Source organism: Lynx canadensis, chromosome B1, assembly GCF_007474595.2.
Source record: "Lynx canadensis isolate LIC74 chromosome B1, mLynCan4.pri.v2, whole genome shotgun sequence".
Lineage (NCBI taxonomy): Eukaryota > Metazoa > Chordata > Mammalia > Carnivora > Felidae > Lynx > Lynx canadensis.
In genome coordinates, this window is record NC_044306.2 from 145,899,955 (window position 1) to 146,188,312 (window position 288,358).

At 39.8% G+C, this 288,358-nt stretch overlaps 5 protein-coding genes and 1 pseudogene across 11 annotated transcripts; 1 reads left to right on the forward strand and 5 right to left on the reverse strand.

Moving 5' to 3' along the window:
* Positions 1-18,289: 18,289 nt before the first annotated feature.
* On the reverse strand, positions 18,290-38,166 carry EREG (epiregulin). Its single transcript, XM_030311930.1, has 5 exons — positions 38,116-38,166; positions 24,122-24,208; positions 21,511-21,634; positions 20,741-20,890; positions 18,290-18,523 (listed from the first exon to the last, which is right to left on the reverse strand). The coding sequence occupies exons 1-5, from the start codon at positions 38,162-38,164 to the stop codon at positions 18,442-18,444; spliced, it is 492 nt and encodes a 163-aa protein (XP_030167790.1). The 5' UTR covers positions 38,165-38,166; the 3' UTR covers positions 18,290-18,441.
* A 36,908-nt stretch (positions 38,167-75,074) lies between these two features.
* On the reverse strand, positions 75,075-81,139 carry EPGN (epithelial mitogen). 5 transcript variants are annotated; one of them, XM_030311934.1, is made up of 5 exons: positions 81,097-81,139; positions 80,463-80,525; positions 77,612-77,732; positions 76,849-76,875; positions 75,075-75,320 (listed from the first exon to the last, which is right to left on the reverse strand). In XM_030311934.1, exons 1-5 carry the CDS (start codon positions 81,137-81,139, stop codon positions 75,266-75,268), a joined length of 309 nt encoding a protein of 102 aa, XP_030167794.1. In that variant the 3' UTR covers positions 75,075-75,265. The 5 variants fall into 5 exon arrangements, with proteins under 5 accessions (XP_030167794.1, XP_030167792.1, XP_030167791.1 ...); XM_030311932.1 differs by having other exon boundaries at positions 80,436-80,525; XM_030311931.1 differs by having other exon boundaries at positions 76,723-76,875; positions 80,436-80,525.
* A 6,339-nt stretch (positions 81,140-87,478) lies between these two features.
* On the reverse strand, positions 87,479-226,617 carry MTHFD2L (methylenetetrahydrofolate dehydrogenase (NADP+ dependent) 2 like). Of its 3 annotated transcripts, XM_030313680.1 has the most exons (9): positions 226,448-226,491; positions 224,578-224,611; positions 209,620-209,804; positions 208,475-208,597; positions 183,549-183,701; positions 182,255-182,362; positions 162,292-162,384; positions 116,272-116,397; positions 87,479-88,236 (listed from the first exon to the last, which is right to left on the reverse strand). In XM_030313680.1, the coding sequence occupies exons 3-9, from the start codon at positions 209,771-209,773 to the stop codon at positions 88,124-88,126; spliced, it is 870 nt and encodes a 289-aa protein (XP_030169540.1). In that variant the 5' UTR covers positions 209,774-209,804; positions 224,578-224,611; positions 226,448-226,491; the 3' UTR covers positions 87,479-88,123. The 3 variants fall into 3 exon arrangements, with proteins under 3 accessions (XP_030169540.1, XP_030169542.1, XP_030169541.1); XM_030313682.1 differs by lacking the exon at positions 224,578-224,611 and having other exon boundaries at positions 226,448-226,617; XM_030313681.1 differs by lacking the exons at positions 87,479-88,236; positions 116,272-116,397; positions 162,292-162,384; ... (2 more) ...; positions 208,475-208,597; positions 209,620-209,804 and having other exon boundaries at positions 224,499-224,611; positions 226,448-226,617.
* LOC116738035 lies at positions 116,723-118,933 on the forward strand (annotated as a pseudogene).
* A 33,742-nt stretch (positions 226,618-260,359) lies between the features above and the next one.
* Positions 260,360-262,530, reverse strand: LOC115512552 (growth-regulated alpha protein-like). The gene is made up of 4 exons (XM_030313687.1): positions 262,309-262,530; positions 262,086-262,209; positions 261,894-261,977; positions 260,360-261,103 (listed from the first exon to the last, which is right to left on the reverse strand). The coding sequence occupies exons 1-4, from the start codon at positions 262,394-262,396 to the stop codon at positions 261,088-261,090; spliced, it is 312 nt and encodes a 103-aa protein (XP_030169547.1). The 5' UTR covers positions 262,397-262,530; the 3' UTR covers positions 260,360-261,087.
* A 10,173-nt stretch (positions 262,531-272,703) lies between these two features.
* On the reverse strand, positions 272,704-274,713 carry LOC115512553 (growth-regulated alpha protein-like). Its single transcript, XM_030313688.1, has 4 exons — positions 274,531-274,713; positions 274,302-274,425; positions 274,110-274,193; positions 272,704-273,336 (listed from the first exon to the last, which is right to left on the reverse strand). Exons 1-4 carry the CDS (start codon positions 274,616-274,618, stop codon positions 273,321-273,323), a joined length of 312 nt encoding a protein of 103 aa, XP_030169548.1. The 5' UTR covers positions 274,619-274,713; the 3' UTR covers positions 272,704-273,320.
* Between the last annotated feature and the right edge of the window lie 13,645 nt (positions 274,714-288,358).

Below are 288,358 nucleotides of genomic sequence, written 5' to 3' on the forward strand. Positions count from 1 at the left end.
CAAAGAAGTTACTGCTTCTGTTCTCTTCTAGGATTTTTATGGTTTCATGTATTAAATTCAATAGTAATGTGCACCCAGGGTTGATTTGCACAGAGTTAGGGAATAACAAAAAATTATACCTAATTGCAGAGAAAACATGGTTTTTGTCACTGGCTATTGTCACTGGTCAACTGTAAGAACTAAGTAATATCCAGTTTAAGAGACTACTCTGTTTAACTAACTTTTCCCAGTTTTAAGTGAACATGACGATGATCAGAGAGGATTTCTATCCCTGAACCTTTGACAGGTTGGGCCTGGGCAGGCAAGAAGACTATCCTGGAATTCTTGGTCCTATGAGCTGGCATGGTCACTCTTAGTCATCCCTCTTTGATGGAAAACGTCCGGGCATGAATAGCGTGCAAGCTTGTGGGATCATTTCAACACAGATGTCACCACCTATACAAACCACCATCTGGGAAGGAAATTTATTTACCCCTCGCACATCTTACATGGATAAGACAAAAAATTGTGTATTTCAACTATCATTTGTTTGTAAATACTCCTGTTGTGTAATTCATGATACAGTTTGGAAATTTCTCGGATTATCAGTTTCTCAGAACTATGGATGTAAGTGGATCCTTCTGATGCATTATATGACCTGTTTATAAAAAGGAAGTATTGCAAAATCGAATGCTCACTGGAAAACTCAGATAACTTCCATAAAAGGCAAAATTACCAATTTTAGGGGTGCCTAAGCTTAGTCGGTTAAGCATCTGACTCTTGGTTTCAGCTCAGGTCATGATCTCATGGTTTGTGAGATCGAGCCCCACGTTGGATTTTATACTGACAGCATGGTGCCTCCTTGGGATTATCTCTCTTCCTCTCTCTCTCTCTCTCTCTCTGTCCCTCTCCTGCTCATTCTCTCTCTCTCCTCTCAAAACAAACAAACAAACAAACAAACAAACATTTTAAAAAATTACCAACTTTAATTTTAAAATTTAAATAATAGTATGCTGGCTTTCCAATCCTGAGAGTCTATGTGACTTAAATGTAGAACAGTGGACTAAATGCAAGGTGAAGGGAAAGGTGGAATAATTATGGAAAGATGATGCTAAATGATATCAGCAGAAATTCTAGTGCTTTTGGAGAAAAGAAGTGACTCAGCCCTTGGCATTTAACTCATTTAATTTGGATCACTTAATATAAGATTTTTCTTATGCCTTCAAATAGTTTCACATTTCCGTTCAAATGAGTCACATGAGGGATAGCCTCGGGCAGTTTATTTTGCTAGAATTTTTTAATTATTTTTATTTTTTTAGTTCAGCTCCACTTGGACAAAATCTGACCACTAATGGTGGATTATGACTACCGAAATCTTCCTTGGAGAACACGATTTTGATGAGAAATGGAATCCAAGGTAGCAGTGCCTTCATTGGGGCTTTTGTTCAACTTTCTTGCATATCTTCTGAGGATAGCCTCAAATACCAGCACTGTTGCTCTGACAGTGACACATTCCAAACCAGCCTGAGAAAAATGAAAGACGGATGTCATGAGTCGGCTCCTCCTGACCAGCTATGGCCTCCCCTGAGAACAGTCTTTCTTTAGGTAGAAGAGAAGATCACACACAGGTACTGGCTATCCCTTGGACGTGTTATCCATATAATTCTCACCACGACCCCAGAAGTTGGGAGAGATAATTATACTGACTTTTAAAGAGTAGAAAACAAAAATTATTTGAAATGACTAATATATATGCTTTTTAAATTTTTCATCACATTAAGTTTATAGATGTGAATATGTAATTTGAAAACAATTTACATCTATATTTTAGACGATTCATCGTACTCAGATCCTCAGATGAGCCCATACCAAGCAAACTACTTGTCAGCTAAGTGAATTACAGGCTTTGGGGGAAAAAAAATTAGGCGTAGGAAAAAAGAAAATCTGTGAAATACTAGACTCAAATACAAATCTACAATGTAAAATCAAACCTACTTGGATAAAGGGATTACAAATCATGTGTCGTATATTCTACTACTTTGAAAAGCTACCTTGCCCATTGATATCCCACCATCTCTCTTCTTGAATGCATTTTTCATTTCCAAAGCTGGGCACAGTTTAGGGTCTTGCTACTCATCCGAGCTGACAATCTAAACCCCTTCATCTGGAAGAAGAGAATAAAGAGATTAGCAATCGAGGTCCTTATTCTAGCTGTTGAGCAGTGGCTCCTATAAAACGTGCTCGTGCGGGAGGACACTGCTGGTGGCGTGGCTTGGCTCTCAGGACAGCACAACATCTTTCACGTGGCCTTAAGGTTCTACTTCATCTGCCCACTTCACCATTCTGATACCCCACCATCTACCTGCCTCCAGTCTAGACTCTGATCGCACAGCCAACCTTTTCAATGTGATGTTGTAGGCCTGTGGGAGATTATGAAGATTATAGGGTGTTCTTTGACTCACTGGGAGAGGTGGGGAGGAAACAGGACTTGCCATTTGACTGTAATACATGTTGATTTAATCCCTTTTTTAAATAGTGCTTAGAGCTCTCATGAGCTCACAGGGAAACATTTAATGAAAACCAGGATTTTTCTTCTAGTTCGTGGAAGAACTATACATAGCTCTTAGACTAGCAAAGGTAGCTGGGAATGTCCGCGGCACAGAGATATTATGTACCTTTCACGCTAATTTCCATGTGAGTTTATGTGAGTTCTTTCTTGGATCAATTTTTTTAGTGTAATATAATATATGCCTATTGTAGAAATCTGTAAACTATGTAAATGACTTTTTACAAAATTCATATTCCCACACTCCAGAGATAATCAATAGCCACCTGATTTTTACTTATTTCCCTCCTTTCTCTCTCTTCCCTTTCCTCTTCCCCCATTTTCTTTTTCTCTCTTTCTCAAAAGTGGCATGGCATCAAATAAGTAGTGAGGAAATAAGCAATCTGATCTCCCTCCAAGAAAGAGTGTCCTGATTAGCTGGAGGGCGTGCAGCCCGCAGACAGAAGCCTCTTTGACATCTGCCACAGTGCTGGACAGGGACACTGTCCACAGGCAGGTCTGGCCAAGGCTATGCACCGCAATGGGTACTAGGGCCTGCCCTTTTGGCCTCATGAGGGACTCCTCTACAAGCAATCTCGGAACCAGAGCCCCTTGTTGGCCTGGCTGAGACTCTCTTGGCATTGAACCACAGGCTGAGGATCTCCTCTTATCTAGTCTTTCTTCCCTCTCGGGAGAGATGCCAGACCCACAGTGCCATCTGAAGTCTCTCCCCAGTTCCCCTAGTCCCTCTCCTTTGTCTTTCAAAGACATTATCCTGCCCCTAAATCTTTTCTTCCCAGAAAACCCAGCCAACACAGTTTTATGCCTTCATTCTCTTGCTTAACATTAAATTGTGAGCCCTTCCCAATGACATTAGAGTATTTTCAGAAACAGCATTTTCATTTTATGGGTTCATTGTATGGATAGATAAAATGTTCCCAACTTTTTGCAATCCTAAATTCAATGATATGATAACCATCCTTGTTCAGATTCTCTACATGAATTTGAGGACTATTTCTTCAGAATGGATTCCTCAAAGTGTAATTACCGGTGTAAGCTTGCTAAGTTGTGCAAAACAGATTTTCAAAAGGACAGCATGAACACACGTTCTGACCAGTGTATTTCCCATTAATTGAAACTTTATGTGGTACCTAAGGTTGTGCTCTTTAAAATAGCATTTCAGTTAATAACTTTATCAGTAACTCTCTGTTCACATTCCTGGTTTTTAATCCCTCCAGCTCCTGTTTTCATGGGTTTTCTTATAACCTTACATGAAGCACTGAACTTCCTCTTGCCAATTCCTGATCTCCAGCCTCTAAAGTGAAAGAACAAGCCCTCTGGGGAGGCACTGAGTCTTTCCTACTCCCACTCGATGACGGGGCACCAGAGAAACAGGTCAATATGATGTTCTGCAAACTCAGGGATTCCAAGGAGACCCAATGCCTCACTAAGAGGAAATGCTTCATCTATCATCTTCCACCAGCTCAGCATGATCTGGAAAAGTTGTGCATTTCTCTGCTTTCTCCTGCTCAGGAGCACTTCTAACAAAAGATTAATGAAGCAATGTTCGGGGCCTGGGTGGCTCAGTCAGTTGAGTGTCTGACTCTTGATTTAGGCTCAGGTTACGATCTCATGGTCATGGGACTGAGCCCCGCATCGGGCTCCATGCTGAGCATGGAACCTGCTTGAGATTCTCTCTCTCTCCCTCTCTCTCTCTGTCCTCCCACTCCCTCTCAAAAGAAAGAAAGACAGAGAGAGAGAGAGAGAGAGAGAGAGAGAGAGAGAGAAAGAAAGAAAGAAAGGCTGAAAATTTACCAGAAACCCAAAGTACAAAAGCACAGCTGACTTAATTATATAGATGAGAAAAACAATTCACCCCAGAGGTACAATTAATCCTTATCGTAGCCTTTTGAGATGGATTACTATAAAGATGAAGAAATGGAGGCACAGAGAGGTTTGGTGACATGGCCAAGTTCACAGGTTAAGTAAGACGCCCAAGGTACCAGAGCCTTGCCTGGATCTCAGTTAGTCTGGATTGTGATCATGTTCCCTTAATCCCTTTACTGAAATGACATGAGAGGACTCTTCCTGTAATTTATAAAACCGGTGATAGAACAAGGATTCATAAATTCATATTGATTAAAAATAAATAAATAAAGCTTTAGGAAAAGCTCTTCCTTACTATGGAATGCCAAATAATAAATGTAGAAGCAATGACAGGTTGGAAAAATCATCAGTGGATGCTAAAACTAGTGGTGAGATTTTGATGAGAAGTAGTGCATTAACATAGCCCAAACGTATCTCCCACAAACTAGTTATTAATTAGGAAGGGAAAAATAGTAACTGCAGTAGAGAAATCTACAGGATAAATGGTACCTTAACTAAGTGATCAAAGTTAATACCACAACCATTGAGATAAGTTAATATCCTGTGGTCCCTAATATAACGTACCACGAGAAACACACTACTGCTTCCGGCATATTCCTTCTAAAGATACGTAACTTGAATTTAATCATGAACCAACACCAGAAAATTCTAAAATGAAGGACATTTTAGAAAATAGCTATACCGTCATCTTTACAAAGTCAAGATCAAGAAGCTGAGGAACTGTTCCAAAATAAAGGGAATTAAAGAGACTTGAAAACAAAATGCAGTATACGATCCTGTATTAAGTTCTGGACCAAAACGACTAAAAAGAAAAAGAAGGAACCATAGGAGGCATTATTAGGACAATTGATAAATCTGAATATGGAAGGAATATTAGGCAATAGTATATAGATATTAAATTTCTTGATTTTGATAACTTGACTGTGGTTATGTAAAGAATATCCTTATTCTTAGGAAATAAATACTGAAATATTTAGAGGCAGAAGCACAAGATATCTGGGACTTTTCTCATGCTGTTCAGAGAGAAGAAACGATGGCAGAAGGGGGATGGAAAGCTTTCAGGTTAACTCATGCCTGAACCACTTGCCAAAGTCTTCTATTGACATTAAGAAATTTCTTTTATCATCTGAAATTAAAAAATAACTGTTGAGGCTTGTATTAAAGGAAAACTTTATAAGTACCTAACTTGATTCCAGTAATCTCACTTTTGCATATTTATTCTAAAGAAATAACCATGGAGAGGCACAATGGCTTTGTCACAGAGATACTCATCAAAATTGGTATAAAATTTTGGAAAATTATAAACAACTTACACATCTAATAATAGCTTTGTTTTAAGATTATACAGTCACTGAAATGCTATTTAATATTTGCTGACTTGTAAAAATGCCATTATTAAGTGGTAAAAACAAGATGCAAGATGGCATACACAGAGTGACTCGATTTCTGCATGTAGATGTACATACACATACACCCACAACCCCAGACCCATAAAAGATTTCAAAACTATAAATTAAAACGCTACCGTGGTCATTTTAAGGTGTAGGGGAAAAGGTAACTTTTAAACTTATTTTTACTTGAATTTTACAGTACTATGAAAATTTGCTAAAAACAAATAAGTTACTTTGTAATTAAAAACAATAATTATAAAAACAAAGAAAGAGTACATCCTTTAAAAAGAGATAACCATAAATTTTAATAAAACCCCTGTTCTTTTCACACACCACCCTACTATATTCCATAGCTTCTTTCCAACCACACGAGGCCCTGCTGCTGAATTTGGTGAGTGACATTCAGAACATGACTCCTAAACTCCTCCTTTAGTGGAACATGAAAGGAGGTCATTGAAAGGAAGTGAGCACTGGTTGACCCATTAACTGAACCCAGACAATCGTAGGTTCCTCACACCCTTCCCTGTCCTGAGAATGTACATTCTGCCCACAATTTACAAGGATGAGAGAACAAGACGTTGTTGAAACCATCCGGACTGGCTATGCAAGTAAACCTATTTAAGACATCTCTATACACATTTTTTTTTAAATTTTTTTAACGTTTTTTTATTTTTATTTTTGAGACAGGGAGAGACAGAGCATGAACAGGGGAGGGTCAGCGAGAGGGAGACACAGAATCCGAAACAGGCTCCAGGCTCTGAGCTGTCAGCACAGAGCCCGACACGGGGCTCGAACTCACGGACTGCGAGATCATGACTTGAGCCGAAGTCGGCCGCTTAACCGACTGAGCCACCCAGGCGCCCCTCTATACACTTTTAAGATTCAGGCAGATGAGGGGCACTTGGGTGGTGGTTGAGCATCCAACTCTTGATTTGGGATCGGGTCATGAGGCCAGTGTCGTGGGATCAAGCCCTATGTGGGACTCCACACTCAGTGTGGAGCCTGTTTAATGTTTAAGATTTCTCTCTCTCTCTCTCTCTCTCTCTCTCTCTCTCTCTCTCCCTCCCTCCTTCTGCCCCTCTCCCCTACTTGTGCTCTCTCTCTCTCTGTCTGAAAAAAAAAAAGAAAAAAAAAGATTCTGGCAGGTGATGGTGGAGAACTACTCAATACATGTCTGCCCAAGATGAGCCCCATATGTAAGTTCCCTTGTCGATTAAACCTGCTACCTACGAGTCTGGAATGGTCTACCTCTCTTCCTTCAGTCTGTCCTTGCCCTTCGTGTATAGGGGCCGGTTTTCAAACCAACATGGGGAAATTCTTTTACCATTGTTGTAAACTGATACAGGTAGGGCTGTTACAAAGGGGGCAATATTGGGGCGCCTGGGTGGCGCAGTCGGTTAAGCGTCCGACCTCAGCCAGGTCACGATCTCGCGGTCCGTGAGTTCGAGCCCCGCGTCAGGCTCTGGGCTGATGGCTTGGAGCCTGGAGCCTGTTTCCGATTCTGTGTCTCCCTCTCTCTCTGCCCCTACCCCATTCATGCTCTGTCTCTCTCTCTGTCCCAAAAATAAATAAAAACGTTGAAAAAAAAAATTAAAAAAAAAAAAAAAAACCAAAGGGGGCAATGTCTATTGAATTTGTTTCCTGATGAAAGAATCGAGCTTGAAACCAAATGTTGCACATTCAGACAAGAAAACGCACTATGACTCATGACGATCTGTGAAAAAGACACACTTTCATTATATGCTAAATTTTTATTTTCTCAATGTCAAGGACTTTTAAAATAATTCAATTGTTTCTCTTGTGATGTGATTTCCAAAGTTAGTTTCTTTCATGTTTCGGAGGACCTAAATTTCAGATGGAATGGACCTAGATTCAGAAAATATATCTGTGATATTTAAGGTTTTGTTTCTTTGTCATTCGACTCTGGATGTATTTATTTGTAATTTTATCTGCACATTGCTACACAAACTATCCACATTTTGTGTATGTGCACACAAGACTGTTACAGTCTTGGTTTGGGGCTGTTTTACAATCTAGGTTGGTCTTAAGAAGGAATCACTCCTTACATTATTATATCAGTGGCACATGTTGAGCCCTTCTACTAAGTACCACAGAATGACAAGTGGCCAGGAAACAAATATACATTAAACATAGGAATACTAGAGATTGGGTCCCAATTTCCGAAATAGTATTATAGAGACAATGGTCAATCAGAGAGCCTGAAGGCAGAAACATGGCATTTTATTTCAACTACAAACCCTTGCCAGGTTTCCCAGTCTGTGACATCAAGGAGAGCAAATTGTTACCTCTGAGAAGTCATCTATGATTTGTAGCCATTAATTCCAAACCTCCTACTTAAGATTCTTCAATTACATGATCCTACCAACAGATCAGGAGCTATCGTGTGCACTGGGGAGGGAATAAACTCTCAATAGAGCTACCGTGCATGTTCTCCAGTTCAACCTTCTGTTCCATAGCCCAACCCATTCTCTAGAAAGAGGCCCTACCCAATGATTAGGGGCTAATTTCTATTCCCACAGCCAGATTCTCCTCCTGTAATCTAGACTTCATCTTATGTAAGCACATGACTCACATGCACGGGTCCGTTTCCTGGAATTTGGGGTGGGAGCCAACTCTCAGTTATCTGCCGTATGAAATCCATCAGTGATTCCCAACTTCCATTTTAACCAGTAATGTTAACTACTTCTATGATCTCCATGTTCTTTTACTACTGATTTTAATGAACACAGAAAAGGCCAGAGAGAAAAGCATAGGGTCTGGTAAATCAAAAGGCCGTATGATCATTGAACAGTTGGGCACTTGTCATTTCCATTCTGTTTCACAGCCCAGATTCTAGATAAGCATTTTCTACCAGCAGCCACGGCCAACTCTTTCCATCTAGTGCAATCTGGCCTCTATCTTCACCATCCTCTGAAAACACTCTTTTAGCCTTCATGACATTCGGAAGTCAAAACCAGTGGCCTTTTCCCTCCTTCTCAGTTTTTTTTCTAGGTTCTTTTGTACTGGACAGTGCTGACTATTGCTGTAAATCTTGGCTTTTTATTCTTCTGATCTTCATGTCATTGTGTCTCTTAGTTTTGCTCTTTTGGTTGTAACCATCAGCAAGTCCTGTTGATACGAAGTACGTTCTAAATACAGCTGGAGGTCAACCACTTCTCATCACCTCCACTACTGCCATCCTTGTCCTAGCCACGCTGTCATTTAAGCAGGTGACAAAAATTACCCTCTACCTTATCTTCCAGGTTTGCCTTGCCTCTCTAGTCTATTTTCCACAGAGCAGACTGACTGGTCTTGTAGACATGCAAATTATATCACCACCCCATCCCTTACCCTTTAATGACTTATTGCATTTTTAACAGAATGCAAACACCTTACCATAGCCTCTACCCTCTAAATGTTCTACTCTTGCCTATCTCTCTGACTTCTCTTGCCACTGTTCATGGAGCGTGCTCCAGCCACACTGGTCTTAAAGTGTGTTTTGAACATTAGAGTCCTTACATCTCCTCTCCAGGTCAAACATACTTTGGCTCCACACGTTTGTATGACTGAGTTTGTTCACCTCATCTGGCTACATCTCTGCTCATATATGACCAAGAGACGTCTCTCCAACCACCCTAGCTAGAGCAGCCCTGAAACCAGAATATACTGTGTATTACCACCATATTTTGTCACTATCCATGAGACTTTGTGCAAGTTACGCTGTGCCCCAGGTTCATGACAGAAGTGAGTTTTACACAACTAGTTACATACATCATAGACTTGTTATCAGGATTTAAACGGTACTATGTTTCAGAAGCTTGACGGCAAATAGTCAGCCCTCTATGTGTTTACCACTATTATTGTTACCAGTATTTATTTGTTTTCTTTCTTTTCCCACTAGAGATACAAATTCCAGGCGTTATCCATTTGCTCATCACTACTGGTCAGGATATAGAATAGTAAAGCACATTCTAAGCTTTCGATAAGTCATTGTTGAGTAAATGAATGCATAAAAATATTTAACCATTTCTTCTATCCTCACTGGCTCCTTTTGCCAATTTCTCGGGTGAAGACATTTCCCTGGAGTCAATCATTGGTTTCCTTGGCATTTTTTCCTCTACCCTCACTCCTTTCTAATTTTTTTTTTCAACGTTTATTTATTTTTGGGACAGAGAGAGACAGAGCATGAACGGGGGAGGGACAGAGGGAGAGGGAGACACAGAGTCGGAAACAGGCTCCAGGCTCCGAGCCATCAGCCCAGAGCCTGACGCGGGGCTCGAACTCCCGGACCGCAAGATCGTGACCTGGCTGAAGTCAGACGCTTAACCGACTGCGCCACCCAGGTGCCCCAACCCTCACTCCTTTCAAGTGCTTAACTTGAAACGTTTCTCTGGCCTCAGCTGTAGTTCCTGTGATGGGAGTCCCTACCGTCGCATCTTTAGCGCAGCCCATACAGCCAAGCTCTCCACTGGGGAGGCAGCTCTCAGTGCCTGGAAATTTGGCCCGAGACTCAGGAGAGCTGGCCTCGAGTGTAAGTTCTGTGACTTCGCTCGCTTTGTGACTCGGAGCAAGCCACAACCTTTCGGGAGACCAAATTCTCTCGTAGGTAATAATTTATTCCTCTCTACCTTCCATCTCAGATAGTGCTTTAAAACGAAGAGTTAGTAAAAGTGAAAGTGTTTTGTCAGTTATAAAACAGTACATACCATTTTGAGGTGCCTTCAAATACTTCAAATATGCCATTTATACATACCCACCCTGCTGTTATCTTAGATTCAACATCAAGTAGATTAATTTCCTATTTCCCAAACTGAATGCTGACTTTGCTTTCTTTCATTGGGCACAGGTATCGCTAAGCACGTCTCGTTCTCCTTCTGTGATGTGTCTACAATTTTCCTCCTGCTCTCTCTTCTCCCAGACATAATCTTACTCGAAGATTTCTTCCGTGTGCATCTAGGTAGGCCATTAGAACACCATTCATTGGTCTCTCTACTTCCAGCCTTTCTCTCAGTCTTCTCAAATAATCTCATTCCAATCTTCCCCAAATTGGATTGGATTTCTATTACTGCTCTCACAAATTGCCGCAAATTTAGCAGCTTAAAGCAATGAAATTTATGGTCTTACGGATCCGTAGATCAGAAGTTCAACATGAGCCTCACCTGTCTCGTGTCAAGGTATTGGCACCAGGTAAATATCAAGGTTTCACCCTGCTAGATTCTTCCCTGGGGTTTCTGGGGGAGCATTCATATCCTTGTCTTTTCAAGTCATCTACATTTCTTGGCTTGCAGCTCCCTTCCTTTGTTTTCAAAGCCAGCAACTGTGGGTCAAGTCCTTCTGAGATCACAGCTCTCTAACCACAGATAGGAAGAGTTCCCAGCTTGTAAGAACTCAGAGAATTAGATTTGGCCCACTGGGCTAATCCAATGTCATCTCCCCTTCTCAGGGTCTATAACCTTAATCACATTGCACTGTTCCTTTTGCCATGTAAAATAATATATTCACAGGTTCTGAGGACTAGGACACATACATCTTTGGGGAATAAGCGGTCTTATTCTGCTCACCACACCAGTTTAATGGTGTCACTCCCCTGACCAAGAGATAATGTAAAGTTTATCTTCCTCGTATGGCTTTGAAGATCCTTCAAATTAAATTCTTAGCAATCCTAAAATAAAGATCCTGTACTACCGTTAGGATATTCTCCCCGACATACCTTAAATGTGCTATGATTTTCCTAGTGTTTTTGCCAATTATTCTTCCATTTGACACGTCCTACAATCCTTCCGTTGCTATCAAAGTCTCGTCAATTTTCCAGCCCAGATAAAGTCCCACCTCCTCAATAAAAGCTCCCCCACTGATGCCACCTTTTTCTAATTGTTTGATATGATACTGTTTAGTTTATGTGGTGGACTTCTGGGTTTGTTCAGAATTCATTCAATCTTCCTCTGGTAGCAGAACGCTGGTTTTCCTTTGGAAGAAAACTTTTTCCTATTAGATTAAAAACTTAGTGGTTTCTCAAGTAAAATGAATGGCCCTCCTGATCAAGGGATGAGCTCATGATCCCAGCTAGGCAATCTGATATATCTCTCTAGACCACAGACACCCAAAAAGTAAAAATGCTTGGAGCTCACACTTTCTAGAAGCAGCACATTGCTCGCAAAATCATCAGAACTTCCTCGGCACTTTGGCTTTTACTTTAATTCCGCCAAATTCCCCACATCCTTCCTATGCATTTTTCCTTGGGTAAGCCAGAATCATTTTCTGTTTCATAAAAATCAAAGAACCCTAACTGCTAAAGCCTTACTGTTCTTTAAATGTACTCATAACTCCAAATTCTCTTTTTCATAAAACTACAGTGTATTTTACATGTCTCTCAAACACTCCCCAATCCCTTGTATATTACTACACACAGAAATTCCTTTCAATAAATATTGGTTGACTATTTCATAAAGTACTGATTTTTTTTTTCAGAATGTGAATTGCTCCTGGTAGCAAGTCGAGAACAAGGAACATGACACGTCTTTCCTTGATATCAATCCTGCCTTTTCCAGAAGGGGAAATGGAAAATCATTTCTCCCTCCTGATAGATGGACTGAAAGGGTCACCACTCCATTGACTGTGTTTTTTATGTATATTTCCTATATCCCCAATGTATTCTATTATGTGGTCACATGGTCTCCACCTATTTAGCATGTAATGACCCATTCCCTAAATGAGCCTAAGCCGTGCTTATTTTTTTAATAGGTACGTTGCACTTCAGGCTCACATGAAGTGTTTGGAAGACCTTTCCCAAATATTTCTCTGAAATTCAGATAAATTGAATGGACTCTCTGTGTTTGGTTTCATATGATGAGTGGTTACCATTAGTTGGAGACCAGACAGGATATTGAAAAGATCCCCATGTTTTATGTCTCCTTCTTAAGAAATCCATGTTAGAACCTAATGAACAGTGCTAATGTTTTATAATTTTCTGTGGCCATTTGGGGAGATATATGTTCTAGACTTGACCAAAGTCAATTTCAGGGACTATAATCTTCTCCTTTTGAAAATTGTGATAATCTAACTCTGGTTCCCTGGAACTTTTTTTTTTTTTTTTTTGCACAATCTCTTCAAAATCAATGATTTTGACATTGTTCTAAAAAGTTTAGAGTAATCCCTCTGAAATCTCTTTCAGCACCTCAGCACCTCCAGAAGATCATACCAGGTTTTTGACCCAAGGTAGGATGTGATTGAATTGAACTGAGATGGGAAAATTTTAGAAGCAACAGTGTTTTAGGGGAATATCAGTTACTAAACATGTTCCTTTTGAATGTCCAATGGATATCCAAGTGGAAATGTTACATAGACAGTTGGATGAAGAAGTCTAAGACTCAGAGGAAGTATCTAGGCTGGGAATAATTACATACAGATGATAATTAAAGACACAGGCTTTATGAAATAAAGTAGTGAGTGGCTGTATACAGAAAAAAAGTTCCAAGATTGAAATCAGGGGGCATGCCAGATCAGTGATGGGGGACAGGAGATATTAAAGAAGATCCAGCCTGAGACTGAGCAGCAGGTGAAAAGCCAGTTGAATGTCGTGTCCTAGAAGCCAAGTGAAAAAAGTATTTCGAGGAGTTCTTTTTCTTAACTCTCTGGGTTCTCAGACTTTGAACAGGGTCAATCTGAGGGGTCGGTGAGATCTCAGACTTTGAACAGGGTCAATCAATGTGCGGGTGCTGTGAGATTCATTTTACAAAAATTTTTGTTTCTCCCAAGAATATTCTAAACTACCTCTGAGACTTCACTCACCTGATGGCTCTGCTGCCTCTGACATGGCCAGAGCTGCTGTGGAATGGGGAATCAGGAGACCTTATTACTCATGCCAACTCTACTTTTTCCTACCACTGTGACTCTGAACAAATTACGTTTTATCTCCCTATGAAATGGTCCTAGCTGTGCCTCCCTACCCTATCCATAGGCCAATGAAATGATCCAAGGAGCTAATAGGGGGGTAGAGTATTCTGTGGGTTGTTGAAGTATGTACAAGGATACCATCACTGTAACTGGGGTCCAGCAGGACCAATATTTCTTGCTCTGAAGGCCCAGGGAAGCCAAGTCTCTTGGTTGGCGGATGCTGAGGGAATCATGAAACACATTCTGGCTCACGTGTCCTTTCATAAATTACTTCTCAGTAGGGTATCTTTTCCTTTTAGAAATACCCTTTTTTAAATAGTCTTTAACTATATTCTTTAAAAAGATAATAACAGCTGGGGCGCCTGGTGTCTCAGTCGGTTGAGCACCTGACTTTGGCTCAGGTCATGATGTCACTGTTCGTGAGTTCAAGCCCCCTCAAAGCCTGCTTCAGATCTACTGTCCCTCAGATCCTCTGTCCCCCTCCCTCTCTGCCCCTCCTCGGCTTGCACTCTCTCTCAAAAAAAAAAAAAAAACTAAAAAAATAATAACCACTAAAATTTTATAATTAATGCAACTCCTTTTATTTCAAAAATCTTCATTGTGGTAGGCCATAAGTGCAATAAATTTATAAGCTGCTTTCCCAAACTAAGACCTTTATCTTTCTATATTTAGAAGTCTCTATATCTAAACACATTGTAGTTCTATCACTGCTTTTAGGCCCTCCAATTTATTATGGAAAAAAAGAAAAGAGAGAGAGAGACGGTATTTATCAGCGAAACTCCTTTGTGCATGATACTTAATGCATTTTTATTTTTCAGTTGTCTTTTTTTCCAGTTCCCAACAAAAATAAATAAACATTAACAATATCTTGTAAAGTAGCTATATTCTCCTTCAATATCTTAAGGTACACAATTATCAAAGCTGATATTGAACACAAACAAATTGATACAATTCAGTACTCTGATAAAATCCATTGTCAAATAAGTTAAACTGCATGCAATACAACTTTATGGTCCATAGCATCTTCAATATAAACTGCATACCAAAATGGCTCTTCAAACTTAAAAAGTGCAATTACAGAGTGCAAAAACAGCAAAGAGGAAAAATACACTATCTTACACTTAACCTCATCCAGTTTGAATAACGGGTATGCTTTAGATAAAATTACTCTTTTGCTAGAACAGTAAAAAAGTACACTGCTTATGCAAGTTGTTACTCCCCTTCTCCCATGTGCATAAGAATAGAAAAAAAATCGGAAAATATTGAGCAGCCAGTTAAACACATTTTTTCCCTCCAAAGTCTACAGAGTGGATATAGGAGCAAAAATGACCACGTGGATCAGACATGAGCTTTTAAAAATCAGATTATTGAATTCAACAGAAATTAGAAACTGATACAAATATCTCTAGCATGAAAATTGGTTTGATGCCTGACAGCACGTATTCTCAGTACTTTGGAGATATATAGAGAAATATGTATTGTGAGAAATCTGTAAAGCAAGAAAGATAGACGAAACATGAGCCCAAATCTTTCCATTGTTGGAAATTTGAGCTGATGACAATCATCGTCGATACCTGCTCAGCATCGTCCTCATTAAAACAATTACTTCTGACATATTGTCACCCGCAAAAAGCAATCTGGGTCGCATCCTTTCATTATTTAATATACATTTATAAACAAAGATTTAACTTTTATAGGGGTTAGTTTTTTAAGCATTCGTAAGCAAAGATTAAAAACACCCCCAAACTACTTACAATTTGTTACTTAGTAAGGACTGAGACGTTTAAGAAAAACCAATATAACCCTCTTTGGTAAGCAAAATAAGTGAATTGCTATTGATATCTTGGTGAGTCAGTACATTTTCTTTGACACCGACAAGATCACTTAGAGTAAGCAGACTTCATTTACATCTAGGAGGCGTCAGTAACAATGTGTAGGACTTAAAATGTGTTCTTACACAGCACTTTTGATTTCAGCTATATTAAAAGGGAAATGGAAATATCCTTTTAGGTCTAAAAGTTTTATTTCTTTTTTTTAATGTTTATGTATTTATTTTGAGAGAAAGAGAGAGAGAGAGTAGGGGAGGGTTGGAGAGAGAAAAAGAGAGAGAAGCCCAAGGCGACTCCAGAGTAAGGCTCAAACTCACAAACCACGAATGAGATCGTGACCCAAGCGGAAGTCAAGAGTCAGACTAACCAACTTAGCACCCCCCCCAGGTGCCCCTTATTTTATTTCTCTTTATCTTGTGTTTAAGTTTTATGTGCTGTTGAATGGGCAACAAATGACTACAATTCTATGAATGAGCTCATGTGTCCATGTGTATTTGCATATGAATGTGTATATTACATAATATGCATATATATATGTTTGCTTATATATATGTTTGCTTATATATATGCATTTTTAAAAATTTTTTTAACACATTTATTTATTTTTGAGACAGAGAGAGACACAGCATGAATGGGGGAGGGGCAGAGAGAGAGAGAAACACAGAATCGGAAGCAGGCTCCAGGCTCTGAGCCATCAGCCCAGAGCCCGACGCGGGCTCGAACTCGCGGACCACGAGATTGTGACCTGAGCCGAAGTCAGACGCTTAACCGACTGAGCCACCCAGGCGCCCCTATATATGCATATTTTATGCACACACGCACGCGCGCGCACACACACACACACACACGTGTTTTTCCTCTAATAGTGAGGGACCAGATCCAACACTTTAGAAAAGAGTCATGTGAGAGCACCATGGTACAAATAAAGGGATACATATGGCGGCAAGTCCTGGCACCTAGCACTTCAGAAGTCAGCTGTTGTTTATTTTGTCTTTGTTGCCCTAGCACCTGCCAGGAAAAAAGGTGGACAAAGAGGAGACCCTCCCTAACAAGGTGTGTGATCCTGAGGGACTCTACCCAAAGGTCTAGTATTCCAAGAGGCAGTGTCCCCTGAGACCTGGAGGTGTTGACAGCTGTGGTTCCTCACGCGGTTGCCCCCAACTACCCTTAGTAACGCGAGACCATGGGCTCAAGCACAGGAGGAATCTTCATCTTTTCCAAAAAAATAAACAAAAGACAGCAAGCAGGGCCCTGGTTTCACCTCAGTGTCCAAAAGAAGGCATGGTTAAGTCTCTAAATTTTAAAAGTTTTCAAATGAATTTGTTCATTTGGGAAAATACACTATGGTCTATATTTCTTATTGTTTTCCACTTCCTACATCAGGATATGATTTTACACATTTAATCTTAAATTCTAGAAGGAGCTACTTACTGCATTGTTTTAAATTAAAACTCTGTTGCATAGATGAAATAACCATATTTTCCATCTTTAAACAATATACAGAATTACTCTTAGACTTTAAAATAATGATTAGTCCATCAAATTTTGGACTACGATTTAATCTTAGAATTCTTGGGGCGCCTGGGTGGCTCAGTCGGTTAGATGCCCGACTTCTTCAGCTCAGGTCATGATCTCGTGGTTTGTGAGTTCAAGCCCCACGTCAGGCTCTGGGCTGACGGCTGGGAGCCTGGAGCCTGCTTCGGATTCTGTGTCTCCCTCTCTCTCTGCCCCTCCCCCACTTATGCTCTGTCTCTCTCTCCTTCAAAACTAAACATTAAAAAAAAAATTAAAAAAAAAATCTTAGAATTCTTAATCAAAGTCCCTATGAAAACAAATACTTTTAAAAAGAAGCCCAAATTTTGGCTTCAAGTGTGGATTTTTTTTTTAATTTTCTCATGAACATGTTTCTCAAGAAACATCGTGACGCTAGGGGCGCCTGGGTGGCACAGTCGTTTAAGCGTCCGACTTCAGCCAGGTCACGATCTCGCGGTCCGTGAGTTCGAGCCCCGCGTGGGGCTCTGGGCTGATGATGGCCCAGAGCCTGGAGCCTGCTTCCGATTCTGTGTCTCCCTCTCTCTTTGCCCCTCCCCCGTTCATGCTCTGTCTCTCTCTGTCCCAAAAATAAATAAACGTTGAAAAAAAAAAACAAAAAAAAACAAAAAAAAAAAACATCGTGAAGCTAGAAAACACCTACTATTTACATAAAAGATGGCATAAAATAAAGTTGTCGATTCCTTTAATGCAAGAAGAATCTGCAGCTGGGTGACTCGTGTCCACAGTTGTGAGCTGGCAGAGGGCACTGTCCACTTGCCCTCCAGGCCAGTCACCATGGAATCAGAGCTGAGGGTAGGGACTGAAGGATACAGCCCTCCTGGGTCTACTTCGTTCCCTGCGTGTAGTGCTTAGCACATGATATAGGCTTGCTTCTCCCCAGTTCCCATTGCATTAGTGTTTTAATACATGACGCAGTGGTGCCACGCCATACATCAAACTGTGATACAGTCAAATCAATTATCGCTCATGTGAGGAGTAGGAAAATATTCACTCGATTTGACCATATATATTTAGGCTTAACAGGAATCTGTCATTTGCTGACCCTTCCTGAGTGATGAACTGGACATCGCTCACTCCTAAGCATTGTGTAGCTGGCAAATGAGCTTTGAAGCTAAAGCATTTGGCCCAGGAAATTATTTCTTACAAAAATAGGACTTCTTTCCATATTATATATTTTGTATACATTATACATTAGCAAATAGTCTGTCAAAAATAAAACAAAAATAAAAAACTTTTCCAAGTATATTAAAAATGCACCATTGTTGACTTAACACATGATCCAACATAAATATTATTAATAAAATAGGAATATTAACATAATCAGGCACGCTGCGCATCCCTGCCCATAGCTGGATGGCAGCATTCAGACTTGTGGCAATGCTGGATCCCCTGACGTCACCCTTTCGTATTCCTTCTTTGGTTCTTTACTCTTTTGATTTCTGTACCTAGAAATATTCAGAAATCGAAACTGTTAGCACTGTAGTTAACAGTAAGAAGAACAAAGTATGCTAACAAAACAAACCAACATATGGACTCAAAAGAAACATCAGCACAGTGTTTCCAAAATGACAAAAGTCAACAGATTTAGGTTGGGCAAGAGAAAAAAAAAAAGAGGGAGAAGGGGTAGTATTCTGTGGTCAAACAATTTGGGGAGGAAATGGTGAAACACAGTTAAAGGACTCCTCAGAGGTTTTAACATGTCCTGAAAATTACAAAATTCCAGGAAAGCATGTGACCATATTTAAGCCTGGGTGTTTTATTCTCTGTCTCTCTTTCTCTTTCTCTCTCATTTGTTTCTTTCCTTTCCCTTCTTTCTCTCAATCTCTCCCTCTCTCTTTCCTTCCTTCTTTTTTCTTCCTTCCTTCCTTCTTTGCTTCCCTCCCTCCCTCCTTTCCCTTTCTTCTTTTTCCCTTCCCTTTCCTTCCCTCCCCTCCCTTCCTTTCTCCTTCCTTCTTTCCTTCCTCCTTGGTTCTTTTGTTCTTTCCTTCCTTCTAGAAAACTAGTATGTGAATACCATACTATATCATTACATTCTATCCATCACATTGATACAATGTTATCACCAAAAGCAATTAGAATAACTTCTTATTATTTACCAAGCACTAATTAGTGGCTGACAATGCCCTAAGTGCTATACATTCATTACTCATTCTATTCTCACATTCTCACATTGCCATTATCATCCTCATTTTATAGATGATGACAGTGAAGTACAAATGGGTTACATAAGGTCAAGTTCTGCCAGCTAGGATTCAGAATCTTCATTCATTCATTCGTTTGTTCAAGCTATTCTCCTAATATTTTGAATTCATTTTCTACCCATTTCGGAGATGAGGCATGTAGCCTTGAGGAAACTGCACGTTTATGCTTAGTGGAAGAATACAATTTGAAAGCTTTTGTTTAGACACAGACACAGTTCTGCCACTTGCCAACTATATGAGCTGAGGCATGTCAAATGACCTCTCTAGGTCTCATTTCCCCAATCTTTATAAAGGAAAGGATTGTAGTCAAAGATCTTTTAGGGGTATTTCAGTTTTAGTAGTGTTCAGTTCTGTGATCATAACTAATTAGGAAGGTGTTTTAATTTGATGAATACTTAGAATCAATCATGGGCAAAATAAATTTAATCTTATAAAAGTAGCACACTTTCCGACCTTCACAAGTAGAAGCACATTGCTTTCAGCAAACAAATAAAATGACATCCACTCAAATCTTCACTGAAAAATTTGTACCAGCTCCAAAATAAGAAGGATTTCATGGAGACAGTTCAAGGCAGCTGTTATTAACTAATTCACACTGTCCCCAGACCCTGGTCTTAAACCCTAAAACACAACCAACAGTCTGATACACTGTCAGTAATTTCAAAACTCAATGTATTTTTTTTTCTCAGTGATCAGCCTCCGTCAGTATAGTATTATACAACAGGGTGGGGTGTCACTGTTCTGGGAGACGGGAAAAAGTAAGCTCTTAACAACTGTCTGGAAAATCCTGTCTACAGGTCTGCCTTAAACTTTAAAATCCTAAGCCTCTAGGGTTATTAATTTACAAAGCACATGCTTTATGAAATACAAAATTTAACCTAATAATTAAATACAAATGGTTAAACATAACATTGACATCATGCCTTATGGTTTCTTTAACATGCATGATAATACTCAATGCTGAAAATGGTCCTGTCATTAATGTAGAAGATTTCTATCTGTATATTATAGAAGAAAGAACTGATACTCTAAGCTTGGCTTGTACAGCTTATAGAGACAATAAATAGCAGAGCTAATATTAGAGTCAAATCCATATGATCTGCCACTGAAACTTCTTTTTTGTAAATATCATCAGTGGGGGCGCCTGAGTGGCTCAGTTGGTTAAGCGGTCGAACTTTGGCTCAGGTCATGATCTCACAGCTTGTGAGTTCTAGACCCACAACGGGCTCTGTGCTGACAGCCCAGAGCCTGAAGCCTGCTTCAAATTCTGTGTCTCCAACTCTCTCCGCCCCTCCCCCCCTTAGAAATAAACGTTTTAAAAAATTAAAAAAATACGTATCATCTGTGCAGAGTCCATCGTATCCCTCTAAATAACACTTTGTCCATAGTCTTACCCAGTTTTTTAGCCTGCATTGTGTAAACATAATACATAGAAGCAGAGTGCAGAAACCACCGGCTTACCATCTGCAGAAGTAGTATATGGAACCGGCAACGATGACGAGAAACAAGAAAACGAGAATCACAGTCAAAGCGACATATTCTTTGCTCAAGGGCTGTTGGACGGTTAAAAAGAAGTGCTCGCAGCGGACCCCAGTGTAACCCACTTCACACCTACAGGAACATGGGAGAGAAAGATCGGTTATTTAAAAAAGAAATTATCATTAAGAATTCGTTTTGTAAGGAGTCGTCTCACACTGTGATACAGGAAACCGACGAGGGTTGCTGACAGCTGTAAAGGGAAATTCCAAGACTGGCCTCAGAGCGGGGCCCACATTGATATCAGAGCTCCACACAGCTCTCAGCTTAACTGTGGTGCTAAGTGACAGGCTGGCCCAGCTGCCAGGGTGGCTGACAACCCACAAGGGGGTTTGGAAAGTTTTCGTAGGGTGGAGGTGCATTTTGTCTTAATCAGTTCAATCAATCCTTAAAACAGGGGCTGATGTAGAAGTCCAGTGGAAAGACTAAAAGCAGAACCACCTTCATGGTCTATGAGAAGGAGGCATCAAAGCCTACCCGACTCTGTACCCTGGAAATATCGGTACAATTTGAGAGCTACTGTTTCTTCCAGAAATTAAAAAAAAAAAACATACTTAATAACGTTACTAATAGCACATATAACTGCATGCTAATAGTATGTATAAACTACAGCCCCTGGAAACACATCAACTTCAAACAATTTAAAAAAAAAAGAGTATATGTCTAAAAAACACTTTTTTTTTTTTGCGTATTACCTGCAATAATTTTCACTCATGTCCACCAGGTAGATGCACTGTCCATGCAAACAGAAGCCATTCATGTCAGAGCCACACTTTGTTATTGACACTTGAGCCACACGTGGATTGTCTTCTGTCTGAACTGTGAAGGAAATGGAAAGTTGGGTATATTCCGCTGCCTCCTTCGAAGCATGAATCACCCTTTCATACAGTCATGGCTGAGCTACTGTAGCAAAGCAGGGCAGGTACTAATCAGTCGAGGAGACTTTTCAGGACTAAGTCCCTCTAGTTATCACAGTTCCTAGGCCAATAAACAAACATTTGACCCCTAAGGAGAAGGACCAACAGACTAAACAAACAAAATAAGACCTAGGCATTTAATTCACAAAGGATAATCTTGAAGGGTAGAAAAGGAAAATTTACGACACACAAAAATCATTACCCTCCAAAGTTATTCACTTAACCCAAATGTGTCTGATGTTTTTCAAATCTCAAAATAATTCTGCAGTTCATTACTCCAAAAGCAACTGCAAACTGAAACCATTAATTAGTTCAAGAGAGCAAAGTTTTATAGTGGGTTTTCTTTATTTTATTTATTAACTAACTCACACTGTTCCCATACCCTGGCCCTAATCCTAAAACACAGCCAACAGGCTGATATACTATCAGTAGTTTCAAAACTCATTGTATTTTTTTTTCTCAGTAATCAGCCTCTGTCAATACAGTATTGTACGACAGGGTGGGGTGTGAGTGTTTTGGGGGACTGCAAAAAAGTCAAAGATCTTTTAGGAAGGCATGTTTTGGTGTATATTTCCAAATTTTTAAGGGTACCATCAAAGAAATCAACCAAAGCCTCCCCAACATCTGTAACCATGAGAACTGAACTAGACAAATTTTGACTTCCAAATGCCCGGGGCTGGGCAAACACAACAGTGAAAATAGAAGCCTTTTTAGAAGTAGTGTTGCAACCTGTATGTAAAATTCATTTTAGGATTTTTAGTTACTGAAATGTGAAGGATGCTTATGAAATAACCAAACAATAGCATCTTGATTGTAATACTCCTGCTGAAAGAAATAAACAAGCAAACAATAACAAAAAAAGGGAGGGAGGCAGACCAAACTTCTAAAGAGTCCAGTGATGAAGGAAGAAAAGAGAACAGAAATACTAATCCAAAGGAATGCATACGTCCCAATGTTGATAGCAGGGCTATCTACAATCACCAAACTATGGAAACAGCCCAAGTGTCCATTGACTGATGAATGGATAAAGATGCAGCATACACACACACACACACACACACACACACACACACACTGGAGTGTTACTCAGCCATAAAAAAGAATGAAATCTTGCCATTTGCAACAGCGTGGACGGAGCTAGAGGCTATCATGCTAAGTGAAGAAAGTCAGTCAGAGAAAGACAAGTACCATATGAATTCACTCATATGTGGGATTTAAGAAACGAAACAAATGAGCAAAGGGAAAAGAGAGAGAGAGAGAGAGAGAGAGAGAGAGAGGCAAACCAAGAAACAGACTCTTTATACAGAACGAACTGATAGGAGGTGGGTGGGGGATGGGCAAAATAGGTGGTGGGGATTAAGGAGGGCACTTGTGATGAGCACTGAGTGTTATAGGGAAGTATTGAATCACTATATTGTACACCTGAAACTGATCTTACACTGTATGTCCACTAACTGAAATTTAAATAGAAACTTAAAAAAAAAAAAAAACCTAAATAGTGGAGGCATAACAAAAAGGAGGGTAAGAGAGAAGGTAAAATTATTGTGGGAAATACCCTGGTTCCTCAGGATAACCTTCGACTCAATATTCAGACTGAGTCTAAAGTAGAGCTCTCTTGAACCACATCCAGAGTCCTCAGGGGTCCCCGAGGAAAATAGACTATGCGTGACTTCTCTCTGTGTTCCTATGCCTATGCACAGTGTTTGGCATGTATTAAGTACTCCATAAATATTTTCTGAATGAACGTTGTAACTGAAAGAAAGGACATCATTTGTTCCTTTTACAAAAAATAACAACAAAATATATTGATTATCTACTGTGTACCAGGTTAAATTTGCCTACTTTGCCTGGGATCTAATCTCTAGCAATGGTTTCACAGCAAAGTTCTAGGGAATGGCCAAAGGGCATCTGAGTTTCCTTGTCCTATCTCTTTAAGATCCACTCATTCCAGAGAACTAGATGCCCATTCCCTCTCCCACCAGTTATTCTTTTATATCGTTTTTCCAGATCTAGTTCATAAATAAGGTGCTAAAAAAATTATCAGTATTATTATTTAAAAGTTTATTTATTTTTGAGAGAGAGAGAGAACACAAGTGAAGGACGGACAGAGAGAGAGGGTGAGAGAGAATCCCAAGCAGGCTCAGTGCTGTCAGCACAGAGCCCGACTCAGGGCTGGATCCCATGAACCAGGAGATCATGACCTGAGCTGAAAGCAAGAGTCAGACGCTCAAGTGACTGAGCCACTCAGCCCCCCCCCCACAATTATTTTGTTAACACAGAAGCTGTTCCTCTCCCCTTTCTCTACACTGTCACATATTCATAGTCTTTGAGTTCATTTCTGTTAAGAATGTGTGACCTTCCGGGGCAGCACTGGCAAAGCCGGGCTCACCTAAAGCTGTACAGTTATCTTCGGATTCTCCTGGGATGCATGAAGGAATCACGGTGGTGCCGAAAACTGCTTGGAGAAGATGGCAACCTAATAACGGGGGGAAACCAAATATATAAACAGTGCTTCAAAAAAAGAAAGCTTGATCAGAGTTTCATGTAACCACACTACTTATAGGGTTGTTTTAATGATTTCAAGAATTTGATCCATTGAAACCATAAAAGAAACTGATTTGTAAAAACAGGAAATAATTGAAAATCAATGAGCCCCCAGCTCTCGGTCTAGGGGTAAAAACCTTGGCATGACATTCCTAATTTCAGATTTGCCCTGTTCCCAGGGTCAAAGACCTGATTTTGAAATTTGATTTCCTAGAAGCTTAGCAACAGAAATTGTAGAGACTTTCCACTATTTTGCTCCATGATGTGTTTGGAGCAATGCTCCAAGATAGAGCTTATTACACACACGCATACACACACACACACACACACACACACACACACACAAAGGCTTAACTGACAATCAGTTTCTATTTACAGTAACAACTAAACAGGACTCTCAACCATCGATATGTTCCTTTGTTGATTTAAGTGCCCAGCTTACTGTTTGCATTGTATTATGCACAAAAGTAGATTTTAATTAATAAAATGTAATCTAAGTAAAGTCAGAATGTATCTTATCTAACGTGGGAGCAAAAAAACACGCTAGATGAAGCACTGAGCCCTAGAATCCAGTTTCTGTCAGCCCAGTAAAAGTTTGAACAAGGCATTTCATCGTGTGTCCCCACTTGATAGGCCAATGTTGGAAAACAGGCTCCGGAGTGACTTAAGTATTTTCTGAATTCCACAGAAAGTGTAAGAAGAGTCCTTTCCATTGCACAGATGTTTACTGAAGAGGGTTTAGCTGCTTCTGTTCGGGAGTCAGGCATTTGCACTTCACCCCTCTTTCTAGGCTAGACGAGTAACTTATATAGTAAATACTAATGGTGGTGATGCAGTTGTGGATAGCAGTTAACATATCTTGAGCATGTACTATATGCAGGCGTGGCTCTTGTCCTCTTTATCTATATTATCTCATTTAATCCACCCAGTGACTCTTTGAAGAAGCTACTACTGTTATCCCCACTAAGCATATGATAAAACTGAGACTTAAGGAGTTTAAGTAACTTTCCCAAGGGTACATAGCAATGTTGTTAATGGGCCACATTATAGAACCTGGAAAGGGGCAATAATACAGACATCACACAGACAAACCAGGGTAAATATGATTGAAGCAGAGTATTTTAATGCTCTAGGGAGGCAACCAAGTGTGATGGAAAGGCAATCCTGGGGGAAAACTTGGGTTATGTGATTTTGGACAAATTAATTAGTTTCTCTGGCTCTAGATTTCCCCCACCTTACAGAGTTTGGGGGCGAATTAAATTAAATGACCTTTTTCCAAAATGCCTAACACACCAGAGACTCTCACAAATGTTCCAGGATACTCAGGGTCTAGCCTCTAGTTTTAGCAGTATGTGTGCATAGTGCCCTCTCCTGGTCTATAACAAGATTACAAATCTCTTTGTAATTTGATATTTTAAAGTATGATTTAATCCAAGTAATAAAAGATTTTATCTTATTTTTTTTCTCGATCAGAGGAGACATGGATATGTTAAACATACTGCATATTATTGCTAAAAACTACATTACACATCTGCATCATAGCTTCTAATTTCATAAGTTTCAAACTAGACCCTTAGAACAATCCTATGAAGTAGTTAGTAGCCCCCCCAAATTTAACATCAGGGAAGTTAAATTAAATGTCTTGTCCAAGACCGATTACATAGTGAGCGTAGAAAATAAGAGTTGGAATCTATGTTTGGACAGCAAGTCTCATAATCTTCCAATGATTTGACAATGCCTTTTTTGAAAAGTTTAGAACTATCTCCTTCCCACCCCATATTTCTCCTACAATATAAATAACTGCTCCAGTTGCTCATAAAGGAAAAAAAATCATCTTTCTTAAATAACAAAAAACTCCTAAAGTCTGGGTTTCATTGTCATTTGAACAGAGATAGAAAAAGATAATTTGTTCCACACAGCTTTTTTTTTTTTTTTAATATTTATTTTTGGGAGAGAGAGAGAGAGCGAGAAAGAGAGAATGCACTCGCAAGGGAGGAGCAGAGAGAGAGGGGGACAGAGGATCCAAATGGGCTCTGTGCTGAGGGGCTGGAACTCAGGATCCCTGAGATCATGACCTGAGCTGAAGTCAGACGTTTAACCGACTGAACCACCCAGGTGCCCCTCTCTATATATCTTTTTAAGAAGAATGAGCCATCATCCAGGCCAGCTTTGTTCCACTTCTCAATATAATTTGGCCATGCATTTTCCTATGGCAGAATTAAACCCTTTAACTTATACAGTCCGCTCAACACAAACAGGAGCTCTAGCTGTGTGTTTTTACATTCTTGGTGCCGGTCTTCCTCCATGCTTCTTCATCTGAGGAAGGCTTTGGAGAAAACGTTACCAGTGCTCCTACCAAGAACTTCGCCCGTCAGCCCCATCCACCGTGCAAACACATTGGAAGCTCATTTCTCTATCCTTTGTGGAAATCAGAAACTAGCCTTTCCTGTTTGGATCTGCTTACACCTGCAATCTGCAATTATTATAGAATTCAGCTAATTGTTTTGGGGTGTTGCTTCTTAGTCTTTTTTTTTTTTTTAAGGTTTTTAGTAGTTGTTAGTTTTTCCACTGTTGGAAACTTTGTTCCACCTGGTCAGGCCACAGGTGACATATTTGTCTTTGTGAATTAAAGAATGTTCAGTGCAGGGTGTGTCTCCACAAAAACTGGGCTCTGGTAACCTGTGACGCTCCCTTGGACATCGTCCATCGCTCGGGATGGTTTCTGCGAGACTAGCTCTCGCTGCATGAATTGAACATCCGGGTCTTTTACAGATGAACTGGTAAATAATTTTAAATGCTTTCCTCAAATGAAAGACTGCAGCTCCATCATGGATGTACATAGCCAATAAAATAGCAAAATTGGTTCTAAAGCTGTGTCCCTCTGCATAGCTCTGTTTCTTTAAAAGAATGATTCTCGAGCTTCTGTCAAGTTCGTCTCTGCTCCAGGCCCTTGCAAACTCGAGTAGGTGGAGCTGATCAAAATATTTAAAAAGGGAACCCATGGAGAATTCTGATATCCACCACCTTGTCACCCTTAGGAAACACTACTCATTAAAGTCAGACAGGGAAGGAATAGACGCTAAAGTCATATACATACATTTCCTTAATCGTACAGGTTTATTCCCTGCCTTTAGTGTTATTTGAACAATGATGGTCTATGATTCTATTGCAAATATGGTATTTGAGTTTTTGATTCTTGACCATGGGTCTCTGCTAAGAAAATAATTCACTAGGATATTAAGGATTTTGGATAGTGTCAGTGTGTCCAGAAAACAGATCTGGTGACAAGCTGTACGTTGGTAACTGAAGTATAGAGGAACTGCGTGCAAGGTGGGATGGGGCAGACTATCTGTAAACTCAAAACGGGCTCTTGGCACTCTGTTTCAAGAAATGCAATAAAAGTCAAATTTCCATCAGAGGCTATTATTTCTGTCAAATTTCCCAAATGAGTTTTAGGAATTTGATGCACACCTGCTCCTCTCTGTACCTTCACCTTTCAGAGATTGTGTTTCAATGAAATCTCGAAGGTGCCAGCAGGAAGTGGTGTAGGTGATTCACAGGATACAAATCACCTCTACTCGGTGAGTCAGGGCCGAGCCCACATCCTTACACAATATTGGGGCACCGTGCGTGGGAGAAGAAGTTTGAGGATCATTATCTGAATGGGGGTAGCACGAAATGCCATGGGCCCTGAGGCGCTAAGAAGTGCTTGCCCAACAGTCAGGAGGAACGCCAGATGTAGAAAATGTCTTTCTTACTGCATGGGGTTTCCTTCACTTTGCTTCCTTACGGCTACACCGAGGGGCTCAATTAGAAGGAGGCTGGGATTTGGGGACTGGCTGACCAAGCCGATACTGCAAAGTCAAGGGCAATTCTCCAGGAGAAAATGGCTTTCCTGAATAGCAATGAAGCAAAGAAAAATGACCCCAAATAAAATGAGGTAGGTTACAGAATGAAAGAAATCATCTTATTTTCCCAATTTAACCTTTCAGAATGTTTAGACCAGAACGGTAAACTCATAATGAATCATGATATTTGCCCATCCCAAGCAGGTATCAAAATCCGCTTTGTTCACGCTTTTGGTGTGGTCACGTGCCTACCCTGCTCACGGACTGTTAGTTTTGTACCTTCTTCCATGGCAGTCTATAATTTTAGAATTTGTAACATAGTAGGCTTGTTAGGTCTTGTATAATTTCAAAGAGTGAATATGCTTTCACCATTTCCAGATGCCTTGTTGTTTAAAATTAAAATTTACGGGGCGCCTGGGTGGCGCAGTCGGTTAAGCGTCCGACTTCAGCCAGGTCACGATCTCGCGGTCCATGAGTTCGAGCCCCGTGTCAGGCTCTGGGCTGATGGCTCAGAGCCTGGAGCCTGTTTCCGATTCTGTGTCTCCCTCTCTCTCTGCCCCTCCCCCGTTCATGCTCTGTCTCTCTCTGTCCCAAAAATAAATAAACGTTGAAAAAAAAATTAAAAAAAAAATAAAATTAAAATTTACTATTAGATAAGGTGTGGCTTCACCTTGGCTAAAATAACTATAAACTCTTTATCATGTCAGATCCCAAAAAGAACTCTGTCAGTATTTTTGAACATAGTCTCCTTCCCAGAGAACTACATGAAAAGAGAGAGAGACAGAGAGAATATAAACCTTGCCTTTTTCCAGAAATCATTCTCTTCCTACAGCTTTTCAGTGCTAACCTCATAACTAAGCTTCATTAAAAAATAAATGTAGGGGTGCCTGGGTGGCTCAATCGGTTGGGCATCCGACTCCAGCTCAGGTCATGATCTCACCATTCATGAGTTCGAGCCCTGCGTTGGGCTCTGTGCTGACAGCTCAGAGCTTGGAGCCTGCTTCAGATCTGTGTCTCCCTCTCTCTCTGCCCCTCCCCTGCTTTCACTCTATCTTTCTCAAAAATAAATAAACATAAAAAAATAATAAATGTAAAAACCAACTATAAGGGGCGCCTGGGTGGCTCAGTCGGTTAAGCGTCCAACTTCGGCTCAGGTCATGATCTCGCGGTCTGTGAGTTCGAGCCCCGCGTTGGGCTCTGTGCTGACAGCTCAGACCCTGGAGCCTGCTTCGGATTCTGTGTCTCCCTCTATCTCTCTGACCCTCCCCCGTTCATGCTCTGTCTCTCTCTGTCTCAAAAATAAATAAAAACGTTAAAAAAATTAAAAAAAAAAAAAACAACTATAACTGTTCAAATAAACAGGATGAAACCAGAAGTTGCTATATAATAACAAGTTACAAATAAGTATTTTTTTAAGTTTATTTATGAGAGAGAGAGAGAGAGAGAGAGAGAGAGAGAGGAGGGGAGAAAGGGAAGAGAGAAAGAATCCTAAGTAGGCTCCATGCTGTCAGCACAGAGCTCAATGTGGGGTTCAATGTCATGAACTGTGAGATCATGACCCAAGCTGAAACCAAGAGTCAGGAACTTAACCGACTGAGCCACCCAGGAGCCCCAAATTAGTATCTCTTTTAATTTTGAGTCTTAAAAGGTCGACATAGGATCTTCCTTGCCAAATGGCAAGAAAAGATTTATTAGGCCATGCTTTTTAATTCATAGGCATGAAATAACACTCTTCAATTCTAGTAGTAATTCCTAAATCATACTTCAATGTACTCATATATTTTAGTCTCATACAATACCGTACTTAAAGCTATTCAATTGAGAAGCAGTGAGTTAAAATGTGAAGGTATAGTTTACTTCACCCTAAAAATGGATTTAAAGACGAATATCTTATTCACAATGGAAGTATTCTCATAATGCAGGAGAATGCATATCAACTCTTGTGGAAAAGGTACAATTTATACTAACCTGGGTGTTTGGAATTTTTTGATGAAGAGCTCTAAATGTGGGACTTGCATTCCTTAAAAGCCAAAGTTTCGGGGTGCCTGGGTGGCTCAGTCGGTTAAGCAGCCAACTTCGGCTCAGGTCACGATCTCGCGGTCCGTGAGTTCGAGCCCCGCGTCGGGCTCTGTGCTGACCGCTCAGAGCCTGGAGCCTGTTTCCGATTCTGTGTCTCCCTCTCTCTCTGACCCTCCCCCGTTCATGCTCTGTCTCTCTCTGTCTCAAAAATAAATAAACGTGAAAAAAAAAAAAAGCCAAAGTTTCATCTCTAGAGTATTTCAAATCTCCTATTGAAACTATTTTTTTTCTTTAAGTTGTTAGGTGGGAAGTATTTTTATGACCCTGTCTGCCTCTACTCCCTTTCATCTTACTTCTCACACCTATCCCTACTGATCCAATTCAGAAATTGAAATTACTATCACATTACTGTCTCAGAAGAAAGACCTCGGAAAGGAACAAGTCTGTACTATAACTGCTCGCCATGAGCCTTCTTTTCATTACGGCCATACTATGGCCTGAAGCTTTGAACGCTTAACGGTGTTTTTAGAAGCACATTGGCTAGCATATCATTCATTCTTTATAGATGCCTACTGCCAAAAATGAATTTGCCAAAACACAGAGTTTTAATAAGTGACCGTCAAGAAAGAAAGGAGAGAACAAATACATAAAAGGTAATTTTTAAAGCCTCAAAGTTAATTATACTTCATGCACAGGAACTGTGTAATGTAAGCAGCACATAGAAGCTGCTAAGAAATTTTATTTTGTGAAAATACATTTTTTTTTTTGTTAACTTGGGGGACTTCAGTGAAAAGCCCATTTTGCATCGGTAGTGTGATAGGAAGGTGGAAAGGGCTTAGTTATACTCTATAAATGGAAAAGCAGGGGGTAGCTTACTTACTTTTAGTAACCATATATGTCAAATTCCATAAATATTGAGATTTTTCTCTATGCAAGAGATTGGACAAAATGCTGACAGGAAAATTAATGCAAAAGACATAGTTTCTGTCCTCAACAGAGTTAATAGGCTAGAGACCTGGCGGGGAGAAGCAAGGAGAGAAGTGAGAGGTGATGCCAAGTTCCTGAAAATACCAAGGATGGTGATGCCATTAAAAGAGTAGAAAACATAGGCAGGGCAACAGTTTGTGGTGGCATTTGCAGCTAGGGGGCATGAAGGGGGGACAGAATGAATAAAGGAATTTGAGATCGTATTTCATATATTACCTGTTTTTATTTATGAGGCATTTGGGAATACAGTTCTTTTTTTAAAGTTTATTTATTTTGAAAGAGAGAGAGAGAGAGGGAGGGAGAGGGAACACGAGCAAGAGAGGGGCAGAGAGAGAGAGAGAGAGATTGAGAATCCAAGCTGGCTCCACACTGTCAGCACAGAGCCCAAACCCATGACCCACAAGATCATGACCTGAGCCAAAGAGTCAGAGTCTGATACTCAACTGACTGAGCCACCCATGTGTCCTGGGAATATAGTTCTTAGATAAAAGAATAAGAATGGATTTGTGGAGTCTATTTGAAAGTCATATGTGGAAATACGACCTTTAAAGGCATAGGAGTGATTCAGACATTCCAAGGCAAATCACATGGAATGGAAAATAATAGCACTTTGGGAAATGGGTGATGAGGAATGGATAGAAATGGCCAAGAAAACTGGAGAAAAAAAATAAGTTCAGTGTTGTGGGATCCAAGAGAGCACTGAGTTTTAAAAGGAGGCATGGGGTGGTCTGCAACACAGTGATTGTAGAAAGTCATTCATTATGATGAATGGCTCCATCGTAAATAAGATTCACCTTTATTCAAGGCAACTGGTGCTAAATCAGCAATAAAAATTGCTAACTGGATTTTTTTTTTTAAAACACTAGCATCGATTTTGTATTTGCACCTACCATTAATATTAATTTTACTTGTCTTGGCAACTCGAGCACTAATTCAAACTGTGAATTATGAGTGGCAATGTGTTATAGCAATGGAAAATACATTAAGCTTGTGGTTCTCAACCTGGAGTAATATTGTCACCTGGGGAACATTTGGCAATGTCTGGAGACATTGTTGTCACAACTGCGTAGGTGCTACTGACATCTAGTGGGTAGAGACCAGAGTTGCTGCTCAACTCCCTGCAATGCACAGGAGAGCCCACAACAAAGAATTAGCTAGTCCATAATGTAAATAGAGCCAAGGCTGAAAAAAACCCCTGCACTAGACCTGTTAGGTATGGAGTCCACCTCTAGCTCAGATAATACTTTTATCCCACTGTAGCTCCTGCAACTGAGTTTCCTTATCTCTGAAAACAGAGACCTAAGGAGTGGAGTGGACTGGGGAGGGGGTGGGGGGAGATGGAACTTTTAGATTACTCTAAGGTTCCTTTCATTTCTAAAACAATACTTCTCTTTCTCTTACTAACTATCCATCATCGAGTCATAGACTGCTCAGTCCCTCTCTCTTGTTCTCCCTCTCTCTCTCTCTCTCTCATACACACACACACACACACACACACACACACACAGTGCAGATATACTTAAATTTTATTAGGTATACCGTCAGTGAACACAGACTATATTAAGTGTTAGAAATGAGAAAAATAGGGAAGAAAAAATACTAAACTTTATTATTAAACACACTGAATTTTCAAAAACTATTGCATAGTCTCCAAATATTTTGCTTCTCAGACACATTTTCAAAAGACAGCTTCGAGTTCGACACACAGTGATGAGAACTTTGAATAAAGTACCTTCCTAATCGTCCATCCAACAAACCTGTACTGAGTGTTGAAAATAAGTCAGTCATGAAGTGGATGGTCAAAGAGGAACACGGTACCAGTAAGGCGACTTGGGGCTGACACAGACTTACAATGGGACTTAAAAAGGGCAGGACCCAGGATGGGTGTGGTGCAAAGGAGGCAGAGGTAGGTTGCACGTTTATTTTGGAATGGTGGGAGAAAGGAGGAGGGGGGTAACTGAGAAGGTTTGATACTTCTCTTCAGTCTTTTTTTTTTTTAAGTTTATTTATTTTGCGAGAGAAAAAGAGAATATGAGCGAGGGAGGGACAGAGAGAGGGGAAGAGAGAGAATTCCAAGCAGACTCCGTGCCACCAGCATGGAGCCCGACATGGCACACGAACCATGAGATCACGACCTGAGCCCAAATCAAGAGCTGGAGGCTTAACGGACTGAGCTATCCAGGTGCCCCACTTCTCTTCAGTATTAAAAGGTGAGTAAAGCTTTTGCCAAAAGGGAAGTGTGAGCTGGGGCACAGTAGAGGGCACAGCATATTCAAGCGTGGAACCTTACACACTGGGTTACTCACTTCTTTTTAAGTCTGTTTTCTCACTTGAAAACTGGGAATATTAATACATTTCCCAGCCTAAAGGGAGTTGTTGTAAGGATGCAACGAGGCTTTTTCTAAGAAAGCACTTGATGATGGTGATAATGGTGATAACAGCTCTAATTTTAAAAGTGCTTTTTATTATTTTATAATATCATCAGAGTAATTAGATTTGTATACAATTACCTGACAACATAGCTGCTATGATCTCCCTTTTACAGATGAGAAAACTGAGGCTCAGAGAGGAATAAATCTTTCTGAAAGTATGAAATAAAGGAACAGGGGTATGGAAACTGTCTTCCATACACAATGTCTCTTGACTCAAAACTATAATGTTTGACATATGTGAACATGTGTGTGTTTATATATAAGTATGAGAGGGGGGCTTTTTCCCCTCCTTGGGGGAAAGTTATATTTATATTCAGGAGATATATATATATATACACATATATATGTGTGTGTGTATATACATATATATATATATCAGAATATATATCAGATATATATATCAGATATATATCATATATATAACATATATATATATTTATATCAGATATATACATATCAGAATATAACTCAGTTATATTCAGGAGGAGTTATATTTAACTCACTGTCATGCCTCAAATTTAAAATTCAGGATTTTGGGGCGCCTGGGTGGCTCAGTCGGTTGAGTGTCTGACTTGGGCTCAGGTCATGATCTCGCAGTCTGTGAGTTCGAGCCCCACGTCAGGCTCTGTGCTGACAGCTCAGAGCCTGGAGCCTGCTTCATTCGGATTCTGTGTCTCCCTCTCTCTCTCTCTGCCCCTCCCCCGCTCATGCTGTCTCTCTCTCTCTCTCTCTCTCTGTCAAAAATAAATAAACATTAAAAAAATTTTTTTTAATTCAGGATTTTGACCTAAGAAATTAAGGGTTAACATTTTTTTTCATGACAATTATCAAAGCATCTTGTATATTGTAAATAGTAGCCTGGTTAACGAAATCATGACTTTAACCTAGAATGTCACTGAATCTTCACTGGCCCTATCATTAGACACCCAATTTTACATAAACCGTATCACCAGAGGACACGCAGTCTGTTATGTTACTTCATTTTTTGCAAAGGTTCCAGAATTGCCATGCCAAGGTGATGGCTGCGAGGATCATTCTCCCTAAGAATCCCTCCTATTACAGCCTTGGGGAATCTTCCCATTCTCGTCCAAAGCAATGGTCCCCATGGCAGTTGCAGCCATATTACTTAGACAATTTGCGTAGGCCAATACCCAGAGTGAAGACTGACAGGTGTGGAAACCACACCTTCACTTCCAGTCTTTGTGAAGGGGATTTCTTACATGTCATTTGCATCTCTCAGCTTATCATGAACTAGGAAATGGAAGATTCTTGGGCAAAAAATGGACAGAAGGCATTCAAGTTCATTTTTTCCAAAACGACTTGGTGCGTATTGTACTTTTTTCTTCCAAGGAAGTATGTTTATTTTCTCACTGTTGGCAGAGATGTGCTATAGATTAGATTAGATTCCATCTTAGTTCCTTATTGGTATTATGTTAAATTCACTATAATATAAAAAGATACCGGGAATGAAAAAAGACATAAGTATGCTTCTCCTTACCTATACGTCTAGGTACATGCAGAAATAAGGCCTCAGTTGATTGGTATAATGACTCCTTGGGAATAAAAGTCATTTCCTAGAAATTGCGTTCATTAAAGATGCTGAATGTAGGGTAAGTAAAAATTCAACATATTTTAGCACCGCTTAAGAAAACAGTGACATGTTTTCTGGGCTTGATTTTGAGTGACACCTTACAGATACCATCTTTGTACATATGCTTGTCCTGATAACGGATTCTAAGCCTTGGGGCAGCCTCCAGACTACTCTGAAACATCTTTATTAGAACCTGTGATTTTTATTATGCTCCTGATGATCCTGAGACCCTCTGGCTCCTCCCACATCGCTCCCGAAAGACTATGCCATTGACTATCATCTCTAAGTCCTTGTAAGGTATTTGACTTCACTTAGGGTTAGTCTCTTCATTTGTCACAGGGCTAATCACACCTACCTCACAGAGTGATTTTAAGGAATAAATGAGATGATTGTGCATAAAGCACTCAACACGCAACGTGGTTAGCTCACAGGTAGCATTTGGTAACTGTCCGTATCTTTCCCAACTCCTGGATTTGGGCCCCGGTGCTGAACCACACACCCCAATTACCCAAATTGTTTATATGGTAAGATGATGGAGGAAGGCAGACAGGTGATGCCAATACTCAGGCAGTTCAGAAACTCTCAGGGTCAACAGGAAAGATCCGAGAGGAGCCAATGTCTCACTGAGACGTGTGCTGCTTATATTTTCAGGAAAGAATGCTTATTCTGCTCAATTCTCTGTCGTTGTGCAGTGAAGTAGGACTAAACTATCTTAGAGATGGCATTCGGGAACATGCTCAAAAGCGCATCTGGGTATCAGTGAAAATGCTGGATTTTAGATTAAGAGCCTTTCTAAACATTAGCTGCAGAACTCAAGATAAAAATTTCTCCTCTTTGTTCTGGGCCAATCACAAGATTAGAAATGATAGTTCAGCTCTAAAACGGCAAATTACTTATAAATGTGTTATCTAGTTTGGGGAATCTCAACCATGTACATAGTATTGAGTAAGCTAAAAGTGCTGACAAATCCAGGTGGGACCTTCCTCAGTTGAGCCCTGCTTTTCTACAGGAACTTGGGTCACACTTTCCCAGTGTATAAAGCAAGAACATCAATATCAAATATTTATAAAATTTAAAAGTAACCAATTGATTGTATGAATGTGCAGCAGTTTAAATCTGCACGTGTTGGAGGCAGAGGATGAAACTGAAGGCATCTATATTTTTTCCACAGTCATACACATACTTTCCACCAAAAAAAGCAGGAACAAAATATTTGCTGAAGTCTGAACTAATCTTTGGAAGAACAGGCATTTGGGAAAAGTATTTCTAGGTAATCTTTCATTGGGGGTGGGAGTCAATTTCAAAAATACCAGGTGGCCTTGTCTTTTGTTACATATGCTTTAGAATAAGACTATGGGACTTGCATACCTGATTAGAGTATAGAGATATGACAGAGAACTTCAAACAGGAACTTTCCTAGTGGCAGAGAAATATCTAAACAAACTGGGAAAACAGAAACTGACCTAGCTCATTTGGAAATGGGCTTGGCGGCTGATGAAATAGGTGAACTATAATTAAGTAATGCAATAAAGGAGTTAAACACTTTCATGACAACAAAAACACACACAACACACTCTCTAGGTGGGTAGTCACCAGGTTATTCATAGGCTCTTGCTGTCTCAAATTAGAATATTCAATGAGTGGCCCAGAACAGACACTTGCATTGTTCCCAGGCAGCCCTACAGGTGGAAAGAAAAAAAAGCACGGAGCCTTTCTGACCTCTAGGTTCATTTCTAGCTCTAGGAAGACAGTCCCCTTTCCAATTGTATTTTTTTCACAGACCCTTCAAAGCAAAGATAGCCAAGCCAAATCATTTACTGAGAATCTTCTAGCAAATCACTCTTAGCACAGTTTTGGCAGAAACCACAGACCCAGTTTCTACTTCAGTTCCTAAACTTGTACAAGTAACTTCCAACTATGCATAGTATGCATGTCATTAGGTCTCCCAAGCCCTGAGATAAGGCGTGTCGAAATAATAATTTAACTGTCACATCCTGCATAGGTAGAGTTAATTTGTTAGGGGAATTTGCCCCATTGCAACCCCAGAAGGAATGTGCGGCTGGCAACTTTTATTTCCTTATTAAGGTTTGCCTATACACCTCCAAATCCCTCTTGAAATTTAAGGAATTAGAGAGAAACGATATTTTTTTTTTCAAACCAGAAAGTTTACAAAGGATCCCCTTCTCCCCCTCCCCCCCCCCCCATCCGCAAGAACTAAATCATCTCAAATAGACAGGCATCCAACTCATCAATTTCAGGCTATGGGGTGCAATAAACAGCAAGAGAAAATTGCCTGACCGGTCTCCCGCGGTGCAGGCTGGGGGGCGTGGGGGTCCAAGGGCTGGAAACAGCTCCAGGACCCGCCCATGTCCCTCCAGCTTCTCTGACGCCAGACCACGTTTTAATTCCGTGGCGCCTGGAGCTCCAGCAAAGCTGCCACCTGCGTGCACCAGCGCCCCCGTGAACAAGCAGACACGACAGAGAAAACCGAGGGCGAGACCGGAGGAAAAGCGCTTCTCTCCAAAAGGTCTCTTTGGCCCGGGTCCGGTCTCTACTCCCGCCCTTTGACCCGGTCCCCACCCGCCCCCCTCCAACAAGAAAGAACAGAACTTGAAATGTTAACAGTGCTTTCCCGGCCTCTGGATTTCCAGAACCGGCAACGTTTCTAAAGAAAGAAACAAAAACTTTGCAACGTAGTCTGTGGCCTGTTAGCGAGCTGCATTAATTCAGGCATAACATTTGTGGCAATGGTTAATTCATCGATGAAAGGCATTTTTAACACCGATACCCCCCTTTCCCATCCCACCCCAATCGGTCCCCGGCTTGAGGACAAGACGGACTCGCGGAACCGCAGACGTCATTTTAAACGGGGTGCACTTCACCCGGGGGGGGGGGGGGAGGGGAGGGGGGAGCTCCGGGCTTCAGCGAGCCCCGCGGAGGGGAGGCGCGGGCAGGGTCTTACCCAGGCACAGCAGCAGCGCGGGGACGCGGCCCGCGCGTCGCGCCTCCATTGTCCTTCCCGCCGGGAGCAGGGAGCGGCGGCGCGGGCGCTCGGGCAGGGCAGCGGGCGGCGGCGCGGGGAGAGCGCGGGGCTGCGGTTGGAGCGCGTCGGGGAGCCCGGAGCGGTCGCGCGCCACGGCCGCGTCCCTCTGCCACCCGGTCTGTCCGGCAAGTGAGCTCAACCGGCCGGCGCTGCCACCTTTATAGTTGTGGGGAGGGCCCTCGGGCCGGAGGACACACTAGCGGGGTGAGGTAGAAAGAGTCCAGAGTTTCATAACAGGTCCGGGGGAGGAGCGGCAGGAGACTGTCCGGATGTCATCCTGTCATCCTCCCTTTCTGAGCACCTGAGAGTGCTTGAGGAATTAAAAAAAAAAAAAAAAAAAAAAAAAAAAAAGCCCTTCTGCTTAGCCGGGGACTACTCCCCAAACTTTTCCATCCCCATCTCCGACCTCTGCGGGAGGAGGTGGGGAGCGTGGACCAGATGGATCGGTTTGCTCGGTGGGGTCACCTGCCCAGGAGCGGGTGGTGTTAGCCGCTTGGGTGACAGGCCTAACTTGAATCAAAGTCAGTCTTCCAGCCAGGGCTGGCGTTGGTCCAGCGTGCGCTTTTGGAGAGCCGCGCGTGCCAGTGAGTGGCTTGTGGTCATCCTTGAGGTTTGTCAGTGGCTCAAGAGTCCTCCTGGCCTGTATTCGCCACTGCCCGGAAGTGCCTTTCGTGTCCCCACTCTCCTTCCCTGCAGCTCCGCTTCCAGCGTGGTGCCGGCATTTACAGCTTCCAAGTCTAGTCATGAACAGAAACCCTAAATTTTCCGATCTCTGTCCAGTTTGCTGTCCATCAGGCTGCCGCTTTTGACTTTGCTTCAGCAGATTGCGCCTTAATCCTCTCACTTCCCTCTACAAACTCTTTGCGTGAGCCACAGACCTGCCGCAGTGTGGACCAAACCAGTCTTTTCAAACTCGGCTTCCCGCTGGTATACCAGACGAATTGTCTCTCAGCTCTGCTGGGCTGCAAAACTCTCCTCCTGCCTCTGCTGATGGGGTCACAGTTTGGGGCAATGACGGCCTTTTACTGGAGCTGGCCAAGTCCTTCTCATCTAGCTGTTTCTCCAGAAGGGCCTGGACTTCTTGAGCCTCCGGGGATCTCTTTTCACTCTGATCTCTTATAGCTTGTATTGTTTTTCTTCCCCCGGAGGTTCATAGAATTCTAGATCTCATACTTGACACGTGGTGAAACTACTTTGTGTTGGGTTTTTGGTTTGTTTTCTTGTTTGTGAGTCTTATGTTTAGATCTGTATGAATACATAAATTGTCTTACTTTTCCTTGTATTTCCCTGTAGGGCATAAGAAGTGAGTCAATTTAGCGGTGATGAAAACATATTCGAATAGAAAATGGAATCTGCTGGATGGTGAGAGCCCCTTACCTTTCTACATTTTTTTTTGTTTTCTTGTTGTTCCTTTCCTTTCCTTTTTTGTTTTGTTTGTTTGTTTGTTTTGACTTTTTTCTCCCTCACCCCAAGGGGTGCCTGGTAAGGTCCAGAACTCTCCTGTTGGCAACAACTACTTCATCCCCCAGGAATGAAGCTCATGGGTCTTGCATTTAGGCTGTCTGCATGTGAATCCCTGGACAAGTTCTTTAATCTCCCTCAGTTTCCTCATATGTAAAACAAGGATAATAATAGTATCTAACTCATAGGAAGATAATGAAAGTGCTTCCCACAGTGCCTAGCACAGAGTTCACATGTGTTAAAAATACTTATGATTGCACGTAAATACTGATGCATAGCATGATAGTACTTGGACAGTATTCATGACTTAAATGAATTAATGAACAGTAGGATAGAGATAAGATTTGGGGTTCCTAAGTCTAGCTTCTGAATCTACCAAGAAACGAGCAGTAAGTGACCTCTCACTTAACTGGTCTTTGGTAAAAGAACTCGTGGAACCAAGAAAAGATGATCCTGGCAATGCGTTAGTTTTATGGAGCGTTGAGAGCGATCCCAAGTTCGGTAAATTAGAATTTGGAAAAGGGACCACTGGCTACATAATGCCTTTTAAAGTTTTCCGCCTGGTCTCTGGAAAAGAAATAGCTCTAGTGTCAAAAAAACTAGAGCAAAACTTGAAAGAATGGGGTGTCACCTGGAAATGTTTCCTTATTCTGCACACAGATGCTGTCAGATACTTGCAAGGAGTGACAGGAAGAGGAATTTTATTAGTCCTGATTAATGTCCTGTTTCATCAAATACAGTGTTGCGCTTTGTGCTCAAAAGAAGGATGGGGTGGGAACGCGTTGGGGAGAATGGGGTCATGCTGCAACAGTCAACTCTGTGGCATTGACATGTGGGGAGGAATTTTTTCACTTTGTAGCTGATGCCTTGCAAGCATGAGATATCATGGTGAAAAAATCCCTGTGCTTATCCCAAAATTTTCCATGGCAGCGTGTGCTCTTCTCTGCGCTGATTTCACACGGCGTGAAGAAATCTCTTCTTTATTGCTTCTATGTTTACTCAATTTTCTAGCCATTAGTTTTTGAGAATGACTCCGTCATGACACATCAGGGAATATCTGCCACTGCCTCCGCAAAACAGTCTTCTTCTTTTTTTTTTTTTAAATAATTGGGAACAATTTTCATTAATCGTTCATTTAAATATATATACATGGTATGAAGTACAATCATGATTCCTCTTAAAGGCACAAGACATATTTGAAGATGGAACAGTTTGGGAAGACAATACTCAAGTCATAGGGAGTTTTTTAGCTAGGAGGTTACTTACAGACATCAGATCAGCAATTCTCAATCTGAGAGTCCTCATGATTGTTTTTCCAAGGGGTTGGTAAATCTAAATAACATCTATAGACTAAATATATAATATATCTATCTAAAGCTGTTTTAATGTATTGAGGTTCTACTGTGATTTTTAAAATACATTCATTTTAAATTGATCCTGAGTTCAAGGTGGCTTGATGCCATATGTTTTTCAGTCGACACATAACAATCATGTAACTGCCATCAGGCAGGGAATATGTTACAATAATAACGTCTGTACATGAGAAGGGGATCCTTTTAGAAGAAGTGAGGACATCTGGACTGGCATATACATACAGGCCCAAACTGGTATTAGGACTACAGACTGCAGCCAGGGCGAGTCCTGGGCCCAAATAGAGAGCCAAACGTCTAGCCTCAGACAAGAACTTGGAATATTCGCAATTCTTTGATCTCTTGCTTTTTCCTTCAAGTTAGGGCTGTCTGGGACTGCAACTGGCACTTGTTTATTATGAGATCACTGCTTTTCAAACTGACAACTGAGGATACCTACTCTGGTGAATTAGCTTTTATATAACACAGGATGTTTAAAGTTGTTTATTAGCTAGTCCTTCGCAAGAGCCACTGGGATGGGACGGTATCGGATTGCTTTTCTACAGGGAAGGCATTGACAAATACAGGAAAGTGTCCAAGATCTGATTGTTAAGTTTAATACTTAAAATTGGAGGCATCGAACATGAATTCTGTTCTGTCAGATGCCAATTTTTGGAAAAACCGATTTTATTCGAAACTTAATCATCTGGGGCCTTTTTAACAAGTTCCATTTAAATGAAGAATTTATGTTTTTTAATGATAAGTATTTAAATATATGTTTAAATTAAATAATATAAAGTACAGAAAAAGCACAAATTTCCGAGCAAAATTCTGGACTCCCTATTTCCCCATAACCTTCACAAGACAGTGACTGCTTTGCTTTTCTCCTTAAACAAAAATCAACGGACTACAGTGCTATTTAGGGATGTGTCTCATTTGTTTTTGTATTCAGCAAATATTTACTGAACGTCTCTGAAATGGTATGATTACATTATTACATGATATAGGTAGATAGAGATATAGAGATATATCCCTAAATCCAAAGAACTTTTAATCGACTTAAGAGATAAAAGAGAGAAAAGGAGGAACATATATTGAATGTAGTGATATTCTTTTTTATTTAAATAGCCTCTATCATAGGATTTTAAAAAAGTGTCTTTTTCCTCTGGATTAATCCATTCTTAATAGAGAAGTAGTGTAAGAATTCAAAATGGAAAGTTCCCTTGTTTATGTTTCATTGTATAATTAAAGAAGTAGAAAAACTTAGATATTAAGGCATTTGGGTGGCTCAGTCAGTTAAGTATCCAACTTCGGCTCAGGTCATGATTTTGCAGTTTGTGAGTTTGAGCCCCATGTCAGGCTCTGTGCTGACAGCTCAGAGCCTGGAACCTGCTTTGGATTCTGTGTGTGTGTCTCTCTCTCTCTGCCCCTCCCCCTCTCAGGTTCTGTCTCTCAAGAATAAATAAACATTAAAAAAAATAGATGTTGGGGCGCCTGGGTGGCTCAGTCAGTTAAGCGTCCGACTTCGGCTCAGGTCATGATCTCACGGTCCGTGAGTTCGAGCCCCGCGTGGGGCTCTGTGCTGACAGCTCAGAGCCTGGAGCCTGCTTCAGATTCTGTGTCTCCCTCTCTCTCTGACCCTCCCTCGTTTATGCTCTGTCTCTCTCTGTCTCAAAAATAAACATTAAAAAAAAAAAAAGAAAATTAAAAAAAATAGAGGTTGAGAACATTTTAAAGTCTACTAAATAGTAAATTATATTTTCTCATTGATTGACCAGATAATTTGAGGTTTTTCTTAAATTAAAAGTGATTTTGCATTTGCAACTACATGGATGGAACTGGAGGGTATTATGCTAAGTGAAATTAGTCAGAGAAAGACAAATATTATGTGACTTCACTCATATGAGGACTTTAAGAGAAAAAACAGATGAACATAAGGGAAGGGAAACAAAAATCATATAAAAACAGGGAGGGGGACAAAACAGAAGAGACTCATAAATATGGAGAACAGAGGGTTACCGGAGGGGGGGGTGGGAGGGGGGATGGGCTAAATGGCTAAGAGGCATTAAAGAATCTACTCCTGAAATAACTGTTGCCCTATATGCTAACTAATTTGGATGTAAATTTAAAAAAATGTAATTAGGGGCGCCTGGGTGGCTCAGTCGGTTGGGCGGCCGACTTCGGCTCAGGTCACGATCTCGCGTTCCGTGAGTTCGAGCCCCGCAGCGGGCTCTGTGCTGACAGCTCAGAGCCTGGAGCCTGTTTCAGATTCTGTGTCTCCCTCTCTCTGACCCTCCCCCGTTCATGCTCTGTCTCTCTCTGTCTCAAAAATAAATAAACGTTAAAAAAAATGTAATTAAAATATTTTTTTAAATGTGAAAAAAAAAGAAAAAAAATTAAAAATGATTCTGGGGCACCTGGCTGGCTCAGTCAGTAGAGCATGTGACTCTCTTGATCTTGGGGTTGTGAGTTCAAGCTCCACGTTGGGTGAAGAGATTACATAAAAATAAAATTTAAAAACAAGTGATTCCAACATATTTGAAAATGTACATGTCTTTTAAATGTTGAATGGATGGTGTGTATGGCTAATTAACTGATTAGGTGAGTAGAGTCACTAAAAACAATGTCTTCTGTTTGTGGTTTAACTTAGATTCAGAACTATAGGTGGAAAGGAACATGAAAGGAGTTCATATTTGCTCTTAAGTCTAAATGAGATGTGCCTAATAATGTTACTAATAATAGCAACAAATATTCATATCTAACATTTTTAATTCACTAGGGAGCTTAAAATACATTTGCTTACTTATTCCTCAAAATAACCCTATATTTTATTTCCATTTTACAGATGAGACTAAGGCAAAAAAAATATTAAGAATTAGTCCAAGGCCCTTCAGCTTATAAACAACAGAGACAGGATTCAAATGAGACTGACTCTAGCCAGCACTAAACTTCACCACACATTACGTTGGTTTTACCTGTAGCTAGTGCACCGAAACTGCAGGGTTTGCTCTATGTGAGATGCTCTCATATATTTTCATTAAAATCGACATTTCTGGAGGGCACCTGGCTGGCTCAGTCGGTTAAGAGTCTGACTTTAGCTCAGGTCATGATCTCGCGGTTCGTGAGTTCAAGCCCCGCATTGGGCTCTGTGCTGACAGCAGAGAGCCTGCTTTGGATCCTCTGTCTCTGTCTCTGTCTCTCTCTCTCTCTTTTGCTCTCTGCCCCTTCCTGACTGCCTCTCTCCCTCTATCTCAAAATAAATAAATAAACTTAATAAAAATCCACATTTCTGGGGTTCTCTAGTCTCAGATTACTTACAAAGAGTATTCATATCCCTTTGTGGATAGTTTTGATACCCCTCCATTAGGAATAACGTTCTAGGGGCGCCTGGGTGGCGCAGTCGGTTAAGCGTCCGACTTCAGCCAGGTCACGATCTTGCCGTCAGTGAGTTCGAGCCCCGCGTCGGGCTCTGGGCTGATGGCTCAGAGCCTGGAGCCTGTTTCCGATTCTGTGTCTCCCTCTCTCTCTGCCCCTCGCCCGTTCATGCTCTGTCTCTCTCAGTCCCAAAAATAAATAAACGTTGAAAAAAAAAAATTTGAAAGGAATAACGTTCTATGTTGTCATTTTCCCGTTGAGAAGAAAATCATGTGTACCAGTCTCCCAGCGTCCAATGCCAAAGCATTTGTTAATCTTACTTTTTTATTGTTCATTGTGCTTATGAAAAACATTTTATTCTAAAAATGTCACATTTGGGGCGCCTGGGTGGCGCAGTCGGTTAAGCGTCCGACTTCAGCCAGGTCACGATCTCGCGGTCCGTGAGTTCGAGCCCCGTGTCAGGCTCTGGGCTGATGGCTCAGAGCCTGGAGCCTGTTTCCGATTCTGTGTCTCCCTCTCTCTCTGCCCCTCCCCCGTTCATGCTCTGTCTCTCTCTGTCCCAAAAATAAATAAACGTTGAAAAAAAAAAAATTAAAAAAAAAAATGCCATCCGGGAATCTCATCAACAGAATCCTCTGAAAAGTCGTTCAATAATCACAGAATGTAAAAAGTTCCAGATACTATTTGATCTTAGGAACCGGCTGTTTCTGAGGCTGCTACTTCTCCTTCTCGTTTTTGCCCCAAGTTGTGCCCTAATAATGGAAGATCTTCCCCTCCCATCACTTATGCATGCCCACAGAGCATTAATTACACACGTAGTGATGATGAATTAGAAATGCAGCCATCCTATTTAAAGCACTGCTGTTTCATGTTTGACTAACACCTAGTTGCAGGGAATGATACGTTGTCTACAGCCAGGCTGCTATTCCCCTTCAACTTTTTAGCGTCAAAATGTTAACTTTCGTAGTCGTTGGTTCAACAATCAGTTTATATTTGGTCATTCAACAAACATTTTATGTCTCTTATGACCACAGATCAGCCTTTGAGGAACTTTGCATTGTACTGCTAAGCCATTTGTGTGATTATTGCATGATTACATACAGATTTACATGGTTTTATGAGTTCTAATGTTAATGTTCATTGCAGATGTGGAAAGAAAGACGAAATATACACAAGAGACATTTTAGCTTGAAACTCTCTTGTCTTTCCATCTCCCAAAGACACCTGAATTACGTTCTAAATTGAAGTCTCCATAAACGTTACCTAGGATGGCCGAATTTATGCAGACCCTGGGGGTAAACATATCTAGGAGGCAGAGTGGAATGCCTCAAAAATCCTGGGAATGTTTTATGATTGGTACTTTTTTCTCTGTTTAGCACTACCACTAACAGACAAGTAAAAATTGCTAGTAAAAGCAATAAAACAATAGCTATTAAAGTCTTTGATTTTATTGTATTGTATGTCACTGGGAATATTTGACTTAGAAAATATCACCAATAAAACTACACATAAATAAGATTATATACTATCTTGCAATGCACCTTTTCTATAAAGAATTATTTATGTAAATCGTTAATATTTTGCCGTTTGGCTGGCTAGACACACATTCTCACCCATGGCTGTACTTGAAAATCACTTGGTCAGGTTCAGAAAAAGTAGATGCTAAGGCCTTATCTTCTCAGAGATTCCGATTCATTTGGTTTTGGAAGGGCCTCAAATAAGTGTATTTTTACAAACAGACAGCCTGATGCTTTAACTAAAACATGGAAAGAGAGAAATAATACCAAAGCACATATTTTAGACCCAAGTTCTCGTCCTGACTGAAAATAAAATGTTGAGTGGTCTTGTATAGGTAATTTCATTCTGGACCAGACTCTTCTCATCCTTAAAATGCAAGTTTGAACTTCAGGATCTCTAATGGAATGGCTTTCTATGACCTCTGAAATACAGTACTAAGATGTAACCACAGTTTTATTATCTCTGGATTATATGTGCCTTTTAGCATTGAGCAATTTTAGGCAAGTGTGCAAAGGCATTGGCTTAAATATCCTAGAGTGATACCAGAGATAATGCCCTCAGGATATGCAAAAGTAGTTCATCTTATAAACAGGCTTCTCCAGTTTTCTAAAATCGTGTCTCAATCTCCCCTGGATCTTTGCTTAGGCCTTGTTTTCCTTTTATTAAAAAAATTTCTTCCTCCCTTTGCTCACAACTTAAGAATCGTGAGCTCCACCAAAACAAAACCAAAACAAAAAAGAGTGGGAATTTAGAAACTAGAAAATCTAGACTATATTCATATAATTTCACTGATATGTGGAATTTAAGAAACAAAACAGATGAACATAGGAGAAGAGGGGAAAAAAGAGAGAAGGAAGCAAACGATAAGAGACTCAACTATAGAGAACAAACTGAGGATTGCTGGAGGGAGGTGGGTAGGGAATGGGCTAAATGGGTGATGGGCATTAAGGAGGACTCTTGTTGGGATGAGCACTGGGTGTTATAAGTTAGTGATGAATCACTAAATTCTACTCCTGAAACCAACCTTATACTATACATTAACTAACTAGAATTCAAATAAAAACTTGAAATAAAAAATTTTGTAAGTAGTTTTCAAAACAATAAAAAATAAAGGGGACTGTATTGTTTTATGACCCAAACCCTATATAAAGAAAGTTTCACCCTTTCTGTTGGAAAAAAAACCCGTAAAACTTGGAGACAGTTCTTCCTGTCTTTCGCTCATCTCAGTATCTTCACGGGACTCAAATGAGATAATGTTGAATAAAATCGTGGTATTAATTGTTAGTTTTAATAAATATCAGATATGTATTTAGTGCCAGGATATATAGCAAAGTCACACGAGCTTAAAGGACGGCCACGTCAGTGCTGCATTCCCAAAGCAGAAGGAAGTGGGAGTTACAGAGACAACGCAGATGCGTGGGTGAGACAGTAGGAATGGAGGAAGAGATTTGGCAATAATGAGGTCACTGGTAACCTTTCAGGAGAAAGTTCAGTAGAATGGCGAGGACAGAAGTCAATACCAAATATTGCTCTCGGAAACGTGTTGTCTGTGAGTCTCAACATGGGAATACTTACAGCCTCTCGTAAGTCGTCAGAGCTAAGCGTAAAAGCCATGCGGTAGAGATGAATCATTCTTCCGTGTGGGCCTTTCTTTAATCCCCACGGTATTCCAATGAACGAGACAGAGAAGCTGCTGCTTCAGAGTGGGTTTCACTCTGACACACATTTCTTATCTTTTCCTTATTGATTTTGGACGGAAACATCCAAGTAATTTTTCTTTCAATATTACGTAGCTCTAAGAAGCTCTCCTAATACATTGCAATAGATTAGGGACAAAGCGATTTTCTGCGATGCTGAGATTCTATACTTATTATCTCACTCACTCCTTATTTAAATTTATGGGTCTCGCTTCTTATTTACTTTTTTCCCCACCTATCCCTATTCCACTATTTGTGTGGGTGTGGGGGAGAAATATACAACGGATATTTTATATACAAATATATTTATATGCATATATAGTATTCTGTTTTATCTTCAGTAGGGGCAATAGTTGCCTCTAGAGAGACAGACATATGTCAACATCCTCAGTCTTTTTATGATGCTGTGGGATATAAACTGATTTGGATTTCAGAATGACATAAGATCAGAAAAATGATGACATGAAAGGAATATCAGTTTTATGACTGTTAGATGATACCCTCAAGTTACTGTGTCTGTTGGGCCATAAATCTAGACTCTGTATCCTTCAGAACTCCTGTCATCTCACCAAGCAACTCTACAAATTCCCTGGAAAAGGATTAATTTTCCTTCCTCTAAAGATACCTCCTAACACATACCTATTTGTGAAATCCAGTTATCTTTCTACCTTTGTACTAGAGGAAATAGTATTTCAGATCTTCTCTTCTTGGCTTAATGCAGCTTCTGTGTGCCTAAGAGTTTATGAAAAATGAGGTTAAATAAAACCCAAAATCTCACCAGAAGAAAACCTGACTTGTGTGGGTTTTTTTTTTTTTTTTAATTTTTAAATTTGTTTTGACGTTTATTTCTGAGAGAGAGAGAGAGCGAGAGAGCACAAACAGGGGGAGGGGCAGAGAAAGAGGGAGACACAGAATCTGAAGCAGGCTCCAGGCTCTGAGCTGTCAGCACAGAGCCTTAGGCGGGGCTTGAACCCACCAACTGTGAGCTCAGCTGAAGTCGGTCACTTAACTGACTGAGCCACCCAGGTGCCCCGAAAACCAGAGTTCTACATGAATCTTGAGCCAATTTCCTAGGGGCCTGCTGTACTCCTCCTAGACGACAGAGTGTGTCTTTGGATTTGGAAAGCGTATCACCCACATAATAGTGAGGTTCCAAAAGGAATGGCTGCAAACAGCCCTTCTCTCTGCAACTACCCTGTGCTGCTAGTCCCCTGGTTGACATTATGGCACCCAAAGATGAAACCTTCTGGTCTTTGTTACAATATGTGTGGTACCACAAACATTGTGGTACATGCATTTGCTTCTTTGCTTCATGCATTTGCTTCTTTGCTTCTCCCACTAAACAATAAATTCTATGAGCAAAGGATCAACAATTATGCTTATTGAGTAATTCACATGCCAGGTCATGCTCTAAACACAAAGTTAAAATTTTTAGAACATTGCCTGGCATGTATAAGTTACTCAGTAAATATTGACTACTGTTATTCTTAGTGGTGATTCAAAAATTGTATTCTCCTTTTTAATTTTATTTATGTATTTTTTAATGTTTATTTATTTATTTATTTATTTTTTTTTTTAAATTTTTTTTCAACGTTTATTTATTTTTTGGGACAGAGAGAGACAGAGCATGAATGGGGGAGGGGCAGAGAGAGAGAGACACACAGAATCGGAAACAGGCTCCGGGCTCCGAGCCATCAGCCCAGAGCCTGACGCGGGGCTCGAACTCACGGACCGCGAGATCGTGACCTGGCTGAAGTCGGACGCTTAACCGACTGCGCCACCCAGGCGCCCCAATGTTTATTTATTTTTGAGCAAGAGAGACAGAGTGAGAGCAGGGGGTGGGGCAGAGAGAGAGGGAGATACAGAATCTGAAGCAGGCTTCAGGCTCTGTGCTGTCAGCACAGAGCCCAATGTAGGGCTCAAACTCATGAACCACGAGATCATGATCTGAGACGAAGTCAGACACTTAACCGACTGAGCCACCCAGGCCTCCCTTTTCTATTTTATTTTTAAGTAATCTCTCCACCCAATGTGGGGCTTAAACCTACAACCCCGAGATCAAGAGTCTCATGCTCTACTGACTGAGCTATCCAAGCCCCCATAAAATGTGTATTCGCAATACCAAATTCTAATACTCCTGAAATCAAAATGATGTCTAAGTTGTGTTTGGATAACTTGTTGTCTCTAGTTTAGTGTCTTGCATACAGTAGGGACCAAATACATACTTGCTGAATGAATTTGTTGATTACCAAAGCTGAATTCCACATTATACATTATAGGAAGAGAAGGAAATTATGTTGGGACTCAGTTGTCCTATATTTGGTAGTGATCAGCCATTACGATGTTAATAATTATTGCCATTGCAATTCCTATTATATTAATGATGGACATATTATCTCAGCTAGCTCCTGGACCAGTTTTGTTAGACACCTGTGAATCAGATTTAGGGCTGATGGTAAGGAAGACCTGACCATTAAACAGGCTTCTTAACAATACCTCTCTGCTTTCATCAGTACACCTCACAATGCCATATGATGGGTTAGGTGTGAACAACCAAAAGCCTATCGATCAGAAGAAATACTGCAAGCAATCTTCAGAGTCTGCTGCCTGTTGAAGACTCTGTGACATCTTGAATCACGCTGAGAACGGGTCAGAAACGAGATGAGCTGTTTTCAGAAAACACTACAGCTTAAGGAGCCAAGGGACCGCTTCTATTGGCACCCCACCAATTAGGAAGTCCACCGACACAAGGTCCTGTGTTCCATATTAAAAAGACCTGTTGACATTTGGATGCCCCCTACTATGAAAATTCACAGAGGAATGATTCTGAGACCAAAAAGATGAACATATCTTTAATGTTATTAAGAGAAGTGGCATCACTAACTCCATGGATTAACCAACTTATTGTTATTGCCACTTTTTACATTTTTCCCTACTTATAACTGGAAGCAATAGGATCACCATGTTTAAAAGATATTGTGGGTCTTCAGTAAGCATGTTTAGAACTGTGCTGGGCTCACTGTAAGAATTCTGTCAAGTTTAGCCACTTGGAGTGTAGCAACTTGGAAACTGTAAAGCGTGCACAGTTCTTATTGTTTTTAAAAAGACCGAGATGGGATAAAAGGCTAATGTGATACAGTAAACCCATGGTATTTGACTGTTTAATAATTTAAGTGTGACTGCTAATGTTCAGTCCCAAAGGTAGGAACTCGGAGTAATTTGTAATTTTACCTATTCATGAATTTCAATTGCTAGTACTGTTGGTCTTGCATGCGAGATTAATCTTTTCTCTAGAGAGTATGCCCCAAAACATTGCCCTCAGCATCTGACACCTCTTGTAATTACATAGTCATTACCTCTTTTTCTAATAAGCACTATAAGGACAAGGATGATGCCTGTCTTATTTCTAGAGTCTAACACAATGTTAAAAATAGCTGGGGCGTCTGGGTGGCTCAATTGGTTGAGCGTCCAACTTGGCTCAGGTCATGATCTCCCGGTTTGTGGGTTCGAGCCCTGCGTCGGGCTCTGTGCTGACAGCTTGGAGCCTGGAGCCTGCTTCAGGTTCTGTGTCTCCCTCTCTCTCTGCCCCTCCCCGGCTCATGCTCTGTCTACTTCTTTCTCAAAAATAAAAACATTTAAAAAAAATTTAAAAATAGCTACAAATTATGGCACATGGCAGCTTCTATGCTAAGAGCTTATATAATTGACATCAATTAGTATCTCATCCAATACGACATCTCTTCAAAGTTGGCACTATTATTGTAACAGATTATTGTTCAAAAATGTTCACTCCCCTACCCCCATTTTCATGTGTAGAAGGTACTTTCATTTTGATTGTGGGTGCAGCCATATGACTTGCTGGGACAAATGGGATGGAAGCAGATGTGACTCAAGCTGAGGCTCGAGAAGCAGGCGCACGGATGTACTTGCTCCCTGGCCATCTCTGCCATTATCATGACAAACAATTCCTGGTCTAGCCACTGGTCCCAGGAGAAGGGTGACAGACATGTGGAACAGAGAGCCAAGTCCCCAGCCAAAACCACTCAGGATCATCCCACCTCCCGACAAATTCCAGATATTAGGAAGCCCATCCCAAATCAATAGAACTTCCCGGCACCCCATAGAGGCACTGTAGCCTACAAATTGTAGTAAGTTTTATTTTTATTTCACTTAGGTCAAAATTGTTTTAATTTTACCTGAGACTTGTTTGACTTGTGTGTCATTTAGAAGTGTGTTATGGGGCACCTGGGTGGCTCAGTTGCTTAAGCATCCATCTTCAGCTCAGGTCATGATCTCATGGTCTGTAAATTCGAGCCCAGCATCAGGTTCTGGGCTGACAGCTCAGAGCCTGGAGCCTGAGATTCTGTGTCTCCCTCACTCTGCTCCTCCCCAGCTCACACTCTGTTTTTCTCTCTCTCAAAAAGAAACATTAAAAAAAATTTTTTTAGAAGTGTGCTATTTAGGGAAGCCTGGGTAGCTCACTTGGTTAAGCGTCAGACTTTGGCACAGGTCATGATCTCACAGTTCCCAAGTTCTAACCCTGCATTGGGCTCTCTGCTGTCAACGCGGAGCCTGCTACCGATCTTCTGTGCCCTTCTCTCTCTCCTCTCCTGCTAGCTCACAAGTGCTCTCTCTCTCTCTCTCTGTCACAAAAATAAAAATAATTAATAACATTTTTTAAAAAGTGTATTATGTAGGGGTGCCTAGGTGGCTCAGTTGGTTAGGCGTCAGACTCTTGATTTTGCCTCAGGCTATGATCTCACAGTCTTGAGATCAAGCTCTGCATGGACTCTGCAGTGCTAAGCATGCAGCCTGATTAAGATTCTCTCTCCCTCTCTCTCTGTGCCTCCCCTATTCATACTCTCTCTCTCTCTCTCTCTCTCAGAAAGAAAAAGTGTGTTCTTCAATTACAAAATATTGGGGATTTTGCAGCTATTTTTGTTACTGATTTTAAGTTTAATTCCACTGTGCTCTGAAATCATTCTTTGTATGATTTCTAGTCTTTCAGATTTGTTGAGGTATGTTATAGGGACCAGTATGTGGTCTACCTTGGTGAATGCTCCATGTGAACTTCAGAATAATGTGTTTTCTGCCTGTGTTGGATGCAATATTTTATAAATGTCATTTATGTCATGTTGATTGATAATGCTCTTCAAGTCAACTATATCTTTCTGCCTGCTTGACCTATTAACTACTGAAAGAGATGTTGAAGTTTCCAACTATAATAGTGTGTTTGTTTCTCTATTTCTTCTATCAATCTTGCCTTACATTTTTAAATACAGTTATTAGGTGCATACATACTTAAGATTGTTTTGTCTTCTTGGAGAATTGAACCCTCTATCATTATATAATACTCTCTCTATCCCAGGCAATTCTCCCTATTCTGTAATCGGCCTTTTCTGACATCAATACAGCTCCTCCTGCTATTTTTCATTAGTATCAACATGGTATGTCTTTCTCTATTTCCATACTTCTAATTTTTTGAGTCTTTATATTTAAAATGAGTCTCTCATAGACAATGTGTACTTGAGTCTCTAACAATGTCCTTTAATTGCTCCATTTAGACAATTCTCATTTAAATTGATTTTGTTTATAGTTAATTTAATATCGACCGTGCTCGTAGCTGTTTTCCATTCATTGCGTTTGTTCCTTGTTTCTATTCTTGGGTTCTACTATTTTTCTGTCACTTGCTTTGTCTGTGTTTTTTCTTGCCTTTGATCATACCTTGTAATTTTTTGTTGAAAGTTGTACATTATGTATCAGGTAACAGAAACTGAAGTGAATAAACCTTTAGTGTGAGGTTTTATGTTACTCTGGCTAGGAGTTGGGCTGTATGTAATGTTTGCTGCAGTGGTAGGAGTAAGAGACTTAAAAATTCTTCTAGAGTTTGTGTGTGTGTGTGTGCGTGCGCGCGCGCGCGTGCGTGTGCGCTCATTACTTTGGGCTTCCCTAAGTACTCTTCCTCAGAGAGTCTGTATATCTTTCAGCTCTTCCAGTTATAATCTTCTCTTTTATACTAGAATCCTATTGCATTGGTATAAGGTGTGTGAGAAGAGACGTGTTCTATAATCTTATGATGACATCTGCTTTTTCATGAGTCTTTGTCTCTGGTCTGTGAGCTTGACAAGTGTTCCTTAGCTTGTTTTTTCCTCCTTCGGATGAGTTAAAAGGACTAGAGGGAACCAGAATGGTTTAAATGCCTTTGCCCCAGGAGGGATAAGGCTCTGGTAAAATATTTCCTATGGAAAATAGGTTTTTGTTATGGAGAATGCTCTATGCATATTTTGTAGGGTTATGCTTCTTGTCCCTAGTCAGAGCCAGGAAGGTCTCTTCCTTAGCTCTTCACCAGGAGAAACCTAAGACTTCCTGAAGATAAAATCCATTGAAGTATGAAGACCTCCACCCCCAAGACTATAGCCCCCAGATGTTTCTCGCTCCCATAGTATTCCACACTCAGCCTCTAACAAGTCATCAAAATTACCATCTATTGACTATTAACATTTGATGAATTACCTGTTCATCAAAATTACCTGTCAGTTTATGGCTCCAGGGTCTTGTGCCTCAGATAGAAGCAGCAGATTTCAACAGTGGTTCTCTAAATTTATTTGTCTTTTCATCTGTTTTTTTAGATTTGGGGGTAGCAGTTGGTCCTGCGACCTCAGTTCTCTGATCAGTCAAGAAAATTTGTTGATTTTTAGTTTGTTTGTCTTTTTCTTATTGTCAGGATGGATGTGATACCTCCTAAGCTCTTTACATGTTGTAGCTGGACCCAGATAACCATCCAATCATTTTTCAAATAGTGAAGATGTTAGTCATCAATTACCTTCTGACTTGAAATAGATTAATCTCATTCTTAAAATTTTTTTTATGTTTATTCATTTTTGAAAGACAGAGAGAGACAGAGCACAAGCAGGGGTGGGGCGGAGAGAGAAGGGACACACAATCTGAAGCAGGCACCAGGCTCCGAGCTGTCAGCGCAGAGCCCGACATGGGGCTCGAACTTACGAACTGGGAGATCATGACCTGAGCTGAAGTTGGATGCCCAACCGACTGAGCCACCCAGGTGCCCCAGATTAATGTCATTCTTAACAGCATCCCTCAAGCCCTACTCGTGTATTTTCCAATTTGTAAAAGACCCATTAAAAAAAATCTGGGACTCAGCAATTTTGCCATTATCAGAAGACTATGTGTATTCAACTTTTATCTGTGAACTTTTTTTCTGCTTGGGTCCTCCCCCCTACCCAAGATAGAACCTGTGAATTTAATTGTGTGATAAAATTGTACAGTGACATCAGAGACCAGATAAAGACAGCATCCAGAGAAGAAGTGCCTATGAATCTACTGTTTGTACCTGGAAACAAAGACAATGTTGGACATTCTAAGAAACCAAGTAAGGGGCGCCTGGTGGCTCAGTCGGTTAAGCATCAGGCTTTGGCTCACGCCATGATCTCATGGTTCATGAGTTCGAGCCCCACATGGTGTTCTCTGCTGTCAGCACAGAGCTCCCGCTTTGGATCCTCTGTCCCCCTCTCTCTCTGCCCTATGCACTCTTCGCTCTCTCAACAATAGAAATTTAAGAAAAGAAACTATGTAAAAACGATTACCATTATCATCACATCAGAATGAACAATAATTATGTCATAGGTATGGTTATAGGAATATCCTGGTAAGGATATAGGTAAAACTCATTGGATTTCTTTCATTGATCTATTTGGGGAAATTTTTATGTGTTTAACCTCATCCTATTATTCCTGTTCATCTCCTTGTTTAAATAGTCAGTCATGCAGGTTTTTGTGATAGGCTGAGTGAGCTCCAAGAGAGCTAGCCCAACTTGGAGTCATTTCCATTGGAAATAAAAGCATGGATTAAGGCTGGCAGTTAGTCTGTTCATGTGAGTACAGATGGACTCCAAGAGTTTGCTGGAACTGTGATTTGACAGCAGGATCACCCAGGGAAGCCATAACAAAACCTGAGAACACACTCAGATCAGTGCCCGCGTGGGAATTTCAGGGCTGAGCAGAAAATCAAGCACAGCCACAGGAATGGGGTGTGTTGAATGGACAGAAAATCTTTACGTTTTGAGTGGTGGTGAACAGACTTTCCCTCAGCTGAAATGAGACAGATTGGGTTGTTCTCAAAGGCTAAGATGTTTCCGGGAGGTACTCAGGCCTGTAAGTGTGGAGACTAGACTAGATCACAAAGGATCGGTGTAGGGTTGTCTTAGAAGACTAAGGTAGGGTGGGGGAGTCAGACTGCTATCTGTGGTTGAGGTGTAATTTTGTCAAACGACAGCAAAATGGATCAGATAACTTCTTGAGGGGATTGACTCTGCTAATAATGATTTTCACTTTTTTTTTAAACTTCATTCTTGAACTCCAGCTCCTACAACTTAGCTTGGGGTTGTTTAATGATTTCGAATCAGTTTTATCCGTAGAATGGAGTTAACAAGTTACAAACACTCATCCCAAACAAGAGCAACATTGTAAGCAACCTGAAATTTATTGGTAATCAATAAATTCTGTAGTTATCCATAAAACTGCAGGTTAAGGGGCGCCTGGGTGGCTCAGTTGGTTGCGTGTCTGACTTCGGCTCAGGTCGTGATCTCGCGGTCCATGGATTTGAGCCCCGCATTGGGCTCTATGCTGACGGCTCAGAGCATGGAGCTTGCTTTGGATTCTGTGTCTCCCTCCTTCTGCTCCTCCCCTGCTCTCTCTCTCTCTCTCTCTCTCTAAGAAATAAATAAACATTAAAAAAAAATCTAAAAAAACCTGCAGGTTAACTAATATTGGCTACAAATACTCTACATTTTTTTCCTTTACATTTAAACCTTAGTCACAGACCACATGATTTTATTGCTGGCTTTAAAATATAACAATTTTTACAGACAATTATTTTACATCTACAGGGTCACTATTTTTGCATACCTTTACCATCTCTGCCAGTTAAACTAATTGTGTTGGTTTTGTCAGTTTTGAGTGAGAACAATTTTTCACTCTCAAGATAAAAAACGATATCATTTGAAACAGAATAGATCATGATGTGTGCCATGGGCTGAATTTTGTCTCTCCAAAATTCATTGCGTTGACATCCTAACCCTCAGGACCCCAGCATGTGACTATTTGGAAATAGAGTCTCTCAAGAGGTGATTAAGATGAGGCCCTTAGGGTGGGCCCCAATCCAATCTGGCTGGAAGCCTTACAGGAAGAGGAAGTTTGGAAACAGGGAGAGACATCAGATATAGCCATGGGCACAGAGAACATGTGAGGACATGGCAGGAAGGCAAGCCCAGGTCAGAGACCTCAGAAGAAACCAAACCTGCCAATACCTTGATCTTGGATCTACAGAACTATGAGAAAGGAAATTTCTTCTGTTCAGCCTACCCAATCTGTGGTATTCTGTTATGGCAGCCTTAACACACAAATACAGATTTGATTCCTACAAACCACTAAGAGGAAGGTACAACTATAATTTTTTATTTATTGTTATTTTATAGAGAAAAGGAAACAAAACAAAACAACTAAAGCACAGGAGCCAGAGTTTGAACACAGCAGGAAAGGATCAGAACCTTGCCTTTGACCTCCAAGCTTTCTTCCCCCTGGTGCACTATGCAATGCTATTAAAATAATATTTATATTATACATATTTATTTTATTGTCTCATTGAGTATATTGTTATGGGAGGAAAAAACATATAAGTTATGGGAGGAAAAAAACCAAGAAAAGCAACAGAGAAAAAAATGCAGCTTTGGAACATCCATAAGAAAAATATTTCCACTGAGCAGATAAAAACCATGACGATACATTGCCATAAACTTGCATTGCTTAGAGTAATAATCAAAGTTCACACAGATAACATGGAAGTCCTCAGGGCCTGTGTGGAGACAACAGAATGACTGGAGGCATGTTGTCAGCACTCAAGAAAAATTACAGAAGATAAGTAAACTTTTGTATGAATGAACACCTTTTTGAAATAGAAAAAAAAGACAATATGCTTAAAACACATGTAGGGGACATAGAGCACAGAATTGAGAAACAAAAGTAAAATAATACTTGTATTATATATATATATATTTATATCTATTATATATTTATATTTAATATCTATTTGGGTATATATATATTTATATATATATAATAATATATATATTATTTTTTATATATATTTATATTTATATGTTTTTATATATATTTATATATTTATATATAATTTATATATATTTATATATATTTATATCTATTATATAATATATATTTATATCTATTATAATATATATATTTATATGTTTATCATCTCTTTATATTTCTATCTTTCTCTCCTCTCTACCTTCTTTTTCTTCTTCTTATTCATCTCTTCCTCTTCTCTATTTCTCTCTTCTATCTCTTTCTCTTTCTCTCTTTCTCTCCTCTCTCTTATACTCTCCTCTCCTTCTCTCTCCCCTCTTCTCTTTCTCTTCTCTCCTCTCTCTCCTCTCTTCTCTTCTCTCCCTTCTATCTTCTCTCCCTCTTCTTCTCCTCTCTTGCTCTCCTCTCTCTTCTCTCTCTTCTCCCGTCCATCTCCTCTCTCTCTCTCTGTCTCCTTGTCTTGTCTACCATCTCTCTCTTGATTGTCTATTTGTATACCATCCATCTCTCTATTGTATTATATATATATATCACCACATATACAATATATATATATGTAATATGTAATACTTGTGTATATAAACAAAATTAAAATAATTACTGAGCAGAAAATCTTCATTTGTTTAAATTTTACATTAATGATAAAGAGTAGAGACACTGTGGTCTTTTGAATTAACCTCTCCACAGAGAATCACTAGAAAAATTGGAGCAAAATGAAAGAAGGCATTTATCTGAAGGCATCAGACAGCTGGCCAGGCAGTAAGGAATTGATCCCCACTTATGAGGGAGGGTGGTGGAGCCCCACTTTGGACTGCTCTTCCCTCTGGATGATTCCCAACACAGAAAGTAGAGGATGAGGGACTGAACGGGGCTATTGACATGCTTACAAGCACAGGAACAAACATTAGACTTTAGAACCAAAACGGAGGTTCCTTGTTACCACATGTCCAGACTTTCATTTGAGACTTGAAGAGTTACATCCTACTAGTAAAGAAAGAACCAGAAATACACCAGGTCTCATATTTTACAGTCAAAGAAACCAGTGCACAGAGAGGTTAAATAATTTGCCAAAGGTCCTACAATTCCTAGTAGCAGAACTGGTATTTGAACCTGGGTAGTTGGGCTCCAGAGGTCATGCTTTTTATTATCATATTACAGAATTAAGTCTGCATAATATTGATACCCAGATCCAACAACGACAGCAGAAATGAAACTTGAGACCAATTTCATATAAAAATTTTGATACAATAATCTCAAAACAACCCAGAAAACAAAATTCAGCAGCACATTGAAAGAATGTTATAAGACTGGGCACCTGGGTGGCTCAGTCGGTTAAGTGTCTGACTTCAGCCCAGGTCATGATCTCACAGTTTGTGAGCTCAAGCCCCGCATCGGGCTCTATGCTGACAGCTCAGAGCCTGGAGCCTGCTCTGGATTCTGTCTCCCTCTCTCTCTGTCCCTCCCCAGCTTTTACGCACTCTCTCTCTCTCTCTCAAAAGTAAACAAATAAATATTAAAACAATTTTAAAAAGAATGCTATAAGAGAAGCAGGTGTGATTCAGACTAACAGTGCAAAGAGGATTTACCATGAAGAAAAGTATTAATTCAATTCAAAATATTAATACAATAAGGGCAAAATCTCAATAATATCCGTAGGTATTGAAAGTTATTTTTATAAAACGTAATATCCATTTTTGATTTGAAAATACTCTTACTAAAACATAAACAAAAAGCTGTTTTAATTATACATAGATGAACTCAAGAGTCCCTATCATGTTAATGGCAAACGCAAGATATATTCATACTAAAGTTGTAAATGAGACAAATTATTACTGGCTAGTATAATTATCAGGATTAGATCAGAGAAAGAAATAAGAGGCAAAATATTTGAATAGTGAGAGGTAAATTATCATTATTAATAGAATAAATTCTTTTATAGTTTTAAAAAACAAGAGAATTGCCTTATAAATTATTGTGATCAAAGAGACATTTTAGTAAGATGGCTGACACAAATATGATATACAAAATTTTATGGCCTTTCTATATAGAATCAACAAACAGAATATGAAATGGGAGAAAATCCAAGTTATAGTAATACCAGTATGATTTTTAATGTTTATGAATAACTTTAACAAGAAATGTGCAAGAGCTCTGTGAACAAAATATGAAAATGCTATTATTAGATATAACAGAAGACTTGAATCAATTGGAAGATGCACCCTAATCTTGGATAGGAATACTCAAGATCATAAATACATAAATTCTCTCTAAAATAAGGCCATGCATTTGATACAATCACAACAAAGTAACAATATTGCAATTTTTAAAAGAGACTAAGTAAATCAATGACAGGAAACAGAATCCAAAGACAGGAAGCACTATGGGAGTAGTCTAGAATATTAAGGTAACATTGCAGATCAGTGCATAAGAACTGAGAAATCCAAAAAGGCATTTAAATAATAAATGACTTTATTTACTTACTCCTTGCACTAAAACAAGTTTTAGATGGATTAAGTTTTAAGCCATAAGAGTCCTAGAGAGCACCAGGGAAGCTTTTCTTTTCTTTTCTTTTTTTCTTTTTCTTTTCCCTGGTTGTTTTGTTTTGTAACCTCCAAGTGAAGGCTGCATCAAGTATGAAAAAAGAAACAGAAATCATAAGATAAAAGATGGATAAATTCAACAACATGTAATGTTACAGGTATCAAAAAGCGCCATAAATATTTTAAAGACAAACGACAAATATTTGCAAGATATGTCTAAAACAAAGGGCTACTTTTCTATAAATGGTGCCTATTACTGACTAATGGTGTGGGCCCTTGGGCTGATAAAGAAATGGAAATACTAATATATTTTAAATATAGGAAGAGATGTGCCTTTGAACTAGCAATCCCGCTTTTAAGAACCAGCAACTTCATTTCCAGGAACTTATCCTTCCATATTTTCCATATGCTTCCATTTCTGTAACCAGGTGTGCATTCAAGGATGGTCCTTGCAGCCCTATCTGTTGTGATGAAACTAGAGGCAATGTAAATATTCATCGAGTAAAGCCTAGTTAATTAATACGGTGAAGCTCTGGAATAAATGATGTAGGCTTAGATGTACTTGCATGAAAAAATCTGCAAAGATACAGTGTTAGATAAAAAACAAAAACTAGTATATATAGTATGGTTTGGTTAACTTGTAACCTAGAGATCCAAAATGTTTGTTTTAAAAACTATACTTGTTAAAATATTTACTGCAGCAAACTATTCACTTATGCTTGTCATAGAAAACTAATGTGAAATAAACCCATTATGTAGGATATCATTGAATTTCTGTAATCTCAGTTATATCCAAGTGGTTTGAGTACACTTTTTAGAAAACATTAACATCTTTTGTGGCTGAGTGTCTTTATTTTGTTCTATTAAATGGGGTAGAGTTCCATGGGAACATTGATTTTACCTAATTTCATTTCATTTCATTCCATTGTATAATAATCTGTTTCTCTGATGGGAAATTTGCTGGAATTCTGATTGACTTCTTTAGGCAATCTATCTTCTTTTCTTGGCAAATTTGAAGAGTTTTTGGTCTTTCATGTTCTGTAGCAATTGTGATTTGTTTAGGTGTGGATTTGTTTTCACTCATTATCTAAAGAGCAGGCATACATCTTCAATGTGAAGGTTCATGTCCTGCTTTGGCTTTGGAAGCCTTTAGCCATTATTTCTTGAATATTTTCTCTGACCTATTCTTTCTTTCTGGAACTCATATTAGACTTATTTTGAAAGTTTTCATGCCTTACACATCTTTTTTTTCTCTGTGTTACATTCTAGATGATTTCTTCCAATCCTCCCTCCATTTCGCTGATTCCCTTTGATGTGCCCAAACTACTGATTACTCTAGCTACAGGATTGTGTTTAATCTCAAAGACTATATTTAAGATTTTCACTTGTCTAATTTTTCAATTCCTGGATCTTATTTTATGATTTCTTTTATTTCTTTGAACAATTTGAGCTACGTATTTTAAAAAGCCTTTTAGATCACACATCCTCTATTTAGGTATTAATTCTACATTTCGTGGTTCTGTGAACTCTCTTCTCTGATATTCTTCATATGTTTTATAGTTTTGGTGCATGAGGTCACCTTATTGGAAAATATGTTCTCTAGAAGGCCATCATATACAACTGGCTATGAGACCTCTTTGTAAGGCATTATGATGAACTCTGCTTAGGTACAATTAGGGCCCTAGGTTTTTAGTCTTTCTCTTTTGTCTTACACTCAATTTCTCGGCTTGGGATTCCCATACCATAGGAGCAATGTGATTTCAGGCCCCTGTACCTTTATTTAGTACATATTCAAGCTCTGTTTTCTTGAAATCGATTCTGTTTCTGCTCACAGCCTAAATTGGGTATTTTTCCATCCACCATGATCCTGGCTGTCTGGTGGAACTTGTCTAGTCCTTGTACATAAATTGAGCAAAGCTTTTCTAGCTCAGGGCTCTAAACATTTACCCAGAAGATCTTAACATCCGAGGCCCTAAAACATATATCTATTATAGATGCTTATCCTTTTCTTCCCATATAGCTTCAACTTCTGCTCCATGGCTCTGAGATCACTCTCTTTTTGATACATAATGATAACCATTTCTTTCTACTGAGTTCAGTGATGCAACAGCAATTTCTGACACTAAACTCATTTTCCAGGTTAAAATACAAGCATGACATGATGCATTTGTGATGATACCGGAAACCAGAGGAAAATAACTTTACAAAGTTATGCTTTGAACCCCAGCGATGGCATCAGATTCTGCCGCTGTGCTAAGTGAGACATATGACAGATCTGTGATGCATACTTTTGTTGTGACAGAGTTGTATTAATGGTAAATGATCATTCTCACTGAGGGGATATTATTGAAGTTCAACTTGTCTCACTTTGTACTTCAAAGTTTTCAAAGTACTTCAAAATAGAACTGATTGTTGAATAGTCACCTGTATTTGTGAAATGATTTGACTTGGATAACATGATATGCAATGAAGGAGAAATTACCAAAATGAATAGGCTGAAAGGCAACAATTCGACACAAAAGAAAGTGTAGAACATTCTCAGTGCCGCACAACAGGATTTGACATCGATTTACATGTCAGCACATTTTCAGATCTATTCTGAAAAGGAAATTTTCCCCTCATTTATTGTGGTGAAAGTGACACTAATCACATTTTATTTGGCCTGACAGTCCCACATTAATAAGAATTAGCATATGAAAAACTTTACATAGATGACACATAGGAAAAGTCATGATACATAATTTTTACCTCAATAAGATTTGTTTCCTGTTTTATTCATGCTGCTGCTCAACAAGTTAGAACAAATGTACTCATGTAATTTTGAAGCCAAAAAAAATAAATCCTGTGGTTAAATTTTACATAAACATCTCTTTCCACATCCTTTGAACAAGAGGTTTTAAAAGCAATCTGTTTGAGGGGTACCTGGGTGGCTTAGTCGGTTAAGCACTTGAGCATCTGACTCTTGACCTCAGCTCAGATCAGGATCTTGTGGTTCATGGGATTGAGTCCTGTGTCGGGCTCTGTGCTGACAGTGTGGAGTTTGATAGGGATTCTCTTTCTCCCTCTCTCTCTCCCCTCCTCCTACAAATAAATTTAAAAAGGAAAACATTAAAAACACTAAAACATTAAAAAAGAGCAACCTGTTTGAAAATCTTTGATGCTAAACCTTTCAAATTTGTTCCTATTTTCTAAGAACATAAAGAAAACATGACGGAGTTAGAAGCAATAGTCTCCTTGCAAAGAAAACGCTTTTATTTTCTGTTTTTCATCTCTGCTATCGAAGATCTCCAGGATGCCTGGGTGGCTCCGTCAGTTAAGTGTCTGACTCTTGATTTCAGCTCAGGTCATGATTTCATGGTTCTTAAGATTGAGTCCCATGTAGGGGCGCCTGGGTGGCTCAGTTGGTTAAGCGGCCGACTTCGGTTCAGGTCATGATCTCACAACTCGTGAGTTCGAGCCCCGTGTCGGGCTCTGTGCTGACAGCTCAGAGCCTGGAGCCTGTTTCAGATTCTGTGTCTCCCTCTCTCTGACCCTCCCCCGTTCATGCTCTGTCTCTCTCTGTCTCAAAAATAAATAAACATTAAAAAAAATTTAAAAAAAAGATTGAGTCCCATGTCAATTGGGATTCTCTCTCTCCCTATCTCTCTGGCCCTCTCCTGCTCTCTTTTTTCTCTATCCGTCTCAAAATCAATAAACTTAAAGAAAAAATATCTCTAACAGTGTGTTTCTATGACTAAGTGGGACTGGGAGGGGTATGTACAGTACCATTAAAAGTATCGATTGCTAGGCACTGCCTCCTGGAATTCTGATTCTCTTAATCTGTGTTGGAGTCCCCAGATCTGCATTTTAATGAATGTCTCTTCCACATGATTCCTGTGCTCACTAAAGTTTGAAACAAAAATACTAATTCGAAGGGATACATGCACCTTAATGTCTATAGCAGCATTATCAATAATAGCCAAATTATGGAAGAGCCCAAATGCCTATAAACTGATGAATGGATAAGGAAGAAGCAGAATACACACACACACACACACACACACACACACACCACACACAATGGAATATGACTCATATAAGAGAATGAAATCTTGCCATTTGCAATGATGTGGTCGGAGCTAGAGTGTAATATGTTAAACAAAATAGAGAAAAACAAATACCATACGATTTCATTCATATGTGGAATTCAAGAAACAAAACAGATAAACATAGTGGGGGGGGGGGGAGAGGCAAACCAGAAAACAAACCCTTAACTGTAGAGAACAAACTGAGGGTTGCTGGAGGGGAGGTGTGCAGGGGAAAGGATTAAATGGGTGATGGATACTAAGGAGGGCACTTATTGTGATGAGCACTGGGTGTTGTATATTGTGCACCTGAAACTAATATTATACTGTATGTTAACTAACCGAATTTAAATAAAAACTTGAAAAAGAAAAAAACAAAAAGACAAAATATATCATCCTGCAATTTAAAACTCATACACTATAGGGGCACCTGGGTGGCTCAGTTGGTCAAGCGTCCACCTTTGGCTTGGGTCGTGATCTTATGGGTTTGTAGTTTCGAGCCCCGGTCGGGGTCTCGGCTGACAGCAGGGAGCCTGCTTTGGATCCTCTGTTTCCCTTTCTTTCTGCCCCTCTCTGCCTCTCTGCTCGTCCCCTGCTCACGCTTGCTCTCTTTATCTCTCAAGAAATAAATAACAATAAATAAATATTTAAAACTAATTAAGTAAATGAATAAATAAAATTTATATGTTCTACGCTAGATCTGCAAAATCGAATCAGGAAAATACCAAGAACATTTTTTTCAGGGGGAAACGGTACCAAGGAAGTGATTAAAATGTGAATGAATATAAAGAAGTATGTGTGAACCACAGGGATTTTGATAATGAATCAACCCTAACATATCTGATGGGAATAATTTATTGATGGATTAGGTAAAAAAAAATACACAAATTACTAGAATTTATAATTTACTTGAATTCAAGTAATATGATTCCTAGAATATTATTGGCAGAAATTAACTCATAAAGTAAATGGTTGAAATTACACAATCAAATTTATTATTCATGAAAGCATTTATATTGGGTGATTGAGGAGTCTTAAAAATTTTATTTGTCAAATAAGCCAGCTTTTAAACTTAATGTTATTAAGATAAGCCATGAATTCACTTCCTCTTTTTAGCTTTTAAAAAAATTCATTGTTGCAATATTATTACTTTTTAATCATTATGGTTAATGGAGAAAGCAAGTATTCAATTTTAGGTTTGAAAATTGATAGGCACCTTTGCTCCTCTGTACTGCATATGAATAGAACAAGTTTTCAGAGTCTTCTTATTTTATTGCTTCTTAATTAATTTTTATTTTCTTACACACTTGTTGAAAACAAAAACATTAAAAGCACTGTAATTTTATTTATTTATTTATTTATTTTCCAAAGGTTATTTATTTTTGAGAGAGACAGAGACACGCAATCGGGGGAGGGGCAGAGAAAGGAGAGAGGGAGAATCCCAAGCAGACTCTGCACTATCAGCACAGAGCCCGATGGGGGACATGAACTCACGAAACTGTGAGATTGTGACCTGAGCCGAAATCAAGAGTTGGACGCTTAATTGACTGAGCCACCCAGGCGCCCCTAAAACTACTGTAATTTTAATAAATGTCAGCATTTATCCGCACCCATCAGTCACATGTAGAGAAGCACAAAGCAAACACTTTAAGACAAGGGGAGTCCAACTACAGTGCACAGTGGCTTTGAGGTGGGACATCCCATCAGAAATTCTGCATCATCATCATTATCCATACATGTAAACATTGCACGTTTTTCCCAATCAACACCAAGGATACCAGAAAACTCTTTAAAATGTCTTCGGTTGCTTCACCATAAAGAGTTCACAAGTGTGTATCTTTACAAACATCATCCACAAATTTCGTAACAATGTGCAGCAATTAAATTCTCTGCTTCCATCCAATCTTAAGATTAAACAAAATTGGATTGAGCTCAATCTTTTAATTGTTTGCTTACTATTAAAATGTGAGCTGTTTTATGAAGTTACCTTCATCGGCTTGGCCTGTTTGTGGCTGCATGAGCAATGCGGGGGCTCCATAAAATATTCTCTGGTTGTATCCGATTTACTGTTCAATGTGGCTCTGAAATTGACTTTGAAGGCAATGTTAAACAATTGTAATTTGGTCCTCTGACTGGGTTTTCTATTCTACCTAGTTAAGACTTCTTTCTTTGAAGCTGCGAAATAAATGGAGGATTTTTTTCAAGTGCGCATCATGGTTTTGAAACACACAGTAAGGGGCACCTGGTGGCCCAGTCAGTGGAGCATCCGACTTGAGCTGGGGTCATGATCTCAAGGTTCAAGAGTTAGAGCCCCACATTGGGTCCTCTGTTGTCACCTCAGAGCCTGCTTGGGATCCTCTGTCCCTTTCTCTCTCTGCCCCTCCCCATTCATGCTCTCTCTCTCAAAAATAAAAAATAAAAATAAAATACACAGCAAGATGGATGATTTTGTGCATTTGTATCTTTTGGGTTTTTTTTTCTTTTTTTTTTTATTTTTTTTTAACTGTTTATTTTTGAGCGAGCGAGAAAGAGAGAGAGAGAGCTGGGGAGGGGCAGAGAGAGAGAGAGAGAGGGAGACACAGAATCCGAAGCAGGCTCCAGGCTCTGAGCTGTCAGCACAGAGCCCGACTCAGGGCTTGAGCCCAGGAACTGTGAGATCTGACCTGAACCAAAGTCAGGTGTTTAACCGACTGAGCCACCCAGGCGCCCCTCTCTTTGGTTTTTCCCACCAAAGAAACACCAATATTTTGGATCATTTGCAGCTTCACGGCAACAAGGCTGACCTTCAGCTGAGCATCTAAGTGCCTCTTACACTTTGTAGATGTGCTGCTCCCACTTGCCACTGTTGGTTCACAGTTTGTGATTGACAGCCTGCTCTCAATGGCTTCACTTTCAAGTTCAATGCAGGAGGCAAACTTTTTTTTTTCTTTCTGCATCATTTGAAGACTTTTGAACAAAAGCAACAGTCTCCTCAGAGGGTGAAAAAAAAAAAAAGAGGAAGAGAATAAATCACTATGAAAGGAAGGAAAATCGGAACTCTTTTCCCATTAGTACTACAGTAAGTCAGTAATGTTTGGGGGAAAGCCATCTTACTGTTACTTTAACATTAGTGTTAATTTAAGAAGAGTCATGAGGTCTTCTATCCATTTAGAGCCCAGCAAAGGAAGGAACAAATGTTGTGATACCAAGTTTGTCTGAGAGAACTTGGATCCACAGTAGCATGGGCCCTTGGAATTATGCCCTTTTTAAAAAAAATTTTTTTAATGTTTATTTATTTTTGAGAGAGAGAGACAGAGTGTGGGTGAGAGTCAGAGAGAGAGACACACACAGAATCTGAAGCAGGTTCCAGACTCCGAGCTGTCAGCACAGAGCCCGATGGAGGGCTCAAACTCGCAAACCACGTATCATGACCTGAGCTGAAGTCGGATGCTTAACTGACTGAGCCACCCAGGCGCCCCTGAATTATGTCCTTGCCACTGCTGTAAAATTTTACTTGGGGAAATGAGGGCTTTCGTAATTCTCCTTTAGTGCCTAAGATAATCAGAATACTTCGCGTGCCTGATAATTATAATTCAGTTTTAGTTTGAGAGACAAAAGTTGTGATATTTCAAGGTAGTTCTGTTTGAAAGTGTATTTTGAAAACATCCATTTGTTCCAACATAAACAGACAATTCGAGCATTATAAGGATTTTGTGTTTGCTCACGCATGATTTCAGCTGATAGAACTGCTAGGTGAGCGGTCCGTGGGTGGCTCAGTCAGTTAAGCGACTGACTTTGGTTTTCGCCCAGGTCGTGATCTTGCCGTTCTTGAGTCCGAGCCCAGAGTCAGGCTCTTTGCTGATAGGGTGGCCCCTGCTTGGGATTCTCTCTCCCTCTCTCTCTGCCCCTCCGCACTCATGCACTCTCACACGCGTGCTCTCTCCCTCTTTCTCTCAAAATAAGTAAACTTGAAAAGAAAAGAAAAGAAAAAAGAAAAGAGAAGAACTGCTAGATGAAGCCACAAAGCCGCTGCACGAGCTGCATGGGCTGCTCAAAATACACACACGTGCCTGGATCGCAAACATCAACCGGCTACCTTGGTTCACGTTTGTGTCACAAGCTATCCTCATCCACATCTGCTGGTAAAATTCTCTGTCCCGTTTGTATAACGCTTCCTCCATCATTTGACAATAATTCACCATCAACTCTCCTGACACCCACTTCCACAAGCAACGGCTTATGTTCTTCGAGATAGAGCGCCCTATATACTGAGGCGTTGATTTCTTAACCATTTAAAATGTAGGAACTGCGCTGTGGTTTTTGGTGGATTTCTTTTTTTTTTTTTTTTTTTAACGTGTCACTGACAGTTTTCGAGCGTCATACCCCTAACCTCAGTTTTCCTGTGAGCACTATGGTTTTTGTTGCTCAATTTTACAGTGTGAGGATTTTTAGGAAGGCATTTGTCCCATTATAATAAAACCAACCGTAATGAGTAACAATACAAGCTTCAACAGAAGTTACAAATATTAAGTAATTATAAGTAATATTTATTGAATGAGCTCTGTGTCCTAGATTTTTACATATATTAGCCATCTAGTTTAACTTAGTCTTAAAATGACCCTAGGGAGGTGTAGTTGTTATCCCCATTTTATAATAAGATTTAGTGCAGTTAAATAATTTATTCCCCATCACAGAACTAATAAGCAGTTGGGATTTAAAGCCCAGCTCTCTTAGGTTGCAGATCCTGCTTCAAACTACAGGGCCAAGCGACAGCCATGGTCTAAGTCGTGTGCCTAAGGAATAAGGCCTTGAAATCGGCCAGCCTTGGGGTCAAATCCAGGTTCACCACTCACTAGCTGCATAGTATTAAACAAGTTACGTCAACTTTCTAAATTCAGTTTTCTAATCTGAAAAATGGAAGGCGATCATAACAAAAGAGCTAATATTTATTGAGCACTTACTATTTCTCCCAAAACACTTAAGGAGATAAATATCATCCCCTTTCTACAAAGGACAAAACTCAGGCTTAGAAAAGTTAAAGAATCTGATCACAGTGGCACAGCTAGTAAGGGGGTGGAGCTGGGGGGGTAAGCCTCAGTCTGTTTTCCCGAACCACTCTTCACCGTAACCCCCAACAAAACCTTCCTCCTGGCTGCTGTCTCTGAGGGTTAAAAGGGAGGCTGTAAATAAATGACTCAACACTGTGCCCAGTCTAAGGCATGAACTTAGTGAATGAAGTCAGTTATTATTACCACTGGCAGTTAGCCAGGAGCAAAAATCATTATAAAACAAGGTAAAATGTAAACGCTGCTTGGTTTGGGACGCGAAAACGTTGGGGGAGGCGGGGTGTAAATATCCAGGGAGTTCAAAGGAGGAAAATGGGGTATCTGTGACTAGGCAGACAGAGATGGAGAGATAATATATGTAAAGCAAACGGCAAAGACCCCAACTAACATAGATAGGAACTGTGAGTCTGTTCAGGGAACAGAGGGCAGCTGAGGGATGGTCTGTGTAAGGAATGCTGGAAGGGTAGATGAGAAAGAGAGACCACCTGAGTGTCCCTAGGGAGGGCCTCCCACTGCCAGGAGAGGAGTCTTGGCCAAACATGGGGCACGCTGGGGAGTCAGTTTGGTCTTTGAGCAGGGAGGTAACATAAGCAGGGTTGAGCTCCGCGGAAACAAATCTGATTAGGATTACAGCAGAGAATGACCGAGGGCGTGGGCAGGGCAGAGTGTCTGAGTCATCAGACGCCTCCCCTGCCAGCTTCCAGGTGAGTGTGGGTTCTCCTGACGAGCACATTCCTGGGCGACCCGGCCTCTCGTGTTCCTTTATGGCTTGTTCAGTGTGCGGTACAACAAGGCCCTCTGCAGGCAGCCTGCCGGCTAGACTCAGAGGAACTGAGATGAGGCAGGATCTTACAACTCATCCAGTCGAAGAACCAAGGTTGCAGACCGTGGAGGCCATAGAAAGCCTGAAGAAGCAGCACTGTGACAGAAGCAGGCTAGGTGTGGAGAGCACACTTCTGACCAAAGCAATGGAAGCGTGGGGGACCAGCGCTCTGCATCCTCTGTTTTCCAAAAGCAGCTTAAAAAGCTAGTTTCTTTTTATAGGAAAATATCTTGTTCTCTAAATGTAATCTTGTTTTAAAGGAAACACCATGAAGGTCAAAGGAAATGAATCTGCAGGCTGAATCTGCCGTAGAGGCTGCGTGTTTTTCACATACCACTTTCAACCAGGGACGCGATGGAGAGATGGTCCTTAGAGTCTAACAGACAAGAATATCATGTGTGGAGGTTCCCAACAGAGTGAAATAAGCACGCAGCTGGACCAGATCACAGGTCGTTCAAGTGTCCATCCCCCGCAGAGGGTTTTTTAGTGGTGCTTCCAATTTTTGCCCCTCGCTTAGACCGCTGCCATTGGCCATCTTTCTTCAAAATGTTTGTGGGACTCGGGGTAGGGTTGTGTGCATGACACGGCGGGAAGGAAGTTGATGATATTTGTCTGTGGATGGGAAAACCTCTCAGTCCCCATCCCCTCACCAAACCTAGCCAGGTGTGCCCCAGTTAGGGGACCGGTGCCAGAGAACTCTTGTTCGCAGCCTGGGGTCAAGTGTTTCCGAGTAACCTCTTCATCCCCTGAGTCCTGAAGATAAACCAGGGTCTATTTACAGTCCACAGTCTCTCCCTGGAACGTACATTCATCTGTCAGCGGGCACTTAAAGGCTGTTCTGGCCCCACCCTCAGGATGGTATGCATATCTTAATAATCAGCAGATGACAGCAGGGAATCTTTGTGGTTGATCCATGACCAAGGTTATTATTTCATACGTTCTAAAGAAAGGAGCTTTTTTCCATTTGCATGCAAACCACTTGGGTATTATCTCTAAGCTCATCAAGAAGCCAACTATTAACATTAATATTTTCCATAACATTTAAGGAAGCATTCTCAGACAGAGTTTAGATGAGGGACTTGAGCGTAAGACCTACCTGGCTCAGTTCTAGGCTCTGCCACCGAAAGGCTAAAGTGACCTTGAAAAAGCAATAGCCTTTTCTCCGAGCCTCAATTCCATACAGGTGTGGATTAATTAAAATAATGCTAATAATGCTTTTCAAGCATTGTAAGTGCTCATAGGTGATCGCCGTGTTACACCATTTAACTTGATTTGTGAGGAGACTTAGTATTGAATCAAAATTTTCGGGCAATTTTAAAGATCTGTAGATGCCATTCTTTCCAGAAAGATGTAAAGCCTAATTACCATCCTCTTAAAGATCAAAAGCACTGCTAGTTTGATACCTGCTTGACTGCGGTCCTAACCAAATTTCAGTCTAAGTGATTTATGCTCCAATAATATCCGAGACACAAAAATTATAAAGAAAGGTCATGAGATATATTAGCGATAAGACCTGACGAAACAATGCGATTCCCCCTCGTTACCATATAATCATATTCCTCATCTTTATGGGATGTTTCTTTGGAGGCTGTGGGTGTTGCCCACAGTTTGGAATATCCATCATGTTTAGTTTTGGCAGAGGAGTGAAGTAGAAGGGTAGTACTCGTTTATTCACATGGATATTCTCCAGGGGGCCTAGCCTTTGAATCCCGAGGAAATGAATGGCTTAGGCTCTCGTAGTCTGAACTGTGCATTCCTGAATTGAATAATTAACAGAAATTTGGAGCTGAATTTGGAAGATCTGCTTCTGACCGTGCTACTGAATAGGGCCGCACCGAGGCTTGGACAGAAATGTGGACTCACCCAGATTAGCAGTGCCAGACTCTGACAAATTAAATTTCAACACCTCCGGTTCATCTTGGCAGATGCTAGTAACCTGATGTCATGCAGCCATGATGTAAGCCAGAAAGAGTGGTATTTTGCAATAGAGAGATTCTGGTAACCCTTCCCATGAATGTGGGTTGCAGGATATCAATATTTACATCACACTACAGAGAGTTTGTTACATTTTGCAACGCAAGAAGTTAGGTGGCTTACTCATGGTCTTCTGCAGAGACAAACTGCCCTTATGTCCAACATCAAAAGCTTAGATTGCTGATGTTTGCCTTGTTATTTTCTGAAGACACTTTCTCAATTACATATAATGAATGGAAATCTCCTTGACATCACCAAAATGGACATTTCTGAATTAAAGGATTAGATTTGTATTGTGGCCAGAAACACTAAAAGATAATCTATGTTATAATTTCATCTACTTCCGGGATTATAAAAAACATAACATACAAAAAAGTAATTTGGGATGGGGCACCTGGCTGGCTGAGACAGGAGAGCACGTGACTCTTGATCTCGGGGTCGTGAGTTCAAACCCCATGTTGGGTATAGAGATTACTTAAAGAAAAAAGTAATTTGGGGAAAGAAGATACAATAACAAGTAATTATAATTTTCTCTGTGAATTTACTGGCTCACATATGTTTGAAATTATGGTGTTTGCCCTCACCCTTATCATGCTCCGAATGTGAATTAATGAAGCACTTATGAATATTGATGACTTAAGGGCGTGTTCTCAGAGACTGAAGGGTAGATATCTAAAGAAGACAAAATGGGAAATGAATGAAATCGGTGAACCCCTTATCCTGCTTGATTTAGTCAAAGGTGCCAGAAACATGTTTTCCTTTCTTTCCTGAATGATCCACACCACCTAATAATTCATGACTGATAGCTGGAAATGTAATCTTGATGCCAAGGGCTTCCCTGGCAGGCTTTTCTCAGGGTCTTGCACAGGAAAAAAACAAGATAAAGAAGTTTGCAGAACATCTTGTATTTATATGCATTGTCTCACTTAAGTCCTACTTACATGTGTAAATATTGCCATAGGAATGCCGGAGATTCCTCTCTGCAAAATGAATTCTAGGCTTCAGGGGACCAGATGATTACTTTGTATGACAGACCACCAACAGATGGCTTCTCATAAGCCACATTCTAAATGTCTGTATGGTCTCACGGCGGGGATTTTATACTGTTAATGCACACTCTTCCACACTGAAAAACTCAGAATCCCTATTGGTTTCTGTTTTTGGTTTGGCAATCTGGACATTTTAATTCTCTGTCTGGTGTTTCTTAAATTTCAATTATATTGTGTTTACAGTTTAGAAATATTTATAGACAGCAGACATTTATAACTTTTTAGGTTATCACCTCTCCAGGCTCCAGCATTAGTTCCTCTTTCCTTTCATCAAGAGGCAGTCCTTAATTAAGCTTTATTGTCTCTTCCTGGACTCTCCCCAGCGTTTTAACACCTTTTTGAAAAGCTCGGGAAGATCATAGCTTTCTAGGTGCGGTCGCTGGAGTCACTGGGAGGAAACTTCACCTCCCCACTTTTTGGTATGATGTAACCTTTGCATACTTTGTGAGGACAAGCAGAAAATGCTGACGTGTAATTCATCAGCATTAAATTCCTTATGAAGGAAAAACAAAGCTGGCGAAATGCCTTCTACTCAAAGGAAAGCAGAATGTAAAGTTTTGTTTAGGAGCGAATGGAAAAGTCATTACAGAAGTGCAAGTCTTGTTACCATTGTAGGCACATTCACGTTTGATCCTCCTTTAACCCATCTTGTGATCAGAATTGTTTTGCTTATCTACATCGCAATGGAGAAAAAATAAGGCCCATAGTTTTAGATTGAATCCAAGAGAAAATTGGTAGATATTATTCTTCTTCAATTCCATGTTTCACTTCCTCTAAAGACAAAATTTTAAACAATTGTTTTGCAAACCAAACACTCAAATAGACACCTAAGATGATATCCGGTGGTGTGTTTTGGGGTTCGATGTGGCGTGGGGGACAGAGGTGGTGTTGAGAATAATTCCACTTGCGGGACAAATATGGAAAACTTTCTCTTGACCCACAGTCAAACTCTAAAAACTAGCAGGGCCTTGTAGAAGATAAAACCAAAGCCTGAAGAAATTAAAGGACCTGCACGAGGATAATTCTACTGATGTGGAAGAAGTATGATTAAAGAGGAAGGGACCCTAATTCCCAAGTGGGGATTTCTGTCATTGTTCCATTTTCTCTCGCTATGTGCAAATCTGCTATCAAGCGTTCAGAAATGGCGGAGAAAGTTTCCACAGGTTGTCGGCTGGTGAAACAATTCCTATGTTCGATTCTTCAGTTTCTATTTCAGGGCCGATGGTAGAATTTTATTTATTAGTAGAATTCTAGAATTTCAGGCCAAATGGATAGTCACCAGGTAATTCCACTAACAATAGGAAGAGGCGATGAACATAAACATTAGGGGACCACTGAGTCCGACACAAGGTTTTATAATCCATGCAGAAACAGAAATGTTTCACCTACTCAGGGCTCAATATCCAGATAGCTTTTAGTCATCAAAAACTCTTCAACTCATTCCACATTTCACAGATACAGGCTACACAGTGTTGTTACGAGCTGGGTATGATTTATGTTTGCCTTGGACATTCCATTTTCTTTTCCCTGGTTTAGGCTTCAGGCACACGCTTGCATCGCTGGAGGCGCCATAACACTGACCTCATCCTAGCATTAGACACCATGAAAGCAGCATGCTTGGGACTAGGTCCGTAGCGCAGTGATCTAACCTGCCGGTGGTAGCCAGCACATGAAGAACCCAAGCTTGGCATTGCTTTGGCTTGCTGCAAGGTTGGTAATTATTCCCATGAAAATTCACATCTGACGTGGTCAGAAGCATGAAGCTCAGTCTTTCTGCAGTAAGAACAATAACCACACAACAGCAACAAACCCAGAGTAGGACTATGAACTTGACTTCTGTCACAGTAGCTTGTTCACTCGATTCCCATGGCACCCTAACGATGGCAAAGTCTGAAGACCAACATTGAAGTTTATTCTCTCATTTCATCACGATCCCAACTTCCTTTATTTTCGAGTCCAGTCAGCTTGGGAAGTTTTGTTGTTTCATTGGAAGATTTTGATTTGGGGCCCACTGATTTTTATACATGCCTCACGAAAATTTCTTACGAAGGCCTCACAGTGGTCTTCCTCCAGAACAGATGTTGTAAGGTGATTTCAATTTTAGACACCTAAAAGAGAACATTGGTTTCCGTGTGAATTGGACAGCTGCTCGTATGGTTTATTGAGAATGATATATATGCTCTGGTACAACAGTTGCTCTTGGTTCTCCACGCAGGTCCCCTTTCCCCACTGGTGGGCCCATCCCCCATTGGCTATGCACATTAACTGGCTCAGAGCAAGATCCTTCTCCAGAGGATTGCCCTTGGCCAACAGAACACCTAGCCTGAAGATCCCTGGGAGATTCCAAGCTCTCACCTCCTTTCCCATGCTACCCGTACCCTTTCCCATACTGCTACCCATGCTTGATGACACAGAGCACTAAAACCAAGATCCCTCACCTTCTTGGGAAAGGTCTACTGTGCCATCCATATCCTAGATCTCCCTGTGGAATCCAGCTGAGGCCACGTCTTTGCTCACTGTCTTCCTCTGCTCTGGTTTTCCTTACTCCATTACAGGGTTCACCTTTAGAGCACTCCCTCAGCCAATGACTTGCACAAGAATCCCCATCTTAGGTTTTGCTTCTAAGGAACTTGACCTCAGACAGCTGTCTTGTTAGCATTAAAAGGCCTGACTTCCTCCCCCCCCCCCCATTCTTGGTCTCTTAGGCAATTGATGTAACAGATTTTATCTCAATTTATCTACAATTGACATAACAGAGGTTATTCTAAGATACAGTTATTAAGCAAGCAAACCTTTTCTTATTTTGCACACTCAGTCTTGGTCATTTTAAAAACGACAACTTACTTAATAGGCTACAACAAAGGAAATGTGTTTGTGCTTTTTCCTTTAATGTATCACATTATTTCTTGACTTTTTCGAAGTTACATGGATTTCAGCAAAAATCACCAGTGTGGATAAAATAGAAATTAGAACACACAAGTAACTTATACTTGTGGATCAAGCTTATTGTCTTAGGTTTTTAGCAGTAGACAGAATCTCCTGTATAAACACTCAGCGGATGTCTGAAAAGAAAGTGGCCCATGTTTGTCATCCATTTTCATTCATTTAATACTCATTTCTAGAATTGTTCGTTCAACACATATTTGCTGGGTGTCTACTGTGTGCCAGACATGGTATTTATCACTGATACATAACTGTGAACAAGATACACTTAATCTCTACTCTTGTGGGGCTTGCTGTCCTCCTTACTCATAACTTCGACGTAGGCAGAGAGACGAGGTTGAAGGGAAACTGTAAATTGGAGCTATTCTATTGCAATTGCAGGTAGATTTTTACTGCTTGTCTATGTTTATAAGAAAAAGCACCAAAACAAATCTATGTAGGAAGTTGCCAAATTTGCCGCCATTTTTCACTAAAAAATTATACATGTCAGTGTTTGGTACGATGTAGGGGCTCCATAAATATTCATTAAGTGAACAAGTGCCCAGTGACTTCATATTTTTTTCATACCTCTTTGTTATGTAGCAGTAAAAAATAGCAAGAAAACCACTTAATAATAATCCAACACCAATCCCAATTGCAATGTATTTTTCATAAGAATCCACAGCATATGAAGTTAAGGTCAAGTGTTCACACCGTTCTCCAGTATAACCAGTAAAACACCTTTAAAGAAAAAAAAAAAGAAAAGAATTATAATTTGAAAACTCAGAGTGATAGAAATTCAAAGAAATGGCCAATTTCAAAGAATGACACATTTCAATAAAAAGTAAGTAATTTAAAGAGGAAAACACCAAATGGAAGCCAACTGCTAAATGTATCGAAGAAGCTATGTATTTTACAATAATCAATTCATTAAAGCCCCGTAGTAATGTAACTCCCCTCATTGGTAGAAGGGAAAGGTAGCTGCTTGCATGAGTTGATCCAGAAAATTATTAACCTACTCTTTCGTAGGAGATTGCCCAGAAACCAATGATCATAAAAATAGTACTTAATTGTTCTAGAACTTTATATTCCTGAAGTGTTTTTGCTATAGCCTATTTCATCTCATCCTGTAATCAACCCCGTGAAAACTCAGAATCCTCTTCGCAGGTTGCTAAAACACACGTTTGCATTCAGGAGTCTTGAGGTAGGGCATAAGCTTCTGCATTTCTGACAAGCTCCCAGGTTACACAGAAGCTGCTAATGTGGGAACTGTATTTTTGAGTAATGTGGGTTAGGTAGTTTGGAAAAAGACTCCTTAGATATTAAATATAGTGAGTCATGTTCAGATGATGTACCCTTTTTGCAAGATAAGAGAGAGGTGTGTGGAAATGTACTAGGTGAAACACATAGAAACACTAGGTGAAACACAAATGCATCTCCTCCCATCTCTAGGACTTGGAAAGCTCTTTGCAATTACCTGCAGATGGCTTTTTCCAGCTCATGGTGGAATGCACAAACACCATTGATGCAGTAACTATTGTGGTCTTCCAGGCAAGGATGTGAGAACTTCAAGGCTATGGGCCCTTCTGTGTAGTCAGCTAGGAGAAGGACATACAATATGAACAGATGAAGGGGGTCACACTTTTATAGTAGGTTTGTTACACACGTGTAAAGAGACCTTTAATTTGAAGAATATTCTTTGGGTGCTCTGCCATTTAAACTATTGGCTGATTCCAACAGCAGGCTATATTCACAAAGGTTAGGTTAATATCATTTGGACACATCACTAATTAATTAGGGGATGGAGGTGGATTGATTGTTCTATTCTCTAGAAGCTACATAATAAGGTAGAGATACAAGGTGGCCAAAAGGTGGCAGCATTGATTCTCATTTTAGCAGGCTGTGTTGAGCAAGTCTCCCCAAAAGTATGCCCAAATACGAATAAACGTAGAAGATCGCACCCAATTTTTTATTCTCCCCTTTACACCCGAGAGTCAGCACTTAGGAAACTTGGATTTACAGAGCTAATGAACTTGATTTCTCTTCATTCCCCCAAAGAAGACGAGAATTGCCTGCTTCTTCTTCTGTGGACTACCACTGAGAAGGTAACTGCAAAGGAAGCACTTCAGTGCCGCATTTCAGAAGAGGCATTGTTATGACCTATACAAGAACCAGAAACAAGTTATGGCTCAAGCTTCACATAGTTGAGACAACATCTTTGAATATTAATTGGCAATTTTACTCAGTTAAAGATACATTACCAGACAGTGGGAAATGCCCTAGAAACAGAATGAGAAAATCTGGGTTTTGACTTCTAACACTGTGCAATTGACCACATCTGGCAAAACTTTTGTGCTCAAGTGTCCAGAAGCCTCTGCATGGGAAGCTTCCTCTTGGGAAGCTGTGTTTTGGCAAAACGAATACATTTCAGGATGTTTACTCCTCATTCCCTGATATACTGAAGACATATACCTATGTCACCCTTGGGGTATATTCAGTGGGGATGACACTTGGTTAAAGCTGCACAATTGGGTCCTTTTTGGTAAAAATTTAATTACCGATCTTTAAATTTGTCCCAGGCAGAATCAGTAGTGTTTTATTTTGTCATTATTATGAATAAACATACCTCCCCGTCTTTAGTTATCATGTTATATCATATTTACCTTTGCTAAGTAGATTCACAGAATCCTACTTATTTGTTTTAAGGGGAAAAAAATCTAAAAAGGCATGTATTTTTTATATTGAAAATACTAAATCTTAGGTACTAAGCCACCAATAAGACACTGTGTCATACAACTCCATGTCGATTAAGAACACACAATATTACCTTAAAATTTGCCTTTATCTTGTTGAGTGTGGTGTTGTGAATCTAGCGTCTCATTTTAATAATTAACTCTCAGCCCGTGAGAATTTCCCATGATAAACTGGGCTAGGTTCTTCCTGCTTCAAGACTAAATTAATTGAATTAGCCAAGCCTGAACCAGGATTTGCTAGGAAATGTGAGAACTGGAAGATACCTCCAAAGAAAGAATGTGCCAGAGAGACTCCTCTTTCCTCTAAAAAGAATAGTAGTTTTAAGTTTATGAAAAATTTCCTAAGATACTGGATGCAGATGTTTGGAGTAAATTTAAAAATGGAAAAACTGAGGTTCTCTATCAAGAAAGCAAAGGACAACTGTAGAGATGATATACTTGATCCCCTGTTTTCCATTATTACTATCTGTAACTTGGAAATCTTGCCTTGTATTTCATTTTTAAGGACGTAAGAAGGTGGTGCTGTGTGCACTGTTCCCAAGTCAATCACTGAGAGGAAAGTCTACTTGAATTTTCTACCGTATTATCTTCCAATGAAGATCTTTTCCTCTTTGCTCAGAGGCTCAGAAGACATGAAGACGTTGGCTAAAAATGATCCTAAAGCTCACACGGAGTTTGTTTTGCAAACGGATGGACATTTAAAACTCAAACTGGCAAAATATTTTAAGTAGATGTTTTAATTTAATTTAAAATTATTGGTAAAATGAGGCATGTTGAAATATTACTATCTTTCATATTCAGAAACAAAGTATCTGACATGATCTTCTTTTATTTGCCTGGCTCTGAGCATAAGCTATGGCGTTTCCTCTGTCCTGTCACATCACCAATCTTCACAAGAGGGGGTGGTGATTTGGGTGAGAATCATAACCACCCGGTACACAGGTCTTGGCAGGTAACAAACCTTCCAAGTTCACCTCTGAGAGTTCAAACAGGTCCGAAAAAAATACTGATGCTCAACAGCAGCCAGAAGCTATTCTAATAATAACAGTAATAGCAATAATACAGGAAAAGAAACACACCATCACCATAACAACAAAAATTGGGTACACGTGATTAGGAAACAGAGCATATGTTAAAACAACAACAAAAACCCCCCAAAACAAAACAAGAAAAATGATCTTTCCAAAGATGGATTAAGTCTTCGCCTTGTCCTAATTTCTTCGGCTGCAAAGTCATAGTCACAGATTAAAATATGATACCAAAATATCAGTCATCAAAAATGCCCAAATGGGGACAAACTGCCTCGGGACACAAATGGATTATTGGGGACCAAGCTGGAGTCAAGCAGAAGGCAATTTTTAAAAGGCATGTCTTTGCTCGCACTTTTACCTGTCACGTCTATTTAACAGCATCCTGCTTAAAGAGTTGAATGTCTAATAATAAAATGCACATTAAAAGATTTCCAGTGTTGCTTTTGATCACAATCCAAATTTCTCTCAAAAGGTTAAAAAAAAAATCACTGAAAATACAAAAGTGTGAAGAAAATACCTTCTGTTTTGTTAACTGTCCAGTTACTTTGCTGGGTTGTGTTTGAAGGTGTTCCAGTCACGGCTGCCTCTTCAGTCAATGCTGTCATTGCTATATGAAGGGGTGGGGGGGGTGGGGGGGGGAGGGAAAGCATGTTTAGCAGGTGAGCCTCCTTCTATGTGCAAGCAACAGATGGAAAGTTATGGACAAGCAACAGATCAAAAGTGATTCTTACTCTGCTTATTCTCACTTTTGTTCTTTTCCCCATCGATGTACATTTGAAAAGCATAACCTGATTAGGACAGTTTCCCGACAGTTTCTCATCCATACCTACTTCCCCGACTACCTTATCATTCCAGAAAATAGAAATACATTCATTTTTCAGAGCACGTGGATTCATTTATATACTAATTCAATCGCAAGGATGCTATGGCATAGTGGTTAAAATGTATCAACTGCTCTTCGGTTACAGAAAGCAAACATACAGGTCTCAAAAAAGGGGGTAGCATAATCTGTTAGGAGTCTGTATTACAGAATAAAACTCAATTAATTCACAGATGGCTTGTGCTGTTCTTTGTCGTGAAGAACGACGGTTAAAAGCCAACTTCTCACTAAAACAGAACAAATCCTATTCATAGTTTACATTGATACAAAATTAACAAGACAAAACCAAACTTCCTACCTTTGAATAAGAGATAGACTGATATTGGCACTCCGAAAGCCATTTCCAGCTGTTGTTAAACAGTATCTTTCTTATCCTCCCAGACTGACGGGTGGAAGGTTTTTATTGAGCTCTCCCGAGTCTTTCTTGCATTTATATTTCATGAAGCGTCACCTGCCGTTCTTACCAATCAAAAAAATATGTACTTTTGGCAGGAGCTGTAGGTAAAGCCCTCGAGGCGCTCACACACTTATTTAGGATACCTGCGTTATCTAGCAATGTGATCAAGTTTTCTTTTGAAACACTGGTTTCCTGTTACCTGTGGGCATAATCGTGTATGTAAAAGTACTTAAAACAACAAAAAAGAATCTAAATTCAGGAAAGGCCCCATTGCTGTGAACAGAATTGTACCGAGCTCCAAAGTTACTAGGAATTTACATAGGATTCCAACAAGGGGGAGTTCTGATAATTTGCAAACCAGGAAACAGCATAACCTGTAAATGAATCAAACATCTCTGAAACTGCAGTCAGTTACACCACCTCTCAGTACAGACTGTGTTCTATCGCAAATCAAGATATTTTGTAATTTAGCCGCGGGGTGGCGGGGGGGGGGGGGATTAAACTTGTGTTAAAAACAGAGGATTAATATTCCATTTTATTTTTTGCTACTCCATGTTGCTATTTTCAAGCTCTGTAAGGACAATTATTTTTAATAGCATAACATTTGCCTTTATGTCATTCTGCCATTTAAGATTTTTCGAATAAATGGAATGTGCTACCCATCTCCTTAGGACTACAATGCTCCAATTTGTGTTCCAATGATTAGGCTAGATAGAGCCAGTAAAGTACCAAGATGATGGTGATGATGATGTCTCCACTAAGATAAACTATTTAGGTTTTGAATTTTTTTTTTAACGTTTATTTATTTTTGAGACAGAGACAGAGCATGAACGGGGGAGGGTCAGAGAGAGTGGGAGACACAGAATCTGAAACAGGCTCCAGGCTCTGAGCCATCAGCACAGATCCTGATGCAGGGCTTGAACTCACGAACCGCGAGATCATGACCTGAGCCAAAGTCGGACACTTAACCGACTGAGCCACCCAGGCGCCCCAAAATATTTAGGTTTTGTATGTCTAGTGAATAAAAATTTTTATTTGTTTTTTTTTATTTTTTAGAGAGAGAGAGAGAAGAGTGTGAGTTGGGGAGAGGAGCAGAGGAAGAGAGAGAGAGAATCCTGAGCAGACTCCACACTCTGTGCAGAGCCCAAGGCGGGGGCTTAATCCCACGACCCTGGGATGGAGACCTGAGCCGAAATCAAAAGTTGGACGCTCAATTGACTGAGCCACCCAGGTGCCCCCAATGAATAGAAAGTGTTAAATTCAACACAACATTCAAATTGTTCTCACTGTTAATCTAGCTGTAATTATGAAAGTGCCATTTTAACGGCCAACACATGTGATTATTGCTATTAGATTTTGTGACTGTAGGAGCTTCCCATAAATTTTCACCTGCCCCAGATTATTATGAAGAACTTATGTAAATGTGTTGTACTGTGGTGTTGTGCTTTTTCGCCAGGAATTTCAATTGCTCATGTTTTCGGTACCTTGAAAACCCGTTTAAGATAGGTTACCACTTGCATCGTGTCCATCCCGCAAATTTGGTTTACCAGAACAGATCTCTTTCGCTATTGAAATATGAATTTGGCTTTAGAAATCACACAAGAATGAGCTTGTTGAACTCATTATAACTTGGGCAATCACCACAGGAGTCATCATTTTAAAGTTAAAAGAAGATACAGCACTTGGCTTACTTTAAATGGGCCTGCATTTTGTATTTCTACTTTTGTGGGGTTTTTTTTTTTTAACGTGATTATTAAGATAATTTCCGGATAAATGTTTTTCCCGGGACAATACTATTTGAGTTATAAATCAAATAATCATGCTCTGCACCTCTGGCGTGAATTTAAGATGAAAACATTTACAAGGGGTTAAAGAAGCCATTAGAACCAATAGCAGTTTTTGGAGGGAGATGCTAGGCCCAATGTGAAATATCTTTATTTGTAAGGTTGGGATATAGGACTACAGCCATGTTGGTTATAACCGTTAACTGGAGTTTGCATAGAGCTTTGTGTTTTGCAGGATTTTCACGCACATCTCGAGTATTTCTTCAGTGGTCCTGGTCCCAACAAATTCAGTGCCTAACATATAGTATGTACCTAATGACTCCATCTTGAGTGAATAAAATAATAAGCAGTAGGCCTTCTATCTAGTCCCTTGTGACAACTGAGGAATGGAGACCCGAAAGAATTAAGTGACTTACCAAAGGACATGTCCTAGAGTCAGGACTGGGATCCATGTTCAGATTCCAGATCACACGTCCTTTCTATTTTCCCAGCCGTGTTCTCTGGTAGGAATCCGTAGACTGATCCCAGAGAAATTCTCTGAATTATGTCCTAAAATCAAGCCTGAAATAAGTTACCTCTATCCTAAGAATCTAAATATGAAATGAACTGTGACTTTCATTCACATTTGGGCTGAGAGGCATGGACCATGCTCTTTCCTGATGTTTCCCCGCTCCGGTGAATCAGGCCATATAACACAGGCCTACCACTTTATTGAAGGCTCATAGCAGAAAATAGCTCTAGTCACCTCACGTGGATCTTTCCTCCAGGACTCCTACTGATGGATCCCACTTACACTCTCTTCAGGAGAGTCTCCTGCCTTGGCTTCTTCAGTCTCCTCACAAAAAGTCCTTTCCCCAATCCTGAAGAATGGGGAGATGGGTATTGTAAGGTGGCCTCACTGATGCCTTCATTCATTCTTGACACACAGTGGATCAGGTTGGAAAGAGAAACGGGAAAGAAGGCTAAGCACTTCAGCACCCCACCGTCAATTTTCCCTCTTTCCATTTTTTCGGTCTTTTTAATTTATTCATCTCTCTCCTCTTGTCGTACCATCTCTGAAAGTGTCTTCTCTTCCCCGCCCTTCCTTTCTTTCCCCTCCCTTCCCCTCCCTTCCTTCCCTACTCCTCCCTTCCCCTCCCTTCCTTTTGTTTCTTTCCCTCTCCTTTCCTTTCCTTTCTTCTTTCTTTCTTTCTTTCTTTCTCTCTCTTTCACTAACTCCACCAAAATCTGTTGCTAGACATTGGCAGGAAATGCTCATCAGGCCATTGTTTTCTCTCTCTCTCAACTCATTCTGTTAATTCTCATGGATGCAGTTGTCATTCATTCAATCATTCATTTATTCATTCATAAAATATTGAATGCCCACAACATCCATGGCCCTGGGCTGGGTATGATGTTAGCAATAAAACTGGACAAATCATTCATGGACTCTCACCTCAAGGACCTAAAGGGAGTTAAGGAAGGCACAGACGTAACTACAGGACTGGGTAAGAACTGATAAGTGCCATGACTGTGTGCAGAAATGGCTATGAGAGTTCAGGGATGGGATTGAGGCAAATTCTCAAGGCAGTTTCATGGACAAGTTTCATGTGAATTTTAAATATCAAGTGAGATTTAGATGTGTAATAAGAGAGAAGATTCCAGGTGGGGGAGGGCACTGACGGAGGCAACATGGTGGAATGAAAAGAGTGAGCTCTGGCTCCCATCATCCCAGACCTTGCTTCGAATTCCAATTCCACATCTACTCTCCATTTAGCCCTGGCCAAGGCTTTTTAATAACTCCAAGGGTCAACTTCCTCATGTATAAAATAGAGATTGTCAATAACAACAACAACAAAAGTAAAGCATTTAGCACATGATGGTGCTCTCTTAAGGAGAGCTTTTATTACCAAACAACAGTAGAAAGACACAAGCTGTGTATAATGGTCAAGAAGATCAGAGTTTAGTGATGAACACACTTCACGAAGTCCTGAATTTTCATCACTAGTCATGAGTTCTTATTCTCTTCCCAGACTGATGTTAAGTCAGGGCTTCTATTTCTGGATTCTGTCATCACCTCACACTCAACGTGTCTTAAAGTGAACATATCTCTTCTCCAGCATCAGCTCCCTTTTACAACTTCCTCGTGTTAACCAAAGAAAACATCTTCCAGGCTCTAATTACAATTCTCCTAACTTATGAAACATGGTCTGAATTATCCAGGCTGTCTCTAATCTATCTCTGCATACTTATCCAGCTGTATTTCCACCACTCTCTAACCTAACACACACTTTTCATTTTAGTCTGACTGTGACTCTTGCTTTCACACACACACACACACACACACACACACACACACACACACATATATATGTATATATCTGCTAAACCCCTTCTCACCTCTATCTTTGTATTACTATTCAACCCCCCTTAATTCTTCAGGGTCCTTTTTACAGATAGTTGCAGAAGGAAGTTACTTCTCCAAAGCTCCTCTACATGGCTAACATATGTCTACCTTTTATGTACCCCAAATATCCATAAATAAGGTCATGGTACAAATGAACCAACTTCATCTCCTTTATGTGTTGACAAAGGCTTCCTTCTTGACTGAACTTGAATCAGTCGCCTGTGAGTCCTCTTCTCAACCAGGCCTGCTGAGCCCAGTTGTAGCAAAGGATCCTGCTAAGTGAGTTTATAGAGACCCCCCCCCAACCCTATATATTATCAAGTTCCCCATGTTCCACCCTTGATATCTGGCCTGCCTTTAGCAAGAATCCTGGTAAGCTAGTTTAGCAAGAATCCCCCCACCCTTGAAATCTAGTCAAGTTTCTCTTATAGTAATTTTGTACCTACTGATCCCTCTGCTCATTGGATATAGACCCATAGCTACCTTTGCTGTATTTGGAGCTCAGTTCAATCTTCTCTGCTGCAATAGTCTTTTTTCTTTCAGTGTTTATTTATTTATTTTGAGGGGTGGGGAGGAAGCACAAGTGGAGGAGAGGCAGGGAGAAGGAGAGGCAGACACAGAGCCTGATGTAGGGCTTGAACTCACGAACCGTGAGATCATGACCTGAGCCGAGATCAAGAGTTGGATGCTTAACTGACTGAGCCACCCAGGCACCCCACAATAGTCTCGATCCCATAACAATAGTCTTAGATAAAGTCTTCCTTACTATTTTTAACAGATGTCAGAATAATTTTTCTTTTACAGTATTTTAGTCTCTAGAAAGTCTCACTCCTGGATTTTAGCCCAGCCAAAGGGTAAAAACCTTCCAAAATTAATTCCTCTTGCACTTTGAGGGTTTGGGGTGGTACTCTCAAAACCACAGACTTCACCTTTTCCCATGTACATGTATTTTGGGTCATTTTGTCTGTTTGGGGGAATTTGGGGTCCATATGAATAAAACAGGCCCTTTCTGAAATGTTTGCTTGGGAGCTTTGAATTTAAACTTCTGTTGGGGTTATCAGGCCAAGACTGGTCTGGACTGATGGTAGAATGGGCTATAGACCCTTTTCTTGCATGTTTAAAAAACTTGTGCATTTCCCCAGCATGCTGCAAAGAAATAGGTAATAATTCTACTCCTGAAACCAATATTACACTGTATGTCAACTAACTGGAATATAAATAAACACTTGAAACTACAAAAAAAAAAAAATAAGTAACAAATATATGAACAAAAAAGCTTATAAATGTCTTAAGGAAAAAGAAGACAGGTATTCTTCAAATCGCTTTTATTATACAGTTGAAATATTAATTATAAGCCTCTAGTCTATTTTCACACAATTGATCAGGAGCACACACTGATAAAGCATGCACTGGGCAAAAATCATGGTTGGTACATTAACACACTGGCATAAGGCATGAAAACAATACAATTATGTGCTTAGGGTAGGTTCAAAATCGCCTTCAACTGACATTCAGTGTATTTCCTAATTTAAATTGTGTTAGAAATATGGTATCTACTTTGAAAACCAAATGCTGTAACAGAAGAGGGAAGAACTGTGGGCAAGAGAGTGGTAGATTTCTAGTTATAGGCTAAGGTTTAGCTTTGGCATATTGTGTCATATTTTCCTATTACTTTCTGAATCTGTGAACAGCCATTTGTTCTTTAATGACGTCCTTGCTCATACTATATCCTATTTTTCTAATATTTGTGGGAGAATACAACCATACTTTTGTTTTCTATGTCTGTTTTGGGATTTTTTCCATTATTCCTCAAGGAAGAGATTATCCAAATATTTTTCTGGAAGGAGAAACAAATTACACCTTAACCTAACTTATTCTTATTAGGCTTTTACTATCGCAAGCAGTCATTTACAGTTTGAAATGATCATTCTTTTTTTAAAAAAAATTTTTTTAAATGTTTATTTATTTTTGAGAGAGACAGAACATGAGCCAGGGAGGGGCAGAGAGAGAGGGAGACACAGAATCTGAAGCAGGCTCCAGGCTCTGAGCTGTCAGCACAGAGCCCGACGCGGGGCTCGAACCCACCGACCATGAGATCGTGACCTGAGCCAAAGTCAGACACTTAGCCAACTAAGCCACCCAGGCACCCCTGATCATTACCTTTCCAAGTAGCACTGCGTATTTTGCTTTCTTCGTTTATTTTTCTTTCCTTGAATAGAGTGTCATTTCTCATTAAGATACCTCATAGGATCCATTTATGAGATATACAAGATCAAGATTTGATTGTTACTGTTTTATCTTTCTTTTACAAGTAAGCTCTTTTTCAGCATATGAGACACATAAAATATATAAAAATTGAGCATGCTTATGTCCAAACCTAAATTACAGTTTATGAGGGCACCCATTTGGCTCACAAGACATTTGTTGAAAACATACTTTGTGTGATATTTGTGTCAAAAATATATTCATTTATTATGAGCCCTTTATTGTTTAATATTACGAACAAATAGTATTCACAAAATAAACCGTTGTTACCAAAGTTTTCATTGGAATTATTTTGTTTTATCCTAAAACTCAAAATCTGTTAGCAGGAAATGCATAAAGTCGTATGAATCATCTGGTCCAGTATGATTCCATCCATGAAAAAATAAATACAATGTAGAAATAAATAGCTTTGTAGTAAAATATAAAGGTGTTTACACCCTTTGTCAAATAAATAAATAGCATGACTTCAGTTTGCTTTATTCTTTCATGTGAATTAGTAAATGAGTTTTTTAGCTGCCAGAAGGGTGTTCTTCAGAAGCATTGCCACTGTCATGGGTCCGACGCCTCCTGGAACTGGGGTGATATAGCTAGCCTTCTTCTTAACAGCTGATGGAGAAAACAGAGAGCCATCTTTATTTTTAAGTTTTTTTTTTTCTGAGAATACGATATTTTTAAACATACTGAACTATTAAAAGATAAACTGAGATACATAAAAAATTTTTTTCAGATTTTATTTTTTGGTGGGGGGGGGCACCTAGGTGGCTCAGTCGGTAAAGAATCCAACTCTTGATTTTGGCTGGGGTCATGATCTCAAGGTTGGTGGGACTGAGCCCTGCATCAGGCTCTGTGCTGACAGCATGGAGCCTACTTGAGATCCTCTCTCTCTCTCTCTCTCTCTTTGCCCCTCCCCGACTAGCATGTTGCTCTCTCTCTCTTAAAAAATAAATAAACATGATAAAAAGATTTTATTTAAAATTTTTAAAGTAATCTCTACATTCAACGTGAGGGCTCGACCTTACAACCCTGCGATCAAGAGTCATACTCTACCAAGTGAGCCAGCCAGACACCCCTAAAATTTTTAAAGTTTGTTGGAGTATTTATCAATTCGAGTTGGACAACAACAAACTGGAAGTGGTCAGGAGTGCTCCACCAACAAGGAGCTAGCTAGAGATTTGTAACAGAAGAGGCAGAAACAAAGCAAGGTCATTATTGATTGGCTACAACTTAAAGCCTAATCGGTGTTGGTGACTGGTCGTTCTTAGGTTTTGATTTTGTAACCTGGAGGCGTTTATAGGCTTAGATTTTGGTTTGCTTACACACGCTGCCATGGCATTAGAGCCATATGAGTCTAACAGCCTCCTTGTTTAACTAATTAAACAGAATAGAGTGGATTTTTCTGCATTACACATATCACTCTAACAACGTCAAAACATTTTTAGAATGAAGTAGGCTAGAAACACTCACACACTTAGATAAACAATCCTGTGTGTGATGTCTAATCATCCTAAGACTGTAAGTTGAATCTCCATGCAGTTGGTTTGACATGATAAAAATCCATAATCCATGATTGACCCAACTACCTGTAATTCTCATTAACTACTCTTAAAATACATGCTATTGGTCACAAAGGGGGAACAGGACATAGACAGTTCAGCACACGCCATTTGTTAAATTGGAAAATTCCTGTCGTAACAACAGCATCATTTATGTGTGGATAATACATTCCAGTGCAAGTCTAATAAAAATCATCAAACATATCTGAACTACTGAGCATATACACATAGTCCTGTTCTAAGGTATGCAGACTTCTATTCAGTGAATAGACTCAAAGAAAATGACAGAGAACTTTCAGCAAGTTTTATTTAAGAATGTTTTCACGCCCACATTATTACACATGAATGGCTCCATACTTTGACCTGCTGGTTTAGTGCTTCACCATGTGAATATGAACAATGAAGTTTTCCCAGATAACTTACAAAATTAGCATAGACAATGCTTCTTCAACGCACACTCTGGCATTCTTAATCACATGTTATTTAAGATATATTGCCTTTTACAAGTTTGCTCGTATGTGCTTCCATATGAATCAAAAGTAACAGATCTTAAGTATTATTTACTATTATAGTATTAGACTTTGTAGACCTTAAGTATTATTTTTGTACAATTTATATTGCCTTCTTGAAATAGGGTTTGTAAAATTTACATTTATCTTATTTGAAGTTAGTAGTACACAAGCAAAGGAATAATATTCTTTTACTTGAAGAAAAGTCCAAGTAGGCTTAAAGACATCACAAAAAGAAAAATAGTCTAGCTAGTATGTATTATCAACCTTCTCATGGTATGTAAGCAAGAGGAGATAAGAATACTTATGATTTGGAAAGTAGTAGATTAGTTTTCCAAAAAGCCTCTCTACACATGAACGTGCCATTTCCCTCACCACACTTCTATCCAACGTCAAACACTCGGCTAGGTCAACAGCCATTTCACAAATAGCCATGAATTATCAATACTTTCTTCTTGCACTTTAGCTATTCCTTCCAACTGGAATATTCTTCTACTTTATCCATATAAGAAAAATCCTTACTATTCTTTAAAAGCCAATACAATGTTACCTGTGCATGATTTTTCTCAAAAACTTCCCCCTCCAATGTTGACTTCAAAGCCCCACCATCTGGGTTCCCAGTAACCTTATACGTTACTCCGTTATGGAACTTAACACACTGTGGTGTCTGTCCCCTCACCTAGACCCTAGCACCTGGAAGGGAGAAACCAAGCCTTGACAGCTGTTGCTGTCGCCATTGTTTTTAATCTCAAGAGTCTCTCCATGCACAGATTAGCCATTTGGTAAATTTTGTTAAGGTGAACTCAATAGCCCTTGAAATTTAAAATCTAAAATCAATTTGCAGGAATGTGTCAGAGGATGCAAACAATTTAGTCCATGCTAATTACTAAAAAACTCTAGCTACTAATTTGCTTGATCATGACAAACTCCATTTTTTACTATTTTTTAAAGTTTATTTATTTATTTTGAGAGAGGGAGAAAAAGAATGAGTGGGGGGAGGGTGAGAGAGAGAATCCCAAGCAAGGTCCGCACCGTCAGCGTGGAGCCCGATGCAGGACTTGAACTCACAAACTGAGATCATGACCTGAGCTGAAATCAAGAGTTGGATGCTTAACTGACAGAGCTACCCAGTCACCCTTACTTTGTGATAAGGTGACCTACTAGCATGACCAGTGCCTTCCAGGACCTATTCGATATACTTGGAAAAGCCATGCCTTTAAAATATCAGCAGATCTCTAGAAGAAATGTACTATATTACTACTATTTACACTGATTGTATAGAAAATCATGTATTTGTAAAGTACTAACTTTGAAACATTAATGATTAAAAATAAAAGACTACTGAATGATATGGTAAATGAAGAATCAAGTATAAACTAAATCTTCAATGGAAAACAAAATGGTTCATTTCACAATCAACAAGTGGATAAAATTCATTGTGTCAGGGAATCTACTGTGGGTAAATAGTCATTTTTATATAATTTGGTTTTCAACTTGGAAAGGTAAAGCAGCTTGGAATTATGTGTATATAAAAAATAGTAATAACCCTCAGTTATTGAGTAATACTGAGTAATACTCTCAGTTGAGTACCTACTTGCCAAAAACTTTATATATATTATTTGAATAATTCACATTGAATTATTACTTCATTTTAATAGATGGAGAAAGTATGTCTCCCCGAAGTTAAAGTGACTTACCACTCCCTTGTATGGTAGAGACATTATTTACAGCTAGGTTTGAAACATTCCATGATGCCATCATTCCACCCCATAACCCCGTGCAACTGCATTACCATGACCCGAATAAATATAAATATCCCAAGAAAGACTCAGGTGCCAAAAATGAACTCAGTTTTCTCAAAGGGGGAGGAGGATCGTCTGAGAAAAGAAACAAAGCGGAAAGTCTGAATAAAACATTTTCCTGCATATTTCCTGTGAGTCCTCACAGCTCGTCGTCTTTGAATTACGTCCAGCACATCAAATTACACAGCTGGCTTAGCAGTCTGAACTGCTTTCTTCCTGGGCGTCAGATCAGATAAACCACGGGTCTGCTCAGGTATCATGACACTCCTCTTCCAAATTATGTTTTTCACAATATGCTTACCATTGCGTTCTTCTGCTCCAAAAAGCGAGGTTTGGAATGTTGGGAGAGGGACGGGGAATGAGCTGTTGTGCAAAATAATACCTGCTGGAAATCTGGAGCTTATGTCTGCTTTTTTTTTTTTTACACGTTTTCCTGGTAAAAACTAACACACACGTATCTTGTCCTGCCTATTACTTCATAGAAATACACCACGTGATGGGTAATGGGCCTTCATCTGACGTGGGCTAGGGGTTCTCTGGACGTTCATAAGCATTCAGTTGCATCAGCTCTGTACATTATTCACTAAGCAAAGGATTATGATATCACTATGAACACACACCTGACTATCCAAGTCCTTGCTTCAAATATTTTTTATCTCTGAAATAAAGTGGATGAATATGAAAATGAAGTCGGTATAGTCACGAGAGGCCAACTGTGAGGAGTTTGACTGAAAAACAAAAACATCTTGGGTGTTTATCCCTTTTGATTGGATTTTCATGAGAATTTACATCTGAGAAAGAAATATAACTGTATCTGCTGCTGGCTAGTGTTAATGTATTGTCCATTTACATAACAACCAGGATATGGAAATATTGATTTCTCAAGAAAGGCAGGGAATTTTCATTGGCAAATGCCAGTGGGTACAGATGCCAATGCTTAAAAGCATTTCTATAGTCTAATGATTTTGCATGACTATTCCAGAGCTGTCCTACACGACATATTTATGAAGTCTCGGAAGTGGCTTCTGAGCTAAAATTAGTCATGTGAGAAAGAGTTAAACTCAATACGTCTGATGCTCTGAAAAGCATCTTCCCCAATCATGTCTGCAAGAGAGTAAGTTAACAAGCATTACATCACCAGAATAATCTCTCATTGGCTGGTCTTTCCCTGAGGGCAGACAAAGGTTTGCACTTGCTCAGAGAAGATGATGCTTTTAAAGATTAATCCTATTCTGTGCGGGGGGGGGGGGGGGGGGGGGGGGGGGAGGACGTTCTATATGCTCTATTGAAAAGAATTATAGAAGCACTTTAAGGCAGTAATTTCCTTCAGAGACTTATTTACTCTGTGTTTAGGTGTGAGGGAGTATGTGTGTATGTTAAGGGAAATGCCAAATATTCTGGATGTACGAGAACAAGGTTCAGGCTCCCCCTCTGCTATCCAAAAGTAGAGCATTCCTCTGAAAACTTTCATAAGTCAAAATGGTATGAAGCTGAGGCAAATACTATTAATTTGTATGGAAAAAAATGTGAGCATTCCCAGACCTAAAAACAAACAAATGAACAAACAAACAAACAAACAAACACACCTCTCTGGCTTTTCGGACACCTTAGGACATATTTTGCTAACAGGTGCACAAAATAAATGAAGATAAGCATAGATGCTCACAGACACAGTTCAAAGCTATGGCGGCTGGATGTTGCATTGTTCCCGACGAAGGAGCTTGGTGGGGCCGCTCTCCCAGCTCAGGGTGCACACTGCCTCTGTAATGCTCACTGCAAAACAAATGCTGGACGCTTTTCGTTTTGCGCTTTTTTTTTTTTTTTCCAGAAAAGCTAACATCCTCCTTGGATTTCTTTCACTTAGGAAAAACAGATACTAACTTAGGTTTTTTTGTAAAAGCAAAGTGGCAACATGAACGTTCAACCAGCGGGGGAGCACGCATTAGATCTTGATCAGTATCAGGATTTTCATGAGAGGCTCAGGGACGGCAAAACCAGGTTGAGATTCAATTTTGTGAAGTTAACACGATTTCAGAGTTACTGAAACTGTTGGACAACGGAGGCAAATAAAACAATCATCAAATCCTATTGTTATCTGCATGGAATTTGCTCTGGGGAATGAGATTCAGATGGAAATGAGTTGGTCCTGGTTAAAGCAAGTATCTGAAAATAAAGACTATTTTGAAGAAAGGCAACAATTAGCATGACAATCTATTTGAATGACCTCCCTATAAACTTCAGACACTGCAAAGGAAATGCTATAGATTTCCTTGAGGATGATTTAGAATATTAGAGTCTACATTCAGTTGTATAGCAAGAAAAGAGATGACCATTTAAAATCAGTTATTTGAGTTGCAAGATTTGCCTCTGTACATACTACTCTCTTTCTTTGACATACCCTTTCTGCATTTCCTCACCTGATGAATATTTATTCTTCCCTTGCAGATTTAGTTAAATGTCACTTCCTCTGTGGTGCTCATTAATTCCCCAGGCTGAGTTCACTCATCGATCCATGAAACTTAGCAGTGATTTTCAATTCGCAGTCACAACGTATGCTGGAGTCTCCTGAGAAAAGCAGTCAAACTACATCTACTTTCTCCCACCTCATAATGTTAGGGTACACCACTGAGAATCGTTGCTGAAGTGAGAGAGATTTCTAATAGTGGTTGTGTGAGGGAGAGGGTGTCACACATGTTAACAGCAGCAAAGAGGAAGTTTAAAACATGGTTGAAATTCATTGCTTCATTAAGGATACTTCACTTGGGGACCTCCAGGTCTCCCAGTCAGGCCCCAGGCAAACCCTGATGTGCAAATGCTTGAATCACAGTTGCTAATGCCCCATCGGTCAAAGCAAATTACAGGGTCAAACTCAGATTTGAAAGTCTAGGGATAAGGATATTGGTAAAGTTGCGTCGCCAAAGAGATGAATATATGGGGACAGAAGAAATGTTTATTCATTTTTTTATAATCTACTGTAGTAGTCTTTGGGTTTAGAAATGAAATCTCTAACCTGCTGCCAGATTTATTCTTTAAAACATAGAGTAGATCATTTCAGCTTTGGAACATTTGATGAATCTTCACCGTCTCCAGGATAAAGTATAAATTCTTTGTTGTGGCCGTTAAGGTCCTTTATGATCTGGCCCTACATCTGTGTCTTGCATTATTTCTGAATACTTGCATATTTTCCTAACTTATTCACTATTCCCACACTGGCTACAGATTGGCCCAGATAGAATCACCACAAACGTTTCTGGAGAAAGATGGCAGCCATAGCCACTGTCCCTTGGAACTTACAGTGTAACTGGGTGAGAGATATTAAAAATATAATCACCTAAATGATCACTGAACTATGGCTATGAAATGTACTACAAATGTGAATGTTAGGAGGGAGGACCTAACTGAGCCCTACACGCATTTGTGGTATTTATCTATGCCAAATCCAGAAACATGAAGGATAAATCAATGTTTCCATGGGAAATGGAGAGGTGGGGAGTAGACAGTGTTCTTGGCAGGGGGGAACCATGTCTGTGACAAAGGTGGAAAGAAGCCTCCCTCAGTTGGAAACATGGCAAGAAGGCCAGGGGGGCTGACACGTAGAGTGAAGAGGAAGAGTCCTGCTCATGTAGAACCTAGAATAAAATGTTAATAATTTTAGATATTAACCTAAGAGCAATGGTTAAAGTATTTTTAAAATTTGAGGAAAAAATACATTCTGAGGCAAGATAAGATCAGATGGGGAAACTGTCTGTTTTGTATTGGCACACTTCTCTAATGAAATGAGTTTATCATCAGGGGTGGAGGAAAGGGAGATAAACAAAAAGTAGGAACATCAACTAAAATGTGTAGGATGGTAATAAATGCTGGTTGTATGCGAGTGACTCAAGGAGGGAACAGGAATCAGATATGGGCATCAGAGAAAGATTTGTAAAGTGACAGAAAAGCTTCAAGATCTGATGGATGCCAGCGTGTTAAGAAAAAGGAGAGAATACAATGCGGACATAAGGGAATAGTAAAAGCAAAGGAGGTTTGATCCGACAATGAATTTGATGCAACAGAGGAGATGACAGAAGTTCGTCACGATGGAAGTACATGAGGAAAACAGAGTAGATGAGGCAGGGGAGGTGGACACGGGCTACGTGACCCGGAGGTGAGGAGTCAGGACACTTAGGTTGGGTGATGACAGCTGTAGTTATTGTGTCCAGATGAATAAGCTTTTAGGAAAGACCGTGAATGAACACACTTCTATATGTAGGAATAGCCAGTTCTGCAAAATGAGAAGTCGGGAGTGAAAAATGTATACAATTTAATAGTTTTTAAATCAGGTAACTAAATTACAGAGACATTCATGTTGTATTTTCATAAAGTTTTAGGTCCCTGAATGCCATTAAATTATTATCCAAGAAATCTTTTTTTGTTTTTGTTTTTGAAAGAGAGAGAGAGAGAGAATGGGAAAGAGGGAAGGGCAGAGGGAGAGGGAGAGGGAGAGAGAGAGAGAATCTAAAGCAGCCTCCACATCCAGCACGGAGCCCAACACGGGCTGGATTTCATGACTATAAGATCATGACCTGAGCTGAAATCAAGAGTCAGGCACTTAACCGACTGAGCCACCCACGCGCCTCCTCCCCAGAAGAAATCCTTTTGTAGTCTGAGATCTGGAATCTGACCTGTTGTGTTCCTTTTTCTCCACCATGTGGATGACTGCTTTTTCTTCAGTTACTGGCTTCAGATTTCTAAAGCAAAGAATTAAGATCGGCGCGCTTGACATCTTTTCCATTATTCTTACTTGAAGACAACTATGCTTCAAGGTCAGGACTAGAGCCAGAACTACGGAGCAGAGGTTGTTTCATGTTTTCAATTTGAGGGGATGACAGGGATGATGGAAGAAACTAGGTGCCCAGTCCAAGGTGTGGAAAGATTACTCACGAAGGATACGAGTAGCAACTTAAGAGACATCAAAATGCCCTTTAACAACTTAGGTAAGAATAAAAGAAAATGTATGGGATCGTTAATCTTTGGTACCAGCAATGCATGCCTCATGACAGTGTGTCTCTGGTTTGTATGTTTATTTCCCCTGGAAACTTTACGTTCTCAGGTTCCTAGCGTCTGGACTTAATAACCCAAACTCTCACCTAACATACTTTGTTAGGAAGACTCAATAATTCTTTGGCAGATAGTGAATTTCTGCTTCAGCACATTATATACTACTCCAAAGGTTCCAACTAATAGAGTTTCCAGATATACCTACACCATTAATTTTGCTATTATGGCCTGGAAATTGTATATTCTGGCAAAGCCAAAGAATATATTTGTGCTTTATAAATGTATTTTTGGGTGGAGGATGAGAAACTGGTGTCTCAAGTTCCTGTAATATTGTTTTATCTCTCTTTGTATTTTGTCCAGTTCTCTGCCATTCTTAAGGAAGTACTCTATGGCCATGTCAGATTTGCAACAATGCCACAAATAATTTAAAACAATTTTTTTAATGTTTATTTATTTTTGAGAGAGAGAGCATGAGTGGTGGAGGGGGAAGAGAGAGAGGGAGACACAGAATCCGAAGCGGGCTCCAGGCTCTGAGCTGTCAGCACAGAGACTGACACGGGGTTTGAACTCATAAATTGCAAGACCACGACCTGAGCCAAAGTTGGATGCTCAACCGACTGAGCCACCCAGGCACCCCTGCCACAAATAATTTTTAAAACCAACTTCCTTCCCCAAAAGGAAAAGGAATGATTCCTTATGTGTGGCAAGACAGCAGATGGAAATTTTCTTGTTTCTCTCATATGAATTTCACCAGTCTAGTATACATGGGTAATTGTCTAAATTAAATGCTTAGAGAATTTTCCCATGCTTCTAAATGCAGGCCATTTAGACATGACCTCTATACACATCCACTATAATGAAGTGGAGACAAGCTTCAGGAAAATGAAGTACATGAATAACAACCAGAAAAACCTGACTGGCATAGGACTGGAAAAATAGTATGACTCAGGCGGTAATATGGAAAACACTCCACTTTCTCATATAGTTGATATAAAAATGACACTTAAGAGCATTTGATGATGAACCAGAGACAGTAAAGGGCTCCTTGACAAGTGAATGGCTCACCATTGAACTCTTGCAAGGCAACAAGGAATTAGATGCCCCAAAGGTAATTTACTATGCTTCCTCTTGCATTTATCTGGTTGGCTGATTCTGGGGTTTCTACAAGATTTCTACATGTATGAGGACATTCATTATCACAGCACCCTTTGGGGCACTAATGGGATGGACAGGATTAATGTCCTGATGGATTACAAGAGAAAGAGACTCTGATCCCCATTTCTATACAAAGTGCATTGGCTTCAGTAGTTTGGTGGGCTGCATTTATTTTTTTTTAAAAATTTTTTTTTCAACGTTTTTTATTTATTTTTGGGACAGAGAGAGACAGAGCATGAACAGGGGAGGGGCAGAGAGAGAGGGAGACACAGAATCAGAAACAGGCTCCAGGCTCCGAGCCATCAGCCCAGAGCCTGACGCGGGGCTCGAACTCACGGACCGTGAGATCGTGACCTGGCTGAAGTCGGACGCTCAACCGACTGCGCCACCCAGGCGGAGTGGGCTGCATTTAGATCAATGCATCCCTCACCTATTTATAACGCTATCTGTATGTGTAGGGTGGCTAAGCCTTTTTTTCCTTTACTTTTCTCCTCACATTAAATCAAATCTCTATATATCCAGCGACCTGTCTCATAGATATGAATACCAAAAAGTACTGCTCAGACCACCCAGAAGGCATTCGATGGGACCAAATAGCAAATCAATCACCAAATGAAAATTTGAAATTGCTTTCTGTGAACTCTGTCTATGACCCATCAGTGGAACCTCCTTTCTGACCATGGAGGGTGTCAGCTACCATTGCCAGTTTCCATTTTGGTAGGCCAGAGTAAGGATCACTGCCATGTATGTTTCTAGTACTCTACCAAAAAGACTAACAATATGTCCTTTTCATGACTTCTTTAAAAGAAACATAATCGTCATTTACTCCTGTCATTCTTCCCAGTCCTTTTCCTCAAACCACTGAACATTCCTATCATACAGTGACACATCTGTAAACTAGATGGGTTGTTTGGAGCATCCTCCAAATCTCCTGGCAAGGCCTTAATGTTGGTATCCTGCCATAATCAACCCAAGATAGTAGGAGATAAAATATCCTTCCATCGATATTTGTATTGTAATATGGGGTCCTGACAAGCAACTACAAAAAAAAATCTCATCATTAGGTGTAAAAGAAGAAGAGAGACTTACAGAATCACTGGGCACTTCTCTTGTTCCTGTGGATGTCCTTTTTATGTTTCGACTTTATTCTCTGTAAAGGTAGGTTGCTCGATGTCAAATACAACCTTCTAAAAAGATCTTTAAAGCTGACCTGATTTCAAAGATCTAGACTTCGCAATGAGCATCGTGTCGTAAATTGTAAGCATGTTGTGAGCCACAGTGGGGGCAGCTGGCTCACTGATAGAGATCTCACAGTGACCATTACTACTTGTTTTATGAAATGAGCTGCATGGGCACTATGACCACAGCATTAGTAACAGTCTCTCTCAAAGAAGCTTTTGCAAATTTCCATCAACTTTTTCGAAACGGTTGGAAGAAATCACCTCTGGGTTAAAGTGTTAGGCCTTCCCTTACACTTGAGCCGGATTTGGGGGCTACCTTGTAATTACCTACCACAAAAGTTGATATCTTGAGTCAGATTGACCATATTGTTATGAACTGAATGTGTGGGTACCTCCAAAATTTCTGTGTTAAAATCCTAATCTAGGATGCGATGGAATTAGGAGGTGGGACTTTGGGAGGTGATTAAGTCATCAGGGTGGAGCCCTCAAGAATGGAACTCATGCTTTTATTGAAAAGACTCCACAGAGCTCTCTCACTCGTTGCACCAGATGAGGATACAATGAGAAGTTAGCTGTCCGTAACCCAGGAGAGGGTCCTCATCCGAATCCGACTATGGTGGCATTGTGATCTTGGACTTACTCCATCCAGAACTATAAGAAAATAAATGCTATTGTTTCAGCCACCCAGTCTGTGGTAATTTGTTATGGCAGACTGAACTAACATACGTATCATCAAATTAAATGATTAACACTGAAAATCGTGTTGGTAACTTTTTTTTTACAATAGTAATAATAATAATAATAATAATAAAATGATCAAGTTGTTCAAAACTAGTGCCATTTCCTTAGAAACTGGCAATACTCTCTGACTTTCCCATCTCGTATAACACACACTTGGTAGTAAGTAGTGCCAAACCATTTCCAAAAGATGCTTACTTTAAAATAAAACAGATGAGGGGCGCCTGGGTGGCTCAGTCGGTTGGGCGGCCGACTTCGGCTCAGGTCATGATTTCACGGTCCGTGAGTTCGAGCCCCGCGTCGGGCTCTGTGGTGACAGCTCAGAGCCTGGAGCCTGTTTCAGATTCTGTGTCTCCCTCTCTCTGACCCTCCCCCATTCATGCTCTGTCTCTCTCTGTCTCAAAAATAAATAAACGTTGGGGTGCCTGGGTGGCGCAGTCGGTTAAGCGTCCGACTTCAGCCAGGTCACGATCTCGCGGTCCGTGAGTTCGAGCCCTGCGTCAGGCTCTGGGCTGATGGCTCAGAGCCTGGAGCCTGTTTCCGATTCTGTGTCTCCCTCTCTCTCTCTGCCCCTCCCCCGTTCATGCTCTGTCTCTCTCTGTCCCAAAAATAAATAAACGTTGAAAAAAAAATAAAAATAAAAAAATTTAAAAAAAAATTAAAAAAAAATAAAGAAAAAAATAAAAGAAAAAAATAAATAAACGTTAAAAAAATTAAAATAAAATAAAACAGATGAACATAGGCGAAGGAAAAAAAAAAGAGAGGGAGGCAAACCATAGAAACTCCTAACTACAGGGAACAAAATGAGGGCAGCTGGAGGGGAGGTGGGTAGGGGATGGGTTAGATGGATGGTGGGTATAAAGGAGGGCACTCACGATGAGCACTGAGTGCCAGAAGTAAGTGACAATTTACTAAATCCTACTCCTGAAACTAATATTGCACTGTATATTAACCTACTGGAATTTAAATAAAAACTTGAGACATTACTTTTTTAAAAATTTTTTTTTAATCTGTATTTATTTTTGAGAGAGAGAGAGACAGGGTGCGAGCGGAGGAGGAACAGAGAGAGAGGGAGACGCAGAATCTGAAGCAGGCTCCAGGCTCTGAGCCGACAGCACAAAGCCCGATGTGGAGCTCGAACTCATGGATTGTGAGATCATGACCTGAGCTGAAGTTGGACGCTTAACCGACCTGAGCCGCTCAGGTGTCCCAAAAGAACCTCACTTTAACATGTAATCTGGAGAATATAAATTCCATGAGAGCAGGAACTTTATATTGTGCATGGCTATATCCCCAGTACCTTGAAGATACATTGAATGAGAAATGTGTGTTGAGTAAATCCACGAATGTCTCAGTGGACGTATTATTACTGGATCTGGATTGTTGTAGGTTAATAATATGTTTGATGCCACCTCAAGTGGCAGCTTTTGTTCCCATTAAGGCAACTTTAAGGAATTACTCCTGTAATGTAATTGTAACACTAGAGATTTATAAGTACAGAGGATGATCATACATGTGATCCGTGGAATGACTAGGAAGGAGAAAACCTGCTGTGGGATGGAGATACAAAAGGAATACAGGGCAAGAAGCTTACCTTACAGAGGCATACAAGGCAGGAGGGAACAACCAAGTGAAAGTACAAGGTAGTACAGAAGCAAGAACAAAATGAACAAGGCAGGTAAGACCTTCTATGGGAGTTTGGAGAAGATGGGGATAAGCATGAGTGCCTTCAAGTTGATTCATATGATATTGGGGTGAAGAACAGACTTGACCAGAAGAGAGTGGAGGTCAGAAAAGCAGTGAGGAGCAGGATAGTAACTGCAACGCGAAGTTAGGTGCTTCTGGATTAGTACCAAAGTGAGACTGGAGAGAAAAGGCAAATAATGAACATACACACAAACACACACACATACTGTCTTCTGCCAGGGACCATACTCAGCAAGCTACATACATTAGCTCATGTGAGGTGATTATTTCACATAATCTTCATAACAACTTTATAAGATAGGCATTATTATCTGTTTTTCAGATGATAAAATCAAGTCTCAGAGAGGTGAAGGGATTTGCCTAAGATCATAATTGTTTTATGCAACAGAACTAGGATTCATACCTAAGTCAGCCTGACTCCAAATTGAAATCGTTTTAAGAAAGATTGGACATAATCTACGAAGAGCACGGAGAGAAAAGGTAACCCTCAGGTTTCAAAGGTGAAATACTATGCATACACAAGAGATCTATGGTAAAAGAAGGGAAAATGTAGATTAAAAGCTGCTTTAAAAGCACTCCAAGGTTTTAGTTCCACATCTAGTAGTTTCTTAGAAAATGGTACTATATAATTCTAGACCCCCGTTTGTCCTCATATTTTGACTACGGGGTTGGAAGTTTGAGGAATAATTCTGACCAGATAGAGTCCCAAATTATAGACTCCCTTTTGTTGTAGGAGGGATTTCCTGTCAAGTAGAGATGCTTTGAAAAATGCAAAGTAAGCCTCCAGCTGCTTGGGGCACAATTCACAATTGTTTACAGTGTCATACTTCCCTACTTCAACAATGTTGAGCTACTTTTGAGTACAAAAGACCTTTTGCGATTTTTCTTCTTTGCCTTTGATCCGCTCTTTCTCACCTGGAAAGAGCCCCTTCTTCTCCCTCTGCCCCCTCTCCACCTTATATACGCACACTTAGGTGAAATTCATTCATCTTTTGAGACTCATCTCAAAAGGGTTCTAGAACTGGCACCTTCGCTCTTGCTTATTTGAAAACTCTTAGAGTCATAATTGATTCTTCTCTTTCTTTTATATCTAATCATTCAGCCAATCATTCCGACCCTTCCTTTAAATTATATCTACCATCTAAACCACCTGTTAACACTTTCACCCATTACCATGCTGGTCCACACCCCATCTTGGATAATTTCTTTCTTGGATAATTACAATAGCCTCTTAACAGGTATCCTATTTATATCCCAGCCTCTCTAAGGTCTACTTGATATTCAGTAGCCTTGCTACTTTACTTTACTTTACTCTACTTTACTGTAAAATCCAAATTCCTTTCCATGGCCTCTAAGGACCTACATGATATGGCATCCCTGCTGCTACCTCTTGGACTTTATTCCCCCCGATTCGTCCCCTTATTTACTCTGTTCCAGTTACAATGGTCTTATGGCAGCTCATGAAAGCCATTAGGCATGCTGATCCTCTAAATCTGCACACTTTCTGCTCTGCGTGGGGGGATATTCCTCTCCCATAAATCCACAGCTCCCTCCGTCACTTTGTTCAGGTTGGCAGCGAGTCTTCCCTGAACACCCTCTTTAGCGACCTTACTCTATTAATTCTCTAGCCTCCCTTATCTGGTTTTGTTTTTGTAACACCAAACGCTGCTTAATATATTACATGGATGTGTATGCATTTGTTTATTATCTGTCTTCTCCAACCTGATGTAAGCTACCTGCGGGTTAGGACTTTGCCTATTTATTTATTTATTTTTTTTTTCAACGTTTATTTTATTTTTGGGACAGAGAGAGACAGAGCATGAACGGGGGAGGGTCAGAGAGAGAGGGAGACACAGAATCGGAAACAGGCTCCAGGCTCTGAGCCATCAGCCCAGAGCCCGACGCGGGGCTCGAACTCACGGACCGCGAGATCGTGACCTGGCTGAAGTCGGACGCCTAACTGACTGCGCCACCCAGGCGCCCCAGGACTTTGCCTATTTAGATTATCGTTGCATCTCAAATGCCTGTCACAATGCCTGACACATAATATCCCTTCAACCCCTACTGCATCCCAGCCTCAGCCCTGCTCTGGCTTCCAGGAATTCCTGAGAGGGCCATGGGTGGCTCCTTCTCTTCTCACTGTGCTCGTCAGTGCTATTTGCAAAGGGCTCTTGTGAGGGGCCAGAGAAGCCCCTCAGACTGTACAGTGCTGGGAATCATGGGACAAGAACAAAAAATCATTGGCAGGAAATGAGCTCAGCTGTTGGGACCCCTGCAAGGCTGGGGTGTACCATTCTTGATGTAGTTTAAGAAAAGAGCAGGTTGTAAGATGGACAGATGAACCAGCCCAAGATCTGGGCCTTCTCCTTTTCCTTAATGTCCAGGGCAAGTCAGGTTAGGAGCTCCCTTTCCCTCCCTCCCTAGGACCATCCTCTCCCCATCCACACATTTCTCCCAAAGTTTGAGCACGGACTCTCATGAAAATTGTTCCCTCCAGTAGTTCAATGAGCTGGTGTTGGTCCTGTGTCATCCCTCTACTGCCTACAGGGTGGGATAATCTAGCTCCAGGAGGACACTTGGCCACACTGCTCTGCCAGCCTATCCATGGGAGGGTGCACACAGAACCCCATGGGAGGCTCCAAAGAGCAAGCAGGGCACTGAGGAGCAGACAGCAAACAAATAACACTGGGAGGGGAAGGCCCTACCTATGCTTTGTCCCCACTGTGTCCCAGCCTGAACTTAAGATCCCCCGCACTGTCGCTTTTTTTTTAAATTTTTAAAATTGAGATCTCATTTATATAAAACATTGTGTAAGTTTAAAATGTACAACAGATTAATTCGATACATTTATATACTGCAATATGATTACCATCATAGCTTTATTTAATACCTGTATCACACCACATAATTATCATTTCTTTTTTGTGGAAAAATACTTAAGATCTAGTATTGTAGCAACTTTGAAGTATATAATATAATATTGTTGACTAGATTCACTATGATGTGCATGAGTTCCAGAACTTATTCATTTTCTAGTTGCAAGTTTGCACCCTTTAACAGCATCTTTCCAGCTTCCCCCACCCCCTCCCCCAGCCCCTGGTAACTACCATTCTACTCTGTTCCTACAAATTTGGCTTTTTCAGATTCCACGTATAAGTAATACCACACAGCATTTGTCTTTGTCTGACTTATCTCAATAAGCATAACGCCCTCAAGGTCCATCCATGTCGTCACAAATGGCAGGATTTCCCTCTTGCTCATGGCTGAAAATATTCAATTGAATATATATATGCCACATTTTCTTTACCCTTTCATCTACTGATTGACACTTTTGTTTCCATATCTTGGCTATTGTGAATAATGCTGCAACAAACATGATTACAGGTCTCTTTTTGATATCTTGTTCTCATTTCCTTTTGATACCCAGAAGTTGGATTGCTGGATCATAAAATCAACATGCAGAGGGGCACCTGGGTGGTTCAGTCGGTTAAGCCTCTGACTTCGGCTCAGGTTATGATCTCATGGTTCATGAGTTCAAGCCCTACATTGGGCTCTCTGCTGTCAGCACAGAGCCTGCTTCGGATCCTCCGTCTCTCTGTTTCTCTGCTCCTCCCCCCCTTGTGCACGTGCATGCTCTCTCTCTCTCTCTCTCTCAAAAATAAAAATAAAACATTAAAAACAATTAAAAGAAATAACATCAACATAAAGAAATTGGTGTTATTTCTATACACTAACAGTGAAATATATGAAAAATAAATAAAGAAAACGATCCCATTTGCAACAGCATCAAAAGCAATAAAATACTTAGGAATAAATTTAACAGGAAATGAAGAATCTTTACAATGGAAATTACATGACTTTGAAGAAGAAAATTGAAGAGGACACACGCAAAAAATGGAAAGATATCCCATGTTCATGGACTGGGAGAATTAATAGTGTTAAATTATCCATATTACCCAAAGCCATTTATAGATTCATTTGTCACAGAAATGGAAAAAAAAATGTATGAGACCACTAAAGACATTGAATAGTCAATAGCAATACCGAGAAAAAAGAACAAAGCTAGAAGCATCACACTTCCTGATTTCAAACTATACCAGAAAGCTAGAGTAATTAAGACATTATGGTACTGGCATAAAAACAGACACATAGAGGGGCCCCTGGGTGGCGCAGTCGGTTGGGCGTCCGACTTCAGCCAGGTCACGATCTCGCGGTCCGTGAGTTCGAGCCCCGCATCGGGCTCTGGGCTGATGGCTCAGAGCCTGGAGCCTGTTTCCGATGCTGTGTCTCCCTCTCTCTCTGCCCCTCCCCCGTTCATGCTCTGTCTCTCTCTGTCCCAAAAATAAATAAACGTTGAAAAAAAAATTAAAAAAAAACAAACAAAACAAACAAACAAACAAAAAAACAGACACATAGAACCAATGGAACGAAGTAGAAAGCATAGAAATAAACCCCTGAATGCAAGGTCAACCATTATTTGACAAGGGAGCCAAGAACACTTAGTGGGGAAAGGATACTTTGTTCAGTAAATAGTGTTGGGAGAACTAACTACATGTAGAAAAATGAAATTGAACCCATATCCAATACTACTTATAAAAATTAAGTCCAAATTAATGAACTTAAATATAAAAACCAACACTATAAAATTTCTAGAAGGAAACATAGGGGAAAAGTTCCTTGATATTGGTCTTAGGAATGATTTTTTTTTTGGATATGACACCAAAAGCAAAGAAAACAAAAGCAAAAATCAACAAGCAGGACTACTTCAAGCAAAAAAGGCATCTGCACAGCAAAAGAAACAGTCAACAAAATGAGAAGGCAACGTACAGAATAGGAGAAAATATTTGTAAATCATATATCACATAAGGGGTTATTACCCCCAAATACCTTATCAAAAATACTTGAGGAATTCAAACAACTCATTACAAAAAACAAACAATCCAATTAAAAAATGGACAGAGGACATAAAAAGACATTTTTCCAAAGAACACATCCAAATGACCAACCAGTACATGGAAAGATGCTCAACATCACTAGTTATGAGCGAAAATACCGGGCTGGGCATACATACAAAAACTTTAGTACTCGAACCAGGAGACATGCAGAGTCTATGTGGGCCCTGAGCCCAGGAACAGCAGATGGGACTTTCTAATAGGCTTTCCCCTAGTTCCTGCAGGTTTCACTAGAGCTTACTTAAAGTACCACTGCTCTCACTACTGGAGACTCTCTGGGGTATGCCTGGCCAAGGCCCTTGGTCTCTAGCTGAGCCCCACAGCAGCAGCAATAGCTCCATTTCTTAGGGTTGGGGACCCTGGGTCCACTGCAGATTCCCACCCTGAGGCCTTCAGCCCTACCTCTCGTTCAAACGACCCAATTTAGTCAAGGCTGGCCTGTCTCTGCTATTACCCTATCTATCTGGGATCTTAGTATCACCCGCTCTGACCTACCCTGGGACACTTTGGGAACCCTTGCTCAAGAAGCAGGTCACCTGGGGCCAGTTTGTGCCACAGCAAGACCAGAAGGGGCAGAAGGAATCTCAGGGACCACCTAGCTGGCTCCCTTCCCAGCAGACCCTAAGTAGACGTCATGCTCTCCTGCCATGTCTCACTTTGTGGGTTTCTCTTTTTTTTCTGGTCATAGCAGGTGGTAACTTGCATGTCTTTCCTATTCAGGATGAGTTGCAGATGGTGGCTGAGTCAAGGCAGGTATCTAGATCTTCTCCCCTAGCTATGTTTCCAAGTCGTGAACATATTGTATGACATACATTTCAGTAAAAAAGTATGACTCAAAGAATTTGAAGGGATATACTGAAAACATCAGTAATGACCAGGAGATCAAAAGTAAGGTCAGTAAAGAGACATGAAAGTGGAAACCACAAAGGTACCTGATATAATTTTCAATATTGCATGAAGTCGTCAAAAAGTGTCTTGTCTTTACCGATGATTGAATAATAAAAATGAGTTTAATTAGAACTGAAGACATTTTGGTGAGATTGTACTATCTACACTTTGCAACAAAACAAAACAAAACAACAACAAATATATATATATATATATATTTCGAGAGTGCAAGCAAGCAGGGGAGGGGCAGGAGAGGGAGAGAGAGTCTTAAGTAGGCTCCACACTTAGTGTATATATTTTATATACAGAGTTCAGAGTTAGTATTGTAAGATCTGACCCAAGACATGACTTCACTGACATTAGGCATCCACTGACCCCACAGGAAAGAGTTAATACATGGATCATGTTTTGAAACTGACTAAAAAAGCAATGAGGTATTCACAACTAAAAGAATTCAGGGTAGACTGAATGGTATGTAGATGCTGGATGAGGAAATCTCTCTGTGTCTTTGTCTCTGTCTCTGTCTCTCTTTTGTCAAGAGATTAGTCTTCAAGCTCTTATGCACAGAATGGATCATTATTCATCCAAGTATGACTTCCCATCTAGAGCCTATGGATTCCACATCCTTTTTGCTCCCACATAGAGTAGCCATGTGGCTATATTCAGGTCAATAGGATGCTCGCAGAAGTGATGCATACAACTTTCAGTTCAATTTTCTTAAAGGTAAAGTCACATGCCCTCGTCTCTCTTTTACCTTTCGATGGAAGAAAACATGGATGAGTAGGCAATTCAATTTCAACTGTGTGGATAAGAAGAGGGTTCAAGTGAAACAGTGTTATGGGCTGAATTGTGACTCCCCCAAATTCATATGTTGAAGTCCTAACCATCAGTCCCTCAGAATGTCACCATATTTAGAGATAGGGTCTTTACAGAGGTAATTAAGAGGAGGCCATTAGAGTGGACCCTAATCCAAGATGACTAGTGTCCTTACAGGAAGAGAAAATTTGAACACAGACATGTACAGAGGAAAGACAAAGTGAAGACAGGGAGAAGTTGGCCATCTACAAGTCAAGGAGAGAGAAGCCGCAGATGAAATAACCCTGGGGACACTTTGATCTCTGACTTCTAGCCTCCAGATTTGTGAGAAATAAATTTCTGTTTAAGCCATGCAGTGTTTGGAACTTACTTATGGCAGTTTTATCAAACGAACACAAACAGCAAGATGGATGAAAACAGTCTCCCTGAATGAAGAAGGGCTGTCTAACTCCATAGACTTTTGTAGAAGACAGCTAAGCTATCTTGGAGTTCAGGTATTTTGCCATTCCTTTGTTACGGCAGCCTCATCTATCATCTGGTATAATACTGAGAGAGGGGAAAAATAGAAACAACTGATCATTTAACAAAGAGACAGAGTGAGGCAAATTATGATATATTTACTAAACATAACCAGGAACCAGGACTTCTGCGTGGAAAATGGCTGATAAAAATCTAAGGGTATAAGACATATTCCTCAAGCAACGTAAAATATGCAGACGCAAAACATCTGGAAGCAACTATAGTTTAAAAAAAATTGCTTGTGTTAGAGTAGGTCTTCTTTTCCATATAATGTGGCTTCTTTACTTTTATAATTTAAATTGGTTTCATCAACACTGTAATGTGCCTTTAGACTTAGGTCTGTAATTTCTATGTAGTCCTATACCTGTAGGGCAGCAGAGAGGATCACTCTTGGACATCAGCCCCACCTATTCGGACTCTGAGAAAAGAGCCTACATGTTGTTCCTGCCTCTCTCCTTCCTTTTTCAGCAGTTCTTTCCAGCATCATTCTATTCCCTGTTTTGGTACAGACCAGTGAGTGGAGAGGTGTGGTCAGGAATGGAAGACAGGGAGGAGAGATGGTAAAGAACAAGGAGCAGACAATCCAGTCCCTTTCATTCCATTGCAATCCCTGAAGAATTCATCATAAAACTGAAGCAAAGCTATTAAAAGCTTCAGAAGACTACAGAAACATCTGTGTGGTAGCTAGGAGGTGCAAATGGGGCCTGAGAACTCGCCAATGTGAACCAGGTTAGCCTGAATTAACAGCACGGGAAGTCATTAATTAGATTGTTCAGTTCACCAAATCCATTCAGAGAACTGCTGTCATAAAAGCAGCATAATTATGAGCTTGTCCAAGACTACAGACTACTTTCCAGTCAGAAGAAGCAATTTACAACTCATACCACATAATCTCTTGTTTCCATCTTATGAGGATACAGTCTTATTTGTTAGAAATGTATGAAGTTTCTCTCAAAGCTACTAATAGAAAATGACCAGGGGAAAGTAGATAGGTTCCACTGTTGTTATTATTTTTTTTAATCTGTATAGGAAATCTAAATTTTTCAGATAAATTACTTGTTGCATGATTGTTAGTTATTACAAAGAATTCTTAGACATACAAAATAATTTTTATCACAGATGCTTTTTAAAATACTGGTCTTCTTTTACTGCCTTAAATTAGAAGGGAGAGACATATTCAGGTAATTGAAGGGGAATGGTGGTACCTGTCAGAGGCTGGAAGCAATGATGTACCATCTTGAATTCTATGATCGAGGATCAATTCAAACCAAAATAGCATTTCAATTCAGTAATAACTTTAAGGCCCCATTAACTCCTCAAGGGACCCAGAGAGGAATGGTGTTGAAGAAAGGTCCTAACTTGGATCTATTATCAAGAAAAGCACCAGTGTGGATTCCCTAGGAAAGGTGCTAAGCCAAGCATACCTGCAACCCTCAACAACATACCTGGGTAGTAATCCTGAGACACTATAATCAAACACAATTGAACAGTCACATAGTAGAGGTGATCATGGCATTGGATCTGAATTTGAACTCTATGACCACTAATTTCCCTAGACATAGAGATAAATATGGGCAGTGCTCACTTTTCACAGTAGCAGAAAAAAAAAAACAAAACATACAAATGACTGTGCAAGCTGAAACAGCGCAGAGCAATTTTAATAATCATTGGAGGATATTACATTTGTTCAGTAACCTTTAAAAATGTTGGTAAAAACATTAAAAATTCTCTCTCTATGGTTTATAAATGTATAGGGAATTGAAAATAGTAAAACATTTATTTAGTATGCCATAACTAATAACTAAGTTATAACTAAGTTATTTAAAACATTAGAAACATTGAGTATTAAAGCCTTTTATTTATTTGTAAAAACTTATCAAGAGTAGTTTGAACAATTTTTGTGTTCTTCTGGTCACATACCATGCAGTATACGGTGAGCATCTTTCCTATGCCTTAGTGAATTTCAGATTCCTTTCCAAATTTGGATCAGCTTCTAACATTTTGTATTTGCATGTTAATGCCATTAAATATATCTGAGAGTTCTTTTACTTATTTTATTTATTTATTTTAAATGTTTAATTATTTTTGAGAGAGAGACAGAGCACGAGCAGGAGAAGGGCAGAGAGAGAAAGAATCTGAAGCAGGCTCCAGGCTCTGAACTGTCAGCACAGAGCCAGATGTGGGGCTTGAACCCACAAACTGTGAGATCATGACTGGAGCCAAGGTCGGACGCTTAACCGACTGAGCCATCCAGGCACCGCTCTGAGAGTTCTTTTTATGTGAAGTTTTATGCCAGTGTCACTTCCTCTGGGACACTGTTGTCCTTTTAGCAGCAACTACTTTTCTCATTTACATGGAGAACTTCACCTTTGCTAAGTTCCTCTGGCTCCATATCCAGAATCTTTCAGCATTATCACTTTTTATGTCTTTGCTGGCAATTCCCTCTGTTTGTGATCTACTTTTATAAAATGTCATGTGGTTTATTAGTGGGAAAAAAGGAGTCAATAGAACTACACACTTCACTGAACTGAGTAAGATGTCCCATGAGCAATCACCAACAGACTTAGAAGAAGTGATGTCATTGGCCGCAGATCACTGTGCATATTTGTTATTTGCATAATGATTTCTACATTGAAGAGCTGGCAGAAAAGTTTGCACTTAATGCAGTTATAGGTAATATAGCAAACTAACTGAAATTCAAACCACTCTGTTGCAGGATTGGTGTTATTTAACTAAACCATGGTAACTGATATCTGTGCATATCAGAACCACATAGAGTGAGGACAAACACTGATACTCTTGTCTAGACACTTTTAAAACTTGCTATTGTATATATCCTAGGGGGAACATAAAAGAAATAACTTCATGTCTTAAAAGGAAGTATTGGGGCACCTGGGTGGCTCAGTTGGTTAAGCATCTGACTCTTGGTTTCAGCTTGGGTCATGCATGATCTCATGATTCGTGAAATTGAGCCTCTCTGACAGCACAGAGCCCACTTGGGGTTCTCTCTCCCTCCCTGTCTCTGTCTCTCTGTCTCTCTCTCTCACAAACACACACACAAAATAAACTTCAAAAAAAAGAAAAATGAAAGTATTAACATAGTTAAATACAGAATAGTGAAGACAAAGCAGGGTAGAAATTCCAAATGTCTGGCTATGAACACACAGTGTCCCATTATGTGTCATCTCCGGGCAAAGATGCCCAGGCTTTGTGTGCCTCTGTAAAATGGGGGATAATAACAATACCTTATACAGCTACCTTATAGGGCTATCATAAGAATTAAATGAATAATTTAGGGGTATAAATTTAGGGGTATAAAAGCCTGAGAATGGTAACCACCTCTCAAACGCCAACTACTATTATCACTGAATAAAGAATAATTCCAAATGACCTGAGAAGAGGGTTTCCCCATGTAAGAAAGCCTTTCCTACCTTCCTTACTCTCCGCATAATTTTCTACTAGATTTGCCTGCCTCCTCTCTAAGAATATTGGCAATTTTGTGACCAAGGTGGAAGGGAGTTGTTGGAGGAATGGTGGAGGGAGGGACAATTATTTCCCTCTAGGCCACCAGCTCAGGAAGGGCCATTTGACTCTATTCTGGGCTCAGGAGAAGGAGAATGAAGAAAGAAGGAAGCAGAGAACAGAGCAGAGAAAAAAGTGAGAACAGGAAACCCTAGAAGATGAAGGAAGATGTAGTCTGGAGACAACTGTATTTACACCAAAACCAAAACCTGACATTAGCAACAGAAAGAAATATTTAGGATGATTTATGTCTCCTTCCATCAAGAACTATAGTAAAGGGTGATGCAAGCCTCACGCTGTATCTGATACAAAATAGCACTCAGAGGAGAGGCGTCTGATTCAAAACTGAGGCCAAAACATCTAATAATAAAGATTACACGTAGGCATCCATATTTTCTTAGAAAGAAAATAGATACAAACGACTCCTGGTTTCACAAATCACTGAATTTGCAAATATTTACATATTTCTAATATTTCTCAAATGGGGTCCATGAATGAAATTATTCTTTAAAAATCATTCCCACCAACGGCCACCCTGTTTCCTTTATTCGAGAGCTGAAAATGTCTGCAAGGACAATTTACTTTAACATTTGACTTTACCTACACCCATTTGTTTATCTTGGCTATACAGTGAGAGGGAAATGTTCACCGATACTCACAAAGCAGCCACACTTTCCCTCTGGCAACCTGCAGCCACGGCTGCCTACAAGTTTTACGGCATAACCCAAGTTGGAGTCCCTCCCTTGCAGCCGAGGGATCATCCCTCACCTCAGGTTAAGTCCCGATGAAGAACCTGAAGAGCAACATGTCAAAACCTATCACTTGCATGTTCCTCCGGGTGGCTGAGTCACGGCCTCACTGGCAAGGTCTTCTTTACCAAGTCCAGGTCTTCCTTAGGGCCCTGGTTCTGTGATCCAGGGGGTGAGCAAGGGTAATATTATCAATAAGATGGGCGTGGCCTTATGACAGAAGCAGAAAAGCCTGACCTACCCAAAGTTTCTGTGTTTCTACATAACCGTTTGGTAGCACTCGGCTGGATGTCCAAGATGCAGCACACACAAGGGCTGGAAGGAGCCACTCCTGTCACTGCTACCATTTAACCGATAACACCACTGACGGCCAGGGAGGCTGCAAAGTTCCTGGGTTACGATGCTAGGTCTAAAACACCTCTCTGTCTCCCAGCCCAATGCACTTGCCTGTTTATCTTACGTCTTTGTTTCTCTTTGTCATTTCCCTTTTTTATTTCATTATATACCTAGATATGCATAACTGCAGTTCAGTTTAATAGATTCTGCCAAATGGAATGGTATGCGATCTGAAGTGCATATTCGTGTGTGACTAAGCATACGCGCACACCCCCAAAAGCTCATTTTTAGTGTTTTTATAATACCCCACAAGCAAAAAACATTCTTAGCTAAACATAAGAATGCGTGGAAATGCTTTGAGACCAATGAACAATTATACGAGAGAAGGGTCTCAAAAGATGTGTTGCACTGCTGGGTAAGTTTGCTCTACGAGCAGAGTCAAGGTTGCGAACTGCAAACATCTCTGCTTTTCTTGCCTCGAGCTGGCTATCACGTTCTGTCTGTGCCATCTGGGTGCACCAGAAGTGTACGGTGATTTTGCAATAAACACGTGGTAACTGTAATGTCACCAAGAAGCAGAATGACAGTGCAAAAATGAAGAGAAAAAATGAGGTCAGGTTTTAAAACGAAATGTATCCTTACCCTTTGAAGTTGAGAAATTCACATAAATTATTGATATCTGATATTACTGATTGAACATGACAAGTGAAACAAAGAAATGAGGTCACTTCCTGAGGAGTTCAGCACGTACACGTAACACGCACATGTACACAGACAGACAGCCGTGGTTACCCGCAGGGATCCCCCTGCTGACCTGAATCTCCATCACTGGCAGGGACCTTGCAAATGACCGCCTACGAGAGCAGTGTGCTGTCGGTACCTTGCTCTTATTCGCCATTCTGTCCCCAGAATGTATTGCTACACATGTGTCCTCAGGTTTTTCTTTCTTTCTTTCTTTCTTTCTTTCTTTCTTTCTTTCTTTCTTTCTTTCTTTCTTTCTTTCTTTCTTTGCACCAGGCTCAGATTGCCTACATGATACAACCTGCAATCTCACAAACATGGAACCAATACCCTAGAACACTTGGGTGCCTGCATGTTAGGTTCCATTCAATACCATGCTAGGACTTCGGTAAATCATTGCCTGATGACCAGATTCCAAGAGGAAATGTACAATTGGAATTATTTTAAAAATCACATCATCTAGGGGTGCCTGGGTGGCTCAGTCGGTTAAGCGTCTGACGTCGGCTCAGGTCATGATCACACGGTCCATGAGTTGGAGCCCCGAGTTGGGCTTGTGCTGACAGCTGAGAGCCTGGAACCTGCTTGGATTCTGTGTCTCCCTCTCTCTCTGCCCCTCCCCCACTCACACTCTGTCTCTCTCAAAAATAAACATTAAAAATTTTTTTAAAAAATCATGTCATCTATTATTCCTTTTAGTTTGTCTATAAAGACTCATCTATGGCTGATAAAGTTCTTGACATGGCCCTGCTTTTTTGGCCAAATGATTAATCTAATATATATGTATATATTAGATTTCTAATATGAAAATACCTCCATTTACTAAATTTATATCTTATTGGACAACTAAGGATTCCTAGATTATACTGAAAATCTGAATGCATCCAAGTATCTGACAAAGATATGGAAGTAAAATTGGATTAGGGGTCAGGTATCTAAAACTATCTGTGTAGGGGCTCAGTAGAGATAAGGCATTGAGTTACAACTGTTTTTTGTTACTACATATTTGCTGCCTTATCCCCTTCAATGGCCATAGAAATGTTATCCTAGTTCCTCTTCCTCATCCTCTTTAAAATACAAGTGAGGAATGTTGACTTGAATTATCCAGGTAACTCTCCAGATCTGAAATATAGTTAGGATTAGCAAACACACCCCAAGGCTTTAAAAGTGAATGGCTGAAATTGTGGAAAAAGCCTAAATGTCCATCAACTGATGAATGGATAAAGAAATTGTGGTTTATATACACAATGGAGTACTACGTGGCAATGAGAAAGAATGAAATATGGCCCTTTGTAGCAACGTGGACGGAACTGGAGAGTGTGATGCTAAGTGAAATAAGCCATACAGAGAAAGACAGATACCATATGTTTTCACTCTTAGGTGGATCCTGAGAAACTTAACAGAAACCCATGGGGGAGGGGAAGGAAAGAAAAGAAAAAAAAGAGGTTAGAGTGGGAGAGAGCCAAAGCATAAGAGACTCTTAAAAACTGAGAACAAACTGAGGGCTGATGGGGGTGGGAGGGAGGGGAAAGTGGGTGATGGGCATTGAAGAGGGCATCTTTTGGGATGAGCACTGGGTGTTGTATGGAAACTAATTTGACAATAAATTTCATATAATAAAAAAATAAAAAATAAAATGCGCCTCAAAAAAAAAAAAAGAGTGAATGCCTGAATATATAGCATGGATAGCAAAGTATAGAGACACTCCAAAAAAAGTAAAAATAATGTCTGGTACAGAAGGCCAGCTGCATTCTTTCACTAAAAACCTGTAAAACCTGTACTATAAGGAACTTAATCTTTTTTTTTTTTAATGTTTATTTATTTTTGAGAGAGAGACAGAGCATGAGTGGGTGAGGGACAGAGAGAGAGGGAGCACAGAATCTGAAGTGGGCTCCAGGCTCCAAGCTGTCAGCACAGAAGCCAACACGGGGCTCAAACTTGCAAACTGAACCGGGAGATGGTGACCTGAGCAGAAGTCTGATGCTTAACCGAATGAGCCACCCAAGTGCCCCTAATATAAAACTAAATATTAATGGTGTAATTGTATTTTCCTCCCAAGAAGTGAGAGAAGGAAAGAAGGAAGAAGGGAAGAAAGACAGGCAGGGAGGATAAGAAGGAGGGAGGGAAGGAGGGAGGGAAAAAGGGAGGGAAGGAGGGAGAAAGGTAGGAAGGTAGGAAGGAAGGAAGGAAGGAAGGAAGGTAGGAAGGTAGGAAGGAAGGAAGGAAGGAAGGAAGGTAGGAAGGAAGGCAGGAAGGCAGGAAGGAAGGAAGGAAGGAAATATGGAAGTGACTAAACTTTTGCCTCAGAGGAAAGATGTGTAATGATTATCAACTTAATAATGCTTGCATCAAATACAAAGTTTCTCTTTCTACCATAAAAACATGCAAAGTAGAATCTTTCATTTTCTTCACTTATCAAAAGAGATAGTTTATTACCTTCAAAGTCCACATCTCCAACCAGTTTTGTCTTTCCTGTCACTGGGTCGTGGACATAGTTGATACCCACGTCAATTACAGCAGCACCTTCTTTAACCATATCAGATGTGATCAACTTAGGAATACCTGAAAGCAAAACACAGTTGTAAAACACTCTGGAAAATATTTAAACTTTGTCCTTGAGCATACCAAAGGTTTATACAGCTAATGTTTTGTTGTCATGGCTTTAAAAAAATATACAACAGACACTGTTTCTAGGAAGAGACCAACGGCACTTGATCATTTCCGATGAAGCAGAAGAATAAAGGCAGCACATGGGGACTTCTGTGCTTAAAATCCTACCTGGATTTACCCTTTCACCTCAGAGATTGCTATCAGATTTCTCCAGATGGATATTCACTAGAGTCACATCCTTGTATATTTCACATACTATAAATAGCATAGGGACATCATGGCTATGAAACAGGCTCCTGTTGAGGTTGGGTGGAATGAAAACTACTTGGAAATTGGAGGTAGAGACAAAGAAGGGTGAGGTGGGGTGGGGGTGGGTTCGATAAAAAGAAAAAAATGAAGTGAAAATAATTTAAATGCTCAGGGTGGTGGTAAACTTTAAAGTGCCACACACATAGTGGTATCTTATCAACTCCAAACATGAAGTGTTATTTTGGGCTTTCTTCTTATTTTTTCTTTGCTTCTTTGATTCATTATGTCTGTATATGACTTGGAAAGGTGTAAGATATACTAAACTCTACTATTTCTCCATTGCAGTTGGAAAGATCGCTCTACAGAGATCTTACATCACCATGCATTTTCTATAATTATTTTCAAACTTTATTTCAAGTACAACAGCACCAGCTAACAATGGTTAATGTTCCAGTTATTTTTGTTAATAATTAAAAACCATTCCTAAGCTTAGTGACTTAAAATATTTTATTATTACATTTCGTGGTTCTGTGGGATGACTGAGCTCAGCTGGATGGATCTTCACTGGAGTCGTTCACATAGTTGGACTCAGACAGTGGCTGAGGCTGGAGTCACCTCAAAATGTGACTAGGCTGGTTGTCCAAGATGGCTCACTCACATGGCTATAGTTGTTACTCATAGTTGGCGGAGCTCAGTTGGGGCTGTCAACTGGGGCATACAGGCATGGACTCTCCTGTGGCTTGGGCTTCCCACAGCCTAGCGTCTGGCTTCCAAGAGTCAGTGCTCCAAGAGACAGGAAGCAGAAGTTGCCGGTCACTTAAGCCTAGAACCTGGGAGCTGGCACAATATCATTTCTGTCATATTCTATCAGTCAAGCAGTGAGAGAATCTAGTTAGATTTAAGAGGACAGACAGAAACTCCATTTCTCAGTGGGAGGAAAATCAAAGATTTTGTGGCCATCTTTAGTCTGTCACAATGTTTCTGGTGGACACCGGGTCTTGCAGGTGATTTACTCATTTTCACATTCTACATCCTTTGCATGAAAAGGACTCAATGTTGTGTGCTCAGAGGCTTCCTTCTACCTAAATTATCCACTTATGCATTCCAGATGGCATATGATTTTTAGTACAATTAAGATTTTAATGGCTATAAAGAAACAGTCAGTGCTAAAATAGATGTAGCTACCTGATACATTCCTTAGTCACATAATAATATAACCAATGAGGTGTCAATGTTTGAAATCTGTTTTTTTTCTCATGCTTTCCTACCCTAGCCCATAGAACTTCTTTTTATCAGTTCTAGCATAGACATTGAGTATTGTTCTACAGATAGTAATAAAATCCCATTTTTTTCTTGGAATCCAATAGAAAAAGAAAACCTAGCCTTTTGGCTCCCTGAGCAGTGCCATGGCAATCTGAAGAACAAGCACCTTAAGAAAGGCAGCATAAAGGGAGCCAAGAAGAAAGTGATTGATCCATTTTATAGGAAAGATGGGTATAATGTGAAAGCGCCAGCTGTGTTCAATATAAAAAATATTGGAAAAACACTAGTTATAAGAACTCAAAGAACCTAAATAGGATCTGATGGCCTCAATGGTCATGTTTTCGAAGTGAGCCTTGCTGGTCTGCAGAATGATGAAACTGGATTTAGAAAATTCAGTCTAATTACTGAGGATTTTAGGGCCCAAACTGCCTGACTGATTTCCATAGCATGGATCTTACCCGTGACAAAATGTATTCCATGGTAAAAAAAAAAAAAAAAAAAAAAAAAGGCAGACCATGATTGAAGCCCATGTTGATGTCAAGATTACTGATGGTTATTTGCTTCATCTACTTTGTGTTGGTTTTACTAAAAACTGAGACAATCAGATTCGGAAGACCTCTTATGCTCAGCACCAACAGGTCCACCAAATTCAGAAAAAGATGACGGAGATCATGACCCGAGAGGTGCAGACAAATGACTTGAAAGAAATGGCCAATAAATTGATTGCAGATAGCATCAGAAAAGACATAGCATCAGAAAAGCCTTATCAGTCTATTTATCCACTCCATGATATCTTTGTCAGAAAAGTCAAAGTGCTGAAGAAGCTCAAGTTTGAATTGGGAAAGCTCATGGAGCTTCATGGGGAAGGTAGTAGTTCTGGCAAACCTGCTGAGGACGAGACCAGTGCTATATTGAACGAGCTGATGGATATGAGTCTTAAACAGTCCAAGAATCTGTTCAAAATTCAGACATTTAATGGTGACAAAAAGTCTTATGTGTGATGTTTAATTATCGATCATTCTTTTTAAATAATCTAAGCTTGGTGAATTCGATGTTCCGATGTGAACTTCTCTGAGTTGTTGTTTGGATTTTATCCATTGCTCTTAGTTACTAAAGAGCTCTGAAAGGGTAGCGATCTAGTTTAAGCTGTAGTGACCCGGATGCAAGTTTTATAGATGGTTAATAAAATCTTTTCTTTTTTTAGAAAAGCCATAAGTTGATTATAGATAGCTGCAGAAAATATTTTTAAGATGAAAATGTTGATGAAATAGTTACTAAAATCCAGCTTTTGAGAAAGATCCAGATTTCTCTCTCGATTGTAATAGTTCATTACATTTGCTCTGAGAATATCAGACTGGCAATAACAAATGCACAATTTTCAAAATAGAGATAAATGTGAGCTTGATTTTAATTGTTAGGAAAATTAAAAAATAGAAAAACCTTAAATATGTGTTTATTTTTTTCTGATGATGACACCACATATGTCCACTGTAGAAAATCTAGAAAAAATCTAAAAGTTTAAGATAAAAATAAAAATCACTATAATCATGCCATTCAAAGATAATAAGTACATTTTTATTGTATTTCTAGGATTTCAAAATATTTATATATTAGATATAAAATATGATACCTATAACTTTGCTTATATTGTGACTATGAATCCTACCATTTTGCCATTAAAGTTAAATTATGAACATTTTTCCATTTTATCAATTATTTGAAATTTAAAACCTACATGAAATAATTTATCACATGGATTATCATAATAAGTTATGCAGTCCTGAACTCTAATATTTTGCTATCATGATTAAATGTGGTGATGACCACTTATGTTCAGAAAACTACACATGGTTTCTTAGTTGCAGCATCAAATTTGACAAAGTTTTTCACTGAACCCTTATTTACACGATGGAAAACTGTGGGTTGGATGAAAGCTCCAATTGGTACAATCCTAGATAGTTAAATAACGTATTCCAAAGCTATTGGTCAATGCATCTGTAGGAAGGTCTGCAGAGGTCTTCCATGAAAAGTATTTGTCAGTACCATTTTCCAAATTTTTAATAAAGAACTTGGAAGAACACACTGTCACTGTTATGGTTATTTTATCTTTGTTTTCCTCCAGGTCTATTTTCTGCCTTTCTCTGCTCTCGTCTATGCCAGCGGCAGGGCTAATCCTTAAAGAGGTCTTGTGTGCTACCTATATCTCCTGGAACCCTGTGACAGCCTTGAGGACAAGCTCAAGCTAGCCTACTGGAGGATATAAATCCTGTGGAGGGAAGCTGAGTCATTTCAGCTGAGGCCATCCTACACGAGTCAGACTCTAGCTAACCACCAGCTGAAGGCAGATGCTTGAGCAAGCCCAGTCAAGATCAGAAGAAACAAGCCACGGTCACTGTAACTGACCAGCTGAACCCAAATTCATGGGAAATAAAAAAAAAAAAAGTGATTCTTTAAGGTGATTGAGTTAGTTTTGTTTTTGTTTTTCTTAACACAGCAATAGCTACATAGCCCTATATTTGTAAATGAACAAAATTGGATTGAATAGCTAATAGGTAGCCCACTTTGGAATGATGGACTATACAAGTTGCAAGAAAAATTTAAAAGGGGATAAATGTATAATTCTGACCAGGTGCTTTACTTGACTAAAAGCTCATTAAAAACTATTAGGCTACTCTAAGACAAACAGTGTCCAGATATAAGGATATAATGTTTTCCTCTATATTTTTAGCAGACTCTCTCTGGAGTCATTGGTTACATCCAGGGGCTGGTCTAGAGAAGGATAATTAGAATGTATCTAGAACTCATGCCATATGGAGCAAGTGCTATCGAACTAGTTGGTTTAATTGCTTACTACCAGTCTGCAACAGGGTAAAAAAGCTTCTGCACAATGTAAAACAACTATATCACTAAACACATTGTTTGATTCAGGTAGCTTTATTTATTCATAGCAATGTGTTTTCAGTGAAGTATGTTGATTTATGTTCTGGTGCAGCGCCTTATCTTGTTGTGGACCTAAGGTTCCCAGAGGTAAGAAAGAGTCATGGACAAATACTGGTCCACACACTGAATACCTCTGAAATGGAATGGTTGAATAAACTCAGGTTGCCTATCTAAGGAAAAACAAAACAAACAAAAACAACTGAAAACGAAAGCAGAACCCAATAATCGTGGTCGTGTTGTCAATACGTTAAATGAAGAGTAGATTTACTCTACATGTTTGCAGAAAGAAAAATGAAAGAATGAGGGAACAAAGGAAATAACTTTCAGCTCATAATAGAGAATATTTTAAGAATAAGAAAACACTACAGAAAAAGAAACTGTATACTGCCCTTATTCCTCACTAGAAATATTTACTATAGGGTAAAGGAAGAATTAATTAATTAATTAATTAATTAATGTCTTCCATTTCTATGATTTAAACATTGTCTTTTTGTGTCATCAAATTAAATGTTCTTTTCTTTCTTCTCTCAATTCATTTCTGATCCTTGCAGACTTCTAAAAAAATTGTTTAACGTTTATTTATTTTTGAGAGGGGGGGCAGGGAGAGGGCGTGCGGTGGAGGGGCAGAGAGGGAGACAAAGAACTCGAAGCATGCTCCAGACTCTGTGCTTCAGCCCAGAGCCCCATGCCAGGCTCGAATGAACTCATGAACTGCAAAATCATGACCTGAGTCAAAGTTGGCCACTTAACCCACTGAGCCACCCAAGCAACACTGATCCTTGTACTCTTCTGACCCTATCATAGAAATAATACAGATTTTACTCAATGCTGGAATTATAACAAATGGACATTCAAAATCTGTTTTAGATATCTTAAATACTCTAAGTCATCCATCTACATTGTTGTCTTGTAGAGGCAAATGATTGGAAGTATAAAGTTGTCCATTAATTACATTTTTTTTTATGAATTTTTTTTTTCAACCTTTATTTATTATTTTTGGGACAGAGAGAGACAGAGCATGAACGGGGGAGGGGCAGAGAGAGAGGGAGACACAGAATCGGAAACAGGCTCCAGGCTCTGAGCCATCAGCCCAGAGCCCGACGCGGGGCTCGAAATCACGGACCGCGAGATCGTGACCTGGCTGAAGTCGGACGCTTAACCGACTGCGCCAGCCAGGCGCCCCTCATTAATTACATTTTTAAAGGCACTGAAAAGAAATTTCTTAGACATGATATATTTAGTTCTCCAAGTATACAAATGCAATATATTTACATTCTTACTGTTTGAAAACAGTGAAGTAGAATTAAAAGCCATTTAAATATTTAGTAAATATTTAAATATCAGTAGGTTTTTAATGCCATTAGTATGTGGAGTCAGATCGTTCTTTTTTTTTTTACATTTTGTGAAATTTGCAAATGAACAGTGATTTCAACTATTTCCTATGAGATTTATTTATTTACTTATTTCTTACATTTTGCCAAGATAACTCCATGGAAACCTATCCTTAAATCTTATATAATTTGAAGGCTCAAGCATTATATGTGAGAACCGAAACCATCCACACCCACATAGCTTACTGTATACATTAATATGACTTTACTATTCCACTGTTTTCATCAACATGACTTTATTATTCTAGAAAACCCTTGCTCAGAAAGGTAGAAGCTACAGATAATTTCACTGTCTCTGGAAGTTACTAAAAACTCATTTAAATTATCATCAAGTTGTTTGACTTTTCCATGGCTGTTTGTTCTCCAAGACTCTTGAAACCCCTTGCTTTAAAACCCTCTCCCTGTTGTACCCACCAATCCTTGTTATGCTCCTTACCCAATCCTGAGCAAGTCACTGTATTAAAAAAACTTGCTTTAAAACAAATTTTCAACCTCTAAGTATCTCAACTTTGCTTCTATGCCACAAGACACTACTCAGATAAATAGGCTCTTGGGGTGGGGGTGGGGGCGGGAATCGCTGATTTGAGGAATTTGATGATTTCTGTGGCATAAATACTCCTCTATTGCATAAATATCCCTACCACGACTGACTTCAAGATAGCAAGTGACATCACTGAACGCAGAGTTGGAAAGAGATGCTCAGAACCAACCTTCACAGGTTGGCTGATGGTAGAGAGCTCTCGTGCACACAGCTCCTAAAAGACTGCCAAGACAGTGTTTTCCCATGCTTCTGTAATCATAAGCTCAGATTTGTCTTATCAATGGGCTGTTTGGGTGTTCAGGGAGAGCCAGTATTCAACAACATTGCGGATCCATGAAGATTTCCTCTGTTACCACTCTTAACATTCAAGACCTCAACTCAGAAACCACAGGTGCCTCTGTGGCCCCTTGAGTCTCTTGCTATGATAGGAAACTGTTAGTCTCTCCAACTAGAATGATAAGGTAAGTCTAGTAATAAGTCTGAAATTTGGTTTATTTTGTTAAAGCTCCCCAAATGCTGAATTTATTTCATTTTTTTTATGAATAAGGAACCCTTTTTAGGAATCCTTTGATTACCCAGTTAAAAATCTTTTATCCTTAGTGGAAATTGGTCTTATTACTTGCAACACAATTTGTCTATATCTGTTATTTATTGTTGTATGTCTATATGGGAGAGGTTCACAGGAGAGGTGTGAGTAACCTGGACAAATCCATTCTTCAAACTGATCCTGAGGACTGAAAAATTCAAAATATGTATTTTGAACTTTGGAAAATCCTATGGAAAAACTTTGCCTCAGGTCACTAAGCACAATTTTATGGGAACTTTCCTCAGTCTTGTTTCATCTGTGAAATCTCCTGAAACCTTTCTCTCTGGGGAGAATGGCCTATTGGTCAGGTTTGCAGCTGGAGATGGGCCAGCCATTAGACTTGGGGGGGCTAAGGCATGAGGTATATAAGTAGTACGTTCAACTGACCAGTCCCAGACTCTCCCAGACTTCCCTTAGTCTAAACCCAATATCATCTTCCCCATTTGATGTACACTCCTGCTTCTTACACATGTTTACACAAATTCTTTAAAACAAATTTTAAATTTGTTTTAAATCCCAAATTCTTTAAATTCCCAAAGAATCCCAAATTCTTTAAAACAAAATTTTTTAATTTTTATTTATTATTGAGAAATAGAGACAGAGCATTAGCATGGGAGGGGCAGAGAGAAGGGGAGACACAGAATCTGAAGCAGGCTCCAGGCTCTGAGCTGTCAGCACAGAGCCCAACATGGGGCTCGAACTCACAAACCATGAGATCATGACCTGAGCTGAAGTCAGACACTTAACTGACAGAGCCACCCAGGCACCCCGACCATATCCCAAATTCTTATACTTACCTTTCTAGATGGCATCATTTCACCAAGGATAATTTAGAATTATAATAGCCATTCTGAAGAACTTTTGAGGTGAATAAAAGTGTTCATTGGAGAGGTGTCTTAGAACATACAGGGAATACAATTCCACACATCCAGTGGTCTGCATTTTTTAATGTTTTGAGGAAGTATCCAAAGGTATTCAGATTCCAAAACTGTTCCCTTAAAAGATGTCTTCACCATGACAAACAAAATGGAAAAACCTAAAAATGGTCTCTCTTCTAGATTCCTTCAAATCTCAGCACAACCCTAATAGCCTTTATCCTATTATTCCGCTTTCCTCAGCTATTTCCCCCATTTTCTTCTGACTTATTCCTTTCACTCCTGGCTGGCCAGAAACCCCCAAAATGCAGTTGCCTTGCAAAGTTAAATCCCCCTCAGAACAGGGAAAACTGCTTTGTTTTAAGATCTAGTCTTATTCTGAGCTGAAAGTCAATGTTAAAGATTTTCCAAAACCTAGTCAGCTAACATTTGCGGAGGATTTAATAATAGTTTTAGGAACAAATAATTCAGTACTCCCAAATATATATCAAACAGTATATATATTCATATACAAAAGAAGTGGAGGGGCGCCTGGGTGGCTCAGTGGGTTAAGCGTCCGACTTCGGCTCAGGTCATGATCTCATGGTCCGTGAGTTCGAGCCCCGCGTCGGGCTCTCTGCTGACAGCTCAGAGCCTGGAGCCTGTTTCAGATTCTGTATCTCCCTCTCTCTCTGACCCTCCCCCGTTCATGCTCTGTCTCTCTCTGTCTCAAAAATAAATAAATGTTAAAAAAAATTAAAACAGGGGCGCCTGGGTGGCGCAGTCGGTTAAGCGTCCGACTTCAGCCAGGTCACGATCTCGCGGTCCGGGAGTTCGAGCCCCGCGTCAGGCTCTGGGCTGATGGCTCGGAGCCTGGAGCCTGTTTCCAATTCTGTGTCTCTCTCTCTCTCTGCCCCTCCCCCGTTCATGCTCTGTCTCTCTCTGTCCCAAAAATAAATAAACGTTGAAAAAAAAATTAAAACAAAAAGAAGTGGATAGAAAGGTAGAATTCAAAACTCTAAATCGCATAAGAAATCAAAGGAAATTAGATAAATTGTATATATTTGACAAAGTCTTCTGGAAACTATCCCTAAAATTATTCCTGTGAACATAGACTGGATTCTTACCCAGTCTTATAAGTAAAGAAAGGATCTGTCCATTGGGGAATTCAGAGACAAGCTCTTTGTCTCTAGACAGAATTCAGAAGTAACTCCTGATGCAGATGTAGGGAGCTCTCTGTTAACTTTTTGTGAATAACCTTAAGCTTGAAATAGGAGATTTAAACACAGGAAAAACCACAGTGGGAAACAGCCCCAATGCCAGACTTCCAGCACCTTTCTGAACATTTTGGAAGGGCTGAAGAACAAAACCAGAATAAGACTTGTAATAAATTTATAGCCTTACAAGGAAAACAATCAGACACTTCCAATCATTAAACACAAAGAGGGAGTCACTTGGTAAAGACATCTGTAGAGATGATAAACAGAAAGAAAAAAAAAAAACAAACATTGACAAGAAAAGAAAAAAGAAGAGAAGAGAAAAAGAAATCTTAAAGAAAGGAAACAATGTACTTGGTTATTTGAGGAAGAGGAGGAGGAGGAATCAAATTCCCAATCTCCCATTTTCCCTCAAATTCGCAAGGAGAAAGTTCTCACGATTGTTAAGGGACAATCTTTTGCTTGATCTGAGCACTACTTTACCATTTTTATTCAACGTCTCCCTTGGAGTAAATGAATTACTCAGGTGGTGAGTGTCTAATAATCCTCAGACATTCGGCACGTCCTGGCCCAGAGCAGGGGAACAATCTTCCTCTGTGACAGCACACCTGCTAACTCGATAAGGAGGGATGCAGTCTGAATATGGACTTCCAGGCAGATTAATGACATTTTGATGGTCTCTTTCTTAAAACCCCTGAAAACTCCCTATTCATAATGCGGCCACAGTTCACTTGAATATTGACTTAGATTTACTGGTACCTGTGTGTCTAACTCAAACCCAAACTGAAGATCTCAAAGAGGTGCCACAGTTTTCGTGGATGACACTTCTATGACATTGGCACGATTAATGAGGCTGAGCCCACCAAGGTTCACACTGACCTCTTTAAATCTCTATCTAAACTACTCTACATAATACTCTTTAAAAATTTTTTTTAACATTTATTCATTTTTGAGAGAGAGAGAGAGAGAGAGAGAGAGAGAGAGAGAATGAGCGGGGGAGGGGCAGAGAGAAAGTGGGAGACAGAATCTGAAGCAGGCTCCAGGCTCTTAGTTGTCAGCACAGAGCCCAACACTGGGCTCAATCAAACCCACAAGCCAGGAGATCATGACTTGAGCTGAAGTCGGACCCTTAACCAACTGAGCCACCCAGGCACTCCACATAATATTCTCTTAAAGCACAAGCTAAAGTAATAAAGTAAGTGAATAAACAATTAACTAATAGAGAATGGACTGATTTTTAAAATATTCATCCTCCTAGTTAAAAATCCCAGTGGGTGAGGATATAGATTCATTCAGGATTTTAGAGTCACAAGTAGAATATTCATTCCCTGGTCCCTGTAGTAGCAAACTCAAATTCTATTTTGTCTTTGTGCCTTCTCAGGCAATATATTTTAGTTTTAGATCTGTATTGTGTTTTCTTGAGAGTCCCTTTAGATCACAATAATCAATACTTATTCGTCTTCTTCTGAAATTATCAACACTATACCTATCTGGGCCATTATGCCCAGGGTTTACTAAGGCACCTCACTTTTCATTAAGTTCTCAACCAGGGCCTAAAGAATTCAAAAATTCCCTGGAATTCTGCTCTTTTATTCAGATGAAGATTCAGGGCAGTACATATATGTCAGAAGATATGAGTCAGAAGCTGAATTCGAAGTTTCTAACAGTTCAAAGTACTTTTACATTACGCTGGTCCATCAGTGCATGTATTCCTGAAGTCCATACGACAGAAGAAACATTGTAAGTACAATAAACCAGCTATTGGAATTTACAGAAGCATTTGCTGTCGTGACCTCCCACCTTGATACTTAGTAGTTTTCAAAACTCATATGGGCCGGTCTGAGTTCCTGAGGAAACATTTCAATTCTCTATTCTGGGGTATTCAGTAAAAAATGAAATTTAATTGTTATATACTTAAAATGTCATCATTAAAAAATTCTAGCTTTCAAATATAATTACACACCAAAGCCCAAGGCAGGTTTGGAAGCCTGCCAATTAATCCCAAGCCAATCAATCCATCTATGAATAGATTTCTGACAGAAAACAAGACCTATTATTAATACAAATTTTGAGAAATAACTGGGATAATTATTTTAGGGGGAAGTATTCCCATCAGAAAATTTAGTGAGAGGATTTCTGATTTATCTAAGATTTCTCAGTTGTGGGTAGAAAATCTCCTTGATTGATAAGTAGACTAACCCATGGGTTATCTACACAGGATCATGATATTTCAAAAGTTAGGGCTTTCTTATTAGGTGACCGCAAATCTGTTACTGTGTATTCCTTATATGACAGACATGAAATAAATCACCAGTGTTATCTTACCAAACTATAATGACTAAACATAACATCTTACAAACAATGCCAATACCTAAAGCACACACAGAGCATACCAGTATACTCTAGGAGCTAAGTTCACCCTGATATGAAAGTGTAAACATTACCCTTTGTGCAAGTCTGAGGCTATATCCTTATTAATTAGAACCCCAGCTGGGTATTTTTGGATGCCTATTTGACAATCTCAGAATCGAGTTCGCATGAGTTAAAAAAAAAAAAAAAATCCTTTCCTTAGGAATCCTATCATGGTCATCTTCAAGTCTTTATAAAATGGCTCAGTCAAGGCACCCTGATAAAAGGAAGCACCATATTTACACATCCATTTAATTAGTAGAGTTCAAAGGGCTGTGCAAACATTATCTAATTAAACTTCACAACAATTCAGTGAAGCAAGAGAAGGTTTACCCATTATCCTCATTCACAGAAGAGAGATTTTGAGGTGCTGAGAGGCCAAATGATTTCTTAGTTTCACAATGATGAGTCAGAGGTGAGGCTGGGAACAAAACCAGAACTCTTTTTCAGATATAAAAGTAACACCATGGAAATGCTTATTCAGGTGGATTACTCCTTCAGCTGGAAGCTGTCCTACTACATGAATAACAAGAGTAATTGCAGTGGAATTTGTATGAATGTATATGTTTCTTTGTAGATTAGAAAAACTTTCTTCAGCATTATTTGCTTTGGAGACAGTCCTATGATGGCTAAATGCATCCTTACTAAATAGAACCTATAATACTAGTAAGAGGACTTCAGTATCTTCCCCCCAGAAGTCCCCCTGTTATGTCTAGGAATCCTCAAGAAGTATTTATAAACTAGTGACTCAGTGGCAATGACCACAGAGTATATCTTCTTTTTCTCTGGTTTCTTTGTTTCCTGTTGGATGTTTGTTTGGCTATGACGCCTATCATTAGAATACCGTCCATAACAAGAACAATTTCTGGATACTTGCAAAGCTTCTTGGGATGCCAGAACAGTGCCAGATTCCTGACAGCGCTGAGGGCCACCAGGGCCCTGCTCTGTGCCATACTGGATCATTTAGGAGGATGGAATCCCTTTGTTCCCAGAAATTCACAGGATCACTCTTGAGTAGTTCCATTAGCTTCTGCCTTGGATCTTTTCTCTGCAAAATCCAGTGAACCTGTGAGGGCTGGATGCATGCTTCTCTTCCTTTCACCAACCGAACCTTGTTCCCTTCAAATAGACGTTGGTGCATCCGGGGCATGAGCAGGGACTGGAGGGCAGTGGGGGTAATAGGTGAGGGTCTACACTACTAACCACCATGCTGGAGACAGAGTATTAAAGTCAAATGGGGGCGCCTGGGTGGCGCAGTCGGTTAAGCGTCCGACTTCAGCCAGGTCATGATCTCGCGGTCCGTGAGTTCGAGCCCCGCGTCGGGCTCTGGGCTGATGGCTCAGAGCCTGGAGCCTGTTTCCGATTCTGTGTCTCCCTCTCTCTCTGCCCCTCCCCCGTTCATGCTCTGTCTCTCTCTGTCCCAAAAAATAAATAAACTTTGAAAAAAAATATTAAAAAAAAAATTATAAAGTCAAATGAAATAGGTTTCAAACATTTGTAATCCTTTCTTTAAAGGAAAAATGTTTACGAAGCTCAGTATGTAAAATGATCAAAGCGAGGAGAGATGTACCAGTTGAAAAGAGCAGATGGAGGGAGGGGCTCTACCACCAGCCAACAGCCCCTTAGGTTTCCCAGAGTCAAATGTGAAAACCAGTGAGTACAATTCCTTTGCTTTAAGGACGTAGCTCCTGAAGGCCACATGGTCTAGATAAGGCATACAAATGACCCGACATTCAGGAAACACAAACCATTTTTTCACAATCCCTCTAATTCCCTTGGTCTGTAGCGCTAATCTTCCCTTCTCCTGTCTTGTTATGTACTCGTCTCCGCCTGTTAGTAGCCAATATTGTGGCTGGACGAGGCCTTGTGGATTTTATTATGACTGTAAGACACCCTCAGCAATAACCATCATGCAACTTCGAGAAAAAGAAAAGTGTATTATTTGTAAGAGCTGGAAATTGCATAGCACACCAGGGGGCACACGCTGAGATCACGGGCAGGGAGAGAATGCACAGGCCTGGCATTCTGCTTTTATTGTGATCAACAGTAGGGGCCTAGGGTTTCCTGGGCTCACTCTTTATCGGAAGTTAATTTGCGTTATAAGTTATTGTGAAGTTAAAACACAAGAGTGGGAATTCAAAGTTCTGGAAGAGAAAATGTAAACAGCCCAAATGCTCAGTTATCAAGGTCAACCAAGATCTCTAAAACAAAGAAGTCTGGCAGGGAGAGGCAGCCTGGCTCTTTATCTAGTAGCTGGCGAGGTGTTTACTTGAGATAGCCATCTTTGAAATGGATGCCTCTTTGAATCAAAGCTCTTGGGCCTAACTTATTCGGCACTTGTATTACAAAAAGAAAAGCCAACTACCTATCAGGGCTTCTGCTACACACATCCTTTGAGCATTCCAGCAGCAGCTGAGACAATCTGTGCTTATTGATTCAGAGAAGTGATGCAGACAAGAAAGGGAACAGAGAAGAACTTCCTCTCTGGCTCTTGGATTTCAAAAGACTAACACTTGAGGAGGACAGAGGGACTCAAGCTAGAAAATGAAAGGGCCAAATATAAAATCAGGATAGTTGGAAGAGGTGATGAGAGCTTAGACTTACGAGGTTCCAAGGGAAAGGAATGTGCCTTGGGCCGTGTCTTGGACGGTTGGCAAGAAACCCAGTATTGGTTTGGGATGTCCAAGAACAAACGAATCTTTTCCTCATAGTCTGGGTAGCGGGTGAGAAGGTGTCATGGCCCCAAATTCTTAAATGGATGCAAGAGGAGCCTAGGAAGATGCCTTAGATACTTTTTAAGAGTTTCCTAGAGCAAAGTTATAAAGCCACTGGAAACAAAAGGACCAGCCTATGTGTAGACAGTTGGCCAAGGACCAGATGAGATGAAGCTCAGCGGCCACATGTCCCAATTAGGTAAACTGCATTTCTTCCTCATCTACCACACAAGGTACTGCTCTAGAAATCTTGCTGCTAGACAAATGTTGATAAAGAGAGTATTAAACGTGGCAGATGGTACAATATGTCAAATTACTATTTTACTAACCTATATATTTAGGATTACCCATGACAAAAATACTAGCCACGGCAAATTTTAAGTGCTTGTCGAGTTTCCTCTGTTGCTTGGCCAATATCTAAGACTCAGGTTCAAATCCCAGGCTGTACAGATAAAACCTAGGGAACCTTGGAGAAGTGCCTATTTCAGTCTCAGTTTCTCTATCTACATATCTAGAATAATAACAACTTCATAAAAGTGGCTAGAGAAGTAAATGAAATGATGTATATAAAGTACTTAGCACATGGCCTGGCATATTGGAAAATACCCAATACATGCTCAGGATATGCCAAAGTTATTCACAGATTATCCTGGACAAAAAAAAAAAAAAAAAAAAAAAATGGAAGAAGAGAAAGCTACTGTATATGCACATGTTATGTTTAATGTGGTATTGACAGAGCAGGCAGTTAGTTAGACATGAGCTGGGGGCCAGGACAGTGATCAATAGGTTACATTTTAGAAGCCTGGGGGGCACACCATCATACCTTAAATGCTTGGGTACACCACACCTTGACCTTGTGGCTTCCAAGACCCCAGGGCTAAGAGATCAAGAGCCACAGTTGCAAAAAAAAATATGTGCTCTCTTCTTCCACCTCTGCCAAGGTAACCCTTAGACTCATTATAATGCATTTGCATTGTGATTTCAGCCCCCACCCAAGGCTGTCATGACAGTTGCTGTACAAACCTTGTAGGGTCAGAAACTCTGCCCTCCAACCTGTAGGAGGGGTCCCCCAAGTGATTAGAAGCAGCCTCCATTACAGATGCCCCATCCCTGACCTGAGACCCTGTTCACTTAAAAGGAAAGGACCCCTATAGCCTCAGAGAAGTTGCCACCCCAAGTGGGTGTGAGCAGTGGTGGGGTGGAGAGAGGGACAGAGAGGAAGAATCCCAAGCAGGCTCCACGCTGCCAGCCCAGAGCTGGACTTGAACCCACAAACCGTGAGATCATGACCTGAGCCAAAACCAACAGTCAGACGCTTAACCCACTGAACCACACAGGTACACGGGACTCTCCTCCTTGAGAGTGTACAGTCCCTAATAAACTGCTTTGTGCTTGCTACTTTCCTCCTGGCTGTCTTTATTTGACTGCAAATCCTCACGTAAATCTTTCCTGGGGAATCCAAGGACAGAAAGATCCATTCACACAACACAGCCTATCTCACTGGTAAGAGTATTTTTCAAACTGTGAGTGGTGACCCATTAATGAGTCATGAAACAATCCAGGGGCAATCAGCCTTTTTTTTTTTTTTTTTGGAAAAAAAGGAATAGCATAGCATGATGTGGCACTGCATCAATCAAAGAGCAAAACACACAGTAAGGGTAAGTAATCCATCATAAAAATTTGTCTTATTTTATATATACATATGTAAGCATATATTGTCATGAAATGTATTATATATTGCATTAAAGGCCCTGATTCTTTATCCCCATTCCCCCTGTATTCGAACTCCTTACCATGTGACTTCGCAGTTGCTTCATTTAAGAGGTGAAGTCTATTTTTCATGCTCCGGACCTAAGCCTGGCCAAGGGAATCAATCTGACCAATAGAATGAGATAGAATTGACATGTGCCAGTTCAAAACCTAGCCTGAAAGGTCTTCATATTGCCACTTGTGCTTTGGCAACCTTGCAATCACTGTGAGGTCACATCTGGGCCTGTTTGCTGGTCCTAGGTTAAGGAGGAGACACGCATGGAACAGCTACCACACATCAATCCAGCCTAGAGTAGAGTGGAGCCTTCAGCAGACTTGACGACACATAAGTAAGCCAGTCAACCTAGAAATACACGAATGAATCAATATGAGATCAGATGAACCTCGTCCAGCAGATCAGGCTCCCAGCAAACCACAGACTTGTGAGTGAAAATAATGACTGTTGTCTTAAGCCACTGAGTTTTGGCATGATTGTTCTGCAGCAATAGTGTGAACTAAAACAAATAAATTGGTCGTAATTAAAATGCTTGAAAGACACAGATTAGAAATGGATGCATATTCTATCAATTATAATGGGCACTGAATTTTTTTTTCCAATGGCTCAGGTCATGATCTCATGGTTGGTAGGTTTGAGCCTGCATAGGGCTCTGCACTGACAGCAATGCAGCCTGATTGGGATTTTTTTCTCTCCCTCTCTCTCTGTCCCTCCCCCACTCATGTGCTCTCTCTCCAAATAAATAAATAAATTTCAAAATTCTTTTAGGGGTGCCTGGGTGGCTCAGTCATTTGAGCATCTGACTTCGGCTCAGGTCATGATCTCCCGGTTTGTGAATTCGAGCCCTACATCGGGCCCTGTGCTGACAGCTCAGAGCCTGTAGCCTGTTTCAGGTTATATGTCTCCTTCTCTCTCTACCCCTCCCCACCACGCTCTGTCCTCTCTCTCTCAAAAAAAAAACCAAAATAATAAATAAACATTAAAAAAATTTTTTTAAGTGGTCAGACGGCAGTCTTTGCCTTATTCTTGATCATATGGGGGAATGCATTCATGCTTTTACTGGAAAGTATGATGTTGGCTGTAAGGTTTTGATAAATGCTATTTACCAGGTTGAGGAAGTCCCCTTCTCACTCTGCTCAGAGGTTTTTTGTGTAATGAATGATGGATTTGGTCAAATGTGATTTTTGAGAATATTGAGATGATGATGATGATGATGATGATGATGATGATTGTTTGGTTTTAGTTTGTTAAAATGGTGAATTACATGGATTGATTTTCTAATGTGAGACCAATCTTGCACTTTTCTGTGGTAAACAAAACTCAAATTGGTCATGATGTATTATACCCTTGAATATATTACATTAAATTTGGATAAGTTTTGTTCAGAATATTTGCATCTATATTCATGAAAGTTATTGGTCTGTAATTTTCTTGTGATATATTTGTCTAGTTTTGGTGTCAGAGTAATGGTGGCCAATTGGAAAGTGTTCCTTATTTTTCAGTTTTCTGGAAGAGTTGGTATAGAGTCAAAATGGTAATATTTGTTCCTTAAATGCTAAGTAAAATTCACCAGTGAAACCATTTGGACATCAAGATTTCTTTGTGGGAGGAACTTTATAAATGTAATCCTTTTGATAAATATACAGCTATTTTAGGTTCTAGATTTCTTTTTTTTGTTTTAATATATTTTTATATTTAATTTTTATATAATTTTATAATTATATAAATTATAAAATTTTATAAATATTTTATATTTAATATATTTAATATATTTAATATATTTAATATATTTTGAGGGAGAGAGAGACTGAGCTGGGGGAGGGACAGAGAGGGAGAGAGAAATCCCAAGCAGTCTCTGTACTGTCAGCATAGAGCCCTATGCAGGGCTTGAACCCACGAACCGTGAGATCATGACCTTAGCCGATGGACACTCAACTGATTGAACCACCAAGGTGCCTTAGATTTCTTCTTGAGTAAGTTTTGGTATCTCATGTCTTTCAAAAAATTGGTCCATTTCATCTAACTTGTTAAATTCATTGGCATATATTTTGTCATCATACTCCTTTATTATCCTTTTAACATCTGTAGAATTTATAATTATATTAACTCTCTTATTTCTAATATTGGTCATTTATATTTTCTATTTTTTCCCCCTAATCAGTCTGGCTAGAGGTATGTCAACTACCTAGATTTTCTATGTGTTCTACCCAACACACTGTGAATCTTGAGTTTTTCCAGTCTGGATAGTAGAAATAGGTACTACTCCTGGTCCTATGTAGGTGCTGGGCACTATTCTCTCTATTCCTTTCAGGTGGTACCTTCTCTGCCATGGATAGTTTCCTTATATACATGCACCCTGAGTACTTAAGAGTGACCCTCTGAAGTCCAAGTTCTCTCTCTGTGCAGCCTCTCCTCTTTAGTATTGTGTCCTGTGAACCTCAGGCGTGATGGTCTTCCCAGACTCTCAGCTCATTCTCCTCTGCTCAGAGAGTCCAGCATGCTTTGCCGGGGCCACCCCCATCCCATCCCATCCCATGGCACAGCCTTGAAACCCTCATGCCAGTCAGATGGGGCAATCAAAGAGCTCACCTCATTTGTTTCCTGTGTCTCAGGGATCACTTTTCTAAGTTGCTGAATGTCTAGTGAATGTAAATTGTTTTTTCATATATCTTGTCATCTTTGTTTTTGTTTTTGTATTTCAGTTGTCTCAGGCAAGAAACAACCCCTGTTCCCACGTCTTGGTCAGAAGCAGAGTCTCATGATTATATGACTATAGGTGAATACATTTTTATAAGGAAGTTTCACACCAATACCTATAAACCTAGATTATTCCTTTCAAGTGTCATCCACTGTGTGTATGCACACCATTTTATTTATCTATTCCTCTACTGGTAAACACTTGTGCCATTTTCAGTTGTTCGCTATTAAAATAAACAACAGGAAACATTTCTGTATGTATAGACAGATTTCCCTTTAGACATAAAATAAACGAGATATCTAGGTCATACGCAATGCACATTTTGAGATTTACTGGTATTTTCAAATTACCTTCTGGAGTGACTGAAGTGAAACATACCTTCAGCAGTGTATACAAGTATATGCTTTCCTACATTCTTGCCAACAATTAACATCATCGGATTTTTTTATTCTTTGCCAATCTGATGTGTGAAAAAGTGTCTCATCTTGTTTGGGTCTGCATTTGTCTGCATTAGTGACACTGAGCAATTTTTCATGTTTACTGACCATTTAAACATCTTCTATAAATCACCTTTTTAAAATGTCCATTTATTTATTTTGAGAGAGAGAGCATGCACGCAGGTGGGCAAGCAGAGGAGAGGCACAGAGAGAGAGGGAGAGAATGAATCCCAAGCAGGCTCTGGGCTATCAGGACAGAGATGGATGCAGGGCGTGAGCCCATGAACTGTGAGATCATGACCTGAGTTGGATGTTTGCCCAACTGAGCCATCCAGGTGCCCCTAAATCACCCTTTTTAAAACTAGGTTTTTGTATGTTCCATAATCATTAATTTTTTTTAATGTTTATTTATTTTTGAGAGAGACAGATACAGAGCGTGAGCAGGGGAGGGGCAGAGAGAGAGGGAGACACAGAACCTGAAGCACGCTCCAGGCTCTGAGCTGTCAGCACAGAGCCCCATGCAGGGCTCTAACTGATGAACTACAAGATTAAGACCTGAGCCGAAGTCAGCGTTTAACCCACTGAGCCACCCAGGTGCCCCCATAATCATTTTAAAAAATTATTTATGAGATTGTTCCTTGTCATGGTAAATCCTTCTGTCACCATGGGCTACAGGGGGGCTTTCTGAGAGACCTGAGCTCACTGGCCCCATGCACTACATTGTCTTCTCATAAGACTCAGGGTAATGCAATTTCTGGCCAGGAAACAAGGGCAGGATCATGGCATTTCCCAGTGTATTCGGATGGAAGCTGGTAATAAAATCAGGTACAACTCTAAGAGGAGACATGGGGACGGTCTATAAGCTGGGTCTATAAGGAATCACACAAGAAATGGCACATGTATTTGTGCTGTATGAGGTCCCTTGCTCCTATCATATCACTCTGTAACATCACGTCTACCTGGATGATAGAACATGTTTTATTGGGAATACGATTTTCCTCTATTTCTATGCTTTTGCAATAGTAGATTGGTTTAGTGATAAACACATGAGGCCTTTTGTTTGGATAATAAATAAAATTTAAAAATGTATTTGTATATGCTGGATATAATGCAAGTATTTTGTTACAATATAATGCTTATATTTTAACTTCGTTTAATGGGCACCTTGTTCTATAGGTTTTAAAAATTTAATGTGTTGAATTGTGTCAAGATTTTGCTGATTTTCACTTCTCTTTGTATCTGTGTGTTTGTGTGTATCTTTTCCAAGGAAGTTTTACCTGCTCTTAACTCATGAAGATATTTTCCTGTTAAATTCTCCAATAACTTATTTTATTTATTATTATTACTTTATTCTCCTATTCCATCCGTAATTAATTTTTACGTATAGGGTAGGATAAGAATCTAATTGGAATTTTTTTTCCTAAATGGGAAGTCAATTGTTCTAACACTATTATATTGAATTATTTCCCTCAGTGTTTAACGACCATACCTTATTTCATACATGTATATGTGTGTGTTTCTGGGTTTTTAAATTTCCTCTCCTCTGCTCCTTTCCCTTTCTTCTCTTCCCACAAATCAGTTTGTATAAGACACAATTATGTATTCTTTTTTTTTTTTAATTTTTTTTTCAATGTTTATTTATTTTTGGGACAGAGAGAAACAGAGCATGAACGGGGGAGGGGCAGAGAGAGAGGGAGACACAGAATTGGAAACAGGCTCCAGGCTCTGAGCCATCAGCCCAGAGCCTGACGCGGGGCTCGAACTCACGGACCGCGAGATCGTGACCTGGCTGAAGTCGGATGCTTAACCGACTGCGCCACCCAGGCGCCCCTGTATTCTTTAAAGAATAGAAATTTTCTCAAAATCATTTACTACTTATATTTTTTAATATGAAGAACTCTACCATTTCTATTTTTTAAATATTTAATAGCTTAATCAGAGTTCCTACTCCTTGAGTTAGTTTTGGCCATTTTTCCCCCTTAGGTTTAAAAATAGTATCTAGTTTTAAATTTAGTGGCATAAATTTATTTATATATTTTTTATTATAAAATGTTTCACAATCTCATAGTTACACACAATGAAACATTTTCTGATGTTATTTTCTGTGCCATTTCTCTCTCTCTCTCTTTTTCCTTTTCTTGCCCCTAACTTTGCTCCTAATGACTACTTTACATATGTCCATGAAAATTTTGGTGTATTCTAGTACAGATTATAAATTTATTTTAGTCAGTCTTCCTCTCTTGGTATCATACCCAGTTTGTGGGCTCCACTAATTGTCAATTGATTGCTCCATTGTCTCAAGAATACCTTGGGGGAATGAATTGCTCTACAGTCTGATTCAGTTAGATTTAAACTTCTTTAGAGGGATAGTCTTTGAGGCCAGTCTTTTGTTCTACTGGCAGGAGGTGTTCTCTTTGCTTTATTTTTCCTTGTTTTTCTCCATTAAACATAGAGCTGATCTGTGGTTTAACAAGTTGCTCTGAAGGACTATCAGCCTCCTCTCAAGTTGTCTACCACCAAAATCTCCACAATTTTTAACAGTGCCTTTAGGCTTGAACTTCCTTACAGTCACTCCAGATAAAGTCATTTCCCTTACAAAGAACTATGTTGCTCTCTGTTCTTACAGCCTGACTTTCCCCCTAGACAAAATCTCTGAGCCCCTCCTCCAGACCTGAGGGTGGGGACAGTGAGTTTCAAAGAAGAGCCAGACACTCTGAAGATCTGAACTGATGTGGTTTTCTTGGTCCCATACTTTTACTCACCCCTCACAATCTTTCTCCACGCAAATCCTGTAATATTGTTGGTTGGAAATTTTATTTCCAACTTATCAACCATGTTAAATTGAATGATTAATGTTATTTTATACAGTCAGCACTCAGACAGACATATTTTTAGAGGAGAGCTCACTTTTACATCTTATCTTCTACTACTGTCTGGGAGACTCATTCTAAAGGAGATAAACTTTCTGAGTCCTTATATACCTGGAAATTTCTTTATTTCACTATCACTTCTGAGTGATAGTTTGGCTAGGTACAAATTTCTAAATTAAAACATTTATTTCTCCTAAAATATTTGAAGATATTACTCTGGTTTTCTGGCATCTAAAGCCATTGATAAGTAATCAGTCTTCAGTCAGATCCTTGTTCATTTGTAGATACTCTCTTTTACCCTTGTAAATCTTAGGATTGGTAATGTACTGAAGTTTTTTTAATTTTTTTTTTAACATTTATTTTATTTTTGAGACAGAGAGAGACAGAGCATGAATGGGGGAGGGTCAGAGAGAGAGGGAGACACAGAATCGGAAACAGGCTCCAGGCTCTGGGCTGTCAGCAAGAGCCCGACGCGGGGCTTGAACTTACGGACCGTGAGATCATGACCTGAGCCGAAGTCAGCCGCTTAACCGAGTGAGCCACCCAGGCGCCCCGGTAATGTACTGAAGTTTTAATACTACGTGTCTAAGTATAAATATTGTGCTTTAATATTTCTCATCACTTAGCAAATTTTTTCAAACTCCTATCTGTCTTTAGATTCATAAAATTATCAATCTTCCTTTGAGATGTTGTCTACATTATGCCTACTGTCCTTTCCTTGAGGAGTTTCTTAATTTATAAGCCATACTCCAAGCCATATTTTCTAGCTCTTTTATTCTTTGTGTTAAATTGTGGGATAAGTTCTTTTTATTATCCCAGTGGGTTCATTTTTCTGCTATGTTCGCTGTATTCAGTCTACTTTTATAGTTTTATTTTTAATTTCAATAACTATATTTTTATCTTCAGTGTTTCTAATAATTTATTTTTCACAATTATCTGTTCTTGTTGCATAATCCCATATTCTTGTTTTTAAAGTTTCATTCTCCTCTCATGGCTATAGTCTCTTATCTTGCTAATGGCATCAAAAGTGCTTATTCTGCGGGTGCCTGGGTGGTTCAGTCAATTAAACCTCTGACTTTGGCTCAGGTCATGATCTCACAGTTTGTGAGTTTGAGCCCCATGTCAGCACAGAGCCTGCTTCAGTCCTCTGTCTTCCTCTCTCTCTGCCCTTCCCCTGCTCTCGCTCTCTCTGTCTCTCAAAAATAAAATAAATACATTAAAAAATAAAAAAGTGCTTATTTTGAAGTCCTTTTTTGGTTGTGCTCATATGCCTATTTTCCTCACTGTCAGCTTTTCTGTTCACCAAGTTTGCTGTCTTCATATTGTCTTTGTGAAGTGCCTATGTAGTCATTTTCCATGGGATATCTCCTCCGAGGGCCTCCTAGGGCATCTCTTACATCAAGTCTGTGGTGGCCTCTGCATAGGCTCTATTGGCAGTCTGACTCCTCTGCAAGCCTGGCACTCAGGGCTGCACTCTTCAAGTTCCATTTCCAGACTTGCTCCTGCTAAGGCTCAGCTCCAGACTCCCATATCTATACAAGCTGTGCTACAAGAGACCCAAGCTAAATGGCAGGAGGTACTGCTATCCTAAGCTCAGCTGAGAGTAGAAAGCAGGTGGCATCTTTCCCAGCACGCAGTTTTACACAAGTTGCACACATGTGGCCCTGAGTTACGTACACAACTTGTGTGGGCATAAAGATGCCAGAGCCTTTTCCCCAGCATTCACCTGGGTCCCAACCCTTTCCTGCCTATGGACTGACTTCATAGCTCAGACTGTTCTGAACTTTATTTATTCCCCATTGCTTGTTTCTTTTAGGGAAATATACTTACTCCAGTCTACAGAGATCTCTCTTTCTTGTTTTCTAGAAAAACTATGTTTATTAATTTAAAAAATGTTTTGCTCTGATGTTTGAGATTGTAGCAGATAGGATAGGGTGACTTTCAGCATGTACTCAATGCACCAGAGTACATTATCGACCAGAAAATCATACAAATAATTTCTTTACATAAAATGTTCTATATTATCTAGGGCACCTGGGTGACTCAGTTGGTTAAGCGTCCAACTCTTGGTTTCAGCTCAGGTCATGATTTCATGGTTTTGTGAGTTTCAGCTCCGCATTGGGCCCTGTGCTGACAGGGCAGAGCCTGCTTGGGATTCTCTGTCTCTCTGTGTCTCTCTCTCTGCCTCTCCCCCACTCACGCTGTCTCTGTCTCTGTCTCTCTCAAAATGAATAAACTTTTTTAAAATTTCTATATTATCCACAATATAATATATACAGCATCTATAACATATAAGCCATAAAATATGCAGAAATATAATTTCCCATACATACAGAAAAATCTTACCTAATGGAGAAGTAGGTTTTAAAATGAAAAAAAAAATTTAAGGGTACTATGCTGGAAAACAATCTACTGCCTCTCAGTGAATCCAACATGACTGGTTTTCTCTCCAGTACTTGATCAGATCAGTTTCTCTGGTTGATAACAGAGGTGATGGCTGGCTCAGGTTTAGGGGACATATTGAATGAAAAATAAACCATATCTTTCATCTCCAAACTCACATACAATGCAGCACGATGCCTGAGTTCTAAGAGACACATAGGAACTGAGACTGTACGAAGGCAGAGCATATTCATATTTCTATTTTATGTTCACTCTTAGGCATAACCTAATTAAATAGAATGCCAAGTAATATAGCCTGCATTATTTAAAATACTATTTCTCACTCATATTTTTTACTCTTTCTGTTGCTTTAAAAATTTATATAGGTTAAGTGCAAGTACTATGCAATTCACCTTACCATATGTTGTGCTGTATTAGTGATCTCATGTATTTCAAAGGAAATACTTGAGCATTTACTATGGAATGTCAGTGGGCATAGTTTCAACCATTAGGGAGATCGCATGAGTTGTGGTAACTGGACAACCCAAGAACGTAAGCACTCCCCCCAAATATCTGACTTATATTCAGGAGAGTACTTTCTTACATAGCAGCACCTAAACCATTTTTAACCAACCAAAATCAAAGTCGAGAAGCACAACATCAACAAAAAAACCTGCAGAAAATTCTAAACAGCCAGGGCACTGAATTAAAGTCAGGAATTCTTAGATCTGGGATGTGGTACATAAGAATGTATATGTATGCATGTAGGAGTATGACCCAAGATAAACATATGACTATTTGGATATCACATGCAAAATATGAGTTATGAATATCTACTCCCTAAGAACACTTTGGATATAAATATTTCATAAAATATTCACTAATTAATTATCCCCAGCATATAATACACTTATTCGCCTGTCATTCATCTACTTAACAGACACTTATTGATGGTTTGTTACGCATTATGCTCTGTATGGATGCTTATCATTCAAAAATTAAGAAAAATACATGGTCTGTTTTTAGGGGTTCATGATCAAACAAGAGAGTCAGGCAACTGTAACAGAATATGGCACTGTGATGTAGAAATGTGCAGGATGTGGAGGAAAATCAATCAGGGAGGGAACCTCTACCCTCGCCTGTGGTAGTGAAGGTTTATTTTCCAGTGGACTGTGATGATTCTGAGATGCCTTGAAGTGTGTAAGGCAAAAGGGTGAGAAAAGCTGTTCTAAAGAGAGGTACCCACCTCTACAAACAAATATGAACTTCCAATGAACTTCATAGGTTTAAGGAAATGGAAAAGAGTTTAAGATTGTTAGTCTAGGGTGTGTGTTTAAGGCAGTGACTGGAGATGATGCCTCAGTTTGAATACGACCACCACATGATACAGAAGATATTTTATTTCCCACTGTGCACTTAGGAGAAGAGAAAGGCTGATTCTCATTCAATTGATCCCATTCCAGTTCAGGTATATCCTGAATTAGCAAGAGACTTGTTTCTCCATTGAAATTACCAGAAGTAGTAATTACTAGTTTCATGAAACATTCAATTCTTGGGGGAGGGGAAAAACTATGGCTGGGTGTATCCAACGATCCAGAGGGATAGGCATGACAGAGTCCCTGTGGAGAGGACTGAGGAGCCTCTGAGGGACAACCCACCCAGGTATGTACATTAGAATCATCTGGGGAGCTTTAAATATTCTCACTGATGAGGCTGCTGTCAGAATTTCTGTGGGTGCAGCATAGGTATCAGCACTTTGAAGTTCCTCAGTTGGTTCAAATATGTGGCCAAGGTTGAGATCCTGCTCTAAAGAAAGAAGTCAGGTGTACAGATGGGCTTATGCCAGCATAGCATTTATTGTTAGGGGAGAGATGAGTCTAAATAGATCTTCGTGTTCTTAATTCAGATTGGGCTCTACATTCTCCCACAGAGTCCATTCAGGGCCACTGGAGAGGGAGAAGCCACAAATAAACAATGGCAAGGGCTTTTTCCTTAAAAATTCCACAGTAGGCATGTCTGGGTGGCTCAGTCAGTTAAGCCTCTGACTTTGGCTCAGGTCATGATCTCACGGTTTGTGCGTTCAAGCCCTGAATCAGGCTCTGCGTGGACAGCTCAGAGCCTGGAGCCCGCTTCAGATTCTCTCTCTCTCTCTCTCTCTCTCTCTCTCTCTCTCTGCCCCTCCCCTACTCACACTCTGTCTCTGTCTCTCTCTCAAAATAAATAAACATTAAAAAAAACTGTATGGTAAGTTTTGTGCCCTCTCAGAAAGAGTGCTGCGAAGAGGCATTCTTTTCCATTTTGCAATAGAACATCACGTACTTCTCCCTTGAGGGCTCCAGCATACCTAGGATGAGATGTGCAGTCAAGAGACCATGTCTGGCCATGGTGGCAGCTGTTCTTGGCAGGAAATATGGAATCTCATACCATATGAACGTGTTGTGGGAAGAGGGTGATAAGGGGGTTGAAGCAGAAGAGAACACTGTGTAAAAACTGATTGGATGTGTTCGGTAGTATAAAAACCCAAAAGAGACTCAAAACAACGGCAAAAGTGTGAGGCATAATCAAAAAGAATTACACATGGCATCTCTAAAGCTTTAGTACTACAGGGAAAATATCCACATAGGAAATATTTTCATTATTTCAACAGATATTTGCTGAATAGCCACGATGTGCCAGGTACTATAGTAGGTGAAGGAGATAAGGTAATGGACAAGACAGACAAAACTCTGTTCCCTAATAGAACCGACATTTTCATAGAGAGAATAGCTAATAAATACATAGATACATAATACAATGTCTGCTGATGATAAGTGCAGGAAACAAAACTAAAAGATTGCTATTTTTAGATAGGTGTCTCTAAACATATGCCATTTGAACAGAGACATGGATGGAAAGGGTGTTACTAGGCAAATTAGTGGTTTGAGAAACTTTTTGGTTTCAAGACTACTTTCCATTCTCAGAAATTACTGAAGACCCCAAAGAGTTTTGCTTATACAACTTACATCCATTGATTGTACCACATAAGCAATTTAAACTGATAGATTATTTAAATATTTCTTTAATTCTTCGAGAGAAAACAAGACAATAATAAACCTATTACATGTTAAAATAAGCAATAAAATTTATTTAAAATAACTATATATCCTAAAACTAAAAAAAAAAAAAAATTAGTGAGAAGAGAGGCACTGTTTTATAATTTTGATAATCTTTTAACGTCCAGCTTAGTAGAAGACGGTTGGATTCTCATATCTGCTTCTGTATTTGGCTCCACACCCATACATAGTTGGAAAAGGGAGAAGTGTTGTATTAGCCTTTTAAGATGATTGTGGTTGTCTTTCTTTGAATGTATGGCAAAACATGACAAGGAATAATTTCTCAAAGATCAGTTTCAATGTGGAACTGAAGCCATTTCAATAAGCTCTCCATACTCGGTAATACTGAAGTCCAATAGTGGTCTATCTTGCATTTTGAATGGATTTAGTGACATCATGCATTGCTTATTTGGAAAACATTACTTCATGGAGTTAGGCAGATCTTCCAAATGTTGTCACCTATTATTATACAATAAAAATATCCTATCTGTTAATATCACCATTGATCTCATGAGAAGAAAATGTTATATTGGGAAGCTGTCAAGCTTACAGCAGAAACACTCTTTTTGCCATATTTTGATTTCTATCAAACTATCGCCTAACCTAAAGGGCTAGTACATAACTACCATAACTACTATAACTGCCCTGGGTGCCTTTGTACCCACTGTTAGTCTTTGCTTTGATATCTCCCTTCCCACTAACAAGAGCAGACCGTTGATTCATTTCCTGCAAAGCTTTCCATAGAAGGATCTCTCTCTATCAGCAGGCACAGACCTCCCCACCCCATCCATCTTTCTGGTCTAAAGTTCATATCACTTCCCAACAGATTGGAAAGACTGTGTTGATAAATATAACTAATGATCGCACCCTTCACTGGAGACCCCACCCACCCCCGACAAATAAGGAGTGGCCTTAATCATATAATCATGTAACAACAGTTGAAACAAATAGTAACAAGATTGTTCTGTCACGCCTATCAACAAACTGAATGGTGTCATTTTTAATTCTGGTCCTCCACGAAGCATAAAAACACTATCATTAAACAGTGACCAAGGCCAAACCTCAGAGAGTCCACTGCCATAGAGGAGCTTGGGGTGTAGGCCAAAGTCAGGAAAGGATGGGCACTTTGAGAAAATGAAGAAAGCTCTCTGTTCTCTTAGGGATTTAATGGGTGGCTCTGTTACCCTGCCTACAGCTTTGTTTTCGGAGAATTGCTAGTTGTTTATTACATGCTTTGTGATGTAAGGACCAAACAAAAAATAGGGGCAACGTGTTCATATTTGTTTAGAAACACTAAAAATATGCAGAGCGTGGTGCTCTGAAAAGGTCTGAGATGAAAGCAAGGAAATCACAGGGATCGTTTTTTAATTAAAATAAAAAATGCTCATTAAAAACAAACAAGATGACACTACATACCAAAAAAGGGCCAATGTTCATTTTAAAGAATGAACAAAATCCACAAAAGTGGGTTTGAGAAAGCTTCAAGACTTTGTGGGAAAGTTCCTGTGCTGCCATAACAGCCCCCTCCCCAGGCAGTCTACCAGGAGCACGAGGAGACATTCGGCTGACAATTGCAAGTTCGAGGGTCACTGACAGAGCCCCTGTCTCCAGGGGACGCGAAGGCACTGTGTGGAACAGACTTGTAAAACTGAAACACACTGCAATAAAAATGTACCAGATGGGGCGCCTGGGTGGCTCAGCCAGTTGGGCATCTGACTTTGGCTCAGGTTGTGATCTCGAGGTTCGTGAGTTTGAGCCTCACATCGGGCTCTGTGCTGACAGCACAGAGCCTACTTCAGATCCTCTTTCTAGACGCTCTCTCTGTCCCTCCCCTGTTCACCCTCACTCGCTTTCTCTCTCAAAATTAAATAATAAACATTTAAAAATATATATATGCCAGATGTACTAGCTGAAGGTGGTAAAGGGAAAGAAAACTGCAAGGGTCTTTCTTGCCAATTATTAACAAACCCTTGAAAAGCAAATGCCGGTCAAATAGCCACTTCCTCTGGGATGTCCTCTGGGGCTACACTGATCTTGATAGTAGGTCAAGTCCCTGTCTATATATGCATCTGTGGCCCTGCATTTCCTCACCAATTTTCAAATTTTGCCATTACATTTGCATGTTGTTACTTGATTAATATCTATTTAAACTATAAGCTCCGTGAAGGTAGAAACTAAGTAGTTTCGTTGTGCAACCAGCACCTAACAGTTCCTGGCACTACTAGGCACTCAATAAATGTGTTGGGTTGATAAAGGGAGGGAGGTAGAGTGTAGCTTTACACCAGCTTGATGTGTCCATCCTTGGAGGTGGCACATTAATCTAATTGGGAGAAAGACAAAAGGGAAAGAGTCCCATTGGAAAATAGGAGAATTATCAAGGCTTCTGTCCTGGATACCTGAACTTGGTAAAGAGGAGTTAATAGGAGAAGGCAATTGAATACAGTTCAGTAATCACATATCGGACATCTTCAGATAACAGATAAATCCTCAGAATTCAAAGTATTTTTTTAATGCTTATTTATTTGTTTATTTATTTATTTTGAAAGCGGTAGAGAGACAGAGCAGGGGAGAGACAGAGAAAGAGGGGGACAGAGAATCCCAAGCAGGTTCCGCACTGTTAACGGAGAGCCCCAGGCAGGGCTCAAACTCAGGAACTGTGAGACCATGACCTGAGCTGAAACCAAGAGGCGGACGCTTAACCGACTGAGCCATCCAGGCGCCCCTCGAAGTATTCTTTATGAGATAAATTTCTTTTCTCTTGGTAGTCGGGAGGAAAGAGCCTCCAAGAGGACAGTAAACATTGAAAAGTTTCTCTCATTTGTGCCTTATCATTTAATAGGCTTGGCTGGCACTGCAGGGCTATAGAGAAGGAACAAGAAGGTGAAACAGCTCGAAGTGTCTCTGCAGGTCTTGGGAGTGTCTTACCGGGCTGCGACAGCAAGGACAGCAGGAGGGGAAAGAGAAATGAGTGGAAATTCCAGAAGTTCCAAATCCCAAATCCCAGGGGGAAATGTGGATGTATGCTAGTTACTCCGCTCCGTGTGGCATAACAGGACTCAGTAAGGTCTGAGTAATTCTTCATGTGGGAAAACAGAATGATATTGACAACTCGACATTGGGAACTAGTAGTTACCCTGCAGGTAGTCAGCTTGGCCATCTGGTCTGCACAAGCATGCCATCTGACTCATTGGAAAGAACTTAGACCCTGGAGGCAAACAGATCTCCACCTTGACAACTATAAATTGTGTGATCTTACACTAATGGTAAGATTATATTCCACATTTACAAAAATAAGCACCATAACACTTCCTAGCTCTTGGCCTAGGTTTGCTGTAAAAGTAAAATTAAGTAGAGGAACGCACAGAGCATGCTGCCTGGCATACAGTAGCATTCAATGAATGACAACTGCCTTTGGCTTCTCAGCTTTCTAATGAAAATCTCAAACACAATACGAATCTTGTGTTATACACAGCTTTACTAAGAATAAATGACTGTAAGTGACCTTCTTTCTATGTAAATAAAACATCTGTCTTTTTTTATGAGTCACTTCAAACCTCTTATTTTTTCTCCAAAAAAAAAAAATCAAGGTATAATTAATTTTCAAAAATAAATGTCATTGCTAATCTCCTTTTGGCAATTCTAGCCATTCAATTTAGTTTCTGAGTATCTCTAGCCATTACGGTTGGGTAAAAAACAAATTTTGCTGAAAGGATCACATATAAATGAACTAAAATTGCCCTGATTTGACCTGTTTTAGCCACTATTGTATTGGGACAATGATCTCCGCTAATTTTAGGAAACCAATGTCATAATTAGTGAATCATTATTTTTTGTCTCTTTGAGGTTGGGGGGAAGCTTTCTTTTCTTTACATAATTATTCTAGGATTAGCAATATACCAACTAGTTTCCATCTAGAGTTTATAGGCCAGAATCCCTAATGAGGTACATTTGATGATAAGAAAAGATAAGCATTGGGTGTTATATGTAAGTGATGAATCACTGAATTCTACTCCTGAAATCAATACTGCACTGAATGTTAACTAACTAGAATTTAAATAAAAATTTGAAGAAAAAAGGGAACTATTTAATGAATATGCAAAAATAAATAATGGGTAAAAAAAATCTTGACTTGATAAAATAATTCCTTGGCCATCAGAGTCATACAAAAAATGTACCAGGAGGTTAAGTTTTTCTAGTGGAAACACATATTTTACTAGAAACAAATATGGGTCTTTGACAAAAAAAAAAAAAAAAAAAAAAAAAAAAAAAGAAGATGAGGGGATAATTTTGCCGTTTTTAAACAGGTTATTAATTTCTAAAGAATGTTAGCATCACTCCATGAGAGTATGTTCTTCATCATGACCACCCATGAAAGGGACATATATGGCAGGGCTGTGTTTCACAAAAGCAGAACTAGAAAAAAAGATGTAGTGATACTCCACTCAGCTGAGGAAAATGCCAAGGTTTGTTTTGTTTTTTTTTTTTTGCTATCTGAATACATGAATGTGAAATGTTATTTACTCCAGAGACTTATAGAATTATAGCCCCAACTCTGCAGGCTTTGCAAATTCAAACACATGCTCGATTTTTGTCTGCCTTAAGTTCGTCCCTTTGGTTCTACTAAAAAAGTGTTACTAATAAAACGTGGAGTGTGACCAACATAATGACAAAGTCTCGAGAAACTGCTCTGCATGCTGGATGCCTGCTCTTGCAATTACTGTAGCACCTGCATGTAAGATAAAGCAAATAAACAAGGAAGATAAAAGCATGCCCCACTTCCCCAAATCATGGCAGGAACAGCCAAAAGCAGAATGGAGAATCAAGATTGGAAGCTCTAGAGTAAGATGTGGTTCGCAGTCTTGGTTCATATGACCACGGACAAATCAATTCACTTGCAGTCTCAACTTTTTGCATCTATTCTACAAGGATAGTAACCTTACTCACCTGCTAGGGATGTTGTGAGATTCAAATAATATAATGTTTCAGAAATGCTTAAGAAGTATTTGCCATTATTAATATTAAAATAAATATTATGAACACTGGGGCGCTGGACTGGCTCAGTTGGTAGAGTACATGACATTTGATCTTGGGGTTGTAAGTTCAAGCCCCGTGTTGGGTGTAGAGATTGAGACTAAAATCTTAAAAAAATAAAATGAAATAAAAATTATAAACACTGATTTTTAAATAAATAAAATGATGAAATTCCTATACTGAAAACTTTCCATTCAAAGATTATTTTAAATTTCTTTTTGATAATCACTACATTAAAAAAAAAAATCTCAGAGTGCCTGGGTGGCTCAGTCAGTTAAGTGAAGGACTCCAGCTCAGGTCATGACTTCAGGGTTCATGAGTTTGAGCCCGTGAACACTGGGGTCTCTGCTGTCAGCACTGAGCCTGCTTCAGATCCTCTGTCTCCCTCTCTCTCTGCCCCTCTCTTGTTCTTGTGCACTTTCTCTCTCTCTCTCCCTCTCTCAAAAATAAATAAACATTAAAAAATATCATAGGGGTGCATGGGTGGCTCAGTTCGTTGAGCATCCAACTTCAGCTCAGGTCATGATCTCATGGTTTGTGGGTTTGAGCCCCGTGTCAGGCTCTGTGCTGACAGCTCAGAGCCTGGAGCCTGCTTCATATTCTGTGTCTCCCTCTCTCTCTGCCCCTCCCCCACTCATGCTCTGTCTCTCTTCAAAAATAAACATTAAAAAAATTTTTTTTAATATCATAATACTCAGAAACATGAGAATGTGTTAATTATTTAATGTTATAGAAAAAAATCTGTTAATATCCTTGTACATCTTTTTAAGAAACATCAGGAACTAGCTACTGCTAGAGATAAATCTGAAACTTAAATAGGTTTTCCTAATGTTTAAAATATTTATATAAGGGGAATGGGATGCCTGGGTGGCTCAGTGGGTTAAGTGTCTGACTCTTGATTTGAACTCAGATTGTGATCTCATGGTGGTGAGATCAAGGCGGGTATAGGGTTTTATGCTGAGCGTAGAGCCTGCCTGGGATTCTCTCCCTGTCTCTCTGCCCCTCCCCAACTTGTATGTGCACACACTCTCTTCCTCAAAATAAATAAACATTTTTAAAAATAATAGAATATTTATACAAGGGCAAAACAATATGAATAAATGTGCCCGCATTTATTGCAAAGCTTGCTAGAGTTAAAAATCTGGATCTGCCCTCAGCTGACTATAGAAGAAGGACATATTGATGATATGTGAGTAGCCCCGGGGTCATGAGGCAAGGAGAACTTCAGCAGCAGGGAATGTTCAAGACAGAAGGTAGGAACTACAAGGAGGGCAGGGAGAGCTTTTCCGTTCCTATCTCTTTCCCTCGTATTCTTGCCCCACTCCGTCCTCTTGGTGCTAATTGAAAATAGATGACTTCTTTCTACTATATATTTGAAAATGAATTTAAAAGCCACAATCAGGGGCGCCTGGGTGGCGCAGTCGGTTAAGCATCCGACTTCAGCCAGGTCACGATCTCGCGGTCCGTGAGTTCGAGCCCCGCGTCAGGCTCTGGGCTGATGGCTCGGAGCCTGGAGCCTGTTTCCGATTCTGTGTCTCCCTCTCTCTCTGCCCCTCCCCCGTTCATGCTCTGTCTCTCTCTGTCCCAAAAATAAATAAAAAACGTTTGAAAAAAAAAAACTTAAAAAAAAAAAAAAAATAAATAAATAAATAAATAAATAAAATAAAAGCCACAATCACCCTCAGTTTCAGCATCCCCAGCTCTTTCCATTTCCCATTTCTCTTTTTTTAATACGCCTTATTGAGATATAATTTATACCTCATACCATTCATCCAGTCACATCTCTTTTCATTTCTTCTTTTCTCCCACGAAAAGCCACTTAATGAGCATATGTGGCACTTTGTAGGAGATGAGCCATTTCAGTTTAGCAAACTGCTCCTCCGTTCCTCCACAGTAAAAGGTCAACAGCCTCAGAAGACAAACGGACAGCCGGCAGAATCTTGCCAAGAACAGGTAAGATTCTCAATCATGTCAATATTTTTTATTTCCTTCATAATTATAAAATCGATATGTCTTGAGGATAATTTACATGGAGAATTCAGAGAAAGCTGAAAAAGGAATCCACATTTATCTATCACTTATTAACCATTCGCCAGAAGTAACTACTCCATTCAAATTGTACTTTTTCTTCCCTCTTTGTTTTTCTGTCAGTGTGTGTGTGTGTGTGTGTGTGTGTGTGTGTGTGTGTGTGTGTGTGTTCCTATTTGGATTTCTATCATAGATGCAATCTAATATAATTATTTTCAAGTATAATTGCCCATAAGAATTCCCTTTTATAACTAGACCGTCATTCAGAGTAAATATTCTCATGTTGTTGGATGCTTAGGTTGTTTCCAACTTTTGGCTGTCAGAGATGAATCTGTGATGGAGATCTTTGAATATCATCTCAGTAAGCCTCCTTACAATTCTCTTTAGGATAAATTCCTACATGCAGTGCTTTGGAAGCTGAGATAATGTCCATTCACAAGCTTCTATCCAAAACAAGTTTTTAACTCTATTTATTGGTATTTGAAGAAATTTACCCCAGTTTACTATCTAGTGCCCATGGTAAACGAGTGGCATTTTCTGAGTTCTTTCCAAGCCACTCAGTATTCCTTTGCAGAGCTTCCACCAAAAAGTCGGAAAATTTATAAGAGGGGGGAACTGCCTTCAAATCGTTTTTTATCCAAATAAAGTAAGTTTGAGGTGATATCTTAGTGACCTAAAATAACTCATGGTACTCTTAGTATACAAGAGGCAATCTTCATTCATTTTGACATGGAATACCACATTATTTCACCACAAATATCCTCACCAACTATCCTGGGAAGAATGTATATTATAATGTATCCCTTGTTGTGTGTGTGTCTATGTGTTACGCATGTGCGTGTGTGTGTGTGTGTGTGTGTGTGTGTGTGTGTGTGTGTGTTATAGAGACAAGAAACCATCCTGGTTATTTTAAAAATAAGTGTAAGTATGAATTATGTAACGCAATAGAAACTCAATAGAAGTATTATTGAAATGCACCTGCCTTTTTTTTTTCGCAGTGTGATATCTGATCCCTGATATTGATGACTACCTTGATTTAATGGGCACATGTTAGGATATTACGGCTGAATTACCTGCAATCGGCACACTCAGAGAAGGACTATGACGTATTTGAATTTGTTCCAACCACAGGCATAAAGCCCACATTCATGCATAGTACTCATTAATCCTCAGGTTTTGTAACAAGGGTAAGTCATTCTAAAATAAGCAATTATTAATTAGCCAAGTCAGAAATAAATTTGGGGTAAATGCACTTAGGTGTGGGATGAAGAGCCAGGGCCAGAAACTTTTCTCTGACCATATAAATGGGTAAAAAGAAAGGACTTTCATAGAAAGCTGCCTGAGGAGATCTATGCCAACAGGGTGCTTCCTTACTTCTTATCGCTCCCCTTCGGAAACGAAGCCACACCTAAAGCAGGTAGCCAGGCGCACAGTCAGATCACCCATTTCAAACACCACCTCTGTGTGGATTATTACACGAGTGTTGATATGTGACATTTTGATCCCTGAATTTTTTTTTTTTTTCCAATTTTCGCTTCTCCTGGATGAGGTGAATGGATGTTATTGCAAAGCCACAACGGATAATGACCGACTGTAGATCTAATGAAATCATTTCACTTTCTGCCAGTCAACACATGTTTGGAGGAGACATCCCACAATACCACACACTCGGAATCTACCACAGGAATGATGACTTCACCAAAGAAGGGCTCATATTGTTACCCACACTAGAAGGGAAAGCTGCAATATTTTCTTGTTCTTTCACTGAAGACAGTCATCGTTTCTCAGTTGTCTCTCTGTCTCCTCCCTGCCTTACCTTTGAATTCTGCAGGTGCAAGCTCTGAGTCAAGGGTGCTGATGGAGTGCCATATTAAGCCTTCGTGAAGTGGAACAGCCCCAAACAAGGTATTAAGGAGAATCTAAGGCTGCGTGGACCTGAAAGAGATCATCTGCTTCTATGAAGGCCCTCCTCGACTTCTAGGAAAAAGGCTTTCAACCAAGCACCTGAATTCTAAAGAAGGAAGGTTATTCATTCCACAGCGAGTTTTCTAGTCCCCAGTGCAAAGCTCTTCACTAGGTACAAAAACTACAAAGGTAAATAAGACACGGTCCTGGCTAATGGAGGTCACAATACAGCAGGAGTCACTTTCAATGTTGTCCCTGTAATTCTCACTATTCTGCCCTCATCACGTATCTCATCGAGGTCCTCTGTATTTCCATTACCCTTCTTCTCTTTTATTATCCTGTTACACTTCAAAACTTGTGCCCCCCCCCCCATCTTCAACTCCTCCCAAACCTGCTTCCTCTCTATGTACGCTCCCTCATCAATGGTCACACCGTATGCCCAGGTTGCGAAGACAGAAAAACTTTCTTGTCTACCTTCTGTTTCTCTGTCTCACTTTCAGCTACTGCTGTATTAGTTTAGGGCCACGTCAGTGCTACTTCCAGCCTCATCCCTGCCCAGAGGCTACCAGAGTAACCATTCTAGAATTTAAATATGATTATGTTACTCCAATACCTACAACTATTTAAAAGTTGCCCCCAGCCGGTAGGATAAAATCCAAATCCCTTCATTTATTCTGCTCTCTGGCCTTTCCTAAATACTCAGCTTCATCATTCACCACTCGCAGACAGACCTATCATTTTGACAGGCATCTAATATTTTCTTTGATATGTGCATAGTTGTTTTTCAGCTCTAAGCTTCCAGAAGTCCCCTTCTCTTAGATTCTGCCCAGTGACTTTCTGTTCATGCTGTGGCTGGGGCCCAGTTCTACCCGTTCATCTTCAAAACCAGTGAAGCGGGGCTCATTCCTCCTCAGTGGTGCTCTCTCTCTGTCGCTCTTGGTCTGGGTCTCAGTTTTGGTCTCTTCCTCTATATCTGTCTCTGTCTTTCCCTCTCTCTGTGTGTCTCCATCCTTCTTGGTCTCTGTCTCTCTATCTCTCTGCCTCAGTCTCTATCTCTCTTGGTCTCTGTTTCTCTCTCTCTCTTTCTCCATTTCCCTTTTTCTAGATGATGGATAGACAGACATACACACACACACACACACACACACACACACACACACCTCTAATATTATGTTAGTGAGCCGTACTTTGCTAATTTGTTTGTACATCTTTTCCTCTGCTAGACTCCGAACTTCTCAAGAGCTGGAATTATATTTTATACATCTTTGTTTCCCAGCACATGATGTAGGGCCTAATATATGCAGTGGCAAAATATGTGTTGATATATCAGACTTACATACCACAGCACTGTTTATAATAGCAATAAATTAGAAGTAACATGCATATCTATCAACAGAAAATGGATACTCAGTCAACTGAGTATCATACAGATAGTGCTACCTCTAGAACATAACACTAATAGCATAACATTAATTAATAATTAATTAATAAATAACATTAATCAGAACAAAACAAGTTGCAGAAACGTACAGCATGTAGAAATTAAAAACATCTCTAAGCCAAACATAAGAGACTCTTAAAAACTGAGAACAAACTGAGGGTTGATGGGGGGTGGGAGGGAGGGGAGGGTGGGTGATGGGTATTGAGGAGGGCACCTTTGGGATGAGCACTGGGTATTGTATGGAAACCAATTTAACAATAAACTTCATATATTGGAAAAAAAATAAAAAAAAATAAAAAACATCTCTAATGATATTCAGGTTTGAAAATCTGGTTGGTAGGTGTTAATGTTGTTCTTTTGCTCACTTTGATGTGCATTTTTAAATGATGCGCATTTTTAATACTTCATAATGTAAATTTTTTTAAAGACCTGGCCATGAAAACCTAACAGAGATAATGCCAATGGCTAGAGAGACATTATCTTGAAAGGATTCTTCCTCCCTGTGATCCACATATATGCAACCCAGTAGAATTAGCTCTAAATGACATTATCATTTAACAATTCAAGATATATTTCAAAGAAAATCTCTATTTCTCCATAATAAAGATAGATCTTTGATCTAATTGTTCTTCACTGAAGTACCCTTAGATATTGCTGCTCAACACTTGTTTTACTCAAGAAAATCAGGAAGTAGAAAAACATGTAAAGGAAAGAACCTCCAAAGAAAGATCAATCTCTGCTTCCCACATACTGATATCGGCTAAAAACACTTGGTGACGAAAAGATCATAACCCGTGCAATCACAAGTTGAGAAAAAAAATTATAAGGGCCTCAGGAAAAATGAAGAAAAAGAAATAAAGCCTTGGGATGCTTCTTAGGTGCTCAATTTGGGGGGAAGGGCATTTTTGCTTATTTGAAGATAACACGGGTCAAGGAAAAATTTACAAGTTCATACGCACCTTTTACAGTCCACGTGTCAAAGTAATGGCAACTTGACCTTTTGGTGCTGCATGACAAATTTTCATTTAAAGCATATTGTAATTTTAGTCAGAGGGTCACAACACAAAGTCAGACTGAAGGGAAGGGAAACTACATTTCTTTAGCACCACTTATGTGCTGGGCACTTAATTCTTATGGCACTCTGTACCATTGGTATTATTACTTCCATCTTACAACAGTTTCAAATGAAGCCCAGAGAATTAAACGTGATTTCTAAATTCGAACTGGGTCAAACTGGATTTGAACCCAGGTCCTCCTGACTTTAAAGGCCATGCTTCTATGCACATCCTGCTTCTGATTCTTGTCCCTTCCCCCTTACGCCACACCCTGCCATCCTCCTGTGTGCATCCCTAAGGCCTGGTGGCATACTGATGTGTAATGACAGAGGGGGTCATAATACACGTCTATTACTTTTGTGTGTGGTAAGGCTGTTTAACAACGCCCATGAAAGGCATAAAATATCGCTTGGTATTACATGCACATATATAGTTTCTGTTATACACAAAGCTTTAAATATTAGTTTTGTTTTTGAAAATACAAGTAACCATTCGTTAGCAAATAAAGCACTTAAGACCAATATAATAGACATTACAGGTTCCTTGTGCAAATAATCACAGGTGCTCACAAAGGTGTTCACAGTTGTTTACTACAATGTTCATAATAGTAAAAACTGGGAATAATCTAAATGTCCCCCCATCAAGAACTGAATAAATAAATTATACCCAGTAGCATAGAATACTGTGAAGCCATAAGAAATCACGTTTCAGAAGAATGCATTTTATGAGGAAACAGGTACACAGTGTGGAGCTGTAAAATGCAAATGGTACAGGCAGGGTGAAAGAACTATGTAACTATTTACATTTGCATGCAAATATAAAACAGTGGAAGGCCAAACACCAAACTGTTAACTGTGGTTGACTCTGGCTTATGGTACGCGTTTGCTAGGTTCTCACGGTAGGGATGTATTACTGACGTCAGGAAAACAGTCAATAGTCAAGCACCCTCTCACACTATGAGGAAGCTTCTGTATTGTGCATCAGGGAGGCTCTGGGGATGGCTTGGTGGACGAAATGCCAGCTTTCACCAACTACGACACTCTGTATCCAGAGGTTAACGTGCAAGTGGCATTGATGGTGTGGGCTAGAATGGGAGAGGGAGACTGAAAGGGTGGGCAGAGGTCTGAGAGAACAAACCCCTTCAGCTAAGTGTCTCTCCTTCCCTAACCTCTCCCAAAGTCACACTGTACCACAAGAGAAAGGCCATGAGGGACTCATCCGGGGAGAACAGAATGCACAGCTACGAGCAAAAGGCAGTATCCCAAGAAGCCATAAATCTTAAGTAAAAATAAATCTTTTATGAAGTTGGTCTCTTCTCTGTAAGTCACTTCATTCATTAATTTATGTTTATGATGACCAGTCGACTTTGATACTATGGTAGTATCAAAAGTAACCAAAAGTCTTTTCCCTTAGTTATATCAGAGTTGTAGCTTGCTAATCAACTGATTTCTTATTTCCGAATCACTGTTTAAATTCATATGCAATGGCCCAAGAAGGACCAACAGATAACATATTAGCATATGACTTGCATTGGGCATTTGCAATATGCTAGGCACTGTGCCATGTTCCTTCCCCGGCCTGGCTGGCTTCACAATACAGTGTTAGAAACCATAATTCTTGGGGCGCCTGGGTGGCGCAGTCGGTTAAGCGTCCGACTTCAGCTAGGTCACGATCTCGCGGTCCGGGAGTTCGAGCCCCGCATCAGGCTCTGGGCTGATGGCTCAGAGCCTGGAGCCTGTTTCCGATTCTGTGTCTCCCTCTCTCTCTGCCCCTCGCCCGTTCACGCTCTGTCTCTCTCTGTCCCAAAAATAAATAAACGTTGAAAAAAAAAATTTTTTTTAGAAACCATAATTCTTTACACCAACGATCTGAGGCTCAGACACATGGGGTGACTTAACCAAGGTTACACACTTAGCAAGTGGCAGAGCTGGGATTTAAATTCTGAAAATTCTTACTCTATACCATTGAAGATAACTGACAAGATTGAGATAGATGACGCATTTAGGAAGGCAGGAAGGACTTCTAAGTGGGGGAACTGAGGCTACAGGGGCAATATGGAGAATAAGAAATAGCATATGGAGGAGCGCCTGGGTGGCTGAACTGGTTGAGCGTCCGACCCTTGATTTCAGCTCAGGTCCTGATCCTGTGGTTGTGGGATTGAGCTGAGCATGGAGGCTGTTTGAGATTGTCTCTCTCTCTCTGTCTCTCTGACTGTCTCTCTCTCCATCTGCCACTCTCCCCTGCTTGTGCGCATGCTCTCTCATTCTCTCTGTCTTTCTCTCAAATGGAATAAATAAATAAACAAGCAGGGGCACCTGTGTGGCCCAGTCTGTTAAGCGTCCGACTTTGGCTCATGTCATCATCTCACAGCTCATGCCGGGTTTTTCTATCTCATGGTTCGTGGGTTTGAGCCCCACATCCGGCTCTGTGCTGACAGCTCAGAGCCTGAAGCCTGCTTCAGATTCTGTGTCTCCCTCTCTCTCTGCCCCTCGCTCACTCGTGCTCTGTCCCTCTTCTCTCTCTCTCAAAAATAAATAACATTAAAATTTAAAATAAATAAATAAACAAACAAACACACAAACAAATAAGATATGGAAAGAACACTAGCATTAATGAAACCATGAAATGTGTTGGCATCCACTCAGAAAGCGCCCAGGGCTGTAAGGAGGCAAGTCCCACTCCTGAGTTGCATGAGCTGTGGATATGGTGGAACAGAGAGTTTCCATGCCCCACCCCTTGGAATTTCTCAGTGTCCTGGCATCCAGAAAATTACTAACCCTGCTCCAAGGACGAAGAAATCCACCAGAGGGGAAAACTCTATTGAGAACCTAAGATGATGTTTGATGGGAGTGTATCCAAACTTGATGATATGATGGGAAAAGTCGTGAAAAGAAATTGGTTGGTCACCTTTATTTTATGACGAGTAAGTATGAGTACTCCAAATTACTCTACTGAATTGCCTATTTATCCTGTTTTATATTACAGTGTCTATCATTAAAAGTGTTGCAATAGAGACGCTAGAGTTACGACTGTAAAGGTTCATTCATCACGCTGGAGGGGATGGCTTAGTGGACAAAACGCCAGCTTTCACCAACTATGACACTCTGTATCCAGAGGTTAATATGCAAGTGGCATTGACTCAGCAGCTCGTCTTCTGAATGAAGCTAGTTCAGTTTACTCACGTGGGTGGAGGGTCTTCTGGACAATGTCTGGAAAAAACCTGCCTATCCTGCTTGAATAATGAAGATTCCTAGAACTTTTATAGACTTAGGGTTTCCCCCAGTCTCCTGGAAGCGTGAGATACAAATGAGTCAAAGGATCTTCTAACACACTCTTAACATCGGTGCCCTGTCCTGGCTGGCTTTCCCTTCTTTATCACTAGCCTTGCAGAGCCAATGAGGCCTTCCCTTAAACCATTTCTTTCCATTCAACGGTTTAACAGTCTTACTATATTTTAGATGTCTACGACAGTCTCTTTACTGTCTTCACTCTGCTCAGAATTTCTTAATCTTAATATTTCAAATCAAATCAATCCAAACATCCACTTAATGACACAAACTGCTCTTGTATGGACAAATCTTTCACCTTTATGACTTTATCAATTTACTTTACGATGACAAACTAGGAATGTTTAGTAGTTACAAAAGTCATGCTACCACTGTGTGATGCAATCAGTAACTAGAGAGATGATTCATTCCACCTTTATAAAATTATATTCTTAAAAACTCATCAGCTAAATTTGTATCAGTTTGACGAGTCCATGCTCCAGTTGTAATTTCAAAATGAATACGGCACACACTCATTGAGTACCCACTATGTGTCAGATTTTGTCTGAAGCACTTATATACCAAGTTAAAAAAAAAAATACCAGTCCCATCCCTGCTAGAGTCTAGTGAAGGTACAGACAACCATAAACAGGTGATAAGTGCCATAAACATGGTACAGTAAAGTGCCCTAGAAACAGATTCATTCTCTCTGTGAACCTGGAGAGTAATTTGAGGAGGGACCTGAAGCTTCTTATTTCAGAATGCATAGTTTGACAGGATCTGATTTTCAGATTTGAGCTTTGAAAGTAAATGTCCAATGTGCGGAGAGGTGTTTAAAAAGTAAGTGATTCATCGTTAAACCTATAAGGATAGGACTATGGGAATTTGAGAAGCTAGAGGGGTGAGATTAGTATTAACATAAGCTAATTTTATTCATGCCTCCGGATCTTTACACAATGATTTCCTTTTTTACTTTTTTCTTCTGCAAGCCCATTCCAAGATTTCATCACTCACTACATTCTTTTCTGTCATCCCTCAGACATTGTCGAAAGACATTATCGATCTCTCTGATACATCACACACCACTCCTCCTTCTCTTCCTGACTTCTAGATGGGACTATTTCCATATATGCTGACATTCTAGTTATGACACAATCCAGCCCTCCCTGTTCCAGCTACCTCTGCCATTAGATCACTATCTTCTTCTTTAATACCCACTGCTAATTGTAGTTGTTTATTTCCCACACATAATGCATGATGTGGTCATTTTTGTAAGATTCATTCCTGTCGTCCGAAGATACGGAGTTTCTTTTTTATGTTAATTCATGCTTTCTTTAGAATTTCACTGTAATTTACCAATATCTACATATTTTATCCTTCAATTCACCAGGTGATTATTAAGGACATGGAAATGTAGCAATCTTTAGTTATTTTTTATGAACTCTCAATTTTCTTTCTCCAAACTTCCCACTATCCAAATATTTATTCCTTCAGGACACCTGCAGGGTTATCTACGGGGCTGTCTTCTAGCATTCTACAAAATGCCTTTGTTTCTAGTTACAGGCATTAGAGCTGGAATACGAGGCAGGCACAAGACCTGTTCACACTATCTTCATCCAAAATGTCCTCCATGACTGGGATGGAGTGTGGTAAACTCCATGGACTGTGGATGGAGTGTGGCTGTCTATAATAGCTGGCACCTGACTGGTGCCCTCTGGTGGTAGCAGGATGCCTTGACTGGGATGGTTGCTAGACAGCCTCAATACTGTCTCCACACCTACGAGCCTGAGTACCTCCTGGCTCCTCTCTTGTTAATTTTATAGAGGCTTGGTCCTCCTTTCCCTTCCCTTCCTTCATTTCCCTTTTTCTTTTCCCATCTTATTTTTTAACACATCGTACTCAGTGCTGATTCAGGCCTCTACAAAGGAGCAAACAGTGAGTCTATAAGAGACACTGACGGATGACGACAGTGATGGTGATAAGGACTGTGATATAAAGTTTGCTTTATTCACAACAGAATGTCAGTGGTTCTTGAAAGAGGACCACCCATCTGCCATTTCTCATGGCAAGAAAAACATAAGCATGAATGTACATTGAGGAATTTTTGCCCCACTAGAAAAAAATATTCATTCAATATTTTAATTGATAAATAGAAAGTAAGATTGATTGTGAAACATTCTTTACCAGTTAACATTAGAGTCAAGTAGCACCTTGTAAAGAGAACGTAAATTTCACTCTGTCTAAAGTTTGGGATGAATGAGGATGACCAAATTCCTTTCTACTCACTGAATTCTGACTCTTGTAGGTAAATCCAATGTTTCTAAAAAGAAGTCAATGTGATATTCATAATCTTCTATGCATATATCAGTTGCTGCAGCAGTATTTCACTTAATGTTATCTGTAGTCTGACACTTTTATTGCATCTCTAAATATCTGTCTTACTCCTCTCAATCCTGTTAAAAAGTTCTCATTTAATATTACCTGAATGTAATTTCTCAGAAAAACTGGAAATGTGGTTAGCTGTACCAGCTTACTGGGGACTTCTGGAAAAGGGAATATTTCTTTTTTTTTTTTTTAATGTTTATTTTATTTTTGACAGAGAGAGACAGAGCATGAACAGGGGAGGGGCTGAGGGAGAGGGAGACACAGAATCTGAAGCAGGCTCCAGGCTCTGAGCTGTCAGCACAGAGCCCGACGTGGGGCTCGAACTCACGGACCGTGAGATCATGACCTGAGCAGAAGTCGGACGCTCAACTGACTGAGCCACCCAGGCGCCCCTGGAAAAGGGAATATTTCTATATTTACTCTATCAGGAGGCAAATTACTCTACCTGGAGTGATCACATGTATATTCTGAGTTCCTGAGAAGGGCCTATAACAGAATAAGAAAGTAACTAAATTTGGGTGAAACTAATTTAAATGACCATTATCCGCTTCATCAAACTGTTTCTTCTGGAACTTTTGCTCTGCTTTCATAGTTTGTAACTACTCAAAAATTCAGATGTAAAGTCTAGAAAATACCAATAACATCTAATTGATAAAATACAAAAGGCTCTCGTTCAGCCTTGGATAAACAAGAAGATTCACAACTGTCTGCATTGTAGAAATCACATGTGTATGTGGCAAGAGGAAAGGTAGAAGCAAAGGGTAGAATCATTTTTGTACGTTTGAATAGAAATGAGGAAAAATCCTACATCCAGTAAAAGAAAATGCAAATAACTGTCCTCTGTTCCTACTCTTGCTCCTCTCGAATACTCCTTGACATAGTGTAAGCGCTCTTCTAAAAACATAAGCCAGGCCATGTCAACCTCCTGCTCTCAGCCTTTCTTGGCTTATATCAAAGTCCTTCCAAGGGTCCCACAGGAGCTAGCCCTGGCTATCTTATCAAGAGCATTTCCTACCAGCCTCCCCATAACTCATTCACATTTAGAATCAACCATGTCTATGAAGGAACTGGCAACCTGCACATTTGTTCTTGTGTTTAACCTGTCATTCCAAAGGCTACTTGGGTTTTCCATAATGAAGTGACAAATGTTAACGTAGGCGCAACAAACCACTATAATAATTGCTGAGAGACAGAATCCAGTCGATGGAAGTTAGTCATACATATACCGAACTCTCCCAAGAAGCTGTTTTTACAGACATGTCAGCAATTAGGGCAGGAATTACTCTGCTGATGACATTCCACCAAATAACAGCCACCAAAGACTTACCGGCAGCTACTATGATAACATCTGCCAGCTGCGTATGGATCTTCAATTGTTCTTTGGGAGTGTATCTGTGAGCTATTGTCACGGTTGCATCACCTGGAATGGAGAAGAGCTCCCATTAATAGTTACTGAGCTTTTTCAAAAGTTATGGATGCTATCATTCTAGGGGAGATTCAGTTATATCCTAAGAGTAGGAAATTGCTTTCAAATGATTACAACACTTTAAGAATAAAGCTAGATAAGAAAACCTAGATGACCGAAAATATTATACCCTCCAATTAACCAGTGGAAAATCAAATAAGACCAAATGAGAGTATGTGCTGACCATCAAAAGAGAGATCTAAGTAAGGTCCTAGAAACCCAGCACGTGAAAGTTCTGTACTGAGGTTAATATGTAAATACGTGGGATATTTGTTGGCTTGATAATTAGGTATATAAGCTCTGAAAACAGCAAGTAAGTGCATCCAAGATGGGGCAATGCATTGTGGGAGCACAGCTAAGAGATTAATTCTGCCTCCTCTTGAGGAGGTGTCAAGGAAGAGTTCCTAAAGGAGGCAATATACTTTAGGTCTCAAAGTATGAGCCGGGGTGTACCAATTCAAGAAAGAAGAAAAGGGCATTCCAAGCCAACAGAAGAACAGAAAATATGGACCAACTTTGAAATTATGTGTTTTAGGAAATAATGAAGAGGCTTAGATATAACAGGAAATATTCATACATGCTTAACGACGTGGTGTATGAATAAGAGAGGTTACCGGCCTGACGGCTTCCAGTGCTTTAAGTGTGAGCCAAGGAAGAGAAGTGAAAGAAAGGCAAGGATGAGAGTAGTCAGAAAAGGACTTCCAGTCAGAGCGTGGCTGTGTGAGACAGTACCTTGTCTCTTCTCCTAGATAACCTACAAGTGCTACACATTTAACAACAACAACAAAAACTATATAACCTCCATTTTTAGCAAAACCAGAAAGACATCTTTTCCATAGATTCCAAAAAATATGTGTGAGTTACCCAGAAGCAGCAGAGTTAATATATACACACAGGAAGAAAGGCAGCGAAGAAATGCAGAGAATAAACAAGATGGCCAGTGCAGCACATCTCTGAAAATGACCGCAAAAATACACTGTTCGAAGGTGCAGGGTCCACGTCAAAAATGCAAAATATATCTCTTATCTGTAGCAGAGAAGAAAGAAATAGAGGCAGAAGAGGCCCCCTCGGACCCAGGATGGTTCACACTGCCTCGTAACTGAAAGACTCGTGTGGAGGGGCCATTTTAAACGGGAAAGCGGTTTGACTTTGTGTAAGTGGTGAAGAAGGGATCTGAAGGCTGCCCAGCACCTCCTCCCCAGTCCCCAGCAGAAAGTACCTGACCCACAGGAGGTCCAAGAGATCTAACTCACTCAATGATAAGCAAAATATTTGACACAGAATTAGTAAAAGAATCCTATGTAAAATCAGCCCAGGGAAATTTTGAGGGTGACAGAGCTGTTCTGCTTCTAGTGGAGTTCCGTGACTGTATGCATTATCTAAATTCATGGCACTGTACACCGAAAAGAGTGAACTTTACTATACTTTTTAAGTAAATAAAAGAATATATTTTAAAACTGGCAGCCCCCCGCCCCCACAAAAACAGAAGGAGTTTTTTTTTCAAGAATTGTTCCAACGTACCGGTGGGCCCAGGGGGCTCAGGCAGTAAGTGCCTGACTCTTGATTTTGGCTCAGGTCATGATCTCAAGGTGAGTGAGATCAAGCCCCATGGCAGGCACTGTGCTGACAGTGAGGAGCCTTCTTGGGATTCTCTCTCTCTTTCTTTCTCTGCCCCTCCCCTGCTTGTGCTCTCCCTCTCTCTCTCTCAAATAAATAAATAAACCTTGTTTAAAAAAAAATAATTTACCAACATACCAATACACTCAACAACAAAAAGTGTCGCAATGGAAAAGTTGAACGTTATGACCAAACATTATGCCAAAAATTTAAAAATTAAGAATGTAAAGTCACAGGACCTGGGGAAAAAAGACGACTTTGAATCCATACAAATTGACCATAATGGTCAACATTGAGAAAATTTCAGTAAAGTAACTGGATTGTAAACATCAAAGAAGAAGAGTATTACGAGCAAAAATTCAAATTTGTATCTTCAACTCCAGAAAACAGAAGAGCAATATTTGCAAGAGACTCATGAAAAAAAAAAAAAAGGGAGGTCACAGTCAAATCATTCTCCAGGAATAAAGGTTACAATTTTGAAATTGTAAGCACTCAGGGAATACTGTTCCCTTGTGTTTTTTCCTAAAGAACTTGTTAAATGATTAACTTTAATGAATCAATATCATATATCTAAGGAAAACAGCAAAAGGACTATTAGAAAGTTTGGAATATATTTAATCATAAAAGTAAGACTAAAAAAAATGAGAGCTGGGTGATGGACAAAATGTAAATCCTATTTGCTCTAAATATGAAAAAAATGGTATAACTAACAAAATTGGAACGGGAAGGGCAAAGATGAGAAAGTTTGCTGATTGCGAACTAGATTAACATAACATTAATTATGTTATCTAATGACTAGGATCAAAAAACATTTAAAACTGATCAATCAAATAATAGAAGAAGAAGAAGATTTAGAAGTACAAGGTAAAAACATTACAAAGATAATTTTTATTGGCAAATATCAGGTTGGAGACAAAAGAAATGGAATCAGGGAAGAAAATAAAGCATTTTATCATTTTTATTTATTTATTTATTTTGAGAGATAGAAGTCACGCGCATGCACACCACACACATGTGCAATTGGGGGAGGGGCAGAGAGAGAGACAGAGAATATGAATCCGAGGCAGGCTCCATGCTCACTCTGGAGCCCGACACAGTTGGGGCTTGATCCCGTGACCCTGAGATCATGACCTGAGCTAAAGTCAAGTGTTGGATGCTCACTGACTGAGTCAGCCAGGAGCCCCCATTTTTTAAATCAGATTATCAATAGATACCATATGAAGAAATAGACAACTAAGAGTACTGCATAAGTTATAACTATTAGAGTAATGACTAACTTTCCTAAATATCAGAAGAACCATACATAAAAAGAAAAACAATGTAAAAAATAAGTAAAAGCCATAAAAACAACAAACAGAACAGAAACTAATACACAGTTCAGATCAGATATATTTATCTTCATAACAAATTTTCCTAAGTTATCTATTTAAAGAATCCTATTTCCAAATTGGCTTGCAAACCAAAACAAAATCTAACTCTATACTTTATATAAGGTACATCTAAAACAAAGCTGTTTGGATGTCAAAAATAAAAGATAGGCAAATGCGTAGCAGGAAAAGGACAAAAAAAGAGATGATGTTCTTATTGTCAAATAAGGAGAAATTTACATTAAATAGGACAAAGAAAGTACACATTATAATGCAAAGATGTGATTCAAACGAACTCACAACAATGAGAAATATATAAGTAACATGTAAGAGAAATATAATTCACACAGCAGAAATTACAAGGGATACAAATCAAAAAGAAACACATTGTATTTGCTGAATTTAATTCACCTTTCTCAATCCACAACAGATCAAAGATATAAAAAATGCAAATAACATAATTAATGTTATGTACCTTATTGCAATATATCAAATTTGAAAGCAGAACATACATTTTCTTTTCATGTAGCCAAAGATATTTTTTTTTTTAAATTTTTTTTTTTTCAACGTTTATTTATTTTTGGGACAGAGAGAGACAGAGCATGAACGGGGGAGGGGCAGAGGAGAGAGGGAGACACAGAATCGAAACAGGCTCCAGCTCTGAGCATCAGCCCAGAGCCCGACGCGGGGCTCGAACTCACGGACCGCGAGATCGTGACCTGGCTGAAGTCGGACGCTTAACCGACTGCGCCACCCAGGCGCCCCTATCTCTTTCTCAAATAAACACATAAACATTTAAAAAAAGAAATCAAAAGGTTTTTTTCAGCAGGATTTTTTTAAACCCTATTTTAATAATTCTTGGGGTCAAAAAGAAACACAAAACAACAGTGCAGAAATTCTAGAAACATTTATAATGAAATTACTATATATTAGATCCTATAAAATAAAGATAAACAAAGAACTAAAATGATTGAATCAATAAAAGAAAAGAAGTGCATCAATCACTTAACTTAAAAAAAGTAGATAAGGAACCAAAAAAGAACAAAAGAAATGAGAAGATTAGTAAACATAAAGTCAAGATGTTAATGTTAAATAGGCCTGAAAATTGTAATATAAGCAGTGAGAGAATTCAACCAAATTGCCAAATAAAAAGTAAATATACAGTAATAATAGCTTTCATATTAAACAAGACATTAGAAGATAAAATGAAAGACAAGACTCCATTAGAATAGCAATACAAGAAGTAAAATACTCAGAAATAAACTTAACAAGAATGTGCAAAACCTATATGGTAAAAGAAAATCTCCAGACACATACCAAGAGACATCAGTAAGACTGAAGAACGAGAAAGCTAAACCATGTCTATGTAAAAGACTCAATATCCTAGAGATAATAATTCTCCTACGTTCATTACAATGAATTACAACTCCATAAAAACTGGTAGTTTGCATTTTTTGGAAGAATATAATTTCATCCTAAGTTAATAAGGAAAAAGAAAAAGTCAATAACCAGGAAAGCTTTAAAAAGGAAGAACAATGAGAGACAGCGGTACTTGATAGCAGTCTTTTTTTTTTTTTTTTTTTTTTTTTTTTTTAGTGAGAATAGGCTGGGGTTTTTTATTTTTATTTTTTTATTTTAAGTTTATTTGTTTATCGAGAGAGAGAGAGAGAGAGGGAAAGGGAGCGCATAAGCAGGGAAGGGGAAGAGAGAGAAGGAGAGAGAGAATCCCAAGTTTGCTCCACACTGTCAGTGCAGAGCCTGATGCAGGGCTCAAACCCATGACCCGTGAGATCATGACCTGAGCTGAAATGGAGTGTCAGGTGCTCAACCAACTGAGTCACGCAGGGGCCCCTGTTAGCCGTCTTTCTCCTTTCAGTTCATGACACCACCTTCTGCTCAGCTACACGGAGCGGAATCTGTTTACGAGTTTCCTTGTGTTTCCTCTTCTCTTTGACTTGCTATAAACCAGTAATAAATAAACCATCTCTACCTTAGTACAGCTTCCCTATATGCAGAAAGGTCCTCTCAACCATGGACGCGTGTCTTCTTGCAGGGGAGCTTCCCAAATCCCCACAAAACCAAAACCAAACAAAACTTCCCACTTTGTCAGTACGGATGGTTTCAGCAAGGAATTGAGGGATACATAATAATCCACTGAGTTGTATATACATACAATGAACAACCTGTAAAGTGTCAAGCAGAAGAAAAAAATATTAAGATGAATTCAATAAGCGTATAGAAAGATCTTTTAGGTAATTCCACTCCCCCGTCAATAATATCTTGTGAAATTGTTACTCCTAAGTGAGTTGGGCTGTGATTACCCACGGGAAATATCCAAACTCATATTTAGACTTGATCAATGAGTTTCTGATTATGACTACTATCCACCCAGGGAAAGGCTTTCAGCCTACTATGCAGGAGACCACAGTGTGATAGCAAAAGAGAGATAAATCAATGGAATTAAATATAAAGGCGTTCAAATCATGCTCAGTCTCTTCTGCCTTTGCCCTTGCAGATGAGCACCTTGATACCTGTCCCTGCTCCTGAGAGCTGACTATCCGGCACATGATATGCTAGTTAGCCTGTGAAAATTATTGTTGTTCCTGTTTTCAGTTCTGGTGCCCTATTACTTTTCTCCCGCGAATCCTCTGGCTTGCTGTACCTAATCCTTTCTAACTCCTCAACTCTTCCCTGGGTAGCCAGTACTGACAAGTCGGAGCAGCTACTCTGTAGAATGATGCATATCTCTGACCCTCAGATGACTTTTTCCCACACTCAGTTTTATCCTCTTACGGTGCACATGCTATCAGCCTGGGCGAGGGCCTAATTTTTCTAACTATCACACGGACCCAGATAAAAACGTTTATAAGCAGAGTCTTAAGCAACTTCTCGGTGCCCAGTGCTTTACATCATGTTTGTAAGATAGAGCAAGAATAAAAAACTTAGAACCTATCTCCTAGAATCTGAGAGTTCTGTTAGAACTTAATAATTAACTGCTGGGCAAGATAGGCTTCTTACTATACAAGAGTCCACAGTCAGTCACGAATGGTCTACTGGGAGCTGTCTGAGCAGTTTTCTAGGCTATCATTACACTGTAATTTATGCAAAATTGCAGATTGTAGCGAAGAGTTGCTGGCAACTAACCCAGAGTGCCAATTTGAGGGATAAAAATATTTGCTATTTAAAAAGAAGCTAGAACAAACAGCACAATATGCTTCATAATAGAGTAGCAGTTTTTGCTTAGAACAACTTAAAATGAGGAGTTTCTTTTTGTTGGACATTTTCTAGGTCATTCCCTACCTTCATTTATTCAACGATCAAGAAAGAATCCCAGAGCTATGTGAAGCAATGGAGACACACGATTCCACACTTTCATATGAGAACAGATATGTAAATCAGAATATGAACACAGCGGGGGAAGTTCCACGCTAAAAGGAGTTTATAAGTTTGTAAGTTACATGTTGGCACAGAGCATCTCTCTCTACTCTGGCTGAGAACAGCATAGGGGAATACCGCAAATTCTTAGAGAAGACAGATTTTGATGTGAGTAGGAATCTATTTTGTTTCTGTATGCTTTCTCCATCCTTGCCCATCTGTAAATTATTCTCTATAAGAATGTAAGAAAAGCATGTCATTTAGCCCAGATGGTTAGAAACTTCTTCCTCTCAAGAGCTGAGGTCTACCTTTTTGCAAGATCTACCATGATTCTAGATCTAACTTGGACAGCACCACAGAACAAGTCTCAACTTCCTTTTCCATGAGACAAGTCTTCGAATACTTGCTTGTACCTGCATCCGCAGACGAAGCAAAAATGGCAAGTCCAGTAGGAGCTAGAATCTCACAGGTAAGGTTTGCTTAGTCACTTTCTCTGGATAAGACAAAACGGCATCATTCTCCATGCATTAACTCATACCATGGTCTTTTTTTTTTTAAGTGTTTATTTATTTTTGAGAGAGACAGAGACAGAATGCGAGTGGGGGAGGGGCAGAGAGAGAGAGGGAGACACAGAATCCGAAGCAGGCTCCAGGCTCTGAGCTGTTAGCACAGAGCCTGACGTGGGGCTTGAACTCATGAGCTGTGAGATCATGACCTGAGCTGAAGTCGGACGCTCAACCGACTGAGCCACCCAGGCGCCCCCATGGTCTGGTTTAAAGGAACAATCACTGAGGACATTACAGGCAGGAAAACTCAGCATTCATCACCAGAACAGCACCCAAAGCAAGAAAGAAGCCTGAGTTCTGTTTTTGGACAAAGGTCTCCAGAGGCCTAAAGACTCTGGATTAGAACGTGTGTCTCTTATTCTCTTGTAAACTGCTGTTCCATCTCGTAGCATAAAACACACAAACAAAAACCTCTCTACAGGGAAAATCTCTGTGGAAGCTAAATGGACAGAACCTAAATGTATGTGATCAAAATTTACCACATGTCTATCATTGTTTTACACCTTACGCATGTTATCACACATTTTCATATCATACAGTCTTCACAAAACACTGTGAGGGTATTTTTTATAAGGTAGAAAATAATGCTATTTGCACTTTACAAATGAGGAAACTGAGGACACACACAAAGTCCAATAGTCTGTCCAAGCTCATACAAACCATATAAGGCTCAGAATTCAAACTAGTTTAGCCCAGCTCTAATGCCCCAGCTCTTAATCATGTCACTCTAGAGCCCCCATCTACACTGGGCACAAACAAAAAGCATTGCTGAGTTCACAGATGTAAAAGCAGAGCTGGCCAACTGCTACATTTTCACTTCAGTCAGCAGAGTAGCATTTCTGGACCACTGTCCTGCCTCTTTTAGGAAGCCAGGGAGGGATCTTCGATGACACTCTGCCTTCTGATCCTACCTGGTGTGCACCGGCAGTACTGGTAAGAGACCAGCTAAGGACCGAAAACACACGTGCCTCTATCACAAATTTAATTTTTACCATTTGTAAAATGATCAAGAGGCCCGTTTCCCAGATCTGGAAACAATACTGCATTCTCTTGACTCTTGCATTCATTTACTGTAAGTTTTCTATTTCAACTTGAGCTGCCTTTTCTGGATTAAATCACTTAAATAATTTCGGATATACTTACAAAGCACTCAGATCTAAGCCCTCCTTTTCATGCTTAAAATGGGCCAGGCTTTAAATGTGTTTGTATCTGGTCAAGATCTGCTTGGTCTGATTTGCTGTTGATCGGTCGTTCTGTTACCTTCCAAACACCTTGGGCCACTAGGCAGATGACAACTAAGGAATATGGCTTCACTTTTAATTAGTCAAATGGAAACAAAGGGCAGCCATGGCTGGAGGGCAGTGATAGAGGGTTAGAATGGTATGAACCGAGTAAAAGATGCAGCCCAGGTCAGGTCCTGTAAGGTCTTGCGTATTGTTTCAAGGAATTTGGATTTTATTCTGATGTTATGTGTTTCTGAATGTTGTGGGCACCCATGGGTGATTCAGAACGACCGTGTGAAATATAGACTACGTATGGGAGATAGGACAAGGGTGAATGCAGAGAAACTAGTTTGTAAGTTTAGTAGTGCTCCAAGTGAAAGATATGGCTGTCTCCACTAGGATCTTTTTGGTGGAGGTGATCATGGGTATATTTTATACAGACTGCTAAAGGATAAGACACAAGGTGTGAGAGACAGAGATCAAGGGTGGCCTAAGCAACTAGGTTGCATAACAGTGCCACTTCCTAAAACAGGACAGATATAAGGAGTAAAATTAAGATTGAAGATTTGTATATGGTACATTTGAAATGCCTACTGGTCATCCAAGTGGCTGACATGTCAAGTAGACAGTGGTTACATGGGTCTAGAAACATGGGAAATACTGATGGTATTTAAAGCATTGGGACTAGAAAGGATGACCTAGAAATGGCTCTGGAATGAGACGTGAACCCCGAGTTTATTCCAATGTTTTGAGCAGTTCTCCTCAATCCTGACTACATTAGAATCTCCTATGGAGCTTTCTAAAAAATACTGATACTCTGGTCCAACTCGAAAGATTCTGATTTAATTGTTCTGTGTTGGGCTCAGGCAGCTATATTTTTAAAAGTCCCTAGATATTTCTAGTGGGCAGCTAAGGTTGAGAACCACTGGTTTAGAAATTGGGAAGAACAGAATGACCCATAAAACAGAGAATGAAAAGACGTGTCTAGTGAAATAAAAGATACACATGCCAATGGTGGCTTTATGCTTAAACAATGAAAGAAATAGTCCTATTAGATGTGGCCATTTCCTGAAATTAGAAAGCATGTTATGAATATTACTCAGTTCATTGTATAGTTTCCTGCGTATAAGACCCCTCAGGAGAAATTATTTTTCAGTCTTAATATCAGAAAATGTTTTCTTTATCCTGAGCATGTATTTATTTTTAATCCTAAAGCCATTAATTGGGTAAGTAGTCTCTCTTTTTTTTTTTTTTTTTTCTGCTAAAGAGCTCTCAAGATGAAATCTGTGACCCAATCATAGAAAGTATAGTTTAGGCTCAAATAATAAATTCACCAAACATATATTCAGCACTAGTATACGAAAAGCAGTGTGCTCGGCAGTGGTAGTATATCCATGAGATTTAATGATATGCCTATTTTTAAAATTTTTTAAAAGTGTTTCTTTTTTTTTTTGAGAGGGAGAGAGGGAGAGAGAGAGAGAGAGGAGGGGAGGGGGAGAGAGAGGGGGGAGACACAGAACTAGAAGGAAGCTCCAGGCTTTGAGCTGTCGGTGCAGAACCTGATGTAGAACTTGAACCCAAGGACCGTAAAATCATGACCTGAGCCAAAGTCAGATGCTCAACTGACTGAGCCATCCAGGGACCCCGATATGCCTATTTTTAATAGCTTTATTCTTGGCCCTGTTTTAGTTCTAGGCCTTGCTTCCTCCTTTTCTTAACTATTTCTCATTTGCATTGTGTTTTATACATTGCTGTGACCCACCTTAATACTTTTTAGAATAAGCTAACATGTACTCAACACTTAGAATGTATGAATAGTAAACTCTTTATAGGTATTAGCTCATTAACTCTCCCAAAAACTGTACATACATGTGAGATAAGGGACATGCACGAACATAATGTGCAGTCAGGCAAAATGACCAAAGAGTCAATGCTCATTAACAATAGGTTTTCCTACTCCGGGAGTCAATCTTCATCAATCAAGACTGCAGCTATGGTGTGAACAACATGGCAGTCATAAATGAAGATAAATGGCTTTGAAGCCTTACATTTCTAGGATTACTTTCTTATGAGTAGGGATGAAATGTTTTGAGTCATCTACATGAATCAGTTCCCCAGGTGGCCAAATTTCCCATGGTACCAAATTGCCAAGTCATGATTGATAGTAGCATTTCTGACTGTGAAACAGATTTTAAACTACGCAAAGCTAACTAAGGCAATCCGACCCTTCAATTCCTAGCCAAAATGAGCTGGCCAGCTCAGCCATGAGACAAGGGTGTTAGCATGATCAAAGTATTGCTTTTCCTTTCTAGTTGCTTTGGCTAGAAGGAATGTGTGTGTGTTGGTAGGGGAGGATCTGTTTGTTACAGCTTTATGTAAGTTTTGCATTTATGTTGTGCTCTTCAAGATCAACAGTTGAAAACAAACTCAGGGATCTTACTACAATTGCAGGATTCTGCAAACATGCTTGAAAGAGCATATTCAAACACTAAGTATTCCCAAGGTTTCTGTCTGCATTTGAGAGTGAAAAATGCAGACATGTCAAAGAACAATGTGCTGCTTACTGTCCTTTCTATTCTTCCTCTCTGTGGAAAAAGGCTAGACCTCTGGGGGTATACGAATATAGCAAAAATATAGATATAAATATACATACTTTGTTAGGGAAAAAAAAAACCAACTTCCAGAGTGAAATACTAATATGATTACCTTCTCAAAGATTCACAGTGCTCACTATGTTAAAGGCTATGCTATGCTATATTACTATATTAAAAGTCTCCAAGAAATATCACAGTCAAGTTGGATGTTTGATTTTGTTTAATCCAGATTTCCCAAATTTTATTTGACCAACTAACTCCTCTCCTCTAAGAAAAGAATCAAACCCATTTAAGATTTGCGGTGCATCAGTGTTTCTAAGAATACGTTGTATTAATAGTTGGTATTAAAATTTTCATTACAGAGGTGCCTGGCTGGCTCAGTCCGTTAAGCATCCAACTCTGGATTTTGGCTCAGGTCGTGATCTCATGGTTCATGGGATCAAGTCCCCTGTCAGACTCTGCACTGACAGTGAGGAGTCTGCTTGGGACTCTCTCTCTCTCTCCTCTGCCCCTCCCCGGCTCGTGTGCATGCTCTCTTTTCTCTCTCTCTCTCTCTCAATAAATAAACATTTTAAAAAACGTCTTTCATTACAAATCAAAACCACGATGAGATACACATCACACCTGTCAGAATGGTTAAAATTAATAACACAAGAAACAACAGGGGTTAGAGAGGATGCAGAGAAAGGGGGAACCCTCTTGCATCACTGGTGGACTATAGATTAGTGCAGCCACTCTAGAGAACAGTATGGAAGTTCCTCAAAAACTAAAAATAGAATGCCTTATGATCCAGCAATTGCATTAGGTATTTACCCAAAGAAAACAAAAATACAGATTCAAAGAGATCATGTACCCCAATGTTTACAGCAGCAATATCAACAATAGCCAAACTATGGAAAGATCCAAATATCCACAACTAATGAATGGATAAAGATTTGTATCTATCTATCTATCTATCTATCTATCTATCTATCTATGCAATGAAATATTACTCAGCCATCAAAAAGAATGAATCTTGTCATGTGCAACAACGTGGATGGAGCTAGAATGTATTATGCTAAGCGAAATAGTCAGAGACAAATATCATATGATTTCACTCATTTGTGGAATTTAAGAAACAGAACAGATGGACATATGGAAGGGGTGGGGGGGTAGAGAAAAGAGGGAAACAAACCAACAAGAGACTCAACTTGTCTCTTGGGACAAATAGAGAACAAACTGAGGTTGATGAAAGGAGGTTGGTAGGAGATGGGTACATAGGTGTTGGGTATTAATGAGGGCACTTGTTGTGATGGGCACGGGTGTGTATGTAAGTGATGAATCTGTGAATTCTACTCCTGAAACCAATATTGCACTGTAAATAAAACAGAAACAAACACAAAAGCAAAGACAAACCTTTCATGACACTCTTGGTCTACAAATAAAGTAAATTTATCCATTCATTGTTGAACAAGACTTTCTAGGCAGCCATTGTGTTAGGTGCTGGAGATAAATGGGAAGATACACAGATGTGGTCTTTGCTCTGGTGGGGTCAACAGTCCAGTGAGTGTGGTGAACATTAATCAAATATTGACGCGAAGAAATGCTCATCACAAACTGATACATGATGTGAAGGAAGAGTTCTTCAGATTCTCCACAGTGGGGGGTGTGAAACGGTAGGAGAGGCTATCAGAGAAGCCTGATCAAGAGGCTACATCTCAGTTGAGCTGTATATACGTGAGGAGGAGGGAGCACTCCTATCTGCAAGGCTGAAGGATGATAGGTAAGGGGTTAAATCAGAATAAGGAGGGAGGGAGCAAAGAGAAGCAGTGCTGGAAAGTCCAGAGAGCCTGAAGAAACGTTCACGATGGGAATAGAAGAAGACCTCGGAATAAGAAGAGCAACATATTGTAAGAACAAAAAATTGGAGAACTTCCGAGATATTTCCTGATCAAACAGAATAAAGGCCGACACTCTTTTAAGGATATTTAGTACGTTGTACGAGAACCCTCTTGGCATTGACTTTATTTTTTTTTAATCACCAAAGCATCATTTATATTCATGGTATGAATTATTATTTGAAGAGAATGAGTTTTTCTTCCACATTTAGAAATTTTTAATAATTTCAAGTAGAAGATATATTTGGTTTTGCCTCTCAGGTGGGTTTTTTGGTCTGAAGGGAAGAATCGTAACAGGAGGGTAGACAATAAAAGGGTATCGAATTCACACAATTAGAAATATAATTAGAAATCATTCACTCCTTCCTACAGCCAAATTTTTCATTATAGAAAGCTCTACCTCTCTTTTGCAGCACTTTGCACAATTATAGTGATCAGTCATCATACCTAACTGTTTCATGGTTGTCTTTCTTACCAGATGGTAAGTTCAAGAGGACAGATCAAGAGCTGGTTTAATCGCCTTCTTATTCCCCACGCTTAGTAACAAAGAAACCAGCTCCTCTGTAAGAAGAGGCAGTATCTGTCAGTAGCCTGAGGCAGGGGGAAAGTTGGTCTAAAGAAAATGATACATCCTAAATGTTTTCCCTGGAAAAACACTGTGACCTCTTTCAATTAATGCTGTCAGCAATATCCTCTCTCCCTTCCAGTGACAGGAGATCTCTCTCTTTCCCCTGACTCTTCCCGCTATGATCTGATTCTTGGGGGGGAAGAGCATCTTAAATTATATTTCATATAAACTCCTCTAATTTTATTTTTTTAATTGTTTTTTTTAAATGCTTATTCATTTTTGAGAGAAAGAGTGAGACAGAGTGTAAATGGGGGAGGGGCAGAGAGAGAGGGAGACACAGAATCTGAAGCGGGCTCCAGGCTCTGAGCTGTCGGCACAGAGCCTGATCTGGGGCTTGAACCTAGGAACTGTGAGATCATGACCTGAGCCGAAGTTCGACGCTTAACCAACTGAGTCACCCAGGCACCCCTAAACTCCTGTAATTTTAAAATATGAAGGAATTCAGGTGTGGTAAGCACCTATCCACTTCTCTCTCCTACCTCTTCCTTCCCAATATACAGGGATTTTCTTTTTCAGTAAACAACAATGTTTTATTTTAAATTCCTAGCCTATAATTTTATTGTCTACAATATTAGCACAGTACTTGACACACAGGAAACACTAAATAAACTTTTCTTGGTGGACTGCCCAGTTGCCTTATTATATGCCAAGCCCTGTGCTAAATTTCAGAGCTACAAAAAGCCAGAGACAAATATTTGTCATTAAGAAGTTCATGTTTCCCAGGACACCGGGTGGTTCAGTGCGTTAAGCGTCTGACTCGTGATTTCAATGCAGGTCATGATCTCACAGTTTGTGAGATGGAGCTCCAGGTCGGGCTCCGTGCGGACAATGCAGAGGCTGCTTGGGATCGTCTTTCTCTCTCTCTCTCTCTCTCTGCCCCTCCTCTTCTTGCACGTGCTCTCTCTCTCTCTCTCTCCCTCTCAAAAAAAAAATAATAAATAAACTTCAAACAAAAAAGAAGTTCATGTTTACTATGCGTGTGTAGGAAAGGAGAATAAGTAGACGATCAACATGCAAGAGGAATAGTATTGTGATGGCAGCATATACAACATGCATACAGTCAGAAGATTTGGGCTGCATCTTGTAAGTGGCGGGGGGGCAGGAAAGCAGGTGAGTGGCGGGAAGCAGCGTTCCCTACAGAGGGAACAGGCGATATGAGGGCAAGGAGGCATGGAAGAGAGGGCATGTTTGGGGACCAGCATGTAGTTATCTGGAACTTCAGCATTAGGTGCCAGGAAGACACCGACAGGAGGAGTGGCTTGACAGGCAATGTGGAACAGACCACAAAAGCCTTACGAGTGACTGAACAATCAGGCTTACAGACACTAGAAAAGGGACGCTTTGTTCTGGCAATAAAACAAATGTCTCGTACTCTGAAGTCATGGGGAAAGAGAGAAATGAAAGGGAAAGAGAAAGTTTGGGATGCCACTTTACATTTTAAATAATGTTTAATGTTAGTTGCAAGAGTGTAACTGTCCCAACTGTCCGATATAAGAATACATGATATTTTCCAGGCACGCCTGGGTGGCTCAGTCGGTTAAGCGTGAGTTTGAGCCCCACGTAGGGCTCTGCACTGACAGCTCAGAGCCCAAGCCTACTTTGGATTCTCTGTGTGTGTCTCTCTCTCTGTGCCCCTCCGCTGCTCATGCTCTGTCTCCCTCTGTCTCTCAAATAAATAAACGCTAAAACAAAACAAAACAAAAAAAGAACACATGATATTTTCCAAATACAGTGCTTTCCATATAAGAGCTGGCTGAGTTAAGGAGATATTAAAAATGAAACAGTACTCTCATTATTCAGCTTAGAAAAGGAGACTAGGGGTTACCTGGGTGGCTCAGTGGATGAGGCGTCGACTCCTGATTTCGGCTCAGGTCATGATTTCACAGTTCACAAGACTGAGTCCCACATCAACCTCTGGGCTGACAACGTGGCCTGCTTGGGATCCTCTCTCCACCCCCCCTCTCTCTGCCCCTCACTCTCTCACCCCCTCACACTCACTCTCTCTGTTCTCTCTCTCTCCAAAATAAACAAACTTTTTTAAAAAAGAAGGAAAGGAGACTAGAAGAAGCAGCTTTTTTTCTATGGCTTTCCACTGTGCAAGCACAATGCTGGAATTCAGTCAAGCCTAAACAACACAGAGGCAACACAAGACATAGTATATCTCCAATAGCTTACCATGGGTGTTTCGAACTCAGGGGTAGTGGGACGGGAGGAACAGAGACCGAAATGCCTGCCATTCTCCCTGCCCCAGTTTGACAATGGTTCATTCCACGGAGATAGGGAGCACCTTGCTACTCTGCTGCTGACAAGACTTAGAGTCTCACTCTGTGCGGTGTGATCCTTTGTATGACTCCTGCATTCCTAGGCGTTCCTGTTTGGCTCTTCTCTTTGAAACCCGGGAGTGCCTGGCCCAACCTGGCACTGGACTGAGCTTAATGACGCATACCACTCATAGTATGTCCGGCTGCACCACCTGGAACATCCACTCCTGTATTACCGCCTGAAAGCACTCCTGTAGGTGAGAGATAACGCTCCCAGTCTGGCAAAAATGTTCATTCTCACAACGACAGCCAATCTTCCCAAAGGAAGGGCATTCTCTTGGCAAAAGGTCTTGTGGTTTTCTACTCAGGTAGGAGGCGCCTTGCATGACAATTATACCCGAGGCACGGAAAGTCGCAGCGCAAGGACGACGTGAATTCAAACACTGAACACCAATGCGGAAGCAGTGCTTTGAGAAAACACAGTTTTCTTTTGGAAGAGGAGCCCTAAGGATGCAAACTGTCATCTTCCAGAAACCAGGGAACTAAGTCTTTTCTACCACTGTTCCCCACAGCGTTTCACAGAGAATTGAGAACTAAATGCGTATTGCCTGAATGAAATCAAGAGATCTCTGGGCCCACAGGACTCTAAGCAGGGCTGATTCTTTCGAAATGCTCTTTGAAAAGGTCCCTGCACCAATGCAGGCACTGAAGTGACACCACAACCTTTCAGTTAAAGGAGAAGCATGTGAGCCCATGCTGTGGGCATTTGGGGGGATCTGTTTGGATGAGATGTCCTACATAAGAATTGAAAATATGCAGAAAGAAATTTACCCTAAAAAATGTTGAAATAAAATCCAGTTCTGCATTCTTTTGGCGACAAGTTAATCATCTTAACACCTGGTCACTAGGGTGCTTTGTTATCTTGAAGGAGTTTCTGTTTTAGCAAAACTAAAGAACTCTCTCACTTCCTCACCGTAAAGCTAAAAATCAAGACGCTGGGTTGAGACCAATGGTAATCAGTTTTCATTCTGAAAGAAGGTGAAACGGGGTAGGTTACTACGCACAAAGAAGTTAAAAGAACACGCAGTGACCTACAGGCGGTCGCAATGGCACTTAAGCATCCTTATAAGTAGTGGAGTTCCTGAGAAGAGATTGTCCATTGTCAGTATCTTTATGCCCCTTCAATTAACCATAGGCTTTCCTAAGCAAATGGAATGTTTGCTTAGAGATGCCAAATTTTATTTTGTGCCATTGACTATTTACAATTTAAAGCAACTTGCGTATCATGCACCTCTGTATCTACACCCCCTGTTAGTACCAAGACTATAAGATCCTGAAGGACAGGAACCATCTCTCACCCACTCGCTATAAACAGAGCGGCTCAGATGCCATGTCCTCTGTGATAACATGTCCTCAGCAGAAGGTAATGTCCCTGCAGCATCCTGTTGTGTTGAGCATCAACACTACCCTTTACCCCAAGATTGTAGCGCATTCTCCGTCTAAATATTCCAAGCCATTCTCGTCTAAATATTCCAAGCCCTTGAGGAATTAAAAGAAGTTTTTTCTCACCAAACAGCTGGGATTTATGTTCCACATGATCAAGACTGAAAGCTAGCCAAGAGTAGACACATATTAATCAAGTCAAATTACAGTATGGCCATTTTTCTTCCAGGACAATTATCGTTGGCTTTAAGACACAAATGAATCATTAGGGTTCTGAATCTCTTCTGGCAAAGAAATACAGTGTGAGCTGAATGCTCAACACTGTGAGTGTCATCAGAACAGCTCTATAGATATGAATTTGCCGAGTTAATCCCCCTTCATTATCTCCATTAGCTAACAATGCACTTGTAGTCACCGCACATAATTACTGCTCTAACAGACAGGGACGTTTGAAATATTAACTTTCCCACAGACTCCAAATCTTCAGTAAGCAGCTCTCAACAATTCATTATATTAATCATATATGTCACCATACTCCTATTAAATATGCATGAGATTAAACAACACCCATGTTGCAAACTGCCCAACATCATTTTTAATACAATTTATTACTTTTTGGATACTGTAATTATAACGGCACCTAGGTGCTGCTATGAGAAATGTAAATTTAACTACCTGGCCTGTAAGTAACCGGTATTATAACCAATTCCACTTTTATTCAATTTTTAACATGCATTCAAGTGAGAATATTTTAAAACACAAAGTATAAAATATTTATGAAGTTAGTATGTACTAGGACATACTGATGTCCAATTTAAAATTGCATAAAGAAGGGATAAATTGATTTTCATAGACTTAATTTTATAGACAAATAAGTAATTCAAAATGGAAATTTATCAGGGCGCCTGGGTGGCGCAGTCGGTTAAGCGTCCGACTTCAGCCAGGTCACGATCTCGCGGTCCGTGAGTTCGAGCCCCGCGTCAGGCTCTGGGCTGATGGCTCAGAGCCTGGAGCCTGTTTCCGATTCTGTGTCTCCCTCTCTCTCTGCCCCTCCCCCATTCATGCTCTGTCTCTCTATCCCAAAAATAAATAAAAAAAAAAAAAAATGGAAATTTATCCAGAAAGCAGCATGTAATATATTGATATCTAAGAGAAAAAATGCAATGAACTATATGATTTGGAGTATTATGATGTCATATTTCTAATCAAATACTTTATAGACTTTATAAATTCTATGTTTATACAGATTAGTACAACAAAGACTAGATTTGATTCAAAAACAAAAGGCAAACATAAATCCCACCAGAAAAATACAATAAAATTTCAAATGAAGGTGAAAAATACATTAACCTTGGATCATATTACTCTAAACTCTATAGTTAGTATGGTCACAGATTATTAATTAAGCACATAATGGAAATAATAGTAATAGCCACAGTCCACATGGACCACGCAAGCTCTTACTTAACTTATTGTGTCAGGCAATGTAATTAGAGCTTTCCATTCTTACCTCATCTAAAATTCACAATAACCCATGAAAGAGATATTAATATTATTTGCACTTTACAGATGTGAAAGTGGAGACTTGCATGGATTAAATGTCTCGTCCAAGGATACAGAGCATATGGCAGGAGAGGGATCTGACTCCAAGTACATCCTCTCAAACCCGGTCAGCACCCAGCTCCCAGCTCCCTGCTCCGGATTCACTACTTCTTGAGTGGCCTTGGGCAGGTCACCTGAAGTCTCTAAAGCTCATTCTTTTAGCTGCAAAATGCAAATATTATAATATATGCCAAAATTACTGAGAACGAAATAAGACAGTTTATTAGAAAGTACCATACGAGTCGTGGAAAAACATAACGCTGATTGTTATGTTATTGATGAGATTGGAAAATAAAGTGGTGAAAAGGAAGAAAAAAAACTCCATGTACCGACAGAGACACAAAATTTTCCAACAAAAACGGTATACCTAGGTAAAAACTTCTGGTTGGTTTACCTTGTTTAACATAGAAACAATTGCATAAAGGCCAATATGAATCAATATCTTTATTATACCTAAGAGACAGATGGATAAGCACTAGCAGATTAAGTTACAAGTGAATAGTAACACTAGAATTGTAGGCGTTCACCACAAAAATGATGCTCACACTACTAGATTTGGCCTTTCCAAGAGTTTCTTGAAACCAAGGGTTTTAAACTTACCTGGAGTCATTATCAGGCCCTAATTTACTATGATCCCAATACCCATTTGATTTGTGGCAATATTTAAATGCTTAGGCCCAGGAAGGAAAAGTAATATTCAAAAGTCTCATCAATCATCATTTTAGATAAATGATGCAATATCACTGGGCTTCTTTTTCCATAGGGCATTGTGGCTTAAAAAATTATTTCATATGCCTTATAACAACAAAGATCCTAAAAGAAATCTTTACAAATTTAAGGTCAAGAAAGTGGAATTCACCAAGGTTAACAATGAGAAATAATCTATATATTTGTACATTGAACCCTAAAGATGCAGACTGTGTGTGTGGTGTGTGTGCGCACACGCACACGCGTGAGGCAGCAGAAGGCTATCAGCATGTGGTTATGTATTTAGTGGCTTTCCACTTTTCTTAATGTTTATATTATCAATTATTTAAAGAAAGTATATAAGGCCAAAATAATAGTAGTAATAGGAACAAAGGGGCCATATATGTCTAGCAATTCTTTTATTCACTTTCAAGGTGCTCATGTCACTGGATGAAGAATAAGGGGAGATTTTTATCTGCATAAACCCACAAATATGCCAAATCACATTTTCAAACATCCTTACTTGATGATTTTAAGAATGAAGAAAATTATAAGAGTACACGGAATCCCCAAGGTCCTACCTACCTCCTGGCCGTTCGTGCTCTCCATCAGTGTGTAAAAGCATGGCAATGGGCATCCCTACATTCTTGGATCTTCCAGCTACAACCACATTTTTCCCAAATGTTTCAATCCCTTAAAACAGAGTTTGATTTAAATGAAGAATCAACAACAAGAAGCAAATTAAACATGTGAACAGCCAACTGAAACATTCTTTAAAAACTTCTAATTAAATTTGAATTACTGTGTGGCTTGTCTATAACGCGCCCACATTCATTATTTATAAATATTCTTTTTATGCTTCTCGGATTTGTCACTTCCTCTGTAATTGCCCTCATTAAAAAACTACATTTTCAAGTTGCCATTAAATTACTTTTAAACACAGAGATTCACGTGAAGATTTAGACATGCAAAGACTTACTCTATATTAACTACTAATTATGAAGTAAGCAAAGTACGACAATGGCAAGCTTAACTGGCAATCAGACTGTCAGTGAATCTGGAACAAAATGAGGTGGGAAAAAGCATATTTTTTACAAAGTTCATGCACTTTACCCCATAGAGAGCTGCTGAACTTTCAGGGACCCGGAAAGGATGAAAGACAACCTGCAGATACAATGCACTCTACCTCCTTGGGTATGGTTTCTTCATAAGTACAATGAAGCAGTTGGAATTAAAGTTTTCACAAGTACTAATGTCCTAAGAGGGTGGTTCTAGGATCTGCTTTCTCTTGGAAATTTTCAGGTTAAATAGTAGGTTAGAAAGGAGAAGATGCTGTCAGAAATGGAAGGGACAGCGATAGAGGTGGGGCAATTACAAACATAAGGGCAATTTGGTCTGCTTAACATAGCGGTAAATATCTCTATACACCTCAAGGGCCCAAGAGAGTATCACTGTATTTAGAGCACAAATTCAAATGCAAATGTCTATAGTAAAAATGTAGGGCATTAGAGATGGCTCATATATGTTCATCAAATTTTGTTTCTAAAAGTAAGGACACACAGAATTCATTTTGGAAAGTGTCCACCAAAATACATTAAGTTTACAATTTAAAAGCAGGGAGACAAACCTACTAGTTGAAAAATTCATGCCCAAAAGGGGCAACAACAGTTACCTACAACCTGGCACTATCTCTCATTTTATTTATTTTAGATTTTTTTTTTTTTTTTACTTTTGTCACTTTATAAGTTTCTGTACACCGAAGTTTTATAGCTGATCATTTTCTTTTACTCAGTAGGATGGAGATGTTTCCAGCAAGGCAATGTACATGTGTTCAGTTTGGCATTTAGCACCCCCATCCTGTAGACCACAAATTACCAACCTGTTCTTTTGATTATTTCCCAAACAGCACTGGCAGTGGCAGGTATGAGAGAATTCTGGTCAAGGCACAGTCTTCCAATATTGATAATATGAAATCCATCTACATCTTTTTCAGGGGCAATTCCATTGCATACTGTTCGCTCATCCACGTGGTCTGAAAAGCAAATAAAAGCAGTCTTAATTTTAAAATGGTCAGTTATTTGGAGGTCTGGAAAATGAAATCTGAAGACCTATATTATGATTCAGTATCAGGAAAGGTGTAAAATTCTTACTCGATTCCTTTTTCTTTCCACCAAAACAGTAAGCCAAAATGCTTTTGACTGGTGGTTATAATTAACCAATCATAAGAGTGTATGCGATTACAGGGCCAGAAGTGGCTGGCCTGGTGAAGGGGAAAAAACTGGTATTTCACAAGTTTTATTTTAAAACAATACCAATGAGATCTGGAAACAGGCCCTAAGTCTTTGCCTCAATAAGTTTACCTACGTATGGTTTAAATCTATGTTTTCCCCATATAAGACACTTATACAATAGGCCTCTATTAAATATTTCTAGCATTACAGATTAAAAGGACTTGTTGGTGCTAAAATAATCATAACATCATGAATGCCTAACATCCTCCCAAATGACATAATAAAAAACAAATCACACACACACACACACACACACACACACACACACCTCCTTTCTCTAAAGAACTAGCACACTGATATCCAAAATACCATTTTAGTTTTCCATTTGCAAGGAAAATAACATAGTAAGAGTAATAAACCAAGCAAAAGAGATAGGAGATGGCAATCATCATCTCATTTTGAAAAGTAAGTAGTAAAAGTAAATATTAATATCAGGGGCTCCTGGGTAGCTCAGTCAGTTAAGAATCTGACGTCAGCTCAGGTCATGATCTCACAGCTCTTGGGTTCAAGCCCCGCATAGGGCTCTGTGCTGACAACTCACTGCCTAGAGCCTGCTTTGGATTCTGTGTCTCCATTTTTTTTCTGCCACTTCCTCTCTCTCTGTATCCCTCTCTGTCTCTCAAAAATAAATAAACATTAAAACATTATTTAAAAAAATTAAAATCAGAAGGGACCCCACATCCCTTCTAATCAAGACATTTGATAACCCTAACGTATCCCAAGGAATGCACTGTTTCTTCTAGGCCTCCAAATACAACACTATTCCTAAGTTAACTAATACATGCCTAAACATATGTAGAAAAGCATCAGGTATTTTACAACCAATACTTTCTTTCCTTATAGGAGTAAGGGAAATAGATTTCATGTTTTTGACTGACTGCTACTTAAAGTCCCCTAAAGTTTCTCCCTTGGAGCCATGACTTGAAGAAACGATCATGAGATTCAATAGCATCAATTTTTTCACAATGGTTGTAAAACATTTTTGACCCATAGAATATGTGCAAAACACTAGCCACTTAAAATCCTACCCAAATGAATAGGAAAACTGGTATTATTCACTCTGTGTTTCACCTCTATTTACAATCATGAGGTAATTAAATCATACCACGAAAAAAAAAAAGTCCTCAAATTATAACCATAACATTACAATAGAACAGCTCAGGGACTGCCTTGAGAGACTGGTCTATAGAACCACAACACTGTGTGTTGGGTTGTATGTATGTGTGTCCATATATGTGTATGGGTTTATATGTATTTAGCATTTAATTGCCTTTGGACAATGAACAGGAAAAAAAAAAGAACAAATTATTGGTTTACTTTCCATCCAAGGATTTTTACATGTCTATTTAAAAATACCTCCTTCCACTGACTCAATGCCTGTTGGCTAAGTGTAAGCTCATTAGCATAGTAAATAATCCCTTCCTCGACCTGGTTATATCTTCTTCCTAAAGCCTCCTCTCCAAGCACTCCATCTCTTTCCCAACCACCATTATGACTTCTTTCTCTAGTCACACTAAGCAGTGTCCCATTCCCAAGCCCTTAACATTAACTTTTGCATTTTTGTGCTATTGTTCGTAAAATGCATGATGACCTTTCCATAACTAATTCCTTCCTCCCTGTTCTTTCCCACCCTAGTCATTCCTAACAACACATTGATCGATTGCCACCTGTTCCTTCATCACAAATTGAAATGACACATTTTCCTCCTCTGCTCTCCTACAAAGCTGCTATAAAAAGTACTTACTACATGGGCGCCTGGGTGGCTTGGTCAGTTAAGTGCCCCACTCCTGATTTTGGCTCGGGTAATGATCTCGTGGTTCATGAGACAGAGCCCCAAACACATCAGGCTCTGCACTGACAGTGAGAAGCCTGCTTGGGATTCTCTCCCTCCCTTTCTCTCGGCCCCTCCCCTGCTTACAAGTGCTGTCTCTCTCAAATGAAAGAAATAGACTTAAAAGAAAAAGTACTTAGCACATTATTTCAGTTAGTTGATAACATTAGTTATTAATTATCTCTCTGGCTTATGAGTGTGAGCCTTAAAGGGCACAGACCTTGTCTTATTAAACCAATTCACCCATAGCTTTCTCCACTCAGTTGATGGCAATTCCATCCTTCTGAACTGCTTGCCAAAAAAGTCTGGAGTCATTTTGACTCACACTCAACATCCACTCCATTGGAAAATCTGTTGAATATTCCTTTATAATGTATCTAGCACCTCATTAGTCTCGCCGTGTCCACTGATACTAGTCTGGTTTGAGTGGCCGTTAATTCGCCTGTGAATTCTTATGACAGCGTCCCGATTAATTCCCTGCTTCTACATTTGCATCCATACAATCTATTCACAGAATAGCAACATGATTACACTTCTGAAATGCACATCGTATCACAGGAGTCTTCTTTCCAAGACCCCGCATGATGTGTACTGCTCCAAAACTCTAGTTGTCTGTCTGATCTTATACTGGTTACTCTTCCCTTGTCTTATTCTTTTGGTGTCACTCTGCATTTCTTGCTATTCTCCAAATATATCAGGCATTTCCCACATTGGTTATAGTTCTTCTGTCTGCCTAGAGGCTTCAAAACTCACTTTGGCCAAAACCCTCCCTTCTTTCAAATCTTTCCATAAATTCTATGTTATATGTAAGGACTATTCTGACCACATTATTTAAAGAAGGCTCCGCTTCTGAGGATGGTGAAGTTGTTTATCTTGGACCAAACTTCTCACAGACAATAACTGTAAACACTGGAAAACACATGTAAAAAAACAATGATCTATAGTTGTAATGTACACCATCATGCACTGTACCTTGCTGGTGTAATATACAGCATGATCACCATAGTTAATAATATTGTATTTCATATTTGAAAGTTGCCAAGAGAATAGATCTTGCAAGTTCTCATGACACGAAAAAATATTTTGTAACTACGTATGGTGACAGACGTTAACCAGACTTACTGTGGTGATCATTTTGCAATACGTACACATATGGAAGCATTGTGTTATATACCTGAAACTCATAGAATGTTACATACCAATGATACCTCAATAAAACTTTTTTAAACAACTACTATTTAAAATGAGCCATCTGGAAAACCCTGGAGAGTCACTAGAAGCAGGCAGATTTGGAGGAGAGTGGGCCTCTTCAGAGGGCCCTCTTCAGAGAAAGGGACGCCACTCAAAGAATTCAAAGGACAGCTAGAATTTGGATAATAATCTGCAGTCTTGCCTGCTTAAGGAATCAAAGCACAAAGTTTGTGGCTACCAGAGCAGCTTAAAATTGAAGGGATATAACCAGAAGAGGAGAAAGCCACAGAGCGGAGACTCAAAATATTATCTATAAATTCTGCTCAAATCTCTGACTCCTGAACAATAAAAACAGGAGGAAAAACTCCAAGAAGCCCATCCAAGGCTAAGAGAACTAAACACAAATTGCAGATGTGGTTCAGCAAAGGCAAAACAAAAAGCTTAAAGTCCTCAGTGTGATAGGCATTTATAAAAACACAAAACCTTACAGCAAATATTATACTTAATAATGAAATATTGGATCCCTCCCCTCCCCAAGACAAGAACACAAGGGTGTCCACTCCCACCACTTCTTTCCAGTGTTTTATAGGAGATCCTGGCAAGTGTAATAATATAAGGAAAAGAAAAAAGAGGCCTAAGATTAGAAAAGAAGAATTAAAATGCTCTAGTCACAGATGGCACGGTTATCTATGTAGAATATCTTAAAGAATTTACAATACAACAAAACACGAGAACTAATAAAGTGGATTTAGCAAGGCCAGAGAGTGCAAAGTCAAAATTGATACCAAAAATCAATGGTATTTCTGTATACAAGCAGCAACTATTTGAACATGAAATTTCAAAAATACTGCTTACAGTAGTTTACAAATCATACCCTACTTAGGAGTAAATTTTTAAAATTTGAGGGTGACACCTATCATGAGAACTATAAAACACTGTTGACAGATGACCCAAATAAACGGAAGGTATGTTGTGTTCACGGACTGGAAAACTCACTAGTGTTAAGATGTCAGTTCTTCCAAATTGATCCGTACGTCCCATGTAATCTCAATCATAACTCTATGAGAACTTGTGGTAAAGGCTGACTGCTGCTTGAATCCATATGACTATGCACAGGAATATCCGAAGGAATTGAAAGTGAATGAAGTTAGGGGACTTACGATCCCTGACTTCAAGACTTGCTACAAAGCTACAGTGGTCAGGACAGTGCGGCACTGGTGTAGGGACAGACAAATACATCAACGGAACAGAATAAAGAGCCCAGGTTCAGATTCACATTTATATAGTCATATGATATTTTACAAAGATGCCAAAGCAATTCAATGGGGAAAGTAAAAACTTTTCAATAAAAGCTACTTGAACAACTTGTTAGCTGTATGAGGGGAAAAAGTGAACCACAATCCCTACTTCATACCATACAGAAAAATGAATTACAAATGGATTATAAATCTAAACATAGAAGCCAAAACCGAATAGTTTCCGGGTGAAAACTTTAATTTGTGTGCCAGGTACAGGCAAAGTTTTTCTTAGAATACAAAAGCATAAAGTACAAAAGAAAAAAAAACTGATCCATTAGGCTTCAGAAAAATTAAAATGTTATGCCTCTTAAAACACAACATTAACAAAATAAATACCAAGCCAAAGGCTGGGGGAAAATATCTGCAAAATACATACCTGACAAAGAACTCGTATCCAGGTACAGAAAGAACTCTCAAAACTAAATCATGAAAAGATAAATAACTCAGTTTTTAAAAATGAGCGAAATATATAAACAGGCATTTTACAAAGGAAGGTATTCACATGGGCAATATGCACGTGAAAAACCCAGACCAGTGGATCCCAGAGGGTGAAGATGAAGGTAAGGACAGGGTTGACTGGGAAGGAATCAGAGAAAACTCTCTCCAGTGATAAAAAAACATTCTACATTCTGATAGGGGTTTAAGTGACAAGAGAATTCCCATTTTTTTTTTAACTTACAAAATAGTACACTTATGATGTGTGTGCTTCAAGGCATATAAATTTCACATAAAAACAAATATTGATCTGCAGTGAATATATGCACCCTGAAGTTTTAGGGATACGTGTGTGTTCCTACCTGTAAATGTTTCAAAAACAAGATGGAGTGATGAATGAATAAATGGATAGTCATGTGACAAAGCAAAATAGCAACATGTTAATGGTTACGGAATCTAGGTTGGGACCATCTGGGTGTGCATGTGCCATTCTTTCAACTCTTCCGTATGTTTGAAAAACTTTTCATAATAAAATGTTGAAACAACAAACATCCAACCTGTCCCCCAACATCTTGATCCTCTTTACCATGCTCTACTTTTTTTTTCCTCATAGCACATTAACTTCTAATAAATATGGATGCATATTTATTATGTTTACTTTTTATTATCTGTTTCTCCTGCTACTCCACAAGGACAGAAAGTTTTGTCTTTCTTTTTTTTTTTTCTACTGTATTCCTAGCACAAAGAACAGTATCCGGAAGAGGAGGGACTCAATACTTGTTGAATCCATGACTATTAGCCCTGAATTACAGATGAAGAGACTAAACCAAACCAGTGGATAACTAGGAACAATTAGAACATGCTACCATAAGGATTCTTCTGCAACCTCTGACATCCATCCTTTAAAAATATAATGAGGGGTGCCTGGGTAGCTCAGTCTGACTCTTGATCTCGGCTCAGGTCATGATCTCACGGTTTGTGAGTCTGAGCCCTGCGTTGGGCTCTGCGCTGACAGCCTGCTTGGGATTCTCTCTCCCTCTCTCTCTGCCCTTCCCCCACTTGCACGTCTCTGTCTCTCTCAAAATAAATAAACATTATATATATATATATATATATATATATATAATGAAAAAACAATTAAAATCTAAAATCTTTATTTGTCAGTATCTTTACATCTACGTTGTTATGTATCTGGCATTTTATATCTTCAAATATAAATTTGAAGTCAAAGATTCATGTTTGTTTTTCGTTGATGTTTTCCTTTTAGGACTCGAAAAATTAGAAATTTCAGGCAAAGCTTTATGCTCATAGGTTCAAGTCCACACTCTGAACATAAATATAAGGCCCTTGAAAATTCACTCATTTATTCATTCAGTAAAATTTACTGTGCATCCACCATGTGCCTGGTACTGTTCTGAAGATTCATGAGACACAGTGAACCAAAGAGACACAATTCTTACCCTCTGGAGCCTTCTTTCTAATGGAATAAATGTCTGCCTAATCAAATTATTTGGCTATAGTCTCTTAAGGAGTTAATTATTTTGTAGGAGTAAATAAGAGAGATACTTTTGGAAGCGGTGTTTCCTGTTCTCAAGCCAATAAGTAATATTTAAATTACACCCTTTGGGTTCCACATCAAGGTTTCGAGACAGAAAATACTTATCAGGTGCTTACCACTTACTTGCCCAACATCATTTAAGAGTTGTTTCATCACTGAGGAGTGAGGGGACAAAAAAGGAATGGGAAGTGAGTCTAATCTCGCTGTGCTACTCCACCCCCAAATTTGGGAATTAGTAGAGCTTGGAGGTGGAGTAGGAGGTGTTGTCGAGGCCAGAAAGGGGTGGATCTGGCCCTCCACCCTTCCTTAGCCTCTTTCTCCTATAGCCACAGAAACTGCACAGGACATTGCTGGGAAGGCTTACTTCACCGGCTGTGAACAAAAATGTAATGGAGTGGGAACCTACAAATAACACAAAAGTTGCTACCTTTGCCCCTCATAATTCTCTTGAGTGACCTGAAGAGTACATGCAGATCCAAACGTTGCCTTACTCTTCACTAGTGGTATTGAAGACACCCTGGTTTATTAAGCCCTCGGCTTCCTAGGCGCTAGACACAGCGACTTCTGTCTAATATGCCATACTGCCCTCAAAGCGGTGTATATTCCACGGAGGAAGACACTCGGATGAGCAAGCAGGTCTATTCTAATGAGCTTCTCTTACACACAAGGGAAAAGAAGAGATGTGTTTTGGGGCCCTTGCCTGCCAACTTCTCAAGGACAGTTCGTCTCCACTGTTTCCTAACTACCTCTTACCCCTGGTGCCCGGCACTGAGTTATGTGCAGATTGGAGAAATGCTGTTTGAACTGGTAAATGAATGAAAAGGGTCAGAGAGCAATCATAGAAGCAGATCTTTTCAAAGGTTTTGACAAAGAAATATTCAGATGTTTCAAAGGGTCTTTTGATTTTGGTAAATTCTTTACCAGTGCTGAATGCGCTCAAAAATAGATGAGGACATCAGGGTAAAGGAAAAAGAAAAAGGTGAAAAGTACAAGAAGTAATTACTCTTGTTCCAAGAAATTCTGGATTTTGAAGATACTCTGGGTGTCTTCAAGTTACATCATATAACCTACTTATGACAGCAATTGCTCAAAAAGAGGGAATTCTATAGATCTCAGGGACCTCCGGACGGTTTCCACCTGGGAATGAATAGGAAAAGACATACATGGCTACAGGGATCAACCCATCCTACTAATATGTAAATCATATCAAAGTAATTTACTCAGCTTGCAGTATAAACCATTAGCCTTTTTAAAAATCACTGCTTGCTCAATGCTGCCACCATTTGGTTAACATACTCCACTTGTAGGACAATTATCTTCCACTGTGTTCACCTTGCACATAAGTTTGTTGATAAAATGTTACCTATAAGAAAAATATTTTACGTAAGTGATGAACCACTAAATTCTACTCCTGAAACTAATATTTCACTATACGTTAACTGGGATTTAAATAACAACTTGAAACAACGAAAAAAAAAATTTTTAAGTGTGGGGAATTTAAAATTTAAATTTTAAATTTAAATCAGAAATCAATATTGTTTGAAATCTCTCTTTTTTCCATATGAATAAACTTCAAATGCACAAATTGGTTACACCATAATTCATGGCTTGTGACACAATCTCAATATTGATCCAAGCATGGTCCAACTTTAAAAATTGTTTTTCATAATAAGCGAGGCATATGCAAATCCACTACCCAAAACAAAAATTATGGCCTTGATAATAACCTATATTTAAGCACACAGTACATCTATTAACCCATCCCTTTTCCTGCTCCGACCTAATGGAAACTTCACCCCGTGTGCTGGGCTTATCATTCCCTTGACTTCCTTTCCTTGACAGTTTTATTGCATTTATTTGTATTCCCAATAGATTTGTTTTTCTAAACAGAGCTTTAAGAATACTTGAATATAAGAGACCTCACATATTTAAGGTATATAATTTGATAAGCTTTGACATATGTATACGCCTATGAAACCATCACCACAATCAATGAACACATTCGCTACCCTGAAATTTCCTCATGACCCTTCCCTCCCTCTTTTTCCTCTCCCCTCACCTCCAACCACCAGTAACCATTTGCTATGGGCTGAACTGTGCTGCCCCAAATTTATATATTGAAACCCCAAACCCTATTGTAATAGTATTTAGAGATGGGGCCTTTGGGAAGTAATTAGGTTTAGATGAGGTCATCTAAAGGTTTAGACGAGGTCATCATCAGGATAAGGTCCTCATGATGGAATGGGTGGCCTTATGAAAAGAGATACCAGAGGCAGTTTGCTCTCTCTCTCTCTCCACTGTGTGAGGATACAAGGGGGGAAAAGTGGCTGTCTGAAAGCCAAGAAGAGAGCTCTCACCAAATCCAACCATGCTGGCTGGCACTCTGATCTCAGATTTTCAGCCACTAGAATTGTAAGAAAATAAAGCTTCCATGAACATGCATATACAAGTCTTTATTTTAATATGTATTTCCTTTTCGTTTAGGTAAACATGTAGACATAGAGTGGCCGCACCATATAATAGATACATTTAAGACACTGCCAAACTATTTTCAGAGTGAACCATTTTGCATTCCCACCAGCAACACATCCTCACCAATATCTGGTGTGGTCAGCAGGCTTTCTAATTTCAGCCACTTTAGCAGGTGTGTAATAGAATCTTCTTACAGTTTTCATTTGAACTTCCCTAATAACCACTTATGCTGAGTATCTGCTCATGTGCTTATTTCTTCTGTGGTGAAGTGTCCATTCAGATCTTTTGACCATTTTTGGTATTTATCCTACTTGAAGTTCTCGACAGTTTGGTGTCGGTCACTAATTTTGGAAAGTTTCAGCCATTATTTCTCCTGCCCTGTTTCTCCCTCTTCTTGGAATTCCAGTTGTGACTGTGATGTACCTTTTGAAAATGTCTTATGGTTCTTGGATGTTCCGGAGGGTTTCCCCACACCCCCTTCTTGTTTATTTCTTTGCATTTCAATTTAAGAAGCTTCTCCTGGCATATTATCAAGTTTACTGATTCTTTTCTTGGCATGTCCAGTCTACAACTGAGCCCATCAAAGCATTCTTTATGTCTGTTAGAGTAGTTTCGACTTCTAGCATTTCTTTTTGATCATTTCTTAGAGATTCCATTTCTCTGCTTTCATTGCCCATCTGTTCTTGCATGTTAGCTACTTTTTCTACTAGAGCCCTTAGTATATTAATCACAGTTATTTTAAATTCCCTGTCTAGCAATTCTGAAATCTTTGCCATAGGTGAGTCTTGTTCTGATGCTTGTTTTGTCTCCTCAGACTGTTTTCCTTTGCCTTTTGGCATGCCTTGTGATTATTTTGTTGAAAGCCACACCCAGGACTAGGGGCCCAGGAGTTTCTCATTCTTATTACACCTTCTGCCTCCAAAAATTCATCCAAATTCCATTTAAAAGTTCCTATCAGTTTACAGCTCCAATAGCTTCTATTCAGTGTGAGTAGATCCTGGTTGTGAGTCTCTGAATTTGCCTCTCTCCAGATTTTGGGATGCTGGTTTGCCCTACAAACCTCAGTTCTCTGATGAGTCAAGAAGAGGACTGATCTTCAATTTGTTCAGTTTTTTCTTGTAAGGACAAAAGGACTTACATTACTCTGGCTAGGACTTGGGTTTTATTTAACTGGGTTAAATAAATGTTGACAGTGATTTTTGAGAGCTCTTCTTTTTAAAAAAAAATGTTTATTCATTTTTGAGAGAGAGAAAGAGAGAGAGAAAGAGCACGCACACACACAGGTGAGGGAGGGGCAGAGAGAGAGGGGACAAACCCAAGCAGGTTCTGCACTGTCAGCACAGAGCCCAACGTGGCGGGCTCAATCTCACAAACCGTGAGATCATGACCTGAGCTGAAATCGAGAGTCAATGCTTGGGGTGCCTGGGTGGCTCAGTTGGTTAAAGGACCGGCCTCAGCTCAGGTCATGATCTCATGGCTTGCGAGTTCAAGCCCCCTATCAGGCTCTGTGCTGACAGCTCAGAGCCTGGAGGCACTTCACACACGGATTTTGTGTCTCCCTCTCTCTCTGCCCCTCCCCTGCTCATGTTCAGTCTCTCATTCAAAAATAAATAAACATTTTTAAAAATTAAAAAAAGATGTCTCGCGTCCATGAAATATAGCCAGACCGACACTAAACCATCCTGCATACCTAGAAAACTGATTGGAGGATTAACACAACAATCTGACAATCTGAACCACAGAATTCAGCAGGTATGCGGTGCAGAGAGGTGAATTTGGGGAGAGGCCGCGGAGGGTAGGGAGCTGCTTTTGCGGGTGGAGAGGACGCAGACTGGGGGGGAGAATACGGGAAAGGCACCCCTCTCCAAATGCAGCTGGAGGGAAAGTGGAAAATTAGAAATAGCTACAGGGACTAAAGTAAAAAGGGAGAAAGGAGAAAGGAGAGGGTTTAAATTTAATTAAGACTGTAAACAAGGGGAGCGCAAAGTCTGCAACTCCGCAGCTCGATGCCTTGTGGTGCTCTGGTGTGAAGGGCGAATCCCCAAGAACAGAGCGGGGTCCGGGAGGTTCTCGGGCCACATGGGGAAAAGCGGTTCCACTGCTGGAAGGACATTTGGTAGAGACGGTTGAAGACACCTGGTCCCAGCAGACCCCTGAAGGCGGCCACATTTGCTGGTGCTGGGGCCAGGTCATTGAAGGTGAAGCCTGGTGCCAGATGTGTGTTGTAATTTTCCATAATCCCTGAAACGCTGCTGCTACACTATCTCGAGAACTTTTTCTGGGGTGGCTGGCGTCTGGCCGCAGTCTGGGGCACCAGCGGCAGCAGGGTCCAGCAAGCGTTCCTGGGAGCAGCCGACACCCAGCCATTGCTCATTTGGCCATTGGTTGATGAGACCCTCCTACAGAGGGGCGGAACAGGTCAAAGCTGCAGTCCTTCAGAAGGCGCCAGGGAAAACAGCCACATCTGAGACAAAACTGGGGAGAGAGGTACTGCCTGGGGCCTGGTCATGGAGAGTGAAAAAGCATGGAGTGGACGAAAGATGAAGACAGACAACGGGTGCACAATTGCTGATCTGGGAGAACAGACTGGGTAGCTGGGTGGCACCATTTTCACCACTCCCGCGCATGCGCGTACGCACCTATGAGCACAGCAACAATCCACCCCAGGAGGCTAGCAACGCCATCTAGTGGAGAGCAGAGCCATTACACTGAGCCCCGCCCAACTGGGCCAACTTGGCTCTTCAGGAACACAAGTCTCACCTCCGGCTTAGTTTATGGACTATAAAGTGCTACATAGACTGACTTCTAGGGGAAAACCAAGTAATTTCAGTCCTACTTCAATCTGTTAGTAGGTCCATCTATTCAATTTTTTTCTTTCTTTTTTTCTCTTTTACACTTCTTTTCATTTTCTTGAATACAGAAAGAGAAAAAATTCATTTTTATTTTCAATTTTTATTAAAAATATTTTTCCTTAATTTTTATTACTATATTTTTTACTTTTGTGTAAATTTTTTCAAATTCTATTTTACTTCCGTCATTTTATTTTAGTCTACTTCAGTGTAGTCACTCTTTCAAATTTTCAAACAATTTCCTTTTTTTCTTTCTGTTTCTCTTTTCTCTTTTTCATTTCTCTTTTTCTCAAATGCAGAAAGAGAAAAGCTTATTTTTTACTTTCAATTTCTATTAAAAATATTTTTCTTTAATTTTTTTACTATATTGTTTGCTTTTATGTAATTTTTTTCAAATTCTACTTTACTTCCGTCATTTTATTTTAGTCTACTACAGTGTATTCACTTTTTTAGATTTTCAAACGATTTCCTTTTTTTCTTTTTTATCTTTTTTCTCTTTTTTGTTTCTTTTCTTTTTCTTGAATACAGAAAAAGAAAAAAATTATTATCTATTTTTAATTTTTATTAAAAATATTTTTCTTTAATTGTTTTCTACTATATTCTTTACTTTTATGTATATTTTTTCAAATTCTATTTTACTCCCATCATCTCATTTCAGTCTGCTTCAGTGTATTCCTTTTTTTCAAATTCTCAAACGATTTCCTTTTTTTCTCCCCCCCTTTTTTTTGCTCTACCTGTCAAACCACTTTCAACACCCAGACCAAAACACACCTAAGGTCTAGCATCATTTATTTGATTTGTGTGTGTGTGTGTGTGTGTGTGTGTGTTTGATTTTTTAATTTTAATATTTTTTAATTTTAATATTTTTAATTTCAATTTTTCTACCTCATTAATTCATTTTCTCCCTTCAAAATGACAAAACAAAGGAATTCACCCCAAAAGAAAGAGCATGAAGAAACGACAACCAGGGATTTAACCAACACAGATACAAGCAAGATGTCTGCACCAGAATTTAGAATCACAATAATAAGAATACTAGCTGGAGTCGAAAATAGATTGGAATCCCTTTCTGCAGAGATAAAAGAAGTAAAAAATAGCCAGAACGAAATTAAAAATGCTATAACTGAGCTGCAATCACGGATGGATGCAATGGCAGCAAGGATGGACGAGGCAGAACAGAGAATCAGCGATATAGAGGACAAACTTACAGAGAATACAGAAGCAGAAAAAAAAAGAGGGAGATTAAGGCAAAAGAGCACAATTTAAGAATTAGGGAAATCAGTGACTCATTAAAAAGGAACAACATCAGAATCATAAGGGTCCCAGAAGTGGAAGAGAGAGAAATAGGGGTAGAAAGGTTATGTGATCAAATCAGAGAGGAAAACTTTCCTAACCTGGGGAAAGACACAGACATGAAAATCCAGGAAGCACAGAGGACTCCCATTAGATTCAACAAAAACCGACCATCAACAAGGCATATCATAGTCAAATTCACAAAATACTTAGGCAAGGAGAGAATCATGAAAGCAGCACAGGAAAAAAAGTCCCTAACCTACAAGGGAAGACAGATCAGGTTTGCAGCAGACCTATCCACAGAAACTTGGCAGGCCAGAAAGGAGTGGCAGGATATATTCAACGTGCTGAATCAGAAAAATATGCAGCCAAGAATTCTTTAGCCAGCAAGGCTGTCATTCAAAATAGAAGAAGAGATCAAAAGTTTCCCAGACAAACAAAAATTAAAGGAGTTTGTCACCACTAACCCAGCCATGCAAGAAATTTTAATGGGGACTCTCTGAGGGGGGAAAATATGAAAAAAATAATACATACATATATATATATATATATATATATCAAAAGCAACAAAGATTAGAAAGGACCAGAGAACACCACCAGAAACTCCAACTCTACGAGCATGATAATGGCAATAAATTCATATCTTTCAGTATTCATTCTAAACGTCATTGGACTCAATGCTCCAATCAAAAGACCTAGGGTAACAGAATGGATAAGAAAACAAGGTCCATCTATATGCTGTTTACAGGAGACCCACTTTAGACCTAAAGACACCTTCAGATTGAAAATAAGGGGATGGAGAACCATCTATCATGCTAATGGTCAACAAAAGAAAGCCAGAGTAGCCACACTTATATCAGACAACCTAGACTTTAAAATAAAGACTGTATCAAGAGATGCAGAAGGGCATTATATCATAATCAAGGGGTCTATCCACCAAGAAGACCTAACAATTATAAACATTATGCGCCAAATTTGGGGCACCCAAATATATAAATCAATTAATCACAAACATAAAGAAACTCATCGATAGTAATACCATAATAGTAGGAGACTTCAACACCCCACTCACAGCAACGGACAGATCATCTAATCAAAAAACCAACAAGGAAACAATGGCTTTGAATGACACACTGGACCAGATGGACTTAACAGATATATTCAGAATATTTCATCCTAAAGCAGCAGAATATACATTCTTCTCCAGTGCACATGGAACGTTCTCCAGAACAGACCATATACTGGGACACAAATCAGCCCTAAGTAAATACAAAAAGATCGAGATCATACCATGCATATTTTCTGACCACAATGCTTTGAAACTCAAAATCAACCACAAGAAAAAATTTGGAAAGATAACAAATACTTGAAGACTGAAGAACATCCTACTAAAGAATGAATGGGATAACCAAGAAGTTAAAGAGGAAATTAAAAAGTATATGGAAGTCAACGAAAATGATAACACCACAATCCAAAACCTCTGGGATGCGGCAAAGGTGGTCATAAGAGGAAAGTATATAGCAATCCAGGCCTTCCTAAAAAAGGAAGAAAGATCTCAGATACACAACCTAAACTTATGCCTTAAGGAGCTGGAAAGAGAACAGCAAATTAAACCCAAAACCAGCAGAAGACAGGAAATAATAAAGATTAGAGCAGAAATTAATGCTATTGAAACCAAAAAAACAGTAGAACAGATCAATGAAACCAGAAGCTGGTTCTTTGAAAGAATTAACAAAATTGATAAACCACTAGCCAGTTTGATCAAAAAGAAAAAGTAAAGGACCCAAATAAATAAAATCAAGAATGAAAGAGGAGAGATCACAACCAACACAGCAGAAATAAAACAATAATAAGAGAATATTATGAGCAATTATATGCCAATAAAATGGACAATCTGGAAGAAATGGACAAATTCCTAGAAACATATCACTACCAAGACTGCAACAGGAAGAAATAGAAAATTTGGACAGACCCAAAACCAATAAGGAAATCAAGTTAGTAATAAAAAATCTGCCAAAAAACAAGAGTCCAGGGCTAGATGGCTTTCCAGGGGAATTCTACCAAACATTTAAGGAAAAGTTAACACCTATTCTCTTGAAGCTGTTCCAAAAAATAGAAATGGAAGGAAAACTTCCAAACTTTTTCTATGAAGCCAACATTACCATGATTCCAAAACCAGACAGAGACCCCACTAAAAACGAGAACTAGAGACCAATTTCCCTGATGAACATGGATGCAAAAATCCTCAACAAGATATTTGCCAGCTGGCTCCAGCAATACATTAAAAAACTTATTCACTATGACCAAGTGGTATTTACACCTGGGATGCAGGGCTGGTTCAATATCCACAAAACAATTAATGTGATTCATCACATCACTGAAAGAAAGGACAAGAACCATATGACCCTCTCAATAGATGCAGAGAAAGCATTTGACAAAATACAGCATCCTTTCTTGATAAAAACCCTCAAGAAACTAGGGATAGAAGGAGCATACCAAAAGCCATATATGAATGACCCAATGCTAAAATCATCCTCAATGGGGAAAAACTGACAGCTTTCCCCCTAAGGTAGGAACAAGACAGGGATGTCCATCTCACCACTGTTATTCAACATAGTATTGGAAGTCTTAGCCTCTTCAATCAGACAACACAAAGAAATAAAAGGCATCCAAATAGGCAGAGAGATCAAACTTCCACCCTTCACAGATGACATGATAGTCTATATGGAAAACCCAGAATGCCACCAAAAAACTGCTAGAATTGATTCATGAATTCAGCAAAGTTGCAGGATACAAAATCAACGCACAGAAATTGGTTGCATTCCCATACTCCAAAATGAAGCGACAGAAAGAGAAGTCAAGGAATCAATCCCATTTACAGTTGCACAAAAAACCATAAAATACCTAGGAATAAATCTAACCAAGTAGGTGAAAAATCTTACGCTGAAACTATAGAAAGCTTATGAAAGAAATTGAAGAAGACACAAAAAAAATAAAATGGAAAAAGATTCCATGCTCTGGATAGGAAGAACAAATATTGTTAAAATGTCGATACTACCCAAAGCAATCTACATATTCAATGCAATCCCTACCAAAATAACACAGCATTCTTTACAGAGCTAGAACAAATAATCCTAAAATTTGTATGGAACCAGAAAAGACCCCAAATAGCCAAAGCAATCTTGAAAAAGAAAACCATTCTTCAAGCTATACTACAAAGCTGTAATCATCAAGACAGTATGGTACTGGCACAAGAACAGACACTCAGATCAATGGGACAGAATAGAGAACCCAGAAATGACCCCAAACATATGGCCAACTAATCTTTGACAAAGGAAGAAACAATATCCAATGGACTAAAGACAGTCTCTTCAGCAAGTGGTGCTGGGAAAACTGGACAGCGACATGCAGAAGAATGAACCTGGGCCACTTTCTTACACATACACAAAAGTAAACTCAAAGTGGACAAAGGACCTCAATGCAAGATAGGAAGCCATCAAAATCCTCGAGGAGAAAGCAGGCAAAAATCTCTTTGATCTTGACGCAGCAACTTCTTACTCAACACGTCTCCGGAGGCAAGGGAAACAAAAGCAAAAATTAACTACTGGGACCTCATCAAAATAAAAAGCTTCTGCATAGCGAAGGAAACAATCAGCAAAACTAAAAGGCAACCGACAGAATGGGAGAAGATATTTGCAATGACATATCAGATAAAGGGTTAGTATCCAAAATCTATAAAGAATTATCAACCTCACACCCAAAAGACAAATAATCCAGTGAAGGAATGGGCAAAAGACATGAATAGCACTTCTCCAAAGAAGACATCCAGATGGCCAACCAACACATGAAAAAATGATCAACGTCACTCATCATCAGGGAAATACAAATCAAACCACAATGAGATACCACCTTACACCTGTCAGAATGGCTAACATTAACAACTCAGGCAACAACAGATGTTGGTGATGTGTGGAGAAACAGGATGTCTTTTGCATTGCTGGTGGGAATGCAAGCTGGTGCAGTCACTCTGGAAAACAGTATGGAGTTTCCTCAAAAAACTAAAAATAGAACTACCCTACGACCCAGCAATTGCACTAGTAGGCATTTATCCAAGGGATACAGGTGTGCTGTTTCGAAGGGACACATGCACCCCCATGTTTATAGCAGCACTATCAACAGTAACCAAAGTATGGAAAGAGCCCAAATGTCCATTGATGGATAAATGGATAAAGAAGATGTGGCATATATATACCATGGAGTATTATGTGGCAATCAAAAAGAATGAAATCTTGCCATTTGCAACTATGTGGATGGAACTGGAGGGTATTATGCTAAGTGAATTAGTCAGAGAAAGACACAAATCATCAGGACTTCAGTCATATGAGGACTTTAAGAGACAAAACAGATGAACATAAGGGAAGGGAAACAAAACTAATATAAAACAGGGAGGGACAAAACAGAAGAGACTCATAAATATGGAGAACAAACTGAGGTTACTGGAGGGTTGTTGGAGGGGGGTAGGCTAAATGGTTAAGGGGCACTAAGGAATCTACTCCTGAAATCATTGTTGCACTATATGCTAACTAATTTGGATGTAAATTTAAAAAAAAAAAAAAATTAAAAAAAAAAAACTTAAAAAAAAAAAAGAGTCAGATGCTTAACAAACTGAGCCACCCAGGTGCCCCAAGAGAGCACTTTATATTCTGTATATTCATAGTTAACAGATACATGCTTTGCAAATATTTTCATCTGGTCTATGGCCTATCTTTTCATTCCTTTAACAGAACACAAGTTTTACATTTTGATAAAGTCTAATTTATTAAGTTCTTGTTTCATATCTGTAAGTAGTCCATTTTTCAGCACCCAGAATCATACCTTCCTGCGCTACTTTGTCTTCCCACCTTGTCAAAACTCAGATATTGATAGAGGTCTGGACTTTGAATTTCTTTGCTTGATCTGATGATTCCAATAATATACTGCCTTGTTTATTGCAGCTTTATAATTAAGTCTGTTTTTTAATTGTTTTTATTAAGGTATAATTGACCTCTAACATTATATTAGTTTCAGGTGTACAACATGATTTGATATTTGTATATATTACAAAATGATCACCACAACAAATCTAATTAAATCCATCACTATACAGTTACATTTTTTTTTCTTGTGATGAGGACTTTGTTTTTGAGAAGGAAAGAGAGAGACATTTGGGAAGGGGAAGGTGGAGACAGAGAAGAATCTTAAGCAGGTTCCACTCCCGGCACAGAGCCCAACGCAAGGTTGGATCTCATGACCTGAGCTGAAATCAAGAGTCAGACACTTAACCAACTGAGTCACCCAGGTACCCCAAGAGATGAAAAGTTTAAGATATAGTCTCTTAGTGACTTTCAAATAAGCAATATAGTATTATTAATTTTAGTACATGTTGTACATTACATCCCATGACTTACTTATTTTATAACTGGAAGTTTGTACCTTTGATTTTAAGATTTTTGATTAATCTTCAATTGGGTGTTGTTAATCTTCCAACTGTGTTGCTCATTTTCAAAGTTATTTCAACCATTTTTTTACTATTTTTTAAAATTTACATCAAAGTTAGCTACATTATAGTGCAATAATGATTTCAGGAATACTCCTGACCCAAGGAAATACATTATCTATATGCTAATTAATTAGGTCAATCTCCCCATTTTGATGCCTACTAATTATTAGAAAAGTTGATCTTTGTTAAATCTACACACTAGACTTTAACTCTTCTTACTCATTCCCTCCAGATTCAATCCTTTATTCCAATATTTTATGCTAATATCTCTTTTTAATCCCCTTACATAAACTGGAAGATGTTGATATTCAAAGATGCCACATTCAATAGCTGAAAAATGATTTTAGAAAATGATGGATAAGGGGCCTGGGTGGCGCAGTCGGTTAAGCGTCCGACTTCAGCCAGGTCACGATCTCGCGGCCCGTGAGTTTGAGCCCCGCGTCGGGCTCTGGGCTGATGGCTCAGAGCCTGGAGCCTGTTTCCGATTCTGTGTCTCCTCTCTCTGCCCCTCCCCGTTCATGCTCTTCTCTCTCTGTCGCAAAAAAAAAAAAAAAAAAAAAAAAAAAAAAAAAAAAAAAATAAATAAACGTTGAAAAAAAAATTAAAAAAAAAAAAAGAAAATGATGGATAAGATGGAATAAGTCTTCTCCTTCTACCTAATCATTTTGTTTTAGAAATAAATGAAAAGTAGCCTTTAGAAAGCAAGAAAACATGAGATGAGCAAACATCTCCCTTGGTATGTGCCTTGAAATCTCCATTGGAGGACAGTGATGGCAGCTGAAAGGACAACATCATTGCTTCTGCCGGCATTGTTCTGCTACTTACTACCTCCCTGATCACATAAATTACTCAGTTCCTTTACTATCCTTCACTACAAACCACAGATTGAAAGGCATAGCACCTACTGGTAAGAGTTGTTGTAAGCATTATACAAGTTACCATATATAAAGCACTTTATAATTTCTCTTTTCTTGCTTTAGTTAGAAAAAATTGCTTCCGAATTTTTAAAGATCATTATTATACCTTTTTTTTTAACACTATAGGCTGATACATACTCTACAAATGACATAACTTTTAATATAATACCACTTTAATAGATATAACTCAATAAAAGCTAAGAGCAAATAATACATGACTAGGAGAAAAAATACATAGAACATGAATAGCAGACATCTTTCTGGCTTGACAAAATGACCACTTATTGATACTAATAGACTCTGATCACAGTCAGGATGGGAGTAGGGAAGCACTGCATGTGGTTGTTTTTATTTCTCTGTGGTTTGAGGGTCAACTACAGGAAAAACAGCCAGGCTGCGTGACTACGGACACACGGTTATATCCTGAATACTTCCAATCCTGACCCAAGTTGCAGAGCTCCTGAACATGAACAGAGGTTTAACTTGAAACAAACTTATTACCATCAAATAGGGAAGAATTCTATCCCATTTCTTTGGTTTTTATCTAAGTGAGAGGCATGGAAACTATTTGTACATTCTGATTCATCCCATGCAAACTTGTCCTGCAACATCAGAATTATAATTCTAATTCAGAATTTCTTTTACTCAAGATATTTCCCTAATTGTGAATAATAATCCCCAATTTCTAATCATGAGACAACTTGGAATCCAAATTATTAACCAAATGATATAAAATGCAAGGCATGATCAACTCGAATCACCTCATTTTTTTCATTTGCTCATTGTTTTACTGGTTCCTTCTAACAATTTTATTAAGACCGGGACAGGAGACATTAGCTCAACCTACTTCCACATAAGCCAACCTACTGCCATGACACAAAGAGTTCCATTTCTTCTGTAAAACATGAAAGGTGATGCTCAGAGCTCACAGAACAAATCAGAAAGTAGTTTAACTATCCCTGCCCCTACCGGTTGACCTTCATGATAATCAAGTCTTTCCCAATCAGTTTTTGCTAGTTCTTTCACAGTAAATAATATAATGTAATTAAAACAGTATAAACAAATGACAATAGAGTGTGAGAAGAAAACAGCTGTTATTTCTATAAAAACTAAATCGAATGTTCTGGAAAGGCTCTTGAGAACTAAAATGAATTAGTAAGGATTTAGATATGAACAGGACAATCATGAAGATTGGGAGATTTTTTTAAACATTTATTTACTTATTTTGAGAGAGAGCTCATACATGTACATAGGTTGGGGGAGGCGATGGGCACAGAGAGGGAGGGGGAATTCCAAGCAGGCTCCACTCTGTCAGCACGAAGCCTGATGTGGGGCTTGATCCCACAAACAGTGAGATCATGATCTGAGCCGAAATCAAGAGTCAAGGGCTTAACCAACTGAGCCACCCAGGCACCCTGGGAGCTATTTTAAAAAGCAGTAAGAATTTTCACTGAGATAGTTTCACCTCAAACTGAAAATCAGAGGCAATGATTCATAGGTATTATTAATACCAGAAGATGATTCAAAATTCCAATCAGTAAGTTCCAAAGATCTGTGGACCCACATCAAAAGACTGATGAATAACCGAGTATTTAAATGATTTATGTTATAAAACAATATTTAAGGTAAATATGCATTGTTCTATAATTTTCTACTTTAACCAATTTTTTCTATTCATCAACACACCATATGTCCCAGTATAACGTAGGTTAAGTAATATAGACGAGTCTTCTCATATGTAAAATAAAGAAAACAATTCCTACTCATAAGGCTGCTTTGAGGAGTAGATAAAATTATCCGTATAAAGGAATACTTGCCACATAGTATGATACATTACTCACTAGCTACCACCAATATGCTGGTGAGGGTAACACAATGGTTAAAAGTAATGGCAGGAGGAACCAGTCTTCCTTCCATCCCAGCTCAATTACTTATCAACCCGGTGACCTTAGGCGAAGTTACTTAAGCTTTCTGTGCCTCAAATCTTAACACCAGTGAAATGTCCATAATAAGAGCTCCGACTACCCAGGATTAGTATCAGGATTCAATGAAGTAATAAATGTAAAGTTCCTGAGACATAATAAATAAATGTTTAATGTAATAAATTTTAGCCATTCTTATTTTGTATATTGGCTTTTCGGCAACATAGAGAATTGTTCTTTCTTAGAGCATCAAGATATTTGTTATTACCACAGTCCCTTTGGTTCATGCTTCTCACGCTCTAGAAGGAACACAGGACGCAAGCAATTTTACTACAGACAGGCCAACAGTGCCATCTAGTGGCAATTTTCTAATAAATTCGCCAACAGAGAAAGGTTGCCCAAAACAGGTAAAAATTTCTACAGATACGAATTTAATTTTTTTAATTTGTTTATTTTTGAGAGAGAGAGAGATAGATAAGGGTTGTGAGTGCAGGGTAAGGGCAGAAAGAGAGGGGGACAGAGAATTCCAAGCTGTCTCCGCTTTGATAGAGTGGGGTTCGAACTCCTGAACCGTGGTATCATGACCTGAGCGGAAGTCGGATGCTCAACTGACTGAGACGCCCAGGTGCCCCTGCATTTAATTTTTAAAACAAACGAAATCTAATGTTTTAGATTTGTAAATTTGGAAATTTGTGATGTGTTTTTTAATAATTATTTGAATTCAATACAACTACAGCCGGGAGAAATTTTTTAAAAACTACAAACCACAAGAAGAGTGCTTGGCAATTATGGTACAAAGAAGACTGTTTTTGTTTTTGTTTTGTTTTTTTTTTAATATGAGCCAAACAAATGGGCTTAAACCCACTGCCAAATTTTTTTGTACAGATTTGCAATGCTAATAAATCCGTATGAGAATTAGAAATGTGAATTTTGGTACAATTCAAATAGCACGAAAGTTATATACCAAGGAATTAAGTTATATTGTTGGATAAAGTATAATCAATACCATACAAGGATCTCATGCAATAGCACCATTCACTTTTTACTTTCTGCAAGTCAAAACTTATAGAAGAACTCAAAACTACTGTAATCTAGGGGCGTCTGGGTGGCTCATTCAGTTAAGCATCTGACACCGGCTCAGGTCATGATCTCATGGTTCATGGGTTCGAGCCCCGCGACAGGCTCTGTGCTGACAGCTCAGAGCCTGGAGCCTGCTTTAGATTCTGTGTCTCCCTCTCTCTCTGCTCCTCCCCCACTCACACTCTGTCTCTCTCTCAAAAATAAACAAACATTTAAAAAAATTAAAAAAAAAAAAACCTTCTGTAATCTATACTATATGGCAGTCCTCACTTCACTCAGTTGAAATACACATGAATTTCAGAGCCACAATTTACTTAAATAGCACCAATCGTCCAATAGCACAGTTCAAAGTTCAGTTATCATGGTAAATTAACTGTGAGTAATTATGTAAGAGCTGCTGGCCCTCTGGTTCACAAATCACCGTGTAAATAAAGATGAGCATCATGTTCCCTGAGCAACACATTTGACACTTCTTTAAAAGTCCGTTGATGATTGATCACTGCACATTTGTTATTCAGGTCAAACATCAACAGCAAATCATACTTCCTCCTGGTCTCTCGGTGGTCAACTTACAAGACATTTCACAAAAGTAGATAATCAACAGAGGGAATTAACCTGTAAAGGTGACAGGGCAGCAAAAAAATAAAATGTGGTGACACTGGAAGTGAAATGAGATGTGAACAGACGGTCTGAAAATGGCAATAGCAAAGCAAAAATAACAGAAACCTGTGCCCCCAGGAAGGGAAGAGCTATGATTAAGTGCTCCGGTAGGACTCTGATTGAATGGAAATGGGTTGTGCAGGAATGAGGTGACCCTGGAATGTTGACTCTGGGCCCTTCGGAGCAATGTGGATATGCAGCCACAGAAGCTCTAATGAAGGTGGACTGTCTCCCGTACATGAAGAAGGTTCTTATGACAAAACGATGACAACATCCCAGAGGAAGTGGCACCAGCATAAACCATCCCATAAAAGAAACTCTCAGAGAGATTTCAGAACCGTGAAAAAACTACGAACCATAAGAAGACTGCTTGGCAAATGATTACAAAGGAGGAAATGGAAACTGATCCAAACTTAGAGAGGAATATGCAGTTGAATTCACCAAGGCCCAGGAAAGACGCTTGCTCCATATCGTAAGTTACATGATGAGAAGGCAAGCTCCCGTGCAAGCTCCTCTGAACAAGTTTTTTGCAGAGAAAACACTTTAATTCTCGATGTTTCTAAAGTTTTAATTTATAGTGTGCTGAACAAATATTATCTTCCCTCTTTTTTGTGTTCCATTTCCCTATATGTTTATGAACCACAGAGAGAGAGTTTTTAATGTTTGGGGAGAACATTTTAAAGGTCAGAGAACGAGGGGCGCCTGGGTGGCTCAGTCGGTTAAGTGTCCAACTTCGGCTGAGGTCATGATCTCACGGTTTATGAGTTTGAGCCCCACATCAGGCTCTGTGCTGACAGCTCATCCTGGAGCTTGCTTCGGATTCTGTGTCTCCCTCTCTCTCTGCCCTTCCCCCACTCACAGTCTGTCTCTCTGTGTCTCTCAAAAATGAATAAACATTAAAAAAATTTTGTTTAAGGGGCGCCTGGGTGGCTCAGTCGGTTAAGCGTCCGACTTCAGCTCAGGTCATGACCTCACAGTTCGTGAGTTCGAGCCCCACGTCGGGCTCTATGCTGACAGTTCAAAGCCTGGAGTCTGCTTCAGATTCTGTGTCTCCCTCCTTCGCTACCCCTCCCCCACTCTCTCTCTCTTTCAAAAATAAATGAACATTAAAAAATTTCTTTTAATTTTTGTTTAAAAAAATAAAAAAATAAAGGTCAGAGAATGACTGTTGTTTTTCCCATTGGGTTTTTAAGGTTGCTTTGCCTGGTTTCAGCGTGCACAGTCATTGTCACGGTCTTGGGGCTATTGTACAAAGTAAGGACTATGTGTAATTTTTGCCTACATTTTTCCTTTACAAGTTTCAGTCATTGCAAGCAGAAGTCATCCAGGCTTTGCCAACAATTACCTGCTAGTGTAAGAGCTAGTCCCTTCGTGAACGTATTTCCTAAACTACTTGCAGTGCCGTGACAGAATGTTGAAAGACGCCCTTTTTCCTCACCAAAGCAGACATATACAAGAGCCTTAGGTACCTGGTAGTGGTAACTGAACCAATATACCACTGACTCGTGGGTCCATATTCAATTGATCAGTTATATCCAAAAGTTCTTCCTGAGAAACATCCTTTGGTTTTAGAATGATCTCACTACGGATCCCTGGAAGAACAACAAACACAGAGAGAGTCACTTGACCAGCAAAGATGTGGTTTTTCAACAACGGTGTCTTACACGGTGTGTAAAAGGTTTCCTCTGAGCCTTGCCTCATTGGAAGGAAAGGACCTTCTACAAAAATGATGTTCAAACCACCACTAAAAGGGATGTCTCAAAGAGTACAGATGTTTTCTCATGATTCACACACAATTTTTGGCCCAGTATCGTATTGCATTTATTTGTGATAGGCTACTGTTAGGGGATGTGAATCTAGTAAATATGTTAATACCCCTCACCACCATTATTAGGCCAAGTTCAGCAGAGCGAACTGGCCAGGTTTATTATCTGATTAAAGCAAGTATAATAAAAATAGGCCTTTTAAAAAAAAAAAATTGAAATACAGGTGACACACAATGTTACACCAGTCTCAGGTATACAACATGGTGATTCGACAAGTATGTTCATTTTGCTAGCTAGGCTAATCACAAGTGTAGCTACAACGGTCACCATACGATGCTATTACAATATCACTGACTACATTCCCTATGCTATACCTAAAAATGGGCCCTTTAATGTTTATTTCGTTTTGAGAGAGCGCCAGTGGGGAGGGGCAGACAGAGGGGGACAGAGGATCTGGAGTGGGCTCTGTGCTGACAGGCTGACGGCACAGAGCCCAATGTGGGCCTCGAATTCACAAACTGCGAGATCATGACCTGAGCCAAAGTCAGACGCTCTACCGACCGAGCCACCAAGGCACCCCTAAAAATGTGCTCTTTAAATGTGCAGTGTTCCTCTGACATATCACCATAGGATCTGAAATCACATCAAATTAATTCAGTAAGAAAGCTGGAGAAAAACATTAAGAAATGAATATAAACTTGGGTAACTCATCTCTAATAGTAATGGTAATAATAATAAATGTTATTCAAATGGCACTTATTTGGCAATTCTCACTGATAATTATTGCACTTTGAAGGAACACAAGAAGACATGACTTAGTAACAAGAACAACTAAAACGCATCCCCACCTACAGCAGACGCAGCTCTGATCTTCTTCCTGACGTACGTGTGGCTTGCTGGATTATCACCCACTAAAATGATACTGAGGTGAGGTCTTCTGTTCCCAAGGGAAATCCATGATTCCACACCTCTCTGTATTTCTTTCTGGATTTGTTTGGCCATTTCAGTTCCTGAGATAATAATGGCATCATGTCTGTGGAAAACAAAGAATAAATATAGCACTAAAAAGACAGTAAGGAACATTCAACCACATAATCTTCAGTTACAAGAGTGAACAACACATCTGTGATTCTCCAAGTGATCAACCTTAAATCAACCCCCAGAAAAGCAGAAAGAAATACATATATTGAAAAGGCTTTCTTGCTCTCCGTGATCTCAAATTTCAAAGTGGTGCATTAATGTTGCTCTTACTGTGTGTTTGTTTTTTTAAGGTACCTGATAAAGTATAAGATGGTTCTTTCTTCCTGCTCCCCCTGTCCTTTCACTATTGAAAGGCCTGGCGGAAGCAGATCTGTATGTAGCACGTGATTATTACACAAAACCCCAAATGCAGGTCAATGAATATCGTGAAGAATGGAAAAGGAGGCGGGGGAAGAAGCAGAAGAGAAAAAAGAGAAAAGGAAACCTTACAGCACCTGAATTCTTTCTAGTACCTGGATACTTTTTATTTTCCAACGAGAGCAGGCAACATGAATATCAACCAACACAAAAAAATGCAAATTTGCTGTCCCTTTCAAATAAGTCAACTGTCCTTTCTAAGAGGACATATATATACGGGGGGAGGGGGGCAGGGGGACAATGAACTAGATCAAGAATACTCCTTTTCAGTCGGGCACCAGTGGTCCAAAGTGTCTATCCAAGTTTGCACCATTTTGATGTCAACATTGTTCTATTAAGAAGTGATGCTGGGGGCGCCTGGGTGGCGCAGTCGGTTGAGCGTCCGACTTCAGCCAGGTCACGATCTCACGGTCCGTGGGTTCGAGCCCCGCGTCGGCTCTGGGCTGATGTCCCAGAGCCTGGAGCCTGTTTCCGATTCTGTGTCTCCCTCTCTCTCTGCCCCTCCCCCATTCATGCTCTGTCTCGCTCTGTCCCAAAAATAAATAAAAAACGTTTAAAAAAAAAAAAAAAAAGAAGTGATGCTGCAATGTGATCTATGGATACATACACCAAAGTTGCCTGGGAAGCTTGCTCAAGTTGCAGATTCCCCAACCCATGATTGAGAACACCCTGGAAATCTGCATGTCTGACAAGTTCCCACAGGTATTCATGTGCATGACCATGTTCGAAAACTACCTGCTCAATTCAATACAAAATATATTTTAAAAATGATCATTACCATAGGTAAACAATTAATTGAGCAAATAAACAGATTAGAGAATACAATTACAACTAGACTTTATAGCTGTAAGTAAACTCAACTTTTGATTCTGACTTGTCTACGTTTCACCAAAAACTTGATAGCTTTCAAGACAAGGAAAATCATGGCAAATTTATGGATCAGTCTTGCTCCACTGTCCTAATTTTATAATAGCTGTATTGAAGTATAACTGACAGGGATGCCTGGGTGGCTCGGTCAGTTAGGCATATGACTCTTGGTTACGCTCACGTCATGATCTCATGGTTCATGGGTTCGAGCCCTGCATTGGCTCTGCACGAGCAGCACGGAGGCTACTTGGGATTCTCTCTCTCTCTCCTCTCTCCTCTCTCTCTGCCCTTTCCCTGCTCTCTCTCCCTCTCAAAATAAATAAATAAATTTTTAAAAATAATAAAGAAGTATAACTGACATAAAATATATTGTACATATTTAAAGTGTGCAATTTGATGTTGTAATATATGTATATACCTAGGAAACTATCACCATGATCAAGCAAATGAAACCCCTGTAAAAATTCTGGTACTCTTTTCTAAATCTCACCATTCCCCCTGTCCTGGCCATGTCCCTCCTCAATCAACAGGCAACCACTGGTCTGCTTCCTGTCACTATATCTTAGTTTGTATCATCACAAATTTTGTACAAATGGAATCATGCACAACATACTCTTTTTTATCCAGCTACTCTCAGTCAGCATAATTAAGATTCATTCATGTTGTTGCATGTATCCATAGTTCATTTCTTTTTATTGTTGAGTAGTTTTCCATTGTATGGATATACCAAAATTTGTTTATCCATCCAATTATTGATGGATATTTGGGTTGTTTCCAGCTTTTACTCATGGCAAAAAAAAGCTGTTATAGACATTCATGTACAAGTCATTGTATGCACAATGAGCAAATACCTAGGAGTAGAATGGCTGGGTCATACAGCAGGTATATCCAAGTCCTTTATCAGAAAAGTGATTTGAAATATTTTCTCCTACTTTGTGCTTTGCCTTTTCATTCTCTTAACTGTGTCTTTGGAAGATCAGCTCTCAATTTTGATGTATTTCCATCAATTTTCCTTTTCCTTTTATGGTGAGGTATATAAGAAATCTTTGCCTAACTTAAGGTCACAAAGGTTTTCTTCAACGTTTCCTTCTAGTTTTATGTGTTCAGGTTATACATTTAGTTCTGTGATTTAGTTTTACTCTTAGTTTGATGGAACTTTATTTATATCAGGATATTGTCAAAGTTTTTTTAATGTGTGTGTATAGAGATAATCATATGACCACATGATTTTTTTTTTTTTTTTTGGTTTTAGTCTGTTAATATGATGAATTATATTGATTGATTTTCAAATGTTAAGCCAATCTTGCATTCCTGGGATAAGCCTCACTTGGTCACGATGTGCTCATCCTTTCCAGATATTCAGGATTTTATCTAAAATTTTGTTAAATTTTTTGCTTCTATGTGCATGACAGGTATTTATTTATAGTTTTCTTTTCTTGTAACGTCTTTGTATGATTTTGGTATCAGGGTGATGCTGCCTTTATAGAATGAGTTAGGATATATCCCGTCCTCTTCAAATTTCCAGAAGAGTTTCTGCAGAATTGGTATTATTTCTTCCTTAAATGTTTGGTAAATTTCACCCATGAAGCCATCTGGTCCTGGAGCTTTTATTCTGTTAAAGTTTAAGATCAAGTTTAAATGAAGTTAAGATAACATACTTACTTCTGAGTTTAAATGTTATCTTTCAAGATTAGGTAACAAACTTTTTTCACTATTTACTATGAACTTCTAGTGCTCATTTTTTATTAATTCATTTAAGTGATCTTTTAATTCTAAGAGAACGAGGAACTCTTCTATTATAAAATACTAAAGGCTGCAGTAATTCCAGAATGACTCATTTCTAAGAGTCATAAAAATAATAAGTCAATAAATAAATCAATAAATACTTTCCATAAATTAAACTGTGTCAACATATTCACTTAGGGTAAAATACCTAAGCTTATCTGCTGATACACTAGAATTCACTCTTGTAACAAAGAACATGCATTTGTATTTTAAATTACAAAATCACCTGAGCCCTATGTTACATTTTATAGTATATGAATAGAAACTGCTGCTGCTGACATGTTTTATTAGTTGATTCTCTGTTACAACAATTCGTTCATAGGTTACCGTGAAACTGGCAATCACTGAACATAATCCACGATAATTATGGCTTAGATATTACAAAGCTGTGTGACTCTGAGAGTGTCAGAGTTGACCGTGGCATAAATGGACTCATGATTTCCACAGACAGACAATCTATATACAGATTAAACTTGACTGCACCATGTTGGGGTCTGAGAGAAGACAGGGCTTACTTTACAGCACAGATGTGCTAAGTGAGTTTGCTAACTATAGCTGACACGTTATAGCCTGGTCTCGTTGGTATTTATGGGTAAATACTCAGAAGACTGCCACCCAATTATAAAAGGAACTTTGAGGGTTTTTCAGTAGCAGCTGGCTCCGCCTATTGGTTCCCTCAATCCCTGCAGAGCCTGGGCAAGCCTGGATTTGTGGGAGATATGATATAAGGATAAATGAGGCAAGCAGGAATTAGTGGAGACTCAAAGGAAGGATGCCCCTATCAGCCTACATGCTGGAAGAACTGGTAAACACACACATTACCTAGCTCAGTGCAAAAACAAATGAGACTTTTCAGCACGCATACTGTTGAAACATGTTAAATATCAATACTAGTGTGAATTTCAGCCATAGAAGCCCACAGCTCCTAAGAGTTTCCCTGGCTCAAGTCAATCTCTACCATCCGTCATCTGCACCGCAGCCAGAGTGATTTTCCAAATCTAATCATGCCGCTTCCTTGGTTAAAACGCCTCACTTACAAGCCCAATGTTTATTGACTTAATAAATACACACTGAAAACCTTATATCTGCCAGGCACTATTCTAGACACTGGAAATATAAATAACAGTGTACAAAACAAACTGCCCACTTTTATGGGAACTACAATCCAGTTGAAGAAGACATAATAAGCACGTTTTTTTAAAAGGCGAATATTTATATCATGTGTGAAAAACAGAGGGAAAGGGCATATCTGGGGGCCAGAGCTGTCATATTATACAGATGGGTTAAGGTGTCTCTTAATTCTGATTAATCTGGTGATATTTCATCATAAATGAAGGAAATGGGTGGCTCAGTCGGTTAAGTGACCAACTCATGGTTCCAGCTCAGGTCATGATCTCACAGTTTGTGAGTTCGAGCCCCACATCTGGCTCTGTACTGACAGTGTGAAGCCTGCTTGGGATTCTCTCTCTCTCTCTCCTCTCTCTGCTCCTCCTGCTCTCTTTTTCTCTCAAAATAAATAAACTTAAATTGACAAAAAATGAAGGTGAGCCAGAAGTGGCCGTAACAGGGATAGAAACCGCAGCGGGGGCAATCACCGCGCCTGCTGTCAACCCGGGTATAAAGCATCACCAGGAGCCCACCCAATGAGGATGCCTCCTCCATTCCCAGGGGGCTTTAGGGAGCCCTGAGGGGCAAAGCGGCAGGGACACCTCTCTTCAGATGCTGCCAGAGGGCATGGGAATGGAGCTCAGAGGCTGCGTGGAGTGCCTGCTGGAGGAGAGCAGATTTTTCTTTTAAGTACTCTGTACACCCATTGTGGGGCCTGAACCCACAACCCTGAGATCAAGAAATCACATGCTTGGGGGTAGGAGTTAAGATGGTGGAGAAGTAGGGGGACCAAGATTTCCCTCGTCCCTCAAACACAGCTGTATTGAGGTTAGAACACTGGGAACGCCCTGGAAATCAATCTGCAGAGTGGCAGAAGGATCTCCACAGGTGGAGGGAGACAGCTTGGCAGAACAGAAGTGCATGTACGTGAAATGGGTGAGATAAAATAGCACAGGCACAGAGGAGGGGAACCCCTTCTGAGGAGAGGCAAAAGGGAGCACAAGAGAAGCTGTGGACTGCGGCCTAGTGTCAGGACAAGAGGAAACCCTCTCCGGACCGGGTACTGGGGAACGAGAAATACAGTGCATTTCTCCTTTGCAAACTTGTGACAAATGCTGACTTTCTAGGAGTGAAGCCGCTGCCGTGTGTGAACGCCTGGGGAGCAGGGAGCTGGCCCCAGGGTGCGGCAGCGATCTCAGGGGTGCACTGGGAGAGGGCAGTCCCTTCCCTTGAGTACTGTGGGAAGAGGGTTTATTGCCCCCGCCCCCCCAACCAGCACAGTCACCGGTCCCCGGCAGGTCCCCGGCACCAACAGACAACTGTTTTGTGTTTTTGCCTGTTAGTCTCTCTTTGCTTTTTCTCTATCTCGTTTCTTTCCTTCTCTTCTTTTTTCACTTCTTTTTCTTTCTACCTTTTTCTTGTTTTCCCTTTGGAATCAGGCTCATAGTCTCTGATTTGATTTTTGGTCAATTCTTATTATATATTTTTTTCGCTCTTTATCTGTTTTATTTTTTTTGTTTGTTTAATCAGGCATTTTTACTCTATTCTTTTTACACCTTTTCTGTATCTCCTTCTTTATTTTCCTTTCACTGTCTCTGGATTAAGCCTTATAGTTTCTTTGGTTCTTTGCTTGGTGTCTTTTTCTTTTTTCACCCCTTTCATTTTCTCTTTGTATTGGATCGGGTCTCCTGCCCTTTCCTTTTTTCCAGGTTATTTCAACGAACACATCAAAGCACACCTGATTGAAGCTCCAAACATTCCACCACCATGAGCAAAGAGAAGCTTTGCAGAGGACTGATCAGTGGGATAGAGCAGCCAAATACACAACAACAGAGAGGATGTGACACATTCCAAAAACACCTCCTGAAGGGCCAGGCCCTGGACAGTGTGTGACCCATTTTTAATATAGTAGTGTTCACATGTACAGGATACATAACCAGCTATTAAAACACATAAAAGACAAAAACCTACCCAAAATGATGAAACAGAAGAATTCTCCTCAAAAGAAACTCCAGAAAGAAATGACAGAGAATTGCTCAAAACAGATATAAACAATATATCTGAACAAGAATTTAGGATAATGGTCATAAGACTAATAGCATGAGACTAAAAGCATAGAAGACAGCAGAGAATCTATTGCTGCAGAGATCAAAGACCTAAGAAATAGTCACAATGAATTTTTTAAAAACGCTATAAATGGTATGCAAAATAAACTAAATACAGTGACAGCGAGGATGGGAGAAGCAGAGGAGAGAAAAGGCAAAGAAGTCAAACTTTCACCCTTCGCAGATGACATGATGGAAAATCCAAAAGACTCCACCCAAAAATTGCCAGAACTGACACAGGAATTCAGCCAAGTTGTAGGATATAAAATCAATGTACAGAAATCAGTTGCATTTCTATACAACAATAATGAAGCAACAGAAAGAGATATCAAGGAATCGATCCCATTTACAATTGCGCCAAGAACCATAAAATACCCAGGAATAAACCTAACCAAAGAGGTAAAAGAAATATATGCTGAAAACTATAGAAAGCATATGAAAGAAACTGAAGAAGACACAAAGAAATGGAAAAACATTCCATGCTCCTGGATTGGAAGACCAAATATTGTTAAAATGTCAACACCACCCAAAGCAATCTACACATTCAATGCAATCCCAATGAAAACAACACCGCATTTTTCACAGAGCTAGAACAAACAATCCTAAAATTTACATGGAACCACAAAAGACTCCAAAGCGCCAAAGTAATGGTAAAAAGAAAACCAATCCGCAAGTATCACAATCCTGGACGTTAGCCTGTAATACAAAGCTGTAATCATCAAGACAGTACGGTATTGGCACAAAAACAGACACACAGACCAATGGAATAGAATAGAGGACTCAGAAATAGACCCACAAATACATGGCCAACTAATGTTTGACAAAGCAGGGAAGAGTATCCAGTGGGAAAAAGACAGTCTCTTTAGCAAGTGGTGCTGGGAGAACTGGACAGCAACGTGCAGAAGAATGAAACTGGACCACTTCCTTACACTACACACAAAAATAAATTCAAAATGGCTGAAAGACCTAAATGTGAGACAGCATACCATCAAAATCCTACAGGAGAAAATAGGCAGCAACCTCTTTGACCTCAGCTAAAGCAACTTCTTATTTGACATGTCGCCAAAGGCAAGGGAAATTAAAGCAAAAAATGAACTATTAGGACCTCATCAAGATAAAAAGCTTCTGCACAGCAAAGGAAACAATCAACAAAACTAAAAGACAACTGACAGAATGGGAGAAGATATCTGTAAGTGACATATCAAATAAAGGGTTAGTTTCCAAAATCTATAAAGAATTTACCAAACTGAACACTGAAAAACAAATAACCCAGTGAAGAAATGGGCAGAAGACATGAATAGACACTTTTCCAAAGAAAACATCCAGATGGCAAACAGACACATGAAAAGATGCTCAATATCACCCATCATCAGGGAAATAAAATTGAACCCACACTGAGATACCACCTCAAACACGCAGAGTAGCTAAAATTAACAACTCAGGAAACAATAGATATTGGCGAGGGTATAGAGAAAGGGGAACCCTCTTGCACTGTTGGTGGGAATGCAAACTGGTGCAGCCACTCTGGAAAACAGTATGGAGGTTCCTCAAAAAATTAAAAATAGAATTACCCTATGACCCAACAATAACACTACTAGGAATTTATCCAAAGGATATAGGAGTGCTAATTTGAAGGGGCACATGCACCCCAATATTTATAGCAGCACTGTCAACAATAGCCAAATTATGGAAAGAGTCCAAATGTCCATCAACTGATGAATGGGTAATGAAGATGTGGCTTTATATGCAATGGAATACTACCCAGCAATGAAAAAGAATGACATCTTGCCGTTTGCAACAACATGGATGGAATTGGAGGCTATTATGCTAAGCAAAATAAGTCAGTCAAAGAAAGACCGGTATCATGAGTTCACTCAGATGTGGCATTAGAGAAACTTAACAGAAGACCATGGGGGAAGGGAAGGAAAAATAAGATACAAATAGAGAGGGAAGCAAACCATAAGAGACTCTTAAATACAGAGAACAAACTGAGGGTTGATGGGGTGGGGAAAACGGATGATGGGCATTGAGGAGGGCACTTGTTGGAATGAGCACTGGATGTTGTATGTAATGATGACTCACAGGAATCTACTCCTGAAGCCAAGACTACACAGTATGCTAATTTGACAATCAATCAATCAATCAATAAGAAGGAAATGAGGGAATATGTCATGTGGCTATGTGTACAAAATACTTCTAGGCCAAGGGGAGTGCAAAGCAAGTACAAGGGACTCTAGGCAGGAGCATGACTAGCATGTCTGATGAATAGCAACGCCAATGGCTGCAGTGGAGACAAGTGGGCCAGGCCAGGACATAAAACCAAAGAAGTCACTGAACTTGAGATCACATAAGGTCCTGCAGACTTTTGAAGGGGTATTGGCTTTTACTGAGCTAGAAAGCCATTTGATGATTCTGAGGAGTGCTATGACCCGATTTTCATGATTCAGTAGCTGGTTAAATGTGGAAAACAGACTCTGGAAGCAAGGGGCTTAGAGTCATGCAGCTATAGACCAAGGAAAAGTAAGAATTTCCAGCAAGAAGATGCAGGGAGAGCACAGCTCTACAGATACTTTCATTTCAGACTTCTAGTCTCTGAGAGTCTGAGGATCCATCCTGTTGCTTCAAACCATCTAGTCTGTGGTACTTTGTTTACAGTGGCCTTAGTAAACAAATACATGCATAATCCTAATTTAAAATATTCAAATTTGTGGGAAGAATCTTTTGATGGAGCTGTTTTTCATCGAATAGATTTGTATTTTGGAATGCAATGGCATAGAATTGAGAAGACCTGTATCTACTGTATCTAAACATGGCAAGATATTAGAAAAGTCATAAATAGCAACAACTTATTTGATGACATGTAACAAGTATTTGTCAAAGAAAGGTACTCTGAAAGGAGACACTAAAACAGCAACTGTGAAAATATTTAGGCTAAAATATCTTCACATTTCAATATGAAAAAAATCTAGAATTGAGACCATGTTCCATTCAGCAGTTTGCTCTGAGCTTGCCAGGTGCTTTGGTATCTGTAGGGAAAGCACTTTCTTGAAAACTAAAAATACTATTGTCTAAAGAAAAAAAATAATAAGGTTTGCAACTTAAAAAAAAACTGCAGCAAATTTAATTTTAAAATTAAGTGTAAGATCTTTTTTTTTCCAGAAAATGATCACTATCGACATATTAAAGATAAGGCTAGGAAACCGATTCAAGTATATGTACCAAGAATTCAGCATGTGTTAAAAGTTAGTAATCACATAATTAACATAAAAATTAAATATATTATTATAAAATTAAGATCAAAATTTTCAATTGTCTAAATGCATAAGGGTATATAAATTACCACTTAAAATGTGAATTTTGAAGATACTTTTGAACAGGACTCTTTATAGGTCCTAATATATTTACAAATCAATAAATATTCCAAATATGTTATTTTCACTACTTTAACATCTTTTTCCTCCTAAAAATGTGGTTTGGTCAAAAATTATAGCCACATTGCCATTACACACCAAAAGGGCAATTTGACTTAGGTATTTTTCACCAGTTGCACCCTGTCATTACTTGCTCAGGCAACATTTCCTGAAAAGGCAATGTTGCAAGTGACCCCCAAAGAAGGCAGGACATAGAGCTCTCTGTTTCACCATTCTCCCCTCATTGCTGGGCTGGTACTAACATGTGACTTCATTAAAAAACAGTAAGTCATAGTGGGGGGCGTGGTGAGCAATAAGGGCAGGATAATGCTGTATAAATTACTTCCCCCAAGCCAGAAGTCAGTCCTGGTTCACCATTAATAGTGTAAAAGGAGATTTCAAAATGGAGCAAGCGAGCCTAACTCAGTCTTTTCACAATCGGATGGAAAAGCCACAAGGGAGGAGGAATTTATGCAGGTCATCGTTGGAGGAACTATGAACTTTTTGTCAGTTACAAGCCCTCTGCCTAGACTTCACTTCCTCCTCACCCAGACACCTGAATTGTTCCATTCTTTACTTTGGAAGAAGCCGATGGGGTTTAACAAGCATCAATCCCTTATTTGCATATTAACCCAACCAATCCAAATTAACCTAGTTTCAATCTCTGTTTTGTATCAAGGACCCAAATAAGAGCTGCACTTGTGACTTTTAGTTTTTGTAACTCTGTCCCCTCTTTGTCTTCCTCCAAACAGGAGTCAGATTTCTACCTGAATCTGGGTTTCCCAAACTGCAATTCTAATTGCCCAAATAAATGTCTATTTGCTTACATTTCCAGTGACAGGAGCTAGAATATGGTAGCACAAGTCACTTAACGGCTCTGAAAGGAATGCAATTTCCTCATCTATATAATGGAAATGTTCTCTGTTTAACTTACAGAAAAGGATTTGGCTAAAAGTTGACTGGCTGATTTGCAAAAATGCTCTTTTAAGTGACAGATGGTGCCAATACTCAAGTACCCGACAGCAACAGGAGACCAAAAAGCCACCATTTAGTGTTGTTTCCAGGAGCCTGTTTACTCACCCATATTTTCCAGGAAGTAAACTGTAACCATCCTAATCTATGGTTACTAGAACTAAATAGTATTTAATTAACTAAGGCAAAATAGTAAATAGAAGGAAAAAAAAAACTCACTACTTTTCCTGGGTATCAAAATACTCCTTCACAAAATAGTAAAATAACAAATAAAGTCCACCCAGATCGAGTGTATTTAATTTGTATACTTGGCATCTTGTGTTCTGCATCTAGGTTTCAATCTCATTTTCAGCCACAGCTGTAATTAGAGCTGCAATGGACTGTTTTATGATCTATAAAGATGAAAAGTCTAGTACAATCATTAGCAGTTAAAATTTCTCTGGTCATACCATAGCTTAATCACTGTGTATTTTAGGACTCCACTGGAGATTTTGAGTTTGAAATTAATAGAAATGAAACCCAGGGAACCAGGCAGCAAAATTATATATGGAATAAAACCAATCACTAACTACTAGGAGCCTTTGAAGTAAATAAAATGTTTTAAGTGAATGAATACTTAGGAATGTTAAGTTTATGGTCTTTTACAATCATTTCACTTCACATCCTAAATACTATACTTACACCTTAAAGTTATTTTATCAGAAATTACGCTTTATAAGTCAATAAGAACATACCTAGAGCAAGTTCTTTTCATCATGCATAATCTGTTATTCAATTTTCAACTCAACTCTTCAGGACCCTAATGTGTAAATCAGAACATCAGTAGCTACCTAAAACAACATCTATGCTTTTCAGAATCTTAGATGCTAAGTTTGTAACATAAGAACCCTTGGGCAGTCTGCTCAATCACAGGGACAACTTCTCAGAACAATCTTTTGAATGTTTAATATAAAATACACGTTTATAAGGAAACCAGTTTTACTGAAATATTGTTCTCACTTTTTTTTAAGCATAAATAACAGCATGTAGTGGCAGGTCTAATAACTACCATAATAAAGCAGTGGTTGTGTATGATATTTTGAGATCTTTGCACCAACTCTGTAATATTAAAGTATCTCCGACTTTTATTGGCAATATCTGAAATACTGCTAATATTACTGTGGTTTGTTGCCAACATTCACAACTGAAGAAAACGCTAAATTTGTTAGAGGTTAGTGATGTCCTATCTAAGTTATGGATCCCCTAAAATCTATCCAGAAAGTCTCAGGTTAAGAAATACCCTTCATTAGAGGAATCTGACAAGATGATTTTTTTCTGACAAAATATTTTTAAGATTTATATGCAAAATTAGCTTTCCTGATTCACAAAAGTTCTACAACATTTGATAAATGTTTTCAAAAAGAGGAACAACAATAGTGATATGTCAACAATGCCAAATTACTTATAGAGCAAAGCACTGGGTAGACCATTCAGGTTCAAACCCCGTCTTCACCATTTATTTACTGTTAACATGGGCAAGTTATTTAATTTCTCTAAGCTTCAATCACACAATCTACTAATTAGTAATACTAATAGTCTACTTCAGCTGTTGTGAGGATAAAAGGATATACTTATGCAAAAAATCTCAGCACAGAGTAAAGGCTCACTAAACACTAATAAGAATTTATTTTTCAACAACACACTGGATTACTTAAAGGCAAAATGATATTCATCGCAGGTTTTCATAACCAAAGTGGGGACGAGACATCTAATTTAAACTATATATACCCTAACTTTAGAATTATGAATCTTTGGATAGTCTTTTGGTTCTAGGCACACTCTGTAACGTAATTACAGAAACCTACATAGATCATTTTCGGATCATTAAGTGAACAAACCTCATTGGTATGATGTTGACAAGACCATGACCTGAATCTGAGAATACATGATTTCCTATGTTCTAAGAACTAGACATTAAACGATAGCAAGATGGTTATGTAAGTTATGACCAACAGACTTAATGTAATAGAATGTAGCCAATAAAATGTTAGTAAAAACAGTAGCAACACAGGAATGCACTGATGTAATGTTAAGTGGAGTAGCTGGATAATACCCAACCCTGAGTTCTCAGACACTAATTTAGGGTTAGATTATGTTCCATTCTGACCACAAAATTTCCTACCTTTTAGGTGTATTTTTCTCTGGTCCAAATTGCACTTCTTAATAGTTAATCCCATTTATTCTAATCATTAACTTATCCCACTCAATTGACATTTCAAATTTCTCCCAAGTGCCTCCCTCCCTCTACCTCCCTCTCCAAGCCAAACTATCTTTAAAAACTGTCATCGGCTCTATGGAATTCCGTTAAGAGTCTGTGACCATGGAAAATTAAGTGTTTTTGTCTTTTTCCTACTGTTTTTATCATCCCATCAAGGTATTAACATGAAAAAGATAACATTCGAAAAAGAAAGATTCAGATCATTAAAGAAACTGCTAAATTATCCCTAAAACCATGACTAAGTAACAAGATCTGAGATTAATAGTAGTCTTTTTTCATCTATTGATCCATTTTAATCAGAAAACTTGATTTTGGAGATATTACATTAGAACACATTATCTCTGAACAGCTGGGATACAGACATAGAACTCAGATATAAGATAGTAAATGGTGAAATATTTAGATTCTAAATTTAAAGTGACACTGAGAACTGCTCAGAAATCAATACCGTAGCAACAGCTATCTCATTAAATAGGTAAGGCATTAAGACAGGAAAACCGCACAATCACATTTTCCAACAAAATAGGATTTTGAGAAACTGCTTTTGCTACTCATTGGAACTCTTATCCTAGTTGAAATCAGTCTGTGGAAAATCAGCTTTAGTAAAGGTCCTAACTGGAGTCTGGGTCCTTCAAGCTTCCCACGAGGGTAAGAGGACCTTTAAATCAAATAATCCTATTGCAGAGATGGAAACACTGAATAAGTACTAGAGGGGAGAATCTGAATAAAAATGAACAGCCTTACTGATAAACTTGAGTCTGTTTTTCAGTTATTAAATTCAACTCCCCCCTCTATGAGCCATGAATATTCAACTAACATAAACCAGTATCTTTTACTAGCTTCAAAATGCTGGCCTAGCTGCAAAATTTATAAAGCCATTGGCAACAAGACATAAAGAAAGGTGAGGTTTCTGTCAAGAGCTGTAGGCTGGTACACACAATTTTACAAATGCTAAATAGCATTTTAGCAGGAGGGAGTGCCAAATTATGATTTTACGATTTTAGGAAATCACTTTGCAATAGGATAAACGCTTAGGATACCCATTTAATTACAAAAATGAGTTCAGGGGGGATGATCTAAAGCAGCATTTGGGAAGTCCCTGTTTCAGGATATCTGCAAATCTGCTTTGACCGTGGCATTAACGTATAAGGTCTGTACCTTCCCCTCCAAATGGGAACCGCTTCTGCCTAGCTCCATACACGGAAAGCACTGGGCCAAAGACTCATGTGGTATTTATAATCCGATGACATGTTGAGTTGTACACTCACACAGCAAGGCAAAATAGTACAAACTTAATCACTAAAATTTTTTTTATTTTTAACTTTTTGGCTGTTTAGGTAATTCATTTCAAGGAACAATAGTGGGCAACAAATAGAAGGGCTTATTTATTTCTTTGACAGTAAATATATTTTCTTCCAATTAATAATATCTAATTTCTCATAAGTTACTAAGAAAAAAAAACTCACTGTAAATTTTAAAAATAAGAGAAAACTTAAATGATACTTCAAGATTTTATAATTTTCAAATTCTGTCAAAGATTACTTCTTGAAATTCCAATTAAAAAAAACTTAAGTAAAAAAGCATTATATGTTCCGCTATCATAGGTATCTAGTCAAACATATGAAAAAGAATCAAAAATGTTTTTTCATTTTCATTTAAAGCTCCATAGAGCTCAGAAACTAATAAATCTGTTAATTTAGAAGAGTCAATACTGGGGAAGGAGTTTATCAAACTCCAAGATAATTTTCAGTAAAAATAACACTAAGGCTCAAATTTCAAGTCAATAGAAATGATATCAGATATAAAGCACATTCACTACGAAGAACTAGACAACTAATAAGTAGCTATATATTTTAAAAAAGATGACTGAGGATGGGGACAAGTGGGGAGGCAGACAGTGGCGACCTCTGGAAGATGGAATCTCTTCTCTCTGCTGGTCCTAGAAGAGAAAAGAGACACCAATAAGCATCAACACACTGTCCGAATTCCTCCCCACCCGAGACCCAGCAGTCCACAGGTGTTTCTCAACCTGACAGCCAACTTCACCTTCACAGATGGTATTCAGTGCCAAGAGGAAGTCAAAAACACCACCCTATCCTAACTTGATTAGAGCTGCCTTAAGAAAAATAAAGACTATCCAAAGTACTATTTATAGCTGTTATCTATATCAAATGGGGCCTAAAGCAGCTGGGTTGAAAGTCATACTCCTTTTTATTAAGACTAGCTTTCCAAAACTATTGCACTCAACTATTTTAAATTATAAAGAGACAATTAAATATAATCTAAAAGATCTGAATTATCCCTTTGCTTGCACACATTTGTACGAAGCAAGTGGCTACAAGCAGATGTTTGGGTTATAACCGTTGTGACTCTCAATCAACGCCCATGGAGAGGATTGGGGTGATGGGTCCCTTACACCAAGTTGACAAAGGGAAATTCAACAACTTATGTAATTTGGAAAAGATTATCCTCACTCCGCAAAGCAGCTCTAGAACAAATGAAACTCAAAACATAATTACCTAGAGTGACTAGAGTACATAATACCTTCAATTCTGCAATTCAAACAGCATTCTACAGAATCTGCTTTCCCTAGGGAGTACAGCTGGTAATTCCGAAACAACTGGCAAATCCTTGCAGAGACCATACAGCTTTCATAACCAGAACTCAGAATCAGTTACTTTCTCCTATCTTTGTGGAAGAGCTAATCACTGGAAACACGTCTAGAGTAAACCCAATATGAAATATTCTTTATTATTTTAGTCACTCAAGACTGAGACAAATATATGTATAAAATGATGAGTTAATCAATTAAAATGAAATAAGTAGTAGCTATGTTTCCACATTATTACTTTCTTCCAGGTATTGTGCTGCTCACTGGGGATGCAAAAAGATAAGTAAGATACAATCTCTGAGCTCATAGAAGTGCCGTGAACGTGCAATACTGGAAGCCTGAAAGTCTGAAAGTCTGAAAACTGAATCTCTTGTCGACTCGCTGGCTCTGGGTCAAGGGAATATATTTTTAGATTCTTAAGTCTAAGTCTGCAACTCCAACAAGTAGATGACGGCAACGCGAAGAGGCCGGGGCACCACGGTGTAGAAGAGTTAAAACACGTTTCGTACGCGCAGTGTACTAGCCGGCAACGGGGTCCAAAGAGATGCAATGATTCTAAGACTGACTACTTCAATGTTAAGATTGAAGAAGTTCAGGAAGCACCACACAGAAAAAGACTGAGAAATCAAGATTATGTTTGATTTTGTGAAATCGCTACGAATTTTAGGGCTGAATGAGACCTCGGAGTTCCCATCAACAAAGGAATTCAGAATCCCAAACACGAGCAAACCATCTGAACAATGCCCACTCCTTTGTTTACAAAGCACAACAATAACCAAACCAAAGCAACCGCTAGAAACGTGCAGACCACCTGTTTTTCGGGCACCTTTCCTGAGGGCCTCCAATGTCTTCCTAAATCACTCCACTGTACCTGCTGCAAAGTAAGAATATTCTTGGCGCCAGAGCCCAAAGCCGACCTCGTCCGAGTTGCCCGACTTGAGGTCGACGCGACCAGTCCGCGAGGCCCGCAAGGTCAAGTTCGGAGCCTAGGCAGGCCTCGCCCCCCAGCCCTGCGGAGGCGCGCGGCCGCCCGAGCCGCTGGCCTGACGCGGGAGAGCTCGGCCGGCGCCAGCAGCCCGCGCCTCGCCGCCCCGCCCGCAGCCCGCGGCTCCGCACGCGCGGGCACCCACACCCGAAGGCAGCGAGCGTTCGGGGCGCTCGTACCTCACGCCGCTGCTCCGAAAACCCCGGGACGCGCAGCCGGCTGCTCCCGGCGCCCCCAGGGGCAGCACCACGCTCCCGCCGAGCATCAACACGCGGCCCAGGCGACGGCGGAGCAGGGAAAAGCCGCGGGCCGGCACTGCCATGGCCGCGAATCGCCGGCTTCCGGACGGAGACTCCACCTCCCGGCGCTGCGGTCCTCGCAGCTGCAGGCCGGGCTCCGCCCCCACGCGGCCGGGCCGGAGAGCGGGTCCCTGCGGCAGCCGGTTCCGGGCGCCATGCCGGGGCGGGGCCCGGAGCCAAACTCAGGGCTGGGGGCGGGCCCGAGACACACTGGGAGGCGGGGCCAGGAACCAAGCTCTGAACGGGACGGGGCAGAAGAAACTCCGCGACTGGCAGGAGCTGGGCGGAGACCCTGGCCGCGGGCTGTGCGAAGTGGGGGGGGCGGGGGGACAGTCTGAGACTGGTGGCTTGCGATGTGGCTTCTCACCCACCTGACACACCTTTGATCTTCCCATAGCGAGGACACAGGTAAGGCGTCTAAAGTAATCACTCCAAGCAGCATGCCTTCTTTTTCCCTAGCCAGACTTCCGGCCTGCCACCTCCGAGGCTATATGATTTAAAGCCAGAAGGATGTTACTGCTTGTTTCCTACCCCACTTAGTAAGATCTTGGGATATCTGGGAGCTGGAGAGAGAAAAAAAAAGGTGTGAGTGTGTGGAGGGAGGAGGGGGACCTGGCTGAAGAAGGCCTGAACTTTAGAATTTCTGTTGTTCTACCTTATCTCCATATTTGGAAGGAAAAAATCATTTTCCAGAGTTTATGACCAAGTTAACATAGCCTGGGAACCTGCATTGTCTGGTGAATGGACAGCTACTGAAAAAGCAAAAATATCAACTACCTCTGGAAAAGTAAAAATCAGACTGGCCATTCACTATGCTGGGATATGTTAAAAGGTAAATTGAAGCAGACTTTTAAAAATTAAGAGTTTCTTTGAGCAAAAAATCAGTTTGAACCAGGCAGCATCCAATCTAGCAGATAGAAAGGCACTCTTGAGAGCTTTACAAAATAAAAGACTTTTTTTTTTTTTTGGGGGGGGGGGCGGGGCTGAAGGGAACAGGAACAAGAAAGTTATACTAGCAAAAAAGTGGGTTCTTTGTTGCAAAGTTTCTTTCCTTTAGGGGATGGCAGGGATCTATCAGGCACAATACCAGACTAGGGCTGATCAGGTGATTCCTGGTTGACTGATTTAAGATTCTGTTTCTGGGAGAGAGGAAACTAACGGGGAGGAAGAATTTCCTCTGCCTTTAAGGTCCTAGTTCTAGCTAGATCAGAATCATTTTTTTAAATATGAAATTTGTTGTCAAATTGGTTTCCATACAACACCCAGTGCTCATCCCAACAGGTGCCCTCCTCAATAGCCATCACCCACCCACCGCTCCCTCCGACCCCCCATCAACTCTCAGTTTATTCTCAATTTTTAAGAGTTTCTTATGGTTTGGCTTTCTCCCTCTCTAACTTTTTTTTTTTTTCCTTCCTCTCCCCCATGGTCTTCTGTTAAGTTTCTCAGGATCCACATAAGAGTGAAAACTGGTTAGATCAGAATCATATGGACATGAGATAGATTAACAGAGGAAAATCAAGTTAATAGCATACATAAGGGGAATCAAAATCAAATTTAATAGCATTCAATGGGGAATCCACACAGACATTGAAATTCCAAAGATAGGCAACATGATGCTTATATGAGTTAAGGAGAGGGGTAGGGGTCTGAGGATACAAAAGGAGAGATATCATGAACAGGAAAGTGAAAGGAGATGTTTGGAAAACAAAGATACCCTGTTATTCAGATAAGTTTCTCAGGTAAAGAGGAATGTCTATTAATAGCTCTCTTCCTGGTAAAGCAAGCAGTTGAGGGGGAGGTAAAGAACTTTTTCTGACTCTGCTGGGTTTGGATTATTTTTAACTCAAAATAATGTTCATGCCAAAGTGGCCCATCTAAGGGTGGCCTTCCCTTGTCCTCTACAGTGATTAGGTCTTAGTTTGGTGAAGTGGGGCTTAGCATAAGTGACTCCATTTTGGATCTGTTGTCTTGTTTTTTAACAGGTAACAAACACAGATAAGAGACAGATAGAACCAGATGCAAAGGTGAAGGAAACAATATTTCTCCCAAGGTCAGGCTGCAGCTGTGAAGTATCATCACAATCCCTTTGACCACTACATTCTTACTTAAAATCCTTCTTCTCTAAAATCATAACTGTCAGAAAGTGTGCTCTTTAAAATCCTATCAGTAAGAATGAAACATCCTATCCGTCCTATTCTGTATGATGTAAGTCAGTTTCACACAAAGAAGCAGCCTTTATTTCCAACGTAGGTAAAAGCTTCAGATGAGGGATTCCTGAACACATTCCACATCGATCTTAACCTTATCAATTCCAAGGAATAGGCCCCTGGATCCCCTTTACAGTTCCACTTCATGTTGACCCCTTTACACACAGCTCTTTCCTGCTTTGAGCCTCCCAAAATGTTGCTTTATTTAAATTTCACCTAACCTCTACCCTTCCCCAAATCTTATAAGAACCCCATATCTCCCCTTAGTTGATGAGACATTTCTCAGGTTTCCTCTGGTGTGCAGTCTCCTTCATTACAAGGAACCAGTTATTCTAATTTTGTCTTTCTACAGTTTTGTCCCTGCCAGTTGAATCTGATTAGGCTAGGATAGCAGCCAGGAGTGATGATCGAGGGGATTTGCAGCCCAGAAGCAGTTATCAGTCTATTGTGTCCCCAGTGTTCAGTAATTTCTTGAAAACTAGTTCATTAAGGTTTATAAGGAATCCTAAATGGACACCACCACATTTCAAAACATAACCACATCAATTCAAAGCTTTCTTTAATTATCTGGCCTTGTCAAGAATATGTAACAGTCTCGTATGGAGATACGTTGATCATTTCTTGTCCCCATCCTCTGTGTCTCATACTAGACTCTAGACAGCTCTCTTTGCACATAAACTTCATGTACTTCCTACTAATGGAACCTGAATTATTGCACTCAAAATAAGCCATGACTGTGACAGGAAGGAAAAAAATTGCCTCCACCCTCAAGGTTCTCCAGCAGGACTAAGAATTAAATTTACATGAGACAAATTAACAGGAGACAAAAGCCCACAAAGTTTTATTATGTGTACACGAAGGTCCAGTTACAAAATTGAGACGGGAAGAAATGACCAAAGTAAGGTTTTTGAACACTTTTAGACAAAGAGATGATACATTTATTTAAAAAATTTTTCTAACGTTTATTTTTGAGAGAGAGACAGAGCATGAGAGGGGGAGGTGCAGAGAGAGAGGGAGACACAGAATCCAAAGCAGGCTCCAGGCTCCGAGCTGTCAGCACAGAGCCGGACGCAGGGCTCAAACTTACTAACCGTGAGATCATGACCTGAGCTGAAGTTGGATGCTTAACTAACTGAGCCACCCAGGCACCCCAAGAGATGATACAATTTTGAGGAATTTATAGAGTAAGGAAAACAGGTGTTTGGGCTGAAATGGTAGATTAGTAAAAAGTAATAAGACTTACTTCTGCAGCTTTTTGTGGTTTTAAAGTCATTACCTCTGGTGATAAGGATATTTTTATTTTTTTTTATTTTTTTTTTTTTTTTTAGTTTTCTTGTTTATTTTGACAGAGGAAGAGAGAGAGAGAGAGACAGCGTGAGTGAGGGAGGGGCAGGGAGAGAGGGAGAAAGAATCCCAAGCAGGCTCCATGCTGTCAGCACAGAGCTCAACACAGGGCTTGAACTCACAAAACTGAGACCATCACCTGAGCTGAAACCAAGAGTCCGATGCTTAACCGACTGAGCCACCCAGGCTCTTTTCACTTCTCAGTGTAGGGAGGATATTTTTCCTATGAGACATTTGTTTCCTGCTTTCAAGGAGACAGAGGAAGGGCTGAATGTCCTTGTACTAGTTGTTACTTCAGTAATTTTTATTTGAAATAATGTGCCAGCCCCGACAGCTGTTTCTGAGTAACTCATTAAAGTCATCTTGAGGTAAGAGCTTGCATCAAGCAAAGGAAAGCAACTACCCTCTGTCATCTAAAGGTAACCCTACCCACAAGTCTACCTACTATCTAATCTCGGTGTGACCTCCGTGGCATTATCTCCAGAGCCTAGTCCAATGGGTGGCACACATTAAGTGCTCATGAAGCATCTGTTACATGAGTGAGTGAATGAATTGAACCTAGACTCAGCAGGAATGGAATGAAATGCCCAATGAACTCCAAAAGAGCCACCTCTGACGAGATGTGGGCAGAGCTGCTCGTCCTCCTGGAGACGTAGAGCATATAACTGAACCTGTCCCAGAGATTTTAAGTACACCAGAAAATGTGTATGGTGGCCTATTGCCAGGCTTTGGATGACTATAAGTTTTCTGACACCCATTGGATATCCTTTCAATAGTAAAATACCCCTGTAGAACATTACGCCTACTATTCTTGCAAATGGAGAAGTTAATGTCAGTCTACTGAGTTGTGCCATGAGAAATTTTCCCCATGTTTCTGGATGGTGCCCTGGTCGTCAGAAATGTAACTCCCGTGAAAGTTAATCTAGATCATCGCTGGACTAGAGTGACATTTTTAGCTGTTTGAGAAATGTGTATATTAATATTGATTTTTATGAATCTGAGGTATCACAGAGGACATGAAATGTTTTTCGACATGATTAGAGGAATTGTTTGAAGAAGAGACTTTTCCCCATAGCACTGAATATGAAAGATTGTGACCCTATACTCAAAAACAATTGGATTTGGTTTTTAAACTATAAATTAGATTTTCTTATATTTTGCTTTTCTAAGCTAACTTTAGCTGCAAGCATAAGCTTAATTCTGGCCACTACCTCAACAAGATTAATCATTAGGGAAATGTAAATCAAAACCACAATGACACAACATCTCACACCCATTAAGATGGCTACTATAAAGAATAAAACCAAACAAAACCAAAAAACAGGTGTTGGTGAGGATGTGAAGAAGGTGGAACCCTTTGGGGGTTCTCTTGGTGGAACTGTAAAATGGTGCAGCCAGTATGGAAAATCAGTGATTCCAGGGGTTAGGGGAAGGGGAATGGGGAGTTGCTGTTTAATGACTACATAGTTTCAGTTTTGCAAGATCAAAAGAGTTCTAGAGACTGGTTACATAATAATGTATTTGTGCTTAACACTACAGAACTATATACAGTAAAACCTTGACTTGCCAACATAATTCAAGCATAATTCGTTCCAGAAACATGTTTGTAGTCCAAAGCACTTGTATGTCAAAGCGAATTTCCCCGTAAGAAATAATGGAAACTCAGATGATTCATTCCACAACCCAAAAATATTCATAAAAAAATGATTATACTACTGTAATATAACACAAAATAATAAAATACAAAACAGAAAGAAAAATAAATTAACCTGCACTTACTTTTGAAAACCTTTGTGTCTGGTGTGAGTGAGGGAGACAAGACAGGAGGGTTATTGTGGAGGAGGACTTTTGCTATCACTGACAGAATCATCGCTATCCATTGGCTCAATGGAATCTTTTTCTGCATGGGCGCCATTGTACATGCTCTCATGGATACTGACTATAGTACAGTATTAATAAACTCTTGTCATATACTGTATTTAATGTAACTGCAATAAGGCAATAGAGGAAAGGGTCTATATCCGCAGGCAGCCTAATCTAGAATGAAGCAAAGTATTCCTAAGCTTACTCATTCCTAAGCTTACTCTTCTATGGAAGAGTAAAGGACTGTCCATAGGTGCTTTGAAGTCACAAAAAATACACGAGTGCCAGTTGTGGGCACCTTCCAACATTCTGAAAAATCACTGATTTCTGCCAAACACCATGGCCTGACACCAGAGCATCTCAGCATCGGCCTGAGACTGAGCATCTGAGCATGGGAGACGATCACCCACAATCCCACAGAAAGAGAGAGAGAAAGAGAAGAACCATTGTCTCAGTTGTGATTATGTGATGTTCGGTGTCACATACCACTCATACTGCAAGACATGCTCATTTTCAAGTTAAAATTTATTAGAAATGTTTGCTCATCTTGCAGAACAGTCGCAGAACAAGTAACTTGTAATCCAAGGTTTTACTCTACTTATACATGGTTAGGATGAGAAATTTTATGTCATGTATATTTTACCACCATTTAAAATTCCTTTGATGGATGGCACAAAAACAGACACATAGACCAATGGAATAGAATAGAAACCCCAGAACTAGTCCCACAAACGTATGGCCAACTAATCTTTGACAAAGCAGGAAAGAATATCCAGTGGAAAAAAGACAGTCTCTTTAACAAATGGTGCTGGGAGAACTGGACAGCAACATGCAGAAAATTGAAACTAGACCATGTTCTCACACCATTCACAAAAATAAACTCAAAATGGATAAAGGACCTGAATGTGAGACAGGAAACCATCAAAACCCTAGAGGAGAAAGCAGGAAAAGACCTCTCTGACCTCAGCCGTAGCAATTTCTTACTTGACACATCTCCAAAGGCAAGGGAATTAAAAGCAAAAATGAACTACTGGGACCTTATGAAGATAAAAAGCTTCTGCACAGCAAAGGAAACAACCAACAAAACTAAAAGGCAACCAACAGAATGGGAAAAGATATTTGCAAATGACCTATTGGACAAAGGGCTAGTATCCAAAATCTATAAAGAGCTCACCAAACTCCACACCTGAAAAACAAATAACCCAGTGAAGAAATGGGCAGAAAACATGAATAGACACTTCTCTAAAGAAGACATCCGGATGGCCAACAGGTACATGAAAAGATGCTCAATGTCACTCCTCATCAGGGAAATACAAATCAAAACCACACTCAGATATCACCTCACGCCAGTCAGAGTGGCCAAAATGAACAAATCAGGAGACTATAGATGCTGGAGAGGATGTGGAGAAACGGGAACCCTCTTGCACTGTTGGTGGGAATGCAAATTGGTGCAGCCTCTCTGGAAAACAGTGTGGAGGTTCCTCAGAAAATTAAAAATAGACCTACCCTATGACCCAGCAATAGCACTGCTAAGAATTTACCCAAGGGATACAGGAGTACTGATGCATAGGGGCACTTGTACCCCAATGTTTATAGCAGCACTCTCAACAATAGCCAAATTATGGAAAGAGCCTAAATGTCCATCAAGTGATGAATGGATATAAAAATTGTGGTTTATATACACAATGGAGTACTACATGGCAATGAGAAAGAATGAAATATGGCCCTTTGTAGCAACGTGGATGGAACTGGAGAGTGTGATGCTAAGTGAAATAAGCCATACAGAGAAAGACAGACACCATATGGTTTCACTCTTATGTGGATCCTGAGAAACTTAACAGAAACCCATGGGGGAGGGGAAGGAAAAAAAAAAAAGAGGTTAGAGTGGGAGAGAGCCAAAGCATAAGAGACTGTTAAAAACTGAAAACAAACTGAGGGTTGATGGGGGGTGGGAGGGAGGGGAGGGTGGGTGATGGGTATTGAGGAGGGCACCTTTTGGGATGAGCACTGGGTGTTGTATGGAAACCAATTTGACAATAAACTTCATATATTGAAAAAAAATTCCTTTGATGTAAAAATTAGTGACAAATATTTTATTATTAATTTAGGAATTTTTACTTCCAATGGTAGTGAATAAGACTTACTGGGCCACATCCTTAGAAAGATTTTGTATTATCAGTCTTTTAAATTTTAGTCCGTTTTGTGAGCAACAAATAATATTCACTGAAGTGTTCATTTATATTTTCCTGACCATGAATGTGTGAAACATCTGTTTATTAGCCATTTCAATTTTCTCTTTTCCAGTGGGTTTGTTTTTTATTGATATAGGAATTATTTCTATTTTCAGTATCAGTACTGTTTTGTCACTTGTGTGTGTGACAAGTAGTCAGATTTATCAATCTATTCTTTTGTGGTTGGAGTTTAATGTTTATGCAATCTCTCCATAATTTAAGATTATAGAGATGGAGTCCTGTTAATTTAGAGTTTTCAAAGTGTTGCTTTTCACATTTAAATCTCTTAAGTATTACAATGTGCACAATGTGTGAGGTACAATGTGTGAGGTAGAGATAAAATTTCTTTAAAAAATGCACCAGAAGCACTTATTACTAATCCATTCTTTCTTCCTTATCTGCAGTTCCACCTCTTTCTACTATGAGCTTTCTATATGGACATAGATCTGTCCCTTCTCGCTGGCAGGATGATGTGGCAGAAATCAAGACTAGTGAACTTGAAGCAATAGAAACTATCAAAGGCGAAGTGTATTTTTTAAAAAAGGCTAAAAAATATAACAGTGTCTCAGTGAGCCTTGGGACAACTTCAGGACACCAAAGATAATATAATTGGAGTTCCCAAAAGAGAGGGGATGAGGACCAAAAATTTTTTTTAAAGAATTCATGTGAAATATTTTCCAAATTTGGTGAAAAGTACAACAAACTCATCTGAGAAACTCACTGAAGCCAAAGCAGAAGAAACATGAAGAAAACTGTACCAAATTATATCATAATTAAATTGCTCAAAACCAGTGACAAGGTGAAAAAAAATTTTTAAGCAGCCAGGAGGAGAAAAAACATTTCAGGACAGAGGAATGCAGATAAGAGCAGCAGGTTTCTCAACAGTTTAGCACAGTAGTAGGATATAAAACAACATACCCAAACCCAAGTTAGCAATATGCCATATAATAAGTTTTGAAATCAGAAAGTGTGAGACCTCCAACTTTGTTCTCCTCTTTTTTTTTTTTTTTTTTCAAGATTATTTGCCTATTTAGGGTCTCTGGAGATTCTGTATGGGTTTGGGGATGGGTTTTTCTATTTCTGCAAAAAACACTTCAGGACTTTGATAGACATTTCATTAAATCTAATAATGTAAATTGCTTGGGTATATTGGCATCTTAGCAATACCAAGTTTTCCAATCCATGAACTCAAAATCTTTCCATTGATTTATTTCTTTAATTTCTCTCAGAAACATATTGTAGCTTTTTAGTGTACAAGTCATCCTTGGTTGGATTTATTACTGTGTATTTTATAAGTTTTGATGCTATTATACATGGAATTATTTTCTTCATTTTCCTTCTGGACTGGTCATTTTTGGCAACTACTTTTGCCATAACAAGTTTCTTTGTCTGGGAATCTCATGTCTTCTGTAAGTGTCCCTGAAACTGTGGAAAGCTAACTTAGTAGATTGTGGGTAGGGTGAAATTTACTCCATCATAAGCTCACAAATTGTCATGATAGGAGAGAAAGAGGGGATATCACTATAGATGCTAAAAACACTAAAATATTAATAAAGTAATAATACAAAAAGCTTTAATGCAGTGTATTTTACTACTAAAATAAAATAGACAAGTTTATTGAAAAACACAAATCATCTTAAACTGACCCAAAAAGAAATTTAAAAATTTAATAACTCTATATAGATTTTTAAAAACAAATTAGCAATTAATAACTCTCTGGCAAACAATCTTCAGTCTTAGTGGGTTTCACTGATGATTTCTCTCAAATATTTAAGAAAACAATAATAACAATCCTATGCAAATCTCTCAGAAAATAGAAGAAGGAACACTTTCCAACTCACTTTGTAAGGCCACCATTGCCCTGATATCAAAACATTACAAGGAAAGGCAATGACAGACCAATACCTCTCCACAACATAGTAACAAAAATCTCCAAAACAATAGCAAATTGAATAGCAATATGTATAAAAGGTAATCTATCCTGATATCCTGATCGAGAGGGGTTTATTCTGGGAACGTAAGTCTGGTTCAACATTCGATTAATGTAATTCACCATAGTAACAGATAAAAGAAGAAGAAACAATGATGATTTCAGTAGATGTAGAAAAAGTATTTGACAGAATTAAACATTTACTCATGATAAAAGTAACTTTCAGAAAACTAGAAATAGAGGGATATTCTTCAAGCTGATAAAGGACATCTATGAATAACTAACCCACAGCTAACATTATACTTCATGATGAAAGATCCCTAAGATTAAGAACAAGGCAAAGATAACTTTTCTCACCATTTCTATTCCATATTGTACTGCTCATCTGGGTGATGGAAAGGGGTACAAAAGAACTTTGGAGGGCGATGGAAATGTTCTGTATTTTGATCGTGGCATGGCACATGTGTATACAATTGTGAAAACTCATCAAATTACATACTTAAAATGAGAACATTTTATTATATGTAAATTATACTGAATCAAAATTGATAAAACACAGAACTTAAACATTTGTTGGTTCTCTTTAGATGTAATCCACATCCCTCTCTCACTAAGAAGCCTCTTTTCTGAGTCTGGATGTATCACTTTGATTTTCTGTTATTCATTTGGCCTCTAGAGGGAACCCATATTTCATGAACTCAGAAGCTTGGCAGTGATTTAAAAAGCACATCATCTATGGATATAAATGCACAGAAAAGAATGGTACAAATGAAAATTTTTCATTAGCAGATTTTTAAGAATTTAGTAATGAAATTTCTTAAAACCCTTGTTGGCCATAGTCATATGGAAGATAAACATGTTACTTGTGAAAGAGATGAAGCTTCTTTCATCAGTGTATTTAAATAGTGGACTCAATCTTGACTTTCATGTAGATGGTGTGGGTCAATTAGACATAACCTTGGTATTTTTTTTTAAATAAAGGTTATATTTTTGGTTACAAAAGTTATCCATGCTCATTACAGAAGATGTGATGAGAAATTTTTAAATACCATTATATAAATAAATTAAAGTAATAATATATAAATATTATTATATTTATATATTTTATATCTTATTTTAATATATTTATATATAAATATATATAAATAAATTAAAATAATATATAAATATTATATAAGATATATTTATATATTTTATATATTATTTATAATATATTTATATTTTTATATATTATTTATATGTATAATTTATAAATATATTTATATAAATAAATCAAAATAATAATGCATAAATATTATATAATATATATTGTATATATTTTCCTTTATTATTATATAAAAATATATAAATAAATTTAAAAATAGAGAAAAATTTTAAATACCAGGTTATACTTTTGGTTACAAAAGTTATCCATATTCATTACAGAAAATGTGAAAGTTACAGAAAAATTGAAAGAAGAGAAAGAGGAAGAGGAGAAGAATCCATAGAAGTCACTATTGTCATCATAATCACTGCCTGCAGACATGAATACTGTCAACATTTGGGCATATTGCCCCAGAGGTTTTATTTATACATTATTTTTACTTGATTGTAGTCACATATAACAAAATGTTAGAATTTAACCGCTCTTTGATATCTAACCATGAAAATGAAGCATAAATTATCTTTTTGTAATGTAGAACGTTCATAATTAATTAATTATGCCCCTTTGAAGTGCTTTTAATAGTACTCAACTAGAAAAGTTACAATAAAATGTTATTAATATTTAGTAGTCACATTAAATTGTCCATATTTCTTTGGCGGTTCTCTCTTATGCAGGAAATCTACTTGAATAGTCGTTACAACTGGAAAGAGCTGGGCAGTGGATGGCAGAATTTTTTTCCTTATCCTAAATAATTTCCACCTAAGTTGGTAGAGGAAAAAAAATGTAATCTATGAGCAGTAAAAAGTCTCAGATGAAAAGAACATTTTAAAAAAATAATTTACCTGGTGGTCTTATGGTATATTCCCAAAGGGAAAAGAAACTATACATACATTCCAATTCAGCTTTACCTTGTCACATAACAATGTATTCGTGTTTAGGTAGAGGGGACAATGAAATAGATGGTAAACAGTGAGTTTTGAGCCTTGTTTGTGGAATTACCTGTACTTTTATTTTTATTTTTTTTAATTTTTTAAAAAATGTTTATTTATTTTGACAGAGAGAGACAGAGCATGAGCGGGGGAGGGGCAGAGAGAGAGGGAGACATTGAATCCGAAGCAGGCTCCAGGCTCCCAGCTGTCAGCACAGAGCCCGAGGCAGGGCTGGAACTCACAGACCACGAGATCATGACCTGAGCCCAAGTCTGACGCTCAACCTACTGAGCCACCCAGGCGCCCCTGCCTGTACTTTTATTAAAATGCACTTGGCACAGATGAATTGTATGTAGATTTTAACTGACGCAAGTGATAAAGGGAAGAGAGTTAATGTGAATGTTAACAATTATACTTAAACAGTATTTACTAATATTTATTGAAGACATAATATTTCTGGTACTGTAGGTATCTTATTACATGAATCACCTTTTCTTTATTTAATCGTTACAACAACTTTATAAAGATTTACGGGGAGTAACTAATTTCTTTCTCATTTTACTCAGACAGAATCTGAGGCTCTTAGAAGTCAAATAACATTTTCAAAGTCACACAGAGGGGTGCCTGGGTGGCTCAGTCGGTTGAGCTTCCGGCTTTGGCTCAGGTCATGATCTCACAATTTGTGGGTTCAAGCCCCGCATCCGACTCTGTACTGACGGCTCAGAGCCTGGAGCCTGCTTTGATTTCTGTGTCTCCCTCTCTCTCTGCTCCTCCCCGCTCATGCTCTCTCTCTCTCTCCTTCAAAAATAAATAAAAACATTTAAAAAAATTTAAAAAAAAAGTCACACAGCTAATACATGCCAAAGTTGGGGTTTGCACATAGGTCTATGTTGCTATAATAGTCCTATCCTTAACCCATGCCCTCTTCTTTCCAGGAACTTCACATATATGACCCTTTCAAAGCAGGACTTCTTTTTTCCACTTAAAGTACCTTATTGCCATCATCATGTTGTGTTCAAAAAAACCTCAGCCTAAAGAATTAATTTAAGGGGTGCCTGGGTGGCTCAGTCGGTTAAGCATCTCAGGTCATGATCTCACGGTTCGTGAGTTTGAGCCCCCATGTCGGGCTCTGTGCTGACAGCTTGGAGTCTGGAGCCTGCTTCAGATTCTGGGTCTCCCTGTCTCTCTCTGCCCCTCCCCTGCTCATTCTCTCTCTCTCTCTCTCTCTCTCTCTCTCTCTCTCTCTCTCAAAAATGAATAAACTTAAAAAAAAATTAAGAAAACAAAAACAATTAATTTAAAAGAACGAATATTCAGCCCCTGAAAAGAACTCCAAAGGGCAATTTCATTCCTAATACAAACCACAAATGAGGTTCTTGGTTTAAATCTACTACTTTATTAAATAACAAGGTAAGGAGTGGTTTGCTCTTGTACTTATGATTGTTATTCTTTCATCCATTGTCTCCAGGCTATTATATTCTGATAGCTATAACATTATTAGTATACACAAGTAATTGTAGTATATCAATTGGTTCTATGAGACACCTTTGGAGTAGAAATGAAACCCTTTCTTAGCATCTAAAACTAGAAGAGAATAAACCACATCCCCATGATGCTCTTTATTGAAGGCCTTTAACTGATATGATGTGAAAATGAGTAATTTTGGGAATCATACCTGAAAGCACCTAACGGTGAAGACAGTGTTGCATTTACTTATGAATATATAAATACAGTGATTTAAGATGTAATTAAATAATTATTCAGCACATGCTAGGCACCTATATCAATAAGCTGGCAGTTGATTAAATTGTCCGTGGTCATTGTTAAAAATGGATTAAACATCCATTCTAGATTTTTTAAACTTAAAAAAAATTGTTTTAAGTTTATTTATTTATTTTGAGAGAAAGACAGAGAGAGTGAGCAGGGGAGGGCCAGAGAGAAAAGGAGAGAAAGAATCCCAAGCAGGCTCCCCACTTCTTCAGTGTGAAGCCCGATGCGTGGCTTGAACTCATGAAACCGTGAGATCACGACCTGAGCTGAAACCAAGAGCCAGATGTTTAACCAACTGGGCCACCCAGGTGCCCCTAGATTTTTAAGACTTCTAATAAAAAAAAGATCACACACTTACTATGATAATGTCTAAAAAGCTCAAAAAAAAAAAAAACACTAAAAAAATAAAGGAAAGAAGAAAAGTGAAATGAGAAATGAGTGGTGTTTGGGATAAGACACCAGTATATAATAAATAGGATTACAAATGCATTGGAAGATGTAGCTTAGTATGTGAGTCAAAAAGACTGCCAACTGAATGCCACAAATAGGCAACCACTAAGCATACATGGAAAAGATGACCATCTACAAGCCAAGGAGAAAGGCTTCAGAAGAAAACCCTAAGGATACCTTGACCATGGCCCTCTAGCCTCCAGAACTATGAGAAAAACAAATTGCTGTTGTTCAAGCCACTAATACTCAACCTAGGCTCGGTGATATTGCCTGCACGTGATGAACAGCCACTGAAGAATCTCAAGTAGAAAAACCACTTTTTAAGGTCTGCTCTGTAGAACAATCACTTTGCAGTGAGTAAGATTGACCGGGGAGACTAGTTAGGAAGTTACATCAATGGTCCAGTGACAGCTAATGAGGGGCATATTTAAGGCAATTTCACAGGGAAGGGAGAGGAGGAAGTAAGGGAGTAGACATTACAGGGTCCAGAGCCCTGTTGGATGCAAAGCAGAGAGAGAGGGTCAATCTGTGATGAAACTGAGGTCCCTGACTTAGGCAGCTCAGTGAATTTGCTTAATAAAGCAAAACAGAGAAACAGAGGAGCAGTGGGTTCCCCATGTGAACTCTGGGAGAGCTAACTAAATCACAGTGGTTACATGTTAATACTGGCAGCAAGGAGAAAATACAGGAGATAGGCATCAATCCAGATTAAGATCAAAGCATTTGATGACCCAGTGAGGGGAGGCGCATAGAGCTGGCACGGAGTAGCAGTCAGGATGTCTTAGATGGCCTGGTGAATTACCATGTCATGGAGAAGAAATGCACCTCACCCAGAAATACACAGAGGGTCTCTTTGTGGAGGGAAGTCTCCACATTCCACAGAGGCAGGTGCAATCAGGGTGTAGCTGGCCTTGCTAACTGAAGCAGAAATAATGAAAGAAAAAGGAGAGAACAGCCCTGGCGTCATGCCTTAGCTCTGCCCTTAACAGGCCTGATAACCTTGAGCAAATCAATGGACTTCCCTTTGCCGCATTTCCTCTCACTAGCAAGTCAGGGTGAAAATGAAATGATTGTTATTATGACTTCATTAGCTAACTGATACTTTGAGGGCTCAGAATAAGCCTCCTGGAAGAGGTGATTTATAAACTAAGAGCTGAAGAGTAAGTAAAAAATGAACCAGATGGAAGGGCTAGGAGGTGTGGAGGTGAAAGATGTTCTAGTTAGAGGGAACAGCATCTGTAAGACCCTGAGCCCAAACAGAAAGTGGTATTTTCAGAGAACCAAGAAGTGATTTGATGTAACTAGAGTATAGAGTTTCATCAGGATGAAGTGAGAAAACAGAAATTGCAAGCAGTTAAGTAATTTGTTCAAGTTCACATAGCAATGAGTCTGATCTGTGAATGGAGCCTGCCTGCACCAGGACTTGCATTTAAACTTTTTGTAAACTATTATTAATCCTGTACAACCTCCCTGCAACACTATACAAAGAGGAGAAGACCATTGCCAAGGGTAATACAGGCTTAATATTTATGAGTGTGTTTAGAAAGTTACAGAATGAATATTCACTGAGCTTAAATAGAAAGATCCAAGTGAGAATGTTAGAACAAGTGTCATTAGGTATACAGAATGAGACCACAAAAGCAAGTAAGCTAAAATTAGAGAGAGTCTACTAACCCTTTTTTCCACTCCAGTCCTCCAAAAAAAATATAGAAACCATCTCAAAATAGATTTGTGACTAACACAAGATTTTGATGATTGATCTTCTATTGTAAATAATTGCATTTATTTTACAAACCAAACAAAACCCAGATCCGGACTGAACTGGTTTGTCTATGCCTTTTCCCTGGGGCATTGATCCACAGAAGATTATACGTATTGATTACAAAATCTTCTCTTTGTTCTCCGTGTTCTCATGTTATGCTATGAAGCGGTAAATTGTGGAATTCTTTCTGTTTGTCCTGCATGTGATTTGTTGGGATTCCTAAATCTGATGCTTGTTGTCTGATGCATGTTGTCTGGTGACCACGGAGGTACATCCCTCAGATCTTCTTCCAATAGAGGGAAGCTGCCGGAGGAGCTCAGTTGATGTCCCAGGGTGGCATCTGATTTAACAATGCACCATCTCAGTGTTGTTTTTGTACACTTCTCTGCTGGCCTCCCCTGCACCTCCCAAATGCATACTTGTACTTCAACCCTGGTCTCAGAGTCTGCCCTCATTATCCCATTTCTACCCAATGATTTGTCAACTGAGCTTGAAGTTGGACTTCCAGCAACACTTCTTGAAGTTAAAAGATTTCATCCAAAGGGGGGAGAAAAGAAAGGAAATTTTGCTCAGAATCTCTCTTAGCTGAAATACCTTTGTTTTGGTCTGCATAAGACCACTGATGGCCGTTTTAGTCACTTTCATGTTCAGTAGGGTTAATTATAAGAGGACATGCCACATTACATGAAAGGTATAGTCACAATTCTTTCAGATCTGTAGCAGAGCTTTTGTTTCAATATTACCTACTTGGTGGGTCCATCGGTTGAGCATCTAACTCTTGATTTCAGCTCAGGTCATAATCTCAGGGTCATAGGATCAAGCCCTGTGCCGTGCTCCACAGTGAGCACTGAGCACAGAGCCCGCTAAAGATTCTCCCTCTTTCACTCTCTGCACCCCCCTCCCCCGCTTGCTCACACGCTCTCTCTCTGAAAATAAATAAATAAATAAGCAAATAAATAACTAAATATCAGTCCTACTTAAGAAGGAAGACTTTGTCTCAGGATACCTTGGCAAGCAGCGTAACTGTCTTCAATCTTTTTTAATACTATATCCACAGGAGTCAAGCATCTTTCCGTGCAACTCTGAAAGGAGACCATTTGGATTACCAAAACTGGGAGCACTGCGTTTTAAAAATTTGTTCATTTAAAATTCTGAAGTGATTTAATGTTATTTATTGGCTTTTAAAAATAATTATAAAATACATGAGCTTCCAACCGAATTTGTCTCAGATGTTGCACCAACCATATATTGAGGATACAGTGTTTTGTCTGGACTGTCACAATTTTCTACCATTCACTATGAGTAACGTCAGTTAAAATGTTAAGACAGAACCCTTTCAGCAATAAGCCATCAGAAAGCACTTATTACTATGTATGTAATATGTACATAATACATGTAGTTCTATGCACAAGTTTCCATGGTAGGCTTGCTAACCTACACGTGGATCTCCCAAGCTGCCACCATAAACTATCCTTCATACATTGTTTAGCAGTCTTATTTGGTCTATTTCTGTTTGCTTGTTTGTTCTGCCTCCAGAATCTCACTAAGATCTAGTTTATTACTGAGTAGGGAGAGCCTATGTTGTCCAGATCACAAAGAAAGTATCCTGTGTTCCTATTTAAGCTCCCATTTAAAATAATGCTGAAGCGGGGCGCCTGGGTGGCTCAGTCGGTTAAGCGTCTGACTTTGGCTCAAGTCATGATCTCGGGGTCCATGAGCTCCAGTCCCGCATCGGGCTCTGTGCTGACAGCTCAGAGCCTGGAGCCTGTTTCAGATTCTGTGTCTCCCTCTCTCTGACCCTCCCCTGTTCATGCTCTGTCTCTCCCTGTCTCAAAAATAAATAAAATGTTAAAAAAAAAAGATTAAAAAAAGCCTCTGCTGCTGTGCACAGACCACAGGGCTCCACCGACATCACCAGAGTCCTCAGAAGTTCATTAAGCTCACACATGACCAGCTCACCATAGTTTGAACCCAGAGCGGAAATTCCAGGATTTAAAAATAATGTATTCAATAATCACGGTTTAAAAAGAAACTCTTGGGGCACCGGGGTGGCTCAGTCGGTTAGGCATCTGACTTCAGCGCAGGTCATTATCTCACGGGTTCGTGGGTTCGAGCCCCGCAACGGCTGTGTGCTGACAGCTCAGAACCTGGAGCCTGCTGGAGCCTGCTTCAGATTCTGCGACTCCCTCTCTCTCCGCCCCTCCCCCACTCGCACTCTGCCTCTCAAAAATGAATAAACGTTAAAAAAATTTTTTTTAATCAAAAAAAAAAAAAAAAAGGAAAGAAAGAAGCTCTTAAGAAATTATTATTTGGGGCGCCTGAGTGGCTCAGTTGGTTGGACGTCCCGTCAGGTCATGATCTCATGGTTCGTGGATTCAGGCTGGCATTGGGCTCTGTGCTGACAGCTTACAGCCTGGGGTCTGCTTCCGATTCTGTCTCCCTCTCTGCCCCTCTCCCCCTCACACTCTGTCTTTCTCTGTCTTTCAAAAACTGAAAAATAAATGTTACATTTATAATAAATATATATATTTATATGTATTAAAAAAAGAAATTATTAATAGCAAGTGACTTCCTTCACCTCAAAAAGCTATAAAACATCCACAATAAGTATTACACTTAGTGGTAAAATGTTTAAGAAGTTTGTTGGAAAAAAAACAAAAGTACTTGTTATCATCACTTCTATATACAAGCTTGTACTGAAAATTTTAACCAATGCAGTAAGGCTAGAAAAAAAAAAAAAAACAAACATAAACATTTATAATGAATGGGGAAAAAACTGCCATTTGAAGCAGATGACATAATTGTTTATGTGAAAGATGGAAAATAATTAAAAGATACATAATTAGAAAACTGATGGGCATAAAAATAATACACAAAACTCAGGAAATGTGATCTTATAGACCCTGCTTAAACTAAATAGCACCTGGATGCAAGTCTCTAGAAATAAGATTAACATGTAATGTGCAAGGTGAAAACTTAAAATGTTACTTAAAGTCTTCAATTTATGGTATGCCTGGGTGGCTCAGTGGGTCGAGTGTCTGACTCTTGATTTCGGCTCAGGTCATGATCTCACGGTTGGAGGGTTCGAGCCCTGCGTCAGGCTCCTGGCTGTCAGAGCATCTGCACTGCTTGGGATTCTCTCTCTCTCTCTCTCTCTCTCTCTCTCTCTCTCTCCCCCTCCCCTAGTCATGTGCATGCTCTTACTCTCAAAATAAATAAATAAACTGTAAAAAAAAGACTTCAATTTATAAACTCTCCTAAGTTCTCAAAATGGAAGATTTGTTCTTTTAAAGATTCATCAACTACCCCTACCCAAAATGATTTATAAATTCAATTGCACTTTCACTCAAAATTCCCAAATCTACAAGCTGATTCTAAGGTATATATGAATACGTTAAGAAGGGCTAAGACACTCCTCAAGTAGAACAATGTTAGGGAACGTGCCTTTCCGCTTATCAAGAACTTACAATGCTATAGTAATTAAGCCAGTGTGGCACTGCTATATGTATGAACGGATGGACGAAACGATGAGGAAAAAAATAGAGTCTAGAAACAAACCTGCATATGTTATCTTGATTTATGGCAGAGATTGGAAAATGACAGACTTTTCTTAAATGGTGCTGGCACAACTGGTTATCCATATGTGAAAGATAAAAGTGAATATCTACCTCATGTTGTAGAGAAAACTCATGTCTGAGTTCTAAGCATAAAAGACAAACTATCCAACTTTTAGAAGGCAATACAGAGTATTTTTATGATTTTGAGAAGACTAGACATCAGAAAAACATTATACTATAGAAAAGTTATTTTAAGAAATACCACAGATACAACTTTTTGTCACATATATAAATGACAAATGATTAGTACACAAAACATGTTTTTAGAAGCTTTTATGAAATAACAAATAGCATAATAGTACAAATGGGGAAAAATAGAATTTCACATATGGCAAAATGCAAATGGCTCATAATCGTGTAAAAAGATATTCGCTCTCATTTGTAATAAGGGAAAGGCATATTAAAATCACCATAAGATACCATTTTATATTGTCAACAATTTTAAAAGTATGACAATTACAAGTGTTGGCCAGTAGAGGGAGGAAGAGGAACATTCATAAATTGCTCATGGGTGGCATAAATCAGTACAACCATTTGGAAAATAGCATTGTTTGATGAAGTTGAAGATGTATATACCCTATGAAGGAATAATTCCCCTCCTACATATTCATTCCAGAGTTTCTCTTACACATGTGTAGCCAGAGAGTTGTCCAAAAATGTTGACAGTTGTATTGTTCATACTAGCAAAACTGACCACCCAAATGATCACCCAGCAGTGGACTGGATAGATAAATGTTGCCAAAAAATGGAATAGCAGTCATCTGTAAAAATGAATCAGCCTAGATTAAACTCACAAACATATTTCTGAGTGAGAGAATTAATTCATATTTATACATCATCTCATTTACTCACAATTCAAAACCCAGCAAAACTAAAGAGGATTTTACTCATAGGCGTAAACTTACCAAGATAAATGATGAATGAATGAGACTGAGTTGAGGATGAGGATTAAAGTGGGTGCAGGGTCGGGTCAGTGGCAGGGAAGGAGAGGGATAAGATTTGAGGAATGTACAGAATGCTTCCGGTATCCTGGTGATGTTCCAGGTCTTGGGCTTGGATGTGACCATAGTTGTTCATTTTGCTACTGTTCCTAAAACTGTACATGTCTGTATGTATATACACACACACTTATAGTATACATATGCATACATATATAATATTTCATACTATCTTTTATATTTTATATAAAACATGTATACATGTATTTTTACAAAATGTGTTTTTATTATAATCTTTTGTATCTACGCTATGTTGTACAATTTTAAAAAACCTTTTTTGGGGCGCCTGGGTGGCACAGTCGGTTAAGCGTCCGACTTCAGCCAGGTCACGATCTCGCGGTCCGTGAGTTTGAGCCCCGCGTCAGGCTCTGGGCTGATGGCTCGGAGCCTGGAGCCTGTTTCCGATTCTGTGTCTCCCTCTCTCTCTGCCCCTCCCCGTTCATGCTCTGTCTCTCTCTGTCCCAAAATAAATAAAAAGCGTTGAAAAAAAATTTAAAAAAAAAAAAAAAAACCTTTTTAAACCTGCTAAGTTATACTGCATCTTGGTTATACTGCCTGAAACTTCCTTTGGATTTTGTGTCTCCCTTTCTCTCTGCCCCTCTCCTGCTCACACTGGGTCTCTCTCTCTCTTTCAAAAATAAATAAACATTAAAATGATAATAATAATAATAATAATAATAATAATGGAATGGGACCTTGAAGATGCACAGTTTTTTTCATGCACTTAAATGTATAATGCCCAAAGCCTTGGTCTCCTGTATTCTCAGGCTGGCATATTTTTATAAGCATTTCAGCTTTGAAAATTCCATTATGAGGCTCTTATTTTCCCCCTAATGATTCCTACTTACATGATCCTTTTCTTCTGACATAAACTAGCTTATAGTTTAGCTTCAGATATAAACTAACTAGGCATTCTCAATGGGTTTAGGAGAAATAAAAAGTAAGCAGACATTAAAGGCATCCAAATCAGCCAGGAAGTGGTCAAACTTTCACTCTTCACAGATGACATGATACTCTATATGGAAAACCCTAAAGATTCCACCAAAAAACTGCTAGAACTGATTCATGAATTCAGCAAAGTTGCAGGATATAAAATCAATGCACAGAAATCGGTTGCATTCCTATACACCAACAAAAAGAGAAATCAAGGAATCGACCCCATTTACAATTGCACCGAAAGCATACAATACCTAGGAATAAATCTAACCAAAGAGGTGAAAAATCTATACACTGAAAACTATAGAAAGCTTATGAAAGAAATTGAAGAAGACACAAAAAAAATGGAAAAAGATTCCATGCTCCTGGATAGGAAGAACAAATACTGTTAAAATGTCGATACTACCCAAAGCAATCTACACATTCAATGAAATCCCTATCAAAATAACGCCAACGTTCTTCACAGAGCTAAAACAAACAATCCTAAAAATTTGTATGGAACCAGAAAAGACCCTGAATAGCCAAAGCAATCTTGAAAAAGAAAACCAAAGCAGAAGGCATAACAATCCCAGACTTCAAGCTATACTACAAAGCGTGATCATCAAGACACTATGGTACTGGCACGAGAACAGACACTCAGACCAATGGAACTGAATAGAGAACCCAGAAATGGACCCACAAACGTATGGCCAACTAATCTTTGACAAAGCAAGAAAGAAGATCCAATGGAATCAAGACAGTCTCTTCAGCAAGTGGTGCTGGGAAAACTGGACGGCGACATGCAGAAGAATGAACCTGGACCACTTTCTTACACCACACACAAAAATAAACTCAAAATGGATGAAAGACCTCAATGTAAGACAGGAAGCCATCAAAATCCTCGAGGAGAAAGCAGGCAAAGATCTCTTTGATCTTGGCTGCAGCAACTTCTTACTCAAGATGTCTCCAGAGGCAAGGGAAACAAAAGCAAAAATGAACTACTGGGACCTCATCAAAATAAAAAGCTTCTGCACAGCAAAGGAAACAATCAGCAAAACTAAAAGGCAACCGACAGAATGGGAGAAGATATTTGCAAATGACATATCAGATAAAGGGTTAGTATCCAAAACCTATAAAGAACTTATCAAACTAAACACCCAAAAGACAAATAATCCAGTGAAGAAATGGGCAAAAGACGTGAATAGACACTTCTCCAAAGAAGCCATCCAGATGGCCAACTGACACATGAAAAAGTGCTCAACATCACTCATCATCAGGGAAATACAAACCAAACCACAATTAGATACCACCTTGCACCTGTCAGAATGGCTAACATTAACAACTCAGGCAACAACAAATGTTGGTGAGGATGTGAAGAAAGAAGATCTCTTTTGTATTGTTGGTGGTGCAGCCACTCTGGAAAACAGTATGGAGTTTCCTCAAAAAACTAAAAATAGAACTACCCTACAACCTAGCAATGCACTACTAGGTATTTATCCAAGGGATACAGGTGTGCTGTTTCAAAGGGACACATGCACCCCCATGTTTATAGCAGCATTATCAACAGTAGCCAAAGTATGGAAAGAGCCCAAATGTCCATCGATGAATGAATGGATAAAGAACAAGTGGTATATATATACAATGGAGTATTACTCGGCAATCAAAAAGAATGAAATCTTGCCATTTGCAACTATGTGGATGGAACTAGAGGTTATTATGCTAGAGAAAGATGAATATCATGTGACTTCACTCATATGATGACTTTAAGAGACAAAACAGATGAACATAAAGGAAGGGAAACAAAAATAATATAAAAACAGGGAGGGGGACAAAACAGAAGGGACTCATATATATGGAGAACAAACTGAGGGTTACTGGAGGGGTTATGGGAGGGGGGATGGGCTAAATGGGTAAGGGGCACTAAGGAAGCTACTCCTGAAATCATTGTTGTGCTATATGCTAACTAATTTGGATGTAAATCAAAAAAGAATTAAATTAAAAATTAAAAAAAAGTAAACAGACATTAATGTCTGAACATACTAACATTCAACCATTGGCTTTCACAGGCATCAGCTAAGTAAGATAGGTAGATCAAAACTCTGAATGAAGATAAAGACAGCCATGATTCCTAACCTTTAGGTTTTAATATTTTAAAGTAAGGTAGTAGGCCACAATATTGGATTAACAATTCAACAGTAATAACAAAATAATTCAGAATAAATCATAAAAGACCAGTTATTTGCCAATATCATATAATAAACACATTATTGAGCTGCTCCTATGGAACTGTGCTATGCATTCTATAACAAACATCTGTTCCTAATTTTTTAATGTTTATTTATTTTTGAGAAAGAAAGGTGTGAGCGAGGGACAGAGAAAGAAGGGGAGAGAGAGAGAGAGAGAGAGAGAGAGAGAGAGAGAGAGAGAAGGCCAAGCAGGCTCAGTGCTGCCATCACAGAGCCAGACACGGGGCTCAAACTCACAAACCATGAGATCATGACCTGAGCCGAAACCAAGAATCAGTCACTTTACAGAGTGAGCCTCCTAGGCACCCCAGTTTCTAGACATCTTCAATGTTGAAAAGAAGAACAAATTCTTCTCTACTGTCAAGGTCTTCCAGCTGGACTAAGAGTTAAATTTACATGAGACAGATTAACAAGAAGAAAAAACCCAAAGTTTTATTATGTGCACAGAGAGGTCCTATAATGAAATTGAGACCTAAAGAAATAACCAAACACAGGCAGTGTTTATACCTTTTAGGCAAATAGAGAATAAATCTTTGAGGAATTGACAGAACAAAAAAAACTTAACTTTGGAGTTTCAAGTAGGAAGAAATTCTAAACAGATTTTGGACTGGGGTAGTAAATTAGTAAAAAGTAACAAGGATTGTTTGTACAGCTTTCTTGCCCCTGAAATTCCTATCTCTGGTTATAAAGATATCTCTTCACTTCCTGATACAGGGAGGGTACCTTTCACATGGGAGATTTATTCCTTGTTTTCAGGGTGCACAGAAAGTCCCATCTCTGGTGATAAGGATGTCTCTTCACTTTCTGGTACAGGGAGCGTAACTTTCACATAGGAGATTTATTCCCTGCTCTCAGGGTGGACAGAGTCTGAGTGTCCTGGCATAGGCTGTCTCCTAAGTAACTTTTATTTAAAATAATCAATATGCCAAAGGGGAAGCCTGCCCTTTGCTCCTACGGTGTCAATAAGAAAACCTATGTAAGCATAAAATGAACTGTTTTATTCTGAAAGTTTATTAGTATGATAATTAAATGTGAGATCTCAGATGAATAGAATAGTTTCACCTGAAACTGACATTAAAATAAATGTCCTAGATTGACTTGCAGTCATATTACTACTATCATCCATAATCAGAGAAGAACAAACCATTGTGGTCAGTATTTCAAGGTAATTAAGTACATTCTGTTCTGCCTTTACATAAACTTCTTGGACACTTGGCAATGTGCAGGTATGTCCTGCTTTAATATTTCACAGTTTTTGGTTTCACTTACAACCAAAAAAAAAAAAAAATCTCCTTAGATCTGGGTTTCTTTTTTGTGAAATTTGACTTCAGACCTTGGTGGATTCAACATTATAATGTTTCTTTAAGCACTGCAATCTGAAGATTAGTTTTTATTGCTTTCTCTTTCCCTGTTCAAGAATGAAAGAAACTTATCAAAGGGGTAGTTATCAGTTACAAGCCAAAAAGGAAGTATAATCTATTTATTTGGGAGGGAGGGGAAGTGTAGAATGTAATCAATTTGTTAACAGAGATTGAAACTTTTGTGCTGTATTATTTTGGGGAATGACACTATGCAAATTTGAAGGATCTGTTAAAACAAAACAAAGCAAAACAAAACAAAACAAAACCATAGGCCCAAAATGATATCACTTAGATAAGGCCCCAAGTCAATAAACCAAGACTTACTATTTACCTAATTACAGTTTCAACTGAATTCCCCCAGGAATAACCTTTAACCAGTAACATGGAATCTCCTGGTCAACACTAGGAAATTTACAGATAGACCCACTTTCCTTAGGACAGCTTTGTCTAAACAATGCATTCTTTACTAATAATTTTTCTTTCTTTCTTTCTTTCTTCTTTCTTCTTTCTTTCTTTCTTCTTTCTTTCTTTTCTTTCTTTCTTCTCTTTTCTTTCTTTCTTATCTTTCTTTCTTTATTTCTTTCTTTCCTTCTTTTTCCCCCCTCCTCCCCCTCCTCTCCCTCCTCCCCCTCCTCTTCTTACTTTTTTTTCTCCTTGTCCTCCTCCTCCTTCTCTTTCTTTTTCTTCTTCTTCTTTATGCCCTCTCTTCTGCCATTTTTGTTGTTGTTTAGCTCAGTGAGCTCCCCACTACTTGCTAGATGAATGCTTCTTGATCATGAATCATCTAAAGAAACCAATTAGAGCTTTGAATTTACTTGGCTGAATTTTTTTTTTTAGCAGATCCAATGCCATTTTCAGCTGATGATGATTTAGAGAATATTGTAATGAGAAAGTCTGTGCATCTTTTTAATTTTTTTTTTAACGTTTATTTATTTTTTTTATTTTTTAAAAAAAATTTTTTTTCAACGTTTATTTATTTTTGCGACAGAGAGAGACAGAGCATGAACGGGGGAGGGGCAGAGGGAGAGGGAGACACAGAATCGGAAACAGGCTCCAGGCTCTGAGCCATCAGCCCAGAGCCCGACGCGGGGCTCGAACTCACGGACCGCGAGATCGTGACCTGGCTGAAGTCGGACGCTTAACCGACTGCGCCACCCAGGCGCCCCTTAACGTTTATTTATTTTTGAGACAGAGAGAGACAGAGCATGAACGGGGGAGGGTCAGAGAGAGAGGGAGACACAGAATCCAAAACAGGCTCCAGACTTTGAGCTGTCAGCACAGAGCCCGATGCGGGGCTCGAACCCACGAACCGCGAGATCATGACCTGAGCCGAAGTTGGATGCTTAACCGACTGAGCCACTCAGGCGCCCCTGTGCATCTTTTTAAAAATCAAGAAATTAATTTGCTTTCATGTATCTTTGCCTTTTACGTCTATTTCCCCAATCATATTTCAGGTCTTGTTAGAATCTGCCATCACCTGATAAATTAATAATTCTTGTCCTATTAAGAGCAGTATGTTAAGCTTCAAAGTTCTCAACACTGAATTACTAACCATGGTTTATGATCTCAAATTCTATTCATTGTTTTGTTAAATGGTCTTGGTTATGTCATATTTAATACCTTTTTTCTGCATAAAGAAGTCAAACCCTTTAACTAAATAATACAGTTATTGATACAGTGTCACTTTATGCATAACCTCAATAATCACAATATCTCATTTGTCTTCACAAGGGTCGGTATCATTGAATTGTGTCTATAAAGATGAATAAAACCTCAGCATACAGAGAAAAAGCTGATTAATATTATAGACAGAATCATGCTCCAAGAAGCACAGCTTTTTGACAGGGATTATTTATTTATTAGGGAAAAGTCTCAACATACAATAAGATGGAATGAGTCTGTAACATTGAACTGATTGCTGGGTTCTTGAAATTTATGCTAAATAAAAAGCTACCACAATGAATCAGAAACACTTTTCAGACATAACCTTGAGTCTCAGTTCTCTATGTCAAAGTAGTGGGGACTATATTGTAGGTTATTAGCATTTGTGGCCACCTTGATGATAAGAACATACATACACAAATATAAGATAAAAAAAGGTGTGAAGAATCAAAATAAAGGGGTAGTTTCTGACATAGAATTACAGTTTAGGATTTAATGGAATTAAAATTAGTTATTATGGACTTTGCCAATGTCATGGTAGTTAAGTTTGCAGGGATCTTTACTTTTTTTTTTAATTTTTTTCAAATGTTAATTTTTTTTTTTTTGAGAGAGAGAGAGAGAGAGAGAGAGAGAGAGAATGAATGGGGGAGGGGCACAGACAGAGGGAGACAAGGAATCCAAAGCAGCCTCCAGGCTCTGAGCTGACAGCACAGACCCAGATATGGGGCTCAAACCCACAAACTGTGGGATCATGACCTGAGTGAAAGTTGAACACCTAACCAACTGAGCCACCTAGGTGCCCCAAGGATTTTTACTTTCAAATATGGGTCTCTAATTTGAGAACTTTGACTCAATGCCAGATTGATATGATGGTATATTTCGTTTGCAATGAATTCCCAACTCTTAATTTTCTAAGGTGATCAAATTCTCGGGTTTTTCTAACAACCTATTACATTACCGTGGTCTTCCAGCTGCTGTGAGACCTATGTAAGTTTCTAAGTCACATCAAATACTCCATTTTTAAAAAAATTTTTTTTTAAACGTTTTATTTATTTTTGAGACAGAGACAGAGCATGAACGGGGGAGGGGCAGAGAGAGAGGGAGACACAGAATCAGAAGCAGGCTCCAGGCTCTGAGCCATCAGCACAGAGCCCGACGCGGGGCTCGAACTCACGGACCACGAGATCATGACCTGAGCTGAAGTCGGGACGCTTAACCCGGCTGAGCCACCCAGGCGCCCCTCAAATACTCCATTTTGAACTGTGTCATATATTTCAAAAATAATGGGTTTATTCTGACATAAGAAGCATATACTGAACTGAAGTAACAACCATTTGTTGATATTGTCTTATGCTAGTACTACTTACGCAATTTCAGTGTATTCAATGCTGCATGGATCGTTTTTACTGTACAGATGAGGAAATTGAAATTCAGATGAGGTAAGTAATTGGCAAAAGAAGACGAGTTGTTTTTTTTTTTTTTTTTTTCAAGTCTGTTTGGCCACCGCGCCCGTAACTTTCCTTCAGTCCGCACTGCCGTGGCTCATTGTGAGGGACCCCGAGGGGAATCTGCAGAAGTGGAGGGAAACTGGTTCTACCCCCCTGTGCTCGTAGACAAGGCTGGAAGTCAGAGTCACCCACAGGCCTCTTTGATGGTCATGGGAGCTGGACTAATACTCAAAAAATCTTGGTTCTCCTCCTTGTTTTGTATTCAGATAGCTCTGTGGGAGGCACTGAGTTGGCGGATCTGTGCACTTGTATGTTTTGTGGCCCAAAGAGCGGACTTCTCTGAGCTCTAACTGGCTGCAAGTCCAGGTTCACTTGATCTGTGTTCATGACTGCCTGGGCCCAGCCCTCATTTTCTTTTTCAGAGGACTGCTAAAAGTAAAAGGTATAATCCCAGTCACCTGTGGCTATCACTCTGAAGGCAGAGGATAAAACATTTCCACGGGGATACCCCGCACACAGGTATGAAGCTAAGGTCCGGGAGGCAGGCTGGTGAACTTTTGCCTCAGGCTCTGCTTTATGGAAAACTTAAGGTAAGAAAGGACTCTCATCTTCTAATTTTTCTGTTCCAGCAGAGAAAGCATTGCCCTGTTTTGGTATTACAGGACCTCCACCTCTCCTATCCTTCACAGCCTGTTGGTTTCTGGAAGTCTCTAGAGAGAGCTCATAAGAACTCACAAATAAGTAATCATATTCACAGAGCGGGATCATCCATCATTCTTCTTTTTCTGCCTCTGGTTCTTGCCCAGGAAACCTCAGGACTGCTGCCATCACTGTTTCCTGATTGGCCTCTTAAAGTCAAAGGTCCTACTGGCTCTCACTGTTCTAAGACTGACCTGGAGGAAGAACATCTTTCCCGCCCTCATCATCCTGTGACCATCCTCTCAATATACTCTGCCCTCCACTTCCTGTCTTGAGGTTCCCAATGGAAGGCTGTCTTGTACTCCAAGTCTCAACATCATGTGGACCAACTTAATGTGATACCTTTCCTTACCATTTCTGTTTGCTCTATGAATGCATTCGAATCTATGAGAGTGCCAACCGAGAAAAGGAGGCAAAACCGAAAAAGAAACAAAGGCTTTTATCTGGAGTCTCAGAATTGCAAATCCGGAAGCACGGATTCCAGTGTAACCAGAAAAGTATTGCACCTGAGCGGAGAGAGCAAAGAGTTTTTATGACAGAGAGGAAGAAGGATGGGCAGTTATACGACTTGAATAAGGGAGGAGAAGGAAAAAAGAGCCAAGACTGCTTCTAACACATTAAGCCATCTTTGTTTACACTCTGACAGACGAAATATATCCGTGTGGTCTAATGAGACCACTCTCGGTATGCACTAATCACTCTGCTGGCAGAAAGTCCATACTGGCAGTTTTATGGTCTGGCCGCCAAATGCCCTGCCGGTTTTATGAGCAACTGCTTGCAAAACAATCATCCCGACTGGCCCAGTTTAAAAGTTAATTTGGTGCAGTTCAGAAGTTCATTAGAAAGGAAAAGGAAGCTTTGAAATGGGGTTGCTCATGTCCAGAAATTTTATCCGGTCTCACAAGCGCAAGCCAGAAGACTTGGTTAATGCAGACCCAGACCCTCGTCTTGTTCTTCCAGTCATTCATGTGTTCCCTCCAGTTGTGTGATAAATATATTCCGGTTCACTTTGAAGCTTTCCAATAGTAGCAGTCTGGAGAAAAGACTCAAATCTCCTTCTGTTTAACTTAGAACATTAACTGTAATTGCATTTATTGAACATCAGGCAAGTGTTGGTACCATTTTGGTTCCTCCCACAATCTCCAATGCCCCTTCTTTTTTTTTTTTTTTTTTTAACGTTTATTCATTTTTTTTTGAGACAGAGAGAGACAGAGCATGAATGGGGGAAGGTCAGAGAGAGAGGGAGACACAGAATCGGAAGCAGGCTCCAGGCTCTGAGCTGTCAGCACAGAGCCCGATGTGGGGCTCGAACTCACGGACCACAAGATCATGACCTGAGCTGAAGTCGGACGCCCAACCGACTGAGCCACCCAGGCGCCCCAACTCCCCTTCTATAATATGTGCATTTTGTTAGCTTAATGAAAAGTGCTTTGAACCCTGAAGTGAACTTCCAAGTGTCCTGTGGAAGGCTGAATAATCATTCCCCAAGGATATCCATATCCTAATCCCCAGGACCTGTGAATACTTTTACCTTCCATTGTAAAATAAACTTTGCCGATGTGATTACATTAAGGGTCTTGCAGTGGGAAGATTATTCTAGATTATCCTGTGTGGACCTGATATGATCACAAGGATTCTTATAAAAGGGATGTGGCATAAGTCAGACTCAGACAGCAAGGGATGTGACAGAGCACAAGGACAGGAAGAAAGAGATTGAAGAGGCTATCCTGATCACTTGGAAGATGCAGGAAGATGGCCATGAGCTGGGGAATGTTGATGGCCTCCGGAAGGTGGAAAGATTAAGGCAATGGATTCTCTCCTGGAGTTTTCAGAAGGAACCAGCACTGAAGGCCACCTTGACTTTAGCCCAGTGGAACTAATTTCTGTCTTCTGACCTCCAGAAGTGTAAGAGAGTAAGTTTGTGTTTAAGCTACTACATTTGTGATAATTTGTTACAACAGCAACAGATAACTGATGCACTGCCTCCACTCTCAGTCAGACTGCTCCCCCTTTTTTCCAGAAATTCAGGAGCCACTGTCATCTTGATGTGGTTGGAAGTGTTGGGATTTGGAGCTAATGGCCAAGAAAGAATTCTTGAGATGTCTGGTGCAAAAAAGTGGTTTAATTAAAGCACGGGCCAGGACCGTGGGCAGACACAGCTACACTGAGATTGTGAGGGGTGGTTGATTTTATACTTAGGAGTCTTTAGGATATGAAAGTCCTTTTTGGAAACTTCCCCCCAAAGGACTTTCATATGCTAAAGACTGTCAGGATCCCGGAGGCCTAGCTATTGTCAAGATTGTTTTTGCTTCTAGCAAAGCATTAACATTGAGACAGTTGGGAGTTCCTGGAAGAAATCATTCTCTGCCTACCTCAAGTATCTGTCAACGTGCTGTGAGTTGTAAGGAAATTAATTTTATCTACATTTCTTTCTGCCTTTGTTTCCCACATCAATCTCTTAGGCACTGCTTAGCTCTTTACTCAAATTATTAATGCTCAATTCTAGTAACAACTACAAAAAGGAGATTCTATTATCATACCCCTTTTATGAAAGGGGAAATGAAGTTTAGATTAATCAAGAAATTTCACCTCAAGTCTCACAGAAGGCATTAGAACTGGAAAACTACAGCCAGAACAGTCTTAATTCTTCATAGCCTGTGTTCTTTCTTTCTTTTCTTTTCTTTTCTTTTTTTTAAGATTTTAATTTTAAGTAATCTCTACACCCAACGTGGGCCTTGGACTCACAGCCGCAAGATGAAGAATCGCACACTCCACTGACTGAGCCCGCCAGGCGCCCCTTCATAGTTTGTGTTTTTAATCACCATGTGAGCTAGCTGCACCTCTTTTTTCCTGCTTTTCCATTCACCAAGTTAACAAGGCCTATGTTGAATTTTTCATGTTGATATTTAAAAATTTTTATCCTGAATGTATAAAGAGATGTTCTGGATCAGACAGATTTCGTATTGATTACCTCCCATGAATATACGTCACTTCCTGCTTGCCTCAGGCCTGACTCTTGGGGGGTGATGTGATGAAAGCCAAGCCAGTTGTCCTATTCCAGGAGCGAGACACTCCATAGGCCAGGGAAGGGAGTGGAGGGGGGAAGGGGAGATACAATTGTCCCTGCTTATAAAAGGGAATGAGGACTTTGTCCCACTGCCCTCCTGAAAGGGTTTCCTTGGAAACACAATAGGTCTAAACCCCAATCATAACCCTTTGTCATATAAGTAAATCTTTCCAAGAACCAGATTGCCCCTTTGTCTCCACTATTAAGACCTATGTGTATCTCTAAAGTCTGTGGCTTTATCTCTTTTGACATGTAAATACCTAGGGAGATAGTATTCCAGTCTCCCCAGAACCCTGAGGCTTAGCCTGACACCTAGCCCTGGATATAACCATTGAGTCATCCTTCGGATTAGAAAAATTGTTATCCCTGAGGATCAGAGCCATTAACTAGACAAATGACAGATTTAATACTCATGGGACGTGAGGAGGCTAGGACTTTTACAAGAACACTGAGAAATCCAAAGAAGTTTTATTTCCCACAGCCTAAAATATATTGCCCTTGACTTAGAGTTAAAGGAAGGAGTCCCTGCTGACATTTATAGAGCTACCAGAATGGTTTGTGTTTGTTTACCTCTACAAAACTTAAAAAATTGCTGTTCCATGTTATCTCATTCTGAGCCAAGTACAATTGGAGTAAAGAAGAGGCTATTCTACTTAATTTTCAAGGGAGGACACAGAGGCTCAGAGTAGCTGTTGCTTGTCTATGGTTACCCAGCTGCTTAAGACAAGTGTGGGCATGTGCCCACACTTTTCCTCCTGCCGAAGGTTACAGACGTGCCCAGGAACAGGTCCAGTGAGACAAGCACAAATCTTCCTGGGCCTTCCCCTCAGGAGCACAAACTCTCCTCCCTTTCAGGTTGAGAATACGTTATTTTCCAGGTGGTTCATATGGTTCCATATCAGGAGATAACAGTCTTTGTTTCTACTATGGAAGCTGGATGTATTCCTGTTGTCTTGGGGCCATTTAAATTCAAATTTACAGGTTTAGCAACATTTCAACCATCACCAGACTTGTGAAGCCATTGGAACAGCATTACACTGGCTGATTGTTTCTCTCCATGAAGGTTATAAAATAAAGACCTTCTCATTTTAGACCTTTGGACAGATGACACTCAGCCAACTCACTTTTTCCTTTTTTGTTCCCATTACACGAATAATGATTGAGTTCGAAGATAGAGTGCAATTTACAATTTAGCTCCCAGCTTCACGAAGAGGGAAAAGAATGCGTAATTGAAAAACCTTTTAAGATCATTTAAATGAGAGTGCTTTTGAAAATATGGGTAAACATTTGAAAAATTTTAAAGAGCTAGAACTAAAGAACAGTTGGTTATACTGAAACAAAATGAGTATTTTATGTAAAACAGAGATTTTTTTTTTCAATATATGAAATTTATTGTCAAATTGGTTTCCATACAACACCCAGTGCTCATCCCAAAAGGTGCCCTCCTCAATACCCATCACCCACCCTCCCCTCCCTCCCACCCCCCATCAACCCTGTTTGTTCTCAGTTTTTAAGAGTCTCTTATGCTTTGGCTCTCTTCCACTCTAACCTTTTTTTTTTTCCTTCCCCTCCCCCATGGGTTTCTGTTAAGTTTCTCAGGATCCACATAAGAGTGAAACCACATGGTATCTGTCTTTCTCTGTATGGCTTATTTCACTTAGCATCACACTCTCCAGTTCCATCCACGTTGCTACAAAGGGCCATATTTCGTTCTTTCTCATTGCCACGTAGTACTCCATTGTGTATATAAACCACAATTTCTTTATCCATTCATCAGTTGATGGACATTTAGGCTCTTTCCATAATTTGGCTATTGTTGAGAGTGCTGCTATAAACATTGGGGTACAAGTGCCCCTATGCATCAGCACTCCTGTATCCCTTGGGTAAATTCCTAGCAGTGCTACTGCTGGGTCATAGGGTAGGTCTATTTTTGAGGAACCTCCACACTGTTTTCCAGAGTGGCTGCAAGTAAACAGAGATTCTAAAGATGGGGAGGCACTGCAAGGACTTTGAAAAAAATATGGAAGGAGCGCCCACTAGTGGCAGTCTCTACGTGGGTGTGCCCTACAGTCCGTTATAAATTTCCAGGGCTTGCCTATTCAGGAGGAATAACAGATCAAGAAGAAAAAAACAAACCTAAGCAAGAAACTTTTGTAAAAAGCTTTATTTTCATACAATTTGTAAAAATACACCAATAAATATTTAAACTTCTCTATTCCAAGACATAGAGAAACACTGTATAATTACCACTAAACAAGGCATTATGCCTTACAAGGAAGACATAAAATGTCCAAGGGATATTTAAAAACATTGTGGAGTTTTCAAAACTTCAACATCAGAAGTGTTGACCACGTACTGTAAAACTCTCTCAATAAATAACAATTGGCATTCTTCTGAGCAGTACAAAAATAAATGCACACATACATTCCACAACCTTAACAGTGACCTGTGTGCTTGGATCCCAAACTATTTATCTCCAGCCTTTATCATAGGGAATGACAGGGCGTGGTTTCCCCTCCCCTCCCCCCAACACATAATATAGTTTAATGAATGAAGAACATTTAAGACTCATCACTTACAAATTAAAAGGAACTGAACTAACTTTAGCATAAAGTGACCTTTAAATAATAGTACAGCAAATTACCAAATTCATATCTTTAAATATTAGCTAGAACATTACTATGCTAGCTTTGAAAAATAAATAAATAAATAAACAAATAAATACATATGTTGAAAATAGATGAATACTCATAGGGAACAGTCAAATAGATTGAACACAGTCCAGATGGTCCCTGGAGGCTTTGGTTTCTTTTCTTTCTATCCCATTCCACTGAGGCTGCCACAGTAAGCCATGAACTTCTGCCTTCTCTCTCTAGCTCAGTTGTTGCTGCCCCTGTGATTAAAAAAGAAAGAAGAAAGAAATGGTTGCCATTAATAGGACTCCATAAATTGACTGCATAGTCCTGTGACATGTGGTTGCCACGTGGTTACCACCTACACCACTGCGATGGGTGGCAGGAAAATGCCGGGCTCCTGGATGGTGTTTAATTAGGAATAAGGTGCTGTCTGTGATCACAATTGTATTATTAGCTTCAAAAAGCTAGAAGGTAATGTCACAGTGGGCTAAAAAAGTACATTCAGGACATCATTTAAGCCCCACGGCAGAACTCGTTAAGGAGCCATTTTTATTTCTTCTATATTACCCAGACTTGAACAGATTAAGTACTTTCCCTGGGGACACAGGAATAATCAGAGGTGGGGCCTAGGTTACAGTTAGGCCAGGGATTCACAGCAAAGTCCTTGCTCTTCACGACTAAGCTTCAGCGGCCCATGTTGCCCAAAACCAAGGGTGCCACTTTTCAGAGCAGAAGCTCACCAGGGATGGAGCTGAATACTGTGTGTTCCTCAATGGGTGGGAAGCATTTGAACACCACTGGCCAAATCCAATTCAGCTTTTAGGAACACACATGCACCCACACTCATTTGCGTGGGGAGAGAGGGCACTGGAAATATCCTTCTGGCATAGGAGAGGCTTAATGACCTTAATAGCAAAGGTCATTGTGAATGAATAATTTTGTTTTTCAGCGAAACCTAGGTTTCCTTGATCAAACTTCCCGGACGCATTTGCCAGGATCCGTGACCAAGGACTCTAGCGGCACGCGTCAACAGAAAGCATAACTCACTTGCTTAGCATCTTTTCGATGATTCTCTTGACCATCGGGGCTTCGGGGTTGAGACAGGCTTCGTGTCCGTTCTTGAGAGTGGCTCTGCGGAGACAAGGCAGAGTCCCCGTTGGCGGGAGGCCGGGCCGCGGGGTGGGGGGCACGGGGGCGGGGGGGACGGCCAGGACGGCGGCAGCGCGGAGCGTCACTTACATGACTTCGGTGTGGGCGCAGTGGGGGCCCGACGGCGTCACCTTGACGCTCTGGATGTTCTTGAGGTGAATGCCCTGCACGGTCTGTAGGCACTGGCAGCGCAACTCGGTGACGACGGGCGCCCCTGCGGGGAGAGCAGGCCGGGTGAGCGGGCGGCCCCGGGGCGCGCACCCCACTCCCACCCGCACCCGCACCCCGTCCCCCCGCGGGCTCCGGGCCTCACCTGCGGCGCGCCGGGCGGCGGGGACCAAGAGCAGGAGCAGCAGCGCGGCGCCGAGGAGCCGGGGAGCGCGGGGCGCGGTGCGGGCCATGGGGCTCAGCTCGGGGAGTCGCGGCGGCGGTGGCTGGAGCTGGACGGCTGGCGGGAGGGCTGGCGGAGCGGACTCTGTGGCTCCCCGAGCCGGGAGAAGGGCTTTTATCCCCTGTCGACTCGGCGCGGCGCGGCGCAGGGCGCAGCGGGGGGGCAGGGAAATTCCCGGCGCCCCGGGTCATTCCCGGGTGCGGAAGGTTCGCGCGGCCCCGCCCCCGGGGTGGAGGGGGACCCGCGTGCCAGGCCTCCCGGGTGTCCCGGCGACTCGGGCGTGTTCCCGTTCCGCCCAGTCCCCAAAGAGGGCGTGAGTGGCCTTGCTTGAGTCTGTGCCATTTACGCGAGACCGGCGTCTGTCTTGACGAATGTTAGTTATCCGGATGGGGGAACAACGCCCAGAGAAGGGGTGACATGATTTTCTACTTGCTACTTAACGCATAAATGTGTTTTGGTTTGATTAGTTTGCTTCCGTCTGCATAAGGAGACTCTGTTAAAATACATTTGTCATCTCACAGCAGACATAAGAACGTTCGTTCGCCGGTTCCATTTTACATTCACAAACAAATCATACTTTGTGTCATATCCTGAAGGGGTGAAGGGATGAGGGGATGACCGGTGTCAAGAGGTCAATTTAATGTTTAACTTAGGACTGAGTGCCTTATTCCTACTTATCTTCCTCTGCAATTCTGGAACTTCCAGAGTTGGAGTAAATCCATGAACACCACCTTTTTGGTGTAGACGGTGTGAATTAGTCCGTGAAGTATAATGCTGGTGGTCATATCCGAGCTGTTGGGGGGTGGGGGGAAGGCTGCGTTGGGCTCCTGGGGTCCAAGGGTCGGAGGGACCAGGAGCTGATGATGCCTGGTGGGAGTAGCACCCAGTGCTCACCTGAACAGCAAAAAGAGGTGTTCCTGTGAAATACTTAAGCGCTAGATCACCACTCCAATGGCACTTCCTTGTTTTATGTTCCCAAATCTCATTTCCTTTCCCTGTTGTGTGGACTTGCCTGCCTCCGGGGATTTGAAATGCTCTCTGGAGAAGTAACTGCAGTCCTATTTTAGTTCTGACTGACTTCTAATCATTCAGACCTTTCAAGCCGGTAACTCGACTGTGTCGTTCAGCAGCTCATTTCTCACCTCAGTGTAAATGACTTTTGTTGTTGCTGGATTACATGTAGGTTTCAGATGGCTTCGGTGTGATTCCAGGTGCAGGTCTGTGAGGAGCGTGGGGTTACCCGTGGATGGGTGTGGAAGGGAAGCAGGAGGAGAGAGGAGATGCTCTCGAGCTGCAAAGTGGCACCGAGCAGCCCTCTGCTTCACAATGCCAGGGTAGGAATTTCATTTAAACCGTCTCTGCCTTAGTTTCTCACCTGTAAAATGGACGTCAGAGATAGTATCTACTTCAGCAGATTGTTAGGAGGAATAAGTATGTGAACATTTATAAAACGCCAGTACATACAATGCATACACTATAAATCATTTTTAAAAATTTTTTTTTCAACGTTTATTTATTTTTGGGACAGAGAGAGACAGAGCATGAACAGGGGAGGGGCAGAGAGAGAGGGAGACACAGAATCAGAAACAGGCTCCAGGCTCTGAGCCATCAGCCCAGAGCCTGATGCGGGGCTCGAACTCACAGACCGCGAGATCGTGACCTGGCTGAAGTCGGACGCTTAACCGACTGCGCCACCCAGGCGCCCCTATAAATCATTTTTAAATAAACGTAATTTAAATTGCTGTTTCTGCATTCTTAAGCTGGAACTCACCTGGGGATAAAATCCCTGTACAAAGAGAAAAAAAAAAATTAAAAAGAAAAAACACCTCCTTCAACCAACATAAAAGTTTTGTACTATTTTTTTTTCTTAAGAGAAAACTCAGAATGAGTTTTTTGCTGTCTAGTTTAATTGATCAGTAATTTTATAGTTCTAATTTTATAGTAATTTTATAGTTCTAATTTTAACTACAAAGTGCAAATAAAACTAAATATATTCTATCTTATTAGAAAAGATTATGAGGGTGCCTGGGTGGCTCAGTAGGTTAAACATCTGACTCTAGTTGAGATCCTGTCAAGGTCATGATCTCACTCTTGGTGGGTTTGAGTCCTGTGCTGTGGGGTTGAGTCTGTGCTCACAGCTCAGAGCCTGAAGCCTGCTTCAGATTCTGTATCTCTCTCTCTCTCTCTCTCTCTCTCTCTCTGTCCTTGCCCTGCTCATGCTTTGTCTCTCTCTCTCTCTCTCTCTCTCAAAAATAAACATTTTTTAAAAATTAAAAAAAGAAGAGATTATGAATTACTAAATTATAAATAATGATTTGTCTTTACATTTTTTTAAGTAATCAGAACAGTCCTTTGTGGGAAGGGGCAAGAAATATAACTTAAAAAAAAAATAAGTGGAAAATGAAAGATGACCTAAAGTTTATAAAATATGAATAACTTAGTAATAATTGAGAATTTGTGTAGGTACTACTGTCATTATCCTTATTTTTCTCAGATTCTTATTTTTTTATTTTTTTAATGTTTATTTATTTTTGAGAAAGAGAGAGAGAGACAGTATGTGTGTTGGGGGGAGGGGGTGGTTGGGGGAAGGTCAGAGAGGAAGGGAGACAAAGAATCTGAAGCAGGCCCCAGAGTCTGACGTGTGGCTCCAACTCATAAACTTCCAGATCATGACCTGAGTCAGTCACCCAGAGCCACTCAGTCGCCCCTTTCTAGGATTCCTAATTGAAAATACTATGGATTTTCTTTCTTTTTCTTTTTTCTTTTCTTTTTTTTTTTTTTTAGATAATCAGTAGCTCAGAATTATAATAGCTGAAGAGATTGCTATTTTTTCCATTATTCTTCATTATCTCCAGTAATTTACATATGTTTATGTGCTTACAAGATCAACATAAAGTATTACAGTAAATAACACTTTAATCTAATAGTCAATGTCCTCAATCTTTTGCATATATGAAACCCACTTAATCTTCTCAACTTCCCCACAAAGTACTTACCAGCTTTGTCCCCACAGCTTTTCTCCACAAGGAAACAGGGAATTTAGGTAATTGGCCAAGGTCTCACAGTTAATAAAATTCACAATTTGAGCTCTAGCCAGTGCTGCTTTTAACCACTACATGTTAAGAAAAAAAAAAAAAGAAAAGAAAAGAAAAGAAACTTTTTTCTAAGAAAAGTAATAGATAATTCAGGAGAGCAGGTTTGTTTTTGTTTTGGTTTGTTTAAGTATGTTTGTTATTCTCGCGGTTAAATAGTTCAATGCCACATTTCCTAAAGCTTAAAAATAGCAAACTGCTCAAAAGTCTCCAGTGTTTTATTTCACTAACAGCAAGAAGTTTCTTTTGTGGAATGAATAGGATATACTTAGATTCAATAAAATCTACATCTGTCTATCTATCTATCTATCTATCTATCTATCTATCTATCTGATTTTCCTCATCAATGGATTATGCCTCCAAAATCAAGTCAGTGGGATGAACACTCTACACTGAGATTTTCCCAGAAGGGAACTGGGCATTTTAGTTATTTGCTGAAATAAGGATCATGGTTTTCTGCCTGATCCAGTTTGCATACTTTATCATGATTTAATAATGGAAATATTTTGCCTTCGGCATTAACAGGAAGCTACCCAGAACTTTACTCTCTTTATAATTAAAAGAAAGAAAGAAAGAAAGAAAGAAAGAAAGAAAGAAAGAAAGAGAAAAAGAAAAATATTCTCCTAATGCTTTCCAGATCCAATCCAAAGTATGGACATATGCAAATACTCAGGGTGAATGAATAGGGCATCAAAAAATTTATAGTAGTGGCCAAAGGGATGAAACATTTCAAGAAGCAGCCTCATATTTATAGAATTATCTATAATTTTATGTCTAAGACTTGCTTGATAATCATCACTTGCTAACAAAATAAAGTACAGAAGAAAGGGCTTTTTTCTACCTTAATATATCAACTCTCATAATTCAATCCCTAGCAGCCCCGTATTTATTTTTCAGAAAACTTAAAAAGCAATGACGTTCTGAAGCCTAAAAAACCATCCCCTTCTTTGTTTTTGCAAGTGTCTCCCCCAGATATTTACTCATTTTATGAGCTGAATGACAGATTTCTATGCCCAAACTTTAAACTAATGCAATCACCAATCTTAAAAGAAGAGAGCATCCTTAAAATAAAATGGGTTATTAAATCCCATTTACAGCCACCATATTTACTGTCTTCTTGTTCGATTGACGCTATCTGATCTGCCTTTACAATCCAGACTTGGTGCCGTCTCCTGAGATGAGGGAGCCAGCGGAATGGGCAGTGCAGGACTGCTGTCCCCACTGTGGCCCTGGGAAATTGTGACACCACAAATGCCACGTGTTGCGTTTACCGCTTCTGGTAGAATGACTCCGGCTCTGAGGGGAGAAGAATGAAAATGTCTGAATGTGGCATTAAATCGCTCAATCCACCCACTTCTTCAGTCTGAAGCGTGTCGTCCAGGGTTCATGTCATAAACCCGATCCAGTCTCTAGTAAGGTGGTCATTTCTACCCGGCTTGAGCTCCTTCCTCCTTCTGGTTATGGAATCTTGGTTTTCTCTTGGGGACCATCCCTTCTTCCTCCCAGCCTGGGTAGTTCAGGGAGGGGGACCCTGCTCCAAAGCTCCAGGAGTGTGCTGGAGACCCAAAGTACCATTGGTTGGTCTTTCCAGTCTGGGTGTAACCCTCAGGCAAGTTCTAACAGGTGCAGGGTGGGCAAGGGACCTAAGCCTGGCCAAGTCAGAAAAATGTCCTGGAGTCCTTGTTGTCAGGAAATGGTGGGAAAATCAGCCCTTGCTTCCTGTGGGGTTCCACCTGCTGGAACAGAAGAAGCTTGAAGCTTTGTCAGTGCTTGAGGGGAGCCTGCCTGAAGTGAAGCAAGCACAGAGAAAAGCAGCCTGATGTGGAGTGAGGCTAATTACCGGCGAGAATTTTTTGAACCGCAACATGCAGTTTTAAAGCATCCGCACATCAGCCGTTTACTTTTAGAGGCCCAATGATTCTCCTTTTCTTTTTTAATTAAAACTTTCTTTTTTTTTTTTTGGTTTTTATATGTTTTAAAGTGTATTTATTTTTGAAAGAGATAGAGTGCGAGTGGGAAGGAGGCAGAGAGAGGGAGGCACAGAATCCGAAGCAGGCTTCAGGCTCTGAGCCGTCAGCGGAACAGCTGTGTCAGCTCTGAGCTGTCACTTGAACTTGTGAACGGGACATTATGACCCGAGCCAAAGTCGGACGCTTAACGGACTGAGCCACTCAGCCACCCCGTTCTTTTTTAAAAAATTTTTATTTGTATTTTTTAAAATTTATGTATTTGAGAGAGAGAGGGAGAGAGAGAGAGAGAGAGAGAGAGAGAGAGAGAGAGAGAGAGAGAAGAGAGAGAGAAGCTCAAGCAGGCTCCATGCTCAGCTCGGAGGCCAATGTAGGGCTCAATCCCACAACCCTGGGATTATGACCTGAGCCAAAATCAGGAGTCAGCATTCAACAGACTAAGCCACCTGAGTGCCCCCTCTCCTTTTTATGAAGCCATCTTAAACCGGGTTTTGGTTACTGACTCCACTTACTGTTAGTTACCTTTCTAACCGGGAGGGCAGTTCAACTCGAATTGAATTCCTTTCTTTCTCCCTTTGTTTCAACATTGTCATCGATTGTTTACTCAGCATTTATAAGGTGGGAATAAAGTTTGGCCAGGGATCCGGAGAGGAATAGGACTCTGCTACCCTCTGACTCTCCATGCAATAGGGGAAATGAGTGGACAAATAGAAGATTTTAGAAAAGGGGCACCTGGGTGGCTCAGTCAGTTGGGCATCCGGCTTCGGCTCAGGTCATGATCTCACAGTCTGTGAGTTCTAGCCTGCGTCAGGCTCTGTGCTGACAGCTCAGAGCCTGGAGTCTGCTTTGGATTCTGTGCCTCCCTCTCTGCCCCTTCCCCACTCACACTCTGTCTCTCTCTCAAAATAAAATTAAAATATTAAAAAAAGAGAGAGAGAGATTTTAAATTTTTTTTTTCAACGTTTTTTATTTATTTTTGGGACAGAGAGAGACAGAGCATGAACGGGGGAGGGGCAGAGAGAGAGGGAGACACAGAATCGGAAACAGGCTCCAGGCTCTGAGCCATCAGCCCAGAGCCCGACGCGGGGCTCGAACTCACGGACCGCGAGATCGTGACCTGGCTGATGTTGGACGCTTAACCGACTGCGCCACCCAGGCGCCCCTAGAGAGAGATTTTAGAAAAGCCTGTGAAAACCATGGCAAACCATTCCCAAGATGCTGGTGTGAGGACTACCTGATCTAACACTTAAAGAGTGGGTTTATGAAACTTGTCAGAGAGGTTCCTGAAAGAGGTGACCATTGATGTGACTCTCGGGATGAGGAATTTTCCAGGGAAATGGGGGACACTGATGGGCAGAAGACATTCAGGAGAGGGCCAGATGAGCAGAGGCATAGAAATGGGATGGAACATGGTGACTACTACTGGGAGCAGCAAACGGTTTGTGTAGCTGGAACTCACTCTGTGAACAGAGACTGGAGAGAGGCTGAGGCAGGAGGAGGTTGCAGGCCTCCGACACTGGAGACCATGTGCTGGAAGGATCCTGTTTGTTAGTCAGGATCCAGTTTGGATGGTATCTAACTGGGAGGCCTCTGTAGGCATTTCAAGGTGTTTCCATGGCCCTGTTGCCCAGACCACACTGTGACCTTCATTGGCTATCTACAATAGGGTGGTTGAGGTATAACCTAAGATTCAGGATATGTGCAAAAAACTGAGGGCATGGTAGATATTAAATTAAAAGACGTTTACTTGGGGTGCCTGGGTGGCTCAGTCAGTTAAGCTTCTGACTCATGATTTCCACTCAGGTCATGATCTCACGGTTTGTGAGTTGGAGCCCCATGTCGGGCTCAGTGCTGACAGTATGAAGCCTGCTTGGGATTCTGTGTCTCCCTCTCTCTTTGTCCCTTCCTCTCTCTCTCTCTCTCTGTCTCCCTCTCTCTCTCCCTCACAACAAATAAATAAACTTAAAAAAAGTAAAATAAAAGACATCTGTTAGCACATGCAAGATACAAGGAACTGTGGTCCATTTTGCAAAAAATGTATAGTGGATAAAACTGAAACTCCAAATATGAAATTCTTCTTCAGTACTAACCTGCCAACTATCTTCTGCAACACAGCTAGTCTTTCCTTCTGTTCCTGTGGTAAGGCCAACCTGACGATTTTAACCATGTATAATTACTTAAGTTCATTTCAGTTAACTCTGAAAAACATCCAATATATTAGATTTGGGCATTATTCCAAGGCTTCAAAAATAATATATTTCAATATAATGTTTGTATTTCCATTAAGATTTTTGAACAACTTTTGAGAAATAGTAATGAGTAATTAAATTATATTACATGCAATACGAATCAAAGAAATATAGAAATGCCAAAATTACAAAAGGTTGTGTGAAGAAAAAAATATAGAAATTGAGGAAATGTCTTCAGGCAAATACTGTTTATCATACTTGGTTATAACAGGCATGAAAACAGCGTGATGACCCTGCTTTGATGTTTCCTGTATTATGGAAGTGAAATTTGGGAAGTTGAGATGAGCTATAAACCACAACAAACATATTACACATAGTGTGTGTGGATACATGGTCAGCCAGGGGACATGACAAACGTAGAAATTTTGATGATCAGAGAATGTCCTCTGTAACATTTCAACATTTTGAAATGTGTTATTACATTCTTTATGGCTCATATATGGTCTTTATTACAAAATGTTCCCTGTGTGTTGAAAAAATATACGTGACTTACGCAGTTTTTGGGGGAAGCATCTGTATACCACGCTCCGGCCAAGTTGGGGGATCATGTTGCTTTACTCTTCTGTACTGTTACTGATTCTTTACTGCTGGGACCTCCTAAGTCCTGAAAAGAGGCCTGTTAGAATCTTTAACTATGATAATCATTTCATCAATTGCCCCTTTTAGTTTCTCTCTTAATATAATTTGATTAAATATCAAGTTCTTGAAATTTAGAATTGTTTGTTTCTTGTAGAAGTACCCCCTTTTTATTTTGAATTGGTCTTTTTTTTATCTCTAAGACTCCTTCTTTCCTTAAGTCCTAATATCTTCTTACCTAATGCATTGATTTTTTTTTTTTTCTTTTTAAGAGAGAGAGAGCATGAGCAGGGGAGAGGAGGAGAGAGAATCTTAAGCAGGTTCAAGGCACATCGTGGAGCCCAATGCAGGGCTCGCTCCCATGACCCTGGGATCATGACCTGAGCCTAAATCAAGTCAGATGCTCAACTGACTGAGCCACCAGGTGCCCCATTGGACTAGTAATTTGTATTAATAATAGATTAATAGTCATTAGCAAGTAATACATTAGTATATCCATACTGTTTCTTTCAGTTAATTTTAGCATGATATAACACTCTTATTCTTTTAATTTCAAGTTATCTAGGTCTTAATATTTAAAGTATGTCTCTTTTAAGAGGCATAGATTTTTTGGTCTTATTTATACAGTCTTTGTATGAAAAAAAGTTGATCTTTGACTTTTAATTAGAGTGTTTATTCCATTTAAATTTACTATAATTCTTAATATAGTTGGATCTAAGTCTCCTCTCCTGCTATTCTATTTGTCCTATTTTTTTAAAAAAAATCAACTTTCAATTTAAGAGTAATTTTAGATTAAAAAAAATTTGTATAGATAGTACAGAGAGTTCCTGTAGACTTTTTGCCCAGTATCTCCTAATGTTGATATCTTACATAATTATAATACACTTATCAAAACTAAGAAATTAACACTGGTACATTGCTGTTGGCTGAACTCCAGTCTTTTATTCAGATTTCACCAATTTCCACTGCTGTCATTCTCCTATCCTGGGATCCAAGTTAGCACAACTCACTGGATTTAGTCATCACATCTCTTTTGTGTCCTCTAATCTATGACAGAGTCTCAGTATTGCCTTGATTTTCATGACTTTGACAGATCTGAAGAATACTTTTTTTTTTTTTTTAGTGTTTATTTATTTTTGAGACAGAGAGAGACATAGCACAAGCAGGGGAGGGGCAGAGAGAGAGGGAGACACAGAATCTGAAGCAGGCTCCAAGCTTTGAGCTGTCAGGACAGAGCCCGACGTGGGGCTTGAACTCACCAACCCGAGAGATCATGACCTAAGCCGAAGTCAGATGCTCAACTGACTGAGCCACCCAGGTGCCCCTGTGAAGAAAACTTCTTAAGTATTTTGTGGAATGTTTCCGGATGGGGATTTTTATGATGATTTTCTCATGATCATGCTAGGGTTATGGGTTTGGGGGAAGAACATGGTGGAAATGAAGTGCCCTTCTTACCATATCACATAGGGGGTATACATGATATTCATATGACACCAAGGGTGATAACCTTCATCACTTGGTTAAGGTGGAATCTGCCAGATTCTCCAGTCTAATGTTTTTTCCTTTTCCTAACCTGTTCTTTGGAAGGAACCCACAAAGCCCAGCCCACACTCACATGGGGAGGGGATTTAAACCCACCTTTAGGAGGAGACTTTTTATTGTCAGACCTGACAATAAAGAAGATTTTTTTCCTTTTCCCCATCTGCCATCTGCTGTTTTGTCTCTTTATTCCTTAATTTCTGTATTCTTTTGTATTATTCAGATATTTTCTCTTATTCCATTTTATCTTCTTTTCAGATTTTTAAATCTAAACTTTTCGTTTCCCTTTGAGTGGTTACCCTAAAAATTGCAATATATATTCCTGCCATGTTACAATGTTCCTTCAGCTTACACTTTCTGCAACAATTGAAGACATCTCTTGTAGTCTAAATCCATTTCTTTCCCTACTTACCCTTTGTTATTTTTGTCATGTATTTTACCTTATGGCATGGATTTATCTCCATAGATCATCATTATTATTAAATAACACAAATTACTCAAGTTCTTAGGAAAAAATCCACCTTTCTACCATTTGGTCCCAGCCTCATTAAAAGGGAAAGAATTGCATAATTGTCTGAAAAACCGCTTACCCAAAGTATTTAATAAGAGCTCTTATTACAATGTTTGTAAAAAACCAAAAGTTTATAAAGGCACTAATTTTTAATAATGAATCAGTGTGAAAAGCAGCCATATTTTATGTAAAACTAGGTTTCTCAAGCTGGTTGCGGAGGGTAGCGTGTCAAATATTCTTTAAGTAATAGAAATGTAAGGGAAGTAATGGCCAGGAGCAGGCATAAAGTTAGGTGTGACCTATAGTCTGTGTAATGGTACGATACCTTGGGCCCCCCCAGTAAGAACCAAGGATCAAGAAGAATAAAACAAAACCTAAGCATGTGATTTTTTGCAAAACGTTTATTTTCATGTCATTTGTAAAAACATAACAGTAGTTTTAACGTCTCTGTTCCAAGACAGAGCAACACTGCGTAATCAACATGAAACAAGGCATTATGCCCTACAAGCAAGACATAAAATGTCCAAGGGAAGCTTCAACATAAAAATGTTGACTATAGAATGTGAAATAATTTCCATAAATGACAACTGCCATTCTTTTAAACAAGTACAAAAATAAATATATACACGCTAACTTCTTCGGCTCCCTTCCCCCCCTCCCCCCCACGCCCAGTGCTGTGCCCTGGCACCTGATGGAGTCTCCCAATACATAGTGGTTTAATGAGACCTTAAAAACCCATCATCTTCAAATTAAATAACAATCAGGACAGAGTTACGTCTGATTCAACACAGTCAGATCCTTAAATACTAATATGTAAAATATTAAAATACAAGCTTTGGAAAATAAATAAATACAAACAAATAAATAGAGAACTCGTAATAGTCAAACACAATAAGGCCTTTCTAGGTGCCTGCAGAAGCCAGCTGTTCTCTCTTCATTTTCAGTTCCTAGAAGGGCCTTTCAGGAACCACCAGCAGCCAGCTTCTTACTGGTCTCCAGGTCAGTTGGTGCTGCCCCTATGATTGGAAAAGGGTTACTGTTACAGGTGCTCAGGAAAAACTGCTCCTCTCTCACACTGGCCCCTAGGGCTAGAGGGAGTTTTGCTGTAGACCCTGGCCCAGCCCTGCACCCACAGAAGGTCCCACAGTACCCGCTGCCCCCTACTGCAGAGAACTTGCTCTTTACTGGCTGTGGACTGAACTATTATTGACTTGAAAGAGCTAAAACCTAGCGCTCAAAGACTGTCATCCTGGGTTAAAAGTTTACATGCAAGACCTCACTTGAACCTCATACATCCCATGAAATTGTTATTATTCTCTATGCCCATTTTGCTGAGACTCAAAAGGATTTGAAAACTTTCACAGGGATCCTAGACTTGAACTTAGGAGGATCACGCTGCAAAGTCTTTGCTCTTCACGACTAAGCTTCAGCGGCCCATGTTGCCCAAAACCAAGGGTGCCACTTTTCAGAGCAGAAGCTCACCAGGGATGGAGCTGAATACTGTGTGTTCCTCAATGGGTGGGAAGCATTTGAACACCACTGGCCAAATCCAATTCAGCTTTTAGGAACACACATGCACCCACACTCGTTTGCGTGGGGAGAGAGGGCACTGGAAATATCCTTCCGGCATAGGAGAGGCTTAATGACCTTAATAGCAAAGGTCATTGTGAATGAATAATTTTGTTTTTCAGCGAAACCTAGGTTTCCTTGATCAAACTTCCCGGACGCATTTGCCAGGATCCGTGACCAAGGACTCTAGCGGCACGCGTCAACAGAAAGCATAACTCACTTGCTTAGCATCTTTTCGATGATTCTCTTGACAATGGGGGCTTCGGGGTTGAGACAGGCTTCGTGTCCGTTCTTGAGAGTGGCTCTGCGGAGACAAGGCAGAGTCCCCGTTGGCGGGAGGCCGGGCCGCGGGGTGGGGGGCACGGGGGCGGGGGGGACGGCCAGGACGGCGGCAGCGCGGAGCGTCACTTACATGACTTCGGTGTGGGTGCAGTGGGGGCCCGACTGCGTCACCTTGACGCTCTGGATGTTCTTGGGGTGAATGCCCTGCACGGTCTGCAGGCACTGGCAGCGCAGCTCGGTGACGACGGGCGCCCCTGCGGGGAGAGCAGGCCGGGTGAGCGGGCGGCCCCGGGGCGCGCACCCCACTCCCACCCGCACCCGCACCCGCACCCCGTCCCCCCGCGGGCTCCGGGCCTCACCTGCGGCGCGCCGGGCGGCGGGGACCAAGAGCAGGAGCAGCAGCGCGGCGCCGAGGAGCCGGGGAGCGCGGGGCGCGGTGCGGGCCATGGGGCTCAGCTCGGGGAGTCGCGGCGGCGGTGGCTGGAGCTGGACGGCTGGCGGGAGGGCTGGCGGAGCGGACTCTGTGGCTCCCCGAGCCGGGAGAAGGGCTTTTATCCCCTGTCTACTCGGCGCGGCGCGGCGCAGGGCGCAGCGGGGGGGCAGGGAAATTCCCGGCGCCCCGGGTCATTCCCGGGTGCGGAAGGTTCGCGCGGCCCCGCCCCCGGGGTGGAGGGGGACCCGCCCGCGGCTGCCCGCGACTCAGAGACCGTTGTCCGCCCCAATGCGCAAAGGGGGCGTGAGTGGCCGCCCCGCGGCGGCTGCCACCGCGGGGGAGGGTGCGGCGACCGTGGGCGCCCAGGGATCCCCGGTCGCAGGACCGGGAAGGTCGGACCCGTTAGTTAGACCCGTTAGAGGAGAGAATTGATTCTCAAAGACGTTTCAGTCGCTGGAACTGGAAGAGTTGAGGCGGAAATGGCAGCCTCTCTGATCTATCCTTTGACTTTAAATTGGGCTTTCCGGGTGTTTTTCATCTCTGGAATAAATACACTCTTTAAAAATGTCTGTCGTCTCGGATTGTATGTGAGAATGTTTGTCTTGCTTCTGTTGTGTGGTCAGCTCTGGTAGGTTACACTTGGTACCACGTTTTTGCCCAGTGGGCATGGGGGTAGGGTAAGGGAATGGACCGTGGCGCAGGGTAATTTAATTCAGCGTTTATTTTTAGGTACAGTTTGCAATGTCTCATATTCCTTGTCTTCGAAATTCTGGGACTTCCTACACTCTAGTAATTCCTGGAGCCGCGCTGTTTGTTGTCTAGGAGACGGTGTTTTCATTCATGGCAGTGGTTCCAGAGCTGCGAAGGCCGTGCTGGGATCAGGGGGCCCTCCTCTTGTAAACAGTCCGGGGAGAGAAAGGATCATGGACACAAGAAATCGGGTACCTAGCGACTCTCACCTTTACTTCTCTAGGTAGCAAACAGATGTGTTTCCAAATGTGTGAATACTAGATTACTAGCATGTTCCACTCCGTGTCACCTGAATATGCCTGCCTCCTGAGAGTGATTCTCTTGAGAAACAGCTAAGCTATCAATTACTTTAGTTCTCTAAGAATGCCAGCCCATAAAGCATTTCAGTCCGTGTAGCTTGAGGACTTCTCACCGAGTAATTCACTTTTCTTCATCAGTTTCAATATCCCTTTTTGGATTAAACTGGGTAGTTTAAATTGATTCTCCAGGGTAGTGCAGATCTCGGGGATGTGTGAGCTATTCTGCCGGTGCCGGGAGAAGAGCTGGATGTGGAGGATGCTGGTCTGTCCCTGGCACAGAGACACTCTGGTGAGGCTGTGAAGGCTGGAGCCTCAGCCACACCACTTACTTGCCCCATGACCCCTGCTTGTGGGTACTTTATTTCATCTCTCTGGGCTGCTGTATTTCCTCTGTACAAGAGAGCAAATAATGCCTGCCTCGCAGGGTTGTTATGAGTATTAAATGTGTTAACATTTATAAAACATCAGCACATGTTGTGTTGCATAAATATTTGTTAAATAAAATAGAATTAGTGTTCTAATACAATCTTACTGTTATGGACTCAGTATGCTCTCCAAAAATTCAGATGTTGAAGTCCTGTATCCCATTGTGGTGATATTAGGAGATGGGACGTTTGGGGGGTGATGAAGTCTATATGAGGTCATGAAGGTGGGATCCTCCTGATGGTATTAAGCGCTTTTATAAGAGGGGACACCCAGAGGGCTTGATCTCTCTCTCTTTGTCATGTGAGGGTACAGCAAGTCAGCGACTATCTACAAACCAAGAAGAGGGTTCTCACCAGATACTAAATCTGCAGATAAGTATCTTGGACTTGGACTTCCCAGCCTCCAGAACAATGAAAAATAAACGTTTATTATTTAAGCCAGCCAATGTACGGTATTTTGTTTTAGCAGCTTGGACTGTTTAAGATGCTTACCTGAACAAGAACACTCGGTGGTGAATCCTTGTGTAAACAGGAAAAAAACAAAAGACAATCTTTTCATTTATCTCTTAAAATTTTCAGCGTCCGAGGTTGTGAAAGGAGGGCACATCTGCATTCTTCAGAGATCCTAGAACAGATTTTTCAAATCCAGTGTTTATTTGCAATTTCAGTTTCCCACGTAAAATGGAAGTAAGAATAAAAATTTCCCCCAATCCTTATACAGGAAAATATTTCAGATGTGACTGTCTCTCTGCCTTGGGCATTAACAGCTGGCTCCCAAAACAATAGCAAGTATTAGTTGTAATGATTCCCAGACCCAACCCAAAGTATTGACGTTAGCAATCATACAGGAAGAGTAGAATTTCAACTTTCCTACGATAGCAGCCAAGAGGATGAGACAAGAATTAACCCATTGTCTGTGGAATTATCTACAACGTGACTCCTACTACCTGTTTAATCAGAATGATTGACTTTCAGGAAGTAAGTAGAAAGGTAACTTTTTTCTTTCATAATGTACCACTTTCCATTATTTCACTCATGACAGCCCCATACTAAGTTTCAGAAAATTTTAAGAGTTTCAGAAAATTTTAAGAGTTCCAGTGTTACAAAGCCCGCCATGATAAACAAATTGCTTCTTGTTTTAAGGGGCGCCTGGGTGGCGCAGTCGGTTAAGCATCCGACTTCAGCCAGGTCACGATCTCGCGGTCCGTGAGTTCGAGCCCCGTGTCAGGCCCTGGGCTGATGGCTCAGAGCCTGGAGCCTGTTTCCGATTCTGTGTCTCCCTCTCTCTCTGCCCCGTTCATGCTCTGTTTCTCTCTGTCCCAAAAATAAATAAACGTTGAAAAAAAAATTTAAAGATGTGCTGAATGCGACATTTATTGTGCAAGCTGTAAATCCCTGCAATCACTAACCCAATGAAATTATCTCTAACCTATGTGTTTCAGTTTACTAAATCCTATTTTACCCTGTCATTGTTTATTGTATCTTTCAGATTTGACGAATTCTTTGCAATATGTCTGTAAAATCTTGGGTCGCTCTTCCGTGCTGAGCACTCATCTTGCTAATCAACCAGCAAGAATGAGTGGTTTGCCTTAAGCTTTGCCGGCATAATTGGCACTCCCTGACCCCCCTCCCGTCCCTCCCATTTCCCGAACATCTATAGTTTGTTGTATAATGGTTCTGCTCAGAAAGGAGAAAATTAAGATGCCTAAACATGTCGCTAAACCCTAAGATCATCTATCCTCTTGTCTAAGGGCACTCAGTTGCGCATCTCTGCTAACCTCTTTAAATCTCTACGACATCTGCTTTTTCGACCTGTCCGGCGCCTACTCTTTCTTAAAACAGAATCCTAGATTTCCTTTGGAAATCCTTATCTCTGCCCTTATAAGCCCACATGATTAAAGCGAGGTGACTTCGCTTCGGAGCTCAGGAGGGGGAGCTTTCGACCCTATGGCCGCGTTAGTACCTCCTTCCTGCCTGTGCCCTTCGTTGCCCAGGCCTGTATGGGTTCAGCGTAAGACTGGCCATCAGAGAAGATGCTGGTCGTGCTGGAACAAAGGGAATTGAGAAGCTCTTGCTTCTTACCAAAATTGCTAAGTAGGTAGGATAGAAACTTGGAGTCTTGCCATTGCCTGGGGGAGCCTGCCTGAGAGTGGAGCTGCCACAGAGGAAAGCATGAGCACACTCAGACTCAGAATTACTGGGGACGTTGTGGGAGCACGTGGATCTAGCTTTGCCCAACCTAATCCACTGACTTTCATTGTCATACAGCAGTTGATTTTCTTTCCTTATTGAGCCAATTCGAGTCATGTTGCCATTACTTACAATAAAAGAGCCCTGAAAAATATGTGATCTTTCATATTGCTGCTAAAATTATCAAACACAGATTGATTTCTTCACCATTTAAATCCTTCCCTCCCTTCCTTTCTCCATCTATTCATTTGTAAGGTAGCATTTATGAATCTGGAATCAAATTAGGTCCCAGGAATGCAAAAAAGCATAAGATGCAATGTACTGCCACCTAAGTTTTAGTCTCCTAGGAGAAGCAGACATATAAACAGAATGCTACGAAGTAGTCTGGTAAATCACATGATAGAGTATGCCTAGGATATGATAGCAGCATATGGAACCCCTAACATTGGTTCTCAATGGCATGGCCTGAATTCTCAGAGAAGATCTTCTGAGATGTTTCTAGGAGAGGTGTCCCCTCCAAGCCAAACCTGACAGGACAGATTTTCCCAGGTGAATGGGGAGATGAAAAGGTGGGGAAAACATTCTAGAAGGAGATGACCAAATGCACCAAGTCATAGAAGCTACAATGAGCATCGTGTCTACTGGAAGCACCTGGCAGTTTATATATCTGGAGTTTCACCAGTGAGGCAGGGAGAGGGGAGAGAAGGAGGCAGAATCCAGTCACTGAAGGCTGTGCATAGACCCTGCTTGTTGTTCAGAAACCAGTTCAGATGTTACCACCGTTGAAATGCTCTTAAATCCATCCAGAGGTGTTTTCAAGACCCTACGTGTGCAAATTCACCATTTACTAAGTGGCGTGTGTGAGGGCAGAGTGTATAGAAATCACAGGACGTGGCCAGACCGGAGGAGGTAGTGAATATGAATCCAGTGGCCCTTTACCGAGCACTCATGGTGTATAAGGTGCTACAACAGGTTTTACAAGACCTGCAAAACTGGAGAAACGTCAAACTCTTAACTGGACATTATTTAACATCTATCCAATATACTCCCTTATGTATGTTAATTTCTGTTGTTGCTGCGCAAGTAGGGAAGATTCTAATGATCTGAGCAATTTGTAGTTATTTAAAATAATTTCGGGGCACCTGGGTGGCTCAGTCGGTTAAGCGTCCGACGTCAGCTCAGGTCACGATCTCGCAGTCCGTGGGTTCCAGCCCCGCGTCCGGCTCTGGGCTGATGGCTCAGAGCCTGGAGCCTGTTTCCGATTCTGTGTCTCCCTCTCTCTCTGCCCCTCCCCCGTTCATGCTCTGTCTCTCTCTGTCTCAAAAATAAATAAACGTTAAATAAATAATTTAAAATCATTTCAAGTTACACTAAGGGACATTACAAAAATACTGACTTTGGACGAGATTTAAAGGATTTTTAAAAAGTTGCTGTAAATTAGGTTTTCACCTCTAGTTTCTTGAACTTGTTTTCTCAATGTTTATGGAAGTAGTCCTGGTTATGTAAATACTGTAACGCAACAAGAAGAAATGGCGGTATGACAAATTTACAAAAGGGAAGTAAACACAGGAAAGAGGAAACTTCCCCATGGAAATGGCTAATGCTACAAGAAGACATTTTTGGAGCACGAAAACATCATGACTTTGGCTTTATGGAAGTAAAATTGAGGAAGTTGGCAGATGACTGTATAAACCACTAATAAAAGTGTCACCCATAGTGTCACGCTAGCATTATGAAAACAGGGTCAAAAACTTGATTTTTAAATGTTGCCTATTAGAGTACATCTTTCAATGTTTTTCTCTACAATTTGACATATATATATATATATATATATATATATATATATATATTTTACCAGAAATACTTAAAAAAATTTTTTTTTAACGTTTATTTGTTTTTGAGACAGAGAGAGACACAGCATGAACGGGGGAGGGGCAGAGAGAGAGGGAGACACAAAATCGGAAGCAGGCTCCAGGCTCTGAGCCATCAGCCCAGAGCCCGACGCGGGGCTCGAACTCACGGACCGCGAGATCGTGACCTGAGCTGAAGTCGGATGCTTAACGGACTGAGCCACCCAGGCGCCCCAGAAGTACTTTAAGTTTTGTTTCTATTCTTCTTGTCTCTGTGCATGCATTTTTTTATGGAGATATGCAGAGATGTGCATACGTATACGGGATTGCTCACAAGTAGTTGGAACCTTATTAAACCAACATAAGCAACAAGAATGACAAAATAACAACAACAACAACAACAACAAAAGGTCTTGTGTGCCAGGGCGGTGGTGGTATTTAGTATTTATTTGGTATAAACAGCAGGCCCCAAAGGCTGTCAACTGAGGGCCAGGGCAGGAAATAACAAGTTACTACAGAGGGCTGGCACTGAGAACTAGAAAAGCAGGAATAGAGCTTATACTCTCCGTTTTTCCTGGACCATGCCATCTCTCATTGTGGCTTTTCTCTCTATGTTTGCTTCATATTTTGTCCATTCTGTGTCCCATGAGCTTAGCCAAACTAAATATTTGTACTCCTTTTAAAGCCTTGAAAATAGTCCTCATAGGATTATTCTGCGAATCAAATCCATTTACACGTGTAAAATGTACCAGTAAATAAATTCTATATAAAATATTGTTAAATAAAGAAAAAAAATAAGAAAATAATGAAATAATTAAAATTAAGAATAGGTTTTAAAAGTAAATTGAGTAAGTTGTGCAAAAATTTGATTTCCGTTTTTAATCAGTATTCTTGACTGCTTATATTTAGCAAGTGGGGTCAAGGTGGGTTAATATTCTTCTGTATCAAGGAGATAGACTGGGGCGCCTGGGTGGCTCAGTCGGTTAAGCATCTGACTTCAGCTCAGGTCATGATCTTATGATTGGAGCCCTGCAGCCGGGTCTGCGCATATGAGTGCAGAGAGAGCCTGCTTCAGATCCTCTACCTCCCTCTCCTTCCACCCTGCCCTCCAGCTCTTTCCCTCTCTCTCTCAAAAATAAATAAACATTAAAAAAAAAAAAAGGAGAAGGAGAAAAGGTAAAGATGCAGGGAGATGGAGTATGAAGGGAGGTAATTTAGAGATCATCATAGGAAAATGGGAGAAGAGGTCATTTCTTGAGTGGCCAGGGCTAATGACAGGGCTGGGTATTTGAAGTGACAAGGATTTGGAACAATAGTTTGTGAAAGTCCAAAGGTAGTTCGATTTCAGGAACAAAAGTGTTATAAAATAGGAAAGCTCGCCTGGAACTAGAAGGCATTAACTCACACTGATACCAACTCACACGATTTCATTTCTTCAGCAGTATTTTGTAGCTCAGGGCCAAAACAGAGAAAGACAATGGGAGTGAGCAACAATGAGGGATTAACCTGGTTGAAACTATGGAGAGAGTAATTTGCAGATGTGACGAACCACGGAGTCCAGGCTGAGCTGGAAGGGGAATGAAGCAGAATAAGGTGGGAGAAACTGAAAAAATGATGGTGGGGGGACTTTCGAGGGACTTTTCAGTCCCTCGGTAGAGAAGCCTGAGAGTAGGGGCACCTGGGTGGCTCAGTCGGTTGAGCATCTGACTTCAGCTCAGGTCATGATCTCACTGCTCCTGAGTTTGAGCCTTGAGTCGGCATCTGTGCTAACAGCTGGGAGCCTGGAGCCTGCTTCTGTCTCCATCTCTCTGCCTCTCCCCTGCTCACGCTCTGTCTCTCTCTCAAAAACAAATAAACATTTAAAAAATTTAAAAAATTAATAAATAAAAAAAATTTAAATGGACTGTTTTCAGGGTGCCTGCTTGGCTCAGTCAGAAGAGCTTGTAATTCTTGATCTCAGGGTCATGAGTTCTAGCCCCACGTTGGGTGTAGAGATTACTAAAAAGTAAACTTAAAAAAAAGGTTTATGGGTAAACTTTAAAAAACAAATTAAAAATATAAAGTGTTTTCTAAGAAGGCTTATATAATGAAATACACTCAATAGAATTAACATTAACATGGTCTCCTTCTCAATTGTTTCTTTGGGCAGAAAAAAACACTGGCTTTGAGTCAGTGGGCTTCTGAGTCAGACAGTCTTGAGTTTTACTTTTAACTCCACTTTGAAGATCTCTTATTCCTGTTTCCTGATCTATAAAATGAGAATAGGGTGCTTGAGTGGCTCAGTCAGTTAAGTAGCCAACTTCAGCTCAGGTCATCATCATCTCACAGTTCACAGGTTCGAGCCCCACGTCAGGCTCTGGGCTGACAGCTCGGAGCCTGGAGCCTGCTTCAGATTCTGTGTCTCCCTCTCTCTCTGCCCCTCCCCTGCTCACACTCTGTCTCTCTCTCAAGAAAGTAAATAACATTGAAAAAAAAATTTTAATAAAATAAAATAAGAATAAGAATATCAATCCCATAGCATTCTTGAAGTAATTAAAAGGCTATTACAAAGAGCTCAAGCACAGCATCCAACCCAGAGTTAGGGCCTGAAAAATATTACTCTCCTTATCTTCCCTCTGTGCTTACCCTCTGAATACATATTTCCAAACAGCAGTGGCCACATCCCTGAGCTAACAAGCAACCCACTAAGGGCACCACAGGCAAGCAAGAATTTTTCTTCAACAGAACCACAACCCAACGCTGGGGTCCTAGAGTCAAGAAAGAAACATGTAACACAATGCATATAAGCCACATTTCCAGAAAAATCAAATAGAAAACCCTGCAAAGCTTGTCAACCACTATGTTTATAAGACTATGAAGTATACAGAGTATCTGGTGATTGAGATCTGGTCTTAACTTTCCCTTTAGTGAAAAGAAGAAGAATGAGAAGGAGAAGGAGAAGAGGAAGAAGAAGAAGAAGAAGAAGAAGAAGAAGAAGAAGAAGAAGAAGAAATAAACACAGTATGCAATCATATTGATTGTTTCTTTTTTTTTTTTTTAACGTTTATTTATTTTTGAGACAGAGAGAGACACAGCATGAACGGGGGAGGGGCAGAGAGAGTGGGAAACACAGAATCGGAAGCAGGCTCCAGGCTCTGAGCCATCAGCCCAGAGCCCCACGCGGGGCTCGAACTCGCGGACCGCGAGATTGTGACCTGAGCCAAAGTTGGACACTTAACCGACTGAGCCACCCAGGCGCCCCGATTATTTATTTCTTGACTGAGTCAGACACAAAAAGGGATTTTACCAGTGTCCGGTTTCATGTGGGTGGCAGCAAAGCTTGAAAGCAAAGGACTCACCAAACATAAACAGAGTTAGGACTATCAAGTCTTAATTATCAACAGCCTTGGGTAATTTGTCTTCTACTCTGTGATTCCAAAGCACCATCTCCCAACCTCCCTCAGATCTAACTCCAAACTCTATTGTAATTATTTGTTTGTCCTTCTGATTTGTTCCTCTGTAGGATCCAATTTACCACCCTGCCCCCCACCGTAGTATATCTACATTCTAGGAAAATGCCAACCACAATAAATGCTAAAACGTATTTTTCAAATCTTAACCACAAGGAGGAGAACAATGTGATTACTGTAAAAGTTTTGGGTAAGGACTTTTCTTGTTGCCGGGGTGAGCAACTCAACTAATCAAGAATAACACAAAATGGGCTCGCTAAATAATATTTAGGTGTATACCTGCATATTTAATGTAGAGTGTATCATATGTGATATATAACCAAACCACTCGCACTCCCTTTTCCTCTGTATTTTCCACCCATCGGTCATAATGGGATCTCATGGTTCTTTAATGTGCTCTACTTCAGAACAGTCTTATGACACGAGCTTATCATCCACAAACAGAAGTTCGCCTTTAACACCATCATATTCAGAACAATGCCACAAGATTATAGACAGTGAAAGGCCCTTCTGAGACCACAACTTTTTGTTCTTCTAACTCTTCTACTCTCAGACTTTTCTTTCTTTCTTTCTTTCTTTCTTTCTTTCTTTCTTTCTTTCTTTCTTTCATTTTTTTTTTTTTTTTTTTAGAGAGCGACAGAGAGACAGAAAGAGCGTGAGCAGGGGAGAGGCAGAGAGATGGAGACAGAATCTGAAGCAGGCTCCAGGCTCCCAGCTGTTAGCACAGATCCCGACTCGAGGCTCAAACTCAGGAGCAGTGAGATCATGACCTGAGCTGAAGTCAGATGCTCAACCGACTGAGCCACCCAGGTGCCCCTACTCTCAGGCTTCTCTACCGAGGGACTGAAAAGTCCCTCGAAAGTCCCCTCACCATCATTCTTTCAGTTTCTCACACCTTATTCTGCTTCATTCCCCTTCCAGCTCAGCCTGGACTCCGTGGTTCGTCACATCTGCAAATTACTCTCTCCATAGTTTCAACCAGGTTAATCCCTCATTGTTGCTCACTCCCATTGTCTTTCTCTGTTTTGGCCCTGAGCTACAAAATACTGCTGAAGAAATGAAATCGTGTGAGTTGGTATCAGTGTGAGTTAATGCCTTCTAGTTCCAGGTGAGCTTTCCTATTTTATAACACTTTTGTTCCTGAAATCGAACTACCTTTGGACTTTCACAAACTATTGTCCCAAATCCTTGTCACTTCAATCAAATACCCAGCCCTGTCATTAGCCCTGGCCATCCCCAAAACTGTGCATTTTTAAAGACTCAATCTAGTTTGCACTAGGAACCAAACAGAAATGTTGGGGTAATGACAACTACTGGCCTCCAGAGTTTCAACAGCCCTAAGATTCTCCTATTTTCTGTGTCATCTCAGCTCCAAATGCTCCATCCTATGGAATGCTCAGAGACTTCCAACACTAGGTGAGGATCTGAAAATCATTTATTCTGAAAGCAGACAATAGGCAGGGTGTGCAAAGGGCCTAGCCAGTTTAAACATTCTAACCTCTACCGACTCTTCTAACATCTTGGGACACATTGACAAGGACATCGACTCTACCGTGGAATGTCAGCTGGCTCTGGAATCAGGAGATTATCACAATGCTTGTAAATTATAAGTTATGATGCAAAATCATACATCGCAAAATCAATCTTGTGGGTTATAACTAACCCATATAACTATAATTTGAAAATATAATGGAATTAAATATGATAGGATAGAATATAAAAAGAGAATATACCATAATGCATCGCTTATGATTAGCTTGTCTTATTTTGTGTAACTTTTGTTGCTTATATACATGGGTCACTGTAAAACTAATTCCTTGATGCACAAGATGTAGGAAATGAACCTCTATAAGCAAAGATGTCCCTTTAGTAATTCTGTTTCATGAATCCAGTTTGTGACTATGTAAGTCCCTAGTTTGTAGATACTATCTGCTGAGAGTTTCGAGTCAGAAAAAAAATAAACAGTCGAAATAGGGCCACTTGAATTTCATCACTCCCTGAAAGTTTGCACAACAGGGAGCTACAGTAAATTGCAATACAACCTGTGCTTTTCCCGACAGAGACTCGGGCTTTAGATGTTCTTACTGATAAGGTGACAGCCATACAGAGCTCTCAGCAGAGTTAATCTAAAACAAAGATTAATGTGGAGCAGAATTTGCTTTGGTCTTTTGGCCTGTTGGGTCATACTCACTGATTATTATATCCAACTAAAGATGTTGTGTGTGGCAGGCATCAGAAGAGAAATAAAGAAGGAAGTTAAAACCGTAATACCTTACCTTGCACCCCACTTCCTAGTATGTTCGGTTTTCAAAAAATTTGTTGATGTACTTGCATTTCAATTCCAACACTCTGCTTATGTCTGACTCAACCCACCAGACTATGATAGTACAAGGAATAGCAATCATAATAACATAAATATTATAATTGTTAATAATCACGAACATTTAGTAAAAACACACCATTTTATATGTTTTTATATATGACACGGGGCTGAGATTGTGTGTGTGTGTGTGTGTGTGCATGCATGTGTGTGTGCGTATATGTGTAAAATCTCCTTATAGTAACCCAAGAAATAGCTATTCAAAATATACCCATTTCAAAGACTAGGAAAACCTGGTCTTATAAATTTGCTGCTTATAAATTTGGGCCTTATACTCGGGGATAAAGAGAAACCTAGAATGTTTGTACATAGATGAGTGATATCGTTGTTATCTGTATTTTAGCAAGATAATTCTTGTGGCATGGAAGTAAAACATTAAGAGGGAAACACAAAACGGGGACAAAACTCTTCAAGAAATGATTGTCTACTGTCTCCAATATATCTCTGCCCCTCACATATATTCTACCTACACAGAATGAGAAACTCTTCTCTAAATATGCAACGATTTTTCACAATTGAGTGTGTCTGTACTCATTTCTCTCTCTTTTTGAAGTTCTGTTTTCCCTTGGCCACTAGTAAATTCCAGCTCCTTTTTCATGATCAAGCTCATCGGTTGGTACCTCTATGAAACAATTACTTCCATATTATTTGCCTGGATGAGTGTCATGATATAGTAGAAAGACTAGAGGGCTAAGAATGAGCCGGATTTTCTCTGCCTCTTACATATGTGAACTTGAACAAGTTTCTTAAGGGTTTTTGTGGTTGCTTCCTCATTTGTAAAATGGAAATAATATTACCTGCCTTGAAGTTATTGGGAGGATTATAGGATCATTGGCATCTAGTAAGTACTTATATCATGATATCATTTATGATTGTTTTTCCAAAGTTACCCAGAGTGAATCCTTCTCTTCTCTATCTTTTTATGGCTTATTATTCCTAATCCACACAAACATCTGGCACATTAGAATGGAATTCTATTAGCCCAAGAGCAAGGACAGAGCCTCATTTTGAATCCCAGTATATAGCACAATGTCTGGCGGTGAGTGAGATGCCTTCCACAGACAGTTTGGTGAAATGAATGAATGGGCCTTTCCTGAGGGTAGTGATAGAGAGAATAGATAAGTACCTGCCAGATATATGGGCAGACCTATAGGAGTTGATGATTGCAACACTCATTGCCTAATCAGCAGCAATAGTCTGATACTCAGAATGAAAATAAAACTGATGAGACATAATAAGCTTCACCGAGCATTACATTTGTTTAGCTTTTAGTAGGAACACAGGATGGATTCAACACTGCATGTGAACAGCACTATGATCAATGAATTGTGGATCTTTTCGTAAGCTTTACCGAAATTTTATTTAAATAGATGACATTGATTAATTTTAAGTGAAAGATTTTATGATTTTTGCCAAAAATACCGCTTTTAACAACCGTTATTACACATTTATGATTGTTATATTCCCTTGAATACTAGACCTTTTATCATTACCAATTGACTCTCTTTACTCCTAGCAATATTTCTTGCTCTGAAATGTACATATGTCTACCCATCCAGTTTCACTTTGATTACTTGTTAATATGGTAAATCTTCAATCCTTTTCCTTTTGAGTCTTCATATTTAAAGCAAATTATTTTAAATAGCATATGTTTGGATTTTGCCTTTTTATACAGTCTAGTAATAAACCTTTAATTTGGGTATTTAAATTTAATATGATTCTCAATATGATTGGGTTTATATTTACCATCGGGTTATTTTTTCTTATTTGCCTCATGCATTTTCTTTTCTTTTTACCTCTTTTCCAGCTTGCTATCTTTTGGATTAATTGAATATTATTCTATTATTTCATTTCATTTCCTATCATACCTTATTGGCTATACATCATTTTTTTATTACTCTAAGATTTATCAATCTCTATCTTCCTATGACAACTGCACATATAGTATAATAATCTTACAATGGTGTAGTTCCATTTCCCTCTCCCTGCCTTTATGCTATTGTTGTCATACATTTACTTCTTCATATGTTATAAACTCCATAATATGTTATTGCTATTTTGCTTTAAATGGTCAATTTTCTACTAGAGAATTTACTATCCCAGATATTTATTCTTGGTACAATCCAAGTTTTTATCTGATATTATTTGATTTCTGCATGGACTTCTTTTAACATTGCTGATCAGCTGGTGATGATTTTTTTTCATTCTTTGCACATCTGAAAAAAATCTTTATTTTATCATTTTTAGAAGTCTTTTTTGAATTTATGGTTTTAGATTAATAAATGTCTTTCAGAATTGTAAAGCTTCTATTTCATTGCATGGTTTCTGATAAGTCTGCTCTCATTACCTTTGTTCTTCTGTTCGTACTGTGGCTTTTTTTCCCTCTGGTTGCTTTAAAATTTACTCTTTGT

Excerpts from the sequence above, each read along its gene's own strand:
- EREG (XM_030311930.1), bottom strand. The coding sequence starts at position 38,164 with ATGGAGGCGCGACGCGCGGGCCGCGTCCCCGCGCTGCTGCTGTGCCTG. Across the intron at positions 21,635-24,121 it reads AGATAACTGTACAGCTTTAG|TTCAGACAGAAGACAATCCA; the intron begins GTGAGCCCGGCT and ends TTTCCTTCACAG. Across the intron at positions 20,891-21,510 it reads ATGAGTGAAAATTATTGCAG|GTGTGAAGTGGGTTACACTG; the intron begins GTAATACGCAAA and ends ATGTTCCTGTAG.
- EPGN (XM_030311931.1), bottom strand. The coding sequence starts at position 81,139 with ATGGCTTTCGGAGTGCCAATATCAGTCTATCTCTTATTCAAAG. Across the intron at positions 77,733-80,435 it reads GACAGTTAACAAAACAGAAG|CTGACTACACAGAAGGGCCC; the intron begins GTATTTTCTTCA and ends TCCTTCTCCTAG. Across the intron at positions 75,321-76,722 it reads TACTGCTACATAACAAAGAG|GTGTCTAAAATTGAAATCAC; the intron begins GTATGAAAAAAA and ends GTTCTCTTTTAG.
- MTHFD2L (XM_030313682.1), bottom strand. The coding sequence starts at position 226,590 with ATGGCAGTGCCGGCCCGCGGCTTTTCCCTGCTCCGCCGTCGCCTGGGC. Across the intron at positions 208,598-209,619 it reads CAGAGCTGCGTCTGCTGTAG|GGATCCGTAGTGAGATCATT; the intron begins GTGGGGATGCGT and ends TTGTTCTTCCAG. Across the intron at positions 116,398-162,291 it reads TGTTATCATAGTAGCTGCCG|GTATTCCTAAGTTGATCACA; the intron begins GTAAGTCTTTGG and ends TTTTGCTTTCAG.
- LOC115512552 (XM_030313687.1), bottom strand. The coding sequence starts at position 262,396 with ATGGCCCGCACCGCGCCCCGCGCTCCCCGGCTCCTCGGCGCCGCGCTG. Across the intron at positions 262,210-262,308 it reads CGCCGCCCGGCGCGCCGCAG|GGGCGCCCGTCGTCACCGAG; the intron begins GTGAGGCCCGGA and ends CTCTCCCCGCAG. Across the intron at positions 261,978-262,085 it reads TGCGCCCACACCGAAGTCAT|AGCCACTCTCAAGAACGGAC; the intron begins GTAAGTGACGCT and ends TTGTCTCCGCAG.
- LOC115512553 (XM_030313688.1), bottom strand. The coding sequence starts at position 274,618 with ATGGCCCGCACCGCGCCCCGCGCTCCCCGGCTCCTCGGCGCCGCGCTG. Across the intron at positions 274,426-274,530 it reads CGCCGCCCGGCGCGCCGCAG|GGGCGCCCGTCGTCACCGAG; the intron begins GTGAGGCCCGGA and ends CTCTCCCCGCAG. Across the intron at positions 274,194-274,301 it reads TGCACCCACACCGAAGTCAT|AGCCACTCTCAAGAACGGAC; the intron begins GTAAGTGACGCT and ends TTGTCTCCGCAG.